We start from the raw sequence: 232,125 nt of genomic DNA, 5'->3' as shown, positions 1-232,125 counted from the left end.
AACCCAGCACGTTCACCCGGGCAGGTGGGCACTGGTGGGATGCATCAACCCTCCCCTCCGAGGAGGCACGTTGAGGGGATGATCGGTGGCCTCCCCTAGTTGTGCCCAAGCTGCAGTCCAGGGGACTTCTAGATCAATCACACGTTCCCCTGTCTTCCAGGATCAAGACCTCGAGTCCTCCTCCCCGAGGAGGCTTTGCTGCTCCTCCTGGAACCTAGAAGCTCTAAACTCTGAGCCTCAGGATGGCCTTTCTCAGTCTGGTGCCAGCAAAGGGCGGCTGAGTATGCCCCGTGCCCACTCTAGTGGCTGCAGGAACCACTCCCCGCATGGCTGAACTTCCAGCCCTGGCTTTTGGACCCTTCTTCCCTCCCGCCCGAGATCGGCACGTGGGGAAACCCGTGTCCCAGATGCGCTGAGCCACCAGGTACTGGGGCCAGGGGAGTTCAGCCCCCCCCCCACTGCTGACTGACCCCCTGCCAAGCTCTGGGCCCATGGCTCTGCCAGCCGGAGCCAACGCCACCCATCACGAGCACCATGTGCCAGAACTTCCCCGCCTATTTATTCTTAGCCCTCAGGAACCTCCGTCTCGGCACAAGCTTTGCAGCCATCCTCGTGGAATCCCACAGCAGTCTGAATTTAGCGGGTGGGTTACGGCCTCCTGCGTGGGGCTCACGTGATCACGACTTTCTTTCTTTTTTTTTTTTTTTAATTTTTATTTATTTATGATAGTCACAGAGAGAGAGGGAGAGAGGCAGAGACACAGGCGGAGGGAGAAGCAGGCTCCATGCACCGGGAGCCCGACGTGGGATTCGATCCCGGGTCTCCAGGATCGCGCCCTGGGCCAAAGGCAGGCGCCAAACCGCTGCGCCACCCAGGGATCCCAACGACTTTCTTTCCACTAAAAACTCGGCCACCTGAATTTGCAGTTAGAGCCACAAGAACCGACACAAAAGTGGGTGTTCCTCTTCCCTAACCAAAATGCCCCTGTGAGCCCCACTCCGGCCCAGCGGGTCCCCATTCTTCCCTTCACTCTATCACTTAGAGCAGGACAACAACGTGACCAAAACCCCCTAGTCGTAGATCGGATCAAGGCAACAGAAGTCTACCTCTCACCCATGTCAAGTCCACCCAACCGGGCGGGGGGTGGGGGGTTGCTGTGCTCCACACGGTCATCCAGAGGTCAAGGCTCATGCTGTGGAGGCCCGTTCATCTTCAACATAGGCTTCCCACGTTGCCCTGGCATTGACGTCCAGCAGGCTGAAGGAGAAGACGGAGGGCAGGTGATCTTGGGAATGGGGGGGTCTTGTGGGGAGTTTCAATGGACCAGGAAGTTATGACTTTCCCTTCTGCCCGTAGGCCATCGGCCAGAACTCAGTAACACAGTCACATCTCTAAGAGCTGGGGAAGATGGGAAATGTAGTCCAGTCTGGGAGGGCGGCGAGGAGGACAGTCAGGGGAACAGCTGGCCAGTCTCGGTGGCGGGGTGGGGTGGGGGGGCATTCAAGGCAACAGCTGGCCAGTCTCAGCTCCCTGGTCTGTGTCCTTCAGTACCTCCCTCTTTTGCCTCCGCCACTGCCAATCTTTCGGGGAGTGCCCACTTGACCCTGACACTTTGTCTGGGACTGCACCCACCTCTGTGTGGCCTGGGCCCTCCTTCAGCTCCAGTGGGACGTCTGGCCTCTTCTCTGTGCCTGATGCCCCATCTGCAAAATGGGCCCATGCTCCCTTCTCCCGAGGCTTGGAGGAACAGGCTGGAGCTTGCACCCTGACCCAAACAAGAATCACAGAATCACTGGACACCATGCCCAGCGGGAGTGACCGGTACTTTAGGAATCATCTCATTTGACGCACTCATCCTAAAAGAGGAAATAAGCCCAAAGAGGCAGAGAGGGATCAAGGAAGAATAAGAAGAAGGAAGGAAATCCTTTTTGAGGATGTTCATAACACCCCTGAAAGGGAGACACCACTAGCCCAGTGGTTCTCAAGCAGGGGTGATTTTCTTCTCCGTGGAGGCTAGGGACGCTCCTGAACATACTATGACGCGCAGGACGGCGCCTTCACCCTACCCCGCTAGGGATGACTTGAACCAAAATGTCAATAATGCCAAAAACCACACACTGGCCTGATTTTACAGCGAGGGAGACTAAGGTACTGGCAGGGAAGGTCCCTGGCACAGGATCACATACGAGCTTTTGGTATTTACAAATAGGCTGTGCACATAGTAGGAAAACTCACTCATTTATGTCCAGGATTTCCTTTCCCTGCAACGCTTTCCGATTTTTGCCTTTTTCTTTTTTAAGATTTTATTTATTCGTGAGAGACACAGAAGAGAGAGAGTCAGAGACACAGGCAGAGGGAGAAGCAGGCTCCATGCAGGGAGCCTGATGCGGGACTTGACCCTGGGACCCCAGGATCATGCCCTGGGCTGAAGACAGATGCTCAACCGCTGAGCCACCTGGACGTCCCTGATTTTTGCCTTTTCCTCTTCGCTTCTGAGCCAACAGTTCTGGCGACACATTGGTTGTTGTGGAAGGAGATGGGAAACCAGCCACCTGTCCTGGGTGGGGTTGGGGGTGCCTGGGTTTGGGGGCAAAAGGCTGCCTGAATCCAACCAAACAGGCCACCGGAGAACAAGGCCAGAAACCGGGCCCAGCCTGAGTTGCTGGGACTGCACAGCTGCGGAGCCCTCCCTGCCCGCACCCACCCGGCAGCTGCAGGGGTGGCCTGGAGCCAGGAAGACGGACTCCCGCAGGCAGCACTGGGCAAGGCCCCCAGTGACCCTCCTCCAGGGTCAGATGACAAGGTGGTGCTTCCCTCCCAGGGTTATTGGGAGAATAAAGAAAACCGGAACAAAAAAACACTCGTAAACGCCCCAGCTCAGCAGTAGCATCAGGAGTGAGTTTTCAGGAGTGTTTGTTGACTGACAACACACAAGGAGTTTCTCCAGATGAACTGTTCTAGAACAGCCCTTGGAGGTGGTGCTCTGAGAGCCAGGCCTGTGGGGTGCTGTGCCTACTGCATTTTGGTTTGGGAGACACCTGTCATCCAGCCCATCCGACACGATACAGTGCCCCCCGGAAGCAGGCAAGAGCCCAGTTCCGACCACTTGCAGGTGCCCTGGGAGTTGGGCTGCACGAGAAGGTCTGGGTCCCCCAGCGTGAGGCTAGCACAGGAGAGGCCTGGGTGAGGGAGGGGGCAGCCGGGGAAGGGAGGCCTCCCTGCAGGGAGCTCAGAGCCAGCACGTGATTTCAGCTCCCTGCACTGGTTCCTAATATAGCACCCCTGGCTGCCCCTCCCTAGGCAGGAGGGGTGGGGTGAGGGGCTGAAGGCAGGAGAGGCACTCAGGGACCTTAGAATCCAAAGGGGGACATGGGGCCCACACACCTGATACAGATATTTTTAAACTTGCAGCTTCCAGCAAAACCCCCGAGACAACTTCAGGAACAGAAGTCTGCCATGGAAGAGGGTTCCGAGTGCTTTTCCCTGTGCTTACAACTGCAGGACGGGACCTACTTCCGACCTCTGTCCCCTGATAAGTTTTCTCGGAGAGACGTCGACCCCTGGGGCACCTCCAGGACACACAAATTAAATTGCAAAGAGCTGGGTCCTTTTTTTTTTTATTAAAGATTTTATTATTTATTTATTCATTCATTCATTCATTCATTCATTCATGAGAGACACACAGAGAGAGGCAGATACACAGGCAGAGGGAGAAGCAGGCTCCCTGCAGGGAGCCCAATGCAGGACCCATCCCAGGACCCCGGGATCACGCCCTGAGCCAAAGGCAGATGCTCCACCACTGAGCCACCCAGGTGCTCTGAGGTAGGTCCTTCTTAAGACAAATAATGCTATGTTTTCCTAATTCTAAGAGTATTCCCTTTTATCTTTAAAAATCTGAAAAATACAGAGAAATTAAAGAAGACAATGACAGCCAAAATCCCACACCCAAGCCATAAACACAGTTATAACTATGCAGTGCACACCAATGGGTGTCGGGGTGCGGCTTAATACCCTGCCTCTGTTCATTGCTTCTCATCATGGGAATCTTCCCATGTCTTTTTTTTGGGGGGGGGGTGTCTTTTAAGATGTTTATTTGAGAGAGAGAGAGCTGATATGAAAGTAGGGGGAGGGGGAGAGGGAGAGAGAACCTCAAGCAGACTCCCCACTAAATGTGGAACCCGACTGAGGGCTCACAACCCTAAGATCATGACTTGAGCCAAAATCAAAAGTCAGATGCTTAATCCACTGAGCCACCCAGGCACCCCTTCCCTCGAAACCATGATCTTTAATGTCCACATAAAACAGAGGTGCTGCCATTGATTTAACTGGTGTCCTATTGCTGGACGTGACCTATTTGCCCCCTAGATCTTAAATGGTGGCTGAATGGGGCTGAAGTGCTGGGATTCTCAGGATGCATTTTGTTAAGATCTGGTGAGTTCTCACTATGGACTTCTGGCTCAGTCTTATCCTAGAGGCCGATGAAAAGGTCAGGCTCCTTGTCCATGCCCAAATACACTCAGGATCTTGTCTATACACATACACCTGGGTGTCTGGGCTGGGGGTGGATAGCAGCCTCCCCTCCCCAGTGGCTAGGAAGCAGCTTTGTGCCAAGTTCCTCTCGAAAGGCTGGGGCTGCTTCATTCCACCACGCCTCACAGTTAGCCGTCCTCAGCCAGGCTCAATGTAATTCCTTCCTCTCTCCAACCGTATGCATTAGTAGCGCCGTGTAACAAATTACACCAGAACTTAGTGGCATTGAACAACCATTAAATATGGTCATGGATGCTTGATAGAGACAGGATCAGGATGGCATAATCTCTGCTCCAAAGTGTGTGGGGCCTTGGCTGGAAGACTTAATGGTTGAGGGCTGGAATCATCTAGAGGCTTATTTGCTCACAGGTCTGGCAGTTGACGCTGACTATTAGCAAACACTCAACTTGCAGCTTTCAGCCTGTCTACACCGGCTTCTTGTGTGGCCTGAGGTTCCTCACAGCATTGGCGGCCCAAGTGCCAATGTCTCCAGAGCAAGAGAGAAAGGTAGAAGTCACTTCCATTGCACTTTAAGGGTGAAGACCCACTGGAATTGAAGGAGAAAGGAAATGATCTGCACTCTTGGCAAGGAGTGACAAGGTTCTGGAAGAACATGTGGGCACAGAAATACTTCCGTGGCCATTTTTTGGAAGATGCAATCTCCCATCCCCTACCACCATCCCTCCGGTACCCTGCCTGCCCTAGGCTTCTTCTCCACCCACCAATCCTCCCTTTTGGCCTCTGTCCCCACTGTGTCCTCTGGAGCTCCCTGCAGCTCCAACTCTTGGGGGCACATGAAACCACCCTCCCTTCCAAGGACACCCTCCTCCCTGTCCTCCTGGTGATAGCTGTCCCTTCTGCTGGGGCTCCCTGCCCAGGTTCCCAACATGACATTCCTGGCTGCTCAGCCCCATCCTCAGTCCCGAGAGATGTGGGGCTGCAGAGGGAGAAAGGGAATCCAAGGGACCTTAGGGTCCAGAGGAAGACTGGGGTTCATACACCTGACACAGATATTTTTAAACTTGCAACTTCCAACAAAACTGCCAGGACAACCTCAGGAACGGAAGTCTGTGGTCAGAGAAGGTCATGAACTCATGTTCTTGGACTTGTAATAGCAGGAGAGGGAAGTGTGGAGATGCTGACACCTCCAGGCCATTATTCCTCCACCCTCCTGGGAGAAAGCCTTCTCTGAGGTGCTGGGGTAAACCACCCTGAGCCCCTTCTCATCATCATCATCTCTCAAATGCCTTCCTGGCCATTCCTTCACATTCATCAGAGGCTTCACCTTTGCAGCCCACGTCCTGCCATCAAAAATATCCATGGGGCCAACCACCCCAACTCCTTGGTCCCACAGTTCTCCTTCCTTCTAGCCCAATGACCTTTGTCTCCCACCTGGATCTTGGTAGCACCCCTGTCTGCCCCCCCTCTGCCCCATAATCTTCTGGGACAGTGTCTCCTCTCTGACCACCCCTTCTCTCCCTTACCACCCCCTACCTGTTCTCCAACCTCTCAAGTCCTCCGGGGGCCTTGACTGCTCCATATTCCCCCAATACATTGACCTTCCTGGTAGCAGGGCCATCAAAAGTCATCGTTTAAACTCTTCCTTGCCAACGCCTCCCATTCCCTTGACCTCTTTTCCTTCTTGCTTTTCCCTCCTGGAAGACCCCAACCCTCTTCTCACCTTCCATCCTCTCCTGCATCTGAGCTGCAATTGGAGGCCAGAGAAAATCAAGCAAATTGATAATCAACACGTGTGCCCACAGACAGTGGCCTCCAAGGATGTCCAAGTCCCAATCCCTGGAATCTGCAAAGATGTCACTCTATGTGGCAAAGGGAACTTCACAGATGTGATTAAAATGAGGATCTTGAGATGGGGAGCTTTTCCTGGACTGTCTGGGGGACATCCAGTGTCATCACAAGAGTCCATCTAAGGGAAAGAGGGAAGCAGCAGTCAGAGAAAGAGACATGATGACAGAAGCAGAGGTCAGAGTGGCGCCATCTTGGGCCTTGAAGATGGAAGAGCTCCTGGTCCCCTGGACTCAGAGGATGGAATTGGGGGCAGCAAGCCCGACGCAACAGAAGGTCTGAGCTGAACAGTGTAGGGAAGCAGATGAAGTGGTGTAAAGAGGTTGGACCAACTGGTGGCACCATGCTTTTTTAGAGTATCTTAAGATCAAACGCCCAAGGCCATGGCGCAGCCTAATTAAGGCTGAGCTCAAAATTAGAGCAGCATGTTGCCAAGGAAGATTTAGTCAGCACCCTCCCAGGTGGGCTGTAGCCCCAGCTCGGAATGAGGTCCACCTCTGGGAGACGTTTTCTTTCCCCTACTTATGTCTGGTCCTTCTTGGAAAAAGAACAGTCATTTGGGACCATTGAAAACTGGTTCATCGGGCAGCCTGGGTGGCTCAGCGGTTTGGCGCCGCCTTCAGCCCAGGGCGTGATCCCGGAGACCCGGAGACCTGGGATCAAGTCCCACGTCGGGCTCCCTGCATGGAGCCTGCTTCTCTCTCTGCCTGTGTCTCTGTCTCTCTCTCTCTATGTCTCTCATGAATAAATAAATAAAATCTTAAAAAAAAAAAAAAAGAAAACTGGTTCATTTAAACAAATAAAACATAGACAACTCCCGTTTAGCTGATTGGGGCATATCTAAAGATTGTAAAAAATTTTGGCTCTTAGGAGGCTACTTCCTTTTGAATTTGACCTCAGGAATAATGATGATGCCCTCCGGGGGTGTCTCTCAGTACTTTGAGGCAAACTAGCCATTGGTCCAAGCTACCATTTCTAATGTCCCTATGGCCTCAAGTCACATAGAAAGGTCCTCTGGGGGGCACCTGAATGGCTCAGTGGTTGAGCATCTGCCTTTGGCTCAGGTCGTGATCCCGGAGTCCTAAGATCAAGCCCTGCATCGGGCTTCCCACTGGGAGCCTGCTTCTCCTGCTGCCTATGCCTCTGCCTCTCTGTGTGTCTCTCATGAATAAATAAAAAAAAAATTTAAAAAGTCCTCTGGATCATCTGGTGGGATAAATTATTTGATTCTGTCCCCTTCATTTAGTGCATCTGTCCATCCAGCCATCCCTCAGTCATTCAACAAACATCTATGAAGATCCCACCCTGGGCTCCGATCTGGGGGTGTTCTCTGAGGGCACCCAGAAGGAGTAGGTCATACGGCCTCATTGTCTCTACCGTCCAGAGGCTTATCGCCCATCAGAGAAAGCTGATCCATCTGTGGCCTGTAAATCATAATAATATCACTAGCCATCCTGGATGACTGCCTACTCTAATAGCTCAGAACACAAAATACCTCACTTAAACAACAGAAATGTACTTTCTCCTGGTTCTGGAGGCTGGAGGTCTCAGATCAGGGTGCCAGTACGGTTGGGTTCTGGTAAGAGCCCTCTTCCTGGGCTCACCTCACTGAGTCCTCACGTGGCAGGGAAAAAGAACAAGCTTCTGGTATCTCTTCTCTTAAGGACAGGAGTCCTATCACGAGGGGCCCACCCTCATGACCTCATTCTAACCTAATCACCTCCCAGAGACCTCCCCACCTCCAAACACCATCACGTTGGGGTTTGGGCTTCAACATAATTCTGTCCGCAGCCCCTCGCCCAGGCTAAGCTGGTAAACAGCATTATCTGTGATGCTGGCCAGCACCCCAGCCGGCCAGCACTGCCTCCATTTAGAGACGCAGGAGGGCAGCTTAGGGAGGCCCATGACCTGAGGGAATCCCAGAGGGCAGAGCGGGGCTCTGATGCCCAGGTGGCTGCTCCATCCCTGGCAGGTTGGTTCCCACTCCCAGGACGCCCTCCTTCCCCCTGCCCTGGAAAGGGGAGAGCCCACCCAGCAGGTGCAGATGTCTCCCAGCCCTGGCTCCCAGCATACGCTGGCTTCCACAGAGCCCCTGCCCTGGCCCAGCAAGGTGCTGGAGAGGTGCACGGGGGGCCTGACAATGGCCTCAATGAGCAGAAAAGGTCTGATTAGAGAAATTTTGCAAACAAGGGGTAGGGGGGTTGGAGAGTAGGAGGTGATCACCTGCAACCCCTGGAGTTACCTCCATCGTGGCAGATTTACACAAAGACGACTTCAAAGGAAGAGGCCAACTGTCTTTAATGCTCTGCTCACTGGGATGGAGCACTCAGGACTCCCCCACCCCAAGAGAGGTCAGAACAGACCTCGTTTCCCCAACTTAGGGCACTTAGTTCATAGCTTCTTGTTTTCCTATCAGATTTTCCACCAACTTTCCTCTCTTCATCCCACTGGCATAAAAACACTCAGATTTAACCCTTCCTTTGGGTCTTCGTTTCCCGTGCCAAGGCTTCTGTGCCATGGAAAACGTACAGGGAATAAGTTTGGATGCGTTTCTCTAGTGAAGGGAGCCTAAGCTGAGGACTTAGAAGGGCAGAGGAAACAGATACTTGTGCTCCCTGTAGCCACAGATCCTGACCTCTCCTCCCAGCTCCAAGCATTGCTTTAGAGTTCGGGCTCTGGGTTCCGAAGCCTGGCTTCACCATCTCCCTGCTGGGTGACCTCGGACAAGTTGCTTTGTATGTCTGGGCCTCTGTATCCTTAACCTGTAAAACGGATGTGATAGTCACACTCACCTCACGGATTGGTGTGTAGCTTAAAGGCAATGATGTGGAGGGAAGCCTCGGTGGTTCAGTGGTTGAGGGGCTCCTTCAGCTCGGGTTGTGATTCCGGAGTCCCGGGATTGAGTCCCACATCTGGCTTCCTGCAGGGAGCCTGCTTCTCCCTCTGTCTATGTCTCTGCCCCTCTCTCTGTGTCTCTCATGAAAAAATAAAATATTTAAAAAAAAAAAAGGCAATGATGTGGAAAGGTTTACCACAACACGTGATATACAGTAGATACACAAGATGCGCTGTTCCTATGATTATCATTATTATTAACAGTCTGTGACTCCAAGGCTGGACGCCTGAGTGCTTCTCCGCCCACAGGCAGGGTATTTCTGTGAGCTGTGTCAGCCTGAGGCTGGGATTTTGAAGTCAAAACCCTGCCCAGCTCAGGGGTCTATTCTTGGCCACACACTAGCCTCTTGGATAGACCCCAGAAGAGGCAACTGCTCAATTGATAAAGAAGAGATGCAGAGGGGCGCCTGGGTGGCTCAGGCTGTTAAGCATCTTCCTTCGTCTCAGGTCATGATCTCAGGGTCCTGGGATCGAGTCCCACATCAGACTCCCTGCGTGGACCCTGCTTCTCCCTCTGCCTATGTCTCTGCTTCTCTCTTTGTGTCTCTCATGAATAAATAAAATCTTAAAAAGAAAGAGAGAGAGAGATACAGAACCCAGGAGGGATCCAGGGGCTCGAGCCTGGGGTGGGGGGCACACGGGCTCGCAGGACTCTCTGGGGGCCATCCCAAATTGTCCTCTGTCCTCTGCTGTGTCCACACACCATCAGCCTCTTCACAGTTCCCTGCCGACCAACCCACTTCTGTGGTTTTTAACTTAAATATATTTATTTTGTAAATGAAAAAAGAACTGGCAACACGTTAATAGAAGTAAAACTCAAACAGTAAAATAAAAACAGAACTACAGTCAGGTCCAGCTAGATTCCTTGTCCTCTCCAAGCTAGTCTTTGATTTGCAAGCATCAGAAAGGTTAGCTAAAGACTTCCTTTCCTTCTGGACCCAGTTGAAGGGGTGGGAGGAGAATTGAAAAGGAAAAAGCATTCCCACGCCAGGCACAGTGCTGGGTAATGCCAGGCCCAGGAACCACCAGGAATCTTCCCACAGTTTAGGGTTGTGCTAGGACTTGAGGCTAAAGCCAGGGAGGTGGGCCCCTGGTGGTTCTGCTGGAGGAGCCCCAAGATGTCCCCACACAGGCTCCTGCATTCCCCAGACCCCCAGGACAAGGACCCACTCACACCCCTTTGCACTGGTGACCGGCCTGCCCAGTGTGGGAGCTGGGCTGTGGCACCTGTGTCCTCCAGGGTCCCCTGCCCTCACCCAGCAGTGTCGCCTCCTCCTGCAGCCCAGAGCAAGCACATTCCCACACATCTAGTATCCCTGTGGCCTATCACTGCCTCCAACTCAGGTATCCTGAGCTGCTAATCGTGGAGATCCCAAGTCACCATCTAGAGCCTTCTCTCCTTGCCCCTCCTTAAGGTATTTTAGGTCTCAGGAGGGAAAGAAAGTCCTGAAACCCGAGGAGAAGCTATCCTCGGTGACACGCCTGGGATGTGCATTAATAGAAGCCTCCCTCAGGCCCCTGACACGTCTGGGCAGCTGCTCAGCCCCGTCTGGTGTCCCTCAGCCCCGAGGCCAGCCCACTCTGGCTCAGCAGGACGCACTAAACTTAGCTTCCACCCCCAGCTCGATAATCACTGCCACCTCCCCAGCCTGGCTGCCACCTGCACGGGACACACCGCCACCAGACTGTGCCCAGGGCACCCACTCCTCCGCCACCACCATGTCCCAGACCAAAGCGCCGAAGGTCCGCGCGACCCTCTTCTGCATCCTGGTGGGCATCGTGCTGGCCTTGGTGGCCGTGGTGACCGACCACTGGGCCGTGCTGAGCCCCGAGGTGAAGCACCACAATGCCACCTGCGAGGCGGCCCACTTCGGCCTCTGGCGGATTTGCACCAAGCGCATTGTCATGACTGACAGCAAGGACAAGACGTGTGGACCCATCACCCTGCCTGGGGGTAACGTACCCACCCTCTGACCCCGTCCCTGCCTCCTGCCCTGCTTCATGCCCCTGGAAAAGGTGCCACTGGGAAAGAGGGCAGGTTTCCCTGCCTCAGAGCAGAGATCGCGCCCAGCCTCGGTGCCCAGGGAAGAGGATCCGAATGGCCTGTGTCCTACTGGCCAGGGCCGCTTGTAAAGCCAGGGCGTCTGTCCCTCTTTCTGTCCCACAGAGGCTCCCGGCCTTCACCCTGAGCAGGGGGCTACCCAGCTGGGCCTAACAGGCCCGAGGCCCTGGCCCCCGCAGTGGCCACCCTTCTGGGTGACCCCGCTTTCCTCTCTCCCTGCACAGACAGGCTCAGTGGCCCTAAGTCCTCAGGCTGCAGGGACATGTGCGGCTGGCACGGTCACTCCCCAGGGTCGGCCACCAGATTTGCACAGCATAGCGCAAAACGAAAATGCAGGGCTCTTTGTGCATATTTTTAAGGATTTCGAGATGGTAACAGTGACACACGGAGCCGAGTGTGGGTCCCTTCTGTGTGCAGGGCCTTGATTGACCGCAGAAGCCACACATCTGTAAAGCAGGGCCCAGTCGTAGACGAGCCTCCCGCCTTTTGTCAGAACTGTCACACCTGCACATCCTCTCTTAGCTCAGACCCCTCGGAGCTGGGATGCGTGTCCTCCTGCTCTGATTTCAGTGCGTTCCCCAATTTCCTACCCTGTGACCGAACCGCACATCCGAGGTGAGCTCCTCGTGAAGGATCAGGGTGGTATTAGGGTGACCAGTCTATGCTACAAATGCGGAGCCCTCCACACTCATAGCGAACAGAGCACACGCTGGGGAAAGAGCCCTGCGTGGAGAACCAGAGGACTGGGCTCTGCGTGCATTGCCCACGACACTCCAATGACTCCAGGGTCCACCAAGCCCATTGCGGCCTCTGCTTCCCCCTGTAAAATACAGTGTTCGGGCTCTGCAAAGCCCCTTTCAGCCTTTACAAATGGCACCGTAAGGTGGCAGTGGGCCAGGGCGAGTACAGGGACCCACCTGCCTTGCAGAATTATTCCCTCTGTTAGCAGACTGGGTGTTCCTTGAACCCAGTTCCTTGAACTTTCAAGGAAGTCAGGGCTAAGTCCCCAGAGATCTTGCAGTCTGTGCGTGGGACAAAGGAGCCCAAACCCCATGCCTCTACTTCTCCTTTTCCTCCTCTTTTCCCTCCTGCTGGCTCTAGAAAACCCCTGCCTCGCTCATTCCCCCTGGACACACGGAAGACTCGTAAATACCCAGCTGTCTTAGAAACACTGCGTCCCCGGGCCGAGGGCTTTAACAGACGTGGACATGTGCTTGAAGGGTATCACGTAGCTCACATGCCCGCGCTCCTCAGCCCCGGCCCAGCACAGCCGTAAACAGATGCATCATCCAGCCAATTCCCATGGGTGGGGCAGGGCAGGGGGAGGCAGATTCTCCACGGACCACGCATGGGAGTGCCCTGCCATGGTCCCGTCCACCTGTCCTCAGAGGCACCTACCTTTTAAAGTCTGCTGAGTTTATAGAGCAGATGAGCAGGGAGGCGAGGCAAGTCCATACAAGGAAGGGACAAACTAGCAAGAGGTTAGCTGCACAGGCCCGACAGGCATGGTTTGGTCCTGACCCTGACCAGAGTCTATCTCTACGCCTTCTTGCCCCGCTCCAGAGTGAATCATACCTCCCACACTTGTGAGCCCAGCCCTACCCTTGACAAGCTTCTGAAGTATGTGCCAGCAATCTCCCCTCTCCTTTCTCTGCAGATGGACACCTTTTTCCTTCCCCACCCACCTTTCCTGTGCTCTGTGGGGTTACTTTTTTCTAGAGGGAGGAAGAGAGCGCATACATGTTCTCTCGCTTATTATTAATAGCAGTAATAGGGACCGCAAACACAAATCTGCCAACTATTGTTTTCAGTGCCTCCCATCTTTTAACTTTGAATGACATCAGAAGAAAAGGCAGGGTAAGAATCCCCCTAAATCCTCTTCTCCATAAAGACAATGAGAACTCTGGCAAAACACGGTCAGAACAAACCTTTTCAGAACCCTGGACACTAACGAATCTTGCAGCAATCCAGCGAGTGCTTATTCAAGAAAAACAGGTGAATCTGAGTCAGAATGGTGAGTTTTGTGGTGCTTTAACTTGCTCTATTTCTGTTCCCCGCTCCCCAAGTCTATTAGAGCCTTGAAAACCAACAGCCTGCAAACAGTGTAAATTTAGCCCCCAAAGGGGACAGATGGGGCTGGATCTCATTCAAAGCCTCATTCCCAGAGAACTGTCATTATTTGATCTGCCTGGTGGTTCCCTGGAAGTCCCCACTTGTAAGGCTGTCTTTATTTGACCTGATGCTGAGCTCACTCAGTGGAAACAGTCTTTTTCTCAGGGGGCATTTGGCAAAAACAATTAGAAGCAATTGTTTAATAGCATAATTTCCTGAGGCAGTAGACAACAGTTAGGGCAAACAATAGGCTACCAAAACCGCTAGAGAGTTAGATGTCCATAGGTGGCTTGGAAGAGCTCCAACAAGGATGCCTGGGTGGTTCAGTGGTTGAGCATCTGCCTTCGGCTCAGGGTGTGATCCCAGGATCCTGGGATCAAGTCCCTCATTGGGTTCCCTAGGGGGAGCCTGCTTCACCCTCTCCCTGTGTCTCTGCCTCTCACTGGGTGTCTCTCATGAATAAATAACTAAAATCTTTGAAACAGAAAAGAAAAGCTCCAACATATTCCTGAGAATTTAGAAGGCCATGTGCATGCACAGCGCTGTATGGTGCACAGGAAAGCCCAAGAAGGCCCTAAGCTCTCACCTCAGGCTGATCTTGAGGCTGTGGGAAAGCAGAAAGCGGCGGCTAAGGCAGAAATGTGGGCTGCTTGGCGGAGTACTTAGCTCTCTGCTTAGCACAGAGCCCCTCAGTAAAGACTAGGAGGTGTATTAGTCCAAGCATTTTACAAAATGTGAGCTGATTACCAAACTAACTGAGCAGAGTTCAGAGGTCACACATAACAAAGAAAACAGACTTTGCAAAATTAATTAGGTCACTGAACAAACCATAATAAACAGTGAGCAAATCCTAGGGAAGGGTGAGACTCTGATTTCCAGAATTGCTCATTATATTGTTTAAGTATTTCAGCTTTAAATTTAAAGTTTAAGTTTAAAAAAATCACAAGACATGCAAAGAGGTAAAACAGTATGGCCCATAAATAAGGAGGATAAAGCCAGTCCATAGATCCTTAAGGAAACCAGATATTGGTCTCAAAGACTATAAATCAGTTATTTTATTTTTTTAAAGACTTTATTTATTTATTCATCACACACACACACACAGAGAGAGAGAGAGAGAGAGAGGCAGAGGGAGAAGCAGTCTCCATGCAGGGAGCCTGACGTGGGACTCGATCCTGGGTCTCCAGGATCACACCCTGGGCTGAAGGCGGCGCTAAACCACTGAGCCACCCAGGCTGCCTTAAATCAGCTATTTTAGATACACTCAAAGAACTAAAAAAAAAAGTCTAAACAACTAAAGATGAGAATGATGTCTCATGAAATACAGATTATCAATGAAGAGATCGAAATTATTGTAAAAGGACCTAATAGTGTGAGTTCAAGACCCATGTTGCACTCTGCACTGGGCATGGAACCCAGTGGGGGTGTCTGGGTGGTGCAGTTGGTTAAGTGTCCAATTCTTGGTTTTGGCTCAGGTCGTGATCTCAGGGTCATGAGATCAAGCCCCACTTCAGGCTCTGCACTCAGTGAGAATCTGCTTGAGATTCTCTCTCCCTCTCCCTCTGCCCCTCTTGCTCATGCTCTCTCTCTCTCTTAAATAAATAAACAAATCTTTAAAAAGAAAACATACACACACACACACACACAAAAGAAAATAAAGTGCCTAATAGAAATCCTGGAGTTGAGAACTATAATAATTGAAATGGAAAACTCACTAGAAGGATTAAATAGCAGATCTGTGCAGGTGCAAAAATAATAATAATAATAAGTGAACTTGAAGATAGATCAATTGAGATTAATGTGAGGAATAGACAGAAAAAAAGAAGAAGAAAAGAACAGAGCCTCAGAGACCTGTGAGATAATATCAAATGCACTAATATACACATAATGGTGGTCCCAGAAGGACAGGAGAGAGAAAGGAGCAGGAAGCAGCAAAGCAGAAAAATAATGGCTGAAAAGTTTCCAAAAATTTTAAAAGATTTTATTTATTTATTCATGAGAGATGCAGAGAGAGAAGCAGAGACATAAGCAGAAGAAGAAGCAGGCTCCTCAAGGGGAGCCCAATGAGGAATCGATCCCGGGACTCTGGGACCACACCCTGAGCCAAAAGCAGATACTCAACCACTGAGCCACCCAGGCGTCTCAAGTTTCCAAATTTGATGAAAAATATTAATCTTAAAATTTATAGAGCTTAATGAATCCTAGTAGGACAAATTCACACCTAGACATATCATAATCAGAACTGTTAAAAGATAAAGACACAAAACCTTGGAAGCAGCAAGAAATGACTCACCACATACAAGGGACCTTAGTAAGGTAAGATTTATAGCTGATACTTTTCCCAGAAACCATGGAGGTCAGAAGGCAGTGGGATGACAAACAGAAATATATATACACTCATCTAATCCTCACAAAATCCTCTACAGGATCCATACTATTACCATCATCCCATCTTACAGATAAAGAAAATGAGGCAAAGAGAAGTTGGGTAACTTGACCGAGGCCAACACAATTACCACGGCAGACCAGCTAGGGCTCATACCCCTAAAATCCACCTTCTTGGTAGCTACATAATATTACTTGACAACAAGCCAGTGGGGAGGCTGTCATTCTTTAGATGGTTCTTGTTCTACATATGGGAAAACTGATGCTCAGAGCGGCCTTCCCAAGCTAACCTTCTCACAAGTAGAGGTTCAACACCCAAGTCTCAAATCCAGAGCTCCTTTCCTCACCAGCCCACTCCCATATGATACCCCACCCCCACTGCACATACAAACACAATTCCTCAAAGCTGCTGATCCAGGCAAACACATAAGAGGCCAACTTTTGGCAGGCCATGCTTTAGGAGAAGCTCAGCTGGGGGCTGGTTCAATAGAGGAGACTTTTTTTTTTTTTTTTTTTAGAGGAGACTTTTTAAGTTCCTATTCAGCCTTAGAGCGCTGGAGGCTCTAAGGACATAAACTGTCTAATCTGGTTTTCCCTACTGGCCCAAAGGGGTTTTATTTTATTTTTTTATTTTATTTTATTTATTTATGATAGGCACACAGTGAGAGAGAGAGAGAGAGGCAGAGACATAGGCAGAGGGAGAAGTAGGCTCCATGCACTAGGAGCCCGACGTGGGATTCGATCCCGGGTCTCCAGGATCGCGCCCTGGGCCAAAGGCAGGTGCCAAACCACTGTGCCACCCAGGGATCCCCCCCAAAGGGTTTTAGAAGGACTGTCATGCAAAGATTAACATCTAAGGTCAATTCCAACGCCTTCAATCTCACAACGAATGAGAGGAGGGTCTTCCCCCACTGTCAGGAGACTCTGTCTGTCTGAAAGCCCAAGTGAATCACCCCAGAGGGATGATTCATCATTCCCTGCCCGTGGGTTGGGTGGAATGTTGTTTTTCTCAGGCGCTGTCTCTCCAGGCTAAGGCAGCAGACTGCCCCAATACCCCATTTCCCTTATGGCCCATCCTCTCTCCCAGTACCTGGTGCAGGAACTGGAGCCATATGGAAGAACATCGTGTTATGGACCCCAAGAATTTCAGGGGCTCCCTTTCCCATCCACAAGAACCCATACTAGAGACCCAGCTCAGACTTTCCCCCCATATAACAGCAATGATCTGACCCTCTGGGATTGGGTCCTGGGGACTTTTGCAACCCAATTGATAGAAGTCCTCAATCAGAGCGGTGGGGGGAGACAGAGCACAGAGAAATCACTATCAGGCATCAAGAACTTCTTTTACAAAAAGGGTGAAGACAGCCCTGGCATTGATGCAAGTAACAAGTAAGTGAAATATTTTTTCCGACCCCTAAGTCGTTAGTTCCCTTGGCTTTGTGTAAATCAACAAGGTATTTTTTTTAATATATTAAAGTCTGCATCCCCCAGCACTGGGTACACTGATACATTCTCAGTGATAACCCAGAAGCATCATATAAATTATCCCAACTATCCGAGAAAACATGCATTAACTCAAGTTCAGGTTGTAATTAAATGTGCCTCCTGTTATAATTCTTTGAAATTGGCACCGTTAGATTAAACAGCTTAACAATAACCCACAACCCTCGGACCAACTTCCTTAGATATAGTTCCGTGCAGGCATTCCCTGAATCCGAATACTTGGTTAGCCATGATACCCAACCCCAGGCCAGCTCAATAGCTGAGTTCACCATATTATTTTTAAAGTTTTATTTTTATTTATGAGAAAGAGAGAGAGCAGAGTGGAGGGGCAGAGGGAGAGGGAGAGAGAGTTTTAAGCAGACTCCTTGCTGAGTGCAGAGCCTGATGTGGGGCTCAATCTCACAACCCCAAGATCATGACCTGAGCTGAAACCAAGAGTTGCATGCTCAACCGACACGATCCACCCGGGCACCCCCAAGTTCACTATATTTTTAAGGAACAACCCACTGAGTCTTAGGACAGTTCATGACAGACATTTCTGAAATATAGAAAAATAGAAATACAAATATTCGAGGCACCGTGAGCCATTCACAGAGACAAAGGAGGCTGGAGGAACTTCAGACTTCCTAATAATTGGTCCCAGGTCATCACCCTGACATTGGTATCTCCACTGACTTGATTCAAAGCACAGATTTGGCTCGAAACACAGTAAGCTATCAATCTGGGTGGTTTTGGTGTGTATAATGCCAGCCCCCCATGAAATTTGCAGGAGTAGGATCAACGTCCTGCTGCTTCTGCCCAGTGAAGGGGCTATAATCCATCAAGACTAAGCCATAAGCCCTGAGCTTTGTGCAGTTGTGATGGAAGCCAGGGAAGAGGCAACGGAAGGACTTCAGAAAGGCAGAGGCAGGAAGACTCAGAATCTGCACAGCTGTCACAGAGCTGTCACTGCCTCTCTCCTCCAAGCCCCTCACCCATGACTAAGTGGCGCACACAGAGCCCAACTCGGATGTCCTTCCTTTTTAAGTTGCTCCTGATGCTCTGTTTACCCAGAATCCCTCAGACAAAGAAGCAGAAGCAGGGTCTGCCCACCTGAGCAGGACCCTGGGCAACTCTTGAGTGACACGGGCAGATGCCCAGCTTGATTCTTCCTGAATGAGCGTCTTGTTGGTGCCGGATGTGTCCGGAATGACGGCTGGGTCTGACATGCCCCCATTCCTGCTGGGGTCATCAGGGACCACAAAGGGCCTTATCGTCTTCCAGAGGGGGTCATGGGGCCCTGGAGCAGATGTTACTCTTGGGGCTCAGGGCAGAAGACTCTGGCCTTCCTCATGTGCTAAGTTCAAGAGAGGGGAGAGGGGGCACCTGGGTGGCTCAGCAGTTGAGCATCTGCCTTTGGCTCAGGGTGTGATCCCAGGGTCTTGGGATCCAGTCCCCTATGGGGCTCCCTGCAGGGAGCCTGCTTCTCCCTCTGCCTGTGTCTTGCCTCTCTCTCACCCTGTCTCTCATGAATGAGTAAATAAAATATTTTTTATTTATTTATTTATTTATTTATTTATTTATTTATTTATTTATGAGAGTGAGAGAGAGAGAGAGGCAGAGACAAGGGCAGAGGAAGAAGCAGGCTCCATGCCGGGAGCCCAACGCAGGACTCGATCCCGGGACTCCAGGATCGCGCCCTGGGCTGAATGCAGGCGCTAAACCGCTGAGCCACCCAGGGATCCCCAAGTAAATAAAATCTTAAAAAATAAAAATAAAAAGAGAGGGCGGCGGGGACGGGGTTGGCCCATCCATTCTCAAGCCCGAGGTTCAGCTACGTCAGGGAGAAGCTGAGACTTCCAGATGTGCTGTGTGGGAGCCACCCCCACCCTACAGGGGACCCCCCCATCCCACACATGTGACATCATTCAACAGGGGAGGACAGGAGGTAGAGACTGTGCCGGGGCTGCTGAAGGGGAAATTCTCCCCCGGAAACCCCCAGGCCGGCTTCCCCAGACACGCAGCCTCCCGCTCGGGCCTGAGCACGGGCTCACGCAGGCGGCGGTGTCCGGGTGGAGCGTGCTGGGCCGTCCACCGGGTGGGGGCTGACAGCACAACCCAAGGCCACAAGAGAGGCTCAGCGGCCCGAGCTGCCAAAGCGCTGCGCTGCGGCCGGGCCCTGGCGGGCCTTTATCTGGCCGCCCTGGGCTCCAAAGGCTTTTACCTCGCGGACTGCGTGGTGGGAGGCCGCTGACCGTGAAATACGCTTGAATCCGGCCAATTCTCTTCAGAGGGTTTTCAATGACACCCGAAACTGGCCCTTAAAGAATGAAACAGAAATGCTCCTTTGTCAGAGGGAGACACACACGGAGACTTGTGGCCCAGCACGAGCCACTCGGAAGCAGTGATTCAAGAGAATCTGGAGCTAAAAAAAAAAAAAAAAAAATTATCTAGAGCTAATAATCTAACCAACAGAAGAGGGTTGCATTAGGCTTTAAAATAGCGCCGGAAGCTGTGAGGGAAAAAAAAAAAGAGCAGCATTAATTCTGACATCACCCGGCAGTCAGACACCCCAGGTAACTCTGCTCAAAAGGAAAGTGATTTAAATATAGAAGCTCAAAGAGAAAGCTGTTTACCTCTCAGAACACTTACTGTGGCTAAACCAGGCTCCTCCAGGCTCCAGGGGTCACTTCCTTCCTCCCCCTGGGGGAGCAGCAGCAACCCAGCAACCCTGACCTTGGGGGAGGGGGACGGGGTTGGAGGGGGAGGCCATAGGCCTAAGGGGCAATAAGATGATTTAGGTCAGAGGGAAGAGGGCCTGCAACCCCACGAAAGCTATGACTCTGGCACCGCCTCAGGTGCATTTCCTAAAGAAACCAGGCACCAATAATCATGATAATCTCAATAGACCCTGAAAGTGAAGAAATGAATGCGCAAACTAGACCCCATCTGAACTAGGAGTGGAGGGTCGTGGGCCCGCCCAGGGGAAAAAGGAATCGATGGAGGGCCTTGCACAAATAAAAAGCAGCCTAATTTAATTTTTTTTAAGGAAACGTAAAATAGCATGATTTTTAAAAACCATTCACCTACTTCCTAAAAATGGAGTAAAGAATATCAAACTGTATTCATTAAGCAGTAAGGATATCCTTTGGTTTTTTTTTTGGGGGGGGGGGGGGTTAAGGATATCCTTTGGTTTTGAAGTATGTCAAGTGACAAGAGAAATTTTAAGGAGAAAAATGGAAGAGAAATTATGCCTGAAATTGTGTTTAAAACCCGCATGAATTTCTTTGTTCTGAGTCCTTCCTCTGCGCCCCCGCCCCCCCTCCCAAAATCCAGATTTTTGGTCCTGCCACTCACAGATCTTCTACGGCTTCTCTGACACTAATCAGATAGAACAATTGGCTCGCCAGGAAAGGTTTTGTCTGGGCCATCTCTATGGCCACAGGGGTCGAAGGTCTGATAAAATGACACATGGTGACAATTGGCTCTTGAATGGAAGCACTCCCCCCTGCACCCAAAAGTATCCATTTGGCCCACTCAGAAAAGCTCTTTGTGGGGGCATTTAAGGGACCTGGAGCAGGGCTTCCCAAACTGGGTGAGCATCAGAATCTTCTGGAAAGCCTTTGAAAAACATCATGGGCTTCCGGGTCACACCCAGTGCATCAGGACGGGCCTAGATTTTGGTGTGACCAGGCTTTCTCATCCTCAGCCCTACTGACACAGTGGGGCCAGTTAATTCTATGTTGTACACGGCTGGCCTGTCGTTGTAGGATGTTAGCAGTATTCCTGGCCTCTGTCCACTACGTGCTAGTAGTGACACCAAAACTGTCTCCAGACACTGCCCACCATCTCCTGGGGGGCAGAATAAGCTCCAAACGGTGAGAAGCACCATTTGGCCCTTTGTTAATGGTGTTCCCTGCACCCCGTGACAAACGAGTTGCTGAGCCTCAGTTATCCCGTCTACCTAATGGGCTCAGAACCCAGAGCACTATGTGCCCTCTCGACTGAGTCAGCCTTTGCTTTCTGAAGATCTCCTGGCCTCTTATGAAACCCCCTTCTCCTACTGAAATGTTGGTCTAAGGGTCAGAGAAAGAGGTTTGTTTCAGCCCAGATTCAGGGTTTAGGAGAATGAGGGCAGGTCCAGTGGGATCACACCCACGGTCTTCGGGTGGAGCTTCTGCTGGAGCTGCAGGCCCTTTGGCTCAACTCATAGGCTGTTTCCCCCCTTTGCAGAGAAAAACTGTTCCTACTTCAGGCATTTTAACCCTGGCGAGACCTCGGAGATCTTCGAAGTCACTACTCAGAAAGGTGAGCTGGTGGGGGAAGCAGGGAGGGTCAGGAAGAGCGACTTCTGTGAAGGCTGCTGAGCCACAGAATCGTTTGGCTTAAACCATTGCGATGAAAAGCAGCTGGGCGCCCCGAGACCACGGCCCTGGGTGGCCAGCCATCCCGAGGGCTTGAGGGAGCTTGTGGGGAGGCCTTTCCCGGCAGGGCCCCCAACTGCAGGACTAGTTTCCCATGCCAGTGCACACGAGCACACTCTCTCCGGCAATCTCTGCACAGTGGTGCATGCACACACACGGTCACCCACGAGGCCCTGCAACAAGCCACCTTGCAGCGGGCACATGCCAGTGCACACGAGCACACTCTCCCTGGCAGTCTTCGGTGCATGCACACTCAGCCCTGCAACAAGCCACCCTTGCAGCGGCTGCTTGACGACCCAGGACAGACCACCCTCACCCCGAGCCCGCCCTCTGCCCCGTGGCTCGCAGGCAGCTTTCAGCTCCAGAAAGGTCTGCGGCTGCGCCCGGGGAAGGAGCCCGCAGCTTAGGACCCCCCACCCCCTGGGGAGTGGGAAGGGGATCCGGTTGCCATCGCGGTCCCCCTTCCCCGCTGCGTGGCTCCGAGTGCGGGGCTCGTCGCGGCCCCTCCGCGACCCCAGGGGCCGGGGCACAGGCTGAGCCGCCGCCGCGCCTGCCCGTCCCGCAGAGTACAGCATCTCGGCCGCCGCCATCGCCGTCTTCAGCCTCGGCTTCATCATCATGGGGACCACGTGCGCGCTGCTGTCCTGCGGGAGGAAGCGGGACTACCTGCTGCGGCCCGCGTCCATGTTCTACGCGTTCGCAGGTGAGGGGGGCTGTGCACCTGGCGCGGGGCGGGCAGGGGCGCGGGGTGCGGGGCGGGGCGGGGCGGGCAGGGGTGCGGGGCGCGGAGCGGGAAGGGAAGGGGCGCAACGGGGCGCGAAGGGGCGCAGGGCGGGCAGGGGCACAGGGCGGGGGCGGGAGGCGGGCAGGGGCGCGGGGTGCGGGGCGCGGAGCAGGAAGGGGCGCGGGGTGCAGGGTGCAGGGCGCGACGGGGCGCAAAGGGTCGTGGGGTGCAGGGCGGGCTGGGGCGCGGGGTGCAGGGCGCGGGAAGGGCAGGGGCGCGGGGTGCGGGGCGGGGCGGGCAGGGGTGCGGGGTGCGGGGCGGCAGGGGCGCGGGGCGGGGGCGGGGGGCGGGCAGGGGCGCCCCCTGGCAGCTCCCTGAGGGGCGTGGCCCGCAGGCCTGTGCATCTTCGTGTCGGTGGAGGTCACGCGGCAGTCGGTGAAGCGCATGATCGACAGCGAGCACACGGCCTGGATCGACTACTACTACTCCTGGTCCTTCGCCTGCGCCTGCGCCGCCTTCGTGCTCCTCTTCCTCGGCGGCCTCGCCCTCCTGCTCTTCTCCCTGCCTCGAATGCCCCAGAACCCCTGGGAGTCCTGCATGGACGCCGAGCCCGAGCACTAGCCCTCCCGGAGCCCCAGCCGCCCCCGCCCCCGCCCCCGGGGCTTTGTCCTCAGGTAGCCGGGCCTGGCCCAGAACGGTCTAGAGAGGAGGCGGGGCCTGCCCCTCCCCGCGCCCACCAGCCCAGCACAGCCGCTGCTGCTCCCCTCTCTGAGCCCTGCTCTGGGCTGTGACAGGCCTCCCTGGCAATCCAGCAAGTGGACGTGATGCACACCTGACGCCGGGCGGGCGCAGTGGGGCCAGCGGGTGCACAGGTGATTGGTGAGGACCGACCTTCCCCTGGAGCTCCAGGCCGCCCTCACCGAGCCACTTGTCTCTGATAAGCGGGGTCCAGTTGTCCTCTGTTAGCCCTCTAGGGACACCCTGTGCTCCTTTACCAGTTCTGGGTGTTGCCTGTGTAAATAGCCAACCCCTCCCTCCTTCTCTGGGACAAGATACACCCTTTCCTTGGTTTCCAAGACACCTGAGGAGCATTTTTTAACTGGGTACAATCTGTGTTTGAAATAAAAGCTCTTTGAAAACTTACTTTTTCCTTGCGCCTTGCATAGAAATTGCTTGGATTCCTGACATCGGTCAGCCCAGCGGCCCCACGACCCTGAAGGGAAAAGAAAACCATGTCCCCCTGGCCTGTGTCGAGGACTTTTGTAGGGAGGTGTGGGGATGACCGGGTAATGGGGTCCTGTTTACCGATAAGACTTAGGGGTTCTGAATTCCAGCCTGGATCGCTGGGCCCTGGGAGTTTCTTTGGGAGAAACCAGAGACCATCTGACTAGGCAAGGGTGTTAAAAATAAGGAGGGGTTATTTCCAGAGCCCCAGCGTGCTGGCATCCAAGTGCTAACACAGCACTCAAGCAGCACAACCACACGTGTCTGATTTCAGACGCTGGATTTTTGATGCAAGGAGCATCAGGAAGCAGGGCTTAGCCGTTAGACACTTAGGGCCCCACGGAGTGTCATAAGTTACACTTTCCACCTCCCAAAACCCCATCGTATTCACCCAGACGCAGGTGGCAGAGAGGATCCACGTGTCCCTTGCCCTGAACACACCCCGGAAGTCCCGTCTAGCCCTCGTTCTTCGACAGCAGGGCTTGCAAACTACCGTGGGCCAGGCCTGACCCCACCACCTACTGTTACACAGCCCACAAGCTAAGAATGGTTTTTACAATTTAAGATGGTTTTTAAAAATCGAAAGAAGAATATTTTATGATGTCTGAAAAATATTTCAGTTTCAATGTCCATAAATGAAGTTTTATTGGAACTGTCAAAGAGGGATCCCTGGGTGGCGCAGCGGTTTGGCACCTGCCTTTAGCCCAGGGCGTGACCCTGGAGAGCCAGGATCAAGTCCCACATCTGGCTCCCGGCATGGAGCCTGCTTCTCCCTCTGGCTGTGTCTCTGCCCCCCCCCCTCTCTCTATGTCTATCATGAATAAATAAATAAAATCTTAAAAAAAAAAAAGTCACTAAAATGGTAAGGGCACTCAACCTGCTTCTCCGTCTGCCTTTGTCTCTGCTTCTCTCTCTCTGTGTGTGTCTTATGAATAAATAAATAAAATCTTTAATCAGTAATTTACTCTTGCAGTAGGGAAGAATCCAGTATAAACTGTGACAGACCGTCCAGCTCACCCTATCTGGCCCTTTATGGAAAAAGTCTACTGACCCCTGTTCTGGAGTAACTATATACTCATCAGTAGGTTTACTAACCCCTTGCTGTTCCTGTCTGTAATGTGAGAGCAAAGAGACTCATTCATTCTGCTGAGAACAATTTTTTATTTTTTTTAAAATATTTTATTCATTTATTCATGAGAGACACACAGAGAGAGGCAGAGACACAGGCAGAGGGAGAAGCAGGCTCCCTGCAGGGAGCCCGATATGGGACTCAATCCCCGGAACTCCAGGATCACACCCTGGGCCAAAAGCAGGTGCTCAACTGCTGAGCCACCCGGGTGTCCCCTGCTGAGAACAATTTAAAAGGAAGGAGCATGAGCGTGGAGGCATCTGGGTGGTGGCCGAGGTGGGCCTTGTTGAGATCCCTCTCTGTTGTCCCAGGGGTTTGGGCTGGGCTTGCAGGGGTGACTGAGAGGTAGACAGCACAGCCTGCTTTCTAACCAGGGGCAGTGCAAATGTCTGGCACACGATCGTGAAAGCAAAAGGGGCAAAGAGAGAAGGGTGACATAAATGTCATGAAGCCAAAGCCCAGGAGCCACAGAGAAGGGAGGGTGGCCTACAGCCACCAGCTGGTCACTGTCCCAAAGAGGTAAAGAGGGAACCTGAGAGCAAACATGCTCCAGGCAAGAGAATAGGAAAACAAACATCTGAGCCAGCCAGGGAATTGGGGCCACGGGTTCTGAGTAAGAAGAAAGACAGCTGGACCTCATCCCACAAACTCCATTTGGAAGTCAGTGCTACTATTTTTACTATTATTATTACTACTACTTTGACCAGAATCAGACTGGTGTGAGTTTTATAGGCCTATGTGGGTGCCTGTATTTTCTGCACCAAAGACCCCTTCTGAGTCGAACATCGACTGAACAGAATGCATGTGGTTTCCCAGAATTTGAACTCTATTGAGAGAGACATGGGTGCACCTGAAACTGTTTTGCACACAAAAGCGTCGGGGCGGGGGGCGGTGGGGGGGGGGCTGCCAGAGAGCCAAGCATTATCGCATCCGCTCCAGCTTCTGCTGTGGGGAAAAATATGCCACAACAAAGCAAAACAGAGCCCGATGCCAAAAAAGAAACCAACCAAACCAATGAAGGAAAACTTGGTTTTCTCCCCAGCCCACTGACCTGTGCTTGCCAGGAGAGATGTCCGGAATGGGCAGTCGGTCCGTCTTGCTCTGGTTGGGTCTGGCTCAGGATGCAGGGCACCCACTGGACCTCAGGGCAGAGGTCAGGCAGGCCGTGCTCGGAGGGCCCCAGAGTGGAGCCACCGCACAGGGCTTCCAACCCCTCGCTTGGGTGTGTGGGAATTTCACGGCCATCCGATCAAGGTCTCACACACCTTGGCTCCATCAGCTCTTTAGAATTCACTGGATTCTGGGGTGCCTGGGTGGCTCAGCTAGTTGGGCCTCCACTCTTGATTTCATCTCAAATCATCATCTCGGGGTCCTAAGATCAAGCCCCATGTCTGGCTTCCTGCTCGGTGGGGAGTCTGCTTGTCTCCCTCTCCTTCTGCCCCTCCCCTCATGCTCTTTCTAAATAAATAAATAAGAAATTAATTAATCAGTTATCATTCACTGGATTCCATGAGGAGCCAGGGCTAGCAATTCGGTTATTGGGATAAATATGTGAGTGTGAGATTATTATTTTTTTAAGATGTTGTTTATTTATTCATGAGAGACACAGAGAGAGGTAGAGACACAGGCAGAGGGAGAAGCAGGCTCCCTGCAGAGAGCCCGATGCGGGACTCGATCCCATGACTCCAGGATCACGACCTGAGCAGAAAGCAGATGCTCAACTGCTGAGCCACCCAGGCATCCCAAGTGTGAGATTATTTTTAACTCTGGTAAAATATACATAGCGTAGAATTTGCCATCTTAACCATTTTTAAAAGATTCATTTATTTGTTTTAGAGAGAGTGTGGAGGTGGAGGGGCAGAGAGTGGGGGAGAAGCAGACTCCCTGCTGAGCACAGAGCCCCGCATGGAGCTCTATCACACGACTCCGAGATCATGACCTGAGCTGAAATCCAGAGTCAGACGCTTAACCGACTGAGCCACCCAGGGGCCCTGGCTAACACACAGAAGGCCCTGACCGAGCAGTTCGGAAGTACACTTGACCATCTTTAAGTGTACAGTCAATATTATTAAGTACAGGGATCCCTGGGTGGTGCAGCGGTTTGGCGCCTGCCTTTGGCCCAGGGCGCGATCCTGGAGACCCGGGATCGAATCCCACGTCGGGCTCCCAGTGCACGGAGCCTGCTTCTCCCTCTGCCTGTGTCTCTGCCTCTCTCTCTCTCTCTCTGTGACTATCATAAATAAAATAAAATAATAATAATAATATTAAGTACATTCACATTGTTGTGACTAGCTTGTCGCCACGCCAGGTCCCTTCAGTTCTACTGTCCTCTGGGTCCATGGAGACGCGGAGACACACTATATGGCCTCAGGAAACATGATTTACACATCTTAAAAATCACTGTAAAATACACCCAAGGTCGTGGTGGTGAGGGCATTTAAGCCAAGTCAAGCCCCTGATGTGACTTTTCTCCCTCAAGCCTCACAGTGACGCCGCGTGGCAGCTAGTGTCATCCCCATTTCACAGATGAAGAAACAGACTCACCAGGGATGAGTAACCAGGGCCACACAGCTAGTAAGCGGCGAAGTCATGAACAGTCAGAACCACCTTCTTTTCTCCTGTTGGCCGTCCGGCCATGGGAGTTGGGTTCAGTCTTGCTGGGTGGCAGCTTTCTGGAGAGACCAGCGGTTCTCGAAGGTCCCTGGTGAGCTGTGCAGATACTGGACTCCAGCTTATTCCAACTGGAACGGAAACCAACGTGCAGTGTGATGTGCATCATTTTAACTCCAAAGAGATAAAGCTCGGGCTGTGACTTTCTCCCAGGGAGACCCTAAAACGGAGTTTCTTCAGACAGTTCCTGGCATACACTTCGATTTCTTGTCTTCGTTTCAGGGATTAGGACGTGTCTTCTGCCTTCATCTTTATAAAACTCAGGCCCATGCAAGGCTGTTCAATCGGATGGTACGAATAGCCCTCCGTCCACTTCCTAACTCACGCTGGCTGGTCCTATGCTCCAACCCAAACAAAAGAAGACAGGGCTGCATTTAGATATCAGACTGTATCTTTCACAAATTCCAATGTCAAATGCTTGTGTTCTTCAGAATATCGTAATTGCTCCAGTGAACTGATGTTCCAAAGAGCCATTACACATTGGATTCACTGAGTGATTCATAAAATATCTATTTGAGGGACACCTGGGTGGCTCAATGGTTGAGCATCTGCTTTTGTCTCAGGGCGTGATCCCAGGGTCCCGGGATCGAGTCCAGCATCGGGCTCCCTGCAGGGCACCTGCTTCTCCCTCTGCCTGTGTCTCTGCCTCTCTATGTGTCTCTCATGATTAAATAAAAAATCTTAAACAAAATACCCATAAAATCTTAAACAAAATACCCATTTAACATATTATATATCTAGGCCTTATCTATTTTGATTCTAACAGTAGAAATAGTTAGAGAAAAGGATTCTGTTGCTTAGAATGTTCAGAAACCTGGCGGACTTGGGTGGTTTGGCTCAGGTCATGATCGCGGGGTCCTGGCTTGGAACCCCATGTCCATTGGGCTCCCTGCTCTGTGGGGAGTCTGCTTCTCCCTCTCCCTCTGCCTCTCCCCCCCCCCCCCCGGTGCGTGCTCTCTCTCTCTGTAAGAGATAAAATCTTTCTTAAAAATTAAATAAATAAATAGATAGATAGATGAATATTTGGAAGCCTTTGTTAAATGATCTTTAAGATTCCTTCTAGCTACACTCAACGAAGCAAATCCTGGGGTCATAACTTGTACAAGTTCAAGGAAGAAAGAAAGATCTCCTTAAAGGACACGTGGCTCATCTAATGCGCGGCCGAGGGCAGGATTTTGGGGAAGGAGGCCTTCCGGTGAAGGCAAACTAACGGAGCCGCAGGTGAGAGGGGTCTGAGGGGCAAAGGGCAGATGGGGAGAGCGGCTGGCCAGCGATAGGACGGTAAGGGTCCCTCCTCCTGGGTCTACCTACTGTGCCACCGTCCATGTCCTATCAGCTCACGCGTGTCCCGAAATAATTCTTCGTCGCCACTGCCTTACTCTGCGTCCACCTCTCCAGCCACACAGCCTGTGTTCCACGCCCTGTGGCCCCCGAAACTGCCCTCCTGGAGGCCACCGTGCATTGCTAGCCACATCCTAGTAGACCTTCCGGTAGCATTTTGTACTCCAGGCCGCTGTGCCTTCTTAAAATTCCCTTTCTACAAGTGTCGCTGTTTTCCCCACCTGCCCCTGGAGCTTGGGCAGTCCCCAGTCTCCCCTCTTGGGGCCCCTCCTCTCACGTCACAGTTGCTGAGGACCGTCCCCCTTTCCCAGGGCCCGGGCTCCCTGTGACCCCTTCCCAGCCTGCGCCCGCCCCAACTCCCCTCGCAGGTGTCCGTTCCCATGGTGGCTCTGCACCTGCACCCCCGTGTCCCGGAGGACCCCGGACACAGGTCCAGACCCAACCGCTGACTTCTTACCTAAACCTACTCCTCACTTTTTGTTCCTTCTGTTTGAAGGCGCCTTATCGCCCCCATCACCCAAGCTGCAAATCGCTGTCATTCCTTTGGCTGACTCCTAGCTCGCCAGCCACGCTTCACAGATGCTACTTCTGCAGCCCCCCCAGCCCCCCCAAACATCCGCCCCCTGGCCTTGCTCCCCCAGGCTCCGCTGCCCCACTCTGCCCCTCGCGTCCTGCGCCCTGGCCGCCGAGAGAAGGCCTTCCAAAGCCCCACGCCCGTTCACCCCTTTCATCCAAGGGAGGTCCTTCACCTAAACGAGTATGTGTTTGAGTATGTTTGGGGGTTTCTTTCTCTTCTGATGCTGTAACAAATCACACAAATTCAGTGGCTAAAAACAACACAAATTTATTCTCTTACAGATCGGGGGTCGGAAGTCTGAAATGACTCTTACAAGGCTAAAGTCGGGGCCCTAAGGGATGCTCCTTCGGCGGCTCCAGGTGGGAGTTCCAGGGGCTGGAGGCCACCTAGGTTCCTCGGTCTGGGCCTCATTCCTACCTCGGCTTCTGTCCTCGCATCTACCTCTCCGCTCTGACCCTCCTGCCTCCTCCTGCGACGACCTTTGTGACTGATTGCACCGGATAATCCAAGATAATCTCCCCGTCTCGAGACCCTCAATTTAATCACATCTGCAAAGTGCCCTTTCCCACACAAAGTAACAGGTCCCAGGGATTAGGATGGGGGCGTGTGAGTCACAGGGCCTGAGGATTCGGCTGTGGGACATCTTCGGGGGACCATTACCTGCCTATGCCACCGGGCATCACCACCGCGTGCCGGGGACTGTGTTAAACCAGGACATAATGAGAGAGAAGTTACGGTCCTGTCCTTGGGAGTTTACAGTTCAAGGGTGGAAGATTAAAACCTGAAGTGCTGTGAGGTTTGGGCGGGTCTTGGCAGCACCGAGGGGCAGGTGGCCTGCCCCTTTTCTGAACTCACTGAAGTCCTATGTCTTCCCCAGGGCCCCGCTCAGACATCACGAGGCGACACGTCCTCCAACTCCTCATGCAGAATTCATGCTTCCCCGGCAGCCCGGGTGGCTCCGCGGTTTAGCCCCATCTTCAGCCCAGGGTGTGAACCTGGAGGCCCACGATCGAGTCCCACGTCAGGATCCCTGCGTGGAGCCTGCTTCTCCCTCTGCCTGTGTCTCTTTCTCTCTGTGACTCTCATGAGTAAATAAATAAAATCTTTAAAAAAAAAAAAAAAAGAATTCATGCTTCCCTCCTTCTAGTGCCCTTGACGCCGCCCTCAGGGTGCCCCCTACTTACCCCGCTCTGAGCGAGTCGTCGTGTCTGCGAGCCTTGCTGGACTCTAAACTCTTTGAAGGGCAGGGCTGTATTTTCTCCAGGATGATCCCAGCAGCTAGAACCTTCCCCTCACCGGTCCTTTCTCCCAAACCCTCTGCAGGGCGCCCAGGACACCGAGCCGGCGCGGGGAGCAGGTGCAGGGAGCGCGTGCAGGAGCCAGAGCACCGCGGGGCAGGGGGCGGGGGTGGGAAGGAGGCCTCTGGCAGCCAAGAGGGCCCCGAAAGAGCTCCTGGGTGAGCTGCTCCCGGGCCGTGGTGGCGGCGGCCAGCGTGGCTCGTCCCCGCGCTCGGCCTGGTCGCCTTGGCGAGACCTGGCCGGCTGGACTCGCCGCCAGGAGCACAGGGCTGCAGGGCTCCCAGAGGAGGGATTCTGGCCTGGAAGGACACACACATCCAGGAGAGCTTTGCTGAAAGGCTCAAAACCACTTTTAATTACGCTGCATCACTTTTTTTTTTTTTCCAAAATACTTTCATCTTCCGCCCTGCTAGCGGACCCCGCCCAGCAGGAATTATGTGGGTCCCCAGAGGCCCGTGGGGTCACCTGGAGGAGGAGGTTGGATTCATCAGATAAAGCCTGCTTGCTTCCCCACCTTCCAACCGTTCCTCGTTACTTTTGTCCCGGGTTACGTAACCAGCTTTAAGCCTGGTCAGGAAGCTAAAAGGATTGAATCCTCAAAACTTTCCCTTAGAAGAGCCTCCGCCTGGAGCACCCACTCCCGTTCGGCTTTGTACAAACACGGACACGGACGCGTCTAGATTCCAAGCGGATGAAAGACCTGACCGGCAGGTGGGCCAGAAGGGCCGAGACAAAGCCACGCCACCCACTCCCTGACTTCAGCCCCTTCCCTCGAGGCCCCCTGGTGTCCCCTGTACAGTAAGGGGACAAAGCCCTAGAGGCTAATTAGGACCTTTCCGAGGTGCCCTTGCAAGGTCTCCAAACTCGCAGGTGCTCCGCTCCTATCCAGATGGCTTGTCATCAGATGCCTCGGACGACACTTCCTGTTCAATCAGTGAGCAAACGGCACCCCAGCACCTTCCCCTGTGGTCTCCTTGGCAGGGGCGCCCAGAGCCCGCCAGCCACGCCCAGCCCAGGGACCAGGGTCCTTCGCCGGCTCCTCTGAGCACCTCCCCAGAGCCACTTTCTTCTCAGGGATTAGCAGCACAGTTTCCCGAAACCGTGGTTCAAATCATTTTGCAGAGCCCCAGTTTTAATGAGCAAAGAGCAGGATAATACCATGGATTTTGCAAGCTGCAACTTCTATTCACTATAATTACCTCCCTCTGTGGGTTTACAGTCAACCAGAGCTGGCTTCAGACAAAAGGGCATTTCATCACTTTCCCCCAACTCCGCACGGTAGGTATATGCCCACAGACTGGGACATGCCAAAGTAGGCAGCACCCATCAAAACTGACGTAACCATGGTGAAGCTGTCAAACTAAGGGCGCTCACGGTGATACCGGGTGAGACACAACAACTGGTGAATGCTAAGGCTTTGTCACTGCTCGGGAGCTGTATGGAGTGGGTGGGGACGTCGCTGCACAGGACAGCTCCGCCCTCCTGCCCCCCAGGCCAGCTGTTCAGCCTGGTCATCACCTGGCCGTCCTCTGGTCACACTGCCTTGGCACAGGACGTCAGCAGGGAGGGGAGAGGGTCTTTACATTCTTCTCTAAGCCAAGCCTGGGAGCTGGCCACTTCAGCCCGCGTTCCAGGGCCTGCTGCGTGAAAGCCATAGGGACCGGAGGTCTGGAGGTCGTAGGACACCATCTCTGCCACCCACAAACTCACCAACTCCAACCTGTGAAACACAAACTATGAGAGCAGGGGTAGAAGGCTCAATTGCATGCAGAGAGAAAAAGTGAGCTAATTCCAACTGCCGGAGTTGACAGTCTTGAATACGTGGAGCCCCCCAAAGCAAGCCTGGGGTTGGGGGTAGGAGGGCTCAAGGGCTCAAGGGATGCTCAAGGGATGCTCCAAAGTAAAAAGAGGCAAGAAAGGCTCATCCACGGAGGGAATGGCAAGTGGTGTGATTTGGTTGGCTGTATGTGGTGCTTGGGAACAAAACTTGGAGGACCGGGTGGGGGTGTGGTGGGGGGGGGTTGCCTCCAAAGCCCAGCTAAGAAATTCAGGATGTGATGGCAAATCACCAAGGGCTTCTCAGAAAACGAGCCGCACGAATGGCTCTGTTTCAGGAAAGTAACTCTGGCTGCAGTTGGTCAGAGGAGCTGAGGCTGTGCAACCAAGACGGGGTTCTCCAAGCCTGCAGAAAAGGATTTCCAGCCACTAGGGAATTGGTCGGTTTGGACAACACTATGTGAGTCAAGCAGCAAAGCCCATTGCAGACCCAGGGACCTTGAGCTGCCTCAAACCACCCACGGCGGGGCTTGGATGTTGCCAGTTAACTAAGGGAAGTGCAAACAACTCTGCGTGCCAGCACTGAGCCTCCACTAAGCCAACCTCTCCATCTTTGTGTTTGACCTGCACTCCCACCTTGCAGTTTTGATGAAATTATATTTTCCCACCAGCTTTCACACTAATATTATTCTCAGAAAAATGCTCCGGAGAGGCATAGGGATTAACACTGGAGAGTCTTATTTGCATTTTCCCACTGAAAGGGGTCAGGCTTACTTCTCAGGGAGTCCTCCAAATCCATTTGATTTATATGTAAAGAAGTGTTTCTCTCTCCGAAATCCAGAGATGTATCCTATCAATTCAACTCAAAGAAAGCAAGACACCTAGCTTAAAAACTGATTTGCGGCTATGAGTAAGGATTCTAAATTGTCCTTAGGAAAGGCTGAGGGTCCTATCATCCACTTACATTTACAAACTTCAAGCATGGTATATTCAAGTTAGAGTTATGGTGCCACATTAATAGGGTGTTAAAAATAAAATTGCCAGGGCACACAAAGCATTCTGTGACCTGTGAATGCTTCTCAAAATCGCATCATGGCAGATGTGAAGAATTATTTCCCCAACAAAAAGAAGACCCTGACTCAGGGTGATTTTTTTGCACAGCCAGCATTCTGGGGGTGGGAGTGGGGGATAGTTGAATTAACGCTCGTCACGCCACCGTGTAGTGTCTTATTGTTATCCCCATAGAGTATACTGACATAAACTAGGTTTGTGAGTTCTGAAATAAATTCTGGGCTACACAAACCCAGCTCTAACAAGGGACCTTGGTGATTTTTCTCAATTCCTCAGATCTGTATTGAACGGCGACTTCCCTGAGAAGGGTACATTTTCTCGCTGACCACTTCCAGGTCACACCTTGAGCCCTCATAAAGGCCGTTGCTTCCCCTGAGTTTCAGAAATTTAAGTCAAGTCACAAATCCCCAGAAACTAGTTAGAATTTTACAAACGAACACTGAGTTGTTACTTTGGCTAGCTTTACGGATTAGTATCATGAATCAAATCAAGGTGCTGAGCCTCACTTCTAACAGACCTTTGATCACAAAAGTAAAAGGAAGCAGAGAATTGTGGGCCACAAGTAATAAACAAATCTCCAAGTTATTAAAAAGGCATTTTATTATAAATACATTTTAGTTGTAGCAGTAAAATACATTTTGTGTTACCATGAATCTTTTAAGACAAAAGAACTTCACTGAGACAATGATCACAATGTAAGAACTGTAGACCCCACACCCTCCCCTCCCCAAATGGAAAAGTTGTCCTAAGGAACCAAAGCGGCTAAAGTAATTCCAAAACCTGGTTAGAAAAGAAAATGACCAAAAGAAAAAAGGAAAGAGAATAAAGACTCTGGAGAGTGGCTTTGGGGTTATTTTATGGTACAAAGTCATTTTTACTTTTAAGAAGAAACTCTTTAGGTATTAGAACCTCTCAGAGGAGGTATTGTTAACTGCACAGAAAAAAATAATTGTTATAATTTTGCCAGAAATTAATATTATTAGATGGCTGCACAACTGGTTCCTAAAGAGGAGGAAACAGGCCATCTCAGTTTTATAAAGCCTCCCTTTGGAAGACTTGCCAAAATAAGACCCCGTATGAATTTGCTAAGTAATTGATTGTATGAAATTAGCTGAACAAGTTTAGATAAGAACTGTCATTCTGAAGCTTAAAAAAAAACACACACGCACGCGCGCGCGCGCACACACACACACACACACACACACACCTGTCACTAATAACAGGACCCATTTCAAAATGCAAAACCCATTACCTTTATAATTTAGAGGAGAGGTATTTTAATCACCATATTGACCTAGGATACAAACTACTACATGTAACCAGTACCTTCATGGGTTCTAAAGAGTCAGGTCAGATGACTGGCACAGAAAGCGGATACAGTACAATGTCATATACATGGATTGACAGGAAGCAGGCATGGTCTGGATATGTGCACATCCAAGACCCTTCCTCTGTACGGGAGGGCGGGGGGACTGAGAAACATTCTCAGGTGGAACCCACACGTTGGGAATTCAACCTGGACAAAAAAAAGCCCTCTGACCTACGGAAAGACAGAGAGAGGTGTCTGTGTACAAGGCATCGTGCAAAGCAAAATGTGACTAAACCGAAGCTCCCTGTGAGTTGGAAATGGACAAAGGAACCTGTGCTGAATGCAGGAACAATCCCCACTGAAGGTGAGCAAGCCTTTCAGGGAGGAAGTACTGTGTGTGAAGAATTCTAAAGCTGTGCATTCTAGGATGCTTATCATGTGTTCTTCTACATCTAAGTCATTCTATAACCTATTACCTTAAAAATATTTTTTTCTCTTTCTAGTATCTCCGTAAATTCAAAGCCAAACTAAAAACCAGAGGCAGAGACCAATACCCTCTAAGCTGCAGCCCGGGGGGGGGGGGGGGGGGGGGGGAGAGGGGGTGGGGGACAGGGAGACATTAACAACGACAGTAATACAGAAATTGTAAAATATCCAAAGACTTGTCAGATTTATTATATTATAGGCAGTTTCTTTCTCAAAAATAACTTGCTTATACATGTGCACCTATAGTTTATGAATAACTCATGCTGCGTAGGTGGTAGGTTCCCCTAGACTGTTTTTGCAAACATATGTAGATTTTTAAGTAGCTAAGTAATCAGAGACAATTATCAATTTTCTGCCATATTGAACACTTCAGGCTCCCCTAACACTTGCTGGCATGGCAGAGAATCCAACATAACTTTGTTAACCTGAGAAACACATAATTCAAAAAGCAAATCCTTTGCCTTCATCCCCCACTACCCTCCCCCCAAAAAAGCCATAAAAACTAGGAATACATTATTTAGGGATTATCTGTTGCTCCATGTCACTGCCATCTTAGGAGAGGGCCTCCCGTACTTAGTGCCACGATAAGTGCAAAGTGCATTCTCGTGACATTCTGATGGCTCCCTTCCACAATTCTCATCTCCACGTATATATGGTCAAGACCACCTCTAAGAACATCACACAAACGCGGTTTCCCGAACAAAGCCCAGGCTGCACGGTTCACAAAACCAATCTTGCCCTAGAAATGAATGAGCTCCCTCACCCTAATGTGAAAGAGTAGCACAGACCTTAACGAGGGTGGGCAGTGGCGGAGATGTGGGGGGTGGGGGTGGGGGTAGGGTGGCAGTCAATCCAAATGCTCTTGTCACTCCATAGAGATCTTTCTCCATGAAATGTTCCACTCGTGGCATCGTAACTATTAAAATTTCTCACGTGTAAGTTGTTTACACTGAGTAAAGAAATGCATGGTTGGAAAGACCTTTGGACTTTCCCTAGACCAGCAGCTCTCAAAGTATGGTTCCTGGACCACCAGCAGCAGCATCACCGGAGAACTTGTTGGAAATGCAAATGATCAAGCTTCAGCCTGGGATCAGAAACTCTGGGGCGGGGTCCCAGCGATCTGTATTTCAACAAGACCACCAGGTAATTCTGATGCTGGCTGAAGTTTAAGAACCACTGCTCTACCTACCCTGCTCAAACTTCTAAAATCTTAAAATAGGACAGATTTTTAAATAGATGCTACTAGATGACTTCTCTGTTGAAGCTAGGTAATTTGCTACCCCCCCTTTACTTCTCAAACACCAAAAAAAAGTACTAATGAAAAAATATATTTGAAAAAACCAAATATATTTTTTAAAGTAATATTGATTTCCCCTCCTAGACATAGTTCTAAGGCAGGCAGTCACATGCTAGTATGCAAAATAAAACACAGAAGAGGCCTCCTATATGAGGTGTAGAAATAGCTAAAAAGACACCCCAAGAACATAATGAAAGTTCCGTAATATTGTTTAATGAACAATTATATAAAACTTACTATGCTTTATGCTTAATATTTGTATCAAAATAAAATCTCTCTGTTGAACAAATTGTAAATAAAGGCTGGTCTAATACTGATTACTGAAACTATTAGTTTATGAATGTCTCTGGGTTTCCTTCACGCTCCAGTTTTAGAAGCTTTAAACAACTGTATAACTGGGTTTAGGATTTAACCACAGCTCACATAACTAAGTCTAGATTTTTCTATTAGGTACCTCCCTTCAAAAAAATTTAGAAACTCCTGTGACTGTTTCCTTAAAGTTTATTCCAAAGTAGATATTTTCCATCATTTCAAAAATTTCAAATGTTACATTAAAAATGTCTTATTTTTAATGTTTGATATTCTAGTTTAAATAACAATACATTTTCTGATTGTGTCTTGTAAGAATATTAAACGTTAGATTCACTCCCTTTAACAATGGTCTTGCAATTGCTAATTAAACAGATGTATGAAAGTAGTAAGTGTGAATTTAGCAGCTTTACAGTAAAATCTCAGCAATAAATATCCAACTTCAAAGAAGAAGGGAAATGCGAGATGCCTAATATAATGAGAACTCTGAAGACTAGCATGCCACTTACTCTTTCATGACCGTATCTTTAGAATATGACGGGCATCACTATGTGATATTTGAACAAGAAATCATAGAACATTATCCATTATTTCTACTTTCTGGGTAGTTTGTGGATCAGATAGCAAAGAGGGGGAAGCAAAATCAGATTAACACATTTACTTTCAAGATTTAGGAAGACACATAGGGTGGTGATAGAAATTAAGGGTTTTTAAACGTTAGGGGGGATGGCTTGAAAGAAATAATGTCTGGTAAATCATAAAGGATAAATCACTACCTTAGTGGAGCTAGAAGAAAAAAAAAAGGATGGTAACCTAAAGAACATTTTAAGGCAGGAATCTGTATCTTTCAATATATTTAAAGTTTTAATCTTGCATTTTTATACTTTTTCTGGGATCACCATTTTAGAGACAACTCAGACACGAAACAATGCTAACAGGTGTCTCTTTTTTATTTTTAAATGACTATTTCAGTAAATCTAATTTTCTTAATAACAAGAGCTGAAATCTAAAATTTAACGTGAAAAAAAAAATAAAATTTAACGTGAAATTGTCTTTTCACACCCCTGGCTTTTAAGTAAGGGTGGCTCTCTCTAGCCAAGGTAGCTAAAGGTACATTCTTATATGTTTATAGTTTTGCTCTTGAGATGTATATACATGAAAATATTAAACATGTCAGGTAACTACACTGGAGCAAGATAATACTATATATTAATTATCTCAAAGTGAGGAAATTCAGTTAGCTTTCTCAGCAAGTTCAATGCCTCCATAAACAAGGAAACTTATTTTCACAAATAGTCTTGGAGATTGCTATGTTTAATTAGGTAATGCTTATTCAGTGGGAATTCTGCTTATTTTACTTATTCTGCAATTCTTCAAACTGAAAAGACCAACTCATGTTTACACGAAACCTGAACTCTAGAGGTTTCGCGTAAAAAAACTTAGAATCTCTCGTGAAAAAAACCACACAAAGCAGTTTGTTATTTCATATATACAAAATGACCTGGATAGAAAGCATATCTGTCTGAGGAAAGGAAAATTAAGGTCATGTTAGTTTAAGTGGTCAATAATTAACTACTGATTAATCAAAAACAAAGCTCTGTTATAACCATTTGGCAAAGCATGTGCCAAAATGGCAGCCAAAACACCCCTTTCAAAAATATATCAGAAAATACCCATGTTATACTGAAGGAGGTTATTCACATCTTAACAAAAATTCATTTTTAGATCAGGAAAAAAACTTTTAGCATAGATATTCCCAAATTCTATCACCCAAAAGAATTTATTTAAGGTAAAAAAAAAAAAAAAAAAAAAAAAAAAGAAAAAAGAAACTCTTTCAAGTAGCACTGAAATTAAAAAGTGAGATGAATTAAAAAAAAAAGTTATGGCAAGAAAAAGGAAAAACCTCAGAGTGATACGAAGAACAAAGTAGTAGAACGACATCATGTGAACAATTAACTTCACTTAAAAGAAATCTGTTCTGCAAGAAAAGGAAGCTGGTATTACTTGGTATCATCCAAGAGCTAACATCAAGGCTTCTTTGAGAAAAAAAGTTCCGTCTGAACTCTAAGGTTGAATGAAACCCAGCATGTAAGTTGTTTTCCAAGTCTGTTTTGTGGGTACTTGCTAATACTACCCAAGAAATACCCAGACAGCATCAACAGTCCTCATTTCAAGAGAAACTTAAAATGATTCCCACAGTAAGACTTGCTCAGAACCATTACACGGTATTAGGAGTAAGTAACAGGTTCAAAGCATGGTTGGAAAGGTGGCTCTAAGTATTGCTGAGGAAGAGTAAGTGTGTTAGAACACACATTTGAAGCAGAAGCTAAAAGGGTAGTAGATGAAAACAATATCTGAATCCTTGACCGGCTACAGAAACAGTAAGGGAATGAGGGACCCTCGGACACAGCAGAGCAGGGGACTGAGAAGTAGCTATTATTTTTAGTTTTTTGGAAATAACTGCTTAGAAAAGGACTGTCATAACGACTTAGCAGCTGCTTTATCCAAAGCTTCCAACTTTAGTATATTTATATAAAGTGGTGGGGTGTGCACTTGACCTCTTTAAATATAAACACAAATAACTTCAAACTGATATTTTTTAAAGTTTCAAGTATGGAAAACAGAAAATTAGGCCATCACTCCATAACCGTGGATTAATCGAAAGCCCTGACCAGGCCAGTTCTGTCTTCATATTGTCAAATGCTCTTGAACATCTGTGTTGTGGGGCAGGAGAATCATCACTGGTAAAGGAATTATTTTTCACAGACATCCTCACATCAGGGAGATCTAACTTTCATTTGGGTTAGGTCTTGAGTTTTGTCATAGAGTCAGAAATACATAACTACGTGGCAAACATTTTTCTTCTTTTCTTGTGACTAAAGTTATGTTGAGCAAAATCTGACAGTTCCATGTGGCGGTCTGACATCACACAGAGAAAATGTGGTGCTGTACCTTGCTGGCACTGCGTTCCAACTGTGATTCACACTAACCATGAACTCGTCCACAGTCCACAGGCCTCCACCTGCTGCCTCACATGGAGACTTGCAGCACGTCACTGAAAGCCACAGGCAAATGAAGCGCACCCATTCTGAGCAGAAAGAAGGAAGAAAAGTGGTGCTCTTTCTTTGTCCTGTAGGCTTGCTACCCTCAAACTAAAAAGGCATTCTCCTCTCCTAAACTGTCTGGGGATTACAAGGGGCTGTAGCTGGCCAACAGCAACTAAACGCCAGTCACAAAAGAGATGAAAGGAGTTTTCTTTACTTCTGCAGCTTTCCAACCCCATTTTAAAAATGTACTGTGAATACAGGATGGCCTGTTCAAAAGTAGCCCTCCAAAAAACTATTTTTGAATGGATCATCAGGACCCATTGTTTCATCAGCAATGTTTTCCAACCTTATCTCATTTAAAAAAAAAAAAAAAAAAAAGGTTATACTGTAGTTTCAAGGTATCTCTGAAGTATAAAAGTAGTACTACCAAATCAGGAAAATAAGGACAGGCATTGTTCAAATGTGTTACAAGACCACAAATTTTAAGAGGGTAAATGTTTTCCTTTGGATTTTACCAAAGTTCATTCAAAACAATTTTTAGGCTGTAGAATATTTAAGATAGCTATTTAAATTTTATATTTTTATACAAGTTCAGTGGGGTTATTTTATAAGAATCAAAAGACCATGAAAAACAAGGGTAGTTTTTTTGCCCTAGATTTTGATGAATTTTGATACATCTTGGACAAACATTATATTTCTTTTTAATGATGTTCCTCAAATAAAACAGTTAGCAAAATATTTGAATTGCCATATATAATGTCACATTTTAATGTAAACATCAAATAAGGTACCAAAATTTTTACTGAAGGGGGGAAAAAAAACCAAACCTTAAAGCGGCACAATTCTTTATACCACTGGAGAGGGGGGGAAAGCCAGATTACAAACATTTACACATGCATAGTGAGGAAAAAAAGGATTTTACTAAATTCACGCATTTTTAAAATAGTTATCAAGTCTACTAAGCACCAACAATCCTAAAAATTTTTCAGCTTCATGATTTGTTTAAAAAAAAACACACACACACTATCAAATTAATGTTAAAAACAAGCTTGAAGTATAGCTTGTCCAAAAAATAACTAAATATGCCACTGTTTTTTCATGTTACAAAAAACAGTGGCATATAAAATACACCTGCAAAGAATGCCTTTAACTCTATCCTACAGTGGATGGAGATTACAACAGCACATCATACATAGTCTAAAACTATAAAAGTTTTAGAATGCAGCATCTTGTCACAAAAAAAAAAAAAAGCTGATAAAACTTAAAGTATTTAGAAGATGCTGCCCCTTTATTTTAAAAAATTTTAAATGAATTTAAGCAAAAATAACATACATTTGTACATCAACTGGCCATTTCTGGTACAGAAACCCAGCATATGGTAATATTATTGAATAAATGTAAATGCTACTTACAATTTTTTTTCTTTTTAAATACATTTTAGACAAAGTTTTTTTCTCTTTTTTTTATAGTTGCACAATTAACCTCTTAGCTGCTAGCTTGATGCAAACATATGTAACAATACACAAATTTAAAAATATTTTTTATTCTACATAAAAGCTGTCAAAAGACACGTCAAAAATGCAAAATAATGGAATATACTTTTAAAAAATTAGTTGCAAGTCTAGCAGCAAAGCAATTAAGTGAGAACATATTTAATATTAAAACAAAGGGAACTGTGCATCTATAGATGGAGTCCAACTATCTTAATTCTACTGATACAAACAGAAATTAAAACATTTTCCCTCGAAGGAAAAAAAAGTGATTATTTAAAATATGAGTAAAAGCCATTGCTGCCTGATGAGCTCCCCAGGCTAAGTTCCTGGAACAGAGACAGAGGGTCGCTACTCTTCTTGGCCTGCTCAGGCTGGGGCCTGGGCTTGGGAGGGGCCCGCAAAGCGCTGGCATAGGACATGGCGGGCTTGCTGCCCCCAGAGCTCTGCTGGCTACTGCTGTTGGCCGACTCCACGATCTGCTTGTTGGGCATGAGAGGGGGAAACTGGCCGAGATGCTGCAGCACATTATAGTTGAAGGAACTGGACACCTCGAGGTTCTCAGACTTCAGCTGATCCTCAGGGGGTTTGACGGTCTTAGATGGAACTAAAAGCAGAGAACAGTAAGACGCATTTAAGGGCACACCCAGCAATATTCATGCAATCCGTTAGCTCAGGTGTTACAAGTGGTTCTCATCTCCAGGAACTCAGTGACAGTGCAGCCACAGGACAGATAATTTCTGCTACAGAATGTTGAAGTCACAACACATCCAATCAAACTTCCAATCTCATTAATATTTGCAGCAAAATGATTAACTATGAAAACTGGAATAGCCAACATATAAAAACTAAAGGTCAAAGCCAAAGGTCCGCTTCAAAAAAACTTGTTTTACATTTATTGTACACTTTGATGTATTGTATTAACTACTCTAACTGCTCAACTTTGAAAATGGGAATATATATGTTCTTTCTGAAATAAAAAGGAGCTGTATATGTGGACTTCTGGTCAAACAGCTCTTATTAACCTAAATAATAGTAAGATTAAATTCCATTTCTTAAAAATGCTCCCTTTTTTTGTAATATGAAAGTAAATACAGAATATGGTGGAGGAAAAACAGCTATAAATTTTTCTTCACCTTTCCTGTATGTAATCTGCCTGATTCTTAACAATCCTTTAAGATTTGACTCCATTCTTCCTATTTTTATTGTCCACCAAACTGTGACTTGTTTTCAAACACTGCTTTTTTTCAATCTCTTAAATGTTTAACTGAAGGGTGGGGAGGAAAAATAATTTTCCCTCTACTCTTGTACGTTGTTGGCTGAGACCTCCCCTACAGTAAGACAGATTAACAGGAGAAAAACAAATAAAAGTTTAATAAATATGTACACCCTCCGTGTACATGAGGGAGATCCAAGGAAACTGAATAACTCCCTGAAATGGCTCAAGCCAGCAAACAAAATAACATCTCCAGCTAAAGGCAAAAGAAGATGTTGGGAGCAGAGGGCAGTTATGCAAGGTTACTAGGAAAAGCACAGTGAAATAGGGCAAGGTTGTTACACAGGGTAAGTTAACTTAAGGATAAACTGCTGTCTTCTCCATGGGTAGCTTCCAGAAATTTAGAGTCATCCTTCTTTTCCTGGTACAGTGAGGAAGATTCTCTTACAGAGATTTCCCTTGTAAATGTAAATCTTTCTTACCAAAGGGTAACTTTAACTCCATTTTCAGAGGTTCTATAGTTTCTTCAAAATAATCAGCCTAAAATAATCTTTTTTTTTTAGCCTAAAATAATCTTAAAGCCTATCTGAGGGTAGTAAATTCTGCTCCCCTTCAGTAATGCTGTATTGGATTATAAGCATAATATTCATTGAGGATAATTTGGAAATTGCTGAGAAGGCCAAAGAAGAAAATCAGTCATTCACATTCCCATACACCAGAGATAAGCCTTGTTGGTGTGCTTTTTCCTAAAGACATTATATAACACAGATACTTCATAAGTTATTTAAGTTACCTCTCATTTTCAGAAATCTGGATTATAGGGGCACCTGAGTGGCTCTGTAGGTTAAGCATCTTTCTTCAGTTCAGGTCATGATCCCATGGTCCTGGAATCAAGTCCCACATTGGGCACCCTGCTTGGGCAAAGATGTCTGCTTTTCCCACTCTGCCCCTCTCCCCAACTCATGCTGTCTCTTTCTCCCTCTCAAATAAATAAAATCTTTTAAAAACACAGAAATTTGTATTTAAATACTATGATAAATGTCGTTATAGGTAAATATTTCTAAATCTTCATGACTAATCCCTTGGGATAAACCCCTAGAAGTATAATGCTTGAATTATAAGGTATATACACAATTAAAGCTTTTGATAACTACAAATTTCCCTGCAGATAGATACTGCCTACATACACTCCGCCAACAATGCTTGCCCATTTCCCTACCCAATCACAACATTGGTGTTAATTTTTTTTAGCTTTAGCCTATTTTATAAATAAATGTCTTGTTGTAGCTCTAATTTGCCTGTCTTTGATTACTAGTATTTATAGATTTTTTTCCAATGTTTATTATCTATTTGTGGATTGGGATATTAAAGTGAAAATATTTCATTTTTTAGTCTTAGCATTTCATTAACTGAACATGCTAATTTCTTAGTACTATTTTAAAACTTTAAAAATTCATAAAATTGTTCAGGGGTGCCTAGGCAGCTCCGCTGGTTAGATACCTGACTCCTGATTTTGGCTTAGGTCATGATCTCAGAGTTGTGGGATCAAGCCCTACATTAGGCTCTGTGCTCAGCAGGAGTCTGCTTGAGAGTCTCTGGCTTCCTCTCTCTACCCCTTCCCCACTTATGAGTGCCCATGCTCTCTCTTTAAAAATAAATAAAATCTTTTAAAAAACATTCATAAAATTGTTCAAAATTAGTTTAAACCACCTAATGTCTTTCTATAACATTTCTCACTTGTCCATCTAAGTGTCACTGGTTTTGTGAAACAATTACTTTTTTCTTTTCTTTTCTTTTTTTTAACAGATTTTATTTATTCATTTGACAGAGAGAGAGAGAGAGAGAGAGAGAGAGAACACAAGCAAGGGGAACAGCAGGTAGAGGGAGAGGGAGAGGAAGAAATATACTCCTCATTAAGCAGGGAGCCCGATGTACTCCATCTCAGGACTCTGGATCATTACCTGAGCCAAAGGCAGACACTTAACCAACTGAGCTACCCAGGTGCCATGCAAAACAATTACTTTTAAGAGCATTAGTTTAACAAACATTTCATGATTAATCACTAATTCTACTCCTGAAATGAGTATTATACTATATGTTAACTAGAACTTATATTGAGGGGATCCCTGGGTGGCGCAGCGGTTTGGCGCCTGCCTTTGGCCCAGGGCGCGATCCTGGAGACCCGGGATCGAATCCCACGTCGGGCTCCCGGTGCATGGAGCCTGCTTCTCCCTCTGCCTGTGTCTCTGCCTCTCTCTCTATCTCTCTGTGACTATCATAAATAAATAAAAATTAAAAAAAAAATTTAAAAAAAAAAAAAAAAGAACTTATATTGAAACAAAAAAAAAAATATTTCAACATATAATAGTAACCTGTACTGCCCAATATAACACATAAACACTTTATTGATTGTTCAAGAATTACTATTTTGGGGGCAGCCCGGGTGGCTCAGCAGTTTAGTGCCACCTTCGGTCCAGGGCCTGATCCTAGAGACCCAGGATCGAGTCCCACGTCAGGCTTCCTGCGAGGAGCCTGCTTCTCCCTCTGCCTGTGTCTCTGCCTCCCTCTCTCACTCTCTGTGTCTCTCATGAATGAATAGATTAAAAAAAAAAATCACTGTTTTTATTTACTTTACTAAGATTTACTATTTAACTATGCTCTCATTTTCATGACAATATAATGAGAGCTTAAAGTATTTTTAACTAAATAATCAATACTTCCAAAATAACTCCAGAGGCAGTTTAGCCTAATGCCTAATTGGATATCTCTTGCAATATGACTTATCACATATTCTCCAGATAAGAGAAATTATCCTTTAAAACTGACACCCAATGATATTTTTCAAAGTATGTATCTCTATCCAATCTTAAATTTTCATCCGTACATTAGAGAATGTCTGATAAAGTATGCATTGTCCCCTGGTGGGCATCACCAGGTGTGAAGGCTGAGCAGTGCAACCGGACTGGCTATCCCCTCACTTAGCAGACATTCACCGAGAGGTTGAAGTGTGATCAGTGACAAAACAGGAAACAAAGTTCAAAAAAGTCAAAGACACAGTTCTCTGCTCCCAGGCTTTCAATTGTGGAGAAAATATGGCCACATCAGACACAAGGACCACTTTTAAATTCCAAATCAATATGATATAAACGGTTTTTTTCAACTCAAGAAGTCTCAAACTCCAGAAAGAAGTTTCCCATGTGGTGATTATTTTCCCTCTGATTCACCTCACTGGCAATGGCTGCACTCCTCTAAAAATGAGTAAATAAATAAATACTGATAGATAGGAAGTTGTGCTTCAGGATACTCATCTTGAGTTAATTTTTTTTTTTAACACTTTTAACTGTTACTTTCAAACTAAAGAATACTACAGTTTGTCTGCTAGTAATGACAAAATAATAACTGGATATTTGTGGATAAGATAATTTAACATGTGCTTTGGGCAGTTATTTAGAAACTTTCTATCTTTTCAGTTCAAATCAGGTTTTTACTGATTTATCAAGGACAAAAGTTAACCTAAAATTTAAGGTGGAAAAAATACAAGAAGCGATGTTGTCTTTAAAATAAATTATAATAATTACTCAGCCATCAAAAAAAAAAAAAATCTTGCCATTTGCAACAACATGGATAGAACTAGAGGGTATTATACTAAGTGAAATAAGGCAAAGAAAGACAAATACTATATGATTTCACTCATACGTGGATTTAAGAAACAAAGCAGATGAACATGAAGGAAGGATAAGAAAAATAAAATAAGATAAAAACAGAGAAGGGAGGCAAACCATGAGGCTTTTAACTATAGGAAATAAACCGAGGGTTGCTGGAGGGGAGATGGGTGGAGGAATGGGCTAAATGGGTAATGGGCATTAAGGAGGGCACTTGATGTAATGAGCACTGGGTGTTGTATCCAAGTGATGAATCACTGAATTCTACCCCTGAAACTAATAATATAATATATGTTAACTGCATTGGGTTTAAATCTTTAAAAATTTCTAAATAAAAATAAATCGATTATAATAAAAGTAAATTATAATAAAACAACTAAAAATTAACAAATTCTTATCACTGATTTGCAATTGAGATGTTTCTCAAGAAATTCAGGTATGATAATATGAGTCTATGTATGTCAGACCTTTAAAATGACTTAGCAATCCCACGAAAAATTCAGCAGCTATTAATGAATGTTTAAAAATTAAAATGACAATGTCTTTGCCAGGAAACAAAACCAAAATCTTTTTAAGGCTTTTGTCCTACTATGTCTATTGTTCTAAAAATATGCTTATATGGCACATACTCAAAAATGGGCCAGTTACAGAAACAATAGATTCACATTCTAAAGATGAACAAAATTAAATTCAAATACAATGGTTGATGCCACCAGGGCAGAAATTCATCCAACAAAGATCACAGGCCTGTTCACACAGATCAATGTCTACAGCCTACAAAGAGAAGGCTATAGGTTGGAGAACTCAAATAGTATCATTTGTTTCCTTACATTTAATATAAAAAAAAGAGGGAACAGAGAAAAGATAAAAGTGCATTTATTTGTGTTCAAGGCTAGAGACTTTAGACTTCCCACTGAACAATACACTATAGGGTCCTGTCCATTCCAATGCTTTTCTATGACTTTTTTTTTCCCTCTTTAGACTTGGATTTCACAGTTCATTAGAAAATAAGGAATAAATGCAAGATTTCTAAATCTCAAAATGTTGGACTTTATTGGTTTCTCTCCTGGCCAAACCCTGTTGTGTAGCAAACTGTCAATGGCTTTGTTGCCAACAAATTCTTGAAAACTAATGTTGACCCAACCAATTCCTCCCACCCCTAATCCTGGGGCAGGGGGTAGGGAGCGAGGGGGAATCAAAAGCCAGAAAATAAGTATTTCCCAAGGAAAGGTGATTCTATTTAGAAATACACTTTAAATTCCATTACTTCTTTCATTCATTCACAGGTCAAAATGATCAAATTGATGAGCTCCCAGAGAAAGATCTGCTTCTCTTCCAGACCATAATTATGGACTCAATATAGTCCTAAATCCACACTGTATACCTGACACACCTATGAGCTATGAACATTAAATATTATTCAAAGATGATAATGTAAATGAGGGTGGAAAAAGCAGAAGAAAAACTTCCATAAATACCTAGGAGTAGTTAAAACTGCAGTTTTAATAACCCACTAACTCAGTCTTACCTATCAACTCTCTGGGCTGAGCGGTCCTGCTGGATCCATTACACGGAATGTTCTGATAGGGGGTAGATGAGGTGGTGTTTACCCAGGACTCCGGGGATGAAAAGTTGAAAGAAGATGGGTTATTATGGTCCTGAAGTTCTTTACACTGAGCAAGACTGTCTTGAGGAGTGCTTACTTCTTCAGAACAAGGCTGGACTGAGCTAGATGAGATTCTTCTTTGGTACAAGGGCCGACCAGGTCCTCTGGGTTCATACTACACAGAGAAAAAGCACATTTCATAAATCAGTGAAACTTACACCCCTTCCCCCTCTGGTACACAGTAATCTCACTGTATTAAACGGCAATTCTCAAAATACTCTTTGCTGTGACTATGACCCCTTCCCACCACCTGGCCCCAAAAAGCAGCCTGAGCTCTGGACACAGTGTTCAGGAGAACTGAACACTGGGTTCAAAACTCAGTTCTGGCCCTTAGCTGGCAATCCTATGACAACACATGTCTAATTTCTGATGCTGAAAAAATAAAATAATAATTTCTAATTCTGTTTTCTTGTCTGTAAGGTACGGAGCTGAACTACCTTTCTTCAGTTCTGAAACTCTATTGCCATCTTAGGTAACATCAGATTAAGAATGAAGAAACATATCTGCTCAAAATTAAGTGGGGGAAATTACAGTCACAGTCAAATAACCCATTCCTAACTTCTCTCTTGTGCCAAATCTTCAGTCTCCCTATTTATTATTCCTTAGACTTGATGGCAGGACATGACACTCCTTCAGCCCAACATGAAGTGCTCCTAATTGGGCTCCACTGTGAGTGCTTTCACACAATTTGCAACTGACACAGAACATTATAAATAAATAAATAAATAAATAAATAAATAAATAAATAAATAAATAAATAGCTAGCTAGCTAGCTAAATAAAAACTCTTAGGGGCACCTGGATGACTCAGTCAGTTAAGCATCTACATTCGGCTCAGACCATGATCTCCGATTCTTGGGATCAAGTGCCCCATCAGACTCCCTGCTCAATGAGAAGCCTGCTTATTCCTCTCCCTCTGTCCCTCCCCCATGCTCATATATGTGCGTTCTCTCGTTCTGTCTCTCTCTCTCTCTCAAGTAAATAAAATCTTTATTTAAAAATCCTTTACAGCACCGGGGTAGCTCAGTTGGTTAAGCATCCAACTCTTGGTTTTGGCTCAGGTCATGATCTTAGGATCATGAGATTGAGCCCCATGAGGGGAGATTCTCTCTCTCTCCTTCTTTCCTCCTGTTGCGCTCTTGTTCTCTCTTTAAAAAAAAAAAAAAAATCCTTTATACATTTGAAACCCAATTAACTTACTTCTTGTATTTTCTCCTCCTTAAACTGTACACCCCAGCTACCTTTAATCCTTTCAACAAGAGCCATCAGTCAACCACTTCAAGATTTTTTGCTGTTCCCTACATACTCTCCAATTTCTTCCTGCCTGATTGCTGTAACTGATATTTGGCCTCCATTCTAGTAACAAGGCAGTACGAGGAGCAGTTAGGTATGCGGCCTCAGTCTAGAGCCAGACTATCCAGGTTCGACTTCAGGCTGCCTTTTACCAACCAGCAATGTCACCTGGGCAACTGACCTAACCTCTTGGGAGCTTTGTAAAGCGTAGCTTCACTATCGACAGGACCTACCTATTAGGATTGTGGTAAGAATTAAATGAGTTCAGCATGTATAGCATTGAGAACTGTTCCTGACACACAGAAAGGGTTTGTTGTCATACAAGTATTATAATACAACATATAAAGATAAGATTCCACATAGATCTTAAATGATGGAATGAAATAGACTTTTTTTTGCACCCCTTACCCTCCTCCCCAATAATAACAGATATACTATTTGGTTTGTGATCATTTTGATTCTGAGGAATCTTTCTTTTACCATTGCTGTTAGCAATAATTGGAAATCAGGAACTGGAGATTAGATTACAAAGGAAAGAGAGAGATGAATTAGCACACTAATAGCAAGATGTCTGCTGGGAATATAAAACAGCACAAACTGAAAATGTCAGGCCAACTGAACAGAGGAAATTGTGGGTATATGCACTGTGAGGGTAAAGTCATCCCAGATGAACCACTAGTAATATAATGCAGGGGAGGGAATGGGTCTGGACTGCCTGCCCCTGTTCAGAAAGGCAGGAAAGGATGGGAAAAGAGCAAATTTTTCCGTATTAAACAATGAGTGTTCAGGTTGTTTCTTCATTTCCAAACTTTTAGTTACTGGTTGAGGAGGGCAAGAGATAATACTTCCATCTACCTAGTTCTTTTTTTAATGCTCTTCTGTCTCTAAATATAATATCAAAATTCACCTTTAATTTTCCTCTGCTTTAAAAGAATGTTTTCAATGATCAAGATCATTCTGAATTTAATTCTGCTTTTCTAGAATATTAGCCATCCTGTCAACTGTGAATTTAATCAGCATATTTAAAATTTCTTTGTCTAGGACATTAAATTATGGTGTTGAGTAAAATAACCAACCTTTCTAAACTGCTTTATATTCTCTAGGGCTAGGCAATCCTTGAATGACTGATCACAAGAGCTTGTGCCGTGTGTCTTTTTTTATGAAGATCTGTTATGAAGATCATCAGCTCCTAGAGTCAAAATGAAGTGTTTCTTTTTATTACCATGCCCTGAGTGTTTAGTAATAAGCCCAGTCACAATCTGCGGGAAATCATATTCTAAAGTCTTTACGTGTGAATATGAAAGTACAAAACTAACATCTGTTAAAGCCTCAGAAAGAACAGGTTATGATAATCAAATCCCCTGGTGATACAGAACACTAAATATATTCATATAAATTTCAGGCATTAACTTTATAAACCTTTTCTCATTAAATACTAAGCATAGGAATGCTGGTAGTATAAACAAATACCTTTTTACAATGAATAGATATATAAACCACAAAGTTTAAATGAGGGAAACTAAAAATCAGAAGTGACAGAAAGCTGATATTCAATAGTCAATTAAGCTTTTTAGAAAATATCATTTGTATTGTTCAACTGAAATCAAAAAAAAAAAAAAATCACAGTTGACATGCATAGCAGGAACTGTGGAAGTGTTGTATAACTTATTTATTATAATAGTTCCTAAGCAGCTATTAACAAAGATGAATGTGCAGATGAAATATGAAATTCAACTTCAAATCACATCATAAATATGACTGATCCTTTATGTCAGGAAGAGAACGAAAATTTGAAATTCTTTTTAAAGGTCTACAGGCTCATCTATTTCATACAACATAGATGAAGGTAATGCATGAAAATATGATTCGCTACTTTAGAATCAAAGGAATTTGACCAAAGGCAGAGAAATCTTGACAACTGAAAAAAAAAATGCTTCATATACTAAACTACATTTTAGCAGTTCCGTAGTTTTCAGCATACAGATCTGTGCAGTTCTTGTTAGATTTATGCCTAAGTATCTCACTTGAACTACTGTAAATGGTATTGGCTTGTACACTTTGGTTTCTAATTATACAATGCTAGTATGTAAAAATGAAATTGATTTGTGTGTGTTGTCTCTATATTCTGAAACTTTGCTATATTCATATTAGTCCTAGGATTTTTGTTGGTTTGTTTTCTGGATGGATTCCTTGGGCTTTCCTACATTGCTAATCATATCATCTTTGAATAGGGGGAGTTTTATGTCTTCCTTTGCAAACCCTATGCCTTTTATTCCTTTTTCTTGCCATACTGCTTTGGCTAAGATTTCCAGTACAATGCTGAATAGAAGTGTTGAAAGTGGACAATTCACCTTATTCCTAGTCTTACTGAGAAAGCATTCAGTCTCTGCGATTAAGTATGATGGCATTGGTGAGATTTTTATAGGTGCTCTTGAACAGGTTGAGGAATTTCCCTTCTATTTCTAGTTTTCTAAGAGCTCTTATGCATCATGGATATTCTATTGTATCAAATATATGTGGTTTTGTGGGGTTCTTTGGGAGAGGAGTGTATCTCTTGATAGATTGTTCTCTTTAGACAGTATGGTAGATTACACTGATTTATTTTCAAATACCGAACCAGTTTTGCATTCTGTGGCCCCCACACTCACTGGCTGGAGATTTAAGTAGGCATCCTGTGCCAACTGGCCCAGAGCAGGAATAAGACCTGACATATATATAGGAATAAGACCTATATATATATTGCTGAATTCAAGTTGCTAAAGTTTTGTTGAGGATATTTGTGTTGATGTTCACAAATATCGGTCTTTATCTGGTTTTGGTATCAAATGTATTCCTTCCCTTCTTTTCTATTCTTTTGGAAGAGATTGTGTAAATTGGTGGTATTTCTTTTTTTAATACATTTGGGGGAATTCAACAGTGAGCTAGGCCTGAAGGTTTCTTCTTTGGAAGGTTTTTAAACTACAAATTCCATTTCTTTTTCTTTAATACATTAGGTTCTTTTTTTTTTGAAATTTATTTATTCATGAGACACACACACACACACAGAGAGAGAGAGAGAGAGAGAGAGAGAGGCAGAGACACAGGCAGAGGGAGAAGCAGGCTCCATGCAGGGAGCCCGACATGGGACTCGATCCTGGGACTCCAGGAGCACGACCTGGACTGAAGGCAGTGCTAAACCGCTGAGCCACCTGGGCTGCCACGATTCCATTTCCATTTCTTTGACAGCCAGTTGGGGCAGCCCCGGTGGTGCAGGGGTTTAGCGCCACCTGCAGCCCAGGGCGTGATCCTGGAGACCTGGGATCCTGGAGACCTGGGATGGAGTCCCACGTCGGGCTCTCTGCATGGTGCCTGCTTCTCCCTCTGCCTGTGTCTCTGCCTCTCTCTCTAGCTGTGTCCCTATGAATAAATAAATAAAATCTTAAAAAAAAAAATACTGAAAGTTGAATACCATATTTTCTATTTAATTTTCTTAAGATTTGAAGAAATTTGTGACTGTAAAGCACTCTTGGGCTCTACTAACTTACTTCAATTTAGGTTATCATCTTATGTTTAAAGCAATGTTTCATAGAGAGTAGAGAGCTACCCAGAAAGAAAGAAACTAGAAAGGAGGGAAGAGAGGAGTATCCCTGTTAAGATTAAAAACAATATTAGCAAACTAGGCAAAATGTGATGGATAAACTATAGTTTGCAACAATAATGTCTATGGGTTCATGTGATGTAATCTACTGAAAAGTACTTGACAAATTATAAAGCAGTATTTTTTGAAAGGCATGATTCCCAGTTACTAGTGGAGACTGGCCCAAGACTCCACTAAAATTATAATAAATGAATATAAAAGATCTACAACAATCAAGATCAATGACTAGCTATCAATAAGGGACATTATTTCTGGAAGACACAGAGACTCAGTGGAGGAATGATGTCTGTGGAAGAAGAATGGAGTTAGAACTACAAACTAAGACGGGAACCAATCCACCCCACAGAATTCCACAGAGGCTCAAGCCTCAGAAACACCAGCTACCATGGTCAGTGAAGGTATAAGACTGGGGGGTTAAACGAAAGTCTGTGCAGGGAATAGTAGGTCTCACTCTGTACTTTACATGTGAAGTTTGTCTTCAACTCATAACTATTTGCACTTTCTCTTAAGAATCATAATTATCATAATTAAATAAATGTTCCAGCTTTAAAAAACAAGGCAACGCCAGAGAATTTTTGTTTTACATTTAAAGGACACTGAGAAATTGGGGTGCCTGCATGCCTCAGTTGGTTAAGCATCTCAACTCTTGATTTCTGTTCAGGTTATGATCTCAGAGTCATGGATTGAGACCTGTGTTGGGCTCTGCACTCAGCACGGAGTCCACATGTCCCTCCTTCCTCTTCCCATTACTTGCTCCCACTCTCTCGCTCAAATAAATAAAATCTTAAAAAAAAAAAAGATTCTCTCTCTCCACCCCCCTCTCTAAAGAGAGAGAGAGAGAGAGAACATTAAGATATGAAGTACATTCCTTATAGTTAATTTTCTGGTATTTGAGATTGCTGAATTAATCATTTGAACAGTCAAACATTTAGCAGCTAGAACCAGACAGCTTTTAAGGATCAAGAATTCTAAAAACAAATCAAAGATTCTAAAATGAACCATCCTTCCCCTCAACTCTTCCCACCAAAAATGAGAACTTTATACATCTGAAGATTTAATTCTTTGGTCCCAGGAACACAATTTGGTATCCCCAACCCCTCAAATTGCCATCACTTCTCATTTTCCAGGAAGAAACCTTACTGATGGCATAAAAAGCTGGAGAACTGTGTGAAACATAGTAGGACTGGGAATCGGGAGACTCAGCTCCACTTTAATTAGTAAAACTGCTTAAGCTGCAAGTCCCTGAACATCTTGGTACCTCAGGCTCCTTTAAAAAGGAGGAGTAAGAATAAATGATCTTAAGGCTTCAACTACTTTCAAAGTTCTGTTTTTTGAAGAGTTTTCAATAAATCAGAGTCTTTGTCAATGAAAATTTATTTTAACTTCTTTTTTTTTTTTTTTAATTTTTCATTTATTTACGATAGTCACACAGAGAGAGAGAGAGGCAGAGACATAGGCAGAGGGAGAAACAGGCTCCATGCACCGGGAGCCCGACGTGGGATTCGATTCCGGGTCTCCAGGATCGCGCCCTGGGCCAAAGGCAGGCGCCAAACCGCTGCGCCACCCAGGGATCCCCTTAACTTCTTTTTAAAGTAGCCTCTATGCTCAGCATGAAGCCCAGTGGGGCTTGAACGCAAGACGTAAACTAGGATCAAGAGTTGGACGCCCAACTGACTGAGTCACCCAGGCTCCCCTTAACTCTTTTTTATTAAAATGTCCAAACATAATCCATTAACAACTTTAACAATCATCAAAAATTTGATCTGCTAAAACAATTAAAATGTGGTATCACATACAAGCCTATTTAAGTTATTTAAATTCAAAAACTATACAGTATATGCTAACAACAATAAAATGCAATGAGTTTAAAATTTCAGATTTTTTTTCCCACAGGGAAATTTCTATGAAATTTACATTGAAAGACAAGGGCCCACAACTATAAATTTCAGAAAAAGGTCCCTTGTCTGCAAAAGAAAGATATTTCCAACAGAGAATACCCTTTGTGTTTCCTATACTTATACGTGAGCCCTGTGGGCCCCTAGGCTGTTTAAAAATATAAACCACACTTTGTCCTTATTTCTTGATCACATTTTGTTTCCTATTGTTTTACACAGTTCTGTTTCTTTCATGAAGAGACTCTTCCTTCTCTAACTATGTCCTGCCAATCAGATTGTTCTTTTACTTCAGATGGCAGCCCAATTAACGTCTGACACTCCCCAATCAATGTCTGACACTGGTTTCATTTCAGAGTCCTCGGGTCTAAAATAATTTAATTATTCACTGCTTAACAGGTCATTTTACTCTGTCAGAGATCCTTACTTCTAGGTTCAGTATCATATCCATGTATGCTTGTGTTTATAAATATTCTTTAGGCTAAGCTGTGAAATTGTTACGTTATTAAACATAATGATCGTCATTTTCTTTTTTTTTTTTTTTAAGATTTTTATTTGGGATCCCTGGGTGGCGCAGTGGTTTGGTGCCTGCCTTTGGCCCAGGGCGCGATCCTGGAGACCCGGGATCGAATCCCACGTCGGGCTCCCGGTGCATGGAGCCTGCTTCTCCCTCTGCCTGCGTCTCTGCCTCTCTCTCTCTCTCTCTCTGTATGACTATCATAAATAAATAATAAAAATTTTTTTAAAAAATTAAAAATAAAGATTTTTATTTATTTATTCATAGAGACAGAGAGAGAGAGAGAGAGAGAGAGAGAGGCAGAGACACAGGCAGAGGGAGAAGCAGGCTCCACGCAGAGAGCCTGATGCGGGACTCGATCCAGGGTCTCCAGGATCACGCCCTGGGCTGCAGGCGGCGCTAAACCGCTGCACCACCGGAGCTGCTCATCATTTTCTAATAAGGCTAGTGCTAACATATCTTTCTAAATATCAAAATATAATGCTAAAATTTCAAAAGTATAAGTATAAATAAATAACTGGGGGAAAGGTCACAAGTACGTTAATTAGGGCTCTATTTATAATTATACTATCAAAGCTAATCACTAAGGAAGAGCTAAATGCTCTAGTGAAAATTCTAAGTGTCATTAACTATGGTGCCAGAAACTTTCATCAAAATAGAACATCTCATTTAAATGATTAGCTTTGATAATTTAAGCATGAATAGAGATCTAATTTATTAATCTGTTGATCACAGTCTCTGTTATGTGCGTCAGATGGTTTATTAGATACCATACATTAATGATTCCTCTGAGAAGACCACACTAGTACCACCTGGTTACACAACATAAGTCACAAGCTATCCTCACCCACTTCTAAAGTCAAAACAGGCAGAATATGTCAATCAGCCAAGAAAATAATCTTCAAGCTACATTTGAACAATCTGTTGCACCAAAACAAGGGAATTTGGAAAGTGTGGGATAATCAGACAACACTAAAATCAAAACTGACAACCAACTTCAAAACTAGAGTTCTTTGAAGGAAAAAAAATGAAACCTACTGGATGAGTCAACAGTGTCTTTGTTCAAAAACCAACACATAAGACGAGATATTTCAAAGCAGATTCATCACAGAGGCTTACATTTCAGGTCTAAGATGGCATTGATAAATGTTGGTTTACTGAAAGCCAGTCAAGATGAGCGACCTCTAAGCATCCAATCTAATTGGAAGACCATCACAGCAATACCACCACTGCAACACAAAAGCAGGCAGTTTCAAATTCTGAGACTTTTCCAGTGAAGCTTTAAAAAAGAACTTTCCACATATTACTCATAAGTGCTTTTAATCAAACTACTTCAAGGTGAAGCATATCCTAACTGGCAACATTTGTTCTGTATCAGGATCAGTATTGCTGGCTCTATGTTAAAAGAAAGTTTTTTGCTTAAAAAGAATGAGGATTTGTCTCTCAAGATAAAGTAACTGGAATGTATAATGGGGAAAAAAAGGCTCCATTCATTAAAAAAACAAAAAACAAAAAAACAAGGAACAATCAACATAAATTTAAACAGTAATGAAGCTGCTACAGAATTTTACAAAGGAACATTCAGAAAATAAAAAAAGGAAAGGAGGGAGAGAGGTGGGGGGGAGAAATTAAAATGCTGAATACCAGGTTCCTAAATGAGAGGTTTAAGATATTTGTAAAGAAAAAATTTCCCCTAATTTAAGTTACACATTTGATGTAATTCAAAAAAAGGAAAGAAAAGAAAAAAGAAAACCAAAGACAGGTTTTTCTTTGGGAGTGGGGGACAGTATGGGGGGGGGAGGAAGAGTTCACAAAGGTACCACTCAACTTGTGGTAGAAAAACCAACAAATAACTCTCCTCTCTTCTTCCCACCCCTGGAAGGAAAAAAAATGCAGTAAGGGAAACTTTATACTATCAAATTAAAATACTACAAAGCCTCAAAAATTAAAATAGTGCAACTCGGGTATAGAAACATATAGCTAGATGAGGAGAAAAATCGAAAGTTGGAAACAGATCTGAGTATATACTGAAGAACGGCATCTTACTCAGAAGTTAAATTATAAAGTTGTCATACAAAGTGGAAAATCTCATACAGAAAAAATTACCCTTGAAAAATTTGTGAATCATGCCAAAATTACTAGAAACTGAACCCCTGGAAGCTCCAAAGTCAAGAATTAACTTCTATTGTTTCCCTTTACATTTCGTCTCTCCCCACCCCCACAGCAGTTAGTTGAAATCCAAGTATGATACAGTGCTATAAAAAGAATTTAGCATTTGATAAGAAAGCTACTATTCTATTCTGTGAGAATTGAGTAATTTAACAAGTATGAAGACAACTGGCTAAATATCTAGAAAAACAATAAATCATAATCCCAAGCTTACACTGAAATTTGAAATCAAATCGGAAAAATTAAGCACTCTATTTCCAACCAGAAATGGTGTGTAACCTAGCGCAGGGTAAGGATGGGACCTTTGCCCTCTGTTCCCCTCCTCTTCCCAGCATCAAAAAAGAACTGGAAGTGTAAAAAAAAGAAGAAGAAGAAGAAGAAGAACTAGAAGTGGAAGAGGTTGCTGACACCACTGCTACAGCACAGTGCCCCAGCCTCATCCCAACAGCTGAAGGCCAAGGGCCTTTGCTGTATTTAAGTGAGGTAAGGAAAACCCATGGATTTAAGCTTTAAACATCTAAGAAGTGAGAATACTCTAAAAATTTTTAAGTAGCAAAAACTGTTACAGAATAGGATCAAGATCCCATTTAAGCACCTCAACCTGGTGGATAGAAAGGCTTGATGGAGTGATATCATTGAGCCCGAAATTGGGGGGGGGTGGTTTATTTCAAGTTTTCCCAACAAGTAATCAACCAAATGATCATATTTATAAATGCTATGAAATCACATGTTCATCCCTATGAATGCTATGGAAAAACCACATGTTACAGTAGCTATCTTTGCATAGTGGGATTAGAAATAATTTCTCTAGCTGCTACATTTTTCATGCTGACCATGTATTTCATTTGTCAAAAAACCCTGAAATTATTATAAAAAGGAAAATACTAATTAAATAGAATATGAAAACCACCTCTGTTCAAGTAACCATTAAGCTAACATCAAGATGCTTTCATCCCACATAAGATTAACCTACCAAGGTTTCTAGTAATAAAAGAATTCACAGTACAGAAGGAAATAAGGCATTTTTCTGCATTGTTAATGTTAAAGAAATTCTTTTAAAAGGCTGGAAATAAACAGCAAACACAACTTTTCATTCTGTGAGATGATTCATACAAAATTATTTTGTACTACATAACACATAAAAATTATCCCAATGCATTTGAAAACGTCAAACTCCACAATGTGGTAAAAATAATATTTTCCTTGTCAAAGTATTTTTTCAGTGCAGGTTAGTCACTGTTAGAGAATCTTGTGCATCGAGATAAAGGTGACCAAATGTTTCTGCAAAAGTAATTTCACTCTAAGGACCCAGTGACAGTTGAAGGTACTTATTCACACACAGCTAAATGGTAATATCAAATGTTAACAGCTTAAAGATACAAAGAACTTAAATTCCAAAACTAAGGAATATTTAAATACATCCAAGATTTTTTTTTTTTTAAGATTTTATTTATTGATTGATGAGAGACAAAGAGAGAGAGAAAGAGGCAGAGACACGGGCAGAGGGAGAAGCAGGCTCCATGCAGGGAGCCTGCCGTGGGACTTGATCCCAGGTCTCCAGGATCATGCACTGGGCCGAAGGCAGCACTAAACCGCTGAGCCACCCGGGCTGCCCACAGCATTTTCTTCTATATGAAAAAATCCCATGGTATCCACAAAAAATATCTATTAGAGCTAACTAATAGGTAAGCAAATTTGTAGATATACAATAAATATGTAATTAATTGTATTTCTGCACATTAATAGTGAACAGTCCAAAAAATTTCATTTTTTTCATTTCATTTCAACAGCAGGAAAATGAATAAAATACTTCAGGATAAATTTAACAAAAGAAGTGTAAGACTTGTACTTGGAAAATTATAAAATGCTGTTAAAAATTTTAAAGGACTTAAATAAATGTAAAGATACCTCATGTTCAGGTGCCAGAAGACTTTAATATTGTTAAGATGATAATACTCTTCAAATTAACCTACAGATTTAAAGCAAGCCCTTTTAAAATCTCCAGGTTTTTTTTTTTGTTTGCAGAAATTGAAAAACTGATCCTAAATTTCATATGGAAATTCAAAAGACCTAGAATGGCCAATCTTGAAAAATAACAAACTATAAAACTCATACTTCCAATTACAGACTCACTACAAAGATACAGTATACAAGATAGTGTGGTAGAGCATAAGGACATAGACAATACTGAATAGAATTGAAAGCCTACAGATAATCCCATACAACTCTGGTCAATTGATTTTTGACAAGGATGCCACCAAGACCATTCAATGGAGAAAGAAAACTGGATAACCAACATGCAAAATAATGAATGTCACACTATCTCATATAATACACAAAAATTAACTAAGCATGGATCAAAGAACCCAATGTAAAAACTAAAACTATAAAACTGAGAAAGGGAAATGTACATCTCATGACCCTGGATTAGGCAACAGTTTCTCAGGTATGACACTGAAAGCACAGTAACAGCAGCGACAACAACAAATAACAGATAAATTGGACTTTATTCAAATGAGAAACTTTTGTGCCTCAAAGGATACTTTATTAAGGAGGTGAAAAGACAACCCACTGAAGGAGAAAATATGACAAATCTATGTGATAAGAATCTAGCATCCAGAATATATTTAAAACCTCTTATAGCTCTGCAATGAAAAGGCAACCATTATTTTTAAATGGGCAAAGGATCTGAATGGACATTTCTCCAAAGAAGATACACAAGTGGCCTATAACCACATGAAGTAATGCTCAACATCATTACTCACTAGAGAAATGCCTATCAAAACCACAAAGAGATACTACTCTATACCCACTAAATGGCTACAATTTCTTTTTTAAAAAAGGAGATATTAGAACCCCCATACATCACTACTGGGAATGTAAAATGGTAGAAGGCACTGTGGAAAAATAGCTTGGCAGCTTCTCAAAAAGTCAAACATGACTCAAGGTCATTTCAAGTACAAAGTTAACCAAGAGAACAAAACATATCCTTTCCCACAAAAACTTGTTCAGCTGCATTATTCATAACAGCAAAATAATGGAAACAATCCAAATATCCATCAATTGATGAAGAGATAAACAAATTGTAGTATATCCATACAATGGAGTATTACTCAGCCATAAACAGAAATGAAGTACTAACATATGCCACAAAGTGCGTAAGCTTAGAAAACATTATGCTAAAGGAAAGAAGCCAGACTCAAAAGGCCACATTTTGAATGATTCCAGTTATATGAAATGTCTCCATAGAGACAGAAAGTAGATTATTGGTTGTCAAGGGCTGGAGGCAGGGAGAATTAGGGAGCAACTACTTAACGGTTATGGCATTTCTCTCAGTTTGACAACAATGTCTTGGAATTATAGAGCGGCGACTGCGACACAATATTGTACGTATATTAAAACCCACTAAATAGTACTTTCAAATGGCTGAAATAATGAAGCTATATGAATTTTATCAGAAATACATAATTTTTTTTTTTTTTTTTTTTTTTTTATGATAGTCACAGAGAGAGAGAGAGAGGCAGAGACACAGGCGGAGGGAGAAGCAGGCTCCATGCACCGGGAGCCTGATGTGGGATTCGATCCTGGGTCTCCAGGATCGCGCCCTGGGCCAAAGGCAGGCGCCAAACCTCTGCGCCACCCAGGGATCCCTATCAGAAATACATAAACACAGAAAACATCACTTAACTGAAAATGACCTTACTATTTAGCTGTTAAGCCCTCCCATTATTAACTTGAAATAATGTCAGATATGTGTCAAATCTTTAAAAGTATGGTTCCAAATTTCTAGATCCCTACAATACAAATATACAGATACCAATTCATCTTATGCTTACAATTGATATCAGGAGCCTAAGATGGCAATTAAGCTGTTTTCATGAGAATTATTATATGAGATGAGCCAGTCAATGTCTACTGGAACAATGTGAACAAATTACCTCCAAAACTCTACAAATAAGATAAAGAACCATCCCTATGAAATGACTTTTTAATCAGCATGTACAGCAGAAAATTTGCTAAACACGTGAATCATTTTTAAAGCCTTTAGAAATCAACAAGGAACTGCCAAAATGAAGCTAATGTCAAAAAGATATCTTTCATGTATCAAAATTGGAAATGTTTATCCTGTTTTAATAAAAAGACATTTGTGATTGATAATGACCACAATCAACTTTCTACATTCTCATCTTTAATCACTGCAAGCTTAAGGGGACCAGCTAGACAACATTTTTATAGTTTACACCAATGGTACCATTTTGGAAGTTTTATAACCTGGAATTACTGAGATTTTCTTATCAGTGAAGGTTCATAGAGATGCTCTTTAGAAATACCTACATATTTTAAGATAAAAATCCAGTTTACCTTAAAATGCCTAGTTGAGCCGAGTCAATTCTAGGTTAAATACACTGTCCATTCTGACTCTCAGATATCAGTATTGCAGTGTATCAACTGCCCCAGGCTAAGAAAGCACCAGGATGATGCCAGGAGGAAGCATAGCACTAGGAATTCACCACTGGCTGAGATAGCCAACATCTATGGAAAGCTTAATTAACACATTTATAACTGACAAATGTAACTTAAGTAAAAAGATGAATCACTAGAAACCATTTGCCCAGATTAGATAGAACAAAAAGCTGCTTGAAGGAAGAGCCCCCTCAGGTCAGTCAGATGTTAAATATTCCAAAACAGCAATAAAAGACTCTAAGGGGCATGTTTCAACAATAATGACCATTCTATAAAGCCTGAAATACCACAATAAGAGTGGAAATTAAAATAAATTCCAGGAAAAGATTACCTTCAAAAGATATTTAATTCTCTTCTCATCAAATCAATAAATACTAGTATTTTTCATAAGAATTTAATCCCAAAAGGAAAAGAAAGACATTTACCTCTTCTAAGCTAGGGAGCGAAGAAGAAGATACTGTTCGAGATGACAATGGGTGAAATGGCTCTTGACCAATAGCATGTTGATGATTCTGTATTTGTACAAAAGGGTTCTGCGGTGGCCTGTGAGGCAAGGGAGGTAGGCCATAGGGAAAACCTGGCCCCATTAGGTGATTCTGTTGTAAGTTAGCAAAAGTCCATGCTCCATCAGGTGCCAGGTATTTCAAGGGAGGAGGGGCAAGGTGTTCAGATGGCAACGAGAAAGGCGAGCTGAATATCTGGGGCGGTAGGCGCTGTGGAAATGCTGGGTTGTTGGCTACTTCAATGTCTCTGCTGTTGTCATTAAAGTTAGAAAAGTGGCTACTGTGGTCTGTGCTGGATGGGGGAGATGGGACTGCTGGTGGGCTCCTAGTCTGAATTTGTCTATATTGCAAAAGTCTTGATTGAGGTGGTGGCATTTCAGCTAGTTCCCGTGTTTCACTTTGATCACGATTAGATAGTTCTCTGATTAAGTCTTGAAACCTACATAAAGATGATGAAATATGAGGAAAAGAAAACAAAAGCTCTGTCATATCAAGGAGAGCTTTAGTCAACTACGTGTTAATTTTTACAGACAAAATCAGAATATTTCATTTTAGAACTAATATCAATTAATCCCAAAAAGTGAGCATTAAAGGGTGCCTGGGAGGCTCAGTCGGTTGGGCATTCAACTCTTGGTTTCAGCTCAGGATCTCAGGGTTGGGAGATCAAGCTCCGAGTCAGGCTCCATACTCAGCAAGGAGTCTGCTTGTCCCTCTCCCTCTGCTTCTCCCCTCACTTGTGTGCATGGGCTCTCTCTCAAATAAAACTTAAATATCTTTAAAAAAAAAAAAAAGTGAGCAGTAACACTCAATAAACGCTGAGTTGAAGATACTAAATATGCCCAAGTACCTGATTTCCTTCTTTTCCCTTGGCATTAAAAACAATTGTCCTTGTCTCTACATGTCTTTGATAAATGGCTGTTATAAAGTCACCATCAAGGTGGAATTTGTTCACAGGGATTAGGAAATACTTCATCCCATTCAAATGACACGGCTATAAAAACAAGTTTAGAGTAAGGACTGAACACTCATGAACATCTGTAGTTAAAAGAAGATAGAATTCTGTGCAAATGGGGAAAAATTGATGATAAATCTATAATTTTTAACTTTCAACCAATAATTTACGTCTGTGTCCGTTCATTTCTTCTATTACTACTGAGTATGAAAGAAATGCTCACAGTGAGGGTATATTTCTTTTTCAGGAGAGCCACAAAGCAAGGGGACGCATTAATTTTCAATCCACAACAGATTGTCCATGCCCAGATTTGCACCAGTTACTTCTAAATGGGTTCTCTATATTTTAGAGTCAATCGATAGAACTGTGTAGCATGTGCCTGGAAGGCCAGCATCCAATTTCTTTGGGACGGTATTCCAGCTTGAGGCTAAAAGAACACTGAAGAAAGAAAACAGGGTGTGTGGGGAGGGGGAGGGGGAGGGGGAGGGGGAGGGGGTCATGTTTCAAGGTGATTTTTACCCTGCAGAAAAATACCTTGAGTCTGTTGTTTCTGCTTCATCTTCAGCACTGCTGGGGAGCTTCCAGTCTGCTCTCACTGGTGGCTGATGTAATCCGATGGGTGGCTGAGGAAGATGCTGGAGGTGAGGATGAGGATGGTGATGGTGTGGGTATGGAATACTGCCCTGACTGAGATAGGCGTGATGCTCATTCCACTGCTGTAACCGCACTTGCTGCTGTCTTAGTGTTTCTAGAGCAACATTCCCGTGCATACGATCTGCAAAATATCGGGGAAGAATTTAAGTTTTCATGCATTTGAGTTTCAGGTTAATTTGGGGTTTCAAATAATCAAGTTTTTTCAACCATATTTTCTTCACAGAGACAAAAGACATGCCTACAACTTGGGTTTTGGAGAAAGCAAATGTTTTCTAAATTTGCCAGTAACTAAAGTCATGGTAATGGTGATGATGATTCTTTCTTACCCATGTAATCCTGTAAGTTGGATCAACTAGATACTTAATATTATATAGTGTTTGGAACAAGATTCTGACTGTTAGACAAAGCAACTGAATTCTGCTGCCATGATTTGAAGAACTGAATCAATCCTGACCCAAATTAATATTGCACAGTACATGTCAATTTAAGGAAATTATCTGAATTCGTCACATCCAGCAGTGACAGGAGAACTTACCTAAAGCCTCCCCTATAGGCAATCCTGGGGGGTTCTCATCAGTGAAGTTATTCAGATGTGAAGGAAGGAGGGGGCCAGGCTGCGTGATGGCTCGCAGAGGACTGTGGCCTTCTTGCAGCATGGGAGGGGGCTGCTGCTCAGGAATCACAGGCTCTGCAGGAGGGGACTGTGGTCGGTGAGAAACTGCACTATTAAAGAAAGCACTGTTGGGTCCTGCCTGATAGGCAGGAGAAAGTTGAGGAGGTGGCTGCTGAGTCAGCTGGTTCAACGGATTCTGTGGTGGGACTACCTGATTCGGTTGGGGTGGCATCTGATTTGGTTGTTCAGGCAAATTACTCTGCTGCTGATTTAACAAGGCGTGCTGCTGCGGAATTGGAAACGGTGGTCTGGGTAGCTGTGGAAGGGGATGAAAATGACGATTGGGAATTGCATACTGTGCATGAGGAGCAGGGAGAGGAAGATTTATGTGTCTCGGGTTGAGATTATCTTTGCGATGAAATTTGGTATTGGGATAAACAACACCAGGACGCGACTCAGGACTTCTGTTCTGTGGATTTGATTCCAAATCAATCTAGAAAAAAATAAGAAGTCTTTCTTAACTATGGAAGATCTGGGTCCTGTGGCTATCTACCTTTCCCCACCCCTAGTAAATCTACAGGATAGGATACATTCTTATCAGTCACAGCTGAGGACCGGGTACCCAGTCAATCACTTTTTGACAACCGAATGAGGGAATAAGTATCTTTTAAATTAGAAAAGATGAAACAGAAAAAGGCATATTAAATTTGAGTCATAAGGAGAAATACTACCATCTTATTAACATATCCACTTTAATTCCTTTAAAAATATTATTTTTAATTTCACAGTTTCTTCCTCGGAAAGATAACCTTTGCTTCCTTCTGATATAAATCATTAAAGTGTGTCCTTTCCTTCCAATTTTATTGTTTTTATACATCTCTTTCTTCAAACATATCTATATTAATTTAAAAAATACTTGAGTCAATTTAAACAACTCTGAAGTGAACAAATAAGTAAGTAGTTTATCACTTTGTATGACCGTTGACTTGTCAATTCTTACTGTTAGGTAGTGACATTTATTCTTACAACATACATTTACTGAGAGCCTATCAAAGGCACTGCACCTTGTGCTGGAGATTAAAAAGGCAGTAAGAAGACTTAGTCTGTACCCTTAAGAGCTTATAGTGAGCGTTGGCACACTATGGCCCCCAAGCCATTTCCAGCCCACCAAACTTGCGATTACAGTTTACTGGAATACAGCCATTCTCATGCGTTTACATATTGTCTATAGTTGCTTTCTCACCACAGTGGCAGAGCTGAGTGACTACAACAGAAACCATATCGCCACAAAGCCTGAAGATTTACTATCTGGCTTCTTGTATTTGAAAAAGTTTGCTAAGCCCAGGCCTGGAGTCCAGCAGAACATAAAATTAGAGGTCTTAAACAAAAGGATGTGATAGGAGAGCCCAGGGCCTAAGAAAATCAAAGGCAGAGGCTATGACATTTGAACTGAATCTTGCACAAAGAGCTGGAATCTTCCAGTGAGGGATGGATATTCTAGGTAAAGGTAACAGCTTAACTGAGGAGGGGGGAAGGGAGAAAAATATGGCAGATTTGAGGAGCATGAGAAGTTTTGTGGATACAGAGCTACATCTTCACTTGTTTATTCCTGACATCAGATAAAACTGCAACAGCCCAATTATACAAGACCCCAAATGACTCAATACTGAGTATAAACATTTTTAATCCTGTAAACTGTGGTAAGCTACCAAAGATTTGTGAGTTCTCTAGTGCTGTCATCCTTCTGAAACCCAAGTCTGATCATAAGTGGTGACAATGTGAAAACTGAAATATGAAATGTAAGATGGAAAGAAGCAATTTTTCTTTACCATCGCTGTCAAAACACTCAATAAGCTGCTTTGGTGTATCAATCTCCTTATAAGCTTCAATGAGTCACTGAGTACTTGCCTCACCAAAGGGTCTCAAGTTAAACACAGAACTGACCATTCTCAGGAACCCAGAACAAGCAGCTTATTCCTGAAGTGGAGACACTCCTGGCAACCAAGCTATTACAATGGTTGCAAAGTGCCAATCACTCCTCTAGTGCATTTTCATCTCTCATCACTAGTTCAAATGGATTGCCACTGACTTTGGCCAATAAGATCCTTAAGATTACTGGGTGTATATAAATTGTCTAGAAAATGAAATGAGAAGAATGACAAGTCCATCCCAGAGTCTTCCCAAGCAGCTGCAATGCCTGCTCTTCAGATGTCTCAGAACCTATTACCTACAATGGCATTATAAATATGGAGGATCTTCAATAACGAGCTGTCATTAACTGTCTACAATGAGCCAAGACTTGAGCTCTATATATTAAATCATTAGACTCTATCTGAAAAATTTTAAAAAGTTTCAGAACCTACTTCAAATTCTTTATAAACAAATGTTGTCCCCCATAAATCTTCATCTTTTCCATGACTGATGCTACATTCAGCTGGGATATACTTTTCTCCATAAGATACTGTTGAAAATATTCTCATGCTCAGGTCACATGACAGAGACTATGATTAGAAGTCAAGGTTGTTTGTGGATAAGCTGCCTCCTTCACTTCTGACACTGACATGGATAAGAAGCTAGGCCAGTCATAGAAACTTAACCAAGACTGTGCTACTCAGGGGGGTGCCTGGGTGGCTCAGTCAGTTAAGCGGCCAACTGTTGATTTTGGCTTAGGTCATGATCCCAGCCTCCTGGGATGCAGCCCCTCTTTGGGTTCCCTGCTTAGCCAGAAGTCTGTTTGTCCCACTCCCTCTCCCACATTAAAATAAGTAAACAAATCTTAAAACAAACAAACAAAAGACTGCTACTCAGGGCGCCTGAGTAGCTCAGCTGGTTGGCTCAGTCAGTTAAGTGGCCAACTGTTGATTCTGGCTTAGGTCATGATCTCAGGGTGTGGAATCAAGCCCCTCCATGGGTTCCCCGCTCAGCCAGAAGTCTGTTTGTCCCTTTTCCTGTGCATTCTCTCTCTCTCCTGCTCTAAAATAATAAACAAAATCTTAAAAAAAAAAAAAAAAGTAAAAAAATAAGACTGTGCTACTCTATGATACTACAATAAGCTAAGCAGGATGGAGAACTATAAGGTCTGAAGAAGCCTGAGAATTAGATTATTACCAGAATTAGGTTGTCCTCCAACACTTTCCTCTTGGTACTGAGGCACTGAGTCAAGGAGAGCTAGTTGTCTCACCCCCTAGGCCCCAAGACAAAGCTTCAAAGTAGAAAGAAAATGAAACATGTCTATTAGTTTGCCTAGTTCCTGAACAGGGAAAGATCATAAGAGAAATTTTAAAATAAGGACACAAGAGACACTTAGCTATCTTGGCTTCAGTTGCTCTCATAGCACCCAAGATTCTTGTGGTAGATTGTATCCTATGCTGCCTCTGACTGCAAAGGCTGCCACAGCATCTTCAGATGCCATTTGTTCTCTCTCTGCATCTTGTTCCAAACAGAAAGAACTTCCACTCGCACTGCAACTCCCCTTGGACTCAATCAGGAAGTTCCACTGGCTGCCTAATTTGTACTCCTCCAGTAGGTACTAAGTCCTTCCAGTTGTAGAAGCTGGGAATCAGAGCTGCTTATGGGATATAAGTCACTGAATATAGAGATCAGTTGCTTAAAGCAAGCTGAAGTTGGAAATGTAGATTTGGAAGTCATTATCATGTAGCAGAGATTTAAAACCATGGAACTGACCTAGTTTATAGTGAGAAATCACAGAATGCAGAAAGGTGCAGGATGATGACAGAACCCTGGGAAACCCCAACATAAGGACTAGGAACAGACAGGAGGGGGTGGACGGGAACTTAAAAAAGAGACAGGTCATGTTAGGGTTATGAAAAATGGAAATGTATGTCAAAGGAACCAAAAGAAACAAGATGGTTTCTTGGTCAAGAAGAATGAAATAGAAAACAGTAACAAATACCAGAGAAAAGACAAGACTACAGCTGAAGCATGTTCATAAAAGTTGGTCACTTGAAGCTTAAGAGTTTCAGGGAAACATCAAAGTCTAATACAAGACTGTTTGGGTAAAGGGCAAAGAAAGATGAGATGGGAAAGGCAAACTTAGGGAGTAGCTATGAAGGAGATGAAAGTCAAAGTGGTTTTTAAAACAAACAAAACAGGGATCCCTGGGTGGCGCAGCGGTTTGGCGCCTGCCTTTGGCCCAGGGCGCGATCCTGGAGACCCGGGATCGAATCCCACGTCGGGCTCCCGGTGCATGGAGCCTGCTTCTCCCTCTGCCTGTGTCTCTGCCTCTCTCTCTCTCTCTCTCTGTGACTATTATAAATAAATAAAAAAATTTAAAAAAATAAAAAATAAAAAAAAATAAAACAAACAAAACAAAACAGTCTACCAATTTACTTACAGGCTGAGAAGGACTAGTAGCTAGAAAGAAGAGGAAAGAGGACATGGTCTTTGAGATGACCAGAAAAGGAGAGACTAGTCTTCTCTGAGACTGAAGCCTTCTATCAAACTCTTATCTGGTCATAAGAAACAAAGATGTTCAAGGACACAGAAAAAGGGATAAGTCTAAGGTCTTAAATTAACAGGGTGACATCTTGATGTGGGAACTCTAAGGCAAGGTCATTTCCTGATCATAAGGATAACAGAAGGTGGAAGGTATTAGGCATAAGAAGAGCAGCTAAGAAATTGAGCAAAGGGAGCTAGGTCACATAAAAGAAATGCAGAGAAGCCCCTGAGGTTCCCTTAGATTAGAAAATATTAATTTCCCGGATGCCTGGGTGGCTTAGTGGTGGAGCATTTGCCTTTGACTCAGGTCGTGATCCTGGGGTCTTAGGATCCAGTCCCGCATCAGGCTCCCTGCAGAGAGCCTGCTTCTTCCTCTACCTATGTCTCTGTCTCTCTGTGTCTCTCATGAGTAAATAAAATCTTAAGAAAAGAAAATATTAATTTCCAGTGGCACTAATTCAACCACTGATTTCATTTTCCCTCACTAATTCATAAGCCCAGAAACAAAGAGAGTAGATGAACAGATAAAGAGTTTAGGATTAGTTATGGCATGAATAAGTCATGGGGATAACAGGTACAGCACAGGGAATATAATTAATGGTATTGTAATAGCAGTGTACAGTGACAGATGGTAATTACACTGTGGTGAGCAAGCATATCATACAGACTTGTCAAGAATCATTATGGTGTACACCTGAAATTAGTGTAACATTGTGTACCAACTATACCTCAATTTAAAAAGTTTAGGATTTATATAGTAGACGTGAGGAGAGAAGAAGGTAAGCGATTTAAGGAAGTTAAGTCGTCCCTCTTCACTGTAACACCTTCTTTTCAGTGACACATCTATAGCTGTTTTCACTTAGTATTTTATCATGGAAAGGCTCTGAATTCAAGCCTAACACTGAATCACACAATTTGAGAAAAGCATACAAATAAATCAAATAATGTAGCCAAAGAAAAGAGAGAGAGGACAACATAACCCACCAGATCCTCATGAAACAATAGATATAAAAGATATAGATAAAAATATAGAAAATTTTCTTTTAAATGTCAAGATTCCAAGATGATAAATCAGAGTAAATCCATAAGGACAAAGCATTCACTAAAGGTAAGCAGCATACCTGTTTTGATTCTGTAGGCTTTTTCTCTGGTGTTCGAATCTTATTAATTTCAGGTCCAGGATTATTTGTATCACTTTTACCTAAGAAAATATTTTAAAATTCTTATAAATTGTCTCCAATGGATGTTACATTTCCAGTGACTATCAATTATTAGACAGAAGCAGAATATTTTAAACATTTTTCACCCATTATATTGATTTATACTACTGCTTGGGTTTTACTTTTTCTACAGTTTCAGAGTTGCAGTTTATCTGCAAGAAAGAAAATTATAATTAAAGCAAACCTCATTGTCAAAACAAAAGCTTAATAAAGGAATAACCTTACAACATGAAATAATTTCAAAGATAACTGCCCAATCTCCAGAATTTGTAGTTTGTTTTCTTAAACTAGATATACAAAAGGTACTAGCATTCTTGCCTATTTATACATGCTCAGTGCTTGGACATTCACAAATGCAATTAAGCAAGAATCCAAATAACATGCCAATCCAATTTAACAAAGGAATCAAACTGATTAATGATATATATTTTTAAGATTTTATTTATTTATTTGACAGAGAGAGTGAGTGCACAAGCGAGTGCAGCAGCAGGCAGAGGGAGAGGGAGAAGCAGTCTCCCTGCTCAGCAGGGAGCCAGACACAGGAATTGATCCCAGGCAGACACTTAACCAACTGAGCCACCTAGGCACCCCTGAATTAAAGATATTCTGAAAGGAACGTAGTTATGCTGCTTAAAGTAATAGATGGGAAATTAAATATGAATGGATGATAAATAGTAAAGGAAGGAAAACTGAGGTTTAAAAAAAAAATCACAATTATAATTGAGTTAAATGATGCTATTTCACATATGTGAAAGGATTTTTATTTTTTAAGATTTATTTTATTTATTTATTTGAGAGGGAGGCGGAGAGGGAGAGAGAGAGTGTGCGCGCACGTGGGCGCACATGCCAGAGACAAAATCTCAAGCAGACTCTCAGCTGAGCACAGAGCCCAACATGGAGCTCAATCTCACGACCCTGAGGTCATGACCTGAGCCAAAATCAAGAGTTGAATACTTATACAATGGAGCCACTCAGGCACCCTATACATGTGAAAGGATTTCAATCTATAAGAATTAACTGCTACTTTTTTTAAGATTTTATTTATTTATTCATGACAGACACAAAGAGAGAGGCAGAGACATATGCAGAGGGAGAAGCTCCCCATGGAGAACCTAATGCAGAACTCGATCCCAGGACCCCAAGATCAAAGGCAGACACGTGAGGATCCCTGGGTAGCTCAGCGGTTTAGCACCTGCCTTTGGCCCAGGGCATGATCCTGGAGTCCTGAGATCGAGTCCCGCATCAGGCTCCCTGCATGGAGCCTACTTCTCCCTCTGCCGGTGTCTCTACCTCTCTCTCTCTCTGTGTCTCTCATGAATAAATAAATAAAATCTTTCAAAAACAAACAAAGGCAGACACTCAACCACTGAGCCACCCATATGCCCCTAAATCCTGGATATTTTAAATTCCTTGAAAAAAATCCAAGATTTGGGTTCTTATTTAAAAACACTCTTCTAGAGAGCACCTGGGTGGCTCAGTCAGTTAAACACCTGATTCTTGATATCAAGTTCAGAGTCTTGATCTCAGGGTCATGAGTTCAAGCCCTATATTATGTTGCACATTGGGCATAGAGTCTACTTCTAAATCAATCAATCAATCAATCAACCAAACACTCTTTCAGGAAAGCCACTGGAACTTTGTAAAATGAATTTTCATGCCAGAATAGGCTTACTTCAAGAAATGAAACTACAATGTCTTAGATGAAAAATACACTGGATGGAACTAGCAGATTAGACATTGAAGAATAAAAACTTAGTGAACTGGAGGCACAGCAACAGAAACTGTGGGGAAACTTTAATCAACCTAATATTTGGGTAGTTGGAATTCCTGAAGAGGAGGTAAGATAAAAAACATCCTAAGAAATATAGGCCAAAGGTTTCCAAACTTGATGAAAACTATAAAGCCATAGATCCAAGAAGCTCAACAAAACTCCAAACACAAGAGGCATGAAGAAAACTACACCAGGGAATATCATAATCAATCTACTAAAACCAGTATAAAAAGAAACTCTTACAAGGAGTCAGAGGGAAAAAAAGTCACATTACATATAGAAAAATAAAGGTTGGATGACATCAGATTTCTCCTCTAAAACAATTCAAGCCAGAAACAGCAGAGTAACATCATTAAAGTACTGAAAGGTTAAAAACTGTAAATCAAGAATTCTATACCCTGCAAAAATATCTTTCAAAACTTAAAATGAAACAAAAATATTTTCAGGCATACACTACCAAAAGAATTCATCACCAACAGACTCACACTACAAGGAATGTTAAAATAAGTCCTTTAGGCTGAAGGAAAATTGTATCAAACGAAAACATACAGAAGAAATAAACAGTACCAGAAATGCTACCTACATGGAGAGATACAAAAAAAATATTTTTCTCATTTAAACTCTTTAAAAAGATACTTGGCTGTTTAAACAAATATAATTAACAATGTTTGGGCTTATAATATATGTATAAGTAAAAGGCAGGATAATAATATAAAAGTCAGGAGAGGAAAAACTGAAATATTATAAGGTTCTTTCCTGTACATGAAGTGATAAAATATAAATAATAAAGTAGATTATGATAAATTAAAGATGTATATACTATCAACTCTAAAGCAAATACTAAAATAATAAAGAGTAATAGCAAATAATCAAAAAGAAGGGATAAAATAGAATCATAAAAAATATTCGACTAATCCAAAAGGAGGAAAAAAGTCAAGGGGAAACAAAGAACAGATTAGACAAATTAAAAATAGATAGCAAGATGATAAAATCAAGCCTAACTATATAAACACATTAAGTATAGTCTAAACACCCCCAATTAAATGGCAGAGATTGTCACATTTGATTAAAAAAAAAAAAATCAGGAGCCAACCATATGCCACCTGAAAGAAATGAACTGTACAGGTACCTGGGTGGCTCAGTTGGGTGAGCACCCAATTCTTGGTTTTGGCTCAGGTAATCATCTCAAGATCTCAGGATCATGGGATCAAACCCCACATAGGGCTCCAGGCTCAGCAGGATGTCTGCTTGGGATTTTCTCTCTCCCTTTCTCTCTCTCTCTCTTTCCCCCTTAGCCGCTTCCCCCAACTACTCTTTCTGTCTCTCTAAAATAAATAAGTAAATCTTTTTTTTAAAAAATAATTAAAATAGGGCAGCCCAGGTGGCTCAGCGGTTTAGCGCCACCTTCAGCCCAGGGTGTGATCCTGGAGACCTGGAATGGAGTCCCACATCGCACTCCCTGCATGGAGCCTGCTTCTCCCTCTACCTGTGTCTCTGCCTCTCTCTTTCTGTGTCTCACATGAACAAATAAATAAAATCTTTAAAAATTATTATTATTATTATTATTAAAATAAATACACTTTGGGCAGCCTGGGTGGCTTAGCGGTTTAGTGCCATCTTCAGCACAGGATGTGATCCCGGAGACCTGGGATAGAGTCCCACATCGGGCTCCCTGCATGGAGCCTGCCCCTCTCTCTCTCTCTCTCTCTCTCTGTCTCTCATGAATAAATAAATAAAATCTTTTTAAAAAATAATATTAAAAAAATAAAATAAATATACTTTGAAGATTTTATTTACTTATTTGTGAGAGATAGAGTACACATTGTGGGAGGGGCAGATGAAGAGGGAGAGAGAGAGAATCTCAAGCAGACTCTGCACTGAGCTCAGAACCTGACATGGGGCTCAATTCCATGACCATGAGATCATGACCTGAACCAAAGTCAAGAGTCAGACGTTTAACAGACTGAGCTGTCAACAGGAGTCCCAAGAAATGCACTTTAAATATCAAGACACAAAGAGATTAAAAGTAAGAAGTCAAAAAAAAAAAAAAAGAAAGAAAGAAAGGGAGAGAGAGAGAGAGAGAGAGAAGCGGGGGGGGGGGGTCAAAAAAGATATCCCACGCCATCACTAATCAAAGGAAAGCTAAAGTGATTACATTAGATATTAAGCAAAGTTAGATCTCAGAGCAAAGAAAATCACTCCAAAATCACAAGAGTTAATTAATAAAAAGCACATATGTTGTGCCTAAATGTTGATGCTCCTATTAACAGAACTTCAAAATTAATCAAGCAAAATTTAAAGGAAAAATTGACAAATGCCAATTGTATTTGGAGATTTCAATATTCTCCTCTTAATACATATTTTCTTTGAAAGTTGACAGAAAATCAGCAATATAGTATATGTGCACAATTCTATCAATTAACGTGACCTAAGTAACATTTATAGAGTATTCTTCTCAAGTGCACATGGAACATTTGTAAAGATACATCATATTCTGGGCCATAAAACAAGTCTCAATAAATTGTTTTTGAGCTGATTCTAAAATGTATGTGGAAATGCAAAGGACCTGGAATAGACAGCCTTGAAAAAGAAGAAAAACTCATAGTACCTGACGTCAAGACGTTTATAAAGCTACAGAAATGAAGACAGCACATTTGGTATACAAAGAAAGTGTGCATCAACAAAACAAGAGAGAGATTTCAAATATGTGGTCAATTGATTTTCAACAAAGGCACTAAGTTTAATGGAAGAAGGATAGTGCTTTCAACAAATGGTGCTAGAACAAATATACACAAAAACAAAAATTTAAAAACGTTCATAATTCTTACCTTATGCCACATATAAAACTTAATTCAAAATGGACTTAATGTGAGAGCTAAAACTATGAAACTTCTAGGGAGAAAACACCAGATTTGTGATCTCAGATCAGACAAAAAAAAATTGAGACACTATACCAAAAATGTGACATAAGCTCAGGGGGAAGTATGCTTGAGATTCTCTCCCTCTCCCTCTGTCCATGCGTGTTCTCTTTCTCTCTCTCTCAAATAAACAAATAAAATCTTTAAAAAAAATCATACTGTTAAAAAAATCTTTACATGTTGATATAAGTAGGTGTATCATCAATTTACGAACATGAGAATAGCAAAGCAGCTCACCATTTCGACTTGGCTCATGTTGCTCCTTCTCCTGATGCTGGTTTTGTGGCTGCCCTATGCTGACGGGTGGGTGGTGCCCAAGGCCATATGGTATGGGAGACCCCCGTCCGTGTGTCTGTAAGAGGTTCATATTGTAGGCCATTGCTGCCTGGTGTGTAAGGATCCGAGGATCGACTGCAAATCTGCCCTGGTACCCTGTCCATGGTACCTAGGTTATTACAAGAAATAAAATAACTGCATTAAGTCCATTTCAAAAGGCAAGCTGCTATAGTGCTGTTGATTAGGAAAAAGCAAACACACAAAGAGAGATGCTAATTTTATCAAAAATGAATAACTACAAAGTCAATGCTAATTGTAAACAACTGGGAAGAATTACTGCTACATCCTAACTGGTCAAAAATTGGCTTCTTTTAAAAAAAAATTGGTTTCCTGAATCTTCAGTGTGTAGGGAAAATTGATCATTTTTCAGGTATGGAGGAAACTGAGGACTTAAAATTGATAATTATTCCTTAATGCATTAAATCATTTTGTAATCTTGAATCATTTCCCTTCAATATGAATGTACACATGTCACAAATTATAAGAAAATTATCTTTTAAATTGTAACTGCATAGTTACATAGTTTAATAGGCTAAATGAGAGAACAGGGGAAAAAATTAAGAAAGAATTTCATCTAAGGAATCTCAACACAAAATATACATATTCCAACTTTACATGAATAACCTAATCATTTCATGTCCATTTATTGTGAGTAAAATTCCAACAGGCCATGAGTTTAGTTAATGCATTTAATCCACAAAAACAGAACATTTCTTTAGGTGTATCTAAACATATAATCTCTGCATACTAACATAAAAGGATAAATACAATGACATCTGAGCTACTGCCCCTATCTTACTGTAATATAACTGTTAAATACAGACTCTTAAAAAATCTTATATAATAAAAGCCTCTTTGACCTAGTAAAGTGAAATATAAATCCTAAGGGACTTACTATTTAAAGCAAATGATGTATAATATTGCCAGGCTGTCTGGAAAGAAATAAGTCAGCTAAAATTGAAAGTCTATGGGGAGTGGGCATGAATTACATATTTCTTACTGACAGTTACTCTCACTGGCTGCTGTAATTATAAACTATCATGTTCAATATGGCTGAGAAAGGTTTACAGCTAGGCATTTTTCCATTTGGGGGTTGGGGGGTGCAGGTGTCTAAAATCTTCAACAATAATCACCTCTGCCTGAAATTATAATACTTGCCTTCAATAAAAGAAGTATTTTATAGGGTAAAATTCCTGAATTTGGAAATAGTATATCAGCAGATTAACAAAATTACCAAAATTTGAAGAATCTTAGAAGAGTAAAAATGGGTTTTACACAAGATGGAAGCTCTCTAAACACTTATTGTCTTAGAAAGGATTTAATAATGTTTTTAAGTACCTGTAAGATTTCATAAGGAGTGAAATTTCTCAGATAAATTCAGATCCAGAGAGCTTGACTAATCTAAGCTTCTTTGCCTCCTTCAAAAAACTATATTTCTTAAGAGTTAGTGAATTATGTAAGGATAAAAAAGTAAAAGATAAAATAAAAGCATCACTTTACAAGAGACCAGTTTACTAGCTCTGTTAAACCTTCAGCTCACTTTTCCCCAGTAAAAATATTTTAAAAGAGGGCAGCCCCAGTGGCTTAGTGGTTTAGTGCCACCTTCAGCCCAAGGTGTGATCCTGGAGACCGGGGATTGAGTCCCACATCGGGCTCCCTGCATGGAGCCTGCTTCTCCCTCTGCCTGTGTCTCTGCCCCCCTCTCTCTCTCTCTCTCTCTCTCATGAATAAATAAATACAATCTTAAAAAAAAAATTTAAAAGAATACAAAAGTTTCTCAATCAAAACACCCAGTTTATAGATTTCTTCATAACCACTGACAATGCAGTAACAAATTATAAGCAACAATTTGTATTTCTCTTGTCACTTCAAAATTTGAAGGTTAAAGAAAGAGATGCTCTAAAGAAGCTTACAGGCATTGAAAAATTAAAATAAAAGGTAGAACACTATTTGGGATAGTTACTAATTTAGTGAAGCCTATTTTATTTTATTCAATAGAAAGTATCTCAAATGTTCACTTACAGGTAAAGGCACCGACATAACTACATTCCCTCCATAGACAGCAGGTACATAAAGAATACTTGTCCCAGTGTGAGGATCTATTCTTTGAACAGGGCTTGGAGATTTCCCCAAATTTGGGTGAGGTCCAAGAGGGGGTGGAGGAGTATATGCTCTAATAGGATTGCCAATAAGTACAGAAGGATTGGGTTGAACTGAAAAATAAACAGAGAGAATACACTCAGTAGCTGAACACATTCCCCTAGACAAGAATAATTTAAATCACCAACAGCAAAATACATTCCCAAGTTTGCAATAAGGTATCTTATAATCAAAGAATTACCAATATGGAAGAATAAAGCATATTTTTAAAAACATAACCACTTTACAATGTTCCCTAAAATTAGCTTGTGGTTACAAAGTATTCCTTTTGTAAACTAGTAAAATTGTAAATGTCTTCCAAGGAGCCAGAGGTGTGTCTTTCAAAAGAGAAAACCACACACTCAGTAAACATTCTTCTAAGACTCAGAAAATATATATAATCCTTCAAAATAAGGTTTTGGCTTACAATTTTAATATAGCCACAGAAAAAATAAAGGTTAACCAATTATTCTTTTAAAAGCACATTTCTGTAATATTTTAAACCATTTAAATAAACTTCATCTTGAAATTTCAATGACCTAACATTTATAGGATATAAATATGTTCCAAAAACTTCTGTTGCATAGGCTTATATGTTTTTCCTCAAAACTTCTAGATATAAATCACCTATTTTCAGAAACGGTGTAACAAAGCATTCACAAAACCAGATGTGTTGAATAAAAGAATTAATAAGGGAGTTCCAAATGTGTGTATGTGTGTGTGTGTGTGTGTGTGTGTGTCCCTCTCCTGATTTTCCTCTTTCTAGTGATGAAGTTTGATGACAAATCTCTCAAATGATAAAAGTTATCACAGGATTAATTTTCCACTTACCAATTCCATCATTCTGGAAATGATCATTCTGGGTATGATGGAGGCTTTTCCCCTTCACAGAAAAAAATTATAAGAATTTAAACACATTTAATATTAGGAGAACAATAACCATTTTCCTAATCCTATGCAAATTAAATATATACAGCAACAATTAAAATTGAAAGACTGTGAATCTGTAATTAATAACTATTAGACTGCTTTGACCCAACTTTCTTTTAAACTATCAAGTTATGGTGGTAGGCCTCTAGTTTTCTCAGCTTCAAATTAAGAGTATCTAAAATTCTTTAAATGAATTTTTAAATAAAAAGAAATAAACAATCAATGTGACTAAAACCTAAATTCTATTCCCTTGTAGCTTCTCTACCAATTTTCTTTTCATTAAATGATGAAAAGAAAAGTTGTTTTTCGAGGGAAAAACAATAGTCTTCAACTCCTGAGGATGAGAACCTTTAAAATAACCCTGTGAACATAAATATGGTTTGGGACTAATGGTATTTTGAGCATAATTCATGGCACCTTCAAGTGTAAAATTTACTAAAGGAACAGGAAAAAACACTGACTGTCACAATCTGCTTAAAAGAATGTACAAATGTTCTAGAGAGCAATTTGGCAATATTACCAGAAGCATCAAAAATGTACATACACTTTAACCCAATAATTGCACTTCCAGGAATTTATCCAAATGAAATAATACTGGATTTGGGCCCAATGTTCATCACAGCATTGTTTATACATGTGTTAAACGTCAACAACCTAAATGCCCATGAACTGAAGATTTATTAAATAAGCAATGCTAGATTCATATACCATTAAATGGGATAACTAGGAAAGAAATAATATTTAAAGAGACAATGGTTATGAATTCTTGGACTTTAAAAAATGTCTTTCTCATTCTATTGGCTAAATGTAATACACAAAGCCATGATACAACACAAGTAGCACGTTATACAACTTACACTTAGACACACACAAATCTGTTACTTGGACATAACATCTGAAAACTAAAGGCAGGGGATGGGGGATAACATCTATAGCAGGGAGAAAATTTTATTCTTGACCAAAGCAAAAGTACAGTAATGTTTCACTTATCTCCCTGTCAGCAATGTTAATTATTGCACTAAATATCAAAGGCGTCCAGTCAGGTAGGTTAGTTATGAGCAGAGAAGGGCAACTAAGCTCCAACTCTTAGAACAGTCAGAAAAAAAACAATGAATCACAGTTGGTCCATTAACCAGAAGAGAATATATTCCCAGTGAATGGCACTAGCTATTAAAAAACCACACGTCTGGGATCCCTGGGTGGCGCAGCGGTTTGGCGCCTGCCTTTGGCCCAGGGTGCGATCCTGGAGACCCGGGATTGAATCCCACGTCGGGCTCCCTGCATAGAGCCTGCTTCTCCCTCTGCCTGTGTCTCTGCCTCTCTCTCTCTCTGTGTCTCTCATGGATAAATAAATAAAATCTTAAAAAAAAAAAAAAAAACCACACGTCTGAGGAACAGAGAAACGGTAAGAAACACAGGGCAGAAGAAAGAAGAAACCATGAAAAGGTGAACATGGCAGACAGCAGAGATGGCAGAAATAGGGGGGAAGATCAGAAGAATCACAAGCAATCAGAAGAGACATCAAGAGCAGCCAGAGCCATACAATGACAGAAGCAAAGAGATAAGATTGTTCCAAAAGGGTATCAAACCATTTAGATTTCTTAGCCCCTAATGAACCAACAACCAGGGGCAATAGTGCAGCATGCAGAGAAAACAGTGATGTAGTCAAGAGTGTGATATGAAGAACAGCCTCCCAGAGATACCCACACTCTCATTCCTGGAATCCATTACTATATCGTGTTTTGTGGCAAAAGGGACTGCAGATATAATCAAGTGGTAGATTTAAAATAAGGAGATTATCCTAGATTATCTGGGTGGACCCATTCTAACATGAGCCCTAAAAGCAGAAAAGTTTTCCCAGCTGGAGTCAGACAGATGGGGCAGGAGAGGAAGTCAGAGACTCCAAGGGAGAGAACAATGTAATATGTTGTTGGTGGCTCTGAGACCTAAGGGCCAAATGCAGGAATGGGACAGAATCCTCCAGAAGCTAAGAACACTCCAGCAGGCAAGGAAACAAGGACCTCAGTCCTGCAACCACAATGAACTGAATTCTGCATGGACTCAGAAGCAGATTCTTCCCAGAGCCTCCAGATGAGAGGTCAGTCTGCCAATATTTTGATCCTACCCTTCTGAGACCCAAAAGTGAGACCAACCAAGGTGACATGGACATGTGACCAAGAGAAATGTGAGATAATATATTTGTGCTGTTTAAGTCACTAAGTTTGTGCTAATTTTGTTGCGGCAACAATAGGAAACCAATACAAAGAGTAACCACAGTCTGGGTAGTCCTATACTGTAAAGCTGGAAGCAGCCCAGACAATATACATCAACACTCTGAGTTGTGGGACATGCTAAATGAAAAAGCAACCTGGGACCTATCATGTAAAAAGATATGCACCTTAAAAAAAAAAAAAAAAAGATATGCACCTCTATAAGTATAATTCAGCACTCTGTACAGTTCAGGGCAGGAAAGCTTTCCTCAGATGCTTCAACTCAGCACGCAGCTGTAGAGTAGTAAGTGTACTTGGTCCATATAAAATCATATGGTAATTGGTAGCTTATAAACAAAATAATAATGTAGCAATAGGCTAGCACTGTGTGTAAAAATCATTCCACAATGAGAATTCCAAAAGTTTGCTAATAAACCTCAGAAAGTATGTGTACCTTTGGTAAAATGCCAGGATTTTTATAACAAATGTAGCTCATGTCACAGATCTTGTAAGGACTTTTTACTCCACCATTTGTTTATTCAAATATTTATTTTTTCACATTGTTTTCCATTTACTCACTCAATAAATGTTAATGAGGCCTACCACACATATCCACCCCTTGCTGGGCAGGTTTCTGAAGTACACAAACTGACATGTTTTCTAATGTCTAGGACAGTGAGAGACAACACAAGCAGCTGATGATGAAAACAGATGATGAAAATAACTCACAGCTACAATCTATAAAATAATGCTATAGTTTTTTCAGATAATCCATTTCTGAATATTATCTTTGCTCTGACCAGTTTTTAGAGTATGTGCAAATGAATCTGTTCTATTTTGTCAAAGCTTCCAAATGTTGCTCCTAGTAAATGCCCTAGGAGAAAGCAGAATGAAGACAGGCAAATTGCTTTTCTCCATGCTAATTCTGCAGGGACCCATGAAACAGGAGCTTGGCAATAAATGATGCCTGCAAAGAGTGAGGCAATAAAGGGCCAGCTCAGACCACCAGCTCCTGGACCCCCTAATATTCTGTACCTTCACTAACACCACCACAGATCCAACCTCTTAGAATAAAGTTATGTGACTGCTAAACAGCTCAGGGGATGTTCTGTTGCCAAACATAGCCCTGTGCAAACAGGTCCTGGAGCATTTTTAACTATTCGCCAGTCTTCTGATGATTTCATCTACATGAAATCAGGTTGGGATTTAAATTGTAGTCTAACATTAACAATACTAATTTTTAATATTTCTTATGCACAGAATTGTGTTAAAAGTTAAACATTAAGGAAAACTTAAGGGGAAATTATATGGTTTAATATCACATTTTCAGAAGTAACTTCCTTTTCTAGCAATGAAATCCTTCTTCATCAAAAGACTCTAGCACATGAAATAAAGTATCTGGGATTTGTTTCAAAAATTTCCAGTGTGTTTATCTGGTGGGGGGAAAGGAGGTGTCTGTAGATGAGACAAGATTACATTGATAATTAATAAACCTAGATGACAGGGGGATGCCCAAGTGGCTTAGCTGGTTAAGCATCCAACTCTTGGTTTTTGGCTCAGGTCATGATCTCAGGATTCTGGGCTCTGTGCTAAGCAGGGAATCTGCTTGTCCCTCTGACTCTCCCACTCCATTGGTGCACGTGCGTGCACCATGTGTGTATGCACGCTCTCTCTCTTAAATAAATAAAATCTTAAAAAAAAAAATCTAGATGACAGGGTATTCATTATACTGTTCTACTTATGCATATATTTGAACTTCCTACAATAGAAAGTTAAATAAACAAGACTCCAGTACAAATTCAAACCTCAAAACAATTTAATGGAAGTGAAATAAAATACTGGGGAGAGAAAAGCAATGAAGTGACAAAAATAACCTCTTGCTCATTATACATCAGTTATTTAAAATTATTGATTATTCTCATACTTGCTATAAATAATCAATAACTTTAAATAGCCAGGTGTATAATTTGATGAACCACTGTATTAGTGACATAGAAACAACAGACAATATCTGTCGCACCAGTGAAGAATATTTTCTAAAAAGTCAAAAAACAAAACTGGGGCAAAAAAAACAAAAAAACAAAAAACCTGGGGCAATGGCTGTTTTGGCCTTTAATTACACAATCCTCTCATTAAAAAAGAAAAGCCACCAATGACAGAGAGAGAAGAGGAGAGTGGGAGGGAGAGAGAGAAATGCCACACTACACTCTACTGGATGTATCATAACCATTATTCACTATCAGATACTTATTGAGCACCCACTACATGCAAACAGTGGGGCAAGGCAGTAGGGACCATAAAAAGTATATAGAACAGGATTTTTGTCTTTAGGGAGAACTTTCTATGGTTTTAGAAAAGAAAGTGGATTGAACATATATTACTTCACCTTTAAAATGAAAACAAAAAGCAAACTGCAGGATCTTGGTTAGGGTCAGTCCACATTTGGTATCAGGGCTTGAATCTAGCTGCACCTATAGTACATAAATTGATGCTTACATTCTCAGGTCAGTAAAAAGAGTTTACTCTATTGTAGTTAGGAATATGCAAAGGGTATAATGATTTTACAACATTTTAATTAAAAAAGCAATTTTTAATTTAAAAAACAGTAAAACATAAATATTTCTACCTGGGTTCCCTACTCCCCACACACCCTAAACTTCTTGCTGGTCCCTGTAGAGCCTATTCTCTCACACCTCTAGCCTGTTGTATAAGCTCTTTCTGAAGCTTCATTCATTCATCTAAAAAATACTTTTAAGCACCTACAATCAGCCAGATGTTGTTCTAGGCACAGAGACTAGAGCAGTAAACAATACAGACAAACATCTCTGCCCTAATGGAGCTCATATTCTAGTTTCTGAAATATCTCCTCAGGCTAGCAACTATCCTCCCATCTACTCTGTGGACTCCTAAACAAGATTTCTGTGGTGGAAACTGCCTTGAATCTACCTACTTCCTCTGACCATCACCTTCAACACTTGTGGCAAAAGCGGGGCAGGTGTGTGTGTGTGTGTGTGTGTGTGTGTGTGTGTGTGTGTGCGCTCGCTAATTTGCTTGCCTATGTTTCTCTAGCACCTACCCATAGCAACTAGCACATAGAAGAAACTTAACTATTTAATAAATAAGTTATCAATTTAAAGCATTTCTACACATTTGATCCACTTTTATTAAACTAATAATACACAATAGTATATTAACACAGAAGTAATTCTCTTCTCAGCTTAATACCTATTTAGCTGAAAGATTTTCAAGATATTAAGCCATTAATTATTGTTTACACATTAGGTTTTACATTTTTAAAATGAAGCCCCAAACTGACATATTCTTTTACTTCATTCATGTCAATAAATTTAATACCATGCTGATGACTATAAATAGACCAAAACAAGCAGAACAAATACTAAACATGCCATTCTCATAACTCTCTTTTCTAGATGGTAAGTGCAAGCATATTTTTTTCAGGCACTGTAGCAAATAAACCAGCTGTCTCTGCCCAAAATAACTATGGTTCAAAAGCAGACATGGCCCTGACTGACCCACCTCCACGCCTTCTGATTAGACTACTTCTTATACAACAAATATAGGTCAACTCAATTAAAGTAATCTTCAAGAAGTCAACCAAATTTTCTCACTGTGTCAAATACCACTTGAAATGAACTGTTCATCAACACATGATTGGAACTGCTTTCTACAAACACTATTGTATATTATTCCTTATAATAATATACTCTAAGGGTATGCTTTTAATAAGTGAGATAGTCTTTTCAACTGCTTTGTTTTATCCACATCTTGCTAAAACAAAGCCTACCAGTAGAGGGGACTGGGAGGTATCATACAAAGGACACCAGAAGCAATCAGGTACTTGAAAACTTTTTGAGGATGATTATGACATTGAGCATAGCTACACACCACACTGTATTCTCACTTACATGTGCAAACTAGACAAGCTCCTTGCTGAAACTGCTTGCCGCCAAATGTAACCTTCATTTCCAATATTTAAAGTAACTTGCAGCCCAATGAACCATGGACCCTTCTGTGCTGTTCTCTCCCTCTACCCTCTTCGATTCCATCAGCAGGCTTTACCTTGGGGGGTGACTGCTGAAGTTTGTTGGTATTTCCTGAATGCTGCAGTCTTAGAGCCCGGGGAATAAATTCAGGTGCCAGTGGATTCAACACATATGTCTTCTTGAGTTCTAAAGCCTCTAGCTGAGCTTTGATCTGTTCAAAAGTGATTCCGTGTAGGCTATTATTGTCATGACACAGGGCAATAAATCGCTCCCAAAATTTCCTACAGAAAAGATTTAGAAGATCAGTTTACAATTTCAGTGGATAAGATCACAGAAATGAACATAAGCAACTATAGATAATTTCAAATTCACTCTTCCCACCCCAAATGCTCAGATGAAACATTTATATATGATTCAGGTATAATCTTTCCAGCAGATCACAAGACTCCATAGTTTGATTCTGAAACTACAGTTATGTCTAATATTGTGGAAAATACAAATTATGTTCTCAATTAATTTTGGCTAATCAATACAAGTAATGTGGTCAATGCTCAATTATCCACACTAATCTAGAATTATAGTTTTGTTAACCACATAGTAAGGATTTCAAAACTGATGCTAGCTTATTTTACAGATGATTTTTATTTCTAGACAAATATATATATATCTATATCTATATCTATCTATCTATCTATCTATCTATCTATCTATATATATATATATATATAAAATACACACACACACACACACACATAAATCAGACTAATTTGAATTATAGGGCCAAATCAGTCTGGGGCTGGATGACTAAGAAAAGCCAACTCAGGACATAAATTTCAGCCACAAAGTAGATAATCCTCATGGAAGATGCTTTTTTTTTTAAGATTTTATTTTTTTGACAGAGAGAAAGAGAGAGCACAAGCAGGGGGAAGGGCAGGCAGAGGGAGAGGGAGAAGCAGGTTCCCTGCAGAGCAGGGAACCCAAAGTGAGGCTCAATCCCAGGACCCTGGGATCATGGCCTTTGAGCTGAATGCAAACTCTTAAATCAACTGAGTCACCCATGCATCCTCCTCATAGAAGATTCTTAAGAAATAACTAGCTATTCCTATCTTTTTCTCTTACTTAACAGATGCCTGTCATAAGCACAACTTATTAACTAAGTTAAGAGAGTTAAATTAATTATGAAAAATACAGGAAATTGGAATGCCAATTTTAATGTTGATTATGCATTTCCTAATCACATTAATAAATACTAAAGGAGAAAAATACATTCAAAACTTTGTTGCAGTTGCTGCTATTTTCTTTCAGATTTAAAAACTGATCTCCAAAAAAAATAAAAATAAAAAATAAAAAAATAAAAACTGATCTCCAAATATTAAAAATATTAAATATATATTACAAAAGAACATACATTTTTTTAATTTAAATGACTATTATAAATATATAGGCCTATCTTTAATATGAGATTCAAATAATGTTTTATTATGCTATAAAAAATGTATGATATGATTTCTTCCCACATTGGTATCCTTGTGTCAAGGTAGACAAGAAGTAATCAAGATAGCTTCAAGAAGCATAAATGAAAAGGTTTATATTATAGAAGTTAGTATATGAATGGGAATTGGGTTATTAATATATTCATAAAACTTTGCAGGGTTTAATTTTGAACTGTTTCTCTTACATATGCCTTTCCTACTTTTTTAAAGTTTAAGAAATATGTCCAAAAAAAATTCAGGCTTATATGTGAACAACAGGAAGAGTGAAAGTATTATAAAATATTAAATATGTATTTCTCACAATAAGATACAACAGCTAACAAGACAGTCTTTCAGGGGATCTCTGGGTGGCGCAGCGGTTTGGCGCCTGCCTTTGGCCCAGGGCGCGATCCTGGAGACCCGGGATCGAATCCCACGTCAGGCTCCCGGTGCATGGAGCCTGCTTCTCCCTCTGCCTGTGTCTCTGCCTCTCTCTCTAACTCTCTGTGACGATCATAAATAAATTAAAAAAAAAAAAAAAAAGACAGTCTTTCAGCTACAGGAAGTATGCATTGCTAAGAAATGTCCACTAAAAAAAAAAAAAAAAAAAGAAATGTCCACTAAAAGCTACCCTTTACTTTTATTAAGAACCCTTCTGGGGGTGCCTGGATGGTTCAGTTGGTTAAGCGTCAGACTCTTGGGTTTCACCTAATTCTTGGTTTTGGCTCAGGTCATGATCTCAGGGTCATGAGATAGAGCCCCATGACAATCTCCACACTCAGCGCAGAGACTGCTTGTCCCTCTCCCTCCCCATCTGCCTCTTCCTGCTGCCCCCCTCCCCCCACCCCCCTGCCACACACACACCCTCTCAAATAAATAAAATCCTTTTAAAGAAAAAATAACCCTTCTGAAGGAATCAAGGCTTTTAAAATCACAGTCTGATAGTTAAAGAAGAACTATCTTTAATATAGCACTCAAGAGCTGAAATTCATAAACTTTCCCACCCTTTTGATTTAAAAAGCCACAATATTCAACTGAATATTCAATGTGAATATTTACCAACATGATTCTAAGTGCTACATTTAAATGAAGTTTCTTTGGTCTGATAAAGTATTAATTTCATAAAATGGCATTTCATATTTGGGTTGAAATTCAAGACACACCAAAACACAGAGAGAATGGACTGGCTTTTATTCTCAGCTTCTAATACCGATTTTTATAGCATATTTTCATTTCCAGCTTATGTGGCCAAGATGCTAGAACTTGTTCTATGTTCAAGCTGCTTTTTCGACTCGAAGCTCTATTCCTATGCCACCCTCACTGACCTCAACTGCACTGAGCAAGAGCTGAACTAACACAGGGTTCAGAAGAACCTTCAAACAACCCCCAGTTCAGGAGAAGCCAGTGGCTCAGTGACAGTCTTTGTCTACAAGATCCCAAGAATTTCAAAGCAGCAGACTTACAGCTGAAAGGACACCATTTCAGAACAATAAACACAATAAGTTAAACTAGTTCTGAAAGCTCCATTTTAAATCTCACTTATCCTCTGACTGGCCCACTGGTATGGTGAGGTGGTCAAGTATGTGGATTCAGAACTACACACTCTGGGGTTTTCGTAGGGGCTCTGACATTCAGGAGCTGTGTAACTTCAAGCAATTCAATAACTTAATCTCTTTGTAGCTCAATTTCCTCATGTGTAAAATAAGGCACCAATAGTATTCATATTATTTTCTCACTTTTAAACTTTCAGAGAAATATATTTTTCCCTTCAAAAATTCTTAAAAATCCTCCTTTTCTCTCTTCATAATGGCTCTTTCAGAGATTATTCACACACGCAGCCCCTGAACTCCTCAATACTTTAATAAAATACTATCTATGGCATTATGAGGCATTTCTGAACACATAACTGAAAGATTACTTGAGAATGAAGATAATCCTTCATTTCTATGATTATTTATAGGCTAGACCAATTCTCAGGCCCCTCCCTAAATTTTTCATATATTATTGATAATAATAACTTGGGCTAGAAAACCCAAGTGTGTTTCTACATACTATAATTACAAACATTTCAAAGAACATAACCTTACTTTTAATCACTGCATGAACAAAGTTTGGTTTTGTTTTTATGCTAACCTGGCTTCTAGGATCATTGATAAAACAATGAAAGATCACTTGGTATGTTTAAGTTAGAGAGTGAGTATCTATTCGTGCATTTATATATATATCACTACATATATATGAAATATGATTACATCTCACTGAGCAAATGGCATCTATTAAGAAATTCAGTTCACAGAAAGACCTCCTCCAAACACTGATTTAGAGAAATGTTATGACTCCTCTCTGGCTCTCCCCATTCAGTGTAGATTTATACAAACACATTCATCACTTCCTGGGAAAGGCAGAGTAACCCAGAGAGAAGAGCTTAGGTTTTAAAGTCAATGTGACATCTGTTTCAGTGAACCATTCAATAGGTATATGACCTTGGGCAGTAATTTAAACTCTTTGAATCAGGCAGCCCATTTAAAATGCAAATAAAATTCCCACATTGCAGGGTTGTTGGGATGACTGAATAAGGCTAAGTGTGCAAAGCACTTAACCAAGCACCTGGCAAGAGAAAACTGTCAGTAAACATCAGCTACTATATTAATATTTGTTGGCTTGGTAAGCTGGAGAGAGGGAAGTTCAGTATATTCACATCAGGTTAATAGATAAATTCTGTTTAAAAATACAACAAAGAAGATTATATAATAGTTGCCTTCTAAACTGGTATACTATACACAGTAATTATTCCTTGAAATTTTAATTAATATTTAGAAATATCATATTAGTTTTTCATAAATATTGAATAGGACATGGTGGGGGGATGATTAACTCAAACTACAAAGAATTCATTCCTCTGTTATTATAGTACCTAAGAATCATATATGACCTCCCAAGTTTACTTGTATTATGAGATTAAATTAATTCCTAATAAAATTAGAAAGATTATAGTACAAATATCCATACACTTCAACTATTAGCTCTCAGAGCCATTATTAAACTGTCCAAATAACACAGATAATCAGTAATCCAAATTAGCTATTAAGTTACATTTTTTTTCTCCGTACACAATATATTTAACCTCTCTGAAAATATTTTGCCTAGCTTATAAATTAACTTGCAGCCCTTAATACACTCCAGCTTAGTAGCAAGAAATAAGTAACCAGTAGACCTGGCTTCGAGTTAAAAATTAGCCCCAGATAATTCTGACAGCATGGCCTCAGAAAGAATTATTCACCTATTTGCTCTAAGAAAATAGCAATTTATGTCAGAGAAGCGGTGAAAAACGCTGATCTCTTGGAATTCATAGCATAATACAACTATACAGAAAGGGATAATGGTTTAAAAAAAATATTCATATTGATAAATGTTTGGAGTCACTTACAAAAAAAAGAGTCCAAAACAAGTTTGGCTCAAGGCTACTGTTATACAATCTGTTTATTCCTCCACAGTTTCTAATTTGGTTTTTTTTCCCCCTAGTTTTTAATATGTTGTTCTATTTTATATGTGTTTTAATCTATTAAATTCTAATCAAACTGTATGTATTTTTCAAATGACAAATATGAACAAAAATGGTAAAATATCACAGCAATAGTCTAACCAAATAAGCTTTCAATGAATTATAAAGTAACTAAAGTAAAATTCTCAGGAGAGAAGCCAAATTATTAGATCTAGTTTTACTCATTTGGAACATGGAATTAATATATTCCCTTTCTCAACTTTTTGTCATTAGTGGCTAAAGATGAACAGAAATCTCCCTTGTAAGTATAAAATTATACACATCTTGGGCACCTGGGTGGCTCAGTCAGTTAAGCATCTGCCTTCAGCTCAGGTCATGATCTCAGGGTCCTGGGATTGAGCCCCGCATCAGGTTCCCATTCAGTGGTGTCTGTTTCTCCCTCTGCCCCCCCCCCCACAAATAATTAATAAAATCCTTTTTTAAAAATGATATTTTACAATAGGACTGTTCAGCTATCCATAAATAAGTCATGGTGCATTCAAGTTTTGTGGGGTTTTTTTCTTTTAAATAAAAAGATTTTTTTATAACATAACCATAAATTAAAAATATTTGATTCCTTTGTTAATGGTTTTCCCCTTATAAAGTATATTAACTTCTTTTGCAGTCTTAAATTCTAATACATGCAGATTATTATTATTAAACATCCCAGTTGTCTCCCTTCCCATAGAATTTTTATTTCTGCTGAAACAGGAAAACAGACAATAAAATACTGCCCTATCTATATTGCAATAAAAAATTTGGTTTAAAAAGGCTACTTCCTAACAGCTCTGTCTACTTTAATTCTAACATATCAAAAAGAAATAATTATTCAAGGCATATTCAGGACTCTCTACATCACTTATTACTATCTGAATTCACTTTGACAGGTCCTAGAATATTTCCACAACTTTAAGTAATCCCTAGTGTATTTCTTTTTCGTAAAAGAGTATAGATTATAAATTTCTGTTCAATTGGTTTTTTTTTTTTTTTTGCTAATGATAACATAATTTTCAACACTACAAAGAACAAATCTTATATTACTGGCTAATAGCTAAAATTTAACAATTAAAACTCTGATTAAGAGGTATAACTCGTAAGTGTGTAATTTCTTATTTTGATATTTTATCAACATTTTAGTAGAAATAGCTCCTTATGACTATAATCTACTAGCAACACGATCCAAAGATAAGTATAACTACTCCTAACCTCCTTAATTTTAAGATCTTCTGGATTAACCAAACATGAAGAATCATTTACACTGAGAAGCCCTGAAAGAAAATAAGTAGAGAAGGAAATTCATCAAAAACAAGCTAAAACAATAATGAAAGGGGGAAAAAAATGAAAGATTATCAATGTAAAATTCAGTTTCCATCAAAAACACACATGTACACAAAACCAGCTGAGGACCCTTGCACATGTGGTTCCCTCTTTCTGGAGCACTTTCCCCCCAGATATCAGCATAGCTCACTACCCTCACTTCAAAGTCAGCTTCTCAGTGAGGGATGCTCTGACCATGCTACATAAATCACAAAACAGCCTACCACACCCCCATCACTCCTAATTCCCCTTAATGTTCTATTTCTCTTTCACTGAACTTACCATGTATAAAACTATAGAGTATTCTTATTTTATTTATTCTCAATCTTCCTCTATAAATATAAAACCCACAAAGGCAGAGATTTTATTCATTTTTGTTCACTTATGTATTTAGTGGTTAGAAAAGTGTTTAGAACATAGTGGACACTCAGGAAATATCTGTTAAGTCATGGCTAAATGAATACATAATTATGAATATAATGAATAGATCCAGAGCAATATATTTTTGTATTCCTACTGGATATCAGGTAAAACTGAACCCGATTTTAATTAGCCAACAGGTCATACAAAATAAGTATATACATAAGGATGCAAATCATTCTACATTTTCCCCCTTTAATGTCTTAATCAGTAACACACAATTACCTGCATCTTCCAATAGAGCACAGAGCAATGGGATCACCCACCACAGCAACCAGGGATTGTGCTCTTGTGATGGCAGTGTTTAGAAGTTTATAGTTCGATAAAAAACCATAATCTAAATCCTCTGTAGAATCTTCCAGCAGTTGCTCTTTCTTTTTAATTGGTGTCTGTTTATGTTTACAAGTATGCCTTGTACGTACTGTACTAAGAAATAGAACTCTGAATTGTTTTCCTATTAAAAAAAAACAAATAAAAGACTTAAGATTGTTATTTTGAACCACTCACATAATAAAAGCATTTCGGTTTTTAAATGTTATTGCTAAGTAATGGGTGCCAGTGAGGATGTGGAGAAACTGAAACTCTTGTGTCCTGCAGGTGGAAATATAAAATGGTATGTTAAACACTATGGAAAAGTAGTATGGCAGCTCCTAAAACAATCACACATAAAATTAATACACAGAATTACCACAGCATCCAGCAATTCCACTTCCGACCATCTACCCAAAAGAACTGAAAGAAGGATCTCAAACAGATACTAATATACTCATGTTTATAACAGCATTAGTCGCAGAGGCAAAAGGTAGAAGTAACCCAAGTGTCCATCAATAGATGAATGTAAATAAAATGTGGTAATATACATACCATGGAATATCACTCAGCCTTAAAAAGGAAGGGCATTCTGACACACGCTACAACATGAATGAACCCTGATAACATTAGGCAAAATAAGGAAGTCACAAAAGGACAGATACCATAGGACCACACTTCATAAAGTCCCTAGAGTAGTCAAATCCATAGGCAGAAAGTAGAATGGTGGTTGCTAGGAGCTGCAGGGAAGAGGGAAGTGGAACAAGGACTTATAATTTAATGGGTACAGAGTTTCTGGAAATGGACAATGGTGATGGTTGCACAATGTGAAAGTACTTAATGCCAATGACCTGTGGCATTTTATAGATTTTTGAACTGGAGAGACACTTTCAGAATGAACACATAAAAATGCTAAAAATAATTTTATTAAAATTTTTAAAATATTATTGCTGGAACCAGCCTTAGTGATTGTCTCGTCTAAGGTCCTGCTCAATACAAGGACCCTTCTTTGAAGCAGTCATCTAGCCTTTCACTAACAAAGGTAGACACAACTGATTCCATAGGGAAGGCTGAGATTCTAGTTTGCACATTTTTTTAATGCTCTTTATTATAGTAACACATCTATTCACTCATTCTATGACAAATCTACAAATTTCTGAATACAGTTTTAGTATCAATCTTTCATCTTCTCTCCCTAGGCCAAACAACCCAGGTTCTTTCAATCATTTCTTACTTCCATGTGGCAGTTTTTAGACAATTACCTATCCTACGTCTCCTTTGGGTGCTTCCTACCTTACTGGTAATATTCCTTCTAACTGCAAGCCCAAATATCCACTCTCACCACTACTATTTAACATAGTACTGGAAGTCTTGGCCTCAGTAACCTGACAAGAAAAAGAAATAAAAGGCATCCAAATCGGCAAGAATGAGCCCAAACTTTCACTATTTGCAGACAACATGATATTCTATGTAGGAAACTCAAAAGATTTCACCAAAAAATTGCTAGAATGCATGAATTCAGCAACGTCACAGGATATAAAATTAAAATCAAAGTGCAGAAATCTGTTGCATTTCTATACACCAAAATGAAGCAGCAGAAAAAGAAATAAAAATTGACACCATTTGCAATTGCAACAAAAACCATAAGATATCTGGGAATAAACCTAACTAAAGAGGTAAAAGATCTGTACTCTGAAAACTACAGAGCACTTATGAAAGAAACTGAAGAGAACACAAAGAAATGGAAAAAAATTCCATGCTCATGGACTAGAAGAACAAACACTGTTAAGATGTCTATACTACCCAAAAGAATCTACACATTTCATGCAATCCCTATCAAAATACTACCGACATTTTTCATAGAGCTAGAACAAACAACCCTAAAATCTATACGGAACCACGAAAGACCTCAAATAGCCAAAGCAATTCTGAAAAAGAAAAAACTGGAGGCATCACAATTCCAGATTTCAAGCTATATTACAAAGTGGTAGTCATCAAGACAGTATGGTGCCGGCACAAAAACAGACACAGATCAACGGAACGGAATAGAAAAGGCAGAAATGGACCCAAAACTTTATGGTCAACTAATCTTTGACAAAGCAGGAAAGAATATCCAATGGAAAAAAGAGTCTCTTCAACAAATGGTGTTGGGAAAACTGGACAGCAACATGTAGAAGAGTAAAACTAGACTACTTTCTTCCACCAGATGCAAAAATAAATTCAAAATGGGTGAAAGACCTAAATGTGAGACAAGAAGTCATCAAAATTCTAGAGGAGAACATAGGCTGCAACCTCTTTCATCTTGGCTGTAGCAACTTCTTACTAGACATGTCACCAAGGAAAGGGAAACAAAAAGCAAAAATGCACCAATGGAGCTTAATCAAAATAAACAGCTTCTGCACAGCAGAGGAAAACAACAAAATTAATAGGCAACCTATAGAATGGGAAAAGATATTTGAAAATGACATACTGGATACAAGGTTAATATCCAAAATCTATAAAGAACTTATCAAACTCGACACCCAAAAAACAAATAATCCTGTTAAGAAATGGGCAGAAGACATTAATAGATGCTTTTCTAAAGAAGACTCATGAAAAGATGCTCAACATCACTCATTGGGGAAATACAAACAAAAACCATGATGATGGGGCATCTGGGTCGCTCAGCCAGTTAAGTGTCCTACCCTTGGTTTTAGCTAAGGTCATGATCCCAGGGTCATGGGATCAAGCACCACATTGGGCTCTGTGCTCAGCATGGAGTCTGCTTGAGATTCTCTCCTTTTCCCTCTCCTTCCCACTCTGTCCCTCTTCCCCACTTGCACATACACATTCTCTCTCTAAAATAATTTAAAAAAAAAAAGAAAGAAAGAAAGAAACAGCAAGAAAAAGAGAATCAAAACTAGGGACACCTAGGTGGCTCAGCAGTTGAGCGTCTGCCTTTGGTTCAGGGTGTAATCCCGGAGTCCCAGGATCAAGCCCCACATTGGGCTCCCTGCAAGGAGCCTGCTTCTCCCTCTGTCTTTGTCTCTGCCTCTCTCTCTCTGTGTCTCTCATGAATAAATATCTTAAAAAATCTTAAAAAAAAATCAAAACCATGATGAGATACTTCCTCACATCTGTCAGAATGGCTAAAATTAACAACACAAGAAACAACAGGTATTGGCAAGGATGAAGAGAAAAGGGAACCCTCTTGAACTGCTGGTAGGAATACAAACTGATGCAGCCACTCTGGAGAACAGAATGGAGATTCCTTAAAAAAACAAAAAAAACAACAAAAAAAAAAAAACTACCCAATGATCTAGCAATTGCACTACTAGGTATTTACCCAAAGAAATATAAAAATACAGATTTGAAGGGGGTACATGCATCCCGATGTTTATAGCAACATTATCAACAACAGTCAAACTATGAAGAGAGCCCAAATGCCCATCAAACTGAGGAGTGGATAAAGAAGATGTGGTGTACATATACATGGATGGAGAGAGAGAGAGAGAGAGAGAGAGAGAGAGAGAGAGAGAGAAAGAAATATTATTCCTCCATGTCATTTGGAATGACATGGATATAAAAGTAGAATATATTATGCTAAGTGAAATTAAGTCAATCACAGAAAGACAAATATCATATGACTTCACTCAAGTGTGGAATTTAAGAAACAAAACAGGTGAACATGTGGGAAGAGAGGAAAGAGAGAGAAACAAATCATAAGAGACTCTTTTTTTTTTATAAATTTTTTTTTTAATTTATTTATGATAGTCACACAGAGAGAGAGAGAGAGAGAGGCAGAGACACAGGCGGAGGGAGAAGCAGGCTCCATGCACCGGGAGCCCGACGTGGGATTCGATCCCGGGTCTCCAGGATCAAGCCCTGGGCCAAAGGCAGGCGCTAAACCGCTGCACCACCCAGGGATCCCTCATAAGAGAATCTTAATGACAGAGAACAAAACTGAGGGTTGATGGCAGGAGGTGGATGGGGGATGGTCTAGATGGGTGATGGGGACTAAGGAGGGCACTTGTGATGAGCACTGGGTGTTGTATGTAAATGATGAATCACCCATTTTTACTCCTGAAACCAATATTAAACTATATTTAACTAACTAAAATTTAAATAAAAATTGAAACAAATGCCCAAATTCTGTGGAATCTGGACAACACATGGTATATTGGAGCTATTTTCTCCCCATTATCTAGAAATTATATTATTCTTACTATGTATATTCCCATGAAACCTAAAAATATAATTGTACTAAACTTTTCCACCACTCACATGATAGTGTTGCTTCATATATTTAAAAACACAAGGGGAAAAAAAAACAAAAACACGAGGGGATCCCTCGTGGCCCTTTGGCCCAGGGCGCAATCCTGGAGACCCGGGATCGAGTCCCACATCGGGCTCCCAGTGCATGGAGCCTGCTTCTCCCTCTGCCTATGTCTCTGCCTCTCTCTGTGTATGACTATCATAAAAATAAATAAAAAATAAAAAATAAAAAATAAAAAATAAAATAAAATAAAAACATGAACTCGGAGCACCTGGGTGGCTCAGTCAGTTAAGCATCTGACTTCTGTTCAGGTCATGAGCTCAGGGTCCTGGGATCAAGCCCTGTATAGGTCTCCACAATTAGCAGGAAGTCTGCTTGTCCTTCTCCCTCTCCCTCTGCTCCACCTCCCCCTCAATAACCAAGATTTTTTTTTTAATTATAAAAAATAAAAATAAAAGCACAAACTCAAATCAACTAATTACATAAAGGCAATTTAAATGAGCTCCCAGTAACTATCCACTTAGGAAAGTCTATAGGTAAAAAACAATCTGTGCCTTTAAAAATGCATTTAAACAGAATATACTTGATGGGTACAAGTTTTTAAAAATCTTTATGAACAAACTGGTCTTCAGATGTAGTATACTGACAGTAGGTGTTGTATACTAGTGTGATTTATAACTAATGCACGCAGATGTAGTGTGTGGCATTCACACCATCACGGTCACTGAAAAATTCCATTTGTTCCTACTTCTTTTATTTGAATATAAAAATTTAATAAACATGTAAATGAGCCTGATCTGTGATTGCCAAATTTAACATTAAAGAACTTGGTATAAAATGAATACACAATTGCTTGTCCAGAAAAAAGATCTTGAGAATTAAAAATCAAATGTGCACACACTTAAGATGTAAGCATCTAAATAACTTAATTCATTTCAATTAATACTTACCTTGAACATTTAGCACCCTTTCTACATTAACATCAGATAATCTCTTTTTTCGAAGTTCAGCACGTATCCTAAACACTTGATCAGCATATGGAGTCACCACACCAATACTGCCATCATCCAACTTCCCCCATGCTACTGGCCACTTCCTTCTCAACTCTTCTACTCGTTCCACCACTTCGAATACCTTTAAACAAACATACATATGCATATTAAAGATATGCAAGTATTTGGAGAAAAGAATAGGTAACTGAAACAGATGTATAAAGGATGCCATTTTAGCAAATGTCATTTAAAAACTACCTCTAAATACGAGTAATGCTTTGCGGATATGAACACAGTGAGAAAAATTTTATGTACATTTTAAACTGTAAAATTCTACCCAAGTGAAATGCACCCAGTGAAAAGATGAATATCAGACGACTGGCCCTTACCCTTCATCCAGCATCCATTCTTTTTTTTTAAGATTTTATTTATTTATTCATGAGAGACACAGAGAGAGAGAGGCAGAGGCACAGGCAGAGGGAGAAGCAGGCTCCATGGAGGGAGCCTGACATGGGACTCGATCCCAGGACTCCAGGATCACACCCTGGGCCGAAGACAGGCGCTAAACCGCTGAGCCACCCAGGGATCCCTCCAGCCTCCATTCTTAAATGCAGACAGTTTTAATTTCCTATGTAGGGAAGAGGCCAGGGATAGGGCCATGAAACAGGCAACCCTATCTAGGAAATAAGGGAAGCAAATCCCCACATTCCCCCTCTTAGTCCGTTCACTCCAGATAAGGCCAGTGAAATAAACAGCCAACTAAAAAGATTACTAGACTCAGTGCCACCATTAAGTCTCAGCAGTACAAGATCTAGCATTGTCGCCTTCTGCCACTGACACAACAAAGCAAAACTGCCAACAGCTAACACCAAACCACAGCTAGGACTAAGACAAATGTGGATTGGAGACACTTTCACAATTCACTGCCTTCTAGTAGTACAAGACATTTCATTAACCTTGCAAAAAAGTAATACCATATTTTACCCAACTCAATTTATTCAATCTATTTTAATACAATGAACTGATCAAAATTTCAATGCTTGGCACAGTGGGGGACACAATGATTAATAAAACATGTTCCTTGTCTGCTAAGAGATTGCGGTATATTCAGAAAACAGATTCCATAAATATATGGAAATGGCAAGCTCAATAGAGGGTCAGGAAAGACTATGGGGGCATAGCGAAGAAAGTTATCTTTCTTTTTTTTTAAGATTTCATTTATTTATCTGAGAGAGAGAGAGAGAGAGAGAGAGAGAGCGCGCACACAGGCAGGGGGAAGTGCAGGGGGAAGAGGAAGGAGGGGGAAAGAATTTCAAGCAGACTATGCATGGAGCCTGATGCAGGGCTGGGCCTCACAACCCTGAGATCAATCCTTGAGCCAAAACCAAGAGGCAGTTGCTCAATCAACTGAACCACCCAGGTGCCCTGAGAAGAAAGTTTTTTAAATGGCATTTTAAAAACATTATTTAATATTTGTTGATAATACCTACTTAAATTTACAACATTAAATATACTTAATAAATTTGTAAGTATTTTTATTCCTTTCAAGACCTTGAGAATAATTGGATAGGATACAGTTTGCTAGATACAAACTCAGTGAATGAGGGAGGTAGGTATATTGTTACAATAATTTGAGTAAACTGGACTGAAGACCTGGCACTGTCACTATAAGGAACAAGAAAAGAGAACCTGAGTCTACTGCAATAAGGAATAAGAAAAACCTATCTTCACCCATTTGGTTAAATATGGGGGTAGATGAAAGTTGGGGAGACAACTCTACTGGCCACCCCAACCAAACACACACACAGAGTTCCCACCACTAAGTTATACAGAACCATTTCCCCACTTCACCTCTCTATGAGGGGATGCATAAAACTGTAGTCAAAATACACAGACTTGTGATGGTGATATGAGGAGCTTGGGAAAACTTCTCTCCCAGACAGACATCTATTAAGCTGGTCAAAATTAGCAGACAATCAAAGTCTCTGGAGATTGATCTGACTTTAACAGAAACTGAGAAGCATTTATTCAACAAAGTCAACAGAAACTCAGTAAGCAGAGACCAGGGCATTTAAGCTAGGGACTGTACCCATCCCCCCGAGCTCTTCAGAAAGGCTCTATAGCAGCTGAGGGGCAGCTCTCATTTCCCCTAGTTCCCTGGAATGAAAGTTATTCCAGGTGGTTTTGGCAGCTGGTGGGCATCAGATCCCATTTTCCACAGCTCCATGCTGCAGAAGGCTTATATTGAACAGTTAAAAGCAGTTGATTTTCTTTTACTGCCTTCTAACTATAGACCTCTCATCAATTTTTCAAAGGAAAGATGAATTACTATTACATAATAAGACCCATTTCTTTGTAAATAAAATGAGTAAAGCATGGGACTCAAGTGAAGAAAGGGAAATGGAGAACACAGATCAAGAACTATCCTATAATGACCAACCAAGCACAGCTCCCTAATCTGGGGGCCTCCTGAAGTCCAGAACTCCACTCCCTTGTGACAGCCAGAACCTAACCCTAGAGTCTCTGGCCTGCTGGCCCTTAAAGACTTCACCAGGTTTTAGTGTACAGCCTGATCTGACCCACAGACCCTATAACCCACATTCTCTCTAAACTTAAAAAGTCAGAAACTAGAAGAGAACCATACTAGTTATAGCACATAATGGCTTAGCAACACTGTCATCTGGGCCTGTGTAATCTCTCTGGAGCACAGGGTTCTGGAATTTTAGTCTTAATCATCTAAAATGATAACTCATTTGAATATGTACTATGAAATATAATCATGGTCTTTTAGTTGACTAACAATAATAATTATATGAAAATCATATTGGCTTTTCTTTTAAACAATGTCATGTATTTCATATTTTGTCTTAAGAAATGTAAATCAAATGTAATCAAAATGTAAATCAAAGTTTTTGTTTCCCATAGGAAATTCTTCTTAACAAATCAATGCTATACAAAGAATAAACTTTACATGCTATTTTCATGTAAGTGACACACAATAATACATCAACCCAAACTGTAAATAAACACTCAACAAGAACAGACCATGTAACTGTGAAAATGTCAACAATCTGCAAAAGAACTAAGTACCTCTGCATTGTTATAAAAAGCTGTGCTATTTTTTTCTTGTACATCTTCCCCTCGTGCTGTAAAGAAAGTTAGTGGGTAGAAATCCTTGTGTGCTGGTTGTTTTCCACTTGCCATCAGTTTGCCCTCATAGAAGAGCTCAGAGGTGTAACTACAAAAAAAAGACCAAATAAATAAATAGATAGCAATTCATCATTAAAATTAACTTCACCTATAAGAAAAAAAAATTAGTCAATTCTAATAATGCTGCTTTATGTCCATGATTAATTTTAATTCAAACATCTAAACACCTATGAGGGCAAGATTTTCCCCAAAATTAACCACAGCAATAACAACAGAGTACGCTCCTGGTATACCACTGCCTAATGAGTTAATCTGGTCAGGTATGAAGCCAGAATGTAGGAAAAAAAAAAAAAAAAAGAAAGAAATGACAATACTTTAATACCAGATAAGAATCTTGCTCTATGAGGAAACTGCTAGCTATTTTCTTAGTTAACACATATTTTTATTTATATGGGTCATTTACTTACACATGCAAACACAAAGATATATAGACCCTGAAACACACACAACTGAAAGCCATTCAAGTCTTCCAACTGCAAAAAGAACACTTTTTACTGATGAAAATACTAAGTACTTGATTGCAGCAAATTACGAGCAACAATAAAGAGAATCACATTTTGAGACTGATAGAAGCAATACTTAAATCCAAATTTATTTTTATATCTACCTTATCATTTACACAGAAATCTAAAAATGGTTCTAACATAATCAATATTATTAAATTATACTAAACTTTAAAAAAACTGTAGGTTTTTGGTGAGGTAGTGACTGGAAAGGAGCACAAAGGGGCTTTCCAGAGTGCTGCTAATGTTGTTTCTTAATCTGGATGCTAGTTGCATGGGTGGTTTCAGTTTGGGACTATTCACTGAGCTGTCACTTATGATATTTTTACTTTTATAGATGCATACCACAGTTAATAGAAACCTTTAAAAACTTTATGAGTAAGTTTCATGGTTTTTTCCTTCCTTTTTTGATTCCTCCCTTCCTTCCTTCGAAAACAGATTCCTTATATATAACACAGCCAGACATAAAAGCAAACTACTACGTGTTGTCAATATAACTGTTTATTACATCATGCAGTTTTACATATACATTACATATTTAGTCACAGAAAAACATCATAACTGATAGAACCTAAAGTTTTAGTTTCCAGGATTGCCCTATTTTGTGAAAAATTACAGCTGACTTTTGAGGTACTCTTTTACAGCAATAAAATTTAACATAATTTGCAACGCCAGGGACACCCTACAACTGGGCAGGGAATAGTCTATCCCTCATAACAATGCCGTTGGAGTTCCCTCCCCCAGACACAGGAAGTGTGATACAGAAGGAGCACCTCACACCTACTTGATGATAGCTTCATGGGAGCGGTAGTTCTCACATAGGAGAATTCTACATGGAAACTCAGCAGGGTAATGCTCATAGAGTCGATCAAGTAATGAAACATGAAGGTTTCTCTCCCTGGCAAACTCGCTGTAAACAAAAGGACTGAGCTGTAACAGACAAACATACAGAGAAAATTTAACTAAATATGCAAGTACCACTTTTTTAACTTACTTATTAAAAAATCCACTACACTGAAACCTCTATGTACTAAATCTCAACATGCTGAATGCTGGAATAAGCAGAATCAAAAATACTTTCTCAGAACAATTTTACTACTATAAAGAACTAGGCTATAATTTCTAACTTTTTGTTTCAATATATTGACAGTAGCATAGAGTTTCTACACATAGGCTAACAAAGGGCTCCTCTAACACAATAATAGTTATTACTTCAGTAACTACAGGGATGCAATCCATTGCATTACTAGGAGAGTCAATCAGTTATTTCACTAAAACTGATCAAATATTTAAAAGGGTGAGCTGGAAGGATAAATAGCCATGACTTAAAAATTTATTTTTAATAATCAGTAAAATAATGCTTTTTATCTCATAAAGTATAAGGAGCCATTCTTGATCGTACCTTTGACCACTAAAGAACGAAATTAAACCACTTTTGGCAAAGAAACAAAAGCAGAATTTCTTCCTCCACATTCAACTCTTTCCTAGATGTCACAGTTACAATACTATATAGGTTCAATCTTGATTACAGCAAAAGAGAGAACTTCAAACTGCAACTTTGTAAAACAAAGATTAATAGAAAAACTCTATTTCTCTTTCTTTACATAGGTACTAAAATACAGAAAATCAGACACATTCTTTGAGATGTGGGCTATTATTTTGAATTAAGTACTTTGTTTCCTATGATGGAAAAGAGTCAACTCTTCATGAAAATATGTTAGGGATAAGAATTTGGGGAACTATAGGAAGGATAACTTAAATTTATTTAATAAAGAAAAGTAAAAAATATTCACGCTGTAGAATGCTAAACTTCAAATTGAAAACATGAATATTATAATACTGATAGATTCTTCATTCCACTCTATTCAAAGAAGGGAAAAAATAGTGGGATAGTAATTTTCCTTCAGAGAAAGTAATATTTTTCACTATTTGTGCAGAAATATTGAACTGTAATACATGACACAATTTCATAGAGGTTTTAGGACAGAGAATATTAAACACCAAGATATAATTAGTAGTTCCTTCAATATGGTGACTCAGAGGGCACATACCTGCATGTGGTCACCAGCCAAGACAATCCGAGTGTTTTTAGTTGCTAATGCTAGAGGCATAATTGTTTCACACTCCATGGCCTGGGCAGCTTCATCTAATAGAATGTGTGTAAAAAACCCTACAAAGTACAGTATAAACACAGTAAAGCATCTCACAGCAGCAATAAAGGCAGAAGTACTTCTCTCCTTTCCTTAAGGAAAGCATTCAGTGTGCTAATTTCAGAATTGTGAGTACTTGTGATGCCAATCTTCAATTTAGAAAACTGTCAATTTAAATCATTATTTAAAGAACAGAGATGAAAAGAAATAACTATTTTTCCCAATAATAGACACAAATGGCATCTGGTGCTAAGGGCCCCAAAATGAACAGTTGACTGAGTATATATAAAAATGATTTAAAGTACAAGATAATAAATAGATAGATAGATAGACAGATAGATAGTACAAGATAGCAACTTTTCAGGCAAAAAGAAGGGCTGGCAACTAAACCCTGGTAGTCCATTCACTATTCATGTGGTGAAATATTGAAAATAAAACAGTGGTAGTTTATAAGTAACTTTAGCTTTACCATGCCTATTAAACATTAAAATTTAAAAAAAATCACACCTAAAATCTAATATAAGGGAGAAAGTTATAATCCAACCTTGACTGAAACTAAGGGGATACTGATTAGCAGAATCACTAAATTGATTATTCAGGGGTGTGTGTGTGTGTGTGTGTGTGTGTGTATTTGTATTTGTATAAATTCATTCTAAAATACTACCCTGGCTAAAACAAAACAAAACACCAGTGTACAAAAAATGACAGATAAATATCAACCATCTGTAGTAGGAGGCATCCCATGTCTTGATTGCTACTGCCACTCACACTGGGGCACAGGATTCTGTGTACAGAAGGGAGGAGAAAGTTGTTTTGCCCCTAAGAGGGGAAAAGAGGCAAAAATCTCACAGTCTCAATGTAGAGAAGGAAAAAGTTCTCCTTTACTGCCAAAACACCAAGGCAGGAAGGAGGAGTCCTTCTTTTTACTAGCATACCAAAGAAACAAAATAGTTTCTCAACAGAATGACAAAGTTATAAAACTCTCTGGATTAATTAGCCTCCTGTGAGGAGGGCCCAAGAACCAAACCTCTTTTTCTATCCCTATTCCTATGAATATCAGCAAGTTCCAAACCATCTATTTATGCAACTTTCTAAACCAATTTGTTTTTAGGTTAGGAACATTCTAAATCTTACTGACTGGCTGTAATATCCACCCCATCATCATCCATTCATACAAATGGCTGTGACTGATATTGTACATATCAATAAGTGTTGTCTATTTCCTGACAGTGGCCTAAATATGATAGAGGCTTTTGCATTTTTCTCCCTGTTAAGGAGAGACTTTGTTCTTTTTGTTCTACAAAGCTAATTACTTGAAAACTAGTGTTTTCATTAGATAACATTTTAATTAAATAGAGCGAGGCTTGAATCAGGAATTGGATATATCATGAAACTGTTAAAGCTATTGCTTAAGCTAGTAAAGGTAACTTGAATTAATCAAACTGATTTAGTCTGAGACTTGGTTCTCTTATCTGCAAAATAAACCTCCTTCCACAGGACTGATACGGGAATTAAATGAAATCAAGTTCAAAACACCACCCAGAGCAAAGTACATAGGCAACTTCTATGTATTCTATATTTTTTGCTCTTCAAAGCCATTCTTTTATGATCTCACAAAACTTTACTGTTTAGGAGGTTTGGGCATTTTACCTAAGTGGCAAATAGGCAGAGTATAACCATGAAGTAATCAGACTGATTGTTAAATAAACATACCAAAATTTACATTTCAAATAAGTGTTGTTCCTTCAAAGAAGTCAGTTGGGAGGAAATAGAACCCACTCCAATGATGCAGTCACTGTTCAAAACATTTCTGAAACTCTGCTTTTATAACTGGCCTCACCAGCCAGCTATGAACTGCATGCACAAGAAAATAAGCCTCATTACATGAGAGGCACATCTCTCTCTCTCTCTCTCTCTCTCTCTCTCTCTCTTTTTTTTTTTTTTTACCCCTAATGGTACTGCTCAGTTGGATCACCTACCTTATTTACCAGACATGTCTCAGAAAGATTTTGAAGCTTTTCTAAAATTAAATCTACCCTCCAAAAAGAAAGTTTGGTCACCATTCATTCATTCAAAATAAACAGAGGTTTATCAAGGGGCTCCAGGTGTCTATACCCTGGGCCTGGTGCCAAGAATTCAAGGTGAAGAGAACAGTATCTACCTTCCAGGGACTTGAATGTTCAAAAGAATCTGTCACTGGCTCTGAAAGCAATTCCAAAAGGAGAGAGCAAAAAAGTGTTGAGCAATGTCAACTATTATAATATGGCAGTAATAAATGTTCTTCCAAAGCAAATATCTTAAAGTGGTACCACTTTTTGGTGGTTAAGTTCTGCTATTCTTATCAGAATTACCTGTCACTTTATATCTGTATTTCATACGATATTAGTTTGATTTTTACAAATTCCTACACTTAAATAATCTTAATAATAGGTCTAAAAAGCCTATTATGATTGCTGTCTCTACACTGTATAAGACAAAAGTACTTTAAAACAAAAACCTGAGAAAATTGTAAAACAAACAAAAAGACCAAAACTATCCAAATTTGAATTTTCACCTGACCAAGAGTAAGTACCCTCAGATCAGGTAACAAATAGAATAGTGGTCACTCAAATGTCTAAACTAGGGGCTGACTTTTTTCTTTTTCTTTTTTTTTGGTAAAGGGCCAAACAGTATATATTTTAGGTTGTGTTGGCCATACAATCTCTGTTGCATTTACTCAACTCAGCTGCTGTGGCACAAAGGCACCCATACATAATAAATAGGTAAATAAATGGGCATGGCTATGTTCCATCCAATAAAACTTTATTTACAAAAACAGACAACAGGCCAGAATTGGCCCACAGGTTATAGTTTGCCAACCCCTGATCTAAACCGAATGCAGAAGCCCTATGCATTCAGAGACACCCTATCTGTGTCTTGAGTCAGCATACCAGGTTCAAGGTCCAACTGACAGAGGTACTGGGAAGTATTCAATGTAACAACAACCACTCGGTGTTTAAGAATATCTTCTTTCTGTGGCATCTGAAAGGTGGAATGTGCGCTTGAGATCAAACAGTACTGATGCACAACTGGGTGGACAGTCTTTACCCAGCGATTTCTGAAATATACCCTATAAAAGAAGATAATATTTCCTATTTATATTAACATGCTACCAATATAATAAAAAAAATTGACAGTATTATTTAAGACTACCATATCCAGAAATTAACAAATAAATCTGGTAATCATTAATACTCTACTGAATTAGAATTTAACATACAACTGTGACTATGCCCTACCAAAAAAGGATTCAAACAGAAAGCATATGCACCATCATAAAATATCTCATTATTTTTAAGTGTTCATAAACACACTGTGTTCACACAAACAGTTCACACAAAGAGTTCATAAGCACTATAGTTTTTTTCAAGTTCAAAACATTCCTATTTGGGAATTACTTTTTTCCTAGAATATTCTTACAAAAATATACTCAATTCATATTGTAATTATCTGTGCTAATAAAAATAGTGAACTGCACATCCACAATAGAAACTTAAATGTTATCTGTATTTCACTTCAGAATGTTTTTATACTCGTATCTAAATAGACCTCTATCTAAAGTTCTAAAGGAGATTTATTTAAAAGAAATTATCTGAAGGAAATTTAAAAGTAAAGTTAAATTTTAGACAACCAGAAAAATCTTAAAGAAGAGCATCTCCTCCACTAACTGCAAAAGAAAAATATTAATAGGCCTCATGCAACAGACTACTAAAATGGTATAAAAACAACTCATCCATCCATCCACCCACCCATCTCTAACCCACTGGCATATAACAAATATCTACTGGGTGTCCACTATGCTGCAGTACAAAGGCAAATCACATGATTTCCAGGCTTTCATAAAGGCTTTGATTTACTCTAATTTTAATGGAAAGCCATCAGAGTTCTGACAGGGCAGTCACATGATCTGAATTATGTTGTTAAAGGACCACTCTGTTTCTCTGACAGAATATATAGTTTAGGGAGGTAGGAAAGGGCTGGACAGTGGTATGCTGGTAAATGTTGAACAATCAGCTTGGAGGAAAGGGGTGGAGCTGATCTGTAGTGTCTGCTGACTTCTATGGTATAAAATCTACTACCAAAAAAAAATAAATAAATAAAAAATAAAATAAAATCTACTACCATGGCCAATTTCAAGCCACCAACATGATGCTAATGAACACAAACTTGGGAAGACATGTACATGATTACGCCTCACAGCCACTATAAGCTTGGCTGCAACACATCACTGACTGGAACAGAGGCAGGGGCAGAGGACAGAAGCAGGGAGACAAGTTAGGAGGTTGCTGTAAGGCTCTGAACAAGAAAAACTAACAGCCTGGACCAGGATGGTAACAATAAAGATGTGAAGGTAGCTGGATCCGCTACATATTTTGAGAGTAATGCTGACGGGATTTACCGGTGAATCAGATTTAAGAGAAAGGATGATTCTTTACCTTTCAAACTAGATGAATGACAATAGTATTTACAAAGATGGTGAAAGTGAGGAACAGATCTGAAGTGGGGGTTGAGAATTCAACTGTGGACAAATTGAGCAGCAGACATCCAAGGGGGGATATTCAATAAGCAGGGGTATATGTAAATCTGAAGTTCAGGAGAAAGTCTGGGACAAGAAGTATACAAATGGGATAGTATTTAAGCCTTGGGACTAGAAGAAACTAGTTGGAAGAGTGACTGATGACTCCCCCAACTTTCAGAGGCAGGCAAAAGGAGAGGGAAACAGTAAAGATGATTGGCAAGAAGCAGTTAAAGAAGTAGAAGAGAACTTCAGAGAGCGTAGGGTCCAATCAAGGGATAGACGTCTACATTATTAAATCTTTGGATATTATGAATATTATTAAATATTCTCTAGGCCCATCACAGTGCTTGACTTATTAGCAGCATATAAGTTCATGGTGGTTCCCTGCCTGCAACGCTCTCTTCCCTCAGCTTCTGTGACTCAGCTTCTCCTTGCCTTGTCTTCCTCTCTAGGTTAGGGCTCCCCACACATTTCTCTTCTCAGGCTCTGTTCTTTTCCTGACCATCTAAACCAGACCCATGGCTTCAATCACTACCAATACTCTAGCAATTCACATTTTTCTCCTCCAGCCAAGACCTCATCTCTGAGCTCCAGGATGCATATCCAACTTTTTATTTAACATTTGTCTCCTTTAGGATATTTAAAAGGCAGCTCAAATGTAATATGTGCAAAACCTAACCTTATGATATTCTAAAATGTGTTTTCACCTTCATCAAACACTTAAACTGGTTACTGCTTTTAAGCAAAGCAAAAATAACAGTAATAATAAATACACCTAAATATAAATTAGAAGAGAAAAATTAAGAAATATATTTTAAAACATTATTCTGATAGGAAGGACAGTAACCTTAGTAAAACTAACCAATATCACTTCTAAAGATGTAAATATGGGGGCACCTGGGTGGCTCACTAAGTTAAGCATCAGCCTTCAGCTGGGGTCATGATCCCGGGGTCCTGGGGTCCAGGTCCACATCTGGCTCTCTGCTCAGCAGGGAGTCTGCTTTTCCCTCTCTCTCTGCCCCCGCCCCCTGCTCATGCTCTCTTCCTCTCACAAATAAATAAATAAAATCTTTTTTTTAATAAATAAATAAATAATAAAAGATGTAAAAATATTAACATGTTTTAGGTCTTTTTGTTGTTGTTGTTTTGTTTTGTTTTGTTTTAGGTCTTAATAAAAAATGTTTAATTAGGGCAGCCTGGGTGGCTCAGCAGTTTAGCGCCACCTTCAGCCCAGGCCATGATCCTGGGGACCCGGGATTGAGTCCCACGTCAGGCTCCCCACATGGAGCCTGCTTCTCCCTCTGCCTGTGTCTCTGTCTCTCTCTCTCTCTGTCTCTCATGAATAAATGAAACCTTTAAAAAAAAAAAAGTTAAAAATAAATAAATAAATAAAAATAAAAATAAAAAAATAAAATAAAAAAAAAGTTTAATTAGACAAAGCAGAATTTACTTAAGTAAATGAAAAATCTCATTTTACCAATTATCTGAAGAAAATCATTTACAAATTATGATTCCATTAACTAAAATATGTGCATTTAAACATAGAAATTACTAGAAACTAAACTCTAAAATGTTAGTAGTATTTATCTCTGTGTGCTGAGAGTATAGATAATTTTTACTTTCTTCTTGTTCTTTTCTATATTTTCCATACTTTCCTACATGAACATTTAATTGTAAAGCTGGAAAAAAGGTTTTGCAAATTATTTATCAATACTAATACCAACCACCACTTCTCCCTCAAAGAAAAAATAAAAATTGAAATTCTAAAATTCTCACTACTGACTTTTCTTGCAATTACCTTGGAAAGTCACCTCAAGTTGAAGCTAGTAAGACAAAGTTTAATCATTAAGCCTATATTCCTTAAAAGTGTTGACTTCAAAATGACTTAAATACTTTCTTGGTACTTTCACTTTGTGTAACATTTAAGGTACACACTGCCTATAAGGCTATTCAAAACACAAGCAACACTTTTCAAAACTGGAGAACAGTGATAAGTGACACCTTCAAGCTCACAGTATGAAATGTGACACCAATTAAATAATTTACATATTTCTAGGAAGAAACCATCCACAGATCTTAATATGAATTATGACTGTTAAAGTAGCAGATTATCTGGTATTACATAATTTTAATTCACTGAAATTTTATTCATTTATTGAATTCATATATAATAACCACTCAAAATATTATTACATAAGATACTACAGAATCAGAATCAGAAATATCCCAGAATATAATCTATTACTTTGAAAATCTATAGAAAACAACAAATATATTCTATTTGCCCAGAAAGCAATAAATATATACTCTCTCCATAGATAATAATAAAGTAGAAGTCAGCCAGAACCAGTTACCAATCTTCAGAACTATACACAGAAACTGTGTCTTCCTCTCTGGCCCAACATTTTTTTTTTTTTTAAGATTTTATTTATTTGAAAGAGAGTGCACGCATGACTGGGGAGAAGGGCAGAGGGAGAGGTAGAAAACAGACTCCCCGCTGAGCAGGAAGCTCGATGTGGGGACTCAATCCCATGAGCCGAAGGCATACACTTAACGGACTGAGCCACCAGGTGCCCTTCTATACCTTGAAGTCTACTAATTCTAATGAAATAAGAAGTAAAAACCAAAACGAAATGTAATCTAAAATGGTTCCTAAAACCTCCAACCCTGGCATTTTAAACTCAACTCCTGGAAGCAACAGAATTTTATACATTTCAACCATAAGTGTACATATTTAAGCATATTTACTGTATTAAATGTTTATGACCATTTTCACACTTTACGGCATTTACCAGTCCCACTCGAGACTACAAGATGTAGAAGGCAAACTCTTCATGGGTCTTATGCCACAGACAGCACACCTTCAAGGTCACGTGCAGACACTTAGTGCCCCCTTGTGTTCTTTCCCCTGCATCCTGGGACAATTCAGATAAAACTAATTTCCCCCAGAGGACTCCACCATGCTAATTTCCTCTATCCCACCCCTCCCATACCTCTCATGTTTGTCATCCCTCAGGATAATTACAAATTAATCTGAGTAAATGTAATAACAGATGGCACTAATAAATTTTAATAATTCAATGCACTACCCTCCTAGGGAATACACTTACAAGTTAACACCATTCTCCTTTCTTTTTCTTTTTTTTTTTTTTAACACCATTCTCAAAGAGATATACAGTGGTGAAAATGTAGGGCCACAAAAAGAAAATACTTAGGAAAAAAAATCAAGCCTTTCTTATTTCATTCCTTTTAACTAAATGGAATAACTTGAAACTTATATTTAAATAAACCACTCTTCAAGCTTGAGGAGAGGTGAGATTTTTCTGCTAGAGAGCAAGTTTCTGTATCTAGACCATTACAACTATACATATACCCTATTAAAACGTAACTTCTTATTCTACACACTGGATTATAACCTCCAAAACATAATTTTAAGTGGGAAAAGTTAAACATAATGCTAGTCACATGGCAGATGTTCATGTTTATCAACAACAGCTCTTCAGCCCCAAAAATCAAATGACCAATCCTAAATCAATCAAGATTTGAGGGGGCTTTTACTCCACTGCTTCCAAGCCAAGTAAACTATGATAATTGAAGCTGTCATACTTCCTACATAGCACACACATACACAAACATAAACACACACACCAATAATAAAAGCAAACAAAACAAACACCTCCACTAAAAAACACTCATGGCAAAACTGCTACTAGCCTGAGTTTTTACTTATGACTTAAAAAGATTAGAATCTGAAGCAAACTAGTTACTTATGATTTAACCACTGATAAAATGCATTTTCATTTATAGTGACTGTACATATGTGATATTTTCTTATTAAATATAACTGGATTCTACTTAAAATAATTATTTCTGCTCTAATTTATCTTCCAGAGTGAAAACAAAGTATGGCATAAAAACCTGTGTAGCAGGCCACACCACCTTTTTCTCATTTGTTCTTTTTAATGCAATTGTAAAATCATTCAAACAGCTTTGGTTGTGGTTATTAAGAATTAGATAGCATAATCTCATTTTTTCATGCCTGGACTCAACTAGAAATAAAAAGTTAGTGGATTATGATTCAAAAGTGTGGTTAGAAATTAATTTGTAAGCAGTAATTGTATTCGAATAACATAGGGCATGACATATTAGTTTGTAAAATGGCAAAACTAAACATTAATTCATATAACAATGAAAGCAAATGGTGTAATAAACAACCATTTAATGATTCTTTATTGTTTTCTGAAGAAAAGGATTTATTCCCCACAATCTGTACTTAAGTACATTTCATATCCATATACACTCAAGACAACCTTTCTCTATCAACATAAACTTTTCTTTGATACTTTGTCTCTTAAATGATAGCAAAAAGTTGTAAATACCAGTCAATTACATTGTGTTGTAGTAATCATTTCAGTATTTCATGCTCCTCTAAAGTGTAGCTTCTATGAAATTACCTGCATGATGACAGTCAAAATTTTATATCTACTGCATGACTACTCTGCCATGCAAAATATCCTAGAATTTTAATTAAATTTAATTTAAATAAATCATTTTTATATTATTTCATGATAGTGGCTTTTAGAGGTACACATCAAAATCTGCTCAGATTGTAACAACATTTTTATATACAAAACTTAAAAAAGGATGTCTTTCTCTTTACTTAATGTTTAAGAAATGATCAAAGATTTTTTAAATTTTTCCTTGATTTTAAATGACTGCTTCAAAAGGCATCACCTCCAAATGCCAATACAGTTAAAGATTTCGTGTTCTCAAAGGTACTAAAATCTTTACAGACACCTTTTCTTAAGAATAATAAAGTATGATACAGATACATAATAAGCCTTAAAAAATACCTGAGAGGTCTTGCCTGGGGATTGCCTGCTTCTACATATGGATGTAAATAATCCTTTATGTAGAGGTCAGCAGCACTATTAGAATGGGTGCAAATGAGGATCCTGCTGAAATAAATGGTGCAAATAAAAAGAATGATAAAACACAAAACTACTCAAGCAGTATAATACCAAACAAAAGCAGTGGCCATCTTAATATCATACATTTCCCTCAACCTACTCAGCATTCAACATTTTATTCAATGATGTTTTCAGAAAACTGTATTACTCTTTAAGCTGTAAAGGAAATAAGCTCCCCCAAATTATTTTTAAATCTATTACACAGAACTTTTTTCCTGCACCCAACTCTTTGGCTCTAACATATATTACAATTTTGTAGCAGACTTGGGAGTTCTAATGGCTATTTAAAAGTGCCAATTTTTTAACAGTATATTTTAAAAGAATTCAAATTTTAGTACTTTGGGGTTTGGGTGTGGGTCTTTTTTTCCCAAGCTGAATTAAACGGTCTTGCTATCCTTAGCTTTGTACTCACAATAAGAACAGAGGTTGTGCCCTACTGATGAAATTGGAGCACACATACCACCATCTCACCTCGTCTCTTGCTGCTGGAGTATGTGCTTGACGGCCTGAGCTAGAGTGAACGTTTTGCCTGTCCCATAGGGTCCAATGATGAGGACAGGAGGCAGCTGTATTGAAAGTGGAGTTGTAATGGCCAGAACAGCCTCTTTCTGTTTTGCATTTAGCCGAGGATCCAGCTGTTCATCCCATTGTCTATAGAAAATAAAAATTTATTTTAAACGCATCCATCTTATAAATAAGCAAAACAAAAGAATCTTAAATTTTACTGAACACTTAAAAATACTGAAGAAGCAGAGCATCTACAAAAACAAATGCTTATTCTTTTCAGAAAATTACCCAACAGAGTTGGTACAGGGTGCTGCACCATGTAGATCAAAATTCACTTTAATTACTGTGTCCTATTCTAAGTGCAAAGAGATTTTGATAACGAAAGAAAGCACACACTCCTAGTATAGCCACTACCAAGTCTATAAATAGTAATGGCAAAGTCTCAAAAATGTAATTTCCGTCTGTTACGTAAAAAGATCAAAAAACTTTTTTTTTTCTGGTAATAAATTAGTATTAGTTTCTTTGTACCATCAGTAAAATGTAAAAAGGAGACAAACTGAATTTCAAATTCTAGTCCCCTGAAAGCTCTCTTTAGTGAAATTTAAAACAAGAGGCAGGGCAGCCTCAGTGGCGCAGCGGTTTAGCGCTGCCTGCAGCCTGGAGTGTGATCCTGGAGACCCGGGATCAAGTCCCACATTGGGCTCCCTGCATGGAGCCTGCTTCTCCCACTGCCTGTGTCTATGCATATCTCTCTCTCTCTCTCTCTCTCTCTCTCTCTCTCTCTCTCTCATGAATAAATAAATAGTTTTTTAAAGGTTAAAAAAATTAAATAAAATAAAACAAGAGGCAAAGAAAAACCTGTGTGTTCCTGGTTAAAAGATAGTAAACGTTCACAACATTCTTAATTCAGAAAATAAGTTTTTGTTTGCTTTTTTTGAAAGAGGGGTGCCTGGTGGCAGAGTTGGTTAAGAGCCTGCCTTCAGTGCACGTCATGATACCATAGCCCTGGGATTAAGCCCTGAGTCAGGCTCCCTGCTTAGTGGAGTGCCTGCTTTTCCCTCTTCTCCCAGCTCCTGCTCTCTCTTGTGCTCTCTCACTATTTCTGTCACTATCTCTCTCTCAAATAAACAAATAAAATCTTTTTTTTTTAAAAGTATCAAAGGCGAAACAATATGAAATGTTTTCTAATATTTTCCCACATACACATAATGTACATCTGTTCTATTTTTCAGCATAGAGAACACCTGTCATAGTAGCACAAATGGCTGCTGTAATGGGATCTATCTTACGAGTGTCCCTTCTATGACTGGCTAAGGTTTGAAGATTTAAACGAACAGCAGATGCTAAAAGGGATCAAACCAAGTGGAGAATCAACAGCATTCTTTCTCACAACTACAATTAAAATACTAAATATTGCAACAACTATGGTAAAAATGATAGCGATGTGATCCAAAATAGGAAGGGTGTGTAAAGGGATACTTTAAAAATTTACATTCAAAATGCCTACAAAACAATCCTACATGAAGAGAACATGGTTTAGACCAGAAAAATCCCTTCTCTTGGAGGCTGTCCTCTACTGTAATAAGAAGCTACTCATTCATGAAAAATCTTAATATTTTCAGTTTTAAAAAATTGTAACTAATGTTATATATTTACAGATAATTTCAAACAAATGAAAGTCTCCAAGGAAATACAAAACTTTAGAAAATAAACTTTGACTACATAAACATACCATTACTTATTTTTCTGAAACTTAAGATTTTTAAGTAAAAAACAAAAGTACTCTGACCAGTTGCACTAGATTTCCTGGAAACCATTCACTAAAGCTCAAGCTTTTTACTTCAAAGAATCTCTCTTCATTAAAGAGCCTATGTACTTATAACTCTGCCAGCATCTAGCAATGTTCCATTTTCTGTAAAAGAGGAAATTAGGTGATCATTAAGTCTACATATAATGTATTTGGAGAAACTCAAATCATTCATGGCATCTCCTCTGCCTTCCTCTACTACTGAGCCTAGACAGCTAAAACACTCCATTTTTCAGCCTCCTCTTCTGGAGCTCCAACTCTGGTCAATGAGCTTATAAGAAGAGGTCCCTGAGAAGGGCTTCTGTTAATCAACAAAACACAAAGCCTCAACAGGAGAAAGCCCTCTTGCCCCTCTGCCTTCCTCCTTCACCTGGCTAGAATGAGATCCTGGTAAACAAAAGTGCAGCAGCCACCTTATAATCAAGAAGTAACAGACAAAAAGAATAAAACCAACATGCTCCATGGCAGAGAGGAGGAGAGACTTCAGTCCCTGATGGTACTATGGAGCCCTTGCAAGTCCTAGACCATCTGCCTCTGGGCTTCTATCTCTACTTGTTTAAGCCACAGTTAGTTCAATAAACTGTTATTTGCATTCATACTTGACCCCAGTGGCTCCTTTATCTATACATGGAGATAACAACATGCAACAGATGGTCATTCTAAGGTCAAATGAGACAATACAGGGAAGCTGTTCAGAAAAATAATTGAGTGATAAATGCTCAATTAATGTTAGTTTCTATTACTACATTCTCTGAGAATCTCAAAAAAATGACACATTACTCCATCAATACACACTTTCAAAAACAAAGTTTTAAAAAAACACTCTAATCCTTCAAATTTAGTGACTTCAAAGAACTTATAAATGAGACAATTATATACAAAAGTATAAATCTAAGACATTCATGACAAATTTATAGGTATAGTTCTAATACATTATCTCTTTATTTTTATAGTCCATTCTACTTATCAATTGCTTCAGTGTAAATAAGTGCTTCAGAGCAGACCAGAAACCATCTATAATTTCTGGTGATGAATGAGGGAGGCCAATGGGCACAAGTTGTCTTTAGTGTAGCACCTGCTCAATAAAGGAAAGACGACTTACAATACATATGCTGGTAAGACATCCTGATTTGCACAGTTTAAAATGATATAGTCTCTTCGAGCTCATTCTGAATAAAAATTATTTAATCCTTGAACCACATTGATTCAAAGTCCCTTTTTCCCCTGGTCTAATATATTTTCATAATTAATTTACAGACCACATGCCCGAGAATAATTTCTCAACTTCATTTATCTATCTTTATTCCACCTTATCCCAGAAAAGATTTTAAATGGCTAATGGTTTCTCAGTATATTCCTATACTCCAAAGACACCTTTTAGTTACTATTAAATTACAGAGGTATGGAATCTCTTCCTGCTCAAAAGTTTTTTGTTACTTGACATTTTCTTACTTACTTTTGCAGTTAACACTTGCAGTCAGTGGTATTTGAATATACTGTTACATACAATATAATTTTCAGAGGTAAACGTATCAAATACATGCCTAAAAGTTTACTGATATGCTCTCACATTTGAAACCCTAATTTCCTTCTTTAAACTTGAAACTTTTTTTTTTAACATTTTATTTATCTATTCATTAGAGACACACAGAGAGGCAGAAACACAGGCAGAGGGTGAAGCAGGCTCCTCACAGGGAGCCGGATGCGGAACTCGATCCCAGACCCTGGGTTCACGCCTGAGCCAAAGGCAGACACTCAACTGCTGAGCCACCCAGGCATTCCTAAACTTGAAACTCTTAGTAACTTAAATATGTCATATATTAATAACATGTAAGACTGTTAAGGATTTACAGATAAATGAGACATGGTCTCTTCCTTCAAAAAGCTCAGACTATAATGAAAACAGGAGAAATGTACACAAGTGACAAAAATTCATTTGAGATAAATTGTGCTTGAAAAGCACAAAAGCGACTGAATCTAGCACACAGCAGATACTCGAGAAATTTTTGTTGGAATAATGAAAGAGTCAGATTCATCTCCTTGAAGGACAGAACATTTGGATTGTATTAAATCTTAAAGAACAGGTAGATAAATAGATCAGTATTGGGCAAAGATTACTTCAGGAAGAGAAAATCATTTACAGATAAAAATGGTATAGGGGGACTCTCTGAGTTTAATGGGTATAAAGTATCAGTTTCATAAGATGAGAAGGTTCTGAAAATGCATGACCATGTGAATATACTTAATACTACTGAAGCATATACACTTAAAAATAGTTTAGAGGGTACGTTCTGTGTTATGTAAATTTTACCACAATTTTTTTTAATTGTAAGAAATTAAGTATAGGGCCAATTAAACAAACTTCAAGGTAATTCAATATGACTAGAGCATGGGGATTTAGAGGGGTAAGGGGGAAGTCAACTAGAAAAAAATAAAATAAATCTGAAGCTACTGTTGGAAAGCCCTGTCAAAGGAACCACAGAACAAGAGGATGGTGTTCAGCTGCTCAGACTATCCACATATCAAAGAGACACCTTCAGAGATTTATAATCACTAAAATGAAGTGATTATTTTAGCAAACTAATTGTGGAAGAAATATGTGTATTGGACCAGAGAGCAGAAACATAAACTGCCGGACAGAAGACCAACCAGAAGGCTACCTACATAATCCGGCTCTAAATTACATACTGGCTGTAAAAATGGAAGAAGGGGGGTGAGTGCAGAGAAGGTGAATCAAATGGGAAATGAGAAGACTGGACTTTTATAATTAGTAAATCACTGATTACTTTCAGGAGAGTGAGGAAGTGGAAAAACAGAGATTACAGGATGAGTATAAAGTACAGTGGAAACATATAAACTCCTCCTGCTTGAGAAGTTTGGCAGTAAAAAGAAGAACAGGAAAAGGATAGTCAGGGGAAGCAAAATAAGGGAGAAATGATTTGGTTTTGTGTTGTAAGGCATACTGTGCTTTGTTCTACTTTTAGAACTGGAAGAAATGGAATGTGAGGGGAAGAGATATATGCCACTTCTAGGCCTGGCCCATAAAAATTTCCTATGTGATCCCTTGTGCTCATTCTTCCCCTGCCTGCCAGCTGCATGTCAACACAAAGAATGAAACCGTGGTAACCACTTACTGAAGATACTAGGGCCTCCATCAGTGGTGAAGCAGGGCCCCCTTGACCAGGACTGGATTGACACAGGTGATAAGTAAATAAATAAACTTCTATTGTGTAGAGCCATTGAGATGAAAGAAAGGGAAGATAGAGAAAGGGAACAGAGAAGGAAAGGGAAAGGGGAAGGAAAGGGAAGAAAAGGGAAGGAAAGGAAAGGAGGAATGAGCAGGGTAGCAGCAAGGGCCAAGAAGATAAAAACTCAGGAAAAAGTATGAGAAGAAAGATGCAGTCATACAGCTGTCATGGTTATTTTGGAAACAAATCAGAAGTACCCTTATAAAGACACTTATAAAGCTGTGCCAAGGTGAATTTAAGCAGGAAAATATTTATACAACCATTAACATGAGAGCAGTTTCTGAAATATTATCTTCTGTGATACTTTCTCCATTTTCCTAAATTACAAAAACATCTTCTATATTCAAAAATCATTTTAAATTAACTGTTTGAGACACTTTAAAAGGTCCTAATTTTCCCATTCAACTTATACTCAGAAATATACATGAATCACTTGGCATTCTATCAAATTAAGGTGTTGAGAAAAGCAACAGAACTCATTTAGACTCTGAGGAAAAGTGAAGAAAGTACATGATGAACATCAAAGGTTTCCTTTTAAGACTCTTTCACTTTCCTTTCTTCACTAAAACATGGCTCCTGGAGAATATGGTAAATTTACTTATAAAACCATATTGGCATTACTTGACATAGAGATTCAACTTAACATTAACATGACTTCCTTTAGTGAGACATCTCCTTTCCTGTACCTGTTGGGACTCCAAGGTATGGTTGGAGTCATAGTGGTGTCTGGAAACAAAACCCCATTGTCCTTGATCCTGTCTAGCGCATAATGCATTTCACAGAGGGGTAATCGATTTAACTGAAACTGAAGTTCAACCTGAAACACAAAATAAACATTTTTTTTAAAAATGTATGAACACAAACATCAATGCTTGCAGCTTGCTTGAAGATTTTGTGGAGATAACCTTTTTGGGAAGCCAAGTTTAGAGATTCTTTTAAGTGCAATCCTATTTTAATAAGAATTATTATGGCTAATTTTGCTTTGTTTACTTAAGGTGTTGAGAAAAGCAACAGAACAGTGTCAGGCATTGCAATATGCACTTTACATAAATTATCTCATTTACTAGTACCAATGCTGTATATATCATTATTAACCCCATTTTACATCTAAAGAAAATGAAGTACTTGTGAATCACTTAATATCTAAATAAAGGTTATCTGATTCCTCCATATTCCTATGAATAATATACTTGATGAAATTAGTAGAACATTGTGAAATATCATCTCTCAAGTGATAAAAACCAGGCCTAGGACACATTGGCTTTCCAGTTACATATGACAGAGGAGAACCATAAATAGAGAACACAAGCAGACACAACTCAGATGAGAATTGTCCTGGTTGTGCCTTAGTTTCCTTTAATCTGTTCATTTACTGATTTAAAATTCTAATCAGAAAGTTTGGCCTCGTGTAAGACTGAAACCTTGTAGATGTCAATTATCAAACTGGTTTTCTCTGACAGTTACCAGAGGTCTAATTATCCACCCACCACCATAACAGTTCAAAGTCAACGGCACTTCAGGTTATGGCAGAAGATGGAAAGCCAAACTAGAAGAATTGTATCAGCTAACAAGGATACTATAGACAACCATAATTAAGTTTTCTCACTTCAAAACACACCTGTATGTCATAATCAGGCCGAAGATTAAGTTCTTCACAGCATTCCCTGGATATCCTTAAAAATATATATTCTTTTGTTTTTTCTTCAATAGTAGCTTCATAAACCTTCTCTTTGGTTCCCTGGGTCTGTACTAACTTCTCTTTAGGGACTGGTAATAAATAAACAGCATTGACTTTGGTCATCACCAGCCGTCCAGCCAAAGTATCTTCAGAAAGTGTTTCAGTAAGCTTAAAGCGACCAAAAAGTTGTCCATTCTGAGCATACTTTGCACCTCCAGAAACTCCAGTGAGCATGAAACTTGCTAGAATCTGCAACTGCACTTTAAGGTTGAACCTAAATCAGAAGTAGAAAATGAGTTTGAATGTTTGACATCAAAAACATAAAAAAAAACTAGATTAGAACAAAATAAATCTAATTTAAACATGCAAAAAACTAAAACTTCATCGTCAATTCTGCTCTATAGCGCTATAAACCATATACCATATACTACCTTTCTGCCTTTAATTCAAGCTGGAAACAACCAAACTTTTTTTAAGTGAATAAATTCTCACCCAAGCTATAAAAATACATACTTAGTTGAACTGAAGAAAACATTTTTAAAACCTAAACATTTAAAATAAAGCTAAGTATGATATTTTGATAAAATAAAATATTATTGCGTGTTTAATACAAAAGTCTGCTTGAACACACCGTGGGATCATTAAAACTAAAATCCGGGACACCTGGGTGGCTCAGTGATTGTCTGCCTTCAGCACAGGGCGTGATCCCGGAGTCCCAGGATTGTGTCCCACATTGGGCTCCTTGCATGTAACCTGCTTCTCCCTCTGCCTATGTCTCTGCCTCTCTCTCTCTCTCTGTCTCTCATAAATAAATAAAATCTTAAAGAAAAAAACAACAACTTTAAAACCCCCTAAAGCCAGAAGGTAAGGCAGTGTTGAAACTACAACCCTTCATTAAACTGAGACGTTTCAAGTATATCTTACCAAAAGATTCAAACTGTGAAATTTTTCTTTCAATGCTGTTAACAAATAATATCCAGAATAAACTTTTGTTAGTGACTACCCTGAGACAGATCTCATGCAGGAATTACTGGAAGAGAAGTTAAGAGCTAACTTGTCAGGAAATGGCTGGCACACTCACAGGCAGTGAGTGTGAAAGAATGTGTGTCAAGCAAGTATGGAAAATCAAGATCTACATGGTCAAGAAGTAGGAGGTGGAAGAAAGATTTAAAGTAACAGACACCTTTCTCCTTTGCCATTCTGAAATGATGCTGTAAGAGAAGACAAAGTGGTAAAAGAGGAAAGAGAACATCTACTTTTTCTTCAGAAGATTTAAAATTATGTGAATGAAAAAAATTAAGTTGTTTTAAAATCTATACATCCATTTGTGGAAAAGGCTACTTTTTAATGGTACTACTGGTGTGGTTTCAAATCTTCTTTTGTATACATGATGCTAAGAATATCTTACAAATTCTTAAGAAAAAAAAACTTTTTTAAAACCTTGTAAACTTTCTTAATATTAACATCTGCTTACAATATTAGGAAAACAAATCTAATTAAAAACACCATATCAAGGGGCACCTGGGTTGCTCAGTCAGTGAAGGTCGCTCAGTCAGTTAAATGTCTGCCTATGGCTCAGGTCATGATCCTGGGATTGAACCCCACATGAGGCTCCCTGTTGAGCAAGGAATCTGCTTCTCCTTCCCCTTTGCACCTCCTCCTACTCTCATTCTCTCAGTCTCTCTCTCGAATAAATAAAATCATATTAAAATGTTAATTAATATGTCTATCTACATACTTTAAATTATCAAAGTAAAAAAATAAAAATAAAGTCAGAAAAGTACAAGGATACAGAAACACTGTTACAGAACTCTTTAAGGAAAATAACTGAATAGCTATTCATGCATGCAATATACAAGAGTTTACAAGTTCCATTAGCAACCTTAAAAATAGAACATGTAAGACTTCAAAAACATGTATAAATACATACTAAAGTTAATATTTAGTAAGGAGGCTCAAATGGGGATTAAATGAATACCAGCAGAATTTGCATATGTGTGGAATCATTAAAAATCACAGTATATTTTTCTCATTCTCGTATTTCATAGATCCAAACTAGTTTGTATCTTACCAGTTAGTTACATTTGACTCTTTAAAGACTGGAATGTGCACTAAATTCACATTTGAAAAAATCAGTCTTAAAATGAAAATTAAAGTATATTATACTTCCCAGTTTACATATATTATACTCCCCAGTTTACATATAATCTATGTTCACCTGCTTTTTTGTTTGTAATAAAATATATGCTTTTAAAAAGAACAGGAACCTATGGCTGTATTTTCAAATACCGTTAAAAATTTTTTTGTAAGATTTTATTTATTTATTCATGAGGGAGACAGAGAGAAGAGAGGCAGAACATAGGCAGAGGGAGAAGCAGGCTCCCTGCAAGGAGCCTGATGTGGTACTCAATCCCAGGATCCTGGGATCACAACCTGAGCCAAAAGCACTCAGCCACTGAGCCACCCCAGTACCTCAAAACACAGTTAAATTTTTACATTCCTTTTACTCCACATACACACATGAGATTTAGGTCATTAAAAGTTTTCTGAACTAAAAGAAATTTCTTATAATGCATTCTTAATTTAGAAATAGTCTCTTTGTTGCTTAAGGTGATACACAGTATTGTCTTGTTTTGTTTTTAAACTTTGTAATCACTTTGCGCTTTCTTTTCTATTTTTTAAACTTTGTAATCACTTTGCACTTTCTTTTCTTTTTCTTTTTCTTTTCTTTTCTGGAAGTATGACTTCCAGAAAGTCATACTCTCCTACTTTTTGTCTTACCTTTCTAGCAGCTCCTCCATATTCCACCCAAGCACTGGCCACCAGCTCAAAGTCTACCCTGCCCTGTTCTTGCTCTGTAGATTCTCATCAAGGGAGGTCACCCTCTCTCCTAGATCTCTCAGCTCAGGGCTGTTAACCCAACTGTCAAGCAGACACCTTCACTTATATGCTCTTCAAACTCAGTACAAGCAAAACACAATCTCCATCCAACATCCCCTCCTGTCACCCCAAACCAGTCTTTCCATGTATGACACATCTTGGACAATAGCACTCTCAGCAACCTAGGTGTCCAAGACAGAAACCAGGTTACCCTGGACCTTTTGTCTGTCACCATCCTTCAATCCCCCATCATAATTTCACCAAGCTGTTGGTTCCTCTTCCTACTAATTTAGCTTCATCTTAATGTTTTGAACTTAGATAACTATAACAAACTCCTAACATGATTGGTTTCAAATCTGTACTCCAAACCACCACCACAGGATCTTTGCAAACTTGAAGTCTGATGATAAGTAGCTTTATCTAGCTCTAAGGGTAAGGTTTAACCAACTTTCTCTCTCACCATCCTATCCAACTCCATACGCAAGCCCTCCATTACAGCTAGGATGACCAACTTGCAATTTCCTCCAAAATTCCATGCTCTTATTCTCATGTCCTGTTCTTTCCAACTAATGTATTTGTCCTATTTCTTCATCTGATAATTTTACCTGGGTTTTGTTGTCGTTGTTGTTTTTTTTAATTCAGCTTAAAGGAACACCTAGGTGACTCAGTTGGTTGAGGGTCCAACTGTTGGCTTCGATTCAGGTCATGAACTCACGGGGGGCAAGGCAGAGCTCCACAATAAGCTCTGTGTTCGGCAGGAAGGCCACTTGAGATTCTCTCCCTATGCCTGTCCCTTAACTTGTGTGCATGCACACACTCTCTCATGCTCTACTTAAAACAAATAAAATCTTTAAAAATAAATAAATAGGGATCCCTGGGTGGCGCAGCGGTTTGGCGCCTGCCTTTGGCCCAGGGCGCGATCCTGGAGACCCAGGATCGAATCCCACATCAGGCTCCCGGTGCATGGAGCCTGCTTCTCCCTCCGCCTGTGTCTCTGCCTCTCTCTCTCTCTGTGACTATCATAAATAAATAAAAAATAAAAAATAAAAAATAAAAAAATAAAAAAAATAAAAATAAATAAATAAAACTTCAGCTTAAACACCATCTTGTTCCCAAAAGCAGACTTGATCCCCTCCTTGACTTCACTTGTCCTTCTCCCCACTAATGTGGGGTAGATGTCCTCCTATGGGGCCTTTGTGCATTCCTATTGCAGTGTTAATTACATTGTATTGTAACTCTGTATTTATAGGTCTGTCTCCCCTACTGGATAACAAACTTTATTCTAAGTTTTTTTTTTTTCTAAGTTTTTATTTTAATTCCAGTTAGTTAACATACAGAGTTATACATCAGTTTCATGGATTGCAAACTTTTGAAGAAGAAGGAAATATAACATTTTTGTCTTAGAATCAGTAGTGGCTAGTCTGAACCTAACACTTTATATACTCAATAAATTTTGTTCATTGAACTAATTTTACATTTTTGTAATAATCTGATTTTTTCCAGGCAACATATTTCCATTTCAACTACTTTATATTATTCCCTAACAAACTCTAGAAATTGCATATTTTCTCAACTAAGGCAATATATTAAAATTTTATTATTACATCCATTTTAGAAGCTACCATTCCAAAACACCTGATGACAACTAGGAAATCATGAAAAATTCACCTCACTCTTAAAGTAACAAGAGAATCCTCTTATGACATTTAGTTGTGCCTTGCAACAAAACTCTTGAGGTAGAGGCACTAGAAAATAAAAGTATTAAGAAATACAGCTTTCTGCCAGAAGATTCCTCATCTGTTCAAGATACAGACCTAACAGGCATAATAGACTTTCCAGCAGAACTTACAGCTAGTAAAATATTTAATTTTCTAAAATATTAATAGCCTAAAACTAAATTACATTAGTAAGATTTCTTAAATATTTAGAACATGTATAGTTTTATGATTTAATAACTCAGAAATACCTAGACTACAAAATATATCCTACAATTAACAAAGATTATTTCTTAAGAAAAAGAAAAACCATCTTTCCATTATTGCTTGCCACATTTTGAAATCAGCCTTAAAGCTTATGTAATTCCTAACCTTTTGGGAAATGGAATAGCAGCCAAGTAAATTTTGACCAATTTAATATCATACTTGGCTAAAAGAAATATAGGTCTATCAATCTTGGCATAGTTATATCTCTTGAGTGTAACTTTAAAAGAATTTCAAAGCTATATAGAGAATTTCACTTTATACAATTTCTGACTAAATGAATGATAACAAAAATCAACCAAGGTAATAAGCCAATATCTGGGTTTATTGAGGCAGAGCAACAGAACTGAGGCATACCCAACAGAGGCCTCGCCTCACCCTTCTTAATGATGAAATGTGCATCCACACACCAGGCCTGTCATGCCAGCTGTCAGCAATGAGAAGCCACAATAACCTGATGAGGCATGCCACCATGTATGTATGTGTCCATACACAGTTTAATGGATACAACAGCTTCAGCCAAAGTCAATTTCTTTTGAAAATGTGCATCTAAGAATCAAATAGATTTCACTTCAAGGTAGAATCATAATTGAATGCTTATCAACATGTAACTGAAGACAAGAGAAATACTTTTCTTTTAATCTTGAAAGAACTCAGAAGCATTTTCTAAAACTTAAATGAAATGCAGTATTATCCTTACCACCTCCACAGATCTCACACTAAAATTTAATATAAAAAGAAATCTTAATTTCTGGACTGCTTTGAAAATCATCCCTTTCCTTAAAGTAAAAAAATAAAGAGATAAAACTGATTACTACATCCAAACTCAAGCCAAAATATATTTTGTCTAATCTTAAGAACTTCATTCAATCCCATTTTCAAGGAAGGCATGCTAAGGTGACCATGTAAAAATATAATCCAAACCTTACAATTACAGATGCAAGAAATCAGGGGCGCCTGGGTAGCTCAATCGATTAAGCATCTGCCTTCAGTTCAGGTCATGATCCCAAGGTCCTGGAACGGAGCCCCACATCAGGCTCTCTGCTCAGCAGGGAGTCTGCTTCTCCCCACCCCCCCATGTTTAGGTACACTCTCTCTGAAATAAATAAAATCTTTAAAAAAATAAAATAAAATGCAAGAAATCAGTATAAATTCCCTTGATACCACTTTCAAGATTAGCAATATTCTATTTAAATTGTCAAAGTTCACAACTGACCAATACATTCTCTTGATCTTAGGAAATTATCACTCATGGGAAAGTCTGACTAAATCTCAAAGAGGCACATTCCTGCGCATACGGAATACATTTTACTGTCAATACACACACATCTAGGTCATTTGAGGGAAGAGTCCATTTACCCATACCATTGTCCTCTGGCTTTAAATTGAGTCTCAATCCGAAACAAAACATTCTTCACCATTCTAATGGTGACTTGGGTTTGCTTTGATGACTGGTAGTGACTGAACAGACAAGTAAAATGACCCAATCAGACATACTAGAGCATGACCCAAAGACCAAATCCAAACTTCAGCCTGTTTTTGTATATCCTTAACTAACAAGACAAACAAAGACAAAACAAAGAAGCTATGCAACAAAGACTGTATCAAGTCCACAAAGCCTTTAATAGTTTCTAGTCAGCCCTTTATAGGAAAAGTTTGCTGATTCCTACACTACAGCATAGTTTAGTAGCTACATACAGACCCTCTCAAATCCATTTTTAAAATATATTTCATGTTATTTTTAAAGAATTAACAATCAAATATGAATTAAATTCAAGGCAACATTAAAATATATACAAATAATAAGTTTAAAGGGGAAAGGGAAAAACAAAAAATAAAAAGTTTTTAAGTAGTATATAAAACTCTGTAAAAGATTTTTGAAAATCCTTTATGTCTGTCATTTGTCCCTTGTCCATGTGCTTACAGACACCCTCTGATAATTCCATTTAAACTGAGGATCTGCTGCTTTGTATGTGCACCAACTCTATGCTGTACTTCACAGAATTTTACAAGTCAATTTCAGAAGTGTAATTTACCAGCATTCACATCCAGGGTTACCTTTGGGTGAGAGAATCACTGATAACTTCCAGAATTCTCTGATGCGGTAACTGTCTACTTGTCACATCAGACGTTTAGCAATATTCTCTTTTCTGTCTTTAAGATCCTTCAAAGTCTTGTTTGGTTAGCATATATAACACATAAAAAGTGATCCTAGAGATTTATATTCAATTTGTAAACATCCCTATTTGAGCCAATAATTATTTTAAAGATCAAAAAAAAAAGAGAAAGCTTAGATGTTCCTACTATACGCTCTCTTACTACAATCTTTCTTTTCATCTCTAAGGGCAATTTTACATCTGGATCATCAAGTGCTGCAACTGATAATGTTCTAACTTCCTATTTCTTTGTTTGCTTTTTCATATTTTAATTGTAATACGTGGTCATTGTACAACACATCAAAAAAAGAGAAAACCACATTAAAACATAAAAATCACTCATAATTTCACCAACTAGAACTTGTAATGCTGTAACTCTAATATATTTTTTCTAATATTTTTATATACAAATATATTCACATGTGCATGTACATACAAAATTAGAATTATACCAGATACTTTCATGACTAGCATATTTTCCTCTTTATATGGTACCATCAGTATCTTTACTGTTTTGAAAAGTCTTCAAGAACATAATTTCAATACAATAGTCCACCTTATCTGCATGGGATATGATCCAAGACTCCCAGCAACTGCACCATGGATAGTACCAAACCTCATTATATAATATTTTTTCCTAATCATACATACCTTTAATGAAGTTTTATTATTATGCACAATAAGAAATTAACAATAACTTAAAATAATTAAAACAATATACCGTAAAAAAAAAACCTATGTGAATGTAGGGCGTCTCTCTCTCTCAAAATATCTTAGTGTAGTACCCACACTTTCTTGTGATGATATGAAATGATAAAATACCTGGGTGATAAGATGAAGTGAGGTAAACGACATAAGCATAGTGACGTAGCATTAGGCTATTATCACTGATGATAGATCTCAAGAAGGATCATCTGCTTCTAGATCACAGTTGATATCAGCTAACTGAAACCACGGAAAATGAAATCATGGATAAGGGGGAACAACTGTAGTTACGGAACACCAGATTATATGGCTATATCATAATTTACTAATTCTTCACTATTCTATGAAAGATAAAATTTGTTTACAGGCATCTTTAACTTCACCTCTGATTAGTTCTTCAAGATTGATTCCTCCTAAGTAGAATTACTATATCAAAAGGGTCAAAACTTCTAAATACCTTTAATACAAACTAGCAAATAACCCTCCTCCAAAAATATACCAACTTAGTTTGTCACCAGTGTTCATTTCTTGCTGCAGGTATTTTCAAGTCCCTCTTATATGGGTTTTTTTAAGATTTTATTTATTTGAAAAAGAGAGAGAGAAGGGGGAAGGGCAGAGGGAGAGGGGGAGAGAGGGAAGGAGGAGGGAAAGAAAGGAAGGGAGAGAAACAGAGAACTCAGTGTCCATATTTAGCACAGGGCCTGATACAGAGCCTGACGCAGGGCTTGACCCAATGACCCTGAGACCACCACCTGAGCCAAACCAAGAGTAAAAGCTCAACTCACTGAGCCACCTAGGTGCCCCTTATATGGCCTTTAAGAAGCCTTTGCAAGGTGCTCTTGGAGTGAACTTTTTATCTATTTAATTTTTTTTTTAAGATTTTATTATTTATTTGACAGAGAGAGAGAGAGAACACAAGCAGGGGGAGAGGTAGGCAAAAAGAAAGAGAGAAGCAGGCTCCCCACAACAAGAAGCCCGATGGAGGGCTGGAACTAGGCCCCCAAAATCATGACCCAAGCCAAAGACAGACACCCAAGGGACTAAGCTACCCAGGTTCCCAACCATTTAATTTCTTGATTAGAATCTGACCTTCAAGGACACCTAGGTGGCTCAGCAGTTGAGCACCTGCTGTTGGCTCAGGGTGTAATCCCGTGGTCCAGGATCAAGTCCCGTATCAGGCTCCTGGTGGGGAGCCTGTTTCTCCCTCTGTCTGTGTCTCTGCCTCTCTCTATGCATCTCTCATGAATGAATAAAAAAATAAATAAATAAATGTAAAAAAAAAAAAAAAAAAGAACCTGACCTCTATAATTTTGTAGGGCTACAGGGATCATTCTTTTAGCTGTTCAAATTTCCTTTTATTTTTTTTAAAGATTTTATTTATTTATTTATTTATTTATTTATTTATTTATTTATTTATTTATTCATGATAGACATAGAGAAAGAGAGGCAGAGACACAGAGAGAGGGAGAAGCACGCTCCATACTGGGAGCCCGACACGGGACTCAATCCCAGGACCCCAGGATCACACCCCGGGCCAAAGGCAGGCACTAAACCGCTGAGCCCCCGAGATCCCCAATTTCCTCTTATTTTTAAGAGAGGGAGAGAGCCTGAGAGTTGGGCGGGGGGATGTGGTGGGCGGGGAAGGGGGGTGCGGACGTGAGACAGAGAGGCAGAGAATCTCCACCAACTCCATGCCCAGCAAGGAGCCTGATGGGGGGTTCGATCTCATGACCCTGAGATCATAACCTGAGCCAAAATTAAGGGTCCAACACTTAACCCACTGAATCACTCAGGGGCCTCAAATTTCCATTTTTAAAAATTCATTTTTAATGTAATAATCCATAAGCTTAATGGTCTTTAGATATAAGTTCTGAGGTAATGTATCTGGAATGATTTTTAAACCTGAACAAACAATATATTTGGTTTTGGGGGTTTTTTAAGATTTTTTTACTTATTTATTCACAAGAGACACACAGAGAGAAGCAGAGACACAGGCAGAGGAAGAAGCAGGCTCCCCGGGAGGAGCCTAATATGGGACTCAATCCCAGATCCCAGGATCACACCCTGAGCCAAAGGCAGATGCTCAATTGCTGAGCCACTCAGGCATCTAAAACCAAATAAAAGTTAATACATAGTATTTTCTGGGACCCCTGGGTGGCTCCACTGGCTGAGCACCTGCCTTGGACTCAGAGCGTGATCCCGGCACTCCGGGATCGAGTCCCGTATCAGGCTCCCTGCGTGGAGCCTGCTTCTCCCTCTTCCTATGTCTTTGCCTCTCTTTCTCTGTGTCTCTCATGAATAAATAAATAAAATCTTAAAAAAAAAAAATTCTGAGTTTCTATTATAGTACTCCAAAATAGTCTTGTAAGATTCTAGTAAGTTTTTAAACACTATTTTGTCACAATATTTATGATTTTATCAATGTTTTCTTTACTAAGGAAAAGGAATCTATGACCATGTAAATAACATATATGCATATTAATGTGAATATACATGATACAAGCCACTGTCCTTGTTATTTAATAAGTTAACTATTTCATTAGAACCACATATGGACACAATCAATAAAAGTCCTGTAAGAGACCATTAATGACCATAATTCAAAGTGTTAAGAGCAATGAAAAATATATTCTAACTCTGTAAATTTTACAAGCATTTAATTTGAAATTAGATATATTCCAAAAGCTAATCCTATTTAATATTAATTAATTTATTTGAGAGAGAACACGAGAACAGGGGGAAGGGCAGAGAACAGGGGGAGGGGCAGAGGGAAAGGATCTCAATCTCCCCAATGCAGGGCTTGATCTCACAACCCTGAGATCATAACCAGAGCTGAAATCAAGAGTCAGATACTTAATTGAAAAAGTCAGACACTTAACTAACTGCCCCAAACTTTCATTTCTAAGATTACTCTTCCTATAATGACTCAAATAGACTTTTGAATTTACTCTTGATCTTCACTTGTGGCATATGGATAAAATGTAAAATATGTTAAAGCATTTATAAGTGGTTATAAAGGTATTTTACTATTACCAAATAGTTTTCCTGAAGATTTAAACCATTTCATTCTTTTTAGTATTTTATTTATTTTAGAGAGAGAGAGCACAAGCAGGAAGAGAGGCAAAGGGAAGGGGAAAGAGCAAACTTCCCACTAAGCAGGGAGCCCAACACAGGGCTCCATCCCAAGGACCTGAGATCATGACCTGAGCCAATGGCAGACACTTAATTCACTGCCACCCAGGAGCCCCTAAATTATTTCATTCTTAAAATTATATTCTTTTTTTTTTAATATTTATTTATTCATGAGACACACACACACACACACACACACACACACACACACACACAGAGGCAGAGACACAGGCAGAGGGAGAAGCAGGCTCCATGCAAGAAGCCTGATGTGGGACTCGATCCTGGGACTCCCAGATCACGCCCTGGGCCAAAGGCAGGTGCCAAACCGCTGAGCCACCCAGGGATCCCCCTTAAAATTATATTCTTAAAATATGTGGTCTCTTTCAGTCTTTGTACACTTACTCGGCAAATATTTACTAAGTACTCACTCTGACTACTATTAACAGAAACCTCCAGTACAACAGGGACCACATGTTTACACACCTAGCATGTGGCAGAGTCTTACGGAAATGAACAACAACTACTGAATAACAGTCTTTACTTCTTCTCTTAGACACACCTCCATTTTAAAAATGAAAGATATCATCAAAAGAGGACGTTTTTCACAACCAAATGTTTCTAAAGTAACTTACTTGCTGACTTCTTTATACTGGGCTATCTCCTCGATATAAAGAAGGTCATGCAGCCGTGACTGATAGTTGGTCTTGGTCAATGATTTGTCTAAAACAGACTGGGTAAACAGCTGGTCAGCAGAGAGAGGAATTTGGTATCTGATAAGAAGGCTCTTCTCCAAATCAGTAGTTTCATTAGGTTCAAAATCTATAATAGTCTTAGAAGAAGAATCCCAACGCTTAGCTGTGGTTACTAGCTGTTGTTTTGCATGCATCAGGTATTCAAGATCTAAATGGAAACAAAAAACACATTTATAAAGGAACACAACATTAAAATTCTCAAATAATACACTCCAATATTTTGGTAGGAGCATTTTATATGCTAGAGCTAGTAATTTTTAAAAACAAAACAATACAAAAACCCATTTGACAAAGAATCTTCCCAATATCAGAAATCTTTTGTTTATGTTAATAAAATAACATAAATAGGAACCCATGTTAAAAAAAAAACACCATTTTTTTAACATCAGGATAAGAACATAACCAAAATAGTTATTAACATTTTGAAACTACAGATTAACATTTAGAACTTAAATCTCAGTCAAAAGAAATCTGAACTGCAGGAAGAAAATAGGATAAATTCCCCATAAGATAAAATCTATCAGGTAATAATCACTTTTCTCTTCCTGCTACCCATACCCACCCATTATAGAAAGAGAAAATCAGAAAACCGTGAAAGGTTAAGTCTTTTCTTGTGTAGTAAAGCACAGTGAAACTCTCTGAAAGTCAACTTATGACAACAAAAATCTTTTAGAATATTCATGTAAAAACACTGCTAATTCCTCATTAAAATGTGATACGATGTACCATTCAAATGCCATTGCAAAAAATACAGTTTAGCCTCAGTTAGAATATACTGTAAGTAGGGCACAATGTCAAAATGAATAACTGTTCAAGTTCTGACATCCCTGGGAAAAAAAATGTAGCATAGTACACAGCACATGGTGAAATATATTATAACATAAATTCTGAGCACTGGGTAGCCTCACTCTATCTGCAGTGCATATTACTTTTCTACTGGGTGAAATATATATTTATTTATAAATATGCAGCTTAATCAAGGAAAATGTTACTTGACTGACTCATTAGGCCGAGATCCAGTTTCAGTGTAACATAACTGGAAAGATGGCTTCACAACTCAGGTTAAAATTTTGGGAAGAAGTAGTAAAAAGCTTAAACAGAAATCAGCTGGCCTTCAAAATACAAAAATAAGTTACCCTGTACTATCTTTCAATCAGAGAATAATGCATAATTGTCATGTACTGCTTAGTGAGAGATTTTATTTACATGTTATATATAAATTACAAACATATAAGCATAGTCATCCAAAAGACATTCCTCAAAACTAGAGAACAGTTTATCCTAATGTCTTATTAAAGATTCAAATGTAATTGCTTCTCAGCCTTTTGGCTAAGATCAAGTATAAAGATTCAAATGTAAACGACCTGATTTCTTGCCTTACTCCTTGAAAAGGTATTTCTACATGCCAGTTTTATTATTTCTCAAATGGTAAAATAAATACTACTATCATCATCAAGTTTTAAGGATGGCCTGCAATCTGTCAATACTCTGGATGAGATGAGGATGATTTGTTTTTGCAGTAGCCTCAGAAGTAGATGTCTCATAGTAAACTAACCACATTTTCTTCCTAAATCATCCTAAAGTTCGGCTCTGCCTTTTGATTCATTACATCATAGCTACAAAAAACATTTAAATTACACAAATGCCCACATTCCTAAAACAGATGATACCATCACTAAAAATCAGATGATAATCATTATAAAATAACAAGGATGTGCATAATTTTTTTCCTCAATTCAAAAGTGAAGAGAAGCAGCAATAGTATAGCGACAAACCAATAACCAGACCTTTAAAAAAAAAAAACAACTAAACTCTACATACTATCAAAGAATCACTGTAATATGTAATAAAAGGATGTCTATTCTTTGGAGGTAGGACCATTATATTTCATAATTTTATTTTAAATAAGAAACTGAATTAGACTATGCCTTGATCAATATTATCTTCACATTCTTCAAAAACTCACTAATTATTCTTAACTGATGTTTAAGTAACTAGGATAATAAGAAACCTAAAACAATGGAGCATTCTTTTTAAAAAGATTTTTATATCATCTATTTAATATGCAAAGCAAATTATACAGAAAGTATACTACTCTGGGCTACAAGTATTCAGGCTTTCTGGGAAAAGTGGCATAAGAAACAGTATTTATTTTTCTCGTCTTATCTATACAGTGCCATGACTCCCACTGTGATTTTATGAAATTATTAAAAATAATGTTTTCAGCAGGTAGCACAATTTCAAAACAATTTAACATTTAACAATGTTGGGGGATCCCTGGGTGGCGCAGCGGTTTGGCGCCTGCCTTTGGCCCAGGGCGCGATCCTGGAGACCGGAGATCGAATCCCACGTCGGGCTCCCGGTGCATGGAGCCTGCTTCTCCCTCTGCCTGTGTCTCTGCCTCTCTCTCTCTCTCTGTGTGTGACTATCATAAATAAATAAAAATTTTTTAAAAAATTAAAAAAAAAAAAATGTTGGGATCCCTGGGAGGCTCAGCGGTTTGGCGCCTGCCTTCAGCCCAGGGCGTGATCCTGGAGTCCCAGGATCAAGTCCCACATCAGGCTCCCTGCATGGAGCCTGCTTCTCCCTCTGCCTGTGTCTCTGCTTTTCTCTCTCTGTGTGTCTCTCATGAATAAATAAATAAAATCTTTAAAAAAAAATTTAACAATGTTAAAATTTATTTCATTTATTTTTCTAATGACTATAAACATACTACAGGAGAGGAGAGAGTTGGAGGAATAGAAAAAAGAATCCTGAAAAACAACCATGTGTGCCAACATCAAAAAGTCTGCAAATTACTCATCTCAGTGATTAGCTCAGACATCAAAAATGAACTGTGGGGGATCCCTGGGTGGCGCAGCGGTTTGGCGCCTGCCTTTGGCCCAGGGCGCGATCCTGGAGACCCGGGATCGAATCCCACGTCAGGCTCCCGGTGCATGGAGCCTGCTTCTCTCTCTGCCTGTGTCTCTGCCTCTCTCTCTCTCTCTCTCTCTCTCATAAATAAATTAAAAAACTTAAAAAAAAAAAAAGAACTGTGGGCAGTGGCTACTAAGGACATATTTTGCCAAAACTACTTCTCTTCCCCTACTTCATCTAAACTTGAAGCAAGCTTCTGCCTCCAATTCTCTCACTTATAAGAAGCTTATTTAGACTATTCAAATACCCACCTAACTTACAGTGCTTAAAGGTCATTAGGTCTTGAGAGTTCCTATTCAAAGATTTTTTTCTTAAAGATTTATTTATTTATTTGAAAGAGAGAGGAGGGTGGGGAAGGGGCCAAAGGAGAGGGGGAAAGAGAATCTCAAGTAAACAACGCACACAGAGCCCAATGTAGGACTCATTCCATGACCCTAAGATCCAACCTGAGCTGAAATCAAGAGTTGGGACTTGGACACTTACTGAGCCACCCAGTTGCCCCTTAAGAGTCCCTGTTCAAATAGAGGAGGGAGAAGAGGATCCCCATGTGGAACATGACTACTCCTGGGCCTCATTTCAGCCCCAAGTACAGCCACAGTACCAGCTGCTAACATCTAAACCACACATACGGGAAGCCTGGGTAGCTCAGCGGTTGAGCGTCTAACTTCAGCCCAGGGTGTGATCACGGTCCCAGGATCAAGTCCTACACTTGGCTCCCAACATGGAGCCTGCTTATGTCTCTGTCTCTGTCTCTTCCTCTCTCTCTCTCTCTCTCTCTCTGCCTCTCATGAATAAAGTCTTAAAAAAAAAATTTAAAAAATAAACCACACATACATGCTGCTCAGGACAGCTGAGCCAGTTCATCCTTGGTAAGCATTTTTCTTCAACCCAGATTAGGCTAAAATGAAAAATACTCTGCCAAGATGAAAAGTGAACAAGTTAAGGATCAATACTCACAAAACCATACAAGGAGAGCTGACTTATTAACCCACTCCCACTCCTACAATAATAAATCTCAAAGCAAATCTAACAGAAATTATAAACCTGTAGGATTTGTTACCCTGAGATGTGGCAGGCAGGAGCCATAAACATATTTTAAGAGAAATTCAGAAGAAAAAAATTAAAGATAATTAGCATATACCTAATTTTTTGAAGATAACATAAGGGAAGAGCTGCTACTGCCACAAACAGAATTCAAGGATGGAGTAAATAGACACAAGACATGCATCTCAACTTCCCTGGCCCCAGTGACTGAGATAGGAGTGCCCTCCTTGTTCAGCCACATAGTTACTATTCTAATGAAGCAAAGGGTTTTATCTTGAAGAATATGATATAGCAGATCTGAAAATTATCCTTAACAGAACTGAAAATAGATAAGAAAAAGTACAGGTCTAGTACAAGGGTGGATGTAGAAGAAGCATGCAATAAACAAATGCATGCTAAATATGGAATATATTAAAAACAGCTCTAATGGGGATCCCTGGGTGGCTCAGCGGTTTAGCACCTGCCTTTGGCGCAGGGCGCGATCCTGGAGTCCCGGGATCGAGTCCCACATCGGGCTCCCCGCATGGAGCCTGCTTCTCCCTCCTCCTGTGTCTCTCTGCCTCTCTCTCTCTCTCTCTCTCTCATAAATAAATAAATTAATAAATAAATAAATAAATAAATCTTAAGGGGAAAAAAAACAGCTCTATTTATCTGGAAGTTAAAGAGAATGAGATGAATTGATTCTCAATTCCAAAATCAGAGGTACACACCCTTTCTTAGGAAACATTTTGGTCCATGCCTTTACAAGTCTGGACTGCCCAAAGTAACAATAAAATTACAAATCTGAAAAGCAATCCCAAACCATCATTTCAGCTATCCATTCAATATCATTCTTTTCCCAAAAATTGATATATGGAAACATCTCCTAGGTTACCCATATTGTTTGTCCCTATTTTCTATAACCTAAAGAAACTAATAAAAAGTTAAAACAGCAAAATAACAGCATAGAAGTACCTCATACTTTTTACATGCTTCTACTCAACAATATTTATCTTTTACTGAAAAATATACTATTTTTTAAAATCTATTTTTCTATGACTTTTTATAATATCAGTATCTACATAGATATAGATATATTGATATAGATATATGTCTATATATATATCTATATATATCCTGTCCTTAATTTACCAACAACATTGGCATTTGGAGATATTTTTTTTTTAAGATTTTATTTATTCACAAGATAGAGAGAGGCAGAGACATAGGCAGAGGGAGAAGCAAACTCCCCATGGGGAGCCCAGTGCAGGACCCAATCCCAGGACCCCAGGGCCATGACCTGGGCCGAAGGTAGATGCTCAACCATGAGCCACCCAGGTGCTGCTGGAGATAATATTTAAGTCATATTAAATTTTAATGTAAATGTTAATATACCCTACTAGACTCAAAGTAGAGAAATGTGTACTATCGAGTTTTCAAATTTAAAAAGAATTAATTTTCAACATGTAACTTCCAGATATTCAAAGCAGAATTCCAAATCAATTTTGCCAAGCAAAAATTTTCCATTACTCAAAGTGGTGGGATAAAGCATATACAGTTTATTTTCTAAGCAAGAAGACAACTCACTAACTTCCTTCTTCTGTAGATGGCTTTTGCCACGCATTTTTAAGAGCCATGTCTTTAAACCAAGACAAGTTCTTAAGAGCATACAGTGTCTCTTGCTGAACCTAAATCTCACCAACAGGGAAAAGCACTGAAAAAAGCCAAGTTAAAGTTATTATCTATTTCCTGAACAGTTCACAGAATTGCCATTTAACAACTAAAAGAAAAAAAATTCACTCATGGCCTATAAGTAGAAAACGTTTAGATGCTTTAAATATCATGAAAATAGGGGTGCCTGGCTGGCTCAGTCAGAACATGTGACTCTTAATCTCAGGGCTGTGAGTTCAAGCCCCACATTGCAAATGAAGCCTACTTAAAATAAAAATAAAAACATACAAATAGATATTGTGAAAATAGTATTTTAAAAAATAAGGTGCCTGGGTGACACAGCTGGTTAAATCCAACTCTTGAATTTCGGCTCAGATGTTCATCTCAGGGTTGTGAGATCGAGTCCCACATTGGGCTCCACACTTAGTGAGGAGTCTGCTTGGAATCGTTCTCCTTCTCCCTCTGCCCCTTCCCCCCACATGCTGGCATGAGCTTCTCACACACTCTCTCTCTCTCTCAAATAAATAAACCTTTAAAATTCAAATTTTAGGAATTCAAATTTAATTAAAGTAAAATTTTTAGTTCAATACTGCACAGTGAGTTAGAAAAGGAAATAAGTATCTGCTGTGTAACTTGACTTTAAGTTTCAAGGAATAAGGCACTAATATAACTAAGTTCCAGGATCAAATCAGTTTGACACTGAGTCTTTAATTACTAAGGTGCACTAAGAGAACCTCTAAGGAAAATAAAGCATGCACCATTTCCAAACATATTTGTAGATGGGACTCTTTACCTGTTATTAACAGAAGACCTATTTGTAGATCACAGTTTTGGAAACATTAAGCTAATAAATGGCCCAGCGTGGTCTAAATTTATAACTTCATGGAAGAGAAATCTATGTTCCCAGCATTAATTTAAGGACAAAAACTTGCTTAAACAATGAACAGCCAATCAAGTAGAAGTGATAAAGCTATTTCCTATTCAAATTCCAGCTTCACATTGTTACTACATTTCTTTGTGTGTGCAGAAACCAAATTATATTATGATATATTTTTTGTTATAAAAACAGTATGGAAACAAGATACAACCTAGACCTAATTCAATCCCCCAATTACTAACTCCATTTGGCCAACTTAAGCCTGGAATAATACTTTCCTCCTAACTGTAGAAAAAGGAATTATCAAATAATGAACTGGCTGAGGCTGGGTGTGAACCCAGCCAGCCTGTCACACGGTCACCAACTTAACAAAGAAGTTCTCTTGCTCCCAATGTCTCTGAATGTTATCCACACAAGTATTCTAGAAAAAGGCATAAGGAGGAGACTAACATTTTACATTTTTATTATTTCAGAATGTTTCTACAAAATTATGATTTCACATAAATCTTTTGCCCCAATTTTTTGCTGACAAACATCTGCTATAATAATCAAAAACACTAACTATAGCACTAAGATAGAAGCAGGAAACAAATATTATACTGTTTACATCCTGCTTTCATTTCTCCAAAATTCTGTTGAGACTCTACACACAGTCACAAATGAAACAAATACAGCCATACATTAAAAATTTTAAGAACAAAAATGTCAAGATATTCAACGACATCAATTTTAAGAGTATGGAAAATACAGGGGAACCTGGGTGGCATAGTTGGTTAAACATCCAACTCTTGATTTTGCTCAAGTCATGATCTCAGAGCCCTGGGACCGAGTCCCAAGTCGGGCTCCATGCTCATTGAGATTCTCTATCTCCTCTCCTTCTCCCTCTGCCCTTCCCCCCACTCGCATTCGTGCTCTCTCAAATAAAGCTTAAAAGAAAAAGAGTAGGAAAAATACTAAAGAACTAAAAATTAGCACAATAGGTCAGCTAATTTCAGTAATGATCAAAAGAAGTCAGCCAAATGTAGTAGTAGTTTGCCCAAACCTAGATTTAAGGTTTTCTGTTTATAATATTCAAAATCTCCTATCAGAAAATACATTTTGTGCATTCTATATATTGTCTTCTTATAATACCTATTTTTCCTGTCCTTGAAAAACAACTTTTACTTTGTGAAACTGTTCTAATGTTTCCAAATTAGTTCAAGAAAATGTTTAATTTTTCAATTATTTTCGACATAACTATTTAGATGTCAAACCTCATTTAAAGAAAGATAAACAACAATAAAAAAAACTACGAGTATTGGGCAGCCCCAGTGGCGCAGCGGTTTAGCGCCGCCTGCAGCCCAGGGTGTGATCCTGGAGACCCAGGATCAAGCCTCACCTCGGGCTCCTTGCATGGAGCCTACTTCTCTCTCTGCCTGTGTCTCTGTTTGTGTGTCTCTCATGAATAAATAAATAAAATCTTTAAAAAAAAAAAAAAAAAAAAACTACGAGTGGTCACTAAAAAAAGGACATAAAGAAGTCTTACAAGGGACGCCTGGGTAGCTCAGCGGTTGAGCATCTGCCTTTGGCTCAGGCGTGATCCCAGTCCGGGAATTGAGTCCCGTATCAGGACCCCTGTGAGGAGCCTGCTTCTCCCTCTGCCTAAGTCTCTGCCTCTTTCTGTGTCCCTCATGAATAAATAAATAAAATCTAAAAAAAAAAAGAAGAAGAAGAAGAAGAAGAAGAAGAAGAAGAAGAAGAAGAAGAAGAAGAAGAAGTAGTAGTAGTCTTACAAAAGAGGGGAAGGCATCGTATTAGTTTCAAATGAGAGGGTATCATTTACTATATTAACTCCTTCTACCGTATCTGAATGAAATATAAAATTCATTATACTTTCAAACTGATATATTAGAAACCTAAGAAATGACGCTCTATTTCTTCCAGTCACCACACTCAAAACGGGGGCCATCTTGGACAACTTGTCTTCCACCAACTTCTCTTGCATTCTCTTGCCATGATCCACAGGTACTATGACTTTAAGGGCTCAGGTCTTTATCTCTCTCAGCTTCTTGGCCCCTCTGACCCTCCCGGTCTGCATCACCCTAGCCCCAGACCTCCCTTTTCTAAAAAATTCTCCTTCTGTCCTCCTACTTTCTTCATTCTATTTGTAAGCTAGGGATTATCCCAATCATAGTTACCATTTACTGAATGCCTGCCCTGTGCCAGATACCATACAAGGTTATTCGTTCTCACAATGATCCTCTAAGAGAGATAGTTCCAGCCCCACTTTACAAAGGTCTCCACGAAGTTCAGAAATGTTAAGTACCCTGTCCAGGGTCACATAGGTATTAAGAAAATTAAGATTAAAAAAAAAAGAAAAAAAAAAAAAAAAAGAAAAAAGAAAATCAAGATTCAAATCCAATTCTATTTGACTCTGAAGTCTGTTCACTGCTTTTTCTTCAACTAGAAAAGTATCACATACCTGAGGGAAAAACAAAGTATCCTTAATCTCTCAAGCCCATGAGAGTGACCTAAAATCCTCATCATTACCTCCTTCCTTCACCTATCTTAATAGTATCATGTTCTCTTACATGTAGACACGTAACATTTTATATTATTAACTAAATAGGCTTTCATTATCAAGTACAGATTCTTGTCAACACAAACTTAATTTCGATGGGAAAATAAGTCATGAGTTACAAACCACCAATCTAAACACAAACTTTTAAAATAGAACTCACATGTCGCCAAGAACATCCTATTAGAGTTACATGGAGAGTGGGAAATACCTGTTGGTCTTTCTTCGTGACTTAAGTAGGATGCGTCCTGGTAATTGTCAAGTTCTAGTCTCTAAAAGCAACTTACTGGTACAGGGGTGGGCAAACCACAGCATGCAAGGTAATTCCAGCCTGCTGTTGTTTTTGAAAATAAAGTTTTATTGGAACACAGTCATGCCCATTTGTTTACACATTGTCTATAGCAGCCTTATCATTACAGTGTAGAGCAGAGGAGTTGCAATGGACACCACTTGCCTGACAACATTTAAAACATTACCTGGCTCTTGCAGGAAAAAACTGTCAAAGTACTCCTCTATTAACAAACATAAATTATATATTATCTTGTAAGCTGTATCTAATTGACTTCAAGAATTAATATATTCTGATTTCAAGGAGTACTGAAAAAATGAAAAAAAAAGAATACAACAGAATAAAAACAGGTAAAAGGGATCAAAGTAAGGAAGAAATAAGATTTAAGTGAGGCTTAAATAAGTCTGGGTAATATTAGCACTCATACTAGAAGGTAACGCCTAATCGTTCAATCTGGGCCTAAATATTGCTTTAACTTTACCAGCAGCTAAAGAAAAGGAGACAGAACCAGTTCCACCTGGTTATTGTATCCAAAAAATAAAATCCTAGCATCTGCTCATGAACAAAACTTCTGGGTTCTCATAAGTGGACCACGGTGGTGCATAGTGAAAGACAACCTCCACAGTGGTTATAGTCAATACAACATCAAGTTTCACATGAAGTGTTAAATAAATATTTAGTGTTCATTAGAAAAAAATAAAGCACCTATAATCAAACCAAAAGCCAAAGAAATGCAGGGTAATGTGTCCTTTCCTTGTCCTGTTGCATCCTGACATAAAATTCAGGAACAGGCAGTAATGTAACAACACACAATTATCATCTTCTGCAGGTGCTTACATATTGAAAGCAGGGACTTCTTCCCAGGAACACAGAGCAGATCCTATTAAAAGGCATCTTGGTCTCCTTTACTAGTGAATGTACAAAACCAACTTATGAAACCTTATATTTAGGGCTTTTCAATCAAAGATAATGTACTAATGTCAGCAAAGTTAACTGGAGACTCAGTCAAACATGGAAACAGACATTGGAGGTGTACTCACAATTACCACTGAAATAACAAGCCTACCCAAACTAATACTCATACAAGTTTGGGGAAGCTCAAAGCAAGTTTGTCTGATGACTATACAAAGAGAACAGGGCACAATGTGAACCATTCTAATCTCATTACACAGTAAATGAGTTGATTGCTTTGGGATATTTTTTTTCCCTATTATTCCCTCTCTATCCATGGAATATTTAGGGGCCAATACATATCTTCTAATGCTGACATCATAGTGCCTTTTAATACATCGTATCAGGGGAAAAAAGTCTAAATATTACCTTCTGTAGAAGCTGCATCAATCATTACTCTTTGCATGAGTACTGGTTCCAATCCAAAGTCGAAAACTATGGTTTGGCGAAAAGTTCCAAATATTTCTGTGTTAAATGCTATCCCGACTTTATACACGTAATGATCTAATCCATTTTGGGCCATCTTTCCTCCTATCCATTCTTGACAGTTTTCTGGGACTTCTTGTGATACCTGGGTAGTACTATCTCCGGCAGATATTGCAATGATACTAAAATGAGGACGATGAGCATCATAAAGCAATGCTACACGATACAGCATTCTTGCAGGCTACAAGGAAGTTAAAATAATTCATTGAGTACAAGGGGGTGAAAAATCCAATTGTAATTGGGCTCTTCAATGAAAATATTCCCATTAGGGACTTTTACTTTCCCATGCTTCTAAGAGACTATTTTAAAAGTACAAATTGTGCCCATAAGCCATTTAGAAAAAGGAATGGTTAAAAAAAAAAATCAGTTGTTAAAATTATATTTATGATGTCATTTATACCTCTGTAAAGCTGAATTTTTTTAAATGATATATTTATGCTACATCTCTAGCCTCCCTGCTCTTTCTATGATATGCTCATCTTTCTTTGTGGTAAAAGCTATCACTCTGTTAGACCACTGACCTCCAACTTTCCAAACCTTTGGCCTAAAAAAGTTTTATCTAGCTTCAAGTAGGAAGTCTTCATAGGAGGGCAGTTACCTCTGAAGGCACTGGATTGGGTTCAAGGCCGAAACTAAATGTTCCCAGATTTTTCATCCTAAGATCCAGATGGTACAGTGGAAGAAATGCCACCAAAAAAGTACACAAAACTTTCCACTGCACATATTCACAGAAAAGTTTGACTCTGCTTCATTCTTAAACTTTGAACGTTATATTCAAGATGGGAAGCACTGCAGAAAATGTTTCATATTAAAAACCCACTATTACAGAATATGTTATTTCATCAAATGTAATTTAAAAAAAGCAAGTTGTTACAGTTTAAATATCTTAGAACTGCCAGATTAAACAATTCCATTTTTAAGTAGTTAATTATAAGCCATGAACCCCATCCTATGTTCCAACTTCAGGAAACAATATATCAAAAACCTCTTTATCAAAATAATAAGTTAGCAAATATCTAAATATCTACCACAACTTTTATCTCAAAATCTAAAAATATTGTACCTTTAATGAACAAAATACAGAAATACACTTTAGTATAATATAGAACCTACTTAAGATGTACTTAGATTAAAAAAATTTTAGTGCTGTAACACAGAGATTTAAAGGTCAAAAAAAGCCTGAAGAAAAATTTTTAAAAACTACATTCTTTAATTAGCACAAAATTCATACCTTACAAGTAAGAGCAAAGGTCCATGTCTGGTGAGATTTTTTGGTGTTGACAGTAACCGACAGATCAGGATTATGCTCTACTTTTACTCCTTCTATACATTCACTAAGCTGAAAATAGAGAGCAATTAATATTTACTTTTAGTCCCAAAAGCACAAACAAAAATTTTTGGCATGGTAAATAAATATCAACAGTAAAGATGTTGATGGAACTGTTTACAAAGCAAGATATTTTTATACATTAATTTTATAAGAACAAAATATAATAAAGCTTAGACAAGACATAAGAAAATTAATAACAATAAAATGGCAGTAAATACTTCCTGATTGAAGATTAATGTAATACCTGCAAATCTCCAAACAAATGGCTTAGTTCTGCTCTTTATCTTAGCAAAAGGGTCTACTTTTGCTATAAAAACAGTTTTATCAGAATCAAGTTCTTCATATAGAAGATAAGGAAATAAACCAAAATATAGCACAAAATAAAGTCAAGACTCAAACAAGGTCATCACTTAAAACAAACAAACAAAAAAAAAAAAATGCAGTTTATTTTCCTCACCACTTTCTCAGGAGATAATGAATTCATCCACTTTTCTATCAAGGTTTCCATGTAACTGCCTGAGAGCTGTTTATTCTCATTTTGCTGTTTCAATTTTATCAAGCGTGAAGCATATCTTTTCTGCCATTCTGCTAGTTCTTCCTGGGAATGTGCTGAAGTACACTGCGCACCATACCTACAGATTCCTTGCTCTAAAAATCTAAGTAGAATAGGAAAAACTGTTTTATCATATACTTTGTTGGACCATTTAAAAGATAAACTTCCAGCATTTGCCCTCCGACTCTTCAATAACAAAAGCAAAACGTCATCTCCTGAAAGGCCATATTTATCACACTGACTTGCAAAAGAAGGAAGAAGAGGTTTCCAGAACATTTGTAACAGTTAATCACTATAGCAACTTCCCATACTCAGTGACCTCTTTTTTGGAATAAGGGGATGTTAAAGCAAAGCATAATCAATCATAACCACCCCTCACCCACAAAACCGACACTGAAAAAGTAGCTTCCTTCATGAGGTAACAACTCTATTTAGACAATTCTTCTTAGAGCAGAATTTTCCTAAAGCAACACTGACATCAAGTGGATTGGTGCATCAAACACAGGTATGCCCTACTTCCCAAAATGATAGGACCTAAAGAAAATTCTCCATATACTAGGAATTTCGTTCTGAAAAAAATGTTAATGTATCATTAAATTATCATCTTAAGGCTTCTGCTTTTCACTTTTGAATATAATGCCTTTTCTCTTTTCTATATTACTATTACCTATATTTCATTGAAAATACTGGACTATATTCATTTGCTTGAAATTTTGAATAAATTAAGAATAAAAGTTTTATATTAGAATCACAATTAATTCAATAGATTAAAATCTTCAATGGTAAATTCCTAAATGTTCATTTCAAAAAGATAGTTAATGGTTTCTCAGTGTTTGGGACTCAGAAAATTCAACTGATAAAATGCAAAACTTAGATCATTAATTTTAAGTTTTACATATCCTACAAAATTATGGGCTTAGCCATTTTTTGAACAACTGAAACATCAAAAAATTAGTAAAAGATCTTCTGAGAGAAAAAATGAAAATTATAAATAGCAAAATAGAGATCAGAAGTGTTATATTACAGAAAATTTTTCAACTGAAAAAATATGGTCAATAGAAACATATGTTAAACGAACCACAGCACAATGTAAATTATCAAATGGTTCACCCTATTTGAAAAGATGACTGTATTTAAAGGTTTTCTTAATGATACACAAAGTACTTAAATTATACTATTTATTAAGTTCTCTTTTACGTTTTGTAAGACATTTAAAGACATTTAAAAATCATGCATTTGTTTTTCTCTTAAGTATGTCTTAATGAGCCAAATATTTGTCTTTATATTGCTCTGTTTTAAATTATTTCTTTAAATATTGAAGGTTGATATTCTTATCTGGCCTATAAATTTTCTCATGTTTCCTCTGCATATAGGATTGTGTTCTGCCTCTACTCTAACATGACACCACCAGGATTTTTTAAATTGACTACTCAGTTTACTTCTACTATAAAATCATATCTGATCTCTTGACTATTCAATCATCACTACATATTCAATTTCCTTCATTATCAAAAACAATCTATAGTAATGAGATTTTATATCTAAAATCCCTCTAGTTACTAGTTCTCATAAAAAGAACCGGAGTTCACCTTTCAAAATGTGACTTTAATAATTCTTTCCAGCTTAATAACAATTTAATTTTGAAAGCTTTGCCATTGAAATAGAAATTACTCATAAATTATACATAAGGATAACAAGAAGGTAACAGATTCTTTCTTTTTAGAAAAGTTATTAAAATAATTGAACATTTCTTCATCTATTTTATGCTTTACTTCTGTTTATATAATTTCAATTCAATCACCATCAGTTAGAGGTAAATTTCACATAAGTTAGAGACCAGAATTAAATTCAGTCATAATTATCCAACTGGTATTATAAAAGACTTCTACACAAAGTCTTAACAATCTTAATTTAGATCACTGTTTTTTGTAATTAAAAGAAGACTCACTGATATGGCTTTGACTTTTATTATTTAATGATAACAACCATTAATTATGGCTTCTATTTCAAGTTTAAAATAAACCACTTTTCTAGATCATTGTATTTCCTCCTTCACATATTATCTTCTTTAAATTAGCATTACTACTTTTCAAAAAGTGAAGGAAAATTATCTACCTTTTGAATAAAGACACGTCATTGGTTTAAAGAAAAAATTCACGTTACCTTTTACACAAAGTATATTCCTCGCTGCTTGTGATTCCCCTAGGTGGTGGGCGGAAATGCCAACCATTACAAGATCCTAGAGAGTAATCAGGATATAGTCTTATCATTTGAGGCTTGCTAAGAATTCTGATATTTTAATGTGTAAGAAATACTATAAACCCTCCACACACATCATCCTAGATGATGTAAAAAGGACATGATATACTTGCCTCTACCAGAAAAGTAATCTACCAATCAAAGAAGTTAAATTCAATTAACCACAGGAAACTCAGACATCACTGAAGTAGTTACCCAGCAGCTAAACCAGGTTGATGCCCCTGACTCTTTTCTAGCAACTGGTAGACATATTTTCCAATGCAATCTCTTCCCTAACGAACTAAAGGGGCAAATGTTGGCATGCTTGTCACTTCTTAAGTACAAGATGTGTCTCTATTAGGATTTATTTCAGGAATGAGAAAATTATCGTATCCTGGAAGGAAATTTTGTAGAACAAATTCAATACTGCATATTCAGTGAAAAGTTCCACATTATTACCCATGTTCCTTAGGATTTGTCTGGCACAGGTCATTGTATCAAGTAATCCTTTTATACAAATGAAATAAAACTTTAAAAAAGTTGAATTCTGAGGTAGGAGCTAAAAAATAACATTTGTTTACTTCTGAATACAATGAGCTTTGATTCGATTCGGTAGAAGTTCCAAATAAACCAAGGAAAATAATGCTTGAGAAAGAAAAAGGCTAGAGCTACAGAGGCTGAGCAGCACTAAGTTTTCAAGGACCTCACAGCCATTCTCTATTTCCTCACAAGTCATGTGCTACCCAAAAAACAGAATTCAGCCAGGTTGAGTTTAAAGCCATTTTTCATCCCTTTCCTGCTGTGTGACTAGGAAAACTACTGAACCTTAATAAATATCAGTTTCATTACCTATCAAAAAGGTGGAGAAACCAATACATGTTTTTGTGAAAGCCCATACCACAGTACACAGTATCCAGCAAGCACTCAATGAATGTTGGTCCCTCTTCCCTTTCCTCTAGCAAGAGAAGAGGAAGGAGGTCATGGATTTTAATTATGGCAGGAACAACTTAGCTTCCAAAAAAGTAATAATTGGACTAGCTGAGGACAGGAAAAGAGAAAAGACTTCCCTCAACAAAAGCAATATGGAGGCAAGAGAATGATACCTCCTACCTCCATTATTCTACAAAAGGGAGCCAGTGAAAAAACTGCTTTCATCCACACCTACTTTTAAAATTAAATTTGTATATTCTCTTTTATACATCCACGTACATGTACTGTATGTAACTCAATAAACATCCTCCCAATAATCAATAACAAACAGATGCCTGCAATTACAGTTACCAGAAGTAACAGAGAATTTGGTACTTACCCCCTTCCAAGTCTTCCACGTGATATCCAGAGAGGACGTTACTAGTTGCTGTCTGAAATTTTTCAAATGAAAATGTTCTTATAATAAGAAATAACCAATTGAATGCTGAATTAAACTTGGACGTTTTCAACATTTTTTTAAAAGGTTGAGTTTGAATACTTAGCAATATTTTGAATACTTAGCAATTTTAATGAACATTAATAATGTAAACAGTATTTTTTGCATCCATCTGTGTTTCATGTTATGTTAAACTATGTTTAAATATAGAAAAGAAAAAATATATAGAAAAGAAGTACTTATGTGGCCCTTATTAAGGAAACTGGTAGAGATTCCCTATATAAAAATTACCTGGTAATAAAATTAAAAACTCTAAGTCCCCAGTCCTGAATCCCATGGAGTAGTGCCTCCATCACTTATTCATTTCACTGTCCCCTTCCTAACACCTAGAGAATGACCAGCTAACAAGGTACTTTTTCTCCTGCATTAAGTGCAATGCCATCACTGTGGGGCCTGGAGCACATCCTGCCAGGTCTCCCTCACTCTGGAATAAGCCATTCCCCCATGATGGAGCTGAGGACCCACTCACTCTGACTTCCTGGTTTGGACTCCTTTGGTGGACATAAATCCCCAATCTGCTCCTTTGGCTCTAAACTCTACACCACCACCCCGCCCCCATTTCAACTGAGTGCCAGCCATAGCACTTTTTCTTATTTTTCTTAACTACTGATAGCATTTTATGTGCTGGATCATTGTCAGTCATGTACAGATCCACTGCCAACAGACTTACTGCCTTTCTGTATACCCACACCTCAGAGAGATCAGGCACTAATGGGTGCCCAGTTAAATGCATCTAGGATGGGATGCGTGGTTGGACAGATGATCATCTAAGCACTTCAAACAAATATGTCAAAAATTAAATTCATCATCTTTATTCCAAATCTCATCCTCCTTCAATTGCTCCTTATCTCAAGTTAACGGACATATGTTCCCAAAGAGAGTAAGGTTAAAATTCTGAAAGCCATCTAGAACTTTTTTTTTCTTAAAGATTTTATTTATTTATTTATTCATGAGAGACACACACAGAGAGAGAGAGAGAGAGAGAGAGAGGCAGACATAGGCAGAGAGAGAAGCAGGCTCCACGCAGGGAGCCTGATGTGGGACTCAATTACAGGACTCTAGGATCATGCCCTGGAGCCAAAGGCAGACACTCAACCACTGAGTCACCCAGGCGTCCCACGAACTCTCCCTCTTCTGTCCCACTCTGAGTATTCTCCAAACCTTGCTCAAAGAGGTCTAGAATGTCTCTAATATCTGTCTCATACTCTCTACTCCCACTGCCACTATCCTGGGTAAGGCCCTCATCTGTCCCTTAACCAAACGACCCCCAAATGTTACCCTATATCAAGTTACCTCTGGGTCTTTACCTAGCACCCCCATCCTCCTGCCTTCCTGGTCTCCCCACAGATTGTTAATCTCTCCTTTCCCTGCCTGTACTTCCACTGCAGCACTTACTGACCACAGGCAGCCTGCCCCATGGGTACATTAGCTATGTGCACCTCGGACTGGCCCACAGATTGTTTTTCACAGCTATCTCAGCATTAAAAAACCCCCAGAGAACCTTGAACAGCACAGGAGCTCAGTTAATTTTGAGCTGAATCAGAGGAAATACTATCCCAAGGTGAAATTTGGAATGTCTTGTACCATAGAATGTCTAACACTAATTGTGTATGACTGAAACGTTAATATCACTTTAATTTACATGTCAGTAATTAAATTGGACTTTTTAGGCTGGGTTGGAATTAAATCACTATAATGTTCATAGCAGCAATGTCCACAGTAGCCAAACTGTGGAAGGAGCCACGATGTCCTTCAACAGATGAATGGATAAAGAAAATGTGGTGTGTATATATATATATATATATATATATATATATATATACATACACACAATAGAATATTACTCAGCCATCAGAAAGGTCAAATACCCACCATTTGCTTTGACATATGCATGGAACCGGAGGGTATTATGCTGAGTGATATAATCAGAGAAGGACAATCATCATATGGTTATCATATGGTTTCTCTCATACGTGGAATATAAAAAATAGTGAAAGAGATTATAAGAGAAAGGCGGGGAACTGAGTGGGAAAAATTAGAGAGGGAGAAAAACCTTGAGAGACTCCTACTCAAAAGAGAGAGAGAGAGAGACTCCTAACTCTGGGAAACAAAGAGTTGTGAAAGGGGAGGTGTGGGGGGGGGGGTGGAGTAACTGGGTGATGGGCACTGAGAAGGGCACTTGATGGGATGAGCACTGGGTATTATACTATATGTTGGCAAATCAAACTTAAATAAAAACAAATGTAAGAGAAAAAGGAATTAAATCACTATAATGCTGTTTCTATAAGAAGATGTCTTCTGATTCTCAAACTACTTACTAAAAAGTTTTTAAAGACAACACATTCTTTCTACAAAACAAGGACTGAATATAAGAATACATAAACTAAATCAAAAGTAACTTCACATTACAAGGATTCTATGTTCACAAAAAAGATACGTTAAAAAAATCTCTTTAAATTCTAAAGCAAGGGGATCCCTGGGTGGCTCAGTGGTTTAGTGTCTGCCTTCTAGCCAGGGCGTGATCCTGGAGACCCGGGATCGAGTCCCACATCAGGCTCCCTACATGGAGCCTGCTTCTCCCTCTGCCTGTGTCTCTGCCTCTCTCTCTCTCTCTCTCTCTCTCGGTCTCTCATGAATGAAAAAATAAAATCTTTTTTAAAAATAAATAAATAAATAAATTTTAAAGCAAGGGGCAGCCCAGGTGGCTCAGCGGTTTAGCGCTGCCTTCAGCCCAGGGTATGATCCTGGAGCCCCAGGATCGAGTCCCACGTCTGGCTCCCTGCATGGAGCCTGCTTCTCCCTCTGCCTGTGTCTCTGCCTATCTTTCTGTGTGTCTCTCATGAATGAATAAATACATAAAATCTTTAAAAAAAAAAAATTCTAAAGCAAGGTCTAAGTGCCATAGTCCCACACTAACCTTTAAAATATGATTCATGGCAGCCCGAGTGGCTCAGCGGTTTAGCGCTGCCTTCAGCCCAGGACGTGATCCTGGAGACCTGGGATCGAGTCCCACGTCAGGCTCCCTATGTGGAGCCTGCTTTTCTTCCTCTGCCTCTCTGTGTCTCTCATGAATAAATAAATAAAATCTTTTTAAAATAAATAAATAAATAAAAATATGATTTCAGGGACACCTGGGTGGCACAGTCAGTTAAGCATCCAACTCTTGTTTTCTGCTTGGGGTTATGAGACTGATCCCCGTATCAGGCTCCACATTCAGCACCAGCACTCAGTTTTTCTCTCCCTCTCCTTTAGCTCCTGCCCACCTTCACCCCTGTTCTCTTGCTAATAAATAAATTTTTTTAAAAATATTTCATCTTCATCAAATTTACAAATATAAAAGCTAAAAGCTCATTTCAAAAGTGAATTTTAAAGTATCTCCTCTAAAAAATTTATCAAAATAGGGATGCCTGGCTGGCTCAGACCAGGTATGAGGAACATGTGGCTTTTGATCCTGGGGTCATGAGTTTGAGCCCTGCATTGTGTAGAAAGATTATTTAAATACGGGCAGCCCCGGGTGGCTCAGCGGTTTAGCACCAGTTTAGAGCCACCTTCAGCCCAGGGCATGATCCTAGATTCCCAGGATGGAGTCCCATATCAGACTCGCGGCATGGAGCCTACTTCTCCTTCTGCCTGTGTCTCTGCCTCTGTGTGTGTGTGTGTGTGTGTGTGTGTCTCATGAATAAATAAAATCATAAATAAATAAATAAATAAATAAATAAATAAATAAATAAGTGTGTGTGTGTATGTGTGTAATATACATATATATATATATATATATATTACTTAAACTTTTTTTAAAAAGTCTAAAGGCACCTGGGTGACCCAGTAGGTTAAGCATCTGCCTTCAGCTCAGGTCAGGATCTCAGGGTTAGCTGGGAGTCTGCTTCTCCCTCCTGGCTCACTCTGTGTGTTGCCTTTGCTCTCTTTCTAGCTCTCTCTCTCTCAAATAAATAAATAAAATCTTTTTTAAAAAAATAAGTCTTTAAAAAATTTATCAAAGATATGCAAGTAAAAAATGGGAAGAAAATGTTTCCGTCCTATAGTAAAGTTGAAAGCACATAATTTTTAGAAGGAAAAAATACATGGTGTGTTTCAAGAATCAGCATCTACAATGATGTACAAATGAGCAGGCACGCCTGTGCTGACACTGCAGCTCTCAGGCTGGCAGGGTCTGGAGAACAACACATCCACACCAGAAGAGCTGGTAAAAATGAGAACCTAGGCCTGGGCTCAGTATTTGGCCACTATGACTTTTAGGTTCTAAGATATTGTGTTTTGTTTTCTTAAACACTTTTTTATATGCTCAGAATCCAAGAGAGAAGGGCACGATCAATGAGCTTATGATGGATCTTTAGTTTATACTGACACCTTGAGGGAAAGCAGCCAAATTTCTAATTGCTATAATTTCTATAAATTTACAATCAAACCTATGGATTTGATATTTTAAGTCTTACTAGAATATACATTGTTTTGTTTCCATTAGTCAGTCTTGAGTTCCATGCCTTTATCCTTATCCACTAGCACTTAAACACCTGCTCAGTGCAATCTTTAAATAACAAATTGTTTCTATTTTTTATTTATTTATTTTTAAGATTTTATTTATTTATTCATGAGAGACACACAGATAGAGAGAGAGAGAGAGAGAGAGGCAGAGACACAGACAGAGGGAGCAGGTTCCATGCAGAGAGCCAGACATGGGACTCGATCCCGGGTCTCCAGGATCATGCCCTGGGCTGAAGGCGGCGCTAAACCGCTGAGCCACCTAGGCTGCCCTGTTTCTATTTTTTAATATGTCATGCACAATAAATAAATATGGGTACCAGTGTTTGTTAACTTTTTCTAGTTGTATTTTTTTTTATAAATAATATCAGTTCACTAGCCAAAAAGAATACTACTTTGGTTACAGAGAAAAGTTAATTATTATAAACAAAACTTAAGTCACTTCTTCCAAAAGTACACTCACAAAATAGGAGTCAAGTGATACTTGCGGCCTTACATGTGATAGCATTATAAGTATTAAAAATTAAAATTCACATATAGGTATATAAACATATCTATATCTCTGCGATTATCAGATGTAAAGTAATAATTCCACTAAGGCAATAAAAAAGAAAGCCAAAAATCTTAATAAAATGAAAGGTCATCTATTTTACATCCAATGTTAAAAGTCTAAAACATTTAAAATTGGGGGATTCCTGGGTGGCTCAGTGGTTTAGCGCCTGCCTTCAGCCCAGGGTGTGATCCTGGAGACCCGGGATTGAGTCCCACGCCAGGCACCCTGCGTGGAGCCTGATTCTCGCTCTAAAAAGTGTCTCTGCCTCTCTCTCGCTCTCTGTCTCTTATGAATAAATAAAATCTTTAAAAAAATAAAAATAAAATAAAATAAAATAAAACATTTATAATTGTCTTCCTTTAATCCTTAGAAATTAAAAAGACTACTACATATATACAAGAAAGGAAATGGCTCTGAAGCTAATTAGAGCTTACTGATAGGAGTTAATTCACAGTAAGACAAAGAAAATAACATTTTTTAAAAGCCTATGTAGTTGTAGCAAAACAAATAGTATCTTTATTCATCTCATGTAATTCCTGATGACAGTCTTCTTTGCTTATTGTTTGTTGGTATATGTGGCATGTTATTAGACCTGAAATGGGAAATAATTTACAGGAGGTCATGTTTTACGTCTGGGCTTCAGCTCATGCTCTCCACCAGGCTGGAGCACCCTCCATTTCACTTGCCATGGGACTACCACCTTCTTAACCCTTAGTTCTTTGCTTAACTGTCCCAGCCTCTGACCACTCAATCCAGTTATTTTTCCATCACAGAAAGCTTATTTTCTCCCCCATATCACTTTCCTCAATGTAAATTATACCTATAGTTGCCTAATTAACTTATTTGTTTATGGTCTATCTTTTCCCCAAGACTTTAACTTCCCAGACAGCAAGTGTCTTGGTCAGTGCTATATTCCCAGCAGGAAGCATAGGACCTAGCACACAGTATATGCCAGTTTTTTTTAAACAAATAAGTCAACGAGAGCTGCCTGGGTAGCTCAGTGGGTTAAGTGTCTAACTCTTGGTTTTGGCTCAGGTCATGATCTCAGGGCTGTGAGATGAGTTATGCAGTCAGCAAGGAGTCTACCTGAATATCCTCTGCCCTTCCCTTCACTTACAAGCATATGGGCAACCCCCCTCAAATAAATAAATAAATCTAAAAAAAAGAATTCTCTCTCTCCCTCTCTCTGCCCCTCCTCCTACCCACCTCCTGCACTCTCAAAATGAAAGAAAGAAAGAAAGAAAGAAAGAAAGAAAGAAAGAAAGAAAAACTAATCACTCTACATGGCTCCCATTTATGATAAAAACTGACAAAAACAGCTGTCTTGGGATCCCTGGGTGGCGCAGCGGTTTGGCGCCTGTCTTTGGCCCAGGGCGCGATCCTGGAGACCCGGGATCGAATCCCACGTCGGGCTCCCGGTGCATGGAGCCTGTTTCTCCCTCTGCCTGTGTCTTTGCCTCTCTCTCTCTCTCTCTCTCTCTCTCTCTGACTATCATAAATAAATAAAAATTAAAAAAAAAAAAACAGCTGTCTTTAAAATGAGACATCTAAATATACTTTTACATGCCTATATGAGGAATAGCAATTTGGAACTTAGAAAGCTATAATCCTATTCCATGACACTGCCGGCCCCCTGGCCTTGTATGTGTCCTTCAAGTGCTTCACCAAAGCACACTTTTGTCCACCATTTACCCTGATACATATTATTTCCATCTCCTAAACTCCATTCCCTAAAAACAGTCTTTAAATCACAGATCTCTTTAATTGCTTTAAAAAAAAGGTTTCAGGGGTATCTCATTTTTAATGACAATATTTTCTAACAGCCAGGTGTAGTTAAACACTAAAATTCCCCAATCATCTTTCCACTTGTTGGCCAGAGACTGCTAACAAGAATTAGGAACAGAAGACCTGAGAAGAAGCAAGGTTCCTGGGATGGCACCAAGATGGGTTACAGAAAAAAGCCAGGAGATTCCATTATCCCACCTTACCAGCCTTGCTTTCTTGGCTAATGCCCAAAGATTTTCCCATTTTAACACAGAACACTTACTGGCCAGATTGAGTTAAAGTCTTTCCAAAGAGATCCACTGAAATAGTCTTACCTCTGTTTCTGTGAGAAGTGTTTTTAGTCTTGTCAAATCTTTTGTTACCATCCCATTCTGAAAAGAGTAGATGAAAAAAGTAAAACTCAGTATATCAGTTCTTTGTTATGGGGGCGTAACTTAATTGCTCCACTGTTTCTAAGGTTTATCTGTAAAAAGACAATGTTATCCTCATCTCCCATCCCACTACCATTCCTGGTGATAATAAAGCTAACTATCTAAAAGCAAAGTTAAAAAAGTAAACAGGACAAAATATACAGTGTAACCTAAAGCACTTTATTCACCTTGTATAAGAGTTTAAAATCAATTCAATAAAATATTCACAATGGATCTCACTGAAAAGCAAGATAGGATATGCAAAGAGAAAAATAAACCTGAACTTTTTTGAGCTTTTCTCTCCCCTAAAACTAATGGACTTATATTTACAAAATGGTGAATTCAATCAGTTACCCATGACTCAGATTCACAAAAAATAACCATTGCACTTTATTTTTTTTTTGACCATTGCACTTTAAAGACAGCTCATTAATAAAGCAGCTGAAGGAAAACAGGCAAAATATTCACGCTTTTAAAATTCAAATTTCACTTGAGATTTAAAAGCAAATACTTCTTCCTAGTTTTAAACTCAAAAACCCAACAAGAGAAACTGTGTAATATACTTAATTTACACAGAAAACTTCCTTAAGGATAGAATTATCTTAATTAATAATAATAATAATAATAATAATGAGAACTCTTTATCATCTATTTAGAAATAAATAGTTATGCAATTTTGCTGTATTAGTAATACAGTTTGGCTTTATATTCACTTGTAAATTTAGTGAAATCAAAGATCAATGTTTAAAAAAAAAGATCAATGTTAAACTGGGGCACCTGGGTGGCACAATCAGTTAAGTGCCCGACTCAGTTTCAGCTCAGGTCATGATCTCAGGATCATGAGATCAAGCATGGTGGGGGGCTCTGTGCACAGAGAGGAGTCTACTTAAGAGTCTCTCTGGGACGCCTGAGTGGCTCAGTGGTTGAGCATCTGCCTTCAGCTCAGGGCGTGATCCTGGAGTCCTGGGATCGAGTCCCACATGGGGCCCCCTGCATGGAGCCTGCTTCTCCCTCTGCTTATGTCTCTGCCTCTCTCTGTGTGTTTCTCATGAATAAATAAATAAAATCTTAAAAAGAAAAAAAAAGAGTCTCTCTTTTCTCTCCCTCTGACCCCCCTGCTTTCTCTATCTTTAAAATAATAAATCTTTTTTAAAAAACCGTAATGTTAAACCAATTAAATAATTCACTGTACAGTAATCCCTCAGAAAATAACTAAATTACCCCCTGAGATGGGTCATTACATTATCCTCAGCAATATATCAAGTACTTTCTTTTTTTTTTTTTAACAACTTTATTTTTTTTATTTATTTATGATAGGCACACAGTGAGAGAGAGAGGCAGAGACACAGGCAGAGGGAGAAGCAGGCTCCATGCACCGGGAGCCCGACGTGGGACTCGATCCCAGGTCTCCAGGATCGCACCCTGGGCCAAAGACAGGCGCTAAACCGCTGCGCCACCCAGGGATCCCCCTCTTTTTTTTTTTTTTAAGTATTTTCCTAATTTCTTTTTTTCCCCAACCAAATATATTTATTTGCAGTGAAAAGATAACTTTGCTCCAGATTTTCACAGTTTACATTGATTCAGAAGACTTAGTGAGGTACAGGGAATTCATGCTGTGTAGCAAGTATATAGATAGTTTCTGCCTTTCACTGTTTTCCATTGATTACTCAGAAATAGCCACAAATTTTGTAACAGTAACCAACTGGTGAAAAAAAGTTTTAACATCTTTTTCTTTTCATTTCTATAGACTGCCAACTCTAAAAGGTCCAAAATGTAGTCCCTCAATTAACTCAACCTAAAACAAACAAAAACTCTAGAAAATTAAATGCTACATAAAAAAAACGTATCCCAGGGCAGCCCCAGTGGCGCAGCAGCCTGGGGTGTGATCCTGGGGACCCAGGATCAAGTCCCACATCAGGCTCCCTGCATGGAACCTGCTTCTCCCTCTGCCTGTGTCTCTGTATCTCTCTCTCTCTCTCTCTCTCTCTCTCTCTGTCTATGAATAAATAAATAAAATCTTTAAAAAATAAAAAATAAACGTATCCCAAAGTCTGAATAGAACTAGGTCATTCGGGCAGCCCTGGTGGTGCAGCGGTTTAGTGCCACCTGCAGGTCAGGGTGTGATCCTGGAGACCCTGGATCGAGTCCCGCGTCAGGCTCTCTGTATGATGCCTGCTTCTCCTCTCCTCCCTCTGCCTGTGTCTCTGCCTCTCTCTCTCTCTCTCTCTCTCTCTCTCTCTCTCTCTCTCCGTCTCTATGAATAAATAAAATCTTTAAAAAAAAATTCATTTAGAACTAGGTCATTCTATCAGAGTGGTCAGAGTGGAGTGTTAATTCACACATATAACATCTTCAAAAACAAAAGTAATTATTAGTTTACATAACTTTAAACATTTTACAAAATAAACCCGACTTAAGAACTCTATAAAATCATACGTCCACAAGAGCATTTTAAAATCCAAAACTAGAGGGCAGCCTGGCTGGCTCAGCAGTTTAGCGCCACCTTCAGCCCAGGGCGTGATCCTGGGGACCCGGGATCAGGTCCCACGTCGGGCTCCCTGCATGGGAGCCCGCTTCTCCCTCTGCCTCTCTTTCTCTCTCTGTGTCTCTCATGAATAAATAAATAAAAAATTTTTTTAAAAAAATCCAAAACTAAGGGTGCCTGGGTGGCTCAGTGGGTTAAGTGTCTGCCTTTGGCTCAGGTCATGATCCCAGGGTTCTGGGATTGAGCCCCACGTGGGGCTCCTTCTCCCTCTGCTCTTCCCTCCTGCTCCTTCCTGCATGCTCCCTCTCTCTCTCTCCCTCTCACATGCTTGCTCGCTCTCTCTCTCTCAAATAAATAAAAAACAATAAACAAACCCCAAAAATAAGGGGTGCACCTGGCTGGCTCAGGTAGTAGAGCACACAACTCTTGATCTCAGGATTGTGAGTTCAAGCCCCACACTGGGCCTAGAGCTTGCTTAAAAAAATAAAATAAATAAATAAAACCCAAAAATATTCCTAGGTTCCATTAAATTATATCTTTAAAGAAAATCATTTACTTATCCTATACTTTCAAAATATTAAAAAGTACCTGCTATTCTTATATATATTATCACAAACCATAAGAATCCCATGATTAAACATCAGTTTATTGAAGAAAAATGAGTATCTAAAGATCCTCATAAATTTTGATTTCTAATAGGAAGTAAGAAGAAAAACGCAAACTTAATTACTTTTCCCTCACAATATGTTTAAGGAGTTCAATGAATGAATCCATTTTCAGACATTTAGAATTAGAGCTCATCAACGTACCAGGGACTCTCCTGTCAGTGACTTGGCAAGAATGTTGGACACAGGTTGGAGTTTTCCTTTCAGCTGCATGCAGCAAAGCACTGCCTGAAAGGCCCCATCTCCCTTGGCCAGGCCTTCTCCCAGCACTGTGAGGAAAGAATAGCCAGCATTAATCACATAACATTCAATGCACATTTTTCTTGATTATAACATTAGCACACTCGCACAAGGATGACTTCTTAAACACTAAAAGAGCTTCATGTACTAGTGAAAAGCAGTGATGTTTCAATTCTAAGAAATACATAAAGACAAGAGAAAACTTGGGGCAACCCACTACAGCCTAAAGCCGGGTAGGATCACATACATCAAAGTCACAGGAAGAAGAGTTCAGCTTAAAGCTCTCTCTCCACTGAAAAATACCATTCAGCTTATGAGTCCTAGGTAAATGAGGGCTATTAAATGACAAAAATATTCTCTGAATAAAGCTTCCACATTTTTACCAGTGACACAAGAGACCTAGTGCCATTAAAATACATAAGAATAAAACTGCAGATCTCAACATGTGGTATTCCTAGGCAGTTAAGAATTAGCTTTTATAAAAACCAGCAAGATTAACTAAGAACCTAATTGTCACATGGCCACAGAGAATGCTAATCTAATTGTTTGCAAGTGTTTACAGATTTAATACAATCACAAGAGCACATATTTCTAACAATACAAAATATACTCATTTTTATGCCATGTCATTTGAGATGATTTCTCCCAGCAACTGCTAATGGCTCAACTAGTAAAACAATCTGTATCTTTCTCTTCACTGCTAAGTCCAAGATTCTATTTTTAGTTTGTACACACTTCAGCTTCCTTTGCAAGAAAATAATTTGCTGAAAGAAAATATTTTGGAAATTGCATTTGTTCCTAATTATTTCGAAGAAAACGTTTTACTATCAGTATATATACTGCATATTTAAAGTCCACTGGGTCTGTTCATATTTATTTTGGTTGTACTGAACATATCCTTTCGTTATGTTCAATTTTTCCTTTACACAAATAACATTACAAGAACACTAATAAAATTCTACATTTAAAATTCCCCATAAGTTCATCACTCAACTAAACTTATTAATGTTCTCTTACAATATTTACATAATTTTTACATGATTGTAACTGATAAAATATAATAGTTTGTATTCTGCTTTATTTTCCCTCAGCCCATTCAACATCTTCCATGGTTCCCTGAGTGTTTATGTTTATCATATTATTGCCCATATGGTGTTCCATCAAGTAGATACATCAACTTATTTAACTACTCCCTGGTTCCAGAACAATCCCAATTTTTAACTATTGAAACTAACAATGTAATAATTATCTTTATGTATATATCCTTTATTGAAGCAGATTACTAAATTGAAAGTTGCAGTCTCTGTATTTAAGAAGGTTTTTATTTAGCTTGTGCCAACTTGTCTCACTCCATCCACATTTACAGATCTACTTGACTATCTCTGGACAATTCCAGTAAGTGATTAACTCCAAAAAATTATCATTAAGAATGTCTTGAACAAAAAAAAAAAAAAAAAGAATGTCTTGAACAGGGGGAGCCCTGGTAGCACAGCGGTTTAGCGCCGCCTGCAGCCCAGGGCCCGATCCTAGAGACACCAGGGATCGAGTCCCACGTCAGGCTCCCTGCGTAGAGCCTGCTTCTCCCTCTGCCTCTCTTGCTCGCTCCGTATCTCTCATGAATAAATAAAATAAAATCTTAAAAAAAAAAAAAAAAAAAAGAATGTCTTGAACATCTTACAAAATTCCCCAGTAAGCCCACATCTCCTTCAGTTTTTACTATCCCTAAAACTATTCAAATATGACCTTTGGCAAGTCACTTTATCTCTCTGGCCCTCAGCGTGGTCATCCGTAAAACAGAAACATATAAATTTGTTGTAAGGATCAAATAATAAAATGCTTTGAAAAAGAAACGATCGTCCTACTTAAAGCTGAACTACTTCTATTCACAAAGTCTACTTCCTCCCCTGTAAAATGGAGGTAACAGAAACTACCTAATAGGGTTGTAGTAAAGATCAATTGTGTTAATTAATGTAAAGTATCTAGCAGTCTCCTCCTAAGAGTTCCCTAGATGTTACCTTTTCCTTCTAAAAACTATACAGCAGGATTGAGAATTGCTAAAGAAATATCCTAATTCCTTTTCAGTAATTGGAATACTAAGAAACTGGTTGTCAAGTGTTAAAGAATGTTTCAGGGAAACAAAAAAAAAATCTAAGAATATTTCAACCTCAAGTGATTATGTCATGTTTAAAGAGTATTAAATCACATGATAGTTTACACAAACACCTTTCACAGATCTTTGGTTTCGTACAAAATTGGCGAATTTTATTTTGCAAAAGTCCTTGCATTACATTTATGTTTGAAGGCCTCAATATTTGTCAAAATTCTGTTTCCTTTTTTCTCTCTCTATTTTTTTTAATCTTTTTTTTTTTAAGATTTTATTTATTCACTCATGAAAGACATAGAGAGAGAGGCAGAGACATAGGCAGAGGGAGAAGCAGGCTCTCTGCAGGAAGCCCGATGCAGGACCCGATCCCAGGACTCCAGGATCACGCCCTGAGCCAAAGGCAGCCGCTCAACCACTGAGCCACGCAGGCATCCCTCTCTCCCTTCTTCTTTTTTTTTTTTTTTTTTTTTAATTTATTTATGATAGTCACACAGAGAGAGGCAGAGACATAGGCAGAAGGAGAAGCAGGCTCCATGCACCAGGAGCCCAATGTGGGATTCGATCCCGGGTCTCCAGGATCGCGCCATGGGCCAAAGGCAGGCGCCAAACCGCTGCACCACCCAGGGATCCCCACCTCTCTCCCTTCTTTAGACAAGAATCAATACTGATATACTTTTTGCCAACTGTTGCCCTAAAATACAATTCAGTTTGTCTTGTAGGATCCCATATGAAGAACTATCACAAAAAAATAGTGAACAATTATAGATAAAAAGCTCTCCTGCTATTGTGTCATATAACAAAATTAAATTGTGGTATTGCCAGCCTGGTCCCTTATTATCTGTAGTATCTTGAAAAGGCTTGAAAGAAAATACGGTACAGCCTTGTGTATTATTAAAATTGCCTTAGCTATAATAATTGAACTTGCCAAAAGAGAGGACATTAAAAATATAATCTAATCTTGAGCAGTTGTAAAAATGTTACAATGCCTTGCAGAAAAATTCTCTTCCCACCAACTATCTGTGAGATTTTACTGTGAGCACACAACTATTCCCAAACTGAACTGCTCCTTCCTGTCTACTAGGAGTTAGTAAGGAGGAGACCCAATACCTTACCTCTGCTGCTATATTCAGGTCTCTCTGTCCCTTCTCATTCTCTAGACTTTTTATTTTTTTAAGATTTTATTTATTTATTCATGAGAGACACAGAGAGGGAGAAAGGCAGAGACACAGGCGGAGGGAGAAGCAGGCTTCAAGTAGGTAGCCTGACATGGGACTCAATCCTGGGTCTCCAGGATCATGCCCTGGGCTGAAGGCAGCACTAAAACACTGAGCCACCCAGGCTGCCCTCATTCTCTAGTCTTTGTAATATGTCTTACTTGAAATGTTTTAGGCTAGAAACTAAGTAATATTAAAGGAATATTCATTCAACCATTTCAACAAAATAGCCTCTCTTAGGTTATCAAAAAAAAAAAAAAAAAACAATCAACAGTTAAAATATAATTCCCCTGGGCCAAAAAAAATAAAATAAAATAAAAAAATAATTCCCCTGGGCCGCCTGGGTGGCTCAGCAGTTAAGCATCTGCCTTCGCCTCAGGGTGTGATCCCAGTGTCCGGGATCAAGTACCACATCCCCGCATCGGACTCCTTGTGAGGAGCCTGCTTCTCCCTCTGCCTGTGTCTCTGCCTTTCTCTCTCCCTCTCTCTCTCTCTCTCATGAATAAATAAAAATTTAAAAATATATATATAATTCCCCTTACTTGTAAAGAATTACATGCAACGAGAAAAGTGATTTAAAATAAGCCTTAAACACAATATATGTTGAGTATGACTGCAGTTTTTCAGTCACATCACTATATTACGTTATTTTTTTCACCAAGCCCTTGGTTATTTCTAAAATCTTTCATTGAAAAGCTAGGCTGGGCCGCCTGGGTGGCTTGGTCAATTAGGTGTATAACTCTTGGTTTTGGCTCAGGTCATGAGCACACAAGTAGGGGGCGCTGCAAGGAGAGGGAGAAGTTGACTCCCGGCTGAGCAGAGAGCCCTATGTAGGCCTCCATCCCAGGACCCTGGGATCATGACCTGAGCCAAAGGCAGATATTTAACGAACTGAGTCACCCAGGCACCTCGAGTTTCATTCTTTTGCATGCAGTTCTCCAGTTTTCCCAGCACCATTTATTGAAGGGATTTTTCCCCATTGTATATTCTTCTCTCCTTTGTCATAGATTGAAAATTTTGGAAAAATACCTTGATTAGGCTTAGCTTTTCTTTCCCTCTTTTTTTTTTAAAGGTATTTTTCTAAAACTAGGGGTGCATGGGTGGCTCAGTGAGTTCTGGGACTGAGCCTCACGTTGGGCTCCCTGCTCAGCAGAGAGTCGGCTTCTCCCTCTCCCTGCTGCACCCCCTACTTGTATGCACTCTTATTCTGTTTCAAATAAATAAATAAAATCTTAAAAAAAAAAAAAAAGGATGAAACTGGACCACTTTCACACACTATAGGCAAAAATAAGCTCAGAATGGATTAAATACCTAAAAGTAAGACCTGAAACCATAAAACTCTTGGAAGAAAACAAAGGCAGTAATCTCTTTGACATCAGCCTCAGCAGCATTTTTCTAGATATGTCTCCTCAGGCAAGGGAAACAAAAGCAAAAATAAACTACTAGGACTACACCAAAATAAAAAGCTTCTGAACAGCAAGGGAAACCATCAACAAAATGAAAAGGCAACCTACTGAATGGCAAAACATATTTGCATATAATACATCCAAAAAGGGGTTGACACCCAAAATATAAAAAGAACTTATACAACTCAACACCAAGAAAATAAACAACCTGATTAAAAAATGGGCAAAGGACCTGAATAGGCATTCTGCCAAAGAAGACATAAAGATGGGCAATAGATACATGAAAAGATGTTAAACATCACTATCATCAGGAAATGCAAATCGAAACTGCAATGACATATCACCTCATACCTGTCAGAATGCCTATAATCAAAAAGAAAAAAAAAAGTGTTGTGAGGATGTGGAGAAAAATGAACCCTTCTGCACTATTGGTAGAAATGCAAATTAGGTGCAGCCACTGTGGGAAACAGTGTGGAAGTTCCTCAAAAAATTAAAAATAGAAATACCATACAATCCAGTAATTCCATTACTGGCTATTTACCCAACGAAAACAAAAACATTAATTTAAAAAAATATATATGCACTTCTATGTTTATTGCAGCAGTGTTTACAACAGCCAAGATATAGAAGCAACCCAAGTGTGCACTGATGAATAAATAGATTAATAAGAAAAAAAAATAGATTAAGAAGATGCAGTACAGGGGTTGCTGGGTGGCTCACTCCCTTTAAATGTCTGACTCTTAGGTTTCAGCTCAAGTCCTGATTTCAGGGTCATTGAGATCATGTCAGGATTCTTTCCCTCTTTCTCTCCTGCCCCTCTCTCTATTCTCCTTTGAGTGCCCATGCATATGCACACTGTAAAATAAATAATTTTTAAAAATCTTTTTTTTTAAGATTTTATTTATTTATTCATAGACACACAGAGAGAGAGGCAGAGACACAGGCAGAGGGAGAAGCAGACTCCATGCAGGGAACCCAACATGGGACTCGATCCTGGGTCTCCAGGATCACACCCCGGGCTGCAGGCAGTGCCAAACCGCTGAGCCACCGGGGCTGCCCTTAACATCTTTTTTTAAAAAAAGAAGATGCAGGGATCCCTGGGTGGCGCAGCGGCTTAGCACCGCCTTCAGCCCAGGGTGTGATCCTGGAGTCCGGGGATCAAGTCCCATGTCGGGCTCCCTGCATGGAGCCTGCTTCTCCCTCTGCCTGTGTCTCTGTCTCTCTCTCTTTCTCTGTGTCTCTCATGAATAAATAAATAAAATCTTTAAAAAAAAAAAAAAAAGAAGAAGATGCAGTACACTGCAGGCACACACAAATATATGCACACTATAGAATGTTACTCAGCAATGAAAAAGAATGAGATCTTGCCATTTGTGACAACATGGATAGACCTAGACAGTATCAGTAAGTGAAATGAATCAGATAAAGATAAATACCATATGATTTCACTTAAATGTGGAATTTAAAAAACTAAACAAATTTAAAAGACAGAAACAACCATAAATACAGAGCACAGACTGATGATGGGGGCGGGGCGGGGAGGGGACAACAGGTGAAGGGAGTGATAAGGGAGTGATCTATACTACAGCTTTCCAGTTATGGAATGAGTAAGTCAGGAGGATGAAAGAAAGGTACAGCATAGGGAAATAGGGAATAGTCAATGGAACTGTAACAGCATTGTATGGTGACAGATGATGGCTATACTTGTGGTAAACACAGCAACATAACCTATAGACCTGTTGAAGCACTATGCTATACACACCTGAAACTAATCTAACACTGTGTCAGCCATACATCAATTAAAAACAAATTAATGATTGGTCACCTGGCTGGCTCAATTGGTAGAGCATGCAAATCTTGATCTCAGAGTTTTGAGTTTGAGCTCCATGCTAGGTATAAATATTACTTAAAAAAAAATGACATTCTCACCTAGGGTTTAAAAATCTGGCCACGTTAGGAAAAATATTCATTGATGTTTATGATGATTGAGTTTGATCTATGTATTACATGTAGCATAATACTCCTTTAGTTGATACTTTCTTTTTATTTCACTTTTGCCATTTTTCTCATTCTATTTTGGTATTTTTAAGTCTTAATTTTAATTCCAGTTAAACTTATGTTCAGAAAATGAAAACAGAATGCCCACCTCATTTACCCAGTGTTCACAAGTGTGACAACTCTCACTATCTACAACACAACACCAAACTCAGAACTAAGGTCCCTGAACATAGAGCCTATATATAGTTCATTTTTAAGATGCCCTCAAGTCCTTACTTAGATTCTATTCACTCTTTTTGAAGTAAAATTCCAACTTTAAATTTTATTATTCTAATTAGTTCCTGGCTTGAAAAAAATCAGCCATAAAAAACATTTTGGGAATAACCAAAAAATCTGATTATATTTTTAAAGATTTATTTATTTATTTATTCATAATAGAGAGAGAGAGAGAGAGAGAGAGAGAGAGAGAGAAAGAGGCAGAGACACAGGAGGAGGGAGAAGCAGGGTCCATGCCAGGAGCCCAACATGGGACTCGATCCTGGGACTCCAGGATGGCGCCCTGGGCCAAAGGCAGGTGCTAAACCACTGAGCCACCCAGGGATCCCCAAAAATCTGATTATAGACTGGACTTTAGGTAATATTAAGGAATCACGGTCAATCTTATTTGGTTCATAATAAAACTGTTGTTATACAATTATGGCCTTATTTTTTGGAGATGTGTACTAATGTATTTAGGAGGTAAATAACATGAGGTCTGTCATTGTTTTCAAATATTTCAGAAAAAAAGGGAATATGATAATGTTACACTCTAAGTTTTGAGAATATGGATGCTTATTAAACTTCTATTTTCCAGGAACCTGGGTGGCCCAGTTGGTTGAGCATCTGCCTTTGGCTCGAGCCATGATCCCAGGGTCCCAGGATCAAGTCCCACATCAGGCTTGGTAATACATTTATACATTTGGTAATACATCAGCAGTGGGGAGTCTGCTTCTCTCTCTGCCCTTCCCCCCTGCTTGTGATCTCGATCTCGATCTCTCTCTCTCTCTCTCTAATAAATAAATAAAATCTTTAAAAAATAGATAAACAAACTTCCATTTTCTTACAAGAAAATATTTTAATTTCTTCATTACAAAAAAAACAACTAATGTTTTTTAATTCTGTAACAAACAATGCCTATCAGATTTCCTAACCCTGCCCGACAAAGTGAAATCTGAAAGTCAGAAGCAGCAAATGGAAAAGAGGTGGAAGGTAGTTACAATGAGACATGTTGAGAGTTGCAAGGAATGCAAACTGACAGCCTGACAGTAAGGGAACAGACGTCAAAACAATATGGTATAAAAAAGGGAAGCGTAAGGTTAGGGCCAGTAGGAGAGGAGCTATTCCACAGCTCTCCAGCATTACAAAACAGGGTCATCATTAACAGACTGAAATTCTTGACTTGCTTTGTATTACTAACCCACTGCCTAATCATGGTATTTTATCTTATATAACATTTCCAAAAGTTGAAAGAAAAAAAAAATTCATCTAAGAACAGAACCTACAGCTAGCAATACATACATATAAACTTAGCCAATACTACCAAATATCTATTTCAAATAAACAACTTCATATATGCTGCTTTTGCACTCAGGTAATAAGCATTTTCCAAGTTCTTCCATATCACATAAATGGTAACAAGGAATGCACTGAATTTAATTAGAGAACTCCTCCCATACTGGAAGCTAAATGATTTTTCACTTTTATACACAGCGCTGCACTGAACACCACTGCACATACAATTTCTTCCTTCTTTTGGATTATTTACTTGGGATAGCATCCCAGAAATAAGATTAGTGGGTCAAAGGGTATAAATGTATTACCAAGCTGCATTCTCCCTCACACTCCACTAACACAAGAGTGTACTTATTGCATTACAACTTTATCCTGATGTTGGTTAAACTTTTTTCTCCCAACATTATAGAGGTATAATTGGTATATTAAAAAAAAAAAACACACAATGTATAAATTTGGTAAGTCTGCATATATATATATATATATATATATATATATATATATACACACCCATGTCACTGTCAGCAAGATATAGCTAATAAACATATCCATCACCTCCAAAAGTTTCCTGGTTAAACATTTACTTTAATAATTAAGTAGTTGTAAAATAGTATCTAACTTTAAAATGCTAAGTAAGACAACAGAAAAATGCAACACTTTCCATATGCTCCTTCACTAGCAGCGTTTACTCATTTACTGGTCTGTGACTTTTCACAAGTCATTTAACCTTCTGGGACTTTGTACGTCTCCAAAATGAGAAAACTGTACCAATCTCACTAATACTCAGGGGAGTGAAAATTAAACAAAGAGGATCTGTTTCTCTCACATGAGACTGGCAAAATGTCAAGACTGACAGGTTCCAGTACTACTAAGATTACAGCATAGGCATTCTCATGTATTGCTACAGAAGTGTGTGCATCGGAAACAAATCTGACAGTGTTCCATTAAAACTATAAGCATATAATTTTAACCCAGATATCCATTTTCTTGAAGATTTTATTTATTCATGAGGGACAAAGAGAGAGAGAAGCAAAGATATAGACAGAGGGAGAAGCAGGCTTGCCGTGGGGAGCCCGATGCGGGACCTGATCCCAGGACCCCGGAATCACGACCTGAGCCAAAGGCAGCCGCTCAACCACTGAGCCAGCCAGGTGCCCCAGATATCCAATTTTTTTTTTAAGATTTTATTTATTTATTCATGAGAGACAGAGAGAGAGAGAGAGAGGCAGAGATACAGGCAGAGGGAGAAGCAGGCTCCATCCAGGGAGCCCAATGTGGGACTTGATCCCCAGATTCTAGGATCATGCCTTGGGCCCAAGGCAGGTGCTCAACTGCTGAGCCACCCAGGCATCCCACCAGATATTCAATTTTTAAAACTCCTTTACCCATGGGCACCTGGGTGGCACAGTCAGTTAAGTGTCCGACTCTTCATTTCAGCTCAAGTCATGATCTCAGGGTGAGAAGATTGGCCCACATCTAGTTCTTCACTCAGCAGGGGGTCTGCTTAAGATTCTCTCTCCCTCTTCCTGTTCTTGCCCCTCCCTCACTCTCTCACTCTTACTCTCTCTAAAAAGTTTTTTAAAAAATAAAGAAAACAAAACAGGGGTGCCCGGGTGGCTCAGTTAAGTGTCTGCCTCTGGCTCAGGTCATGATCCCAGGGTCCCATGGAGCTCCTTGCTCAGCGGCTAGCCTGCTTCTCCCTCTCCCTCTGCTGCTCCCCCTGCTTGAGCTCTCTCTCTGTGTCGAATAGATAAAATCTTTTAAAAATAAATAAAAATAAAATAAAACCTTTTAAAAATAAGTAATTTCTAAAAATTAAATAAAACTCCTTCACCTAGACATCCAACTTTTAAGACTATACTACAGAAACAAACATTAAGAATAAATTTTTTTTAAATTTTTTTATTTATTTATGATAGTCACACACATACACAGAGAGAGAGAGGCAGAGACATAGGCAGAGGGAGAAGCAGGCTCCATGCACCGGGAGCCCCACATGGGATTCGATCCCGGGTCTCCAGGATTGCACCGTGGGTCAAAGTCAGGCGCCAAACCGCTGCGCCACCCAGGGATCCCCAAGAATAAATTTTTATTACAAGATGGATTATAATTGACAAACTAGAAAACTATAACCACCTGATGCCCATCAATGGGAGAATTTTTAAGTAAATATGAAACACAGTATGGAATATTAAGCAGTAATTGGAACTGGTGGAACTTAGAAAGATATCCATGATCTGTTGGTATATAAGAAATCTGTTAGTCACATAAATCCTTCTTAATTTTTATTTTTTTTAATTTGTTTATTCATGAAAGACATGGAGAGAGAGAGAGAGAGAGAGAGAGAGAAAGAGAGAGAGAGACACAGGCAGAGGGAGAAGCAGGCTCCATGCAGGGAGCCCGACGTGGGACTTGATCCCAGGTCTCCAGGATCACGCCCTGGGCTGCACGCGGCGCTAACCCGCTGAGCCACCCGGGCTGCCCCCTTCTTAATTTTTAAAGGAAAACCCCTATCTACATATGATAAGCATCTGTGTTAGTCACTATAAAGAAAGGCACCAAAGATACAGCAAACTAGCAACAATGACTTCTTCAGATGAGGTAAAAAGGGGAAACCATTCACTTCTTCATATTCCCCTATATCATTTGACTTACTTATTTTGGCTTGTTGGTAATTTTAAATGTCCACAGATAGAAAAGATTTTATTTAAGGAGGTTCACATTCTTCAGTGAATGGTTAAATTAGGTCCATTATGCCACAGGAATAAGACGGTTTTGTAAGGTTTACAACAAAAACCATTAATACTTCTAAAAGTTTTGATACAAAAGTGTAATAAACAAGGTTAACTTCTGTTTAACACTTCAGCACCCCTTTCCCAAATTCTGGATAAATGAAACATTATATTATTTAAATCACTGAGCTGTGCCAAAGATCCCACCAAAAGTGTGTGAGAATGTACGCTGAACACCCTCACCCAATCACTCCTAGATTCATTCCAGTGAACTCGCAGCAATCATGAAGAAAATGATTCCTATTCTATAAGTACCCAAGGAGCAAGAATCTTCTTAATTAATTTCTCGCCCAAAGAAAACAGGAAAAAGCATGAAGCAGCACCCCAGACAATCTTTCCTCTCTAAGGGAAATCTATACTGAAAGGAAAACACATTTTAGGAGGGACAGGCAAGCATTTCAATCCTTCCAAGCTTAACATTTAATCACTGTGTGTTACAATTCTTAAAATTTGGCTCTTACTGACTGAAAATATTCACACAAATTTGAAAAGGACACTATCAATGTTCTCATCTGTGACTAGGAACAATATTCAAGTGTACACTCATCAGGACAGGTAAGCTGTCATCCAAATTAGTTACCAGTCACCACAGTAAGGTAGAGTTTTTAATCTCTCTTGAAATTAGCATATAAAAAACATAATCTTAAACATTGCTAATTTAAATAACCCAATATTTCCAAAACAGAAAACAATACCATTTTTAAACATACCATGCCTACAATCTTCATCAGCTTGCCCATAGTTTTTCTGCAAAATAAAAAATACAAGATAAAAGTAAGTAGTTCAAGGACTGCTTAAAACAGATTTTATTAAATTTTAAAAAAAGGCTCAGCTTTGCTTCAAACTTTAATTATTAATGCTTCAAATATAATATTCACAGAGCAAAACTAATTCATGTATGCTCCGAGGATTACATAGTACTCTACAAGTAAACATTACAATGTACTTCTCTGTCCATTTACTTGCTCCTACTTCTCACTTTCTCTAGCTCCAAATCACCAGAACCTCCTCCTTCATGATCGCCCTCAGTTAACGACTTCACTGAGAAAACCAAAACCTTGAGAAAAGAATTTCTGTGGACTGTCACACCATGTCTACCTGCTTCCCAGCACACTTGGCTTTCCACCTGTCGGGCTCCCTGCATGGAGCCTGCTTCTCTCTCTGCCTATGTCTCCACCTCTCTGTGTGTGTCTCTAATGCATAAGTAAATAAAATCTTTAAAAATTAAAATAAAAAACTAAAAAATCCCTCTCTTGGAGCACCTAGATGACTCAGTCAGTTAAGCATCTGCCTTCAGCTCAGGTCATGATCCTGGGGTCCTGGGACTGAGTCCCGCATCGGGCTCCCTGCTCAGCAGGGAGGCTACTTCTCCCTCTGCCCCTCCACCAGCTCATGCTTTCTCTCGCTCGTTCTCCCTCTCTCAAATAAATAAATAAAATCTTTTTTTCTTAAGATTTTATTTATTCATGAGAGACAGAGAGAGAGAGAGAGAGAGAGAGAGGGGAAGAGACACAGGCAGAGGGTGAAGCAGACTCCATGCAGGGAGCCCAATGTGGGACCCAATCCCGGGTCTCCAGGATTACGCCCTGGGCCGAAGGCAGGCGCTAAACACTTAGCCACCCAGGGATCCCCCAATAAATAAAATCATAAAAAAAAAATCCTTCTTAGGGATCCCTGGGTGGCTCAGCGGTTCAGCACCTGCCTTTGGCCCAGGGTGTGATCTGGAGTCCTGGGGTCAAGTCCCGTGTCGGGCTCCCTACATGGAGCCTGCTTCTCCCTCTGCCTGTGTCTCTGCCTCTCTCTCTCTCTCTCTCTCTCTCTCTCTCTCTCTCTCATGTCTATCATGAATAAATAAGTAAACTCTTTAAAATAAAAAATCCTTCTCTTGACTTCACTTCTCCCATCAGCTACCACTGCCACTTTTTTGTGCTTCTTTGGGACAAAACTCAAGAACTATCTATACTCGTGAATTTCAATTCCTTCCCCATGACTCTCCCTTTTTTTTTTAAAAAAGGTTTTATTTTGTTTTTTAAGATTTTATTTATTTATTCACAGACACACAGAGAGAGAGGCAGAGACACAGGCAGAGGGAGAAGCAGGCTCCATGCAGGGAGCCCGATGTGGGACTCAATCCCGGGTCTCCAGGATCACACCCCAGGCTGCAGGCAGCGCCAAACCGCTATGCCACCAGGGCTGCCCCCCATGACTCTCCTTAGTCAGCTGTTCACCTATCACTCCATGGAAGCTGTTCTCACGGAGGTCTCCAATGACCTGTACTGTATCCAGGTAGACACACACTACATTTCCATATTCCCATTCAGATACACTATCACATCCCAGTCAACTCACAACTGTCACTACTCAGTTCACAGCAACTGACGCTGCTAAACACTCCTTCACTTGGATCCACTTTCCTCACCTGGCTGCCTATACGTAGCCCTCCCTTGGCTTTCCCTTCCATCAAGGGTTACTCCAGGCTGCTCTTCTGGTCCTTCCTCTTCTCCCCAGCCTCCTAACACTGTATTGCCATAATCTAAGTCCTCAGTCCCTTCCTCTTCTCTACGTACACTCATTTCCTTGGTGATCTGACCCAGGCTCAAGACTTTACAGAGATATCACTTATGGGCCATCAACTCTTACGTCAGTATCTCTGACCCAGACCTCTCTTCCAAACTGCACACCTGCATACCTGACTTCTTACTCAGCATCTCGAGATGGGTATCTAAATGACATCTCAGACTCAGTATGTCCAAAACTGAACTCCGATCTTCCCCCACAAAACCTGCTCACCATCCACAGCCCTGTCATCTCAGTTAAAGGAAACTCCACTTTCCAATTGCTCAGACAAAACAATATTGAAGTAAGGAATCTGTGACTACTCCCTCCTTCTTCCTCTCTGCATTCATGTGTTAGGAAATCTTACTAGTTCTACCTTCAACTTAGAATCAGAACCAAACCACTTCTCACTCTCTCCACTACCACCATTTTGTCTGAGACATTATCATCTCTGGCTTGGATTATTCCAATAGCCTCCAAACTAGTCCCCTGCCTCTATACTTACTCCTCTACAGCCTATTTTCAACTCAAAAGCCAAAGAATTCCTGCCAAATCAGATCATGCCACTCCTTTGCCCAAAATCCCACAAGAGCTCCCCATCTTAAGTAGAAGAAAAATAGGTCCTTACAGGGACCTAGAGGGCCACAGGATCTAGCCATTATCCTCCCCCAGGACACTGGCCTCTTAGCTATTTCTCAAACATGCCAGAACACTGGCCTCAAACATGCCAGGTAGGCTTCTGCCTCAGGGTCTTTGCACTGACTGTTTCCACTGCCTGTAATGCTCTTCCTCTAGATTTTGACATGGCTTACTCCCTTACCTCCTTCATATCACCTGTTCAGTGAAGTCAGTCTTGACCACTCAATTCAAAACTACAACCACATCCTTAACCCCAGTATCTTCAACCTCCCTTGCCCTGACTTTTTTTTTCTAACAGTCTAAAGTGTCTACCTATGTATAAGACAAATTGTTTATTGTCTGTCCCCTACTAGAAAAAATACCATGAAGCTTTTTCTTTTTCACCAATGTATACCAAGTACCTAGGCCAGTGTCCAGCACATAATATATACTCAATATTTGCTGAATGAGTGACTAACCCAAAATGCTATATATTAGTACAAGTTTAAAGGCTTAAAAACAGTTGTTACAATCAAACGTATTCAGTAATCACTAACCATGTCACTCATCTCGTCAGCCCAGAATTATGTGATTGTGACCAACAACTGTCCCCACTCAATGAAAAAGTCCATTTTACATGGTTCAGCAATGGGTTTTCAACAGTATTTACTCACCAGTTGCAAAAATGAGGCAATTCTGTAAAGAAGACTCTCAATTTTGATGCTTTCTATCTCCAGTGGACATGGCCCTGTGAAATCGGCCATGGAGTACTGGCCAAGAGAAAGGAGGGCCTCTGTGCAATGCTTGAGGGTCATTTCATAGTCCTGCCTCTTAAGTGATTCACACGCTTGTTCACATGACTTCTCAGCTCTTCTGTCTTCCATGACTCAGGGACAAAAATCCTAAAGACAGGAAGAAAGAACAAATCAGAGAAGGTTTTAAAATCTTACTAAACTCTAGCCTAATTCCTACTCAGCTGGATTAATTATCTATCTGAATAGTGACTCTCAACCAGACTTCTGATCAAGGTTGCAGCTGAGCAGTGGCTACTGATGCTACAAAATCTGTTTTTCTTTTATAGTTTATGAAGTCTTACTAAGATCCAAGCAAAATGTCAATCCTAAGTCAGTATCATACAAACAACACATCAAATGTATAAATGAGGCAAATGTATAAATGAAACATGACTTTGAATATGGCAGAGTGTAACAAACAGTGAAAGCTTCTTTTTTAAAAAACCAGAAGGTACAGAAATGTTTCATATCCAAACTTCCCAATTTCAGTCTTGTAATTCAGTGACTGTGACTGCAGAGAATCAAAATCTATGCCATGCAGGATTTTTTCCCACCAACATAAAAAACTGGCTAAAATCCAAGTTTGAACTGCCTAATAATTCAACAAAGATTTCCCGAGGCTGGGGCCTGTGCTAGCAGCACTAAAGTCAAAGACAGAGCATGGCATCACTGCTTTCAAGAAACTCGGATTCTAACAAGAGCAGCAAAGCACAAATGAACAGTTACAAAGACTTATTCCATCTGCCGAAAGGCATGAGCTGGCCTCAAAAGGTGAACAGAAGTTCACCATGCAGAGATGATAGGGAGAGCATATGTGGGCTTTTGAGAGAGAAGAGTTCAAGTGAACTCACTGAGGAGAAACTATGTGACTTCAATTCCAGCTGTGTCAGGGGAAGAGGAGGAGATACAAATGGCCTCATGTGCCACAAGAAGGGAGAGCTTCACTCCACAGGCAATGAGCCATGACAGATTTTAAATTAGGAAGGAATCTGGGGCACCTGGGTGACACATTTGGTTAAGCATCCGAATCTTGGGTTTCTGCTTAGGTTGTGATCTCAGGATCATGAGATCAGGCTCCACGCTCAGTGCAGAGCCCGCTTAAGACTCTCTCTCCCTCCCTCTTTCTCTGCCCTCCCCTCAAATAAATAAATCTCTAAAAATAAAATTATGGGCGCCTGGGTGGCTCAGTGGTTAGGCATCTGCCTTCAGCTGAAGGCTGGATCCTGGAGTTCTGGGATCCCTACATCAGGCTCGACGTGGGGAGCCTGCTTCTCCCTCTGCCTATGTTTCTGCCTCTCTCTCTCTCTCTCTGTCTCTCATGAATAAATAAGTAAAATTCTAAAAAAATTAAAATTAAAAAATTAAGAAAGGAAGGAATCTCTTGTTTAGAAGTCCTGTGGAGAACTGGTGAGAGGCGGGCATTGCCATTAATAAGAGACCACTACCGCAGCCCAAGGAAGAGGTACTGAGAATTCAATCACAGCTTCTCCCCAGCTAGATCACTCACTTATCAAGAGCACAAAGCCTGGGCAGAGAAGACCTAAAATCCTCTGACCTGACAATCATAATCCTGCTTCCGAGGATCACTCTTGCTGACTTCTAGTCACCAGCTCCATCAAGCTGGAGACTGCTTTTCATGCTTTTCATGCCTGCTCCTATCTTACTCACTCTCCTGCTCCTCCCTACCTTCCAACTTAGCAACTGGCTCCAGATATTTATCTGACCCTCTCGCCTCTTTCCAGCCCACACTCCTGCCTGGCCCCTCCAGCTTTGAGGACAAACTGGCCCATGCTCTTCCAGCTGGTCTTTAGCCATCTGCTGCCTGTGCACTGCAGTGAAAACTGAGGGCAGACACCTGTGGATGGGCACCCAAAACACAGTGGCAGTGAGGGAGGCAGGATGACGTCAACAGAGGTCCAGGCCCCTTCAACTTCGAGATACTTGTATGTCAAAAATGTAGAAATTTCTAAGGAATATGTCAACAAAAATTCAAAAAGAACCTCAGCCTTTGTTAGTACTTATTAAAATGGCTGGTATGCACATGTGGTATAATATTATCTACTTTTCTCAGTTTGAAATTTTTAATTAAATTAAAATTTAATTTTAATTAAAAAATACCAAAAAAAAAAAAAAAAAAACCAAAACATGGTTTTAAAATTACAGGATGTATTTTTTTTTAAGATTTTATTTATTTGTTTGATAGAGAATGAGAGCGCAAAGACAAGCAGGAGGAGTGACAGATGGTGGGGGAGAAGCAGGCTCCCCACTGAGCAGGGAGCCCTACATGGTGCTCCATCCTAGGACTCTGGGATCATCACCTGACCCAAAGGCAGACACTCAACCACTGAGCCACCCAGGCACTGCCAGGATATTTTAAATGTTTATTTACATTTAGCAAATTAACTATTAACAAGAAAAACAACAAATCTGCTATTCACAAGATAATTCAACAAACAGGGGCGCCTGGGTGGCTCTTGGTTGGTTGAGGGTCTGAATCTTGATTTCAGCTCAGGTCGTTATCCCAGGGTCATGAGATCAAACCCCACAGCCGGCTGCACACTCAACAGGCAGTCTGCTTGAGGATTCTTCTCTCCCTTTCTCTAAAATAAATAAATAAGGGATGCCTGGGTGGCTCAGTGGTTGAGCATCTTGCCTTCAGCTCAGGGCGTGGTCTGGGTACCAGGATGAGTCCTGCATCGGACTCCACACAGAGAGCCTGCCTCTCCCTCTGCCTAGGTCTCTGCCTCTCTCTCTCTCTGTATTTCTTGTGAATAAATAAATAAAATCTTAAAAAAAAAAAAAAAAAAGAATGGCATTACATGATCACTAACTTATTACACAGACCTCAGCTGATGCTGATACTTTGGGCCAAACAGTTCTTTGTTTCAGGAGGCTGTCCTGTGCTTTTTAAGATGTGTAGTAGCATCTCTGGCCTCTACTCACTAGATGCAAGTAGTATCTCCCAACCTGTGACAACTAAAAGGGTCTCCAAACATGAGCAAATGTCCCCTGGGGGGTAAAACCATTCCTTACTGGAAACTACTGATACAAACAAGCATACAGTGTTTGCTTGCCAGATAACAACAACAGTAGACAGATAAATCCACGGACACCAGAGGCCCCAGAATGAGCAAATATTTCCTGTAAAACTCAGCCCACATCTAGAAAATATTACAAAAAGAAGTAAAAAGAGAAACTAAGAATGCACAAGCTAAAATCTTTCTTAGGGAGGGAATGTAGCACAATGATCCAAAGCACAGGCTCATAGCCAGAGGACTTGCATTCAGAACTCACAAGCCCCCCTCACTCACCATCAGCCCTGTCACTCAGACACTCACCAGCTGCATGGCCTGGGGCAAATGACTTAACCTCTGGTATCTCAACTTACCTCTAAAATGGCAAGACAACTAATGCCTACCTCCTATGGTTAATGCAGGATTAGGTGAAATAACATGCGTGGAACACTTATAAGAACGCCTGGCACACAGTAAGTGCTCAGTTAAGTGTTAGCTATTGTTATTTCCCTAAAATTCCAAATTTTCTATTTATATAAAGTAGAATCACTTCACTGATCTCAACATACACTGTAATTGTAGGAAACAAAATAACACTCTATGTAACTACTTTATCTACTTAACAGAGGAGTTATTTTCATCTCTTTTATCTATCTCTATGATTATGGAAGAAAAGCCATTGGAGAAGTATACTTGTAGGTCACTCATCCAGGCAAGATAACCCCTAAAAGTAGCTACAGAGATCACAGACTCCTGCCAACATTAGTCCCCAAGCATATTTGCCAAGGAAATCTCAGTAACGCTAATATATAAGTAGAGGTTAGAAGCAGAACTAGTAACGTCAGGAGCTTTGTGGGTAAATGACTTAATAAAGAGTTAACATCTGATTCCTTAGGTTCCAGTGCCTACCTCAGAAAAGGATGTGAAGGTTTCTCTCACAATTAACCTTTGTTAATCGGTGCTGGTCATCGGGTCCTACCCGAACCTCACTGGGGTACTCTGCTGCAGCGTGCGTCTTGGTACGAAGCAGGTCTTAGACTCGTTTTCTCTGGTTTTTCAGAAAACAGCATGACCTTCCTGCACATACTCCTGATGAAGTTAAAGTGCTTTCTCAAACACAGAGTCAAAGTGAGATGATGCCACAGACCATGCCAGGGTGGACTCCAGAAAACGCCCGGTAAGAGATGTAGAACTAGGGATCCCTGGGTGGCGCAGCGGTTTGGCGCCTGCCTTTGGCCCAGGGCGCGATCCTGGAGACCCGGGATCGAGTCCCACGTCGGGCTCCCGGTGCATGGAGCCTGCTTCTCCCTCTGCCTGTGTCTCTGCCTCTCTCTCTCTCTCTCTCTCTCTCTCTCTGTGACTATCATAAATAAATAAAAATTAAAAAAAAAAAAAAAAAGAGATGTAGAACTACTGGCCCAGACCCGCCTCACTGGGGCGACAGACGCTCCTGCGAGGACAGGACACAGCCCTGTCACCAGCATACAAGCCTGGCCACCACAGCCTGGTCCCGGCGCAGCCGCTGACCAGCCGGGTCCCGACGAGCCTCTCCCACGGGGGCAGGGAGGCCCAGGGAAAGGAGCGGAGTCCCACGAATCCCATCAACAGAGGAAGAAGCTCCACGGCCGCCCATTGTGGGATCTACCTCTATCGGCCTTGGTTCTTTCTCTCCCTGTCAAAAATGTCCAACATTCACAAAAAGAATGTAAGACACTGACTTCCTACAACTGCGGCCCCGTGGGGAACACAAGCTCGGGAGTACAGAACTCCACAGGCAGGAGGCGGGAATCAGAAACCAAGGGCCCAAACCCAATCCACGAACTCCTGCAACCTGCTGCCGACCTACAGCAGAGACTAGTATCATTAGTCGTTGGGCCACCCAGCACCCAGTCCTCTTCCCGGTGATAAAAGCTCGTGTTTCCCATTTAAGAAGTCACCTGTCCCTCGCTCTCAGTCCGTAAGTCTCCTCAAGACCCGACTACACCAGGGAGGCCAATGCTACCACGTGACCACGACCGACCAATCCAAGCCCCAGCCGCAAACACAGAGGTTGGCCCAGGGTAGGACGTGTGACCCCATAAGAACCAATGAGACACGGGGCTTTTGCTGAGGCTTCTGGGAAAGAGACAAGTGTTCCTTCTTGCTACACCCAAATCTGACGGGCTCCAGGGGTTGAACATGCTGCGGCCGTATTTCTAACAAAGAGCGCCTACAACTGAAGCATGCACAGGAAACGGCAGAGCGGATTCAGGGGAGAATGGAGTCCTCCCGTCACTACTTGAGCCCTGACTCCAGCTAGCTATGCCTGGACTTTGCAGTTAGGTGAGCTGAGAAATTTCTTTCTAGTGTAAGCCAGTCCAGGCTGATGTTTCAGGCAGTTGGAACTAACTGATACATATGTACCTCTAATTAGTGCCTCGCAGGAAGTGAAACACTGGGCTGAGCACTGTCTACACACATAACGGCTAATAACACTGGCCAGAGTTACTGATTACTAATAACAGGAAGTGTATCAAGAGGGAAAAAGGTGGGCATGGGAGAAAAATGGTGCAATATTTGGTTATTCTGCCTGTTGAAAATATAATTCTCTAACATTTGTTTTAAATGACTTCACCATAAAACTACTTCAGCAATAAGAACCATTTACTGAATGCTTACTGTGTACTGGATGTTGTTGAAAATACTCTATGGAATCTAATTTAATCCCCATGATGACCTTATAAGGTGGATACTATTATTTTTTCCATTCCCATTTATGACAAGGAAACTAAAGCACAAAAAAGTTACTTACCCACAGTTACACGGTAAGTAACAGAGGCAGGATTCAAATCCAAACAGTATAACCCAGTTCATGCCCTTAGCCATGACACCGACTCTAGACCCACAATGGAGGCTCCAATGCTGTTCAAAGAATAGAAACTCAAACCCAAACACTTCCAAAGGCATCCAATGTGAATGTAAAGGATTACCATTTTAACTCTGAAACAGTCTTACTGATTTCCTACATAATTCTGCTTTATAAAAGTATACGTATTTTGACTATATTAGAGATTACCATTAAAGAGAAAGCAGGAAAATCCTCCCAAACCTAAGCCAGTCATCTCCTTTGGTTAAGCAAAAGTCCTAGGTGTCCCTAAGACTGAAGAGTATTTTAATTAGCATCACCTTTCCAGAAAATGATAACATTTGCACTTTCCACAAAAGTCAACCTTATGAGATAATTTCTATCACTAAGTTAGCTTTCACTACTTTTATAGGAAAGAAACATTTTAAAATCTATCCTGAAGATAGATTTAGATCTTAGTACAATCCAAAGGAAAAAATGATAAAGCTGATCAAAATTAAACATTTTTACTCTTTGAAAGACACTGTTAAAGGAATGAAAAAAATGCTAAAGATGAAGAGAAAAGTATTTGCAAATCACATATCTGAAAAAGGATCTATATATATCTGGATATACAAAGAACTCTCAAACCTCAATAATAAGAAAACAACTGGGGTGGGGGAGATGGGTAACTGGGTGATGTACATTAAGGAGGACACATGATGTAATGAGCACTGGGTATTATGTAAGACTGATGAATCCTGACCTCTGCCTCTGAAACCAATAATACATTGTATGTTAATTAATTGGATTTAAATAAAAAATTTTTTTTAATTTTAAGTTGGGTAAGGATTTCCAAAAACACTCCACAAAGAGGATATAATGATGGCAAATTAGCACATGAAAAGATGTTCAATGGCTTTAATCATCAGAGAAATGCAAATTAAAACCATGATTAGATACTACTACATACTTATTAGAATGGCTACATTACAAATATTGATAATATCAGTGGTGTGGAATAACCAGAACTCTCATACATTGCTAGTAGGAATATAAAATGGTACAGCCACTCCAGAAAAAGGGTTGACAGTTTCTTAAAAAGTTAAACATATACTCACTATATGACCCAGCAATCCCCCTCTGCCCACAGACAGCTACCCTGGAGAAATGAAAACGTAGGTTCACACACAAATCTGTACACAGATGTTTGTAGCAGCTCTATTCATAACTGCTAAAAATTGGAAACAATCCAAATGTCCTTTAATGAACTACTCAGTAATAAAAAAGAATTTGCAAAATATGGAATATCTTAGATGAATGTTAAAGAGTAAAAGTGTCCAGTCTTAAAAGCTTAATATTGTTATGATTCCATTTGTATTACATTCCAAAAAGCCAAAACTATAGGGATGGAAAAAGATCAATGGTTGTTGGGGTTAGGGGATGGGGATGGTAACTATCCAAGGAGAGCAGGAAGGAGTTTTTCAGGGTGGCGATACTGTGTATTCTAACTGTGGTGATGACTGCACTAACTATACATGTATCAAATTGGAAAAAATTTTCTTACCAAAAGAAAAAAGCCACTTTTACTCTATGATAATTTAATAAAATTTTTAAATTACTTTTAAAATGTGAGTCATGGGACACCTGGGTGGCTCAGTTGGTTAAGTGTCTGCCTTTGGCTCAGGTCAAGATTCCAGGACCATGGGGTGGAGCCCCACATGGGGCTTCCTGCTCAGTGGGAACCTGCTTCTCCCTCATCCCCACCCCCACCCCCTGCTTGTGCTGTTTCTCTGTCAAATAAATAAATAAAATATTTTAAAAATGAAATAAATATGAATCACAATGTCACAACACAGGTTTTAAAAACTGGGAAGAAATAGATACAAAAGGATAAGTGTGTTGTTGTTTTAATATTTTATTTATTCATGAGAGACACAGAAGAGAGGCAGAGACACAGAGAGGGAGAAGCAGGGTCCCTGCAGGGAACTGGATGTAGAACTCGATCCCAGGACCCCGGGATCACAACCTGAGCCAGAGGCAGACGCTCAACCACTGAGCCACCCAGGCGCCCCACTGTGTGTTGTTAATAAATGGAAAACCTATACATTTCCCTTCCCATGTATATACGCTTTAGAGGCAAAAACGGAGTCTCAGAAAGAATGTCTCCAAAGAGAGCAATCATTGAGTTCACTTGGCACAAAATATAGGATACTTCTGAAGAATTCCATCATCGCTAGGTAATTTGTCCAGGACCAAAAGTAAATACTGGAAGAAAAATGAAATCAATAGTGCACTACAAAGGTGGTAGGTAGACAGGCCTGGACTAAGACATTTTCAGTAACAGATGGTAAAAAAGAAAGGAGATTTGTAAAAGCATCGTTCTTTTCCCACTGTGGATTTCTTTCTATAACAATATGAGAATAACCACCAGACCACCATGAAATCAAGTCATAAAATGTATTTTATTGTTAAAAAAAAAAAGTGTTATCTTCCTTAAATTAACTTTTCTGGTTAATAATATAAGATTCCTCCGTTATTTCAAAAGAGCTAAAGCTTATTTGATTACAGACAGACTTCAAAGAACAAAAATAAACTGTGATCAATCAGCAGCAGCCAATAGTAGTAAATAAAATTTCTTCAATCTAAATTGAAGATGATTTCTATATCTCTGACTTATACATTTGTTTCCATCAGAAATGAAAAAATTATTTTCCTCATAATTAACTTGAGTGGAATGAATCACACTGCATTTGTCAAGATTTTAGAAGACTGATGAGTTATGCTGAACATTACTACTATGCACTCTGATAGAAATCACTAACAGCCACAATCGGGTCTTGACTAGACCCCAAGTTGTCCTTAATTATTAAGCTATATAAACAATAAAACCATAGGAAAACTTAAAAGACCCATACAATAAAATACATAAGTTTCTTTCTTTTTTTTTTTTTAAGATTTTATTTATTCATGAGAGACAGTGAGAGAAAGAGAGAGAGGCAGAGACACAGGCAGTGGGAGAAGCAGGCTCCATGCAGGGAGCCTGATGTGGGACTCAATCCCGGGTCTCCAGGATCAGGCCCTGGGCTGAAGGCAGGCGCTAAACTGCTGAGCCAGCCAGGGGTCCCCCATAAGTTTCCTTACATAACTAACAAAACAAAAATTTAAACAAAGGAAGAATTGCTAAAAAAAAAAAAAAAAATTAAAGATTCACTTTTTTTACAAAGTCATTAATTTAGCTTTAATCTGCCTCATGCATTATTTTCCCTGTGGAAACTATTATTCCCAAAACAAGACCCTACTAGGAAATAAATGTATTGTGAAAAAAGAAGAAAAGCCAGATTGATACATTATTAAAATAACCCACATGACCTAGCCCAGTGGGGTAAGAAAAGCATATCAGAGTATGCCCCCTTCTCCAGACTAAGCACAGCTGTGAGGAGACAGTGACGCTGGTAGACGTGTGTCATGCTTCCTCAGGAAGGCAGAAAGTTAAGAACTATTACTTGAGAGGTGGCATGGTGGTTCTGAAACGCCTATAAAATAATGTCCAGGCTCACCACTAGATATCCAGGCCACCCACAGCCTGGCTACGGCCTAACTTTCCTACCACTCCCCAAGGACAGGCTTCTGAGTCTCTTGACAATGCCCTTTCCACTGCCTGAATGTCCTTTCCCTCCCCTCTCTGAACCTAACTCCTACTCAGCTTTAAATGAATCCTTCCAGACTTCCATAAGATGCTCTCACATCCCCTCCCCAAACCAGTACTACTTCCTATAGAATGATCTAGCCTCTTAATCATCTATTATTTTGAATTAAATATATAAGATGCCTTATCTGGGGGCCTCTAGGGGCTCAGTCAGTTACATCTCTGCCTTCAGCACAGGTCATGATCTCAGCCCTGCCCTGCATCAGGCTCCCTGCTCAGCAGGGAGTCTGCCTCTCCCTCTCTCTCTGCCCCCCTCCCCTAATTCGTGCTATCTCTCTCTCTCTCCCTCAAACAAATAAAAAAATTTTTTAACAAATAAAATCTTTAAAAAAAAAAAAAAAAAGATCCTTTATCTGCCCAACACAACCATCTTATAAATAGGGGTCATATTTTATATTCTTTATATCCCCAAGACAACCATTCAGTTCACTAAAGCCATTCAATAAATACTTTAATTGAATTTCCCAAAGAGATGGCCTAAAATAACCTGAATGCCAAGCATTCCAAGAACTGTCCTGTACCAAATTCAGTACTCATTAGAATTCCATGTCATAAAGAGGAATGTTGTGTTATCTTTAAATTTATCTGCTTTTATCCAAAACTGGAATCTGTGATGGTTCTATGGGATACACAGGCAAAATATTCTGCAAAGTGAAGAAAGTTCTATTCATTGTACTGTGTTTAATATTCACCCAGACTTGCATTTTTCTCTAAAACTCTTATAAAAATCTCTGAGCATGCAAGAAGCATTAGAAGAGAGACTAAGCCTATTGAGAAGAAAATTAGAAAACTAGAAACTAAGATCATCAATCATATTCCATCTTGAATAATCCCTTTCATAAAGAGGTAAATTCTCCTAAAATCCAAAATGAATGGAATTCAATATAGTAAAGTGTAAAATGCTTTAAATATATAAAAGAAATACCCAAATGGACTTCTTACCCTCTGTAGTAACTAAAATGATAAAAGCAAAAAAACCTAAATTTAACAAGTTATGTCAACAGCTAAAATTAAAGGGTTCTTTTTTTTCCCATCTTAGTTTGACTTTTCCTGACCCGTATTTTAGAACTGTCAGCAATTCAGGAGACAGGCTGCTTTCAATAATTCCAAATTATTTCTTGAAAAGTTTGAGCTTCCTCCCAAATCATTTAACATGTCTACTAATCAATAAAAATATGTATATTTAAAAACCCATATTTATGAAGCAATCAAATTACATTAAAAGACTGACTTTCTAGAAAAGGTAGCTGCTTGCCAAGAAAATTATATTACTAAAAAAAATTTTCTATTCTTTGCATTTCTTCATTTTCCCTTTTGGATTATCTGTGGAGACTTGTACACACATCATAATCCCAAACAGTTGAGCTTTTTATATAAAACATAAATCAATTTTTAAAAAGCCAACTGCATAATTAAAACAAAATGGCACTACTACCACCACCATCCCTCTTAAAAGCTGTCTTTAATTTACCAACAGTCTATGTTTTAAAACAATATTTTCAAATCAGTCTTTGAAACTCAATACAGTTTCCTACTCTCATTTGATAAGTAAAAACAAGTAGATTATACAATGACACGGTATATAATCTTATTTTGTAAAACATATATACATATTAAATATATTATATAAAAAGCCAAGATAGGAAACAAAATATTAAAAGTATCTCCCTCCCCAAAACCTGTACCAGGTTTGTAACTCCAGTCTGATCATGAGGAAAACATCAGACAAACCCAAACTGAGGGGTACTCTACGAAATACCTGATGGGGGTGCCTGGGTGACTAAGTCCATTAAGTATCCAACTCTTGCTTTCCGCTTGGGTCCCGATCTCAGGGGCTTGGGTCCTGATCTCAGGGTTGTGAGATGGAGACCCGCGACAGGTCTGCTTGGGACTCACTCTTTTCTGCTTCCTCTGCCCTTCCCCACCGTACACTAGCACACTCTGTCTAAAATAAATAGATCTTTAAATAAATGACTACCTGACCAAGACTCTTCAAAATTATCACAAAAACAATAAAATTCTGAAAAATTGTCATGGCTCAGGAAACAGGAAAACTACATTCAACATGGATCCTGGATAGATCTTTCAACAGAAAAGGCTTTAGTAGAAACACTAGAGAAATTCAAATAAAACCTGGGTATTAGTTACCACTAATGTTCCAATGGATTTGACAAACATACCATAGAAGTGTAAGGTATTAACAATGGAGGAGCCTCTTCTTGGGAAAATTCTGACTTGCAAAAGAGGAGCAACAGGTATGGTGTCTGTGAATTAGAATATTTACCCTGATTTTAGATAAGCTGCATAGATAAATCTCTGTTCAAGTATAAACTAAAAACAAAAACAACAACAACAACAAAAAACCAACGAGGGAAACTAGATGAAGAGTACAGGAGAACTCTAGCCTACATTTACAACTCTTCTGTAAATCTAAAATGATTCCAAAATTAAAAGTTTATTTTAAAAAGTGGATATCTCTAAGTGGTGGGTTATGGATTTTTTTTTAGTTCTCTACATTTTTCTTTTTTTTTTTTTTTTTAAGGTTTTATTTATTTATTCGTGAGAGACACAGAGAGAGGCAGAGACATAGGCAGAGGGAGAAGCAGGCTCCACACAGGGAGCCTGATGTGGGACTCGATCCCGGGATTCCAGGAACATGCCCTAAGCCAAAGGCAGGCACTAAACCGCTGAGCCACCCAGGCATCCCTTTTTTTTTTTTTTAATCTTTATTTCTTTATTCATGAGAGACAGAAAGAGAGAGACAGAGACATAGGAAGAAGGAGAAGCAGGCAGCTCACAGGAAGCCCAAAGTGGGACTCGATCCCGGATCCGGGGATTATGCCCTGAGCCGAAGGCAGACGCACAACCGCTGAGCCACCTAGGTGCCCCTCATCTGCATTTTTCAACAAGCAACATGCTTCACTGTCATGGAAGGCATCTATGCTTACCACTGACCACTGTATCACCGACACTATACCATGCTTCATTGTCATAAAAAACAAAAAGGGGTGGGAACTATTCTAGATCTTAAAAAAACTAAAGAGAGGTGCCTGTGTGGCTCAGTCAATAGAGCATGCAATTCCTCATCTCTAGCTCCATGTTGGGTGTAGAGATTACTTTAAAAAAAAAAAAAAATCACAAGGAGCAGAAAATACATTTACTATACTGTAAAAACCCCATGTAAGAGTGGACCTACACAATTCAAATCTGTATTAATGAAGTACCAATCCGGGCAGCCCAGGTGGCCCAGCGGTTTAGCGCCGCCTTAGGCCCAGGGCGTGATCCTGGAGACCCGGGATCGAGTCCCACGTCGAGCTCCCTGCTTCTCCCTCTGCCTCTGTCTCTGCTTTTCTCTCTCCTCTCTGTGTATTCTCATGAGTAAATAAATAAAATCTTAAAAAAAAAAAAAAAATGAAGTACCAATCCAGTATGTCTGCCACTTACCTTCAACTGGCCCTGAAAAAAACTATATATATATATATTTTTAAAGATTTTATTTATTTATTCATAGAGACACAGAAAAAGAGGCAGAGACACAGGCAGAGGGAGAAGCAGGCTCCATGCAGGGAGCCCGACGTGGGACTCGATCACAGGTCTCCAGGATCAGACCCTGGGCTGCAGGCAGTGCTAAACCGCTGTGCCACCGGGGCTGCCCGAAAAAAACCTATTTAGACAGAGAAAGCAAATTTTGGCAAATGCTAACAAATGAGTAGTGTTGATTATACTAGTCTTTCAACTATCCTATATGCAGAAACATTTTCATAATATAATTATCTTTTAGATTTTATTTATTTATTCATAAGAGACAGAGACAGGGGCAGAGATACACAGGCAGAGGGAGAAGCAGGCTCCCTGTGGGGAGCTCAATGCAGGACTCCATCCCAGGACTCCAGGATCACGACCCGAGCCCAAAGGAGACACTCAACCGCTGAGCCACCCAAGCATCCCTCATAACATAAATTAAACAAATGGTTTTCTTTAACTTAAGTAAGTGGTTTGAGGGGTGACAGCATGGCTCAGTAGATTAAGCGGCTGCCTTTGGCTCAAGTCATGATCCCAGGGTCTTAGGATAGATTCCCACATCAGGCTCCCTGCAGAGCAGGAGAGCCTGCTTCTGCTTCTGCCTCTCTCTCATGAATAAATAAATGAAATCTTAAAAAAAAAAAAAAATATTTTGTAAAAAGTGCTTTGAAACTCAAACTAATCCAGGGGTGCCTGGGTAGCTGGGTCAGTTAAGCATCCAACTCGGTTTCAGCTCAGGAAATGATCTCAGAGTCCTGAGATCAACCCCACATTGGGTGTTGGATGTGGAGCCTGCTTGGAGATTCTCTCCCTCTACAGCCCTCTCCTTCCCTACCCCCCTAGCACAGGTGCTCTCTCTCAAAAAAAAAAAAAAAAAAAAAAAAAAAAAAAAAAAAAAAAAACCAGAAAATAACAAGTGTTGGTGATGATGTGGAGAAACAGGAAGCCTTGTACATTACTAGTGGGACAAAGAATGGGGCTACTACTATGAAAAACAGTATGGTGACTGCTCAAAAAATTGAACATAGAATTACCACAGGATCTAGCAATTCCATTTCTGGGTTAATATCTAAGAGAACCAAAAGCAGGGACTCAAACAAATATTTGTATACTCATGTTCATAGCAGCATTATTCACAATAGCCAAAAGGAAGAAGAAACCCAAATGTCGGGACACCTGGGTGGCTCAGCAGTTGGGCGCCTGACTTCCGCTCAGGTCGTGATCCCAGGATCCAGGATCAAGCGCCGCCATCAGGCTCCCTGTGAGGAGCCTGCTTCTCCCTCTGCCTAGGTCTCTGCCTCTCTCTCTGTCTGTGTCTCTCATGAATAAAAAAGAAGAAAAGAAGAAAAGAAAAGAAAGAAAAGAAAAGAAAAGAAAGGAAAGGAAAGGAAAGGAAAGGAAAGGAAAGGAAAGGAAAGGAAAGGAAAGGAAAAGAAAAGAGAAAAGAGAGAGAAAGAAAGAAAGAAAGAAAGAAAGAAAGAAAGAAAGAAGAAAGAAGAAAGAAAAGAAAAGAAAAGAAAAGAAAAGAAAAGAAAAGAAAAGAAAAGAAAAGAAAACAGAAAAGAAAAGAAAAGAAAAAAGAAAAAAGAAACGCAAGTGTCTATCAACTGATGAATGGATTAAAAATGTGGTATTTACACATAATGGCATATTATTTAGCCTTAAAAAGGAAGGAAAAGCTGACATATGCTACATCGGTCGGTGAACCTTGAAAACATTATGCTAAGTAAAAAGAGCCAGACACAAAAAGGACAATATATGATTGCACTTATATGAGGGATCTAGAATAGAGAAATTCATAGAGACAGAAAGAATGCTGGTTGCCAGGGGCTGGGCGGGGGCAGAAATGGAGTGTTGTTTCATGGGTACAGAGTTTCAGTCTGGGGCAACTGAAGAGTTTTGGAGATGAATGGCGGGGGTAGTCCCACAACAATGAGAATGTACCTACTGTCACTGACTGTAGAGCAAAAAACGGTAATTTTATGTTCTGCTTATTTAACCAAAATTTCTAAAAAAAAACAAGTACACAAGCCTTGATACCCTTCTTATAAGCAGTAAAGCCCATGCCCTAATCCAGAGGCAAACTTAAGGATTTCTTGTTGCCCATTTCCCAGTGTGCCCTATCCCTGAAGGACTAAGATCTTGCAGAGCCAGAGCCAGAGCCAAAGGTAGGAAGCTAGTCCCACTAAATAAATTTAGAAAAGCCAAAGCAGGGCTAAGCCCAGAGTAGGTGGCAAGAGGCAGGCTAGGAAGAGAAGGCAAAAGCAGAAAGCAGGGACTCTCTCAGGACGTGGGCAGCTGATGAGACTGGTCAGGCTAGCACAATGGAGAGAGCAGGGAAAAAACAGAGTAGGAGAGACCAGAGAAGGGAATTCCCCCAGGGTAAGGAAAGGGAGGGGAAGTGGAGGAAAAGGTAAAAGAGAATTATAAGGTGGTTCATTCAAGAAGAGATTCTGCCTAAGTGTCAGCCGAAAAATGACTTCCTTCCATTGAGGCAACCATGTGTATCCAAAGAAACCAAGAAAGCTGGTGAAGCCAACAAAAAGTTAGGAGGAAAAATAGTTTTCTACCAAAGACTACCATATCGCCATCTCCAAAACACTAATGCCATTTTTTTGGTTGGTTTTTGTTTTGTTTTTACAAGAAGAAAACACATTTGTTTAGGAGTAATTTCAGTGTGGGCCTACCTTTTTTATTTGTATCAGATACTAGTATGCTACAGTGAGTTTGTCTACGGGATAAGGATTAAGAGTAGATAGACAGGCTTGAAACCAGACCTGCCTGAATTTCGATCCTGGCATTGCAACTTGAGACAATCCACCTAAAAATCTGCCTCCATCTCCAAATCTGTAAAATATGGATAATAACAGTACCTTGCAGGACTCTCGCAAGAATTAATAGGTTAAACTATAGCAGTACTCACAACAGTGCCTGGCCCACTGGTATAGAAGGATTAGCTCACTATTACCCTCCAGATCTAGAATATGAGCTCCATGGCAGCTGGGATTCTGTTTATTTTGTTCACTGTTGGAGCCCCTAGGTTCCTAACATAAGTATGGTTGCTGAAAAATAAAACTTAGTCGAGTAAGATAAACTTTTTGCCAGCAACACAGAATCCCAAAGTTGAATAGCACTACCTTTTTGTTATTTCTGACAACTAAAATCTGCATTATAGTTTAGCCTCAAAGTTTAGAGTTCACAGAGGGATTTTACATATCTTGTCTCAAGTGAATCTGCAAAGCTATTATTTATTTCCATCACAGACAAACTAAGACTCCAAAATACTTAAGTGATTTGCTCAAAAACACAAAGTCTGAGGCAGAACAGGATTCTGGAAGATAATCCTACTTCTCTTCCTTCTAGACCACACCCAGAGAGCTCAGAACAAACCCTACTGAACTGTTCCAAATTCTCCCTATCTGCACACGCACCCAGCATAACCAACACTGTTCATCTTCCCATTTGCTTTAAAGTAAAGGATAAGGTGGGGGGAGGGGTCTGGAAGGCTCTATCGGTAAAGTGGCTGCCTTGGGCTGGGTTCATGATCCTGCAGTCCTGGGATTGAGCCCCATTTCAGGCTCCCAGGCAAGGGAGCCTGCTTCTCCCTCTGCCTCTGCTGATTCCCCTGCTTGTATGCATGTGCTCTCTCTCAATCTTTAAAAAAAAATAATAAAGTTACTAATGGGGAGGTAAGAAACAGAAGACACCACAGAAACAACTGAACAACTGCTCAGGTTGGAAAATGGGTACAATGGAACTGACTATACTCTTTTACTACTTTCTGTATGTTTGAAAGATTCCATAATAAAAAAATTTTTGATTAAAAAATAAAGTCCTAAAAAAATAAAAATAAAAATAAAAAAAATAAAGTCCTGAGGCACTGGGGTGGCTCAGTGGTTAAGTAAGTATCTGCCTTTGGCTCAGAGTGTGATCCCTGGGTCCTGGGATGGAGCCCTGTGTCAGGTTCCCTGTTCAGTGTGGAACCTGCTTCTCCCTCTGCCCTCTCCCAAATATGTATGCTATATATTGTATATAAAATAATATATAAACATATATATAAAATGAAATCCTCATTCCCCAAAATAAACTCCATTCTTCCAGCTTTCCACTGAGCATACATGGGTGTGAGGAAAACCCCCCAGATGAGACCCATCAGCACTCCACAGTGTGAGGCTAGGAGAACACTGGGCTGGGAATCAGGAAGCTTCATCCATGCTTGGCCTTACTGAATGTCAGACCTCACTGGTTCCTCTAGTACCTCTGGCCCCCAAACTTCCTCCTCTGCTCCTTCGAGATTAAAATTCTGATTTCAGGTTTCTACTAGCTCCCTGAACTCAACCAACAAAACCAAATTCATCCTGCCTCTATTCCAAACCCCTAAGACCTGTTCTTCCTCCTGATTTCCCTATTCCTGATGCCTATTCTGCCGACCATCCAAGCACAAAAACCTCAACATCACCTCTGACTTGAGACGTGGAACTGACTGTTCCCTTCTCCTCCTACCTAATCAGTCACCTCTCTGTTCAACCTCCAAAATAGCTCCTGAATCCACTGCCTCCTTTCCATCCCCAAGGCCATCGATTCAATTCAGGCCCCTATCATCCCTCACGCGGACTATTACCATGAATGCAACTAAAAGTCCCTCTCTCTGTTTCTCCTCTCTGCCAATCCATCCTACTCATCCTTGGTCTGTCATTTAACACCCCCTCACCAAAAGCCCAGTCCCGACCTCAGCAGCCTCATGTTCCACTATGCTCCTTTATGTCCCCCAGGGTCCAAGTGGTGTGGACATGCAGTTTCCTGACGTCCACCTCATTCCCAACAATACTCCTCTGCCTCTGCTCAAGCTTTTCTTCCCTCCAGAATGCCCTCTTCTTTCCATTGCTTCTCATCCTGACGGTGGTGCCATTTAAGTATCACTTCTTCAGCTGAACTGTTCCTTGATATCCCCAAGGGGGCAGTATCACCCCCTCTACTTAACCACTAAGCACCTTGGCTGAACTCTGCTGAACTCTTTTATAGCACCTATCAAACTCCTATTAGTCCTTTCATTTTCTGGTGCCCCTATTCTCCCTACTAGATAATTCGTTCCTTGTCAGGAGGAAATAGGTTTTATTCATCTTCGTATTCCTCAAAACAGAATTATCAAAGACTGTGCAAAGGCACAGTGGTATGCCATGAATGAGTTGAAGATGTTCTCAGACAGGGATCCCCTCAGCCCTCCAACCAGCCACAAAGGGATTTTTTCAGCAGCCTGAGTCCCCATTGGTCAAGTTTCAGGCATTCTCAAGTAGCTGCCTCCTTCAAATAGGTAGACACCACCATGATGACTTGGAAGCACTCAGAGGACACAAGGTGGCACACTGTACACAGTGGATGCTCAATAAACATTTGCTGCATTGAATCTCAGAATAATCCTATTTCCCTTCAAGCACTATCTCCAAGATCACTTATCTAGACCTCTTTGAACAGCTTCACGGAATGTGTTCTGGTTATCTTTTTATTAATCACCGGTTTATTAGCTGGTTATACTTGCCTTACCATCCAAAGCTCACATCAATACTGTATAGCATAAAATAGCAGAGGATGTGCACAAACAATTCACCATGAAAAGACTCGAAGAGTAAAATTCAACATTATAGAAAAAATGCAAATGCTACTTTACACTACTAAATGAGCAAAAACTTTTAAGGAAAAAATGTATTTCTGTCCAGCTATGGTAAAACAGGTATATCCATGTAACTGTTAGTAGTACAAACTGGTACAAAATTCTTGAAAAATCATATGGCAAAATATACAAAAAGCCATAAAAACATTCATTTAACCCAATACACTCAGAAAGGTGTCCCAGAAATATAATTAGTCAAAAAATAATATTAATAATATCTACGTTAATGTAGAATAAAGTATTAAGTCAGAGGCACCTGGTCATCAGTCAGTTAAACATCTACCTTGGGGCTCAGGTCATGATCTCAGGTCCTGGGACTGAGCCCCGAGAGGGAGCCTGCTTCTCCCTCTCCTTTGCCCCTGTTCATAGTCTCTTGCCATCTCTCTCTCAAATAAATAAATAAAATCTTTTAAAAATCAATAAATAAAGTATTAAGTGAAAAACCAGGGTGCAATATAAATACCTAATATTAAAAGATTTAGGAAAATTATGGGAGCATGTATCGACAAAATATTTTGTAGCCTTCCAAAATGTAAGCATATAGGGGCACACCTGGGTGGCTCAGTCGATTAAGCATCTGACTCTTCATTTCAGCTCATGTCATGATCTCCGGGTTGGGAGACCAAGCCCTAGGTCAGGCTCCACGATCAGTGGGAAGTCTGCTTCTCTCCCTCTTCCTCTGCACCTCCTCTCACTCACATGGAAGCATACAGTCTCTCTCTCAAATAAATAAATCTTTTTTAAAAATGTAAGCATGTAAATTAAAATTGTGACATGTATAACATGGAAATATTCCATGATCTAATAAGTATAAAAAATTCAAATTACATGTACCATAATTAAACATGAGTCAAATATACATATATACATATAGTTACATATAAATATGCATAAACTTACACACAAAAATATATATTTTAATTGAACACCAAAACAAACGTCAACTATTTTAAGGTAATGATCTAAATATTTAACAATTTTTTTTAAAGATTTCAATTATTTATTTAACAGAGAGAGAGCACAAGCAAGGGGAGCAGCAGAGGGAAAGGGAGAAGTAGGCTCCCTACTAAGCAGGGAACCCAATGGCAGGCTCCATCCCAGGACCCTGAAATCATGACCTGAGCTAAAGGCAGACACTCAGTCGGTTAGACTGAGCCATTCAGGCACCTCAACAATTTATTTAATATCCATTCTCCTGAACTTAAAAAAGAAATTCCACCATACCAAGGAAACAGAGGGGTTCCAGGATACAAGCTTGATACAGCCTCAAGAAGAGGTCCACCCCTCCCTTCCACGGCTCATTCTAGCCTTATCTGAGAAGGCTCATGAATTTCCTTACCACAATGACCTCTCTGACACCCCCAGATCCCAACTTTCCAAGGACCAACAAATCACCTCAACTGTTCTGAACCCCCGAATCATGCAAAACAAACATAAACTCAAAAACAAAAAATGTCTACAACTGTGTTGTTAATTTAGCAATCAGCAAATAGCCAAGCCCAAATTCAATTATAAACTCTGAAAGTATATAGTACTGTCTGTCACACTAAAGTTTCTGGGATTCTCAAAGCCAACTTGCTGACTCAGTAGCAGACAGTATCACAGTTAAAAAGCAGCACAGAATCATGGACAAATCACAGAACTAAGGGCCAGGAGACCAAAGTACAGTTAAATGGAAAAAGTTATTTTAACCACAAAGAACAAAAAACTAAAAACTCCAGCTTAAAGCAGATGGGTGAAAAGAAGCTGGCAATGTCTTATAAATCTCACCCAGCCAGAGTCCATAAGGGGGGATGGCAAGTCATTTTATTAACAGATGAAGCTTTCTTGAGCTGGTGAGGTCTAACAAAAGACTAGTACTGAAAATATATCAAAACATAATTTTTGCACTGATGCCCCACAAGGGTAATATTAAGGCTTCTAATTGTTTTTTCTGTAGTATCACCATCATCTAAGTTTAATAATGAAAGACCAAGTTACAATAATGGACCCAAAAAATCAGTTATTGTGAATCAGAAGTAATAAAGACTAAATTGCCTTTCTTAGCAGGGCATTTCAGCAAAAGATAAATAATTTGAAGGACTAATAAATATAACCATCAGGAAAAAAGTTTAACCTTTTGTTTCTATTACTACATTCTCACTATCTAGATGCTCAAAAATGCAGATATATATACAATCATTCATGACAATACATACACAGCAGAAACCAGGAAAAACAAACTATTCAGGACTTAACCAAGTTCATCAGAGCACAGGGTGATTACCACTCCAGAATGTTGACACAAAAACTGAAGGGCCTCTCAAACTCCAATCATATGCAGATAGGATGAGCCCCTGTGTGGTTACTCATTCAGAACATGAGTGGAAGATTAACCTACCCTCGCTTCTCTTCAAACAAACTCTGACAACGGCGGCGGCAAGCAGTTTCTTCAGAGGATGTGCATCATCATCCAGTCTGTTCCAGAAGTAGCCAATTCAGTGGGATCCGCATTGTCAGGTTTCCACTATCTCACTACTGCCCAACCTTACTCCACCCGGCCCCACCTTATTCTTCCTGGACAGACTCGCCCTCTAGATTAAGCCTCTCTTTGTCGCCTTCTCCGGCATTACCAAGTTCTTGTTTTCTAAATAAAGCTCTCCTAAACCTTACTCACCTGCAGTTCACTGCACTGGGGATCACCCAAATAGCCCATCAGAGCTCTTTGTAATTTCTGAAAGAAAGAAAAGGAAGCTTTTAAATACATAGTAGAAAACACCTTTGCTGATGTATCAGTTGTGAAGCATTTGTATCCAGTATTCACAGAATATGGTCTTTCGGTCCATAGTATTTCAGTAAAATGTAGCATAACCATCGAGGACCAAAAGTTCTGAGATAAGAGAACAAAGATAAAAGTTTGGTTTATTGTTGCTATCACTTAGCTGTGTGACCTTGGGCAAGTCACTTGAATTCTGCAGGCCTAAATTTCCTCATCTGGAAAATAAGACAGACTAGATAGAAGTAAAGCTGAGCACATTACAAGCATAGGCTTTCCAAGACAGAACACCAGCACCACAACTTACCAGTCTTATGACACTTGTTAGCTAGTTCACATTTGGCCTAAATTTCCTCCTCTGCAAAATGGAAATAACAACTAACTTGGGGTTGTTATGAGAATTAAAGGACAGAAAGTGAGTTATAAAAAGCCTATAGTAGGGATCCCTGGGTGGCGCAGCGGTTTGGCGCCTGCCTTTGGCCCAGGGCGCAATCCTGGAGACCCAGGATCGAATCCCACATCAGGCTCCCGGTGCATGGAGCCTGCTTCTCCCTCTGCCTATGTCTCTGCCTCTCTCTCTCTCTGTGTGACTATCATAAATAAATAAAAAACAAACAAACAAAAAGCCTATAGTAAACATACTGTGCAGTTTATCATAAAATTCTACAGATGGTAATTACCACCATTACCCCCAGCCCTAAGGTTATATGAATTTAATTCACAAGTATTTATTTCCTTAAAAGATCAACAAATCAAAACTGTAACAACCTGACAGTAGAATTAACTGAGTGTTTCACTAACAATTCAATTATAGTTATCTTAAACTGATGGTTTATTACTTAACATCACAGGAAACCGGAGGAGAATAGTCCGTGTATAACACCTAAACCAGTTTAGTGTCCATGCCTTCCTTGACTTCTCCCTCCACTTTCACTACTACTAGTGTACCTCAGCAACAGAGAGGTCTTCCAAAAGCCAAATGACACCAACTGTTTTCCACAGTCAGCTCAGGGGAACAGAACTAAAGATGGAGGAAGGGGAACAAATTCTATTTTTTTTTTAATCTTTTTTACTGTATGTACTTAAGTACCATTCAATTTTGTTTACTACAGCATGCATCAGTTTTTGCATAAAAACAATTGTTTAGGGACGCCTGGGTGGCTCAGTGGTTCAGTGTCAGGCTTCGGCTCAGGGCGTGATCCCGAGATCCAGGATGGAGTCCCACATCCGGCACCTTGCAAGGAGCCTGCTTCTCCCTCTGCCTTTGTCTCTGCCTCTCTCTCTCTCTCTCTCTCTCATGAATAAATAAATAAAATCTTAAAAAAAAAAACACACACACAAGTGTTTAAAACCATATTAGTTATACATATTGCCTAGTGCCAGAAAGCTCGCCTTATGGGAGTATTTTCACCACAAGGAGAATTTCCACAGAAGAAAGCAAAAAGGCAAATTCAGATGTGCTGAGAACACCTAAAAAAAAATGGCACAGAAATAACAAAAATCACAAACATTCACACTTCACAATGGTTCACTCAAAAAATATGCCATGCGTTCTTTGAAGATCTAATGATGAATCAGGGGGGTTTTGGTTCAAAAGCAAGATGAACATACAACTCTGGTTTTACCAAACAACTTCCTGCTCTTAGAGAAAATGACCCAGTACAATTTATACAAGTAAACAAGTTGGTAGTGTGCTGAAGAACTTCCAATTTATTTTAGACAATTTATAGCTTTTAAAAATTATATATTCTTCTGTATTTAAAACATATGAAAAGTCTTCATGTTACATCTACAATATTATTTTTAAAAGAGGAATATTAACTCTATTAAATTCAGGATTACTCAAAAGTATTATCCCAGCCACTCCTGAAGTGACAAACCACTATGTTTTATGTTGCTTCTAGCTAATGCTACATAAATCCTGACTACACCCATCAATTTAAAGGAACTGTAAGCTGCTGTGGCCACAAGCTGCTGTGGCCACATTCTCCACACATAACCTAGTTCTTTCCCAGAAAACATTTCAAAGTATTACTTAGAAATCAAATTATATCTGAATGTACACTCATCTGAGTTTATGAAAATAAACAACCATAATAATTTGCTTATAATTTTTAAGTAGCAAAAAAATAATAATAATAATTTTTAAGTAGCTCCTCACCCTATCTTGTTTATCAACAAGTTGATAAACTTGGCCCAAAATCTTCTATGCATTTAAAACAGCAGACAAAGGACATCATTTCTTGTGCTGAGCCTGTATTTTGGATCTTAAATAGAGTGTGACAATTATAAAATGACTTGTATTTAATATTAATACCAAGCCTACCTCTTAAACAGGGAATAAAAAAAATGCATGTATAAGATATTGTCTACTTATTTGTAGGTCCCTCTGCAATATTCTTAGCCTTTCATGAATATGCTGTTTATTTTTAAACTACATAAGGCCCTCTGCAAGTAGGAATGATCTCTCCTATTGTGTTGGCATCACTCCCTTCCCCAGTAAAAAACAAACTGGACAGTCCATAAATGTATACAGACTTTACAACACAGACTGAATATTTTTGATATTAGAAAATGAAAAATCTTGCCAACAGTGGCAAAAATCAAGTTTACTACCTGATGAAGAAGTACTTAATGACTCTCCAAAACTACAGCCTCCCCTAAAAATAATGTCCTAAGCTTCTCAGTTTTTAGATAGACTAAAAAAGCTCTGTCTTTATTCAGCTACAAGACAGTGTCTTCTACTTAGCCCCAAACTTTAATATTATGGTATTTCCTATTTTAGAATACTTTGTTAACAACTTGTTTGACAGCCAGCTACTAACTTTGCTTTGAAGTGACTACTTCACATGGTCCACGTGTGTGAAAACTGTGGAAAATGTCTTGACACAATTCAGGCCAAACAACACTAGTCACAAGAGATTACCAATTTCTAAATATTCAATTTTTAAAGGGTTTTTTTTTCTTGTAGTATTCTCTACATCTAACATGGGCCTTGAACTCACAATCCAAAGAATCTCAATCTCATGGTCTTCCAACAGAGCCAGCCACATGCCCCTAAATATTCCATTTTCAGACTCCATAGGCTAACAAACATCTCCATAGGCTAAGAAGCAGATTACTTGCTCCTTTCCACAAAGTAATCTGTAAAGTCAAATAAATAAATAAAAAGAAAAGGTTCTGATTGGAAGGTCTAAGGCATGAATATGCCTCCATCTGTAAGCTGAAAATAAATAAATTTTAAAATCCATATTTGCTCTGCCAAGAATAAAAATAAAAATATATGTAATACACACAAGCACTAAGTTTCAAACATAAGCAAATGTGATGTATGCACTTACAAAAGGATCTTGATTTACGTCCACCTTCCTCTCCCAAGTTTTGTTTTGTTTTGTTTTGTTTGTAAGGCAAAATGTCAACAGAATGCCTCAATCTGGAAAAAAAAATAAAAATAAAGAACAGCTTATTCTTCTTAAACAGATGTTGTGATAGACAGGAAAAGTTTGTGAGAGGATTTCAAAATCCAAAGGCTATCCATATGTGTTGGGAAAACACACACACACACACACACACACACACACACAAATCTGCAGTGACCCTAATAACTTTACATTTTCTCAATAAACCATCATAAAATACTTTTAAAATTGAGAAAATTGCTTGTGAAAAATGTAAAATTAGCGAACTTCTTTCCTCCTCATTATAAAATACTGTTCACTAACACTTTATCAATAATGCCCTTTAAATCCAAAGCAGAGGAGTTAAAGCAGCACTTCCAACACACACACCATGTGACCAGAAAATGACAAACCATTTTTATCCCTAATAAAACAAAACTCAACATTACTGTTTTTATTTCAAAATAACTATGGGAGAGACAAGTACTATTCCATTATTCAGAAAAGGCGTGACCGATGCCTAAAATAAATTTTTCCAATGGAAGGGGTGCTCTTGACAAGAGTCCCAGTAACTGTGGACACACAAAATCCACATAAACAATCACTAACACTCAATGTAGAGTACGTGATGGACACCAATATACATATGAAATTAAGACATCCAATTAAAGTTACACAAGGAAATTTACATATAATTGCTCCTGGTGAAGATACTGATCAAGGATAACTGCAAATAACGTCTGGCTCTGGATAAGCTCCACTATGGTTGATGTGTTGCAACAACTTAAAAGTTGGGTACGTTTGACACATTATTCCTCTCTAAAGGGAGCCCTGCCTGCATACCCATTTGATCAATTGAGATATTTGGAAAATAAAGATAGTCTCATCAAATTACTTAGCCTCACCCTTAAGTGTTGATTAAAATGAAGGGGAAAAGGTAAATCATTCTTAACTGCAGTCTCACCTTACACATCTCACCAGCACTGTAGTTCTTTAGTGATCAATTACTTCATCCAATTCCTGAGGCAAATAGAAAAGTAAAATGTGTCTGTACAACACCAATAATAGACATGACCGACAGCAAATACTTTATCAGCCTCAAGTGAGAAGGCTGCTAAACTTCAAATGGAACGAGTTACCAAAAGGCTACAGGATGCAGTTCTGTAAATGATCGTTTTGCTTTAAAACAAAAACATCTCCTTTCTGTGTGCTGTAAGAATAGATCATAAAATGTTCTTAAGATCCAAAAACGTAAAAAAAAAAAAAAAAAAAGCCATGTCTTTCAGCGCTGAGTGATCTTACTTTCAAAAAAAGAAGAAGAAGAAAGAAAGAAAGGAAAGAAAGAAAGAAAGGACAAGAATCCTCATTAATATAAGTTAAAGAGAGGGCAAAATTAAGAACAAACCAGCCAGGACAACTTCTCCTCCCCCTCACCCCCCCACACACACCCCCATCCACTGTCCCTAGAGTTAAACACATCATATTAACGATTTGCCTGAAAAGTCTAAGTCGTGAGGGAGAAGCAATAACAATTTCGAGTTTCAAACCAAACCCGAGGATCCCAATCCAAGAAGAACCCTAAGCCCCTGGCTCCCAGCCCTGTCTGAAGGATCCTCGGTGAAGGAGAGGGTGCAGAGAGCTCAAATAATCTGGGGCTAGAGGAACCAAAGTTCCCTAAATAAAACTGCAGTCCCTTAGCCCTCGAGAAGGGGAGTCTTAAAACGATCTCCCAGAAAAGATAGTCTGTTTTTATTTTTGTTGATGTGCTCGTGGGCCAATGAGAATTTCCGAGGAGGGGGCGGAGAAACCGGGGGGCGGGGGGGGGGGAGTGAAGCTCAGGCAACAGCCCCCGGGCGGGGGAGGGAGGGGGCGCAGCCCTGACCCACTTCTGCCGCCGCCCCCCCGCCGCCAGTCCGAGCCCCGAGGGGGCGATCCCGCGGGGCGTGGGAGGCCCGCACGCTCCCCACCCGCAGCCGTGACCCGGAGGAGGGGAGCGTGCAAGGCGGCTCGACCCCCCCCCCAGCACACACACACACTCACACACACCCGAGTGCCCGCGGCGGGGGAAACCTCCCGCAGACTCCCGGCCCGGGTGTGCGAAGCCCCCTCCACCGCCCGGGCCCCGGGCGCCGCGGCCCCCAGCGGAGGGGAAGGGGACCGAGGAGGGGAAGAAGCTGTAAACAGCCCCAGCGTCCGGGCCTCGCCTCGAAGAGCCCCGCTTCCCAGGCCCCGCCGCGGGCCGCCTGCGTCCCCAGCCCGTCCGAGGGCCGCCCCTCCCGGGGCCCCGGGGACTGCAGGGGAGTCGGGTCTCCTCCCCGGAGGGCTCCGGCGGCTCGCGGAGCGGTCCCGGCAGCGGAGAAGGGGGAAGTCAGGACTTACCTGTCATTACTTTCTACGCCATCTTGGATCCACTTGTCAACGTCCCCACAAAGCATTATGGGTAAGAAAGAGCCTTTAAAGTGACTCCCCCCCTCGGCCCCCGACTCCCGCCTCCCGCCGCCGGCGCCGCCCCTCCGGCCGCACCTCCCGCCCGGAAAGTTGCCCCGGCGGGCGGGCCGGCCCGGGCGCCTGCTGCCGGGCCCCCTCCCCTCCTCCGGGCTGTTTGCATTTAAAATCCACCCCCATTTTCAAAATGTGGCTTTGGGTTTTCCTCTTGGCTCCGGCCCTAGGGTTCCCTTCCCCCAGCCCTCGCCTCCACGCCTGTTCCCTTTGCCCCGCCGCCCTCCTGCCCTGGCAGACACCCCACGTCTGCATTTAATCAGCCCGAGGTTTCCCTGCTGCTGGCAGCGCAGGGAGCTGCTCATTGATTTATTTATGCGCATTTCTGCGTCTGTTACTGCTCGCGATCCTCGGTGCCCGGCGGCGGGCTTCGGCGGCCGCCTCCCTGCCCCGGGGCAGCCGGGGGGTCGCCGGCCGGGCCCGGGAGCCGGGCAGCCCCGCGCCCCGCAGCCCCGCGCCCCGCGCCCCGCGCCCCGCAGCCCCAGCCCCGCCGCCGCCGCGGGCCGAGAGGTGCCTCCGTCCCGACACAGCGTTCCGGGGGCCGTCGGGCTCCGGAGCCGGGGCGGACACTGTCCCCGAGCCCCCCGGCGACAAGGCGCGCTCGGGGCTGGGGGAGAAGTAACCCGCGAGACGCAACTTTTCCCCGTCTGCTCCCTCTCCCGCTGTCTCCTCCCCTCGGCCGGTAACGTGATCCGAGACCCTCGAGTGGGGACCCCTCCCCCAGGAATGTGGCTGCGGGCGCTGCCGAGCCCACCCTGTCGCATCCCGGGCGGAGGGCGGCCTGGGACTTCCCGGGGCAGGTAACTCGGGGGCGCGGGCTTGCGGGGTCCGGCGGGGACGGGGCGCGCCCCGGGGCTCCGGGAGGCTGGCGATGCCCCTCGGCGGAGGAGGCGGTCCGGGGCTGCGGGGACGGTGCGCCCGCCCGGGGCCACCTGCCGGATCCCGGGGTGGAGGCGATCCCCGGAGGCCGGGCGAGGGGGGCGTTACGGGCGCCAGTCCCGCCCGCGGGGGGGGGGGGATGCTCGGAGTGGCCACGCTGCCGCGGGTGCGCTGTAAGGGGGGGGCGCAGAGATGCGGGGCGAGCAACCCCGAAACCCACGCACGCCGCCCCGGCCCGTGCTCCCGCCGCCGGCTCTTTGCAGGGCGCCCCCCGCCCCCGCCTTCCGTGGCGCGGGGCGAGCAGCGCACTCGGGGATCCCACCGCCAGGAGCCGCGGCGTCGGTCCCCCTGCTCTCCCTTCCCAGGGGCGCTGGCACTCAGCGTTCAGACTTTGGGGGGCCTGCTGTGGTTGCTTTTTTTTTTTTTTTTTTTTCTTCCTCCAAGCAAGCTTTTACGAAGAGACGTCCAAGGGAAAATCCTCTAGGACACCAGTGCTTGCGAAACCCTCTGTTCGGTTCTGAATGCGGTTGAAGGGCCCAGAAATGTGAAGAATGCGCGGGCATGAAACCCCCTCCGCGAGGAGCGCCTAGGGCCTGAGTCCGTCCTAGGGTTTTGCTCCCCTCCAGACCCTAAGACCAGCTTCTCTCTCGCTGCCTCTTTCTCTCCAGGAACCTGGATGGTTGCTGACGTGAGCCCTGCCCCCAGGGAGCCAAAAAAAAAAAAAAAAAAAAAAAATCCACCAGGCAATTGTCCCGGGCCAGATGAGTAGAGTGAGGTGTAGACTCATTAAGGGATTGGCCCGGGGTCAGCCGTGAGGGAGGGAACGAGGTAATGAGTCACTCCAGGGCCCCAAACGAGGCGTGCTGGGGAGGGACCTCCCCTGAGTCACCCGCTTTTCAACCGAGTTTAAAACTGAAGCCTGGAGCCAGTTAGCTGTTCCAGCACAAGCAGCCACGCAGGACCTGTGGCCGAGGGGGTGGGGGCTCAGAGGACCCCCTGCTGCTGCCCTCTGAAAAATGGATTGCCCTCCCATCTGAAGAAGGCTGCAAAGTCTCGTTTTCGCAGGGTATCCTAATTGCTCCTTTTCCAATTCTCCTAGTGCACTTAGACCATCCCATCACTTATTTAAGGGTTGCTTTGTTTTTGCATGGCACTTTAGATGAGGTCTGAGTTGTCTATAAGTAAACACTGAATGGGGGGGGGGGGTACAAGGATTGTGCCTCCCAGAAGCTTCCTTAGTAAGTACCACTTGTTGCCTTGCATAGGCCTTGACCCAGAGAGGTGCACACTTTATCTCTGACTGCGGGTCCATTCATCTACTCCAGGGTACGTTTCCTGGTCCGAGACACCACCTGTTTGCTGAGCTAGATGGCCTCACTCTTTACCCTGCCTCCATTCTGCCTTCTATTCCATTCTCCATCTGACCAACCCTGTGGCATCCCTGAAATGTTAACACCGGAGTCCTCTCTACTTAACCCCATCAAAGGTGGCCCCATCACTATTGGAATAAAATCTAAATTTCCTCACTGTGACCTACAATCTCTGGTGTGAGGTGGGTACTGCCTCCCTCCCTCCCCACGATCTGGCACACTGGCCCTTTCTTCTTCTGTCATGCCCCAGACTTCCATCCAGTGAAAACCTAGTTGCCCCACATCTCATGACCGTCATCTTTCAGCTCTCAATACAAATGTCACCTCCTCCAAGAGGACTTTCCTGATCCTGTTGATCAAAAGAGGTCACTCACTATTCTCTTGCCCTATTAGAAATGATCAGATTTGTCTACTATGTGCCCCAACCCCATTAGAGTATAAGCTCCACAAGGACACAGGCCTCATCTGGGTTGTTCACTCAATGCCTAGACTGTGGCCTGGCACATAGATATACGCTCAGCAAAATATTTGTTGAATGAATGACTACACATTATTTTTTTAAGATTTTATTTTCTTTCTTTTTTTTAAGTAATCTCTGCCCCCAATATGGGGTTCAAACTCACAACCCCAAGATCAGGAGTTGCATGCTCTACCAACTGAGCCAGCCAGGTGCCCCAATGACCATACATTTATCAGATTAGGGCGGTAGTGGTGAAAAAGAGTGCTGGAGCATGGAATGAGGGACTGGGCCCCTCCATCTCTTCAGGCCATTCTGACTACGCACAGTTAGAGACAGGCCAATAGGAATGGAATGGGGGAAAACAGGCTCTTGGGCCAATATTAATGGTGGTACTCCATTGTGACATTGTGATTCTGATCTGATAAAAACACTGTTCCATGTAAGTCCCCAACCACTGCCCCACCTTTTCCTCCTCATCCCTCTTACTGGCCAACCCTTCTTTTCAACCCCAAAACTCTGTCCTTAGATCTCTCTTCTTCAGCTACACTCCCCTGACCAGCCTGTCCCCAATCTCTCAGTCTTAAGGCTTTAAATCCCATCTTTATCCCGAAGTAGGACTTCAGACCTATAGCTCAAGTCCAGAACTTTCTCCTAAGCTTCAGACTCTTAGCCTCCCCACTTGGATCTCTCATAGTCATGTCACCCCATAACTACACCGCACCACAGTCTTCCCTGGCTCCATTTTTGACAACTCAATCCTTGAAATTTGCTCAGGCCACAGTCCCTCCTTTCTTTCTCTCAAACTCCACCTTCAATCCATCTGTAAATCTTGCCTAGCCTGCAAAATGTATCGTGAATCCAACCATTTCTCATCACCACACCATCATTGCTACTCTGGTCCACTCCACTGTCCTCTTCTCCCCTTTCCTGCCTTCCAGTGTATTCTCAAGGTAGCTGCCACAACTGCTCTAGATAAAATACAGATCAAATCTTCTCTCTCCTCTGCACACGACCCTCTGATTTCCACTGCTCTCATTCAGAAAAGAAACCAGAGTCCAGCACAATCTGCCTCCTCTCGTTTCTTTGACCTAATTCTCCACCTCTCTCACCCTTGTTCTGCCTTAGCCTTGATGGCCTCCTTTTAAAGTTTCTCCTCCTGCAGTAATACATCCACATGGCTCATTCCCTTCCCTCCTTCAAGGCTTTACTCACCCCAGTGAGTCTGCTTCTTACCATCCTGCTTCAAATTTCAGTATTCCTCAAACACATACTCTTTCTTTCCTTGCTTTTCTTCCATGGCATTTATCACCTGTTCACATAGTAGGAAATTTGCTTATTCAGGTTTTTGTCTGTGTCGCTCCATGTGAGGTGCCAGCTTGCTGATCACCAAAGATGTCTGTTTGCTGCTGAGAACCACATTTCCTAGCCATGTTCTTGAAGCTGGCTGGGCTGCGGCCTTGTGACTAGTTCTTGCAGATGGACTCAGAGCAAAAGAAGGACTGTGGAAATCTGCTTGATCAAAAATACATGCACCATGGGGGCACCTAACTCAGTCAGTTAAATGTCCGACTTTTGGTTTTGGCTCAGCTCATGATCTCAGGGTCATCGGACTGAGCACCACATCGGGCTCCATGCTGAGTGTGGAACATGCTTAAGATTCTCTCTCTCTCTCTCTCTCTCTCTCTCTCTCTCTCTCTCTCTCCCCCTCCCCCTCACCTGCTCTTGCTCACTTGCACTTTTGCTCACTCTATTTAAAAAACAAAGCAACAATGAAAAAAAAAACATACATCAGACACTAAGCTGAGCAGACAATAGACCTTTATAACAGTAATCCACTGACAACTTTGGGATTTGCTGTAGCAAATCTAGCATCGTAATGACTACACCTTGGTTACTACAGCCCACTAGCGTGCACATTCAGTGAAGGCAAGGATTTACATCTGTTTTGTTCATTTATTGTCTATCCTTACTGCCCACAACAGGACCTAGCTTACAGTAAATACTTAATAACTACTTGTTGAGTGAAGGACTGAATTCCCTTTTCCACAACCAATCATGAGTATGTGAATGGTTTCCAAAGAAAGGATAATGGGAAAGACATTTCAGTTTGTTTTTGCTAAAGAAGCAGAAACTGTGGGTTCTGAAAGAATCACTGGCTAGAAGGCTTTGGTAAAACTACAGAGTTCCCTTTAATTTTGTTGTTCCCTGTTTTCATTTTTTTCTTCCCCTTTTCTTCCTCCCACTTTTCTACCCCTTCTATCTCTATTCCACCCAAGTTCTCCTTCATCCTCCTCTTCTTTCCCTTTCATTTTTCTTTCATGAATTTTCTTCTTCTTTTTTCCCCCACTTAATCTAACAAGAATTTACTGCCTATTCCGAAACCTTAAAAGTCCTAGAAGAGAGCATAACCAGTAATGTCTTTGATGTTGGCCATGGCAACATTTTTCTAGATGTCTCCTGAGGCAAGTGAAATAAAAGCAAAAATAAACTGTTGAGACTACATCAAACTAAAAAGCGTCTGCACAGCAAAGTAAACAATCAGCAAAACTAAAAGACAATCTACTGAACAAGAGAAAATATTTCCAAATGACATATCAGATAAAGGGATAGTACCCAAAAAAAAAAAAAAAAAAAAAAAAAAAAAAAAAAAAAAAAAAAGGGATAGTACCCAAAATTTATACATAAACAGATACAACTCAATACCAAAAAAACGCAAATAATCCAATTTAAAAATGGGCCAAAGTGGGATGCCTTGATGGCTCGGTCAGTTAAGCATCCAATTCTTGATTTTGACTCAGGTTATGGTCCAGAGGTCCTGAGATGAAGCCTCAAGTGCTCCACACTTTGCAGAAAGTCTGCTTAAGATTCTTTCCCTCTCCCTCTGCCCCTCCTCCTGCTCTCTCACTCTCTCTCTCAAATAAAATAAATCTTTTTTAAAAGTGGGCGAATGATATGAAGTGACATTTCTCCAACAAAGACATACGGGTGCCCAAGAAACACAGGAAAAGATGCTCAACATCTTTCATCAGGAAAATGCAAATCAAAACCTTAGTAAGATATTGCCTCGTATCTGTGAGTGACTAAAATTAAAAAAAAAAAGAAAAGAAACAACAAGTGTTGGGGAGGATGTGAAGAAAAACCGTTGTTCACTGTTTGTAGAAATGCAAACTAGTGTAGCCACTGCAGAAAACAGTATCAATGTTCCTCAAGAAATTAAAAATAAAACTACCCTATGATCCAGTAATTGCATTGCTAGGTATTTACCCAAAAATCACAAAAACACTACTTCAAAGGGATATGTTTATTGCAGCATTATTTACAATAGCCAAATTACAGAATCAGCCCAAGTGTCATTGATAGATAATTGAATAAAGAAGAGATGTTATATATAAACTGTGGAAGATTATCAGCCATTAAAAAAATGAAATCTTTAAAAATAATTTAAGGGATCCCTGGGTGGCGCAGCGGTTTGGCGCCTGCCTTTGGCCCAGGGCGCGATCCTGGAGACCCGGGACCGAATCCCATGTCGGGCTCCCGGTGCATGGAGCCTGCTTCTCCCTCTGCCTGTGTCTCTGCCCCTCTCTCTCTCTCTCTGTGTGACTATCATAAATAAATTTAAAAAATAAAATAAATAAATTTAAAAAAAATTTTTTTAAATAAAAAAATTATTTAAAAAAGGGCAGCCCCAGTGGCACAGCGGTTTGGCACCGCCTGCAGCCAGGGGTGTGATCCTGGAGACCCAGGATCGAGTCCCACATCGGGCTCCCTGCGTGGAGCCTTCTCTCTCTGCCTCTCTCTCTCTGTGTCTATGAATAAATAAATAAAATCTTTAAAAAATAAATAATTAAAAATCAAAAAAATAAAATAAAAATGAAATCTTGCCATTTGCAACAACATGGATAGAGCTAAAGAGTATAATGCTAAGCAAAATAAGTCAGAGAAAGAGACTGTGTTTCACTCGTATATGGGGTTTAAGAAACAAACCAAACAAGCAAAGTAAAAAAAGACAAATCAAGAAACAGACTCTTAACTATAGAGAACATACTGATGGTTACCAGAGGGTAGGTGGGTGGGAGGATGTGGGAAATGGGTGATGCGGATTAAAAATAGGCTTACCGTGATGAGCACTGAGAAATGTATAGAATTGTTGAATCACTATATTGTACACCTGAAAATGACATATCGTGGTATGTTAATTATACTGGAATTAAAATTTAATTAAAAAAAAAAGTAATGAACTTCTATTGATTTGAACCAGTGAGTGCTCAGGTAGGATGTTTAAGTCCCTTAAAATATAGATGTGGGAGGGGTACTGGGTGGCTCAGTCTCTTAAGCATCCAACTCTAGATTTCAGCTTACATCCTGATCTCAGGGTTGTGAGATCAAGCCCTGAGTTGGGCTTCACAATCAGCACAGTATCTGCTTGTGACTCGCCCTCTCCCTCTGCCCCCCTCCTCCTCTAAAATAAATAAATCTTTGTAAAAAAAAAAAAAAAGAGAGAGAGAGAGAGAATGTGGGAGGTAACATGGAGAAAGAAAAGTAAATAGTAAATCCAGGGTGCCTGGGTGGCTCAGTGAGTTGAGCAGCTAACTTGATTTCACCTCAGGTCATGATCTCAGGGTAGTGGGTTTGAGCCCTATGTCAGACCCTGCACTCAGCAGAGAGTCTGCTTAAGGATTCTCTCCCTCTCCCCACCCCCACCCCTTGCAACTCATGCTTTCTCTCTCTAAAATAAATATATAATTTTTTTTTTAAGTAATAAATTCTTGGTATCTTACCCTCTTGCTTCTGCCTTCCCATTGAGGACAACCCAAACAAACCAGACAATATATTCTTCAAAACATCTGCTTGAACATACACAGAAGGTTAACAACAGTGAAAAACTACCAGGTACACAGAACAGAAAGGTAAATCTGAAATGTGGGGCTACCCTATAGCCCTTTGCTTTTGACAAATCTCTTTGAGTCCAGAGTAAGTATCACCTTAAACCCATTAGGATAACTGTTATCAAAGGGGGGGGGGTGGCTGACTGAGTACCTCAGTCAGTTAAGCGTCCATAATCCCAGGATCCTGGGACTAAGTCCTGCATCTGGCTCCTTAGCAGGGAGCCTGTTTCTCCCTCTCCCCTACCACTCCCTCTGCTTGTGTGCATGCACTCTCACTTTCAAAAAAAAATAAAATAAATTTTTAAAAAATATTTAAAAAGAAAGAAAAAGGGCAGCCCCAGTGGCTTAGCGGTTTAGCTCCACCTTCAGCCCAGAGTGTGATCCTGGAGACCTGGGATCAAGTCCCATGCCGGGCTCCCTGCATGGAGCCTGCTTCTCCCTCTGCCTGTGTCTCTGACTCTCTCTCTGTGTCTCTCGTGAATAAATAAATAAAATCTAAAAGAAGAAAGAAAGAAAGAAAGAAAGAAAGAAAGAAAGAAAGAAAGAAAGAAAGAAAGAGAAAGAAAGAAAAGAAAGGAAGGAAGGAAGAAAGGAAAGGAAGGAAGGAAGAAAGGAAGGAAGGAAGGAAGAAAGGGGGATGCCTGGGCGGCTCAGCAGTTGGGCATCTGCCTTCGGTTTAGGGGGTGATCCTAGAGTCATGGAATCAAGTCCCACATCGGGCTCCCTGCATGGAGCCTGCTTCTCCCTCTGCCTCTGTCTCTGCCTCTCTCTCTCTCTCTCACACTTTCTCCCTCTGGTCTCTCTGTCTCTCATGAATAAGTAAATAAAATATTTAAAAAAAGAAAGAAAGAAGCCATGTGCTTTGTTAGTGGGAATATAAATTTGTGCAACCACTATGGAAAACACTATGGCAGTTCCTGAAAAGATTAAACAGAATTACCATATGACCCAGCAATTCCACTATGAGGTACATACCAAAGAAGTGAAAGCAAGGACTTAAACAGGTTTTTTTGTTGTGATTGTTTCTTTGTAAGTAGGCTCCACACAGGGAGTGTGGAGCCCAATGCAGGGCTTGAATTCATGACCCTGAGATCAAGACCTGGATGTTTGTTTGTTTGTTTGTTTGTTTGTTTTTTAACGATTTTATTTACTTACTCATGAGAGACACAGAGAGAGAGGCAGAGACACAGGCAGAGGGAGAAGCAGGCTCCATACAGGGAGCCTGACAGGGGACTGGATTCTGGGTCTCCAGGACCACGCCCTGGGCTGAAGGCGGCACTAAACCACTGAGCCACTGGGGCTGCCCCAAGACCTGGATGTTTAACCATCTGAGCCACCCAGGCGCCCCTCAAACAGGTATTTGTACACCTATGTTTACATGGGCATTAATCACAAGACCAAAAGCGTAGAAGCAACCCAAGTATCTGTCAACATATGAATGGATAAAAAAATGACCTATGCATACAATGGAATATTATCCAGCCTCACTAAGTAAAGCTACAACATGGATGGACCTTGTGGACATTATGCTAAGTGAAATAAACCAATACCATAAAATCAAATTATGTATGATTCTATTTGTATAATATACCTAAATTAATCAAATTCAAAAGTGGGGAATTCCAAGGGGCTAGTGGGAGGAGAGATTAGGGAATTATTGTTAAACGGATATAGTTTTCAATTTGGTGAGGAAGAATTCTGGAGAGATTTCACAAACAGTGTGAATACACAACACTCCTGAACTGTACACTTTAAAAATGATTAAATTGGTAAATATTACATGTTTTTTACCACAATAACAAGAAATAAAAATACATTTCTCATAGTTAAGATGGCAAATTCTATGTTATGTTATTTTACCACAAGTTTTTAAATAAAAACAAATTTTAAAAAGACACTCTATGCAAAAACTAACCAAAAGAAAGTAAGCTTTAAAAAAAGAAAGAAAGAAAGTAGGCTTTATGGCATAAAGCTTTACTAGAAATCTTTATGAGGGACAACTCATAATGATAATATGCTTAATTCACCAAGAAGATATAACAATTCTAAATTTGTGTGAATCTAATACACATATCATCAAAAGATAGAGCAAAAGCAGGAGCGCCTGGGTGGCTCAGTCCCTTAAGTGTCTGCTTTCAGCTCAGGCCATAATCCCCAAGATCAGGCCCCACATGAAGCCCCCTGCTCAAAGGGAAGTCTGCTTCTCCATCTCCTCCTCCCCTCCCCCACCCAGCTTGGGCTCTCCATCACTCTCTCTGCCTCAAATAAATAAATAAAATATTTCTAAAGAGAAAAAGAAAAAGCATGGACAGGATTGCAAGAAACTAGAGACAAAACTACAATTCTAGCAGAAGATAATGTGTATAAGCAACTATTAGAACAGATGAAAAGTAGTAAGCAATCGATTTGGACAACTGAATAAGCAAACTTTACCTAATAGATATATATGGAATACTACACTCATAACTGCAGATCACAAATTCTTTTTAAGTGAACATGGAATGTTTATGAAAATGCCAGGCAATATAGCAAGTCTCAACAAATTTCAAATGGTCTAAATTATACAGAGTACATTCTCAGACAATGATGCAATTAAGCTAGAAAATAAGAAGAAAAAAGGTAAGTAAAAAAAAAAAAAAACCCTACATATTTGAAAACTATTCCTAATTAACTCATGAATTAAAAAAAAAAAATCACACTGGGAATTAGAAAATAAACTGAAAGTTTTTAAAAATACTAAATCCTGGGGATTCCCTGGGTGGCTCAGCGGTTTAGCGCCTGCCTTTGGCCCAGGGCACGATCCTGGAGTGCCAGGATCGAGTCCCATGTCAGGCTCCCAGCATGGAGCCTGCTTCTCCCTCCTCCTATGTCTCTGCCTCTCTCTCTTTCTCTCTCTCTCTCTCTCTCTATGTCTATCATAAAATAAATAAATAAATCTTTAAAAAAAAAAACCTAAATCCTCACATTAAGATGTAGTAAAAGCCATGCTAACGTGTAGTTTTTTGGGGGTTTTTTTTATGCATGTAATAGAAAATAAGACAAGAATAAGCAGTATTCTTCATGAGAAGTTAGAAAAAGAACAGCTAATTAAGCACAATAAAAGTGCAAATAAATGGAAACATAGTCAAAAGTTAATTCTTTGGAAAGACTAATAAAATTAATAAACCCTTGGTGAAACCAATTTCAAAGAGCACAAATAATGCCAAAAAATTTAAAAGGGAACATTTCTACAGATTTTTCAATCATTAAAAAGATAATGAGACAGACAATACTATGAGCAGCTTTATGCCAATAAGTCTAAAAATGTGATTAAAAGAGACAAATTACTTTAAAATACAGTTTGCCAAATTGGCACAATAAGAAACATAAAAGTTAAATAGTCTCTACTGCTTAAAATTACATCTATAAGGGTACCTGGGTGGCTCATTGGTTGAGTGTCTGCCTTTGGCTCAGGTCATGATCCCAGGGTCCTGGGATCAAGTCCCACATCGGGATCCCTGCATGTAACCTGCTTCTCCCTTTGCTCATATATCTTCCTCTCTTTGTGTGTCTCTCATGAATAAATAAATAAAATATTTAAAAACATAAAAAATAAAATAAAATTACATCTATAATTTAAGATCTTTAGGAACACCCAGCTGGCTCAGTCAGTAAAGGATGCAACTCTTGATCTGGGGGTTGTGAGTTTGAGCTCCACGTTGGGTACAGAGATTACTTAAAAATATTTTTTTTTAATCTTAAAAAAAATAATGGCACCAATCTTAGACAAACTCCTTCAGAGAATAGGAAAAGAAAATAATCCTTAACCCATTCTGAGGCCAACATAACCTTGATAACAAAAACAAAAACAAAAAAAAAGGAAGAAAGAAAGAAAGAAAGAAAGAAAGAAAGAAAGAAAGAAAGAAAGAAAAAAGAAAATAGGCTAATCTCAGTCATAAACTTAGATTGCAAAACTTCAGAACAAACAACCAGCCAAGTGAATACAGCAGTATACGAAGATAAAACCTCACTGCCAACATGGGCTTATGGTAGGAATGTTAGCTTGGCTTAACATGTCAAAAATCATTCAGTGTACTTAACCGTATTAATGGACTAAAAGGGAAGAATCATATGATCACGTTAAAAGATGTAGGAAAGTGTTGAATACATTCAACACCACTTATGATTTTTTTAAAAATATATGTACTAGCAAAGTGGAAATAGAAAAGAGTTTTCTCAACTTGATCTAAGGTTGTACAAAACCTCCAACAAAGTGTAGGTGTACAAAAACCTACAAGCATTATACCAAGTAGTGAAATATTGAAAGTTCTCCCTTTGGATTAGAAGAGCAACAAGGATGCCTGTTTGACCACTTCTTTTTTTTTTTTTTTTTTTAAAGTAAGCTCTAGGGACGCCTGGGTGGCTCAGCAGTTGAGTGTCTGCCTAGGGCCCAGGGCATGATCCTGGAGTCCCTGGATCGAGTCCCATATTGGGCTCCCTGTATGGAGCCTGCTTCTCTCTGCCTGTGCCTCTGCCTCTATGCCTCTGTGTCTCTCTGAATGAATGAATGAATGAATGAATGAATGAATGAATAATCTTTAAAAAAATAATAATAAAGTAAGCTGTACACCCAACATGGAGCTTGAACTCACAACCCTGAGATCAAGAGTCATCTGCTCCCCTGACTGAGCCAACCAGGCACCCCTGCTTTGACCACTTCTGCCCAGCATCATAATGGACCAAACCAGTGCAGTGATTACTACAAGAAAAAAGTAAAACATGTAAGTCTGAAAAGGAAGAGCTATCCTTGTTCACAAGATGACCTGATTATGTATATAGAAAAACCCACAGGTACATAATCAGAATTAATAAGTGAGTTTAGGAAGCTTGCTAATATCAATATTAAAATGTATTTCTGAAAAAAAATAAAATAAAATGTATTTCTGCATAATAGTATATACTACTTAAAGCAATAATCGGATAAATTATAAAAAGCTTAAAAAGATACCACTGGGGGTAGGGGGCCTGGGTGGGTCAATCGGTGAGGCCTTTGGCTCAGGTCATGATGCCAGGATCCTGGGATTGAGTCCCATGTCAGACTCCCTGCTCAGCAGGGACCCTGCTTCTCCCTCTCCCCCTGCCCCTTCCTACCTCTGCTCCCTCTCACACATGCTCTCTCGCTCTCGCTCTCTCTCAAATAAAGAAACAAAATCTTTATTTCTTTTTATTTATTTATGATAGTCACACACACACACACACACACACACACACACACACACAGGCAGAGACATAGGCAGAGGGAGAAGCAGGCTCCATGCACTGGGAACCCGACATGGGATTCGATCCCGGGTCTCCAGGATCGCGCCCTGGGCCAAAGGCAGGCGCTAAATCCCTGCGCCACCCAGGGATCCCTAAACAAAATCTTAAAAAAAAAGAAAAAGAAAAAGATACCACAGTGTCAAGTTACTATGTCACGGAGTACATAGTAATAAGTCTAATGGACCATATACCAGACTTCTATGTAAAACTAAACATTATTGAAAGAAAGGCAAATCTAAAGACAACTGCGTGACAGACATGGAAATGTCACCTAGATGCCCTCAAGAAGGGACTTTCTGCTCAGCCGTGCAGAGTGATCCACACACAGCCTCCAGCTTCCAGCTCCTTCAGGATCTGTCTCAGGAGCAGAGCTGCCTTGCCTCAAGGCACGTGGCTCCCAGGGCAGCACACATCCAGTAACTGAATGGGACAGGAACATAAAAGTGCCATTAAGACCTCATACAGGACATTCCAAAGCCCTTGAGACTGAAGGCTACATTCTGCCACATTATTGACTAAAGCTTTGTTGGGCTGGCATCACTGTTTTGACTCCTTCCTCTGCCTAGATCTTGCTGCCTCCCCTTCCTCCCCCAAGTACCCATCCCTATAAACATCCTGCACCCCACACTCTGCCTCTGACTCTGCCTCTGCTTCAGAAGACTCTAACTCATGACAGCTGACACCAGGAGTTTGAGAGAGCAAACAAAGAGATGGATTTGGAACAGGCTGGCAAGGAAGGCCCCATCTCTGTTGAGTTGGTGTTAAGTAGGTGGGTCTCAAGACAGCCCCTGGCACAAGCCTTAATATTGGTACCTGAGAAGTACAGGTCAAAGGGAAAGCACTAGCAAAAGTGGTATATCAGCCACTTGAGACTTTCTCCTACAGAGAAAAGAGATTTGGAGCCCCATTGGTAAGCGTCATGAATGTTCTACAAGAAGATGACGCACAGCAGAATGTAATAAGCAATAGTAAGCCAGGCGTGAAAACCAGCCCCCTTGGTTGCATATAATGAAGCTCTCATCTCCTGCCATGCGAGGCAGAAAAAGCTAAGGACCAAGCCAAAGGACATTAAGCACTCAACAAAGGCAAAGTCTTTTGTGTCTGGACTCTAGATGAGATACAAACATGTGACAATGGCTCTGAAGATTTTGACTCTAGACTCGTGTGAACCTTCTGGTGCTGCAGAAGTGGCTCGTCATCTCCAAACCTCCCTGCAGGAGCTAGCACTCCTTGCTGGAACACCATGCAGAAGCCTCTCCCTGTGAGGGAGTATAGGCTCCTCTGAGAAGCCCCCTCCTCAGCCACTTTGCCTATAACCAGCATAACACCACATATGCCAGCCAGGGACATGCTAAGGGACCATACACCACAAAAGGGTGGCAACCTTGCCCGTAGGCAGTGACAGCAGCCAGAGACTTGCATTCTTTGAGTGCTTGATCAAAGGGGCCAGAACAGGGGCACCTGAGAGGCTCAATTGGTTGAGTGTCTGCCTTTGGCTTGGGTTGTGATTTCCAGGTCCTGGAATCAAGTTCCCCATCAGGCTTCCTTCTCACCGGGGAATCTTATTCTGTCTCTCTCCCTCTGCCCCTCCCACTGCTCATTCTTGTTCTCTCTGTCTCTCTTTCTTTCTCATAAATAAATTTAAAAGTTACGCCTGGGTGGCTCAGCGGTTGGGCGGCTGCCTTCAGCTCAGGTCATGATCTTGGAATCGGGGATTGAGTCCCACATCAGGCTCTTGTGAGGAGCCTGCTTCTCCCTCTGCCTGTGTCTCTGCCTCTCTCTCTCTCTGTGTCTCTCATGAATAAATAAATCTTTAAAAATAAATAAATAAATAAATTTAAAAGGAGGAAATGATAAAATGGGGTAAAGAGGAGTCTTGTTTTTTTTTTTTTAAAGGATTTTTATTTAGTTATGAGAGACACAGAGAGAGGCAGAGACATAGGCAGAGGGAGAAGCAGGCTCCATGGGGGGAGCCCGATGTGGGACTTGATCCCAGGTCTCCAGGATCATGCCCTGGGCTGAAGGCAGGTGCTAATCCGCTGGGCCACCGGGCTGCCCAAGAGGAGTCTTGTTGACTTGAGAGTGCTCTGCAGAGATACAGGACTTAATGTTTGAGTAAGAATCCAGTATTGCCATGATAGAAGGTGAAGTGAGTTCAAAGGTATTAGGAACACTGAATTGCAAGACTCACTAGATGTTTGTTGTGTCTCACAGAAAGGCTCAAAGGACATAGTATTTACCAGGCCATAAGGAATGTGTCAGTTAGGAGGTTACCACCTCTACCAAGAAGTTCAATAGGACAGGTAGTTAAAGAACTAAGAGACTGATTTTTTTCATTTTATTTCATTTTAATTCTCATTTCAAAAGTGACAAGTAGCTACCATATTGGACAATTCAGATCCAGGAGATAGTCCCCAAAACTCTCTTTACAACCCAAGGATTAGAAGGACTTCTTTTTTTTTTTTTAATAATTTTTTTAAGATTTTATTTATTCATTTATGAGAGACATAGAGAGAGAGAGGCAGAGACACAGGCAGAGGGAGAAGCAGGATCCACGCAGGGAGCCGGACGTGGGACTCGATTCCAGGTCCCCAGGATCACACCCCGGGCTGAAGGCAGCACCAAACCGCTGAGCCACCGGGGCTGCCCAAGAAGGACTTCTTTAATAGCACACACACAAAAAAATACTAACCAAAAGGCAAACACTAAGTTTAATTACAGTAAAATTAAGAATGTACAAGGGCACCTGGATGGCTCAGTGGTTCAGTGTCTGCCTTTGGCTCAGGGTGTGATCCCAGGGTCTTAGGATTGAGTCCCACATCAGGCTCCCCTCAGGGAGAATGCTTCTCCCTCTGCCTATGTGTCTGCCTCTCTCTGTGTGTCTCTCATGAATAAATAAAATCTTAAATTTATAAAAAAAAAAAGACATACACAAGAATGTTCATAGCAGCATAACTTATAATAGCCAAACGTTGGATAAAACGTGTTGACTGACTCAGTCAGTGGAGCATGTGACTCTTGATCTTAGGGTTGTAAGTTCAAGCCCCACAGTGAGTTTAGAGATTATTTAAAAATAAAATATTTAAGAGTACCTGGGTGGCTCAGTCGGTTAATCACCTGCCTTCAGCTCAGGTAATGATCCTGGGGTTCTGAGATCGGGTCCCACCATGGCGTCCCTTCTCCCTCTCCTTCTGCTACTCCCCTTGCTTGGGCTTTCTTGTGCTCTATCTGTCAAATAAATAAATTAAATCTTTAAGACAAAAATAAAAAATAAAATCTTAAAAAATATTGGTTGGGGCACCTGTGGGGCTCAATCAGTTAAGTGACCAACTCTTAGTTTTGGTGGGGGTCATGAGATCAAGCCTTGTGTCAGGCTCTGCATTCAGCCAGCAGTCTGCTTGAGATTCTCTCCCTGCCTCTTCCCCTCCCCCTGCTGTGTGCTCTCCCTCTCTCTAAAATAAATAAATAAGTCTTTAAAATAAGCAAATAAAAATTTTTAAATGGTTAATCTTATGTGAATTTTATCCCAATTTAAAAATAAATAAAAATGTAAAACTTTAACAAACAAAAGATTATTTTTCCTTTGGAATAAAGGCAAATATTCGTTTCTTTTCTATAATTTAAATTCAGTTAATTCACCTATAATGTATTGTTGGTTTCAGAGGTAGAGGTCATGATTCAAAAGTCTTATATAGTACCCAGTGCTCATTGTATCACCTGCCCTCCTTAATGCCCATCACCCAGTTACCCAGTCTCCCCACTCCCTTCAGTTTGTTTCCTATGATTAAGTCTCTTATGGTTTGTCTCCCTCTCTGATTTCATCTTGTTTTATTTTTTCCTTTCCTCCCCTATGATCCTCTGTTTTGATTCTTAAATTCCACATATGAGTGAGATCAGATGATACCTGTCTTTCTCTGATTGACTTATTTCACTTAGCATAATACCATCTAGTTCCATCCACGTCATTTAAAATGGCAAGATTTCATTTTGTGATGCTGAGTAATATTCCATTGCATAGGTATATACCACATTTTCTTTATCCATTCAACTGTTGACAGACATCTGGGCTCTTACCATTGTTTGGCTACTATGGACATTGCTGTTACAAACATTGGAGTGTAGGTGCCCCTTCAGATTCAGGATACATTTGTATCCTTGGAGTAAACACCCAGTAGTGCAATTACTGGATTGCAGTGCAATTGCTGGTCTCTGCATCCTCGCCAAGATCTGTTGTTTCCTGACTTGTTAATTTTTGCCATTCTGACTGGTATAAGGTGGTATCGCATTGTGGTTTTGATTTGTATTTCCTGGATGTCAAGTGACGTGAAACATTTTTTCATGAGTACATTCCTTTCTAAAAGGAAATAAATAGACTTTTAAAGTTTCTGGAAACCCTCCTGTCCCAGTCAGAAGAGCATGCAACTCTTGGTCTCAGGGTCATGAGTTTGAGCCCCACATTGGGTGTAGAAAATACTTAAAAAAAAAAAAAAAAAAAAAAAAACCTTGGGATGCTTGGGTGGCTCAGTTGGTTAAGTGTCTGCTTGGGTCACAATCATGACATACTAGGATTGAACCCGGTGTCAGACTTCCAACTCAGGAGGGAATCTGCTTCTCCCTCTCCCTCTGCCCCTCCCCACCACATACTTGCTCTCTCTCAGTCTGTCTCTCAAATAAATAAATAAGATCTTTAAAAATAAAATAAAATAGGGGCATCTGGGTGACTCAGCGTTTGAGCATCTGCCTTTGACTTAGGGGATGATCCCTGGGTCTGGGGATCGAGTCCCACATCAGGCTCCCTGCAGGGAGCATGCTTCTTCTGCCTGTGTCTCTGCCTCTCTCTCCGTGTCTCTCATGAATGAATAAATAAAATCTCTTTAAAAATAAAAATAAAATAGGGCAGCCCGGGCAGCCCGAGTGTCTCAGCGGTTTAGCGCCCCCTTCAGCCAGGGCGTGATCCTGGAGACGAGGGATCGAGTCCCACGTCAGGCTCCCTGCATGGAGCCTTCTTCTCCCTCTGCCTGTATCTTTGCTTCTGTGTGTGTGTGTGTGTGTGTGTGTGTCTCATGAGTAAATAAATAAAATCTCTTTTAAAAAAATCTTTAAATAAATAAATAAAAATAATAAAATAAAATTTTGAAAAAAACAATTTAAAAAAACTTTCTGGCACCCCTAAACCGATCAAGTTGCTTTTTTTTAGGATTGTACAAGGTGATTTTTTTTAACTGTACAATGAGGACTTAATATACGTATATATTAGGGTGTCTGGGTGGCTCAGTGGTCTAGCATCTGCCTTTGGCTCAGGGCGTGATCCTGCGGTCCTGGAGTTGAGTCCTACATCAGTCTCCCTGCAGAGAATCTGCTTCTCCCTCTGTCTATGTGTCTGCCTTTCTGTGTGTGTCTCTCATGAATAAATAAATAAAATCTAAATAATAACATATGTATATATTGTTAAATGAATGTCACAATCAAGTCAATTAATACATCCATCACCTTACATAGTTACCTTTTTTTGGAAGGATGGTGGTGATGAGAACGCTTAAGATCTGCTCTATCAGCAAATTTCAAGTGTACGCTCTAGTCTCACTAACTATAGCCACTACGCCATACATCAGATCCCCAGAGCTTCATCATCTTATGAAACTTAGAAAAATGTATGCCCTCTGACAAATATCTCCCCGTTTGCCCCCACCCCGCCTGCAGTCTCCAGCAACTACCATTCTACTCTGGTTCTAGGACTTTCTTATTTTTTTTTTTTTTTCTAGGACTTTCTTAGATTCCACGTAGAAAGTGAGATCATGCAGTATTCGTCTATGTCTGGCTTATTTCACTTACCATAATGTTCTCCGGGCTCACCCTTGTTGCTTTTGCTTTTCAGTCTTAGATCTACCACCTTTTCTGCTCTGTGCCGGATGCTTCCAGCGTGTCTGTGTGTGAATATGCAGGGCACCTCTGTGGGGCTGCCTTTGCCTCTCTTCCCCTGACCTTTTGCAGGCTCTCCGGTGGTGAGCGACGCTTTGCTGAGTCTGCATTTCTGCAGGCGGTCCTCAAACTGATCACGACAGGAAGCCAGGCTTCCTGGGGTCCTGAATCAGCAGAGCAGGAAGGAAACAAAGGCCACAGAACCGTCAAAGAGGAAGAAGACAACTTGAAGGCAAAAATCCATACCTCTAAGGATAGGTCAGAGAAGAATAAAGCATGGTACGCCTGGAGTGCCATCGTCTGCACAGAGAGGCACAGACTCCAGAGCAAGGTTCCAGCAGAGCCCTTTCCTGTGATCCAATGACCTGAGCAAGCCCTTTGTCTCCCTGTGCAGCAGCTTCCCCATCTGTAAAATGGGGATGATGAAAAAGCCTTTCCCACTGATTGTCCTGAGGATTATAGGCATCTCAAACCATAGCTCTAATAAGAGTAAGTCTATAAGGTTACCTCTTACTACTTTCAAATGTTTCATTTCCAGGACACCTGGGTGGCTTAGTGGTTGCTCCTGCCTCTGACTCAGGTTGTGATCCTGGGGTCCTGGGATTGAGTCCTGCTACTCCCTCTGCCTCTGTCTCTGCCTCTCTCTCTGTGTCTCTCATGAATAAATAAATAAAATCTTAAAAAAAAAAAAAAAGTTGGGATCCCAGCGTGGCTCAGAGGTTTAGCACCTGTCTTCAGCCCAGGGTGTGATCCTGGAGCCCTGGGATCGAGTCCCACATCGGGCTCCCTGCATGGAGCCTGCTTCTCCCTCTGCCTGTGTCTCTGCCTTTCTCTTTCGCTTTCTCTGTGTGTGTCTCTCATGAATAAATAAATAAAATATTTAAAAAAGTTTCATTTTCAAAGTAGGAAATTTGAAAATACCCGTTTATTTTCTTCCTGCCTTTCATCTCTCCCATTCCAGTTAATAATTAATATCAAATGAGCAAACAAACGAAACAAACCAGAAAAACCCTGCTGGCCTATTTTTGGCATTTGCGAGGGAACCAAGATTTCTTCCGAGGGAAAAGGGCACCCAAATAGAGTGAGGTCTGAGGAAATGTTCATCTTTGATCCTATTGCAACTGGAATGGAGGGTCACAAGCCCAAACCCCATATTCTAATGGTTGAATGTTCAGAGTGGAGTCTTTCCTTCAGCAGGCACAGCAAGAACTGTACAGTTCAGGGATGAATCCTTACCTGGCAAGCCTGGTCTTTAGAAGTGTTAGGAGGTACTGGGAAAAGTGAAGACTCAGAGATGGATGGCTTAGGTCTTGAAAGGCCATGAGATCTTGGACTGATTACTCATTTCTCTGGATCTTCCTGCACATCAAATTGGGGTGTTGGAGGGGCGCCTGCCTGGCTCAGTCAGTGGAGCATTTGACTCTTAATCTTGAGGTTGTGAGTTGGAGCCCCACACATGGTGTGGATTTTATTTAAAATTAAAAAAAAAATTTTTATGATTTTATTTATTTATTCATAAGAGACACAGAGAGAGAGGCAGAGACACAGGCAGAGGGAGAAGCAGGTTCCATGCAGGGATCACACCCTGGGCCAAAGGCAGATGCTCAACCACTGAGCCACCCAGGTGTCCCTTTTTTTTCAAATTAAGGTGTTGGACTAATTGATCTTTAAAGTCCCTTCAGTTCAATGATTAAGGATTCCACTCTTTTGATACCGCTACCAAAAGAAAAAGGTAGTCATGAAGGTTTGGGCTAAGAACCAACTAGGAAAAAAGAAAAAAAAAACTAAGGTCCTTTTTTAAAGAAAAAACAAAACACATTGTGTTTTAATTATAAGTCCAATTTCACTTTAAGGGAAAAAACAACCCTTAGGCTTTTTCTGTTCTATTTAATTTTAATCTTTCTCTTAGCAAGGTAACTCTTCAGTAAAAAGGTTCAAGGTTCCTCACACTTTTTATCTACAGGCCAGTTATATGCAGAAGAATCCCTGGAAACTGATTTCACATCTTTACATAAAGTCGCTGCAAAGAAAGCAAGCTCCCTGTGCAAATGTCTTGAGTCAATTTCTTCTGCGATTTCTGATACTTTAGGGTTAATCCAGTATGAGGAGAGTGACAAAGTGCAGGGATTTTTCTTTTTTTTTTATGGATTCCACATTCATAACCAAGTACTTGGCAACCTGCCCTCTCATATGTTGCGAAACAAAAATGTGTTGCCTTCAGTGTGTTTTTAATAGGCCAAGCAGTTTGTTTGATCACAATGCTTGGGTCTAGACTCAGAGACACCAGAACTTTCCCACTGTGTTGTCACTGCTTTGGTTAGTATCTTGGTTTCCCTCTGCCTTTCTAAGGAACCATTTGAGGGACTCAAGAGAGTGATTTCCCGAGAGCAGCTCTTGACCACGACCTAAACTCTTCAAAGGAATTCGCATCCAGCTTTGCAAAATATTTTGCAAAACTTGCAAAAAGTCACCAGTGTTAGATTTTGAAATTACTGGCACAGGCGAGTGTCTTCAATCGTGAAATACTCATGAGTGGGGTAGAGTGAATTTCTGTAAACAAAGCAAACTTCAATCTCTGCAGCCCATTTTTTTTTTCCTGCAGCCTTTTGTAGAAATATTTATACCCAAAGAAAAGGGTCCCTTCCAGTTGTAGGATGCTATAATATAAACATTTGCTATAAATGAAATGTTTTGTGAACACACTTGCCCATTCCCTCGGAAACTTCAAGTACCTAATTTTACCTAAACATCTCTTTTTACTCCATAGGTTTGGCTGAAAGATAAATAACCCTTGTGATTCTTCTCACAAGAAAGGAGCCACATGCATATTGGGTGTAAGGCAGCTTTTTTAATGGGCCATAAAAAAAAAGAAAAATAACAATTTATGGAACTAGAAGACTTATAACCAGCTTTCACAATACTCAGCAGACCCCCAAAGAGCCACAATCACACCCCACCCCCCATAATAATCAGCCCTGGTGTCTGAGAAGACAGCGGCTGGGCCACAGGTTGCTTTCTCAGTCATTACTAAAATTCCATTACTTGCACACAAGTTGGATTTTTCAGTGTGGTCTGATTTTTTTTTTTCCTGACCTTTGTATCATGTCCACTCAGCTGATTTAGTTATATAAAGGCTTTATGTGAAGTCAGGAGTCTCCAACACCACAAATGACCACTGGAATTAGATGGTGTACCAAATAAAGCTGTTCTTCCTGGAGCTCTGCTTACGGACAGGTCAGAAGCCACCGCCCCAGAGACCAAGGAGCCAGCCTCGGGCCAACTACAACCCCTGAACTCTCCCCCCTCTTATTCCTGACCTCTCAACCTTGCTTAGCCCGTCTCATCCTTTCTTGCCTCTTTCCTCTTCCTGTTTTCCTTCTCCCTCTTCCTCACTATGAAGCTGGAGTCTTACTTGTACCACACCTCTTAACCAGAGGTCTTAACCATCCTTCGTCCTACTTTCCAGAGCATCCTCAGGATTGTTTCCATTTTCTTCTCCCTTTTCTTTCTTCCTTTTTTTTTTTTTTAGATTTTATTTATTTATTCATGAGGGACACAGAGAGAGAGGCAGAGACATAGGCAGAGGGAGAAGCAGGCTCCCTGCGGGGAACCTGATGCAGGACTCGATCACAGGACTCCAGGATCATGAACTGAGCCAAAGGCAGACGTTCAACCATGGAACCACCCAGGCGTCCTCCTCCACTTTCCAAACATCGCCTGTCTTTGCTTACATTTACTAGGCCACCTACCCCCAAATCTAACATCCTATATGCCATGAGGCAGCCTATACTATTCCTTGGGTCAGAGTTGTTAGGTTTTCCTTAGTGATGATTTTCTTCTTGCTTTGGAATGCAGGCTTATTACACACCCCAATATCCATTCTCATCCTCCTTGATCTTTGGGTGGAACATGCCTGCCCAGACTGTGATTCAGCAGCCTCTTTTGCAGCTAGAAGTTGCCCTGAACAAAGAGGCTGGGATGCCTGGGTGGCTCAGGGCGTAATCCCGCAGTCCTGGGATCAAGTCCCAAATCAGGCTCCCTACAGGGAGCCTGCTTCTCCCTCTGCCTACATCTCTGCCTCTCTCTGTGTGTCTCTCATGAATAAATCAAAATCTTTAAAAGAAAAAACCAGGGGAAATCCCTGGGTGGCTCAGAGGTTTAGTGCCTGCCTTTGGCCTGGGGCATGATCCTGGGGTCTGGGGATCGAGCTCCCAGCATGGAGCCTGCTTCTCCCTCTGCCTATGTCTCTGCCCCTCTCTCTCTCTCTCTTTCTCTCTCTCTCTCTGTCTCTCAGAAAGAAAGAAAGAAAGAAAGAAAGAAAGAAAGAAAGAAAGAAAGAAAGAAAAAGAAAAAGAAAAAAACAGAACTGCTATGTTGAACATCCAGAAAACATCCTCAAAGGGAGGCATGGACACCCTTCTTCGCTCCTTCCTACTTCTTACTAACATATGAATGTGTTGTCTGGAGCCTAAGTAGCCGCTAGCTTGGATCATGAGGCTGCTCACCAAGCATCAAAGCAGTCAGACTAGGGGGAGCCATTGGTGTCTATTGATTAAGGGGCTTCCATACCAGCCCCGGAATGACTGCCAAGTCCTGTTACTCAAGGGAGCAGCTAAACTTCGATCACGTTTAAGCCACTATTATTTTTGAAAGATATGTAAAGCCAAATGGACTTTCTAACATATGGAGTTTATAAAGTCATATTGCATATAAATCAAATCTACTTAGACCCATGCAAAAGGATGGGTCTTGCAGAGAGAAGAGATATAAAGGTAAGACATTCTAACAACTCAAAATCCTCTTGACCAGGTTTCACAGCTTTACCAGATGCCCTCAATGCCACAAATGATATGCAATAATATAGCCTTTATGTCCAGAGGCAGAAGATATTTTAACATTCTGTAACTTTGGGATGCCCGGGTGGCTCAGTGGTTGAGCATCTGCCTTTGGCTCAGGGTGCAATCCCAGAGTCCTACGTCGGGCTCCCTGCCAGGAGCCTGCTTCTCCCTCTGCCTATGTCTCTGCCTTGTCTCTGTCTCTCTCATGAATAAATAAATAAAATTATAAAAAAAAAAATTCTGTAACTTTTTTGGGGTGGGGAGGCATCATTGCAGACTTAGCAATAAATTGTAAGAATAGGACAAGGAGGGGCACCTAGCAGGCTCTGTCAGTAGAGTGGACTCTTGAGTTCAGGGTCATGAGTTTAATCCCCACGTTGGGCGCGGAGCCTTCATAAATAAACAAACAAACAGTACAAGGAGTTACCCTACAACCTTTACCCACATTTCTCAAACGTTAACATTTAAAAAAAAAAAAAAAGGAAGTTAACATTTTACTGCTTTCATTTTTATCATTCTCTGGATATTAATTTTTTTCCTGAAACATTTGAGAGTATGTTAAAGACACAGTGTAGTAAATATTTTAAGCTTATTTTATCCTAACAATAAGGGCTTATGTGACAACATAGTCACAGTAAGATGATCAAAATAAAAAAAAAAAATTAACACCCATGCAATACTATTACCTAACCAATAGACTTTTCTCAGATTTTACCAGTTGCCCAGATAAAGTCCTTTATGACAAAAGATAATCCGAAATCACATGTTGCAATCTCTTGTGTGTCTTTCTATTCCTCTTCAATCTGGGAAATTTTCTGTTTTACTTTGTCTTTCATAACCTTGACATTTTAGAAGAGTCGGTTATTTTGTGAAATGTCTCTCAGTTTGAGTACATCTAATGCTTTTCTTGTGATTAGTTCAGTTTGTGAATTTTATGGCCAGAATTCTCCAGAACTAATGCTCTGTCACTCTCAGTGCATCGTATCAGGAGGCATATGGTAGCAATTTGTCCTGTTACTGATCATAAGGACACTGACCATTGGTTAGTTTTTTTGTCTGCCAGCTTTCTTCACTGCTAAATTATTATTTTCTCTTTGAAAAATTAATAAATATCTTGTGGAGAGATACTTTGAGACTGTGCAAATATCTTGCTAATCCTCCAGCTTTTACCCACTAATTTTAGCATCAATTGATGATTCTTCTATGAATCAATTATTACTCTGATGGTTGCCCAAAAGTAATTTTATAAGTTTTTCTTTTCCAAGGAGGATCAAGAGATTTTTTTAAACGTTTATGTATTTGCCTTTTTTTTTTTTTTTAAGATTTTATTTATTTGGAACACCTGGGTGGCTCAGCAGTTGGGCATCTGCCTTCAGCTCAGGTTGTGATCCCAGGATCCGGGATTGAGTCCCACACTGGACTCCTTGCAGGGAGCCTATTTCTCCCTCTGCCTGTGTCTCTGCCTCTCTCTCTCTCTGTGTCTCTTATGAATAAACAAATAAAATCTTTAAAAAAAAAAAAGAAAGAAAGAGAGAAAGAAAGAAAGAAAGAAAGAAAGAAAGAAAGAAAGAAAGAAAGAGAGAAAGAAGAAAGAAAGAAAGAAAGAAAGAAAGAAAGAAAGAAAGAAAGAAAGAAAGAAAGAAAGAAAGAAAGAAATTTGGGGCACCTGGATGGCTCAGTGGTTGAGCATCGACCTTTGCCTCAGGTCATGATCCTGGAGACCCCAGATGGAGTCCTACATCTGGCTCCCTGCTTCTCCCTTGCCTATGTCTCTGCCTCTCTCTGTCTCTCATGAATAAATAAATAAAATCTTAAAAAAAAAAAAATGGAATTGAAATTTGAAACCCAGCAAAAATCCAGGCAGGTAGTGATTGTCTCCATGAACACTATAATGTGAAGTATTCTGTGAAGGCGGCATCTCTGGTTTGGGAGCAGACAGGCCATGAGGACAGAGGGGGCACAAAGATGTGGTTACTGTCTCTTGCCTCCAGCTCTGTGGAGGTAGGCAGGGTCTAGAGTGCAAGCCGGGGTGGGGGCAGGGTGCAGGTGTCTTGTGGGCTTTGGACAATGAGACTCTGACCTTGCTGCATTCCTACTGCTTCCACACCACTACCACTGCCACCACCACTACCACTGCCACCACCACCACCACTATCACCACTACCACTTACTACCACTGGGTCTCTTCGGAATCTTGGGGTGGGGGGCACCTTTGAGGATCATGGCTGCTACCGCCCAGGATTTGAGCGTGGGGAGTGGGCGCAGCCTCAGCAGATGGGACACCCGTGCCCTGCAGGTGTTGACAAGATCCACCATCAGTAATGTCCTTGGCACAATAAAACCAAGTGTCAGTTAAAAAAAAAAAAAAAAAAAAGAGTCCCCTGGGTGGCTCAGTCAGTTAAGCTTCCAACTCTTGATTTTGGCTCAGGTCATGATCTCAGGGTCGTGAAATGGAGGCCAACATCAGACTCCATGCTCAGCATGCTTCAGATTCTCTTCCTCTCCCTCTGCCCCTGGCCCCCAAAATAAATTAATTAATAAATAATAATAATAATTGTTATTATTATTATAATTTACCCAGGTGCACCTGGCTGGCTCAGTAGGTAGAGCATATGACTCTTGACCTCAGGGTTGTTGGTTTGAGCCTCACATTGAGTGTAGACATTAGTTAAAAAGAAAATCTTGGGGTTTCTTGGCTCATTAAGTTAAGCATCTCCCTCTGGCTCAGGTCATGATCCCAGGGTCCTGGGATAGAGACTCACATCAGGCTCCCAGCTCAGCAGAGAGCCTGCTTCTCCCTCCCCTCTGCTGCTCCCCTTACTTGTGCACTCTCTCTCATCCTCTCTCTCTCTCTCTCTCTCTGTCAAATAAATAAATAAAATCTTTTTTGAAAAAAGGAGTAGAGGGGTGCCTGGGTGGCTTGGCAGCTGAGCATCTGCCTTTGGCTCAGGGCATGATCCTGGGGTCCTAGGATCGAGTCCCGCATCAGGCTCCTCTGCAGGAGTCTGCTTCTCCCTCTGCCTGTGTCTCTCTCTCTGTGTCTCTCATGAGTACATAAATAAAGTCTTTTAAAAAAAATTAATTAATTAATTTAAAAAGGAGTAGAAATTTTAAAAAAAAGAAAATACTTTTTATTTATTTATTTTTTTTTTTTTAAGAAAGATACTTTTTAAAATAAATAATTTGCGGGCAGCCCAGGTGGCTCAGTGGTTTAGCACACCGCCTTCAGCCCAGGGCCTGATCCTGGAGACCTGGGATTGAGTTTCGCGTGGGGTTCCCTGCATGGAGCCTGCTTCTCCCTCTGCCTGTGTCTCTGCCTCTATCTCTCTCTCTGTCTGTCTGTCTCTCATGAATAAATAAATAAAATCTTTTAAAAAATTAAAATTAAAAAATAAAATAAATAATTTGCTCATTAAGAAAGTTCTTTATAAGCTCAAAGCATGTGTTTGGAACTCTGTTTGACCCTGGGATTCAGAAATAAATGAAACACATCCAAGTCCTCAGGGAGCACACTCCTTTTCATCTGGGAGCACAAGTATGAATATATACCTACTCTGCAGCAGGGAAAAGGCCGTTCCAGGCTGGTTTAGAACCCAGAGCCTGGTACAGCAGGAGCTGGGGGGCCTCTGTTGAGTAGAGTAAGAGGACCCACTTTGTTCTATGTGTGTAGTACACACACTGATTTCTATGTAGGATAAGGAGATTTGGGGAGGGAGGACAAAAACTTGAAGCCTGTCTATCATTAATGTGTCTGAGGAACATGGGTGCCCAGACAAGGGCAAGATGACAGGAAAGAACTACAGAAACCTTAAGCAAGGGACACCTGGGTGCCTCAGTGATTGAGCATTTACCTTCGTCTCAGGTCGTGATCCCAGGGTGCTGGGATCGAGTCCCATATCATACTCCTTGCAGGGTCCCTGTTTCTCCCTCTGCCTATGTCTCCACCTCTCTCTCTGTGTCTCTCATGAATAAATGAATAAATAATCTTAAGGGGGAAAAAAGGAAGCCTTAAGCAAGATCTCACTTTAAGGAAAGAATCAAAAATAAATAAACTAAAAAGGAAGGAAAGAATTGGCTCGGTGTCAGTTTCCCCATCCCAAGACCTTCACAGTCCCAGCAACTACCTAGAAGGGTCTTGCTCCATGTTGTATCAACAATGAACTACACCCACATCCCATAATTACATCAACTGATACATATTTGTATTAGCAATATATAAGTTGGTTTTCATTGGTTAGTTGGCATATCTTGTCAGTATTTGATTAATTTTTAGTAAGTTTGACAGTTTATTTTTTTTCTTTAAGATTTATTTATTTATTCATGAGAGACAGAGACAGAGGGAGAGGCAGAGACACAGGCAGAGGGAGAAGCAGGCTCCATGCAGGGATCCTAATGTGGGATTTGATCCTGGGTCTCCAGGATCAAGCCCCGGGCCGAAGGCAGGCACCAAACTGCTGAGCCGCCCAGGGATCCCCTAAGTTTGACAGTTTAAAACCAACACTTTTTTTTTTTAAGATTTTATTTATTCATTCATGAGAGACACACAGAGAGAGGCAGGGACACAGGCAGAGGGAGAAGCAGGCTCCCTGCCAGGAGCCTGATGCAGGACTCATCCCGACCCGGGACCACATCCTGAGCGGTAGGCAGAGGCTCAACTGCTGAGCCAGCTAGGTGTCCCAATACATTTTGGGGGAGCCTCAAATCTTTAGGTAGGCTCTACGTAGCTCATAGGACCAAGGGACTGCGTCTGAAGTACCTAATGACTTTTTTTTTTTTAAGTTGCAAGAAGTTTTATTTACTTTATCTTAGAGACAAGTGTCCCTGACTGGATGGAACTCACTTAAAAAAGAAAGAAAGAAAGAAAAAAGAAAGAAAGAAAGAAAGAAAGAAAGAAAGAAAGAAAGAAAGAAAGAAAGAAAGAAGAAAGGAAAAGAAAACACATACAAAACAACTTTATTGAGATTTAATTTACATACCATAAAACTCCCCCGTTTCAAGTGTACAATTGAATGGTCTTTCATAAATGCACAGAGTAAAAAAAATAAATAAATAAAAATAAATGCACAGAGTTGTGCAACCATCAGCACTGTCTAATTTTAGAACATTTCATCACTTCAGAAAGAAACCTTGTGCCCACTTAAAGTCACTTCCCATCCTTCCCCTAACCCCTGGCAACCACATAACTACTTTCTGCCTCTATAGATTTGTCTTTTCTGGACATTTTCGAGAAATGGAATCATATAAGATGTGGTCTTTGTGACTGGCTTCTTTCAACCAAGCCTAATGTTTTTGAGGTTTATCCATGCTATAGCAAGTCAGCATCTCATTCATTTTTATTACTGATTAATATTACATAGTATGGCTAGAGCACATTTTATCTGCCCTTTCACCAGTTGCTGGGCAATTGGGTCGTTTTCACCTTTTGGCTATTGTGAGCAAGGTTGCTGTGAGCAATTTGTGCGAGTCTTTGTGTGCATATATATTTTTTATTTGTCTAAGAATGAAATTGCTGGGTCATGTGAGAACAATTAGAGAAATTGCCAAACTGTTTTCCATGGTGATTGCACCATTGTACATTCCTGCCAGCAGGGAAGGAGGGTTCCACTTTCACTACATCCTTAGGGACACTTCTTCTCTTTTTTGTTCCAGCCATCCTAGTGGGTATAAAGTGGTAGCTCATTGTGGTTTTAATCTGCATTTCCCTAATGACTAATGATATCAAACATCTTTTCATGGGCTTTTGGTCATTTGCATATACTCTTTGAGAAATATTTATTTAAATCCTTTGCCCATTTTTTAAAATATTTTATTTTTGGGACGCCTAGGTGGCTCAGCGGTTGGGCCTCTGCCTTTGGCTCAGGACAAGATCCCGGAGTACCCCCACTGAGTCTCAAATCAGGCTCTCTGCATGAAGCCTGCTTCTCCCTCTGCCTATGTCTCTGCCTCTCTCTCTGTGTCTCTCATGAATAGATAAATTCTTTTTAAAAAATTATTTTTAAGTAATCTCTACATCTGATGTGGGGCTCAAATTCACAAACCCAAGATCAACAGTTGCATACTCCACTGACCAAGCCAGCCAGGTGCCCCTGAATTCTTCTTTATATCGTTTATGCTTTTGGTGTCATAGCTAAGAAGCCATTGCCTCACCCAGCATTGTGAAGATTGATTCCTATGTTTTATTCTAAGAGTTTTATAATTTTACCTTTCACATTTAGGCCTACGATCCAGTTTGAGTTAATGTTTGTGTCCAGTGTAAGATGTAAGTTCAAATTAATTATTTTATGTGTAGATATTCAGTTTTCCCAGCAACATTTGTTGGAAAGACTATTCTTTCCCCCAAAGACTTGTCTTGGCACCTGAATTTTACAACAGTCCTAGAGGTTAAATCTAATGGCAGGATCTGAACATTAGGGAAAAGTGGTTATTTCCAGGTATGATGTGACTGCTGATACTTGAACCTGCCCTGCAGACAGTAAGACTGCATCTTGCAAGAATAGTACTGACCTTCTGCTTCCCAAGGTTGGCAACAAAGATTTCTGGTTTTTAGAGCACCAGTGATATTCCAGTTTTATTGGCATTGTGCGTGGTGGTCTCCAGGTCCATCATCACCTACATGGTGATCATAACAATGGAATATACGTATTACCCACAGAGCAGCACTGTGTATAACCATCAGGACCTGTATCCATTAGGTCCAAGCTCAGGTAGCTGCCATGGCCACCAGTGACCACCACTGGTCTGTGACTATGTCTAAGCACCCTGGGATTTCCTGAAGTGATTTCACAAAAGTAGGAGGGCCTATTATAAAAGGTTGAAAAGGTGAGATTTGGGCACTTATTTAAATGAGTCCCTACGTGTCTTCACAGGCCCTGCCTGTACATTATATATGCGTACGGTGTGCAGTGGGGGCCCTGGGCTCTCTTCCAGGTGATGCAACTTGTCAAAACCTAGGATACAAACAAGGGAGGAAACCAGCTGTGTACATCGAGGTCAGTAATTTGAGCTGGATCTTGAGACCAAAGAGGATAGATGGGCCAAAGCCAAAGCCAGGAGTGAAACGAAGAGTTATATCAGGAGCCAAATGTCAGGATCCAGGAAGGCAGGATACAAAAGAGACATTGAGTGTAGACAAGAGTGTAGTAAGAATGAGAAACTGGAGACAGAAACCAAGGATAACATTGTGACTGGGAGTCTAGGTGATCTTGGAGTTGGATAATTTTCCCACTGACCAGCCTTTTAGAAACTGCAAAGACATTCATCTCTGTGTTCCAGAAAGGTGGGTTCCTGGCACAGCCTTTGAGACAGCTGGTCTCAAAATTGGTGCTAGTGACAGCTCCTGACACAAGGCACATGCATGCTGAATGCCTACTATGTACCTAGTGCGACACCATATATACCTGGAGGTAGAAGCTATTGTCATAGTAGAAGATAAATCCTGCTCTCAGGAAGCTGAGACCACTGGCTTAAGCTATTTCCAGGGTGTGGGCACCTGGCAGACTCAGGCAATAGAGCATGTGACTCTTGACCTTGGGGTCATGAGTTCAAGACCTATGAGGGGCTTAGAGTCTAGCTAAAAAAACATTTTTAATAAAATAAAATAATTTCTGATGGGAACGCAGGTCCTGGGTCTGTGAAGTCTCCATTAGATTAACCATAATGGCAGTCAATGTGACCAGCCCTAAGTCACAGACACATGTCCAGGTTAACACAGCTAATAAAAGACAGAGCTAGGGGACACCTGGGTGGCTCAGTGGTTAAGCATCTGCCTTCAGCTCGGGGCGTGATCCTGGAGTTCTGGGATCCTATTCCGCGTTGGGCTCCCTGCATGGAGCCTGCTTCTTCCTCTGCCTGTGTCTCTGCCTCTCATGAATAAATAAATAAAATCTTAAA

At 40.5% G+C, this 232,125-nt stretch overlaps 3 protein-coding genes and 1 long non-coding RNA gene across 8 annotated transcripts; 2 read left to right on the top strand and 2 right to left on the bottom strand.

Moving 5' to 3' along the window:
* Positions 1-10,853: 10,853 nt before the first annotated feature.
* On the top strand, positions 10,854-23,561 carry CACNG1 (calcium voltage-gated channel auxiliary subunit gamma 1). The gene is made up of 4 exons (XM_041723801.1): positions 10,854-11,185; positions 21,506-21,580; positions 22,262-22,399; positions 22,815-23,561. The coding sequence occupies exons 1-4, from the start codon at positions 10,951-10,953 to the stop codon at positions 23,039-23,041; spliced, it is 675 nt and encodes a 224-aa protein (XP_041579735.1). The 5' UTR covers positions 10,854-10,950; the 3' UTR covers positions 23,042-23,561.
* A 17,176-nt stretch (positions 23,562-40,737) lies between these two features.
* HELZ (helicase with zinc finger) lies at positions 40,738-200,556 on the bottom strand. 5 transcript variants are annotated; one of them, XM_041723762.1, is made up of 35 exons: positions 200,466-200,556; positions 199,051-199,106; positions 198,030-198,121; positions 194,590-194,646; positions 194,314-194,390; positions 173,077-173,304; positions 169,939-169,975; positions 158,068-158,192; positions 154,678-154,734; positions 147,409-147,460; positions 146,025-146,100; positions 143,766-143,964; positions 143,210-143,317; positions 141,862-142,159; positions 131,089-131,356; positions 119,545-119,878; positions 118,613-118,743; positions 112,836-113,015; positions 112,248-112,352; positions 105,767-105,945; positions 102,738-102,856; positions 101,471-101,616; positions 100,064-100,211; positions 96,932-97,115; positions 91,643-91,871; positions 84,744-84,948; positions 78,355-78,406; positions 77,407-77,597; positions 75,286-75,493; positions 70,261-70,340; positions 64,604-65,174; positions 63,949-64,189; positions 62,385-62,901; positions 47,851-48,103; positions 40,738-42,051 (listed from the first exon to the last, which is right to left on the bottom strand). In XM_041723762.1, the coding sequence occupies exons 6-35, from the start codon at positions 173,284-173,286 to the stop codon at positions 41,717-41,719; spliced, it is 5,838 nt and encodes a 1,945-aa protein (XP_041579696.1). In that variant the 5' UTR covers positions 173,287-173,304; positions 194,314-194,390; positions 194,590-194,646; positions 198,030-198,121; positions 199,051-199,106; positions 200,466-200,556; the 3' UTR covers positions 40,738-41,716. The 5 variants fall into 5 exon arrangements, with proteins under 5 accessions (XP_041579696.1, XP_041579697.1, XP_041579695.1 ...); XM_041723763.1 differs by lacking the exon at positions 194,314-194,390 and adding an exon at positions 184,924-185,007; XM_041723761.1 differs by lacking the exon at positions 194,314-194,390.
* Positions 200,557-200,740: 184 nt separating this feature from the next.
* On the top strand, positions 200,741-219,862 carry LOC121472556 (translation initiation factor IF-2-like). Its single transcript, XM_041723767.1, has 2 exons — positions 200,741-201,385; positions 219,470-219,862. Exons 1-2 carry the CDS (start codon positions 200,901-200,903, stop codon positions 219,759-219,761), a joined length of 777 nt encoding a protein of 258 aa, XP_041579701.1. The 5' UTR covers positions 200,741-200,900; the 3' UTR covers positions 219,762-219,862.
* Positions 213,606-220,034, bottom strand: LOC121472557. The gene is made up of 4 exons (XR_005982943.1): positions 219,905-220,034; positions 219,311-219,561; positions 216,571-216,706; positions 213,606-213,898 (listed from the first exon to the last, which is right to left on the bottom strand). It is a non-coding gene; the product is annotated as an uncharacterized LOC121472557 (long non-coding RNA).
* Between the last annotated feature and the right edge of the window lie 12,091 nt (positions 220,035-232,125).

Source organism: Vulpes lagopus, chromosome 12 (genome assembly GCF_018345385.1).
Source record: "Vulpes lagopus strain Blue_001 chromosome 12, ASM1834538v1, whole genome shotgun sequence".
Classification (NCBI taxonomy): Eukaryota; Metazoa; Chordata; class Mammalia; order Carnivora; family Canidae; genus Vulpes; species Vulpes lagopus.
Note: the sequence above shows the minus strand (reverse complement) of the source record. Positions and strands in the feature narration are given on the sequence as shown.

Excerpts from the sequence above, each read along its gene's own strand:
- LOC121472556 (XM_041723767.1), top strand. The coding sequence starts at position 200,901 with ATGCGCATTTCTGCGTCTGTTACTGCTCGCGATCCTCGGTGCCCGGCG. Across the intron at positions 201,386-219,469 it reads CCTGGGACTTCCCGGGGCAG|GCTCTCCGGTGGTGAGCGAC; the intron begins GTAACTCGGGGG and ends GACCTTTTGCAG.
- HELZ (XM_041723762.1), bottom strand. The coding sequence starts at position 173,286 with ATGGAAGACAGAAGAGCTGAGAAGTCATGTGAACAAGCGTGTGAATCA. Across the intron at positions 77,598-78,354 it reads TTTCCAGAATGATGGAATTG|TTCAACCCAATCCTTCTGTA; the intron begins GTAAGTGGAAAA and ends TTTATTTTTCAG. Across the intron at positions 42,052-47,850 it reads TCAGCCCAGAGAGTTGATAG|TTCCATCTAAGACCGTCAAA; the intron begins GTAAGACTGAGT and ends CTCTGCTTTTAG.
- CACNG1 (XM_041723801.1), top strand. The coding sequence starts at position 10,951 with ATGTCCCAGACCAAAGCGCCGAAGGTCCGCGCGACCCTCTTCTGCATC. Across the intron at positions 11,186-21,505 it reads ACCCATCACCCTGCCTGGGG|AGAAAAACTGTTCCTACTTC; the intron begins GTAACGTACCCA and ends CCCCCTTTGCAG. Across the intron at positions 22,400-22,814 it reads CATGTTCTACGCGTTCGCAG|GCCTGTGCATCTTCGTGTCG; the intron begins GTGAGGGGGGCT and ends CGTGGCCCGCAG.